The 288,358-nt window shown below is 40.5% G+C and overlaps 6 protein-coding genes across 10 annotated transcripts; 2 read left to right on the top strand and 4 right to left on the bottom strand.

The window, feature by feature from the left end:
* Positions 1 to 5,032: 5,032 nt before the first annotated feature.
* On the bottom strand, positions 5,033 to 5,980 carry LOC100661579 (olfactory receptor 5B12-like). The gene has a single exon (XM_003421348.3). It carries the CDS (start codon positions 5,975 to 5,977, stop codon positions 5,033 to 5,035), a length of 945 nt encoding a protein of 314 aa, XP_003421396.2. The 5' UTR covers positions 5,978 to 5,980.
* Positions 5,981 to 42,718: 36,738 nt separating this feature from the next.
* On the bottom strand, positions 42,719 to 60,500 carry LOC100667733 (olfactory receptor 5B21). Its single transcript, XM_064288032.1, has one exon. It carries the CDS (start codon positions 44,458 to 44,460, stop codon positions 43,366 to 43,368), a length of 1,095 nt encoding a protein of 364 aa, XP_064144102.1. The 5' UTR covers positions 44,461 to 60,500; the 3' UTR covers positions 42,719 to 43,365.
* An 11,786-nt stretch (positions 60,501 to 72,286) lies between these two features.
* Positions 72,287 to 135,920, bottom strand: LPXN (leupaxin). Of its 4 annotated transcripts, none has more exons than XM_064288031.1 (10): positions 114,128 to 115,965; positions 108,566 to 108,720; positions 101,582 to 102,374; positions 101,003 to 101,049; positions 94,888 to 94,987; positions 91,114 to 91,281; positions 89,870 to 90,043; positions 89,670 to 89,751; positions 74,098 to 74,246; positions 72,287 to 73,766 (listed from the first exon to the last, which is right to left on the bottom strand). In XM_064288031.1, the coding sequence occupies exons 3-10, from the start codon at positions 101,618 to 101,620 to the stop codon at positions 73,497 to 73,499; spliced, it is 1,029 nt and encodes a 342-aa protein (XP_064144101.1). In that variant the 5' UTR covers positions 101,621 to 102,374; positions 108,566 to 108,720; positions 114,128 to 115,965; the 3' UTR covers positions 72,287 to 73,496. The 4 variants fall into 4 exon arrangements, with proteins under 4 accessions (XP_064144101.1, XP_064144100.1, XP_023396318.1 ...); XM_064288030.1 differs by lacking the exon at positions 114,128 to 115,965 and adding an exon at positions 109,777 to 110,876; XM_023540550.2 differs by lacking the exons at positions 101,582 to 102,374; positions 114,128 to 115,965 and adding an exon at positions 131,022 to 135,920 and having other exon boundaries at positions 72,661 to 73,766.
* A 242-nt stretch (positions 135,921 to 136,162) lies between these two features.
* Positions 136,163 to 178,988, top strand: ZFP91 (ZFP91 zinc finger protein, atypical E3 ubiquitin ligase). 2 transcript variants are annotated; one of them, XM_010600906.3, is made up of 11 exons: positions 136,163 to 136,527; positions 141,864 to 141,892; positions 157,141 to 157,353; positions 157,610 to 157,646; positions 158,496 to 158,597; positions 159,148 to 159,282; positions 160,252 to 160,302; positions 160,912 to 160,990; positions 161,926 to 162,040; positions 174,855 to 174,954; positions 175,250 to 178,988. In XM_010600906.3, the coding sequence occupies exons 1-11, from the start codon at positions 136,178 to 136,180 to the stop codon at positions 175,758 to 175,760; spliced, it is 1,722 nt and encodes a 573-aa protein (XP_010599208.1). In that variant the 5' UTR covers positions 136,163 to 136,177; the 3' UTR covers positions 175,761 to 178,988. The 2 variants fall into 2 exon arrangements, with proteins under 2 accessions (XP_010599208.1, XP_003421397.1); XM_003421349.4 differs by having other exon boundaries at positions 158,493 to 158,597.
* Positions 178,989 to 179,164: 176 nt separating this feature from the next.
* CNTF (ciliary neurotrophic factor) lies at positions 179,165 to 193,482 on the top strand. The gene is made up of 2 exons (XM_003421350.4): positions 179,165 to 180,890; positions 182,181 to 193,482. Exons 1-2 carry the CDS (start codon positions 180,777 to 180,779, stop codon positions 182,640 to 182,642), a joined length of 576 nt encoding a protein of 191 aa, XP_003421398.1. The 5' UTR covers positions 179,165 to 180,776; the 3' UTR covers positions 182,643 to 193,482.
* Positions 193,483 to 236,818: 43,336 nt separating this feature from the next.
* LOC100668301 (glycine N-acyltransferase) lies at positions 236,819 to 255,479 on the bottom strand. The gene is made up of 5 exons (XM_010600907.3): positions 254,984 to 255,479; positions 253,306 to 253,413; positions 240,396 to 240,522; positions 237,947 to 238,118; positions 236,819 to 237,221 (listed from the first exon to the last, which is right to left on the bottom strand). The coding sequence occupies exons 1-5, from the start codon at positions 255,059 to 255,061 to the stop codon at positions 236,819 to 236,821; spliced, it is 888 nt and encodes a 295-aa protein (XP_010599209.1). The 5' UTR covers positions 255,062 to 255,479.
* Between the last annotated feature and the right edge of the window lie 32,879 nt (positions 255,480 to 288,358).

The raw sequence follows: 288,358 nt of genomic DNA, 5'->3' as shown, positions 1-288,358 counted from the left end.
GCTCCCATAAAGATTACAACCTACGAAGCCCTATGAGGTAGTTCTACTCTGTTCTATAGGGTTGTTATGAGTCAGAATTGACTTGATGACACAAAGCGACAACCTACAGGCATACTGCATTTTATTATGGTCTGCTTTATTGCACCCCACAGATACTGCATTTTTTACAAGCTGAATATTTTTGGCGATCCCGCGTGGAGCAAATCTATCTACGCCATTTTTCCAACAGCATGTGCTCACTTCTCTATGTCACATTTTTGGTAATTCTCACAATATTTCAAACTTTTTCATTATTATTATATCTGTTATGGTGATTAGTGATCATTGATGTTACTATTGTAATTGTTTTGGGGTATCATAAACAGCACCCATATAAGACAGTGAACTTAATTGATAAATGTTGTGTGTGTTCTTACTGCTCCATTGATCAGCCATTCCCCTTTCCCTCTCCTTGGGCCTCCCTATGCCCTGAGACATGACAATATTGAAATTAGGCCAGTTAATTATGATACGATGCCTTTAAGCATTCAAGTGAAGAGTCACACATCTCTCACTTTAAAGCAAAAACTAGAAATGATTAAGCTTAGTGAGAAAGGCATGTCAAAAGCTGAGATAGGCTGAAGGCTAGACCTCTTGCACCAAACAGTTAGCAAAGTTGTGAATATAAAGGAAAAGTTCTTGAAGGAAATTAAAAGTACTACTCCAGTAAATACAGGAATAATAAAAAGCAAAAAAGCCTTATTGCTGATATGGAGAAAGTTTTAGTGGTCTGGATAGAAAATCAAACAAGCCACAACATTCCCTTAAGCCAAAGCCTAATCCAGAGTAAGACCCTAACTTTCTTCAATTCTGTGAAGGCTGAGAGAGGTGAGGAAGCTGCAAAAGAAAAGTTTAAAGTGAGCAGATGTTAGTTCATGAAGTTTAAGGAAAGAAGCCGTCTCCATAACATAAAAGTGCAAGGCGAAGCAGCAAGTGCTGATGCAGGAGCGGCAACAAGCTATCAAGAAGATGTAGCTAAGACAATTGATGAAGGTGGCCACACGAAACAACAGATTTTCAGTGTAGCTGAAACAACCTTATATTGGAAGAAGATCCCATCTACGACTTTCATATCTAGAGAGAAGTTAATGCCTGGCCTCAAAGCTTCGAAGGACAGGCTGGCTCTTTTGTTAGGAGCTAATGCAGCTGGTGACTTTAAGTTGAAGCCAATGCTTATTTACCATTCTGAAAATTCTAGGGCCCATAAGGATTATTCCAGATCTATTCTACCTGTCCTCTATAAATGGAACAACAAAGCCTGGCTGACAGTACAGCTGTTTACAACATGGTTTACTGACTATTTTAAGCCTGCTTTTGAGACCTACTGCTCATAAAAAAGATTCCTTTCAAAATATCACTGCTTACTAACAATGCACCTCGTTACCCAAGAGCTCTAATGAAGATGTGCAAGGAGATTAATGTTATTTTCATGCCTGCTGACACAACATGCATTCTGCAACCCATGAATGAAGGAGTAATTTTGACTTTCAAGTTTTATTATTTAAGAAAACCATTTTGTAAGGCAATAGTTGCCTTAAATAGCAATTCATCTGAGGGATCTAGAAAAAATAAATTGAAAACCTTCTGGAAAGGATTCACCAGTCTAGATGCCATAAAGAATATTCATGATTCAGGGAAAGAGTTCAAAATATCAACATTAACAGGAGTTTGGAAGAAGTTGATTCTTCCCTCATGGATAACTTTGAAGGGCTCAAGATTTGAGTGTAGAAAGTAACTGCAAATGTGGTGGAAATAGCAAGAGAACTGGAATTAGAATTGGAACCTAAAGATGTGACTGAGTTGCTGCAATCTCATGATAAGGATGAGGAGCTGCTTCTTATAAATAAGCAAAGAAAGTGGTTTCTTGAGATAGAATCTACTTACAGTGAAGATACTGCGAACATTGTCAAAATGACAACAAAGGGTTTAGAATATCACGTAAACTTAGCTGATAAAGCAGTGGCAGGATTTCAGAGGACAGACTTCAATTTTGAAAGACTTTCTACCGTGAGTAAAAAGCTATTGAACAGCATTGCATGCTACAGAGAAATCTTTCATTAAAGGAAGAGTCAATCAATGTGGCAAACTTCATTGTCTTATTTTAAGAAATTGCCTCAGCCACCCCAACCTGTAACAACCACCACCCTGACCAGTCAGCTGCCATCAACACTGAGGACTGACCTCCACCAGCAAAAAGGTTATGACTCATTGAAGGCTCAGGTGATGGTTAGCATTTTTTTAACAATAAAGTATTTTTTAATTAAGGTATATACATTTTTTTAGACATAATGTTATGGCACACTTAATGGACTACCACATAGTGTAAACAAAACTTTTATATGCACTGGGAAACCCAAAAATTTGTGTGACTAGCTTTATTGCTATATTCACTTTATTGCGACCATCTGGAACCAAACCTGCAATATTTTTGAGATATGCCTGTATATATAAAGTTCATGTAAGGTATATATATATACCATATGAATTTTTTATCTATCAGTAATTTTATATATCAACGTTATTCTAATTTTTAAAGGACTGTATCTTAGAAAAGGAGCTCTGGTGGCACAAAAGTTAAGTACTTGGCCAACAAATGAAAGGATGGCTGTTCAAACCCACCAGTGGCTCCACAGGAGAGAAGACCTGTTGATCTGCTCCTGTAAAGATTACAGCCTAGGAAATCTTATGGGCCAGTTCTACTCTGTCCTGTAGGGTCTCCATGAGTTGGAGTCTACTTTACTTCATACAATAACAACATATCTCGGAAGAGGTGGGCTTCTCAGAAATGACTTCACCGTCATACGCTTTGTGACTCCCACACAGGAGCTCGTGCTTAGAATGTCCCACACTTGGTTTAATGTTCGTCTTTTGCCAGCTTGAAATTCTTAATAATTTTTTAACGAGGTGCACTTTTTTTTTAGATGAGCTCCACAAATTATGTAGCCAGGCCTGATTATTTTATATTTAAATTATTCTAGGAAAAAAAAAAAGTAGGTTTTAGCATTTTATGAGGAGAACTTGGGGATGATGGAGACCCCAATTCCTTTTCTACAAAATGATTAAGTTTCCCTATCAGGAAAGGAGATTTGTTTCTGTGACCTTTCTGCTTGGTTCTGAAAGATGTGTTTCATACATTTAAATATCCCTACCGTGCCATGACAAGACCCTTTGGCACTTCATGTCAAACCACAGGAGTCCTAAATTCTAGATTTCAGAGACCAGATAGAAAAAAAATTCTTCACTTGCCACATAAGAGTTCAAGGTTTAGAGATACATTATTTTAAATGCTGTGTTCCAACTCACTTGGCTAGAAAGGAAATACTCAAAGAAAAGTAAATATGCAGAATATTAATAATTCAAATTAATCTGGTTTAGACTCAATAAAATATGATAACATTTTATTAGACATCTTTATAATTACTAGCCAGAGCTACCCCCTAGGATTTCTAAGGCTATAAATCTCTACGGAAGCAGCCTGCCACATCTTTCTCTCGTGGAGCCACTGGTGGTTTCGAACCACCAACCTTTCAGTTAGCAGTCAATCACTTTAACCATTGCACCACTAGGGCCTCTGGATGATTCTTAATGTCCTAACACAACAAAATGAAAAAAGTAGGCTAGCTCATTCTTGGAGACCACCAAGGACCTGGTCAGGTCAGTCTCTTATTGGAGCCTGGATGGTGACTTGTAAGATGGTGGTCTGTCTGTATGCATGAATAAAACCAAAACCAAACCAAACCCACTGCCGTCGAGTCAATTCTGACTCATAGCGACCCTATAAAGAGAAGCATAAAATCTGTCCTGAGGTTATCATCTGAGGTCAAAGATCCCAGAGTTACCTTAAAATTAAACGTTGCTAAATTCCTAATCCAGTAAATTAACTTTTCTTTTATTAACCATTCCCTGTTCTTATACTATGGCTGGTGGCACAAGGGTTAAGTGCTTGGCTGCTAATGAAAAACTGGTGGTTCAATCCACCCAGCAGCAGGAGGAAGACCTCACAATTTACTTTCTTAAAGATTAGAGCCTAGAAAACCCTATGGAGCAGCTCTACTCGGTCACATGGGATCTCTATGAGTCGAAATGGACTCAACAGCACCTAATAACATACTATGGTCCACTTTCTTCAATAAAATTTTCATATAAAGATTTTTTTCTGGCAATGAGTTGTTAAAGATGGAAATTGAGCTAAAAAATATGATCATATAAAGGCATTATCATTGAAAAACAATCACGAAAACAAACACAAGCAAGTGAACAAAAACCTTCAATAATAAACCTACACTCAGGACATTTGGAACCAATTTAAAATACGTTAAAATGAAATATTTCTTCATGAAGAAACTTATAAAAATAAAATTAAAAAGCTATATGCATTGGAAATATTCCTATTAAAAACTAATTTATATGAAAATTTCATTTTAAAATATAATTAAATAATATTTAAGAATGTATTATCAGACACCAAAACAACCGTTTTGAATTCTGCTATAAAGATAGACTGCCTTAGTTACCTGTGCTGCTGTAATGACAATACCACAGGTGGATGGCCTTAACAAAGAGAAATTTATTCCCTCACAGTCTAGGAGGCTAAAAGTCCAAATTCAGGATGCCAGCTCCAGGGGAAGTCTTCCTCTCTCTGTCAGCTTTGGGGGAAGGTACTTGTCATAACTCTCCCCCAGTCTAGGAGCTTCTCAGCACAGGAACCTGGGTCCAAATGACGTGCTTCCCTCCTGCTTCTTTATTCTTGGTGGCATGAGGTCCCCCGTCTCTCTGCTTGCTTCTCTCTTTTATATTTCAGAAGGGATTGACTCAACATACCTAATCTTGTAAATTGAGTCCTGCCCCATTAACATCATAGATGCAGGATTTACAACACAGGAAAATCACATCAGCTGACAAAATGGTGGGCAATTACACAATTGTGGGAATCAAGGTCTAGCCAAGTTGACACACGTTTTGGAGGGACACAATTCAATCCGTAAGCATATAATTAAAATAGGATTCCTATAGATGACATTGCTTTCCCAACAGCCTTTTTAAAGGCACTTTTGATCTCTTTGTTCCTCAAACTGTAGACAAGCGGATTCAGCATAGGGATGACTATGGCATAGAACACAGATGCCATTTTGTCTGTGTCCATGGAATGACTGGAGCTGGGTTGTAAGTACACGAAGATGCCTGCCCCATAGAAGATGAAGACTGCAGTGAGGTGGGAAGCACAGGTGGAAAAGGCCTTTTGGCATCCTTTGGATAAACGCATCCTCAGGAGGGTGGTAAATATAAACAGGTAGGAGATCAAGATTACCGGGATAGAAAAAAGGACATTGATGCCCACCAAAAAAGATGAAACCACCCGATTGATATAGTGGTTAGAGCATGAGAGTGCCAGGAGAGGAGGAGCATCACAGAAAAAGTGATCAACCACATTGGACCTACAGAAGGAGAGACTGAATATATCTCCAGTGTAGATAGGGGCTTCCAGGAAACCACAGACATAGGAGCCTATGGCCAGACGTGTATATACACTGGTTGTCATGACGGTGGTATAATGTAGGGGCTTACATACTGCTGCATAGCGGTCATAGGCCATTGAGGCCAATAGAAAATTTTCTGCAGTGATAAAGGCTGCAAAAAAGAACATCTGAGCAGCACATGCATTGTAGGAGATGACCTTGTCTCCTATAAGGAACCTGGCCATCACCTTGGGTGTGACAGCTGAGGAGTAACCAAAATCCACCAGAGAGAGACAGCTGAGGAAAAAGTACATGGGAGTGTGGAGACAAGAGTCCAAGAGAATCAACACCATCATCCCCAGGTTCCCAACCACAGTGATAAGGTAGATGAGAGAGAAGATTATAAACAGTGGGATCTGCAGTTCAGGTTCATCCGTTATCCCCACGAGAATGAATTCGGTCACCTCTGTACTGTTTTCCATTGGGGTTATCTGTGAATTATCTGAATGCCCTATAGTAATGAGAAAAGACAATCCGGGTAAAATGGAGATGAGACTGTGCTGAGACCAACGATCATGTCCAATGTAAGCTTTATATCAGGATTCTCTGGACCTAAACATGGACATAACAAAATGCAATTTTTAAGTATTGATAAAGTGGTAGACTGTCCCAGTTTAAAGCATTTTGGAGATAATGTAATCCAATATTTTATTTCATAGATTATCAAACAGAGGTACAGAAAAGGAAAGTGACTTGTGCAAAATCACAAGGTTAGTCACTGTAAAAATTCAGATTTTCTAACATGGACACAAAATATTCATGCCTTAAAATAGGTTAAACCCCTTGCCATCAAGTCCATTCCGACTCATTGCGACCCTACAGGACAGAATAGAAATTCCCCATAGGGTTTCCAAGGAGAGTCAGTGGATTTGAATTGCTGACCTTTTGGTTAACAGCTGAACACTTAACCACTGCACCACCAGGGCTCCAGATTAAAATAGGTTAGTGTAATTTAATTCATTTCACTTGAATTGCCACTTCCCCATCATCTTCATTGTATTAAGGCCAGTGTTATATGCTAGTTAGTTTAACAAAACATATTTCTAGCTTTCAAAGATCTCACAGAATAGTAGGATACAAAGAATGTGTAATTTACCACAGAGTGGATAACTGTAGAAATTTGTACGTGAGGAAAAAAATACATCTAGAGAAAAAAGTTAGAAGCATGAGTTCAGAACAGGGACATAAGAATGCAAATCCCAGCTACACCATATAATTGAATGGCTGACCTTTGGGATTTCTCAGTAGTACTAGGCCATCAGTTTTCTCTTAAATGCATTAACAAACTAGGCTGATAAAGGAGCCCTGGTAGCTCAGTGGTTAAGAGCTTGGTTGCTACCCAAAAGGTCGGCAGTTCGAATTCACCAGCTGCTCCTTGGAAACCCTATGTTACAGTTTTACTTTGCGCTACAGGGTTGCTATGAGTCTGAATCAACTTGCATGGAGTGAGTCTGTTTATTGTTTTTGTTTTATTTTCTTAATCCTCACTCATTCTATTTGCTTCTTCCCAAATTCCTTCTACTCTCATGTTCCTTCTATACCTTCCTCCAGTGTCTCACATGCTATTTCTCATCTACCTATGTAAGTGGCCAGTACTGCTGTGCCAAGTAAGAATCCTTTGATTTCTGAGTTATCTTGAATATTAACTAACTCATCTGGGCCTCGTTTTCTCCATTTATACATTGACTATAATATTATCTACTTAATAAGCATTCAATAAATGTAGATGTTCTCGTTTGAACATAGTGATTAGCTCTACCTGGGGATTCAAAAGGTAGATGAGTTTGTAGAGGGCTGCCAAGTGAGAATGAAATCTAGGGTTCAGTGATCTCACCCAATTCATTTTCCTTTTAATCCTATTAGCCTTCCATTCTCAGATACTGAAAAATCTTGGACTTAGCAATCAAAGACAAAAAAAATACAACCTTGATTCATTACCATTGATACTATGAGCTATGTAAGGAAATTTACTGATGTCTACGTAAAAGCCTATTAAAGAATTTCCACTTATTTTTCCAAATCCAGAGACTTTCCAAAATGGATTGTGAAAATTTCAACCACTCTAAAACTTTTGCTAAATCACTTAGCGATGACAAGGTCTTCAAGAGATGAATTCCTACTGCAGACATTATTTAGAATCTTTAGACATTAGTTGCAATCATGCATAAGACATTTGTGACATATGTTCTTTTGTTATAACTCACACACATAAAAATGTTCAAAGCTATCAAGATTGAGCTGTGAATATACCAAGGGAAAATGGTTGCCTTGATGCACTTCCCTGGCTGTTTCTGTCTCTGCAAATTCATCCAGCCGTAGACTTGATCTAGAGGCTTACCTTACTCCCTAAGCAACGCAACAGGCAACACCAGCACCTTTGCGTAGAAGTGTGAGTCAGTCCTTGAAAGAAAGGAAACACCCTATTGGGGTGTTCTTCCGTAGTGCTGAGTACAAAGAAAATGGTAAAAATTTCTCTAGAGGAGGGAGATATCAAGAAAAAAAAATAATTACTGGCCTTGGATTTGGCAAACAAGAGTTCAAGTCTAGATCAGCTCCTCTCTCTTCTCAGATAAGTCACTTAACCTCCTTGAGCCTCAATATCATCATCTATAAAATGGAAATAATAGAAAGGTAGCGTCCAGCAATAGCCTCCCTGAAGGGCTGCTACGGTGATGAAAAAATAAGAAAGCCTCTAAGGTCTTAAGCTTCCTTAATGGTGATCATCATAACCGCATTCAACTTAATTGTTATTTGGGGGCGTTTTGCTTGGCCATTGTTGCAGGCTCTTGCAAATCTCAGATTGGGGAACAGTTGTTGGTACTAGGAGCCCTGGTGAGGCAGTGGTTAAGTAATTGGCTACTAACTGAAAGGTCTGCCATCAGAACCCATGAGCCACTCCACGGGTGAAAGATGTGGCAGCCTGCTTCCATAAAGATTTCAGCCTTGGAAACACTATGGGGTAGTTCTACTCTGTCCTGTATAAGGTTGCTATGAGTCAGAATAGACTCAACAGCAACGGGTTTGGTTTTGGGTATTCTTGGACATACTAGAGAATTATTAACAATCAGAAGAACAAACGAATGACCAAAAGGGCTATGACTAGTCCTTCTATTATGAAGCCAAATAAAGACTTGGAAAAGTCTTGGAAAGACTTGGAAAAGTCTTGGAAAGACTTGGAGCCAAGAGAGAATTATACAGTCATGGAGCTCTCAGCTCACAAGTCCCCTCATGAGAGAAACAACTACTTATCTCACACAACTAGAGAACAAGAGACTAAAGTGTCTATGAGAACTCAGTTCTGCTTGTTGAGGGAGATCAATCATGAGTGTATTTATATTAATTGTAGAATTCTCTTCAGTAATACAAAAATCAAGCCACAGAATTACCTGCAGGGCACCAATTCGACATAAACATTGGGGACTAGGGACACTGGCTCTGTCATTAAACAAGCCAATTAGATCCCAGGAGTCATTACTTCCCTTAATTTGTCTTCAATGTTTGTACCGTTGATAAGAAATATTCACCCATTCAACTGTTTATTGATCTCAAATGGGTGCCAGCCACAGTATTGAGCCCTGGGCGTACATATCCATGCAAAACAAACACAGTTCTTACTCTCGTAATGCTTAAGACTAATAGAAAAGACAGGCACTAAACAAGCAAACACACAAAAGGAGCATATAATTAGAAATCGAATAAGATGTTAATATAAGAGAGAACAGAAAAAATCCTCTTGATACTAGTTTGTAAAATGTTTTTTAAGGAAAGTTAACATTTCAGCCAAGGCCTAAAACAAATGACAAAGATTGTTCCAAGCAAAGTAAAAAGTGTGTAGTAAAGACCCCAGGTTGTCAAAGAAGTTAGCAGAATTAAAAAAAAAAGTTTGATTGCAGCGTAATTACTAAGACCTCTTTTTTGACAGTTTCTTTTCAGCATCCTTTCCAGGACAAAACTTGTAAACAAAACAGAACAAAAATGCTCATTCTCAAACACCAAAACTATTATTGGGGGTTATTGACTTGAATTATAGGACCAGACAGGCAATTTTTAAGGATAACTCAGATGTCCCCACATGGCACAAATGGTTAAGTACTTAGCTTATATTACAGAGGTGCCTCAGAAGAAAGGCCTGGCCAACTACTTCCAACAAATCAGCAATTAGAAACTCTGACACACATGGGGTCATCATGAGTTTGGGTCAATTCAAGGGCAACAGGTTCAGTTAAGGTTTTTGAAGGATAACTCAAAGCTTGTCCTGTCTGAAGCAATGACCATTAAGATTCACAATTAGCTTCAGATTGGAGACCATTTATTTCCAGTAATTTGGAAACCTCTGTCATTGTGAGTAAAGCTATCATCTATTTCTTAAGGAGTATCCATCATATCCAAATGGAATTACTTATAGCCACTGGGTTGTAAAACCCATGATTAAAAAAATATGTATATATATTGCCTCAAGTCGATTCCAATTCATAGCGACCCTATAGGACAGAGTAGAGCTGCCCCAAAGTTTCCAAGGTGCACCTGGTGGGTTTGAACTGCTGACCTTTTGGTTAGCAGCCATAGCTCTTAACCACTAGGCCACCAGGGTTAAAAGCTATGATAGAGTAATTCCTATGAAGTATCTTGTGGTAGGCAAGTAATTCACCTCTATTCTATTGAGACATGGCTAAGTGGTATAATTTATACAACAAGGTATTCAACCTGTCCATTTCTCATTTACCACCATCCAATCTGAATAATGTCAGAAAAAGAATTCATGGCTCTTAGAATTTTGAAGAAAAGAATATACATCAATAAGAATATACTGGGATGCAAGAAGCAATTCAAAACAAAGAAAGGTGTAAAGATATTTCAACACTAAATAAACACTGGCAGAAGTAAGCAACAAAATATAATATTGACTACCATGGGAGGAGCTGAACTACCAGACAATAGAAGTATGCAGATCCAGATATTATTTGGAAAGGGGGACTTAAATACCTCAGGTTTGAGAAGCACTATCATAGTGAACAACATGGAAACCCAAAAATTTCCAGTACCAAATTATCTCAGAAGGAAAAGCTTTAGATAAGATTTTATGTTGTTATTAGGTGCCATCGAGTCAGTTCCGACTAAAATCAACCCTATGTACAACAGAACGAAACAGTGCCCTGTCCTGCGCCATCCTCACAGCCATTGCTATGCTTGAGCCCATTGTTGTTGTCAATCCATCTCATTAAGATCTTCCTCTTTTTCGATGACCCTCTACCTTACCAAGCATAATATCTTCTCCAGAGATTGGTCACCCGGATAACATGTCCAAAATACGCGAGACAAAGTCTCACCATCTTCGCTTCCAAGGAGCACTCTGGCTGTAGTTCTTCCAAGGCAGACTTGTTGGTTCTTCTGGCAGTCCACGATATATTCAATAGTCTTCACCAACAACATAACTCAAAGGCATCAATTCGGTCTTCCTTATTCATTGCCCAGCTCTCTCATGCACGTGAGGCAATTGAAAATATCTTGGTTTGGATCAGGCACTCCTTAGTCCTCAAAGTGACACCTTTGTTTTTAAAAGGTCTTTTGCAGCATATTTTCCTGATGCCATGGGTGTTGATTGTGGATCCAAGTAAAATGAAATCCTTGACACTTTCAATACTTTCTCCATTTATCCTGATATTGCTTATTGGTACAGCTGTGAGGATCTTTGTTTTCTTTTATGTTTGAGGTGTAATCCTGTAAAAATGGCATCAGGGCAGTGTCTGGCCTCCTTTAACTTTACAAGGGAGAAGAAGAATCATGATCAACAGCCCAAGGCTGATTCCTATGAGGCTGAGGTCAGACATGCCTCCTCTCTCCGCCATCTTCACCAGTTCTGACACCAACCATCCCTCCCAGGGCACTTTCTACTTCTCTACTGGGTTCAATAATTCATTGCAATGGCCACGCAGAACTCACAGACAATAGTCATGATTATGGGGTTTATTAGGGAAGTAACAGTTACAGTTCAGGTTTGGAACACTCAGGATACAGTTCTTCCATCAGAACAGCCTGTCCCTGGCCCTCAGCCTCTGCCCAAAGGCACTAAACTTTCTCGCTCCATGGGCCAGGAAACCCACTATTCTGTCTCCTGCCGCCAGGTCTCTACTGCCGGGTCTTTGCTGGTGCTTCTCGCTGTCTTCAGTGTTACAGCTATATCCCTCTGTTTCTCAGTACAAGGATCCTGGGTCTAAAAGAAGAACTCTCGGCTCCTGCTGTTCTTCCTTTGCGGCTGTGGGGTCTTCTCTCGCTCTGGAATTGGCTCTCCTTTAAGACTAGCAGGTTGGCAAAACTGACAAATCCCCGTGTTAGGCCACAGTTACCCTATCTGCACAGTCTTACCCAATCACTTGGGTGGGAGTTACAAGACACGGTGAGAAAGACCACACAAAAGGAATTCATCTCACAGCAAACACATACCGAAGGCATAGTCTTTGATACTCACCTGTAAGTGCTTCAAGTCCTCTTCACTTTCAGCAAGCAAGGCTGTGTCATCTGCATATCTCAGGTTGTTAATGAGTTTTCCTCCAATCCTGATACCCCATTCTTCTTCATATAGTCTGGCTTCTCTGATTATTTGTTCAGTATACAGGTTGAATAAGTATGGTGAAAAGATACAACCCTGACACACACCTTTCCTGATTTTAAAACATGCAGTATCCCCTTGTTCTGTTTGAACGACTGCCTCTTGGTCTATGTACAGGCTCCACATGAGCACAATTACATGTTCTGGAATCCCCATTCTTCACAATGTTAACCATAATTTGTTATGATCCTTAGTCAATAAAATAAAAATAAACATCTTTCTGGTGTTCTCTGCTTTCAGCCAAGATCCATCTGACATCAGCAATGATATCACTCGTTCCATGTCCTCTTTGGAATCCCGCTTGAATTTCTGGCAGTTCCCTGTCGATGTACTGCTGCAACTGTTATTGAATTATCTTCAGCAAAATTTGACTTGTGTGTGATATTAATGATAATGTTTGATAATTTCCACATTGTGTTGGATCACCTTTCTTTGGAATGGGCACAAATATGGATCTCTTCCAGTGGGTTGGCCAGGTAGCTGTCTTCCAAATTTCTTGGCATAGATGGTTGAGCACCTCCAGCATTGCACCTGTATGTTGAAACATCTCATTTGGTATTCTTTTAATTCCTGGAGCCTTGTTTTTTGCCAATGCCTTCAGTGCAGCTTGGACTTCTTCCTTCAGTGCCATCGGTTCTTGATCTTATGCTAACTACTGAAATGGCTGAACACCAATAAATTCTTTTTGCTACAGTGACTCTGTGTATTCCTTCCATCTGCTTTTGATGTTTCCTGTGTCATTCAATATTTTTCACATAGAATCCTTCAAAATTGCAACTCAAGGTTTGAATTTTTTCTTCAGTTCTTTCAGCTTGAGAAATGCTGAGTGTGTTCTTCCCTTTTCATCTTCTAACTGCAGGTCTTTGCACTTTTCATTGTAATACTTTGGTTTGTCTTCTCGATCTGCCCTTTGAAATCTTCTGTTCAGCTCTTTCACTTCATCATTTCTTCCGTTTGCTTTAGCTACTCTACATTCAAGAGCAAGTTTCAGAGTCTCTTCTGACATTCATATTAGTCTTCTCTTTCTTCCCTGTCTTTTTAAAGACCTTTTGCTTTCTCCATGTGTGATATCCTTGATGTCATCCCACAAGTTGTCTGGTCTTCAGTCATTAGTGTTCAATACATCAAACCTATTCTTGGGATGGTCGCAAATTTAGGTGGGATGTACTGAAGGTCATATTTTGGTTCCTGTGGACATGTTTTAGTTTTCTTCAGCTTCAACTTGAAGTTTCATAGGAGCAGTCGATGGTCTGTTCAGCAGTCAGCTCCTTGCCTTATTCTGACAGATGATAATATAATGGGTTTTTAATCGTCTCTTTCCACAGACGTAGTAGATTTGATTCCTGTGTTTTCCACCTGGTGAGGTCCAGGTGTATAGGCACATTTATGCTGGTGAAACAAGGTATTTGCAGTGAAGAAGTCGTTGGCCTTGCAAAATTTTATCATGCAACCTCCAGTGTCGTTTCTATAACCAAGACCGTATTTTCCAACTACTGATCCTTCTTCGTTTCTAACTTTCCCATTCTAATCACCAGTAATTATCAATGCATCTTGACTGCATGTTTGGTGCATAAATTTGAATGATAGTCATATTAACTGGTCTTCCTTGTAGGCTTATGGATACTATCTTATCACTGACAGGGGTGTAATTCAGGAAAAATCTTGAAATGTTCTATTTGATGATGAATGTGACACCAGTCCTCTTCAATTCGTCATTTCCAGCATAGTAGTCCAATTCAATTTAGCCAATACCAATCCATTTCAGCTCACTAATGCCTAGGATATTGATCTTTATACATTACATTTCATTTTTGATGACTTCCAATTCTCCTAGGCTCATACTTCATACATTCTGCATTCTGATTATCAATAGATGTTTGCAGCTGTTTCTTCTCATTTTGAATCATGCCACATCAGCTAATGAAGGTTCCCAAAGCTTGACTCCATCCACACCATTAAGATTGACTCTATCTGAGGAGGTAGCTCTTCCACAGTCGTATTTTGAGTGCCTTCCAGCCTGAGGGGCTGATCTTCTGGCACTATATCAGACAATGTTCTGCTGCTATTCATGAGGTTTTCACAGGCCAATTTTTTCAGAAGTAGAACACCAGGTCCTTCTTTCTGGCCTGTCTTAGTCTGGAAGCTCCTCTGAAACCTGTCCATCATCAGTGATCCTGCTAGTATTTGAAAATCAGTGGCATAGCTTCCAGTATCACATCAACACACACAGCCACCACAGTATGAGAAACTGATAGATGTGCAGTGGATAAGATCCTATTTGTAACCTCTTACTTCCCTAATAAAGCCCATAACTGTGGGTATGGTCATGAGTTCTGTGTGGACATTGCAATAAATTATCAAACCCAGCAAAGAAGGAGAGAGTGCCATGGGAGGAACGGCTGGTGTCAGAATTTGTAAAAAGTTTGACTGGTGGAAATATGCCTGACCTCCTCCATCTCATAGCAATCAGCCTTGGGCTGTTGATGCTGATGATTATTCTACTCCCTCCTTGTGAAGATAGATGAAGAGGTCCAGGGCCTTCACATTACCATTTTTACAAGGGCTTTTGTTTTTCCTTAATATTTTTAATTGTGATCTTTATCACGTGGCAATTATCTTTTATTTTGGTTTCTCCAAACCACTGTCAAAGCAAGCATCTTGTGGAAATCTTCTAACCCAGAAAAGTTCCCTGCTGGTACACTCAGCCTTCTTGTTCCAGTTTGAGAATTCTTGGTTTTCTACTTATATTTAAGGTACCTGGGTGGCACAAATGGTTTGTGCTTGATTGCTAACCAAGAGGTTGGAGGTTCAAATTCCAGAGGCACTGTGGAAGAAAGGCCTGGTGATCTACTTCCATAAGATTACAGCCATCAAAAACTCTATGGAGCAGTTCTACTCTGAAACATGTAGGGTCACCATGAGTCAGAGCTGACCTTGAGGCAACAGATTTTTCTTTTTTTTTTTAAACTTAAGAGTGGGACACTGATTAAGAGTTTGGTGTGTATAAAGCTTTTTGTCTGGTGGGGTAAAATTTAAGATTCCAGATCTTGAGGCCCTCAAGACTTAATTTCTCTAGAGAAGTTACCTCTGATCTTCTTTTCTAAGGGAGATTCCTGGCTCCCGAAACATAGGAGGGAACAGAGAGGATGGAGATCCATTGAGGGCCCCTTCAGTCACAACACCATAACCACCAACATCCTTATAGGGTAAGAGGAAGGGAGACTTAGCAGAAAAAGCAGGTTATGGCTCCTCCTTTGTTGTCGTTATTGTTAGGTGCCACTGAGATCGTTCTAACTCATAGTGACCCTATGTACAACACTGCCTGGTTCTGCACCATCCTCACAGTCATTGCTATGTACTGCTTTGTACAGGGTCCTAAATTACCTTCTCTCATCCTTTTCTAAACACCTACCTGGCCACAGCTGGATTCTTTGGCACTGCATGTCAAACCTCAAAAATCTTATGTTCTATGAATTCAAACTCTAGATTTCATGTTTCAGACAGGAGAAATTTAATTCCCTCATTTTATTCGGCCTTTCTATGTCTTTTTTAAAGAATTAGTCGTAACCATCCTGATGTTTTATGGTGACTTGGGAGTGGAAAAGACAAAGGAAGTAAAAAGTCTTGGCAAAGCACTCTATATAAAAGATTACTTTTGTCATCATAGAGTGTTATCTCAGGTTATTCTGGTTAAAAAGTCATTATAACATCAGTATGAGGGTAAAGGCCTGAAAACCGGGTCCCTAAAGACCTCATCATCACCAAAGTATATGTCTGAAAAACATTGGGGAAAAAAAAAAAATCAAGCAAATAATTGAACAACTTTCCTTTGGGCACCAGGTTGTTCCCGCTACAGTAAGCCTGAATAAAGCCAGAGTGGGACTTAAGGGTCTGGTGGTAACTAGTATCTTGAAGAGGATTATACTGACGTGGAGTTCTTAGGACAACTGTGAATTCATCCATAGTTCCATGTCTCATGTACTGAATATTTTCATTAAAATCTTGCCTGTGGGGATCAAGTTCTGAGGATACTTGCTAAGTGAAGTCATGGGTATGTGAATGGTTATTTCTTCTCCAGTATGCCCATCTGTTCTCAAAAATAAAGGAAAGGTCTGTTAGCTTTCTTAGCACCTGCTAAGGCATTAAAGGCTGAGGCTGTGGAGTCAATTCCAACTCATGTCAACCCCAATGTGTCCAGAATAGAACTGCTCCATAGGGTTTTCAAGGCTGTAATCTTGCAATGGCTAAAATAAAAACAACTGTTAATAACAAATGTTGGTGAAGATGTGGGAAAAATGGAACCATCATACACTGCTGGTGAGCATGTGAAATGGGGAAGCCACTTTGAAAAACAGCTGACATTTTCTCAAAAAGTCAAACATAATGTTACCATTTGATCCAGCAATTCCACCCCTAGGTATATACCCAAGAGAAAGGAAAACATGTCCACACAAAAACTTGTACACAAAAGTTCACAGAAGCATTGGTCGTACTAGCCAAACCGTGGAAATAACACAAATGTTTATAAAATGATAAGTGAATAAACAAAATGGGCATAGTCATATATTATCCAGTCATAAAAATCAATAAAGTTTTAATACATGCTACAACGTGAATGAGTCTGGAAAACATTACACTAAATGAAAGAAAACAGTTACCCTGGATCACTTATTGTATGATTCCATTTATATAAGATGTCCAGAATAGGCAAACCTATAAAGACAAAGTAGATTAGTGGTTGCATAGCGCTGGGGGGAAGAAAGAAAGGGGGGTAAATAGCTAAAGGCTATGGGGTTCCTTTGGAAACACTGATGGCATACTGATTAAGAGCTATGGCTGCTAACCAAGAGGTCTGCAGTTTGAATTCACCGGGTGCTCCTTGGAAACCATATGGGGCAGCTCTACTCTGTCCTATAGGGTTGCTATGAGTCGGAATCAACTTGGCAGCAATGAGTTTTTTGTTTTTTTTTATGGGGTTGTTTTATAGTGTGATGAAAAAATTCTAAAATTGATGGTGGTAATGACTGCACAACTCTGTAAATATATTAAAAGCCACGGAATTGTACACTTAAATTGGTGATTTGTATAGTATATAAATTATATCTCAATAGAGCTGTCACAAAAGAAAGGAAGGAAGCCAATATTACAAAAAATCTTCCAGGGCATTAAAAAAAAAAAGAATACTTCTCAACTCATTTTATAAATCAAAATAACCTTGATAATAAACCTTGCCAGGACATTATAAGAAAGAAAAATTGAAGGCCAATCTCTCTTATAAATTTAAATGTAAAAATTCTAAAGAAAGCATTAACAAACAAAATCCATCAATATATAAAAATGATAATACACCACACACAGTTGGATTATTTCCATAAATGCTCTTGCTTGGTTTAACATTAGAAAATTAATCAATATAATTCACTACATCAACAGAATAAAGAAGAAAAAAATCATGATTACCTCAAGAGTTGAAAGAAAATCATTCGATAAATTTCAACATCTATTTGTGTTCTAAGAAGAAATTAAACTGAGAATAAAAATGAAGTATCTTAATTCTGATAAAGTGTTTCTGCAAAATCCTATAGCAAACATCATACATAAAAGTGAATTGTTAAAAGCATCCGCTTTAGTATCAGTTAAGATGGTTCTATAGTTTTATTTTGTTGTTGTTGAGTATTGTCGAGTCATTTCTGACTCATAGCGACTCCATGTGACAGTGTAGAACTGCTCCATAGGGCTTTCTTGGCTGTAACCTTACAGAAGTGGATCCCCAGGTCTTTCTCCTGTGGAGCCACTGGATGGGTTCAAACTGTCAACCTTCAATTAGCAGCCGAGTGCTTAACCATGGGCTCCTTAGAGTTTGAAATCACAAAACCCCTACCACCAAGCACTCCTTGCCCTTTCTTATTTTATTGATATCAGTAATATTTATCACTTTCTCACAAATATAGTTTCTTTTTGTTTTGTTGTCTTTTCTCCTATCATAAGAATGTAACTCCATTAAGCAGGAATGTTTATCTAGGTTCTCTACTAAACAGTGCTTGGCACACAGTAGGTACTCAATAAAATTCTTAAGTAGATCGCATTATTTTGATACCATCTCTGTAGTGACACTTTAGTATTTTGATGGGGAAGTCCCCATAAGCCTGAAAAAGCTCTCTGGATAAGGATCCTAATTAGAGTTATTGGGGGACTACATCTGACATAACCACCCAAAACACTAGTTAATGCCCTGTCAGAAAGAGTTGGCATTTCTATATCCATTTTCCAAATTTTCCATCAGTTTATTGATTGCTCTGACTTTGTCTAGATAGTTTCCCTTTCTCTGACTGGAGCCATCCTTTTTAATGGGACCTAAATAGAGAATAATTCCTCTTAATTTTCATCTTCACTGAGCAGAGCAAACTGTGTTCTGAAGCACTTTTTCTAGATCCTGAGCATGGCTCAGGCAGTTCTAGCTTGAAAGCAGCTGAACACTTTTGTCAACAACCAGGCTGTCCCAAACATATCTCATGACCAATGGTCTTAACTTCCCAATGACTTCTCAAAGACCTCTTCTGCAAAGAAGAGTGAGCCTAAGAGACAGAAAAAAAAAAAGAGACAGAAAGGGCCACCTAAATCAGAGACTACATCAGCCTGAGACCAGAAGAACTAGATGGTGCCCAGATACAACCTATGACTGACCTGAGAGGGAACACAACAGAGAATCCCTGATGGAGCAGGATAGCAGTGGGATACAGACCTCCAATTCTCATTAAAAGACCAGACTTAATGGTCTGACTGAGACTAGAAGGACCCCAGACGTCATGGTCCCAAGACCTTCTGTTAGCCCAAGACTCGAACCATTTCCAAAGCCAACTCTTCAGATAGGGATTGGACTAGACTATAAGATAGAAAATGATGCTGGTGAGGAGTAAGCTTCTTGGCTCAAATAGACACATGAGACTATGTGGGCAGCTCCTGTGTGGAGGGGAGATGAGAAGGTAGAGGGGGACAGAAGCTGGCTGAATGGACACGGGAATACAGTGTAGAGAGGCGTGTGCTGTCTCATTAGGGGGAGAGCAACTAGGAGTATGTAGCAAGGTGTATATAAAATTGTGTATGAGAGACTGACTTGATTTGTAAACTTTCACTTAAAGCACAATAAAAATTAAAAAAAAAAAAAGAGTCTGCCTCGTTTTCACTGACCCTCTACTTTACCAAGCATTATGTCCTTCTCCAGAGATTGGTCCCAACTAAAAACATGTCCAAAGTAAGTGAAAAGATGTCTCGCCATCCTTGTTTCTAAGGAGCAATCTAGTTGCACCTCTTCCAAGACAGATTTGTTCATTCTTCTGAGAGTCCACGGTACATTCAATATTCTTTGCCAACACAATAACTCAAATGTATCAACTCTTCTTTGATTTTCCTTATTCATTGTACAACTTTTGAATACATGTAAGGTGATTGAAAAATACTACTGCTTGGGCCAGGCAAACTTTAGTCCTCAAGGTAAAATCTTTGCTTTTTAACCCTTTAAAGAGGTCTTTTGCAGCAGATTTGTCCAATGCAGTACATAGTTTGATTTCTTGACTGCTGCTTCTATGGACATCGTCTTAGTCATACAGTGCTGCTATAACAGAAATACCACAAGTGAGTGGCTTTAACAAATAGAAATGTATTTTCTCACAGTTTAGAAAGCTAGAAGTTCAAACTCAGGGCACTGGCTCTAGGGGAAGACTTTTGCTCTCTGTCAGCTCTGGGGGAAGTTCCTTGTTCCTTAGCTCCTTGATGATCTTCATGTGTCATAGCTTCTCTCTTCCCCCATCTCTATTTGCTAACTTGCCTATTAAATCTCTTGAATTCCAAAAAAGATTGATTTAAGATACACAGGACATTACTGGTTCCTCATTAACTTAACAAAGACTCCCATTTCCAAATGGGATCACAACTACAGGCATAGAGGTTAGGATTTACAACACATATTTTGGGGGGACACAATCTATAACATTCTACCCTTTGGACCTCAAAAATTCATGTCCTTCCACATGCAAAACACATTCACCCCACCACATCATCCCAAAAGTCTTAAATCAACTCCAAGTCCAACATCTCACCTTCTGAATTGTCTAAATCAAATATGGATGAAACTAGGCATATTCGATCCCAGGGCAAAATTCCTCTTCATCTGTGAACCTGTGAAATCTAGAATACAAGTTATATGTTCCAAAGTACAATGGTGCAACAGGCACAAGGTAGATATTTCAATTGCAAATGAGAGAAATTGGAGGGAAAGAAGGGATAACAGGCACCAAGCAAGTCCAAAACCCAGCAGAACAAATTACATTAGCTCTCAAGGCTTGAAAATAATTCTTTGTTCTCTGAGACCATCAGGGCAATGGCCTTGCCCTCCAGACTCTAAATGTTGGCCATCCTTTGGATTCTGGGTGGAAATCACTCATCCCTGGGCTTCAGACCTGCTTTCCAGGCCCATTGGGAAGGCAACTTTTTTTGGCTCTGGGCGGCCCCACTCTCCTAGTCCATCTGAGAGATGACCCCATCACCTCAGGCCTGGCAGACCCCGTTCTTCTGCCCCTTGGACATGGTAGTCCTGTATCCTCAGCTCTGGGCAGTGGCCCCGTCTTTCTGGAACTCAGGAATGGCAGCCCCACATTCCAGAATCAAGGTCTTACTTAAACCTAGGAGGCCATGACTCCACCCTTTGAAACTGATACAGCCCTGCTTCCCATGCTCCTTCCAACAGTTCTGCTGATCGCTGAGCTGCTCCAGGGATAGTCCTTTTCTTTTCTTGGAGGACAACAGATATAGCTACTTTGGCCTGTTTCCTGCCAGTAGAGATTCAAGAGGCTGGCGCCAGTATTTCCTTTGTTCTTTCTTTGTCCTTTTCAGTCTAACCTGAACAATTTTCTACTGTTATTGTTTATATCCATCAATCACAGGCTTAATCTCTTTAATAAAAGATTGTGTAGCCACATCCTTGGTGAAAATTCTACAAGTGTCCTTAGTTTGTACAATAGAATTTTCCAGTTTAAGTTTTGTTTTCATTTTGCGAAGTTCATTTTAAGTCCATCCCTTTCCTCTTGCATTTTGCTATAAGCAGAAAGGAGAAACCATGCAGCCCCTTTAAGATCTTGCTTAGAAATCTCTTCAACCAAATATCCAAATTCATCACTTACAAGTTCTACCTTCCACCAAACATTTGAACATAATTCAGACAAGTTCTTTGCCAGTGCATAAAAAGCATCGCCCTTTTTCCATTGTCCAACCACATGTTTATTGTTTTCTTTTAAAGCCGTACCAGAACCACATTTAATGTTCACATCTCAGCAACATTCTGTTGCTGATGTTATATGTATTCTCTAAGACAATAGAGTCTTTCTCTATGGCTCTCCTTATATCCTTCCAAGCCCTCACCAGAATTGCCTTTGATGCCCATAACTCTACGAACAGTCTTTTCAAGGCTACCTAAGCTTTTACTGTTGTTGTTAGGTGTCATTGAGTTGGTTCCCACTCATAGCGACACTATGTACAATAGAATGAAATACAGCCCGGTCCTGTGCCGTCCTCATGATCCTTATCATATTTGAGCCTATTGTTGCAGCCACTGTGTCAATCCATCTCATTGAGGGTCTTCCTTTTTTCTGCTGACCATGCCACTTTACTAAGCATGATTTCCTTCTCCAGGGACTGATCCCTCCTGATAATATGTCCAAAGTATATGAGACAAAGTCTCATCATCCTCACTTCTAAGGAGCAATCTGGCTGTACTTCATCCAAGACAGATTTGTTTGTTCTTCTGGCAGTCCATGGTATATTCAATATTCTTCCTAATACCACAATTCAAAGGCATCAGTTCTTTGATTTTCCTTACTCATTGTCCAGCTTTCAAATGCATATGAGGTGATTGAAAACACCATGTCTTGGGTCAGGTACACCAGAGTCCTTAAGGTGACATCTTTGCTTTTTAACACTTTAAAAAGGTCTTTGGCAGCAGATTTTCCAAATGCAATGCATCATTTCATTTCTCGACTACTGCTTCCATGGGTGTTGATTGTGTATCCAGGTAAAATGAAACCCTTGATGACTTCGATCTTTTCTCCATTTATCATGATGTTGTTTATTGGTTCAGTTGTGAGAATTTTGTTTTCTTTATGTTGAGATATAGTCCATAACGAAGGCTGTAGTCTTTGATCTTCATCAGTGACTGCTTCCTCTTCACTTTCAGCAAGCAAGGTTGTGTTATCTGCATATTGCAGGTTTTTAATGAGTCTTCCTCCAATCCTCATGCCCTGTTCTTCTTCACATAGTCCAGCTTCTCAGATTATTTGCTCAGCATACAGATTGAATGAGTTTGGTGAAAGGATACAACCCTGCTGCACACCTTTTCTGATTTTAAAACAGGCAATATCCCCTTGTTCTGTTCAAATGACTGCCTCTTGGTCTATACAGGTTCTGCGTGAGCACAATTAAGTGCTCTGAAATTCCCATTCTTCACAATGGTATCCATAATTTGTTATGATCCACACAGTCAAATGCCTTTGCATTGTCAGTAAAATACAGGTAAACAATTTTCTTGTATCCTCTGCTTTCAGCTAAAATCCATCTGACATCAGTAATATCCCTCGTTCCATGTCCTCTTCTGAATTTAGCTTGAATTTCTGGCAGTTCCCTGTCAATGTACTGCTACAGCTGCTTTCTTCATATATGATATCCTTGATGTCATCCCACAACTCTCCTGGTCTTCGGTCATTAGTGTTCAATGTGCTGAATCTATTCTTGAGATAGTCTCTAAATGCAGATGGGATATACTCAAGATTATACTTTGGCTCTTGTGAACTTGTTTTAATTTTCTTCAGCTTCAATTTGAACTTGTAAAAGAGCAATTGATGGTCTTTTCTACAGGTGGCCCCTGGACTTGTTCTGATTGATGATATTGGGCTTTTCCATTGTCTCTTTCCACAGATGCAGTCGATTAGATACCTGCATATTCCATCCAGTGAGGTCCATGTGTATAGTCACTGGTTATGTTGGTGAAAAAAGGTATTTGCAAAGAATAGGCCATTGGTCTTGCCAAATTCTATCATGAGATCTCCGATGTCATTTCTATCACCAAGGCCATATTTTTCAACTACTGGTCCTTCTTCTTTGTTTCCAAGTTTCGAGTTCCAATCACCAGTAATTATCAATGATTCTTGGTTGCATGTCTGATCAATTTCAGGCTGCAAAAGCTGGTAAAAATCTTCAATTTCTTCATATTTGGCATTAGTAGTTGTTATGTAAATTTGAATAATACCCACTCAGTGCCATCGATTCCGACTCATAGCAACACTGTAGGACAGAGTAGAACTGCCCCACAGAGTTTCCAAGGAGCGCTTGGCGGATTCAAACTGCCTACCCTTTGGTTAGCAGCCGTAGCACTTAACCACTATTCCACCAGGGTTTCCAATTTGAATAATAGTTGTGTTAATTGATCTTCCCTGTAAGCATATCCTGTCACTGACAGCATTGTACTTCAGGATAGGTCTTGAAATGTTCTTTTTGACAATGAATGCAACACCATTTTTCAATTTGTCATTTTTGGTATTTCTAAATTTCTGAAGGAAAAAAAAGTAGACCATAGAATTGCCCAATTCAAAATGGCCAATATCACTGCATCTCAGCTCACAAATGACTAGGATATCCATCTTCAAGCATTCCATTTCATTTTTGACAACTTCTAGTTTTCTTTGATTCAAACTTTGTAAATTTCACTTTCTGATTACTAATGGATGTTTGCGGCTGTTACCTCTTATTCTGAGTAAAAGTTTAGGCGGACTTAAAAAATTCCAGAGTTTTGAAGATATGCCCCATCACACACACACAGACCCTCAGCAAATGTTGGAAGATTTATTAGTTCAATGTATTTAAGGAAAACTCTGTCCAATCACTATTTTATCACTGAGCTAACAAAACAGAGAGTTCAGTGACTGTTCATGTCAAAGAAATTAGAGAGAGAGAGAGAGCAGCTCCAGAAATCTGTCACTACCCCAAGGAAGAACTCAAGTCCTCTATGGTGTTTTCCATGAAAATCCTTTGAGAATCATGTAACTGTATTACAGCAACTGAGCACAAAGAACAAGAGGGGCTAACAGAGAGGAGACTGTGCTGAGCTCCCTTGAGTATCAACACCCTGCATTTCCACACTCATTTCTGTTTTATAATACAGCAGCTTTTTCTTTAGTATTTCTAGTAATTAATAACTGAACTTGTCAAAAAATTCAATAATATATGAAAAATAATACATAAACTCATATATATATGTATATATATATATATATATACATTGACTCTAAACAAAGAGTTGACACGGCTGCTAAGCAGTGCCCTAGGATGATGCATATTAATTATTCAACAAACAATATTTATCAACAATTGCCAGTACCATTGATTTTCAATGTTATTTTCATGCAGCATCTCTATTGGTGCCTCCAAGAGAACCGCAGCAATGATGAGAAGAGTTTGTATCTCAAAGACCATCTTAGGGTTTTTTTTTTTCAAACTCAGGTCTCCCAAGCTACAAAGTTATAAGTACCTTCTTTAGGGGCAGGAGTGAGATATAGTCTTCTACTTTGCTGCCATCTAGCAGTCATAAGCAAGGAATCCATTACCAACTCAATTTAGGAATTTTATGTGTATGGGGAGGTTAGAAGAAAGGAAGGGAAAAGTGAGTGAATTAAACGGAAAACAATAATAGGTACATTTAGTGAGTAAATTTGCCAGGCAATGTGCTAAGAATATTATATGCATTTTCTTATTGAATCTTCACAATGTCCTGGTCTGGAAGATACCTTAATGATCCCCATTTTTTGGAGGAATAAACAATTCAGAGTGAGAAAAAACAATTCATAAGATACTTGCCCAAAGTCACACAGCTGCTCTGGAATCAACCGTATTTATATATGACTACAAAACGGTTTAACAACCTTACTACACAAAAGCAGTTTTGGAGAAGCTATTTTTGCATACAGTTCTGCAAGTGTTTTAAAAAGAATCAAATGAAACCCAGAACAGGAAAAGAACATTTCTGAGTTTACTGAGCTAGGTGTGGCTGGGGCTAAGGCTACAGCCCAGAATTTCTAATTCTCTAAGTGCAGGTAGAAATACTAATATTCTTTCTTTGCTCCAAGTAGTAAGATGTTATTGACATGCAGTTCTTTTGAACTATATGACTGTGAACAAGTTACTTAATCTGCCTAGGCTTTATCATCTCTGAAACTGAGATGATAAAGCCTACACCAAAGGATTGTTGGATAGATTTAACATGCAAACATATTTCCTAGCACATTGTAAATACGCAGGCAAAAGACTACTATTATTATTAACTATAGTTGTGCATTTTATGTTATTATTAATATTAAATGCCATCAACTATATCTAAGCCTTTTAAAATTATAAAGCATACAAAAAGATTTAAAAAATAAGAAATTCACAAGTAGATTTCCATTTCAGGGATAATTTTCCCTTGGAATAAAAAAAATAGCAAGTGTTTAAAAAAAAATGCTATAATTTAAATCACATAACAATGGACAATCTTTTAATTACAACCTGGACTAATTTATATATCATATAAGGAAGTTCAAATAGTTGAAAACTATTTCTCATGTAGCAATGATATTTGCTCTCAGTAAATTTTGGTGTTCCTTGAGACTCAGTCCTCGCCCTCTTACTGTTCTCGAGCTATACTTTTTTCCTAGGCAATCTCATCCACTGCTGTGGATCAAATATACTTTCAGCTCCCAAATTTAGACATCCAGCTCTGACTCCCCTTTGGTCTCCATCTTTGTAATTCCCACTGCCTAGTTGATATCTCTATTTGGATAACTTTTATACATTTCAAACTTAAAATGTTCAAAAGCAAAATGCATATCTCTACTCCTCAGAGCAAAAAAAAAAAAAAAAAACTCTTAAAACAAAAACTGGTTCTCCTTTAATCTTCTTTTTCTCAGTAAATGGCACCATCCTAACTCAACTTTTTTTACAAAGTTTGAAAACGTGGGCACCATTACTGACTCTTCTATTCTAGGCATCCTTTCATTTAGTCCATCAGCAAGTCCTATCAATTTAAACTCAAGAACGTATTCTGAATCCATCCAACTTCTCTTGAGGTCTACTGCCACCTTTGTCCAACTACCCTCATCTGTTATCCCAAGTATTGCAATAACCTCCTAACTCATCTCCCACTTCGACATTTGTCCACCTTCAATTTATTCTCCACACCTCCAGAGTGTTTTTTTAAAAACGTAAATCAGTTGTTTTCCCCCTGCTGAGAAGCATTGTGTCCTAGTCAGGATTATGGCAGGCAATGAGTGACACATTCAAAGGATTAATAGAAAACAGTTTAATGAAGGGACTATATCTGGAGGAGTAGACAGGCTGAAGGGATAGTGAAATACTCCAGTACTGCCAACAGTGAGAAGCTGTTACCATTCTATGTCTGAAAGGACAAAGGGAAAGGGTGCTGTTAGGAAACATGACTGGGTCCCCTGAGGAACGGTGCCCTGTTGCAGGCTCAGTGGTGGTAGTCAGAAAAGCCTTAGTAGGGAAGACTATGTTCAGTCTACAGAGGGCAGCCATTACAGAGTTTCTTAAGAATGATGGTACATCATCACCAAGGCATTTCTTAATACCTTGGTGAAGGGAGTGTATTCCTGGCCCTCCTCAGGGTTATGATGAAAAGATGGCTGAGCATACTGCATAGTAAATCTACTCCAAACATCTAATCTTCCTGAGCCTTAGTATTCTGTTCCCTATAGAATGCCAGAAAAATTCTGACATCTCAATCTCACTGAATTCAGGTTTCAGTTAACTCTTTTGCAAATGGTTAATGGCACTCACAGGTTCTTGAGTTGATACATTCAGTCCTGAATCCAGGGTGAGTTCACCCTTTTTGATTAATGCATCCTCACCCAATTTTTGATTAGAACCTCCTTGGATCTGTTCCCTTTAGGATCATTTCCAGACATGCTCCCCAGACTCCTACCAGCACAACTTTGAAATACCCTTCAGTTTCTTCAGTGTATAGTCTAGCTCCTCCCATAGGAGGCTCTGCATTTCTTTGTCTGAACTACATAGGATCTAACTTTTGTTGTGGGTCTTGGTTCAACAAGAAATAGTGCAGGTGTGTCCTGAGGAAATAGGGTGCTATCTGAGAAACAACTGTCCCAGAAGCAGTCATTGACAGTTTTTTATGGAAGAGAAAGCTATTTCTCTCAGGCAGAGGAGAACTGCTGCCATTAGAAAGGAAGTTTCAAGGGGATCATGGAATTCAAATTTCTAAGCCTCATATGTGTCTGCCTGAATGTCACTGCCCTAAATCGTAGGTCCCCACTATTTTCCAACTGATGTTTTTACCTTAGCATAAAAGATCCAATGGGCTTTGCACTTAACTGGCATTGCAATTCTGCAACGCTGATCATCAAGCTTGGTGACGGATCCATAGTCATGTCAGCTCTGAGATCACATGAGAGAAGATAAGGGCTCTATACTATCTTTCTGGTTTGTACCCAGGCCTTTAGTTAGGAATTCAGGACTTGAAGTTTATCTTGTCTCCTTGTGAATATTCTCCAGGGCATTCGGAAGTAGCCATCTAATCCAACAATCTTTGCAATCACTAGTAGCCACTTAATCTCCTTGGCTTTGCCCTTTGCCTTCCATTTTTGCCATGCCACCACCAGTAACAATTTCACCATCAGTGATAATTTGAGTGACTGGGCTTGCCATGGATTACCAGTGTCCCTTTTCTCCCTGCCAAAGTGGCTATACATGCAATCATTAAATATGTGAGGAAATCAGTCCCCGAATCCCATTTAGAGACTCTGTTTCGCAGAAACCCTCCTAACACCAATTCTTTATCAATCAGATTCTGGAAATAACAGTACACTCAAGTTCAGTGGAAAGTTATTTAATGAATGAACTGTTTACAGATGTCTGGGCAGAATTCAGAGAACAAAAGATGGTGAAGCTAATCCAGAGATTAGTAACAAACAGGAAGCTCTTTTCTACCCTGGGTGTGAAGGGGCAAGGAAAGGCAATGGTACTTTTTTATGCCTTGTAGGTTGCCATGTAGGCTATACAGAGGAGAGATTAAGAAGGAAGAAGCTGAAACCTGTGAGAAATGACTTCAGCAGCAGGTCATGGAAACATTAGAATGCCTCTTAAATCAGAATACAGTATCTTGATGTTATATCGCTCTTGTTAAAAATACCTCTGGTTGTTCTCAAGCTGTAGAGACACCTTTACAGCACATCTGACCCAAGGAGAAAACCCACACAAGCCTGAGTATGATTCACATAGATAAATATGTGATTCATATGGATATAAATATGATTCATATAGATAAGTGGTGTTTCAGATAAAAATAATTTAGAAAAGAGACCAAGTACATTACTTCATTTTATTTAAATATTTCTCCTGAAAAAAAAAAAAAAAGCTTGAAATATAAGACATTGCTTTCCAGAAGTTCCTCAGTAATGAACTATGATTATCACTGCAGTGAGTGTGGTTGAGAGGATTAATCTGCTACAAATCACTCTTGTCCTTTGTTATTTCTTTTGTGAAATGAAGATGATAACAATAATCCAAAAGAAGTTGCTGTTGACTGACTCATGGTAACCCCCTGTGTGTCAGAGTAGAACTGTGCTCCCTACTGTTTTCGATGGCTGATTTTTTAGAAGTAAATCACCAGGCCTTTTTTCTGAAGTACCTGTAGGTAGCCTTGAACCTCCAACCTTTCAGTTAGTAGCTGAGTGTATTAACCATTTGCACCACTCAAGGGCTCTGCTAATGATAATACTCATCTAATAATAATATTAACAATAATATAAATAATAATAGTGTTTACTGAACTTTCCTATGAGCTAGACACTAAAAAAAAAAAAAAAAAAAAAAAATAGGCTGCAAGAATTACATCATTTAGCCTTTATAAACCTTATGAACAGATAGTATCATAATTGCCACTTTATAGTTGGGAGTTCTAAGACTTAGAGAGATTTAGTAATTTCCCCAGGATTTCATCACTAGTAAATGGTAACCAAGACTCAAAACTGGGCAGCCTGACTTCAGAAGCTGTAACCTAAACTACCATGAAAAACTATATCCTGATTAAATAAGATAATGTGAGCAATAGCAAGCGTTCAGTATAGAAAAGGATTACTGTTATTTTGACTAGGGGCTGTTCTTGTACATTCTGCACTATTATTTTTCTTTCTTTCTTTCTTTCTTTATGGCTGGTTTTTACTTTTTTTTTATTTGTTTATTTTTTAATGTGTTTTATGGGAAATTTTACAACACAAATTAGTTTTTCATTCAAAAACTTATACACAAATTGTTTTGTGACATTGCTTGCAATCCCTGCAATGTATCAGCACTCTTCCCCTTTCGCTTTCCACCCTGGGTTCTCCATGTCCATTGTCTTAGGCTGGGTTCTCTAAAAAAAGCAAAACCAGTAAAGCATATAAATATATATATATATAGAGAGAGAGAGATTTTATATCAAGGAAAAGGCCCAATTGGTTGTAGAGGCTGGAACGTCCCAAGTCCGTGGTTCAGGCTTCTCCTGAAGCACATAGCCACAGGGGCTGATGAACCCAAGATCCGCAGGTCAGAGACTGGTGCTCTTGTTCACGGGGTGTAAGATTGATGAATCCCAAAGATCAGCAGGCAAGACTGCAGGTAAGCCACTAGCTCAAGTCCCAAGAACCAGAGATCAGATGAACAGGAGCCAGATGCAGGATCCAGAACAAGCAAAAGCCACAAGCCTTCCCAGAGTATCCATTTATATTAATGTAGGCCACATGTCCAAGGAAACTCGCTTTCAACTGATTGGCTAGGCACAGCAGATTCCATCATGGAGGCAATCACATAATATAAAATCTTATCATGGAAGTGATCACACCATCATCAAATCACTGAGGATTATGGCATAACCAAGGTGGCACACAACCTTAACCATTACATCCATTGTCCAGTTTTCCTGTCTCTTCGTGCCTTCTCGTCTTTGCTTTTGGGCAGGTATTGCCTATTTGGTCTCTTACACTTGATTGAACTAAGAAGCACGTTACTCACATGTGTTATTGCTTATTTGTTTTATAGGCCTGTCTAGTCTTTGGCTGAAAGGTGGACTTCCAGAGTGGCTTTTATTCTGAGTTATCAGCGTATCTGGGGGCCATAGTCTCAAGGGTTCTTCCAGTCTCTGTCAGACCAGTATGTCTCGTTTGTTTTTTGTTTTGTTTTGTTTTTGGTGAATTTGAATTTTGTTCTATATTTTTCTCATGATCTGTCAGGGACCCGCTATTGTGATCCCTGTCAGAGCAACTGATGGCTGTAGCAGGGCAACATATAGTTCTTCTGGGCTCAGGCTGGTGGAGGCTATCATTCATATGGTTCGTTAGTCCTTTGGACTAATATTTTTCTTGGTCTTTGGTTTTATTCATTCTCCTTTGTTCTGAACGTGATGGGACCAGTAGATGTGTCTCAGATGGCCACTAGCAAGCTTTTAAGACCCCAGACACTACTCACCAAAGTAGGATGTAGTATGTTTTCTTTATGAACTATGTTATGGCCAGTTGACCTAGACGTCCCCTGAGACCATGGTCCCTAGCCCTCAGCCACAGTAACTTGATCCCTCAAGATCCACACTATTCTTATCTCATGCTAGTCTATGCTTAGGTATTTCTTTCTTGTGTCAGAATTTATTTTAGTCTTTGCAGATTTTTTTTCCACCTCTGCTGATACAAAGTTTTCAAAATTCACTTAAAAAACAAGGTTTTTTAATTCCTAAGGGAACTTGGCATCTTTCCTTTTGTTGTTGTTGTTAGGTGCCCTCGAGTCGCTTCTGACTCACAGCAACTCTATGCACAACAGAACGAAACACTGCCCCATCCTGCACCATCCTTACAATCGTTGTTATGCTTGAGCTCATTGTTGCAGCCACTGTGTCAATCTACCTCGTTGAGGGTCTTCCTCTTTTCTGCTGACCCTGCACTCTGCTAAGCATGATGTCCTTCTCCAGGGACTCATCCCTCCTGACAACATGTCCAAAGTATGTAAGACACAGTCTCGCCATCCTTGCCTCTAAGGAGCATTTTGGCCGCACTTCTTCCAAGATAGATTTGTTCGTTCTTTTGGCAGTTCATGGTATATTCAATATTCTTCGCCAATACCACAATTCAAAGGCGTCAACTCTTCTTTGGTCTTCCTTACTCATTGTCCAGCTCTCACATGCATATGATGTGATTGAAAATACCATGGCTTGGGTCAGGCGCACCTTAGTCTTCAGGGTGACATCTTTGCTCTTCGACACTTTGAAGAGGTCCTTTGCGCAGATTTGCCCAATGCAATGTGCCTTTTGATTTCTTGACTTCTGCTTCCATGGCTGTTGATTGTGGATCCAAGTAAAATGAAATCCTTGACAACTTCAATCTTTTCCCTGTTTATCATGATATTGCTCACGGTCCAGTTGTGAGGATTTTTGTTTTCTTTGTGTGGAGGTGTAATCCATACTGAAGGCTGTGGTCTTTGATCTTCATTAGTAAGTGCTTCAGGTCGTCTTCACTTTCAGCAAGCAAGGTTGTGTCATCTGCATAACACAGGTTGTTAATGAGTCTTCCTCCAATCCTGATGCCCTGTTCTTCTTCATATAGTCCAGCTTCTCATATTATTGGTTCAGCATACAGATTAAATAGGTATGGTGAAAGAATTGAATCCTGATGCACACCTTTCCTGACTTTAAACTAATCAGTATCCCCTTGTTCTGTCCAAACAACTGCCTCTTTCCTTTATGCTTTGCAAGTGTCAAGCCTCTGGATGGTAGCCTCCTCATCCCCTGTGCATTCATGTGTTCATCAAATTCTGAAAGTTTGATGAACCAAAAAAATGGTTAAGAGCCATAACTCTGGTTGTTAGCACTCAAACCAGGCTACACTTTCTGAGGATGTGGTATTTGGTGCCTGCTGTAAATTGAATTGTGTCTCCCAAAAATATGTGCCATAAATCCTAACCTCTATCCCTGTGGATATAATCCCATTTGAGAATAGGGCTTTCCTAGTCATGTTAATGAGGCCATATCAGTGTAGGGTATATCTTAAACCTAACCACTTTTGAGATTAAAAAAAGAGCAAGCAGATTAGGCACCCAAGTAAAGAAGCACAGATTGAGGAAAGATAGATGCCACATGGAGATCTCCAAGAAATGCCAAGAAGTATACTAGAGAAGCTAAGACAAGAATTTTCCCCCAGAGCTGACAGAGAGAACCTTTGCCTAGACCTCGCACCCTGAATTCAGACATTTAGCCCCCTAAACTGTGAGAAAATAAATTTCTGTTCTTTAAAGCCACCCACTTGTGGTATTTTTATTACAGCAGCACCAGGAAATTTAAACAGTGCCTTCTTCTTTTTTTTTTTTTTCCTCTTTAGTCTGAGCTTTATGTGCTTACCCATCCTTGTGGAACACTATACCATTCTATGAGTCCCCAACATATTTCTGTATTGTAAAAAAAAAATGGAAAACTTAAGAAATAATAATTTTTGCAGGATGAGACCACCATATCGTTTCTCCTGAGGAGCTGCTGGTGGGTTTGAACTGCTGACCTTTTGGTTAACAGCTGCACTCTTGAACATTGAGCCACCAAGGCTCTTTGGTATTGTTGTTGTTGTGTGCCATCCAGTCAATCCTGACTCAAAGCGACCCCATGGGACGGAGTAGAACTCTCCCATCCATAGAGTTTCCTAGTCTGTACTCTCTACAGGAGCAGATCACCACGTATTTTCTCCCTTTGAGCCACTGGTGGATTCAAACCACAGACCTTTCCATTAGCAGCTGTGTGCTTTAACAGTTGTGCCATCAGGTCCCCTTTCCTTAGTATTCAAAACCAAAACCAAACCCATTGCCGTTGAGTCAATTACAACTCACAGCAACCCTATAGGACAGAGTAGAACTGCCCCACAGGGTTTCTAAGGAGCCACTGGTGGATTCGAACTGCTAACCTTTTGGTTAGCAGCTGAACACTTAACCACTGCACCACCAGGGCTGGAATGACTCAGATCCTTTTGTTTGTGAATAGAATAACCAACTTTTATGGTTTTCCCAGGACTGATGGTTTTTCTAAAACTTGGGACTTCCATAGCAAAAAATAGAATGTCCCGGGAAAACCAGAGCAAGTTGATCACTTTAGGTGGTGGTGACTTAGCTGTTTTTAGCTATCCTGTTTTGGGCATTCTCTCTGTGTGCCAGCGACAGAACGAAACACTCTTCATGAATTAATTTAGTTTAATCCTTGTGACAAGCCCAAGAAATAGGTATTATTTCACAGATGAGGAAACTAAGACTCAGAAGTTTTGTACCTTGCCCAAGGAGACACAGCCTTATCCCAGCTGCCTGACTCTAGAGCCTGCACCCTTCAACACTTCCCTCTCCTGCCTTCCAAAATGATTTCTGCAGGTACAACAAAAAGCATGAAGTCCTGAAATTCACCTTTGAACATAAAAGCTCAGTAATTCATGTGGAAAATAACGGTGAAGTATAATCCACTCCCTGCTGGGTGAGACAGACAGGGAGAAAAGGAGACTTACAAAGCCATAATCTTGACATTAATCCAAGAGGCAAGTGGATTTGAATATGAGCTTTTAATGTGTTATATGCAGGCCAAGCAAGCCGAGAGCTATTTTCAGCTCTGGGTTATGAAATGCAATCACATGAGCAGGTGGCCTACATTTTCAGCTTTATATTTGATGAGGAGGTTTTCCATCTAAGTGAGAATGCCATTCCATTGACTGTGTTTGGAAAAGGCTGCAGAGCTCTATATATTCTATCCTGCTAAATCCAAGGGTTAGCTGGTGTTATGGAGTGGGACCTGGGGTAGAGCTTCAATGCTGCCACTCTGTAGCCATCTGACTTGGGGAGAACCACTTAAGGCTTTTGTGCTTCAGTTTCCTCATCTGAAAAATAGGAGACGGTGGGGAGGTCAAGACAGACTGGAAGGCTTGTAGAGTCAGCAACGCAACTGGATTGGAATCCTGGTTCCACCACTTAGCAACTATGTATCTGAGCCTCAGTTTTACCATCTTTAAAATGGTAAATTTAATTCCTATCTCACAGGTTTGTTATAGTTTTAAATTATATAACCCAAATTCACTTGCACTGAGTCAGCTCTGACTCGCAGCGACCCCACAGAGTTTCCAAGTCTGTAAATCTCTACGGTAGCAGACTGCCACATCTTTCTGCCATGGAGTTGCTGGTTGTTTTGAACCACCAACCTTCAGTTAGCAGTCAATCGCTTTAACCACTGTGCCACCAGGACTCCTTAAATTATATAACATGCATTAAAATATAGAGTACATATCTGGCATGACACAGGTGCTCAGAAAATTGTAAATCCTTTTCTTTGAATGTTCATTCATTCATTGAGAATCCCTGAGCACCTGCTATGTGCCAGGTACTAAGCTAAGTTCTAGGGTCATAAAGATGAAGACTATAGAGTGCCTGTCCACAAACAACTTATTATTTAGTAAAAGATGGCGACATTTGTCCAGGAAAAAAAAAAAAAAAAAACCTCTGAAGATTTAGGATCTTATCTTTGAGATGATTAGCAACACAAATCACAGTCCTGAAGAAAGTAAAATCATATTATTTGGCCATCAAATTTCTCATGGAATTGAGAGTGGGAGAGAAGACCTCACGGATGAAATTTGCTGGGAAACAGACTCCAAGACTGAGATTTGTGTGCAGGTAGTTCACTAGGAAGTGCTTGCTCTCGGGAGTTGCAGCTGAGAGGAAGAGATGGCAGCAGGATCAGGCATAGGGAGAAGTTGGACTGGGGCAGATTACTCAGCAAGCAAGGTAAGCACTGGCTTACTTGTGCTTACTTACTAATCTGTAGTGAACAACTTCACATTTTTTCACCCCATCAAAGGTTCTGTTTCTGGGTATGACTGGCATCTGTCTCTCTCTCAACCCCACACCCCACAACACCTTCCTACAGAATCATAGCCTCTTTTCAAATTTACAATCTCTGACAGGGACAAATTAGCGAGTAAGCAAGGTAAGCAGGGCCTAACTTGTGCTTACTTACTAATCTGTAGTGAACAGTTTCACATGGTTTTCACCACATCTTTGATGTGAAATTGTTCACTACAGATTAGCAAGTAAGCATAAGTAAGGCCGTGCTTGATATGGTAAAAACCATGTGAAACTCTCCACTACACAGGTTAGTTAATAAGCAAAAGTAAGGCCGTGCTTACCTTGCTTACTGCGTAATCTGCCTCTGATTTCACAACAAAGGCCTCAGCAGGTCCCTTGGGGAGCTCTAGATCTGAGATGGCCCTTAGGAGTTGTCTTAAGAGGACAAAATAAGGGGCTCAGGCCTTTGTACCACTTCACTTACCAGTCTAGGATGCAAGAGGGGCCATAACCTTGGGTGAAGTGGCTGCCTTCAGCTGAAGGCAATTCCTGGAGAGAGCTCAGCTGTGAGCTCTCAGGTGCCAACCCTCCTGGCAGCTAAGAGAATGAGTGCCTCAGTCCTCTTGGCAGCTGGGAGAATGAGTGCCTCAGCTCATTGTGGCATCCACCATGGAAGACACTGTTATTGACATAAGGGATGCTTGGAATTGAAGAAGGAAAATATGAAGAGTAGCTAAAGAGGGATCTGAAGAAAAGAAGTTGCTTTAATTAACTTAGAAGGCAATGATTGGCTTCTGGACACAACTTTCTCTTCCGTTCTAGACAGGCCCCTGTACCACTCAGTTGTAAACTGACCATTATCTGAGGAGAGAACCAGTCATTAGTTTATAAGGACAAAGTGTGGCTCTGACAGAAATACCCAGGGAGAAGCAAACTAAGCAGGTGCTCAGAAGCACGAAATGGGTTGAGGCTATAGGCTGAGGCAGCTGTGATGTGTGAGGTGGTGTGCAGTGGTAGGATACAGCACAGTCTGTCTCAGACACTTCCTGAGTGTGAGACCATGAAACCACTTCCCCTCCTCAGGCTTCAATGTCCTTGTCTGTTACACGCAACGCTGGACCAAAAATAGCCCTAAGGTCATTTTCAGACCTATGTACTAATAATTCTAAATCTTTGTGATTGTAGTTAGCAAGAAAAGATGATTACAAAATGGGTGGCTTAGTAATTACTTATGCTTCTGCTGTTCAGTTAAATTTTATGGTAATGCTTTTTTGTGCATTATTCATTTTCCAATTTGCTAGGTAAAAGGCTTATGTATGTCTCTTGTATTATTGAGGTTTTTTTTTTTTTATCCCCCTCTGCTCTTTAACATTTTACATTTCTACTCTATTTCTCAAATTTTTTACCGTTGGAGACTTGTCTCTGGTTCACTATGTAGTCCTTATCAGAGCATCTCTCACATGCTAGAGATACCAGCTGTGCTTTCTTAGAGAAGCCAATTCTGGCTACCAGAAGAAAAAAAAAAAGGAAAGTAATTGAAAGGATATCAACAGACTCACAGAACTATAGGGATACTGGGTAAAAAGCAGGAACCAAGAACATTTCAGGAGGAAAAGGAACAGAAGCCAGAAGCAAAACAACCCATCTCATGGCTAGAATGTTCCGCCCATAAACACACCACTGCGGCAAACGGGCTCCAAATCACCATGCTCTCCTTGCATCACTTTGTTCAGATTTGAATTCTGAGGAGTAAGAATTTTCATTGACTGAGCTTAGGAGCCGTGCCTGCCCCTTATTGTTTAAATTTGAAAACCTTAACCTGAAAGAGAACACCCTCCACAGTTGGGCACTAACTTACCATTCTGTCTTAGTCATCTAGTGCTACTATAACAGAAATACACAAGTGGATGGTTTTAACAAAGAGAAATTTATTCTCTCACTGTCTAATAGGCTACAAGCCCACCTTCAGGGCTTCAGCTCCAGGAGAAGGCTTTCTCTCTCTGTCAGCTCTGGAGGAAGATCCTTGTCATCAGTCTTCCCTTGGTCTGGGAGCCTCTCGGTGCAGTAACTTCAGTCCCAAAGGACACGCTCTGCTCCCAGCACTGCTTTCTTGGTGGTATGAGGCTCCCAACTCTCTGCTTATTTCCCTTTCCTTTTATATTGAGAGATAAAAGGTGATGCAGGCCACACCCCAGGGAAACTCCCTTTACATTGGATCAGGGAGATGACATGAATAAGGGTGGTGTTACAATCCCAGCCTAATCCTCTCAACATAAAAGTACAATCACAAAATGGAGGACAACCACAGACTACTGGGAATCATGGCCTAACCAAGTTAATACACACATTGGGGGGTGGGGGCAATAATTCAATCTATGACACATCCCAAACTTATTTTCCATTACTCTGCTTCACAAATATTATACTCCAGTCAAACAGAGCACTGTTTGCTGAACGCGTCCACATTACAGCCTTCTCATTTTTCTGTATCTCTTTCTTGCCCAGAACAAACGTTATCTTCTTCAACCCTCCATCCTGTTTTCTATACTTCTTCTATTCTACCATAGTATTTTATATGTATCTCTTTTGTTGGTTTTTATCATTTACTACAGAGAATTAAATTTGCTTATGTGTAGGTCTTATCTCTCCTTGAATCTATATTATAAATGTCTAGAATATAGGAGCTCTACTGGATTTTTTTTTTAACATTAACAGTGCAGAATATAACAAATATACAGAAAAGTATATAACATAGATATTTATGTATTACAGAGTTTATATAAACTCTGAACATAGGAATTGTGTTTGTTTTTTAACATTTTTACTATGATTCACATGCACACACACATATACATATCCCAAAAATGCATAAAACATATATGTTCAGTTTAGCAATAGTTATAAAAATGCCAATACATCTACTACCAAAGTCAGAAATAGAACAGAAGTCTCAGTGTATCCATTCCCACTCCTTCTATTTGTATCTTGCTTTATTTTTATACAGCAATAGACAAATTGGTATAAATTTCAATAAAAAACAAAAGGGTGCTTAACTTTATAACTAATCAAGGAAGTTCAAACTAAAATAACAATAAAAGATACTATTCTCTCACCAAATTGGCATAAAAATCCAGTAATATCAAATATTGACAGTGGGAACTCTCACATACTGCTCATGGGTGTATAAATTGGTACAACCACTTTGGAAAATAGGGTCACATTGTTTAGTAAGGTTGAAAATTTACATATTCTCTGACTCAGCAAATCCACTTCCATAATATACACACCCTAGAGAACTGAATGTATGCATACACCTATACCCATAGACCAAAATGTTCATGGCAGCATTGTTCACCATTTACCCAAAACTGAAGTTAAGCAGAAAGAACATAAATAATAGAGTGAATAATTAAATTTTGCATTTTTCTATTGGATTGTCTGTCCTTTTCTCATTGATTTTTTAGGAGAGTTGTAAACACATACACACACATACACACACACATCTATCTTAGAATTCTGGGCTCTTTTTACATTATCCTTTCAGAGCCTGAGTTAAGTCTAACCTCCTCCATGGAGCCTTCCCTGCTTACTGTATTATTTCTTGTCCCTGAAGTGTTCTAATTATTGCCTATATTACTCACTTGATAATGGCCACAAATGCTTTGTATTGTCATCTATCTAGACATGTATGACTTGTTCCTTTGCACTGTTGTAATCTCCTAAGGTAGGACCAAAGTCCTATATCACCTGGTTCCTTCACAGACCTCATGCCTGCATCTTATGCCTACTCAACATTGTCTGGGTACTTGGCTATCTCTGTGGGCTGCAGCCTTTCCAGGCAGCCAACTCCAACTACCAAGACTGAAAACAGACACTCCCTGATTCATTCATCTGTCCTGGAGTATAGGAAAAATGCCTGTCGACAAAGCTATTGAACACTGAGTCATTAATCTCAAAGTACATTACATCTGTCCCTATATATGTGGGAGGCTTTGCTTTGTTGAAGTGGGAATCGTGGCTTATTATCACAAATTTGTATTATCCAGAGCACCTTTCACACCGAGGGTACTCATTATGAAAGACTGAATGTTATTTAGATACCAAATGAGTTCTCCATTGAAGCTCACTAAAATATGAGGCTACTTTTCTTGGAGCATTGGGCAGGGAAGGCAGAGATTGCAGTTCAAATCCTGGCTCCTCTTCTTTTTTTTAAGTTATGGTGTGTGTGTATATATATATATATATATATATATATATATATAAACCCATTGCCATCAAGTCAATTCTGACTCATAGTGACACTATAGGACAGAGTAGAACTGCCCCGTAGAATTTCCAAGGAGCACCTGGTAGATTCAGACTACCAACATTTTGGTTAACAGCCACCGCCACCAGAGTTTCCATATTATTTATATATATATATATATATGTATGTATATATACAGAATATGTAAAACATTTGCCATCTCAACATTTTTTACACATATGATTCAGTGACATTAACTACATTCATCATGTTGTATAACCATCACTACCATCCACCTCCAAACTTTTCCATCACTCTTGACAGAAGCTTAGTGCCCCCTAAGCAATGGCTCTGTCTTTTCCCCTCCCTCCCATTCCTGGTAATCACAAATAAAACCAGATTCTATTTTTAATAAAAAAAAAAAAAAAACACAAACCCAGCACTGTCAAGTTGATTCCGACTTATAGGCAGGTAAGTCAACACTGAAGCTTCTATGTCCTCACCTGCAAAACTGAAGCACAAAAAGGTATCTCATAGTGAACAAATAAAGGGAAAAATGTAAAAATGTCATTCGACACATCAAAACTTTATAGAATATGAAATATGAGTAAGGTTCAGGATTTGGTTCTCTGTGAGTTTAAGCAAGTTAAATTGTGGGAATTGGGGTTTCCAACTGTAAAATTAGAGGGTTGGTTTAGATTATTTTTAAGGTCTCTGAGGACTAAAGTTTCTATGACTGTAATTTTGGTTTCAATTGGCAAGGACTCCAAATATGTTAATTTTCCTTTCCAGATACATAAAGCTAAACAAGTCATCTAACGAACAAAACCAAAACCAAATCCACTGCCATCAGGTCAATTCCGACTCATAAAAGTCGGACTCATAAAAATAATGCACAAAGGCGCCACTTATTAGAAAATTCAACCATGTATCTTTTATAATTGTCTGTCCTGTAATAATCTACCCTGATATGAATAATTGCCCGGATTGATGGGGTTTCACATTCTGGTGTGGACCTTAAAGGTAGGAAGTCTTCCTGTGCCTGTACTACACTGCTCTGAACTGCAGGCCTTGCAATTTGCATCGGAATTCCAGCCCCATTGGTTGGCCAGCCTCACCATTTTTCCATCAAAATTGCAGTTTCTTTGCTTGGCATGCCCCATGAAAATCCTGCTGCCTGAGTGTTATGATTATGAATGTTGCTGACATAACTTGTTTGAACTTCCTACTTGTAAACCCCTTAAAAATAACAGCATCTCACACTTATCAGACCACTTCTGCAGGGAGAGGGCGGGTACTGCTAATAACCAAGTGGACATTTGGTCTCTATTTGACAGATTTCCCACATGGATGGAAAGAACTCCCCACTGGAACGTGTACTCTGCAAGGTGACATCTTGCTGGCAACAAGATGTATCCTTCTAAGTAGTTTTTGTAAATAAACACTCATGTACTGTCAACTTGAAATGGGTCTGCTATAAAGCAAGGAAATTGAAGGGTAGGAAGCTAAACAATGCATGAAAATAAAGACTTGGACGGGTGGAGAGAGTGAGGAGGCTCAGGAACCAGAAGCAGGAAGTACAAGGACAGCTAAATGAAGAGCCAGTACTGGGATCCCAACTGTATTCCACATGCTTTCATTATGACATGCACTTTCACATACTTTATTCCATGTTATCCTTGCAGTTTATCCTGTAGGTTGGGTTCAGAGAGATTAAATGACTTCTGAGGTCCAATAACAAATAAGAATGAGGATGGACATCCAGCTCATGATACTAGAAGTAGTGCTCTTTTTTAGCCATTTTCAAGTCAAATGAAGCACAAATTTGAGGTGACTTAAACAGAAAATAGTAATATGTAGGCACTAAGACTTTGACTTTAGCAGGCCCACACTTTTCTGCCCAAACTGGGGTATAGATGCAGAAAGAAAGATGTCCAGAAATATGCCTTGATGTGTACTGTAACAGTTATGATATACAAACTATAGACTTTAATTTTTCAGAGGGGTCTCATGGATTAGTGGAGTCCCTGAGTGGTGCAAATGGTTAACACACTTGGCTGCTAACCAAAAGGTTGGAGGTTAGAGTTCTCAGAGGTACCTTAGAAGAAAGTCTTGGTGATATGCATCCAAAAAAATCAGCATTCGAAAATCCTATGGAGAGTTCTACTCTGACACACATGGGGCCACCATGAGTTAGAGTTAACTCAATGGCAATTGGTATTTTTGGTTTAATGGCTTAGTGGTGGGGAAACATCTTGCTTGGGCTGAGGATAGAAAGGGATTGAGCAAGAAAAGGAAGAGAAAAAGGAGAAGGGAAAACAGGAAGTAGACAAGGAGTGGAAAGAGGAGGCAAAGGAGAAGCCAATTAATTATATCAAGTGGAAAAAAAAAAAAAGCTGAGCAAAGATTGGAATGGACTAAGTGCTTTGATAGCTGCTACTCAGACTCATCTCCAAGCCTTGAGCTCTGTAACTTCTGTAAGTCACTGAGAAGGACTCCTGTGTGCAGCGGATCCTGGCCTTGAAGGCTGGTCTTCCATGTGTGTTGCTGGATTGGCCTCATTGCCAAAAAGGGGGAAGGCAGGAAGATACATAAGGCAAGACCGAGTTGTCAAGGCCTTGAATCCAGAGGAAGTTCCACATCTCTATAGATGATGGCAGTGATTGTGCTAGAAAAAATTTTTCTAAGTAGTAATACTCATATTCTTAAACTCTCCTCTTTGTTCCTCTCTCCACAGACCTATGATCAACCCTCCTCAAGGAGTCCGATCATCTCAAAATAAATTCAGCCTTCTAAATCACTTGATTTAGGCCACTAAGATTTCCAGTTTTCACACTTAAAGTAAAAATTGATTTTTTTCTTCAAACCTTGAAATCATGAACTATTTGGTGACTTAGACTAATTGTAGCTATAAACATCATCAACAGTTGATATGTGAGAAGCAAAATTAATCACCACTCCCATCCCATGCACACACATTTGCTCATACCATCCGGCACATGAAACAAGACCTGAAGGTGGACTTGGGATGTGCGTCATCATGCCATTCTTATCTTAAGAAGTAAATTTCCAGGCAGGCTTTTTTATTCATGTAGCATCTAATTACAGAACATCAAAATACCCAGAGAGGAACTGAATTATTGAAAAAATGAGAGCAAAGAGGGCACAGAAAGCTATTAAGTGCAGTCATAATAGATTATCCAAAGGGTGATGAGAAATGCAAGTATTTAATTCAGAAGACAAATATCCGCTTTCATACCCCTTGGAAAAACGTTCTCCCAACCTTCTGCAAGCTTTGGTAATTATGTTAGACAAAGGCTAAAAGCAGAGAACAGAGTGCAGGCTCTCTAAAGGAAGATATATTTATCCAGGTTAAAGTTTAAGTAATTCATCTACTGAAACTGTTACATACTTCTGTATAAAAAGTGGCTTATTCTTTTATACCAAAATTGTCCCAGCTCTTTAGCTGAAAGAGGTCTAGAGTGCAAAGGCACATGGCCGATGAGAGGGTGCAGTGGAGTTAGGGAAGGAGGGCTGGGATGATTGGCTGGATTCAATCCTAGGTCACCTGACTCTTGGTCCAGCTTTCTGTCTTCTAAATTGTAACTTTCCAAGACATCATTTAAAACATGGAAATTTCTTCTGACAACATTAGAAACTTTAAATTGCAAACACATGCACCAAAGGATTGAAAAACACAATATCTGTGTATTCCAGATGAAGGTTTGATCCTTAGAATAAATTTAATATTGAATGAAAATTTCTTACATGTATATATGTTTCAATCTTCTGCTTTAAAAACCGTCATGAATCTAATGCAAAGAGGGTTTAAATGTTCCATGTTCTTGTTCGCTACATATAATAGTATCCTCCTGAGTGGGGCATTTCAAAGGGCTACTTTTTATGACTCTTCTTCAAGCAGAAGTAACTACCATTCTTGGGGAAGACAGAACTGAAACCTGCCAAACCTTGATAGTCATGGAGGCACTTAGATCTGAGAGATGATTTTTCCTTTGGTTATGTGCCTACTTCCTATTCACACTTAAAGACTGAGGGTAAAATTTGTTGAGTATTTTCCAGAGAGCACTTTTCACTTCTTTGTTCCTAAGGCTATAGTTCAAGGGGTTCAGCATGGGAATCACCACAGCGTAAAACACAGATGCTATTTTGTCCATGTCCATGGACTGACTGGAGCTGGGCTGCAGGTACATGAAGATGATTGTGCCATAGAAGATGGAGACTGTAGTGAGGTGGGAAGCACAAGTGAAGAAGGCTTTCTTCCGCCCTTCAGCCGAACGTATCCTTTGAATGGCAAAGTGTATGAAGAGGTAAGAGATGAGGATGACCAGGAGTGTGAAAAAGACATTGAAGCTCACAACAAAGGAGACAACCAACTTGCTGATGCATGTGTTGGAGCATGAGAGGGCCAGGACTGGTAGGATGTCACAGAAAAAATGATGAATCTCATTAGAACCACAGAAGGAAAGGCTGAAGGTGTCTGCTGCATGAATGGAGGCATTGAGGAAGCCACAGACGTATGAGCCAATAGTCAGGCGGGCACACACACCTGCTGTCATGGTGGTGGTGTAATGAAGAGGTCTACATACCGCTGCATGGCGGTCAAAGGCCATGGAAGCCAGGAGATAGCACTCGACAGTGGCAAAACCCGCAAAGAACAAGAACTGAGCAGCACATCCATTAAAAGAAATGACTTTGTTCCCTGACTGCAATGTAGCCACCATCTTGGGAGCTACAGCTGATGAGTAACCCAGGTCTACAAAGGAGAGGTTACTGAGGAAGAAGTACATTGGAGTGTGGAGGTGGGAGTCAGAGTAGATGATCACTATCATCCCCCCATTCCCAACCAGAGTGATGAGGTAGATGAACAAAAACATCAGGAGGAGGGGAATCTGAAGATTGGGGTCATCACTTAATCCCAAGAGGATGAACTCTGTTGCTTCTGTACTATTCTCCATTGATGTCAACTTATATTTAGCCTGCAGTGATTCAAGAGGAGAAGAAGGGTCAGTGAAACCGAGATGAAAGTATGAGGCTATGGCAAGATGATATAAAAGAAGAAAACTAATATACGTAGAGAACATACTATGCATAAGGCACATGCTTCCATTATATTATAGCACCCAATCCTGTGAGGTAGGTGCTTGTCATAGATTGGATTGCGTCTCCTCAAAAATGTGTGTATCAACTTGGTTAGGCCATGATTTCCAGTATTGTGTGGTTGTCCTCCATTGTGTGATAGTAATTTTATGTTAGAGAGGATTAGGGTGGAATTGTAACACCCTTACCAAGTCACATCCCTGATCCAATGTAAAGGGAGTTTCCCTGGGGTGTGACCTGCACCATCTTTTATCTTATAAGAGATAAAAGGCAAGGGAATCAAGCAGAGAGTTGGGGAACTCATGCCACCAAGAAAGCAGCATGGAGAGCAGAGCATGTTCTTTGGACCTGGGGTTTCTGCACAGAGAAGCTCCTAGTCCAGGGGAAAATTGATGACAAGGACCTTCCTCCAGAGCCAACAGAGAAAGAAAGCCATCCCCTGGAGCTGACACCCTGAATTTGGACTTGTAACCTACTAGACTGTGAGAGAATAAATTTCTCTTTTTTAAAGCCATCCACTTGTAGTATTTCTGTTATAGCAGCACTAGATGGCTAAGAGAGTGCTATTATGCTCACTTTACAGATGAAAAAGTTAAGGTTTAGGGAGGTTAATGTTGACCAAAATAATCTAATTACTAGGGGTCAGAACCAAAATTCACACTGTTGTATTTCTGAATCCAAAGCCCATAGACTCAGAGCTTGGATTCTTCTACCCATTCTGTATCATATAAATACTAATTTTGATGTGTCTGCAGCATAGTTATTAAAATTTTATTTACTTAATTTTTAAGAAGAAAACAGTATGAAGTAAAGAGTATATATCCCTCATTCCTTCTCTTCCCCATTCCACTCCCAAGAGTACAGACTCTATAGTAATCTCCTGACATTTTCTATGCACATACAATTAAATAAATTATAGAAATCTTAACAAAAGCTTACTATGTACCAGGCACTGTTCCAATGGCTCTACTTGTAGTTAACTCATTTAATTCTCAAACCAACTCTTTGAGGTTGATCCTATTATTTTCCTCATTTCACACAGGGAGGAACTGTATATACGGTAAGAATGCTCTACTTCCTCATTTTCAATTTTTCACCTTTATAAACAGTGTTCCATGATTTAAAACATGCAAATATAGCATATGGCTTTCTTACTTTAGGTTATTTCCAGTGTATTTTATATTTGATCTCCTTTTCATGGCTACTATCTGCTCCTAAAACTTTGTAGCTCTTACTTGGGCACTGGAGAGCTATTATTATTTTTAAAAAATAGTTAAATGATGATTGACAGATACGTGTTGGAGATGGAATTAAAACTCTGGACTGTCTGAGGCTAAATCCAGAGACTTTAACTGCAACTCTTAATTTAATATCTTTATGAGTTTATCCTGCAACCGTCTTTGTTGTTGATCTTGGTTACAATTAAGCTCTCCTTTCTCTACATTCTCAAAACACTTGAGTCTTGGTTGATTACCATACAATTAGTTGAGCAGCCTCCCAACTCCCTAAATAGCTCTAAGCCCCTTGGGACAGTGAATGTCTTCATCCGCTCTGGCCCACCCAGCCTACCAAGGACCCTGGCACACATAAATATCTATTGAATTGAAAAGCACATCAGTAATAAATCATTTAAATATTTTTTATGCCATTTAACTCCAGAGCAAAATAACTTACTGTTTGTTTTGTTTTTGTTTTATCTAGCTGGGTCCTTGCTTCCTGCCAAAATGTTAGCTTAGATTTGAGGTAGGAAAAATATTCAGAAGTAACAGTGAGTTTGGGGATAGACAGGGCAGGAGAATGGCTTGTGCCCTAACTTTAGACCTTTCTGTCTCCCCTACTGTTTTTTCTCAACCTGAGGTGTTTACAGGTTTTGACTGCTCCTGGTAGTCAAGTGGGCTAGACCATGCTCAGAAAAAGAAAGAGAACACAGGTGGAAAGAAGGGGGGAGAGGGAAAAACAAGGGACTAGGTGGAGAAAAAAGCTTCAGCTCCGCTTGACCTTGGCTTACCTTGGATTCTTCTACCTGTTTATATCATATAAATACAAATGTTGGTGTGTCTGCAGTACAGTTTTTAAGACCTTATTTATTCCATTTTAATATTGATCAGCTGCAATGATCAGGTCCGTGAGAAGTTCTATGTTGTACCACAAAGAGAAGGGGCCAGTCCAGCTCCTTATGCTTAGATAACCATACACACACAAGCGGTGTGACTGGTATTACAAGAACTGGCTCAACCAGCTCGGGAAACACTACTGGACGGAGCCCGTGGTAATATCTCACAGCCTCGATTCCAAATTTCACCTTTATAAACAATGCTGGAGCCCTGATGGTGCACTGGGTCAGCAGTTTGAACCCACTAGCCACTCTGCGGGAGAAAGATGTGGCAGTCTGCTTCAGTAAAGATTCACACCCTTGGAAAACCTTATGGAGGCAATTCTACTGCGTCCTAGAGGTTTGTTAAGAGTTGGAATCTACTCGATTTCAACAGGTTTGGTTTTTTGATATATGAGCAATGCTCCAGTGAATACCATTGTAGATCTTCTCATGCCTCTTTATTTCCCAAGGATAAATTTCTAGAATTTCATATTTTTCAAGAATTTTTAATTATTGATAGATTTCCACCCAGCAATGTACCAATTAACTCTCCCACCAGTAACACTCTCTGTTATCTGTTATATCCAGTTCTTTCAACCTTTGTCATGAGTATAAGATTCTTTAATTTAGCAGATACAGTATCCTGTAATCTATTTCAGGGCGTTTCCTGATCCTACGTAGTAGCAAACTGAGGTACATGATGCCCTCAACATCACACAACTACTTAATTGAAAAATCTATACAATGTTCCAGAACAGAGTTTCTCAATCCTGGGTCTGCTACTGGTATTATGGACTGGATGGTTCTTTGTTTTGAGAGGGTGTCCTCTGCACTGAAGAACATTTAATGGCATCCCTGGCCTCTACCCATCAGATGCCTATAACACCCCTTCCCCAGATGGGACAGCCAAAAATATCTCCAAACATTGCCATATGTCCCCTGGGGGGCAACAATGCCCCCAGTTGAGAAGCACTATTCTAGAGAGTATAAAAAACTGTTTTTGAGTGCATTTCTTCATTTAATCACAATAATTCCATGAGTTAGATAGATACATAACATATTTGTGATATATATCTATATATATAGATACAGGTATAAACCAAAAAAAAAAAAAACCCAGTGCCATCGAGTTGATTCTGACTCATAGCGACCCTATAGGACAGAGTACAACTGCCCCAGAGAGTTTCCAAGGAGGGCCTGGTGGATTCGAACTGCTGACCCTTTGGTTAGCAGCTGTAGCACTTAACTACTACACCACCAGGGTTTCCAGTTACAGATACAGATATAAATTATATATACATAATAATAATCATACACGTATATATATACACACACAGGAGCCCTGGTGGCGAAGTTAAGAGCTTGGCTGCTAACCAAAAGGTTGGCAGTTTGAATCCACCATGTGCTCCTTGGAAGCCCTAGGGGTCAGATCTACTCTGTCCTATAGGGTTGCTATGAGTTGGAACCGATTCAACGGCACATAACAACAACATACCTATATTCATGCATAGCTATACACATGAAGAAACTGCCTTGGCCAGACGAAGAGGTTGGTTCAAGGTCTATAGCTCCAGCCAAATATTGCTGCTCATTGGCTGGGGGAGCCTGGGAAGGGAAAACTGGTAGTTAAGTATTGAAAACCTTTGACTAAGGAGGCATTCACCTTCCAATCTCATAAACCAGCCTCTTTCCCAACACGAGCTGGGGTTAAACAGGCTGGAGAAACTCTAAGAATGAAATGTAGCTGATTTAGCATGGATTCTGAATTCCTTCCCAAAACACCTTCTCAGATGCTTATTTGATCAATTCCTTTAGTTAATACTAATCACCTGAGTATATTCACCTAAGCTGTAGGTTCAATTTCTAATAACCATCACACACCCCAGATTGAGCTGCATCAGACTGCCATTTTCACTCATCAGGAAATAATATTCAGGGTACTTTCTGTGTTTTCTTGAAGGACAGCCCTTTCTATTATGCATTGCCAAAAAAAAAAATTCCCATCTAGTCCATTCCGGCTCTGTTAATAAAAGTGTGTGGATACAGACCAAGTGGAGAAATCTGGAGTTAGCGAAGAGAGGAAAGGCCTCATTACCTAGAGTCATCCCTGGAGGTTTGCAAGGCCTGAACCCAAATCCTGATGCTGCTATATTTGCTCCCACCCAGGTCTTGCAAAGACCTAAAATAAATATCTGAAGGAGACTTAAAAAGGAAACCCAAACCCAGTGCCGTCGAAAAGGAAAAGACATTTTAAAAAAGACCTAAAGATAGTATTGATATACTACTGCCTTATATAATAAATGGAGCCCTGGTGGCTCAGTGGTTAAGAGTTCAGCTGCTAACCAAAAGGTCGGCGGTCCGAATCCACCAGCCACTCCTTGGAAACCCTCTGGGGCAAGTTCTACTCTATCCCACGGGGTCATTATGAGTCGGAATCAACTCAACAGCAACAGGTTTGGTTTTTGGTATGCAAGAAATAACAGATGAGAAGATGTTTTGAAATTGAAAAGCATTAAAATGTAAGGGATTATTATTATTACAAAAAGAGAAAGTGGAGTCCAAACTACAGAGACAGATAGTCTAGAAATGAAAGTTCCTTCAAAAATTGCTTCTAAAGGGACTTGAAGAATCATCACCAGCCATCGTACCCCAATTGGAGAACTTCAAAGAAGATTCAATCTCGTAACTATTGGACTGTTTTTTTATCACGATTTGTGTATCATTACCCACTGCTTAGACTAGTGCCAGGCGTATAAAGACCCCTAAATCTTTGCTGAATGAATGAACGGATTTGAAGCCCAGAAGTTTAGTTAGAGTATTAGTTTTAATACTTACTACTTTTGGGACTTTGGCAAGTCAATTTTCTTGCTATCAACAACAATTTAAGTAAAATAAAATTTGGGAAAATCTAGAAAATCCTGTGTAGTTTATGGTGAGCACTTAATACAAGCTAACTTATTTAATCTCCTTATTAGACTGCTGGTCAACCATCTGAACTTGGTTTCTTGTCTTTAGTAATACTAGTTGGTTACAGTGTCTCGCCTCACATGTCAATGTCTGAGTAAAGATGACCCAAAATTACCTATGGAAGCCCCTCTCTGTCTCCATTTGTGTGTGTATGTGTGTGTGTGTGTGTGTCTTAGTGTGAGATATAGCAAAGGGGACTGGGAAAATGGAAATGAAAAGTCATTTTTTGTACCTATTTCTGAACCCGTTTCTCCTGGACAAACTCATTGTTTCTATCCACAAAGAGAAGGATGTTGCTTTTAAAAAAAAAAAAAAAGTCAGGAATAACATACCTGTGTTCTCAGGAATTATGAGATCTCAATTCAGAACTGCCTTCAGCTATCAGACTTTTTGAAGTCTAAAACAGAAAAGCTGTTTGGTCTCTAAGAACCTCAGATTTCAAATAATAGAAAATTTCCTGAGGCAATGTAGTAATAGTGTAAAGGCAGGCCAGCTGCCTTTGAGGTTTGCTTCAGACCCTAAGTGAATCATACCAAACTGTATGGCAGAACTGGGACCAGCTAGACACCACCACAAATGTAAATTTAGGATCCTCTAGAGAAAGGGTCCCTAAGGTCACAACCCCAATCCAAGTCTCAGCAGCATGCTAACAAGTAAACAAAACACCACTTTACTGAGGGACCTGATATTATGATATGAAGAAGCTTCAACCAGTTGCCATCCAGCCGATCCTGACTCATGGCGACCTCATGTGCTGCAGAGTCGGATTGCAGCTCCATAGGGTTTTCAAGGCTGTGACATTTCAGAAGCAGATCATCAGGGCTTTCGTCTGAGGCACCAACCTGTTAAAGGCCAAGGGAAGTCCTGTTCTTCCATTCACAGACAAATATTATTGATGAGCAAGTTTCATCAAAGGAGCTTGAGAGTTCAATCGCTCCCCAAATCAGCCCAGGGAAGACTTCCTGTGATTATTGGAAGTTGGTTCTGACTTTAAAACTAAATTGGGAGAAATAAAAAATACCAGATGGAGAAGATAAACTTCATCAGAATTTCAATTTTTTGTATAGTCAGTTCTGCATACAGTACTACAAGTTTCAGAAAACTCTGTGGGCCAAAACACTTTCAGGAAATATTTTTTCTTATCAACTTGATTTTTTTTTAATTGTAGTAAATGTGTTTATAATAAAATACTTGCCCTTTCAACATTCTTCACATATGCAATTCAGTGACATTACTTGTATTCATCACATTGTACAACGACCATCATTATTTATTTTCAACTTTTTCCATCACCCTTAACAGAAGCTCAGTGTCTCCTAAGCAATGAGTCCCTTTATTCCCCTTGCTCCTGCCTGCCCTTGGTAACCACTAATAACTTTAGGTCTGTGTACATTTGCCCATTCTAGATATTTCGTATAAGTGGACTCATACAATATTTATGCTTTTGTGACTGTCTTATTTCATACAGCATGATATTTTCAGGTTCTTCCATATTGTACTACATAACAGAACTTCTTTCTTTTTATGGCTGAGTAATATTCCATTGTATGTACATACAACATTTGGTTTATCCATTCATTAGTTGATGGGCATTTAGGTTGTTTCCACTTTTTGAATATTGTGAATAGTGCTGCAATGAACATTGGTGTACAAAGAAACCCAAACCTGTTTCTGTTGAGTCAACTCCAACTCATAGTGACCCTACAGGACACGGTAGAACTCCCTCATAGGGTTTCCAAGGATCAGCTGGTGGATTCCAACTGCCAACCTTTTGGTTAATCACTGTGCCACCAGGACTCCTATTGGTGCACAAACCAAAACCAAACCCATTGCCGACAAGTGGATGCCGACTCACAGCAACCCTATAGGACAGAGTAGAACTGCCCCATAGGGTTTCCAAGGAGCACCTGGTGGATTCGAACTGCCAACCTTTTGGTTAGCAGCCATAGCTCTTAACCACTATGCCACCAGGGCTTCCTGCTTGTGTACCAACATGTTTAAATTCTTGCTTTCAATCCTGTTGGATATACACAAAATAAGGTTTAGCATGGACACTACAGGAAGAAAAGCATTCTATTTATTTCTACTCCTAATGAGTTCCCCCACGTGTCGTTTTTTTAATATACATATTTATATGTTGGAAACTCACCACGTGTCTGTCAGTTTGTCGTACTGTGGGGGCTTGTGTGTTGCTGTGATGCCGTAAGCTATGCCACCAGTGTTCAGATACCAGCAAGGTCACCCACAGAGGACAGGTTTCAGCTGAGCTTCCAGACTAAGAGAGACTAGGAAGAAGGACCCGGCAGTCTACTTCTGAAAAGCATTAGCCAGTGAAAACCTTATGAATAGCAGCGGGACATTGTCTCATATAGTGCTTGAAGATGAGCCCCCCAGGTTGGAAGAGACTCAAAAGATGACTGTGGAAGAGCTGCCTCCTCAAAGTAGAGTCAACCTTAATGACATGGATGGAGTCAAGCTTTTGGGACCTTCATTTGCTGATGTGGCATGATTCAAAATGAGAAGAAACAGCTGCAAACATCCATTAATAATAGGAACCTGGAATGTACAAAGTATGAATCTGGGAAAACTGGAAATCATCAAAAATGAAATGGAATGCATAAAAATTGATATCCTAGGTGTTAGTGGCTGAAATGGACTGGTATTGGCCATTTTTAATCAGATAATCATATGGTCTACTGTGCTGGGAATGACAACTTGAAGAGGAATGGTGTTATGTTCATCATCAAAAAGAACACTTCAAGATCTATCCTGAAGTACAATGCTGTCAGTAATAGGATAATATCCATACACCTACAAGGAAAACCAGTCAATACAACTATTATTCAAATTTACACACCAACCTCTAAGGCCAAAGATGAAGAAATTGAAGATTTTTACCAGCTTCTGCAGTCTGAAATTGATCAAACATGCAATCAGGATGCATTGATAATTATTACTGATTGGAATGTGAAAGTTGGAAACAAACAAGAAGGATCAGTAGTTGGAAAATATGGCCTCGGTGATAGAATCAATGCTGGAGATTGAATGACAGAATGTTCCAAGACCAATGACTTCTCCATTATAAATACCTTTTTTCACCAACATGAACAGCGACTATACACATGAACCTTACCAGACAGAACACACAAGAATCAAATCGACTACATCTGTGGAAAGAGACAATGGAAAAGCTCAATGTTGTCAGTCAGAACAAGGCCAGGAGCCGATTTTGGAACAGATCATCAATTGCTCATATACTAGTTCAAGTTGAAATTGAAGAAAATTAGAACAGGTCCACAAGACCCAAAATATGAACTTGAGTATATCCCACCATCTGAAGAATAGATTTGACTTGTTGAACACTAATGATCAAAGGCCAGATGAGTTGCGGAATGACATCAAGGACATCATACACGAAGAAGCAAGAGGTCATTAAAAAGACAGGAAAGAAAAAAAACAAAAATGGATGTCAGAAGAGGCTCTGAAACTTGCTTTTGAATGTGGAGCAGCTAAAGCAAAAGGAATAAATGGTGAAGTAAAAGAGCTGAACAGAAGATTTCAAAGGATGGCTCGAGAAGACAAAGTAAAGTATTATAATGACATGTGCAAAGAGCTGGAGATGGAAAACCAAAAGGGAAGAACATGCTCTCCATTTCTCAAACTGAAAGAACTGAAGAAAAAATTCAAGCCTCAAGTTGCAGTAGTGAAAGATTCTATGGGGAAAATATTAAACGATACAAGAAGCATCAAAAGAAGATGGAAGGAATACACAGTCATTATACCAAAAACAATTGGTCGATGTTCAACCATTTCAAGAGGTAGCATATGATCAGGAACAGATGGTACTGAAGGAAGAAATCCAAGCTGCTCTGAAGGCACTGGCGAAAAACACCGCTCCAGGAATTGATGGAATATCAACTGAGATGTTTCAACAAACAGATGCAGTGCTGGAAGTGCTCACTCGTTCATGCCAAGAAATTTGGAAGACAGCTGCCTGGCCAATCTACTGGAAGGGATCCATGTTTATGCCTGTTCTCAGGAAAGGTGATCCAACCAAATGTGAACATTATCTAACAATATCATTAACATCACATTAAGGAAAATTTTGCTGAAAATCATTCAAAATCAGCTGCAGCAGTATATTGACAGGGAACTGCCAGAAATTCAGGCTGGATTCAGAAGAAAATGTGGAACCAGGGATATCATTGCTGATGTAAGATGGGTCATGGCTGAAAGCAGAGAATACCAGAAGGGTGTTTACCTGTGTTTATTGACTATGCAAAGGCATTCGACTGTGTGGATCATAACAAATTATGGATAACATTGTGAAGAATGGGAATTTCCAGAACATTTAAGTGTGCTCATGAGGAACCTGTACATAGACCAAGAGGCAGTTGTCTGGACAGAACAGGGTGTACTGCGTGGTTTAAAGTCAGGAAAGATGTGTGTCACGGTTGTATCCTTTCACCAGACTTATGCAATCTGTATGCTGAGCAAATAATCCAATAAACTAGACTATGTAAAGAAGAATGGGGCATCTGGATTGGAGGAAGACTCTTAACAACCTGGGTTATGCAGATGACACAACCTTGCTTGCTGAAAGTGAAGAGGACTTGAAGCACTTACTGATGAAAATCAAAGATCACAGCCTCAATGTGGATTACACATCAACATAAAGAAAACAAAAATCCTCACAACTGGACCAATAAGCAACAGCATGGTAAAAGGAGAAAAGATTGAGGTTGTCAAGGATTTCATTTTCCTTGGATCCACATTCAACACCCATGGAAGCAGCAGTCAAGAAATCAAAAGACGCATTGCATTGGGCAAATCAGCTGCAAAGGATCTCTTTAAAGTGCTGAAAAGCAAAGATGTCACCTTGAAGACTAAGGTATTCTTGACCCAAGTCCAGGTATTTTCAATTGCATCATATGTATGTGAAAGGTGACAATAAGTAAGGAAGACTGAAGAGAAATTGATGCCTTTGAATTGTGGTGTTGGCAAAGCATACTGAATATACCATGGACGGCCAAAATAACAAACAAATCTGTCTTGGAAGAAGTACACCCAGAATATTCATTAGAAGCGAAGATGGCGAGACTGGGTCTTACACACTTTGGACATGTTGTCATGGAGGATCAGTCCCTGGAGAAAGACATCATGCTTGGTAAAGTATAGAGTCAGTGGAAAAGAGGAAGACCCTCAAGAAGATGGATTGACACAGTGACTGCAAAAATGGATTACAACAATTGTGACCATGGTACAGGACTGGACAGTGTTTTGTTCTGTGGTACATAGGGTCGCTGTGAGTCGGAAGTGACTCAACGGCACCTAAAAACAACAACCTACTGAGTTAGCATATACTGGGTGCTTCCTATGTTTCAAGCCCTTTGTTAAGTATTATATATTTGTTATTTTACTTAATTTTCACACAACTCTGTGAGGAATGTATTGTCTTTCCTATTTGACATACATGAAAACTTCAGTATACCCCTAGCACCCAGATTTTGGTTTCTAATACTATTATCCAATGAAAGGGACCAGGTCTCCTTGAAGAAATGATTGCTTCTAGGACTGGGGCAGGAAATATCCAAAATGATCCTGAAGCATCTCGTAGTTCCAGAAAATAAATAAGTGCTCAAAATATCATGTCATAGCAACACAGGAGACAACTGAGAGAGTTTCCAATGCACAAAGCTGAAAGGATTAGAGCAAGAAAATAAAGTAGTATTGGGTTATAACCCAATGTATAAAATAAATATACCTGAGTCCATACTTACATAAATAAATCATTGAATAAACAAAAAGTGAGGGACACTCGACAGATATATTCAGAATTATGCTAAGTATATAATCCCCCCTCAAGGAAGTAGGAACTAACTCTTCATTCCTTAAGTGTGGGTTACACAGTGACTTCCTTCCAAAGAGTATAGTATGGAAAGGGGGAGGGGAGTAACTTTACAATGGAACAACCTGCCAAACACCGCCTCATCCAGGTGACCAAGGCTGACATCAACAGTGGTATGTAATGTTGACAGTATGGACCTTTAATTTGATGTAATAAGAATGGACTTTTCTTCTGTGATCTTCCTCCCAAAATCTATAAATCCATCCTAATCATGAAAAAAACATCGGGTTAATTCCAATCAAGGGACATTCTATAAAACACCTGACCAGTACGCTTGAAATACAAGGAAAGTCTGAGAAACTGTCACAGCCAAGAAGAATCTAAGGAGACTTAATGACTAAATGTAATGTGGTATTCTGGATGGAATTCTGGAATAGAAAAGGGACATTAAGTAAAAACTAAAGAAATACGAATAAAACGTGGCCTTTAGTTAATAATAATGTATCAATATGGGGTTATTAATTGTAAAAAATACACCATGCCAATATAAAAGTTTAATAGTAGGAGAAATTGAGTGTGGGGTGTATGAAAACTCTATACTATCTGTGTAAGTGTTCTGTAACTACAAAACTATTCTAAAATAAAAAGTTTATTTAAAAAGCCCTTAAGTATAGAAAATTTTTATAATCTGCCCAAGATCACATAGCTTGTATGTGGCAGAGCAAGAATTTGGATCAAGTCTCTCTGACCCAAAGGCTATATACTTGTGCGCTCTGCTCTAGTCCTCCACTTTGGGAACTGATGTGCAAGAACACGGATACTTTCAATATCTAGGGATGTTCCTGCTTCTCATCACCAACCCAAATGCCCTGCCATTGAGTAGAATTCCAACTCATAACGACTGTACAAGAGAGCAGAACTGCCCCATGGAGTTTCCAAGGCTGTAAATCTTTAGGGAAGTAGGCTGCCACATCCTTCTCCTGAGGAGCCGCCGGTGGTTTAGAACCGCAGAACTTTCGACAAACGCTTGTTGAATAAATATGGATGTTCCAGTATGTTCAATATTAAAAATGAAGCTTTTTTATCCATCTTTTTCTTTCCTGTCATGAAAATATTTTCATGGAAAAATTTGCTGTTAGAATAAAAATTAAGATGTTCTATAAAGGAAAAAATAAGAAGTGGCCAAGCAGGTGGCAAGCTGGGTGATAAGAGACCATGGATATGTTTGCAGCACTCTCAGACTCTTGTAGCATCTAACCTCCATTCTCCTCGCCAGTTATCTCCTGATCCACGCTAAGTCCAACTTAAATTTCCTCCTCATCATTTTATTTGATCAATACATCCCCCAGGAGAGGAAAAAAGAGGGAAGGTAAGGAGATAGGAAGGGAGGGGAGGGAAGGAGAGGAGACTTCACCTGTAGGTTCAACACTTTAACAACTGAGACAATCTAGCCTAAACATCTGATTCTATACAATAATTAAGTAATCTCCTTTATCAATGTTTAATATTCTAAAAAACTGTTTAAAATGAAGACTATTAGTATGATAAAGTGGAATGGTCCTGGATTTTGTCAAGCGAGAGAATCTGCTGCTGACTGAACTAATAACTTAGAAAATTACTAAGTTCTTTGAACCTCATCAGCTCCTCATGGAACTAAATACATCCTCTTTCTTTTCTCTCTCCAAAATTTCTTCATTCCAAGGCGAATACTTCCTGCTTTGACTTCTCTGGCTCCTTCACTGATATCCTCACACTATTAATTTGACACTTTACCTCCAAATAGGTATACCTTGAGGTTTTAGGAAAATAAAGGCTAAGAAAGAGACCAATTTTTACTTTTGAATTAGTTCAAGGCCAGACACGAGTTGCTGTCCATCCATCTTTGAGTTAATGCTGCCATCTTGAGGCTGTGTCAAGCTTTGCACATGATGAGCCATTCCAGAGAGGTGCTGAGGCAATTTCCAATGGCTCTGGCTGAGAAAAATAAGAACTTGATTTCTACTTACACCATTGACCAGTGAATTCATGGAAGAAAAGTGCTTTGGAACTACAGGAAAAATCAAGAAACTACCAGTATGTCTAAAAAGTTAATTTCATGGACTTATCAGAAGTTAGCCTCTTTTAGGATCTTAGAGATCACCTAGGTTGTAAGGTACTCAATACCACAATTCAGAGGTGGAGATAAAGCATCCAGTCCCTAGAGGTAGATGCATGGGTTCAAATCCCAACTCTCCCACTTAGTGCCTGCATGGCTCATACAAGTCACTTAGCCTATCCATTCCTCACTCTCATTATGGAATTGTAAGAATTGAGTTAATTGATGTAAAGTACTTATAATGTTGTTGTTGTGTGCCTAGTTCTACTCTGACACACATGGGGTTATCATGAGTTAAAATCGACTCAATGGCAACTGGTTTAGTTTTTGGTTTTGGAAGAGGAAACCAGCATCTTTCAACTATATCACAGCCCATATGCATATGCATAAAAAACTAAAATCCTCACAACTGAACCAATAAGCAACATCATGATAAATGGAGAAAAGACTGAAGTTGTCAAGGATTTCATTTTACTTTGATCCACAATCAACACCCATAGAAGCAGCAGTCAAGAAATCAAATGACATACTGCATTGGGCAAACATGCTGCAAAAGATCTATTTAAAGTATTAAAAAGCAAAGATGTCACCTTGCAGGCTAAAGGGCTACTGACCCAAGCCATGGTGTTTTCAATTGCCTCACATGCATGTGAAACCTGGACAATGAATAAGGAAGACCGAAGAAGAATTGATGCCTTTGAATTATGGTGTAGGTGAAGAATATTGAACATACAATGGACTGCCAAAAAAACGAACAAATCTGTTTTGGAAGAAATACATCTAGAATGCTCCTTAGAAGCAAAGATGGTGAGACTACGTCTCACGTATTTTGACCGTGTTATCAAGAGGGACTAGTCCCTGGAGAAGGACATCATGCTTGGTAAAGTGAAGGGTCAGCCAAAAAGAGGAAGACCCTCAACTAGATGGACTGACACAGTGGCTGCAACAATGAGCTCAAGGTAACAGTGATTTTAAGAATGGCTCAGGATCGGGCAGTGTTTTGTTCTATTATGCATTGGGTCGCTATGAGTTGGAATCGACTCGATGGCACCTGACAAAAACAGCATGCATATGTAAACACATAGAAGGTGGACCTTCCTTTTTCCTAAAGATAACACTCTCATCTGGGTTCTTGCCTCCATCTCATGTTCTTAAACCTTAAATATCTCCATCTCTGTGAGTTCTTTCTCTCTGCACACAAACAGGTTTAGGTCTCCCCATCCCAAACACACTTCTCATTCCTGACAGTCCTTAGAATTACCCTTTTGACTCATTTTTCTTTTCCACAAAGTAGCTCCAAGGAGATTTTCATGTTTACTGAGTGAATGAATGAATTGTCAAGAAGAAAATTACACCGCATGAGGTAACAGAACCAGTAAGTGGTGTAGATGGAGTGGAAATCCACATCTGAGGTCAAGGCCTACATCATAGAGTCTTCCCCACCTTTCAAAATTGCAACTGAAGTCCCAAATGAGCCAGACACCAAAAGACCAAAATGTATTTGTTGGAAGTTTAGGATTTGCTAACCAGGATGACTCTACCTAGCCCGTGGAAATATATCTTTGTCACCGTGTTCTTTTAAGTAATACTGGTGACATTTTTTTTTTCCCTTAGGTATTTCCCTTGCATAATGCTTAGGTCATGGACAGGCCATGAAAATTTTGGTGTTGGGGAGTTCCTGTACTCTTTTCCCATGGCTCTGCTTCTTTGGCCTGGGTTAGCTGTTATCTGTGGGAAGTAGCTAACTGGATGGATTACCTGTGCCATGAAAATCCTTCACTCCTGAGCATTACTTTGTCAATATGTTGCTGCAAAGGAGGATTATGAGCTCAAACTCAAGCTCTTCTCCTAATCTCCCAGCACTTCAATTCCATCAGTTTTAATTCCAAGCTTTAAAAAAAGATTTCTAAAATCATACAAAAACAACTAAAGTTTTGCTTCAGTTTCACAGTCTCCATGGAAATGCTATTTTGACTTCATCTCTTGGACTATTTTGTTAATGTCTTTTATGTATGCCACTGAGCAGTTTATGAAGCTCTTTCCCACTTCTTATCTTGGTTAATCCTTACAGCAAACTCACATGGAAGGTATTATTACCCACATTTAGAAAATTAGGAAACGAAGTTTGGGGAAGATAAGTGGCTTAACCAAGGTTTAGAGTTTGTAACTGGTAGAATCAACATTTGAATTTTAATTTGTCTGATACCAACACTACTGTTCTTGTCACTATACCAAAGACAACATAGGCCACAGCAGTGGGTCACTTTGCTGCCCTAGTGACCCCTTGAAATTTCATCTTATGGGCCATGTTTCTTAGATGTGCTATACATGTTGATGTACAGCCTCAGAGAAAGTGTCCCAGGCAAGGGCTATGCAAACTTTGACTCTGGTTACAGCTTTATCACTGTAAAATTTGGTGACCTCAGCCTATTCATGTAACCACTTTTTCCATAGGTAAAATGGAAATAACAATCACTGCCCACTCTTTCCAGTCTTTCATCTTTCCAGCCATCACTACCCCTAGAAGAATGTATTAAGCTTTCTAGAGCTGGGAATATTTTAAAGCTTTGCAAATGAATGGGTTACCACACAAAGCACTGTGATTATCAGTGATTTGAAGACCTTTGTAATAAATTTTTTCTTATAACTTTCCCTAACAGATGCTGTCAGTTCTCCACCCATATCTGTTGGCATTCACTACTAGGTGCACACTGATGCTTCCTACTGCAAGTACCTGTGATTCTTGGACTAAGGACTTTCTTTGGCCACAGAAGTCTGTTCAGCTTGCATGCAGGGCAGGCCAGAGAAGGCAGAGGTAGGGTGGAAGTTGGTGGGTGTCACCCCAGGCATTCTACAGTAGTTTCCAGAAGTCCTCATGAATATAAGCTCCAACTGCCCACAGCAATAACCCTGCTCAGTAACTCTGCTCATTAACACACACTGAATTGGCCTCCTTCTTCCTTTGCTTTCTCACATCTCTGCTCCCCTATCTATACACCCAGGCATTGCCTTATAAATAGACTATCGCACACAAATCCAACCCAAAATAAGAGACATTCAGGATAAGTATCTTAGTCTTGGTTCTCTAGAGGAAAAAAAACAGTGAAACCTATACAGATATGTAGAGAGAGATTTACTTCAAGGAAATGGCTCACACGATTGTGAGAGGAAATGTCTCATGCAATTGTAGGGGCTGGCAAGTCCTAAATCCGTAGGTCAGATGACAGAATGATCACCTCTGCTGGCTCACATGGTTGCAGGGGCTGATGAACCCAAAACTTGCAGATCAGGTGACACATTGGAGGCCTTTACTGCTTCACAGGGTTGAGAGGGTTGGTGAATCCAAAATCTGCAGGTCAAGCAATAGGCTGGAGACCCCTGCTGGCTTATGTCCTGGGGTCCAGTGCTGAGAAGATTGTAGGATCGGAAAGAGAGCAAGCTTTGCCAGCACATTCATTTATATCATGGATACAGGCCACACCCCCAAAGAAACTCCTATTCCAACTGATTGGCTGCTCACATCGGATCACAAAAGGGGAGGTGATGCATAGTGTCTGCCAAACCACTGAGAAGTATAGCCTAGCCAAGCTGACACATAACATTTACCATCACAACAAGTGACAGCTTCACCAGGCAGTTTGTGAATGGGAATTAATTGCTTTTCAGACACCTCCGCACCGTTTCTTTTTCCCACACGAAATATGTTATATGTTAAAACTAAAAAAACGAAACCTGTTGCCATCAAGTCAATTCCAACTCATAGCAACTCTGTAGGATACAGTAGAACTGCCCCATAGGGTTTCCGAGGCTATAATCTTTATGGAAGCAGACTGCCACATCTTTTCTCCCTTGGAGCAGCCAGTGGGTTTCAACCACTGACCTTTTCATTAGCAGCTGAGCACTTAACAACTGTGCCACCAGGGCTCCTTCATTTCCCATGTTTCCTGCTTGGCTAGAAGCTCTGGAAATTTTACATTCACCAACTCATGAATTCTTTTATATACTGCTTAGCTTTCTCCCTTACCACTTTCCCTCTCAATATTTTCCAAATTATCCCAGAAAAATTTCTCTCCCTCTAAGCTCCAATATTTTTGAGCCTCCAAAGTTTCCTAACTTGCGTTTGAAAATGCAAGGGCACCTGGAGAGGGAAATTCATATTTTCAAAGTACTATTGGACATCATGAAAATCATCACCTTCAACCTCCGAAGCACTGAAAAGTGTCCCTAAAATCTCCTCTCAGAGTCACTATAAATGTCTTCTTTCTCTTCCTCACCTACCAGACACCCAGTTTTCTTCACGTACCAGCTTTCAGGATAAATGAAAGTCATTTTTCTTATAATTTTCTTTTTTGTTTATGGTATTATTTTTTTTTTAAGTATTTTTCACTACAAATACACAGACTGCAGTAACAGTAAGGATTTAATTTGTTGTTGTTGCCAGCGGCTGTCTACTATACCCTTGATTCATGGTGACCCTGTGCCCAATAGAGTGAAAGGGACCACTGTGATCCATAGGGTTTTCATTGACTGAATTTTGGAAGTAGATCACCAAGGCTTTCTTCCTAGTCCATCTTAGTTTAAAAGCCCCACTGGAACTTATTCAGCTCCATAGCAACACACACCCTTCCAACTGACAGACAGGTGGTGGCTGCACATGATGTGCACTGGCCAGGAATTGAACCTGGGTCTCCCCACATGTAAGGCAAGAATTCTACCACTGAACCACTACTTCCCCCACTAGAAAAAGCAGCATGTATAACGTGATTTCCGAGACAGTTTTGCATCTTACAGGATGACAGTACTCCTTCTTTTTCTCACTTAGTAACATTGACACACATTATTCAACTTTACTAACGAATTGCACAGGAACAAAAAGTTTGTGTTCTAAATATACGAGCTATCTGCAGTATGCTTCAATCTTGAAATGTGAAGTATTCCACAGTGTTCTAGTGTCTAAAGAATTAATAAATAAGCAGATGTTATTTTTGTCTATTAGTTTTTCATGGTGACTTTCTGTGCCACCATTGAGTTTATTTGTTCATTCAGTTATTCATTATTCCACTACACTTTAAGTTTATAAAAAGAGGGAATATGACTGTTTTGCTCACTCAGTGAGTGACAGAATCCCAACTCAAATCAATTAAAGTAAAAAAAAGAGAATTTATTTGCCCATATAACTGGGAAGTTTGGGGTGAAGAAGCTGACATGAGAAAATTGAGGGACTCAAACAAAAGAAGACCCTGCCTCGCCATTACTCAGCTCTACTTTCATCTGCATTGGTGTCCTTCTCAGGCAGCCCTCCTCTATGTGATGATGATGGTATTTCCCAGCAGCAATAGTTTTCCCCTCATCCTCACAGCAAGAGGCCCTAAAGGTGCAACAGTTAAGCACTCAGCTGCTAACTGAAAGGTGGGTAGTTCAAACCCAGTCATCAACTCCATAGGAGAAAGACCTGGCAATCTGCTCTCATGAAGGTTACAGCCAAAAAAACCCTATGAGGCAGTTCTACTGTCACACGGGGTTGCTATGAGTCAACGTTGACTTAACAGCACCTAACATTCTCACAGCTACAAGCTCCCAAAATGAGAATGACTCTCCCAATAAACCCAGCAAATGTCCTAGGGAGTAACCTGATTGGCTTTTTTGGGTCACATGTCTATCCCTCATCCAATCATCTTAGTCCGGAAGAACAAAGTATACTTACTGGTGAGGCCTGGGTCTTGTGTCCGTTCTAGGAGTTGAGGGTAAAGTCAGTGTTGAACTGCCAGATGTTGAGGTGGTCAACTAGAACAGCAAGTCAAAGTAAAATTAACAATCAAGTCTTCCTGTATTTACTGTGATAATGTAAGCAAGAAGCGAAAGTAGGAGTCAGCACACCAGCATTCAATTTTCCCCATGGAATGGCAACGAGCAAGGGTCAGGTGAATCAATGCAGAAGGGGAAATAATTTTACTGTCCTGAACTCAGAGCTCCTGCTGTTTATGGATTCAGGCCGACAGGTGTGATACATATTGTACGGAAATCTCATAATCCCACTATTCTATCCTCAGCTATGAGTATATAACAAATCCCCACTTTTCACTTCTCTGTTTATTTCTGACATCAGCTGCCCATGCACCATTTCTCTGAAGTCAAAAGGACAACTCCCAAATTTGTGGGAGTCCAGGAGACACCCTCACTTCTGACCTGCTAGTCACAGATTCAGGGCTGGTTTCCCTCTAACCCTTCAGGATGTCAGCTACAAGTTCAGGAGTCTCCCCCCACCCCACCCCCCGGACTTCTTCACTTCTGACTTGCTGAATCTCACTACTCTTTTGTGTTTGATAATTTGCTGAAATGACTCAGAGAACTCACAGAGGTGCTATGCTTATGATTAGTTTTGTTATAGGAAAAAAGGACACAAACGAAGACAGAGTTCCCAGCACAAAGCTTTCATGTCCTAAAGGACATGCTACCCTACCACATTCATGGATGGCTTTCACCAACTTAGGTAGTCCATGTCCACAGCCTTTATGGGCTTCATTGCATACTAATGAATAACTGGATCAACCCCCCTTCATCCCCTTAGGTGGGCTGATATCAAGCCATGTGGTAGTCTTTCTGTTAAGTCTTACTCAACCCATTAGCATAAGCCCCTAGGTGTGGTCTAGAGGTTCAGATAACTAAGGCATCTCAATTACTAAGGAAATTCCAAGGGTTTTGGACTTTCAGGAACAAAGAACAAATGCCAAAAAATTGTTGTTTTTAGGTGCCATCAAATCAGTTCCAATTCATAGCGGCCCTTTGTACAGCAGAAACACTGCCCTGGCCTGTGCCATCCTTACAATCATTGCTATGTTTGAGCCCATTGTTGCAGCCATTGTGTCAATTCATCTCGTTGAGGGTCTTCTTCTTTTCCTCTGACCCTTTACTTTACCAAGCATGTTGTCCTTCTCCAGGGACTTGTCCCTCCTGGTAACATGTCTAAAGTATTGAGATGAAGTCTCGCCTTCCTCCTTTCTAAGGAGCATTCTGGTTGTACTTCTTCCAACATAGATTTGTTTGTTCCTCTGGCAGTCCATGGTATAGTCAATATTCTTCACCAAACACCATAATTCAAAAGACCTCTTTAAAGCATTAAAAAGCAAAGATTTCACTTTGAGGACTCAGGTACACCTGACCCAAGCCATGATATTTTCAATCACCATATATGCATGTGAAAGCTGGGCAATGAATAAGGAAGACTGAAGAAAAATTATGGTGATGATCCTTAGAAGCGAGGATAGCAAGACTTCATCTCATGTACTTTGGACATGTTATCAGGAGGGACCAGTCCCTGAAGAAGGACATCATGCTTGGTAAAGTAGAGGGTAAGTAAAAAAGAGGAAGACCCTCAAAGAGATGGACTGACAGTGGCTGCAACAATGGGCTCAAACATAACAATTGTGAGGATGGCACAGGACTGGCAGTGTTTCATTCTGTTGTACATAGGATCACTATGAGTCAGGACCAATTCAATGGCACCTAACAAAGACAAAAACATCTTTCTGGTATTCTCTGCCTTCCACCAAGGTCCATCTGACAACAGCAATGATACCCCTCTCTCTACATATTCTTCTGAATCTGGCTTGAGTTAATAATATTGTTCAATAGTTTCCACATTCTGTTGAATCACCTTTCTTTGGAACAGGCACAGATGTAGATCTCTGCCAGTTGGCTGGCCAGGAAGCTGTCTTCCAAATTACTTGGCATAGACGAATGAGCACTTCCAGCGCTGCACCCATTTACTGAAACATCTCAATTGGTTTCCCACCAATGCCTTCAGCAAAGCTCAAATTTCTTCCTGAAGTATCATCAGTTCTTGATCATATGCTACCTCCTGAAACAGTTGAATGTCAACCAATTCTTTTTGGCACAGTGACTCAGTGTATTCTTTCCACCTTCATTTGATGCTACCTGCATCATTCAATATTTTGCCCATAGAATCCTTCACTAGGCTTGAATTTATTCTTCAGTTCTTTCAGCTTGAGAAATACTAAGCATGTTCTTCCCTTTCAGTTTTCTAATTCCAGGTCCTTGTACATTTCATTATAATACTTCGCTTTGTCTTCTTGATCTGCCCTTTGAAATCTTCTGTTCAGGTCTTTTACTTCATTATTTCTTCTATTTGTTTTAGCTACTCTACATTCAAAAGTAAATTTCAGAGTCTTTTCTGACACCCATTTAGGTCTTTTCTTTCTTCCCTTTGTAATGAGCTTTTGCTTTCTTCATGTATGATGTCCTTGATATCATCCCACAACTTGTCTGGTCTTCAGTCATTAGTGTTCAGTGCATCAAATCTTTCTTGAGATGGTCTCTAAATTCAGGTGAGATATACTCAGGGTCGTACTTTGGCTCTCATGGACTTGGTCTAATTTTCTTCAGCTTCAACGTGAACTTGCGTTTGAGCAATTGACGGTCTGATCTACAGTCAGCCGCTGACCTTGTTCTGACTGATGATATTGAGCTTCTGCATCACCTCTTTCCACAGATGTAGTCGATTTGATTCCTGTGTATTCCATCTGCTCAGGTCCATGTGTACAGTCATCATTTATGTTGTTGAAAAAAGGAATTTGCAATGAAGTCATTGGTCTTACAAAATTCTATCATGTGATCTCCGGTGTCATTTCTATCATCAAGGCCATATTTTTCAACTACTGATCCTTCTTTGTTTCCAACTTTTGCATTTCAATCACTAGTAATCATCAATGCTTACTGCTTGCATGTCTGATCAATTTCAGGCTGCAGAAGTTGGTTAAAATCTTCAATTTCTTCATCTTTGCCATTAGTGGTTGGTGCAGAAATTTGAATAATAGTCATGGTCTTCCTTGTAGGTAGGTATATGGATATTATCCTATCACTTGACAGCATTGTTCTTCAGGATAAATCTTCAAATATTCCTTTTGACGACGTTCCTCTTCAGTTTGTCATTCCCTACGTAGTAGACCCTATCGGGCAGTTCCATTCTGTCCTATAAGGTCACTATGAGTCAGAATCAACTTGATGACTATAGGACAGGGTGACCTATAGGACAGAGTAGAACTGTCCCATAGGGTTTCCAAGGCTGTAATCTTTATGGAAGCACACTGCTAAATCTTTCACCTGCAGAGAGATTGGTGGGTTTGAAATGCTGCCCTTTTAGTTAACACCTGAGCACTTATTCTCTGCCACCAGGGCTCCTCGGAAAAGTATTGAATCAGAGTGGAGAAAAGTCTCTTAGTCAACCTCCCCCCACCCACACCATAAGGAGGCTTTTGTGGTACAATGGATCACTTTTGTGAGGCCTTTCTCAATATGGTCTTGAACTCTCATCCAAGTGATAGGGTAGGACTGTGCAAATAAGGTAAATATGACCCACCAAGGGAACTGATCAGTTTTGCCATCCCTCTAGTCTTAAAATAAGCCATCCCAAGGGGCAAGAAAGAGAGGATCTCAGCACCACCAAGAAAGAATAGCCACAAGTGGAGCATGTCCTTTGGACCTGGGATCCTTGTGCTGAGACCCTCCTGGAACCAGGGAACCGAGAGAAAGAGAGAGAGAGAGCTATAACACTGAAGACAGTGAGAAATGGTGGCAGAGAAGTGTCATTAGGAGAAACCGGCAGGAGATGTGGGTTTCTCAGCCCATGGAGCTAAAGCTGAGCACCTTCAGCCAAGGCTTACTGGCAGGGTGGGATGCCTCAGGGCACATATCAGCAGAGCTAAAAGAACTTTGTAACACTTGCCTGAGCAGTGGCAGAGGCCAAGGGCCAGAGAGAGGTGTGCCTGTTGGCAAGGTGAGAAGAGGCTGTCCTGATGGAAGAACTGTATCCTAAGCATTCCTGAACCTGAATTGTAAACTGTTCCTTCCCTAATAAACCTCATAACCATAAGTTTGGTCTGTGAGTTCTGTGTGGCCGTTGCAGTGAATTACTGAACCTAGCAGAGAAGTAAAGAGTGCTGTGGGAGTGATGGCTGGTGTCAGAATTGGTAAAAATGGCAGAGAGAGAAGGTGTGTCTGACCTCTGCCTCAAATGAACAGCCTTTGGACTGTTGTTCTTGATTCTCCTTCCCCCTTGTGAAGTTAGAGGAGATCAGACACTGCCCCCATGCCATTTTTACAGCCTTTGAATTGAGGCACCTGAACTAGGAATATAGATATGCCTGTGAGCATGGCTGGCCTAGAGGGACCTGAGTTCTCGACTGCAAATCCTCCCAGAAAACTGCAAGCACTAGCTGTGAAACAAGTCTGGTGTGGGGAGGGCAGCTTTCCTCCATGAGGTTTACCAAGCAAAGCTTTAGTAATTAGCTATGATCTGGCCTAAAAGATCACACATAGGATTTTGGCCTGGAGCCAGACCACTCAGTCATCCCAACCTGACCACATGAACCAAGAATGAGGGTGTTGTGGTTTCTTTTGAGAAACCGAAGTGATTAAAAATAAGGTTGAAAAATCTACTCCCATTCTATTTCACATCCCCACTTATGTCTAGCCACATTATTCAACACAGCATATCAACATCCAAAGGCATTGAAATCCAAAATCAAATTGTCTTACCTGCTCTGAGTTAGTGTTTAAAGGAAGTCAAGTTCTCTTCGATTTCTTGTTCTGCTCATTCTCAGCTATGAGGGTTGTTTCTTCAGCATCTGTAAGCTGAGCTGTCCCTCACTGGAATTGAGGTAGTTATCCCAGGCAAAATGGTGTTTCCAAACACAGTATTTGATGAGATTTGGTGATATTCAAAAGGAGAAGGGAAGATGGATTGCTCTCACTAGGATTCTGGAAGTCTATGCCAATAATCTAGAACCCATGGTCTGTGAATTCAATTTAGGAGATATCTTCCCACAGAAAGTTAATGTAGGCACTATGAATTTACCATATCTGGGGTGGCGGGGATTCTCCCACATAAACTGTCTCCTTTCTTACAGAGTCAAGTTAAGGCATTGAAGCCTTCTAATAATGTTAGAAATTTGCAAGCACAACTCCAACCACCAGCTCTTATGTGAGGTTTCTTTCTCATCCAGTGGATCCCCACCCACTTATGTTTCCATTTTCCCTTTGTGTTTTGGGTTTCCAGCACTTACCTTCTGCACTGATGGTAGGGTCTCTCTGGTAATACACTCCCCACAATATCTTGGGGACAGGCAGTCACTTTTTTCAGTTCTGTATCTCAGTGGCTGCCAACACTGTTATGGTTAAGGAACTGTTTATGGAGTCCCTGGTGGCACAAATGGTTAAGCACTTGGCTACTAACTGAAAGATTGGCTACTAACCAAAAGGTTAGCAGTTCTAAACCACAAAGAGGTACCTTGGAAGAAAGGCCTAATGATCACTTCTGAAAGATCACAGCCATTGTAAATCTTATGCGTGGTTCTTCTCTGAAACACATGGATTCTCCGTGAGTCAAAATTGACTCAACAGCAACTTTTTTTTCTTTTGCCCAAGGTACCTGCTTCTGAGGGAAATTGTCACTCCTTTTCACCTTTATTTCAGCTGGAAAATATCCCTGTTCGGGTTCCCAAATTGAAGCTGCTTTTGATGCTTCTTAATGCTGTGCTTCTAGGGGCCTACAGAAGACCATACCTCTGCCATGTGTTCCTTGTGACACCTTCATTCCTACTGTCCTCTGCTTCTGAGTTCTGTACATTTCTCAGACGTGTTGCCTCTGCGCACTGGCAATACCTACTTGCTTATCTGCTGTAGCATCTTGAAACTCAGAAACTCTTTATTATCTTCATTCTTGAACATATATAATCATGTGAATTCAACATTCATTACTCCCTCCTGCCTTCCTACCAGTATCCAAATTTCTGTTTAATATTCATACCTCCTCCACAGACCCTTCATGTTTTCAGGAAACATAGTCCTATCCCCACTCCAAGAACGGTCCAGTATGGTTTAAGCCAAGCTATACAATGTACTCCCTCAGCAAAAATCATTGGTGGGCAGATAACCTAAGCTAGTCCCAAAACCAAACCAAGCACATTGCCATACAGTCAATTCCAATTCGTAGTGACCCTATAAGACAGAGTAGAACTGCCCCATAAGGCTTCCAAGGAGAGACTGGTAGATTCAAACTGCCAATATTTTGGTTAGCAGCCAAGCTCTTAAACACGAAGCCACCAGGGCTCCACAAAAAACTCCCCCAGCAAAAATAAGTGGTGGGCAGGTAACCTAAGCTACTCCAAAAAAAAAAAAAACCTCAGTGCTGTAGAGTCAATCCTAACTCATAGCAACCCTATAGGACAGAGTAGAACTGCCCCACAGGGTTTCCAAGGAGTAGCTGGAGGATTTGAACTTGCAATCTTTTGGTTAGTAGCCAAATGCTTAACCACAGTGCTCCAAAACCCATTGCCATCAAGTCGATTCCAACTCACAGCAACCCTATAAGACACAATAGAACTGCCTCATAGGGTTTCCAAGGAATGGCTAGTGGATTTGACTGCCGACATTTTGGTTAACAGCCAAGCTCTTAACCACTCTACCACCAGGACTCCTATGAGTCAGAATCGACTTGACAGCAATGGGTTTTAAGCTAGTCCAGTTAGGATAAATCTTAGGACTTTTACTTGCAAAGCTAGAGCAAACTACTCTTTCTCCCCCCTTTTTGGTCATGAAAAAGGGAACATTTGGCTGGTGTCCATTCTGCAACCATAAGAGCAAACCAAAAACATAACCCATTGCCGTCGAGTCAATTCCAACTCATAGTAACCCTGTAGGACAGAGTAGAATTGCCCCAGAGTGTTTCCAAGGCTGTCATCTTTACAGAAGCAGACTGCCACATCTTTCTTCAGCAGAGCGGCTGGTGGTTTCAAACCCCCGATCTTCAGGTTGTGCTACAAATTGTATGGAAAAATAATTATTGTCTCTGTCAAAATACCATCGTGGGGGACTCTTACTTATTCCGAAGAAGATCCTACTTCTGCTCAAACTCATTGAGGACGACTCTTTGAGCACATTATTTTTTATACATATACTCACTGGTGGAAAAGTCCTGTCTTTTGAGGGTGGATTTTCTTTTCTGAAACAGCTAAAAGTTATTCAGAATCAAGAGTGAATAGGTGGGTGATGAGGTTGAGTAATGATATTTCTGGGTTAAAAAAAAAAAAGTAGAACTTCTTACATATGGGTGGTTTTCTTGTTGCTTACACACTGGTTCTGAAGGCAAATCTTTTTTTGGACAACTATGGCCACAATTTCATTTTGAAAAGAAAAAGTTTTCATTTCTTACTTTTACCCTAGTGAACTCTGGCTTTTCTCAGACATTTTTAAATATTTAGATTCAACTGAAATTTTAAAACAAAGCCAATTCTTAAAAAATAATAATAACATCTGAACATGACTTCTTAAGGGCTAAAACCCCAAGTTTACTTTGTCAAGTTGCCAAGGTAACCATTAACATGGCCATATTAACACCCGCATATGACCTCATAGCATGAGGACACTGTAAAGAAGGTGTTTAGAAGTTGAACAAGTATTTTACTAAGTCTGGTACTCTCAGCCAACCAAAAAAGGACGCAAGTCCAGATGGTTTCATAACTGTGTAGCCTCCCACATGTCTTGGATGCATTTAGAGTTTGTGTTTTATAGAATTAACTGTTGCCATTTCCTTTTAACTTTTGAAATCCCTTTACCATCCATTCCAACAAAGATAATATATATAACAAAGCTTGGAAAGAATCATTTAATCCATTACATTTCTCCAAGAAGTACTGTCCGCAAGCAGCCAAAAGATGCCAAATTCTGTCCTATTTTTAAAAATACTTCCAATGAAGGAGTTTGCCTCAGTAACTTATTGCTGAACCATGGATCCTAAAATTCTGGTTTTGTTATAACAAATAATCAGACAATTATTTTGAGGACCGTGGTAAGAAAGTACAGTAGAGGTCTTATCAGTGCTGTCTTTTGAGGAAGCATGATTCCTTGTAAATCTTACTTTTATAAATAAATTAAACTGATAGGATACAAGAAAATCAGATTGAATAATCTAACAAACTTTTCTACCAATTCACTTACAATATTTTGCAGAGAAGCAAATAATTAAATGGAGATTTCTCTTTGGAGTTTAGATTTCCCAATACAGACTAGAAGATGATCAAGCGATATTTTATAACACCTTTCTTCGGTGAGGCTCTGAGAACAGACATCTTATTTGTTTCCATGAGACAATTGTGAAGTTGGGGCAGATGCATGTTGCATTTTTTTTACTTTAGAAATGAATTTTTAAAGTGCCGAGGGGAGAGACACTTTTTTTTCTTATTTAAATGGAGTGATGAAAACGATTTTAAGAAGCTTTGCCATCTTTTTAGATGATTCAATCATCTAAGTCCAAAAAATAAAATGAGTGTTATAAATTGGACTAAACCAAAAGCAAATAAGTTTCTTGAATAAACTGAATGCTTCAAAGGCCAGTGTAGCAGGGGCAGGGGTCTGGAGACCATGGTTCCAGGGGACATCTAAGTCAATTGGCATAATAAAATCTATTAACAAAACATTCTGGATCCCACTTTGAAGATGCATCAATTGGTCTCAACCCACCTGGATCAAAGGATAATAACGAACACCAAGGACACAAGGCAATTGCGAGCCCAAGAGACAGACAGGGCCACATGAACCAGAGACTACCTCATCCTGAGACCAGAAGAACTAGATGGTGCTTGGCTACAACCAGTGACTGCTCTGAAAGGGAACACAATAAAGAACCCCTGAGGGAGCAGAGCAGTGGGATGCAGACCCCAAATACTCATAAGACCAGACTTAATGGTCTGACTGAGACTAGAAGGACCCCGGTGATCATGGTCCCCAGACCTTCTGTTGGCCCAGGACAGGAACCATTCCTGAAGCCAACTCTTCAGGCAGGGGCTGGGCTGGACAATGGGTTGGAGAGGGATGCTGGTGAGGAGTGAGCTTCTTGGATCAGGTGGCCACTTGAGACTATGTTGGCATCTCATGCCTGGAGGGAACATGAGAGGGTGGAGGGGGCTAGAAGCTGGAGAAATGGACACAAAAGGAGAGAGTGGAGGGAGAGAGCAGGCTGTCTCATCAGGGGGAGAGTAATTGGGAGTGTGTAGCCAGGTGAATATGGGTTTTTGTGTGAGAGACTGACTTGATTTGTAAACTTTCACTTAAAGCACAATAAAAATTATTTTAAAAAATGAGTGCTATAGATGCAAACTAAAGAGAAAAATTAGTAAACAAGAGTCCTTTTAATCTCTTCTGATTTTAAAAAAAAGTGCATGCTGTATGGAAGGAACAAGAGGTATTATACAGGTTTAGGTTCACATAGTGCAATATATATACACACACATATGGGAAGCAGAAAGTTTATCTCTCAAACAAATACAACAATGAGTCATTCAAACTGCAAGCCATTTTATTTATCAGTGATGTCAGGACTCAGCATTGTCCAGTTAAAATCCACTTCCCCTTGAGAAAGAGAAATACACTGAGGGAAGATATAGTTTAAGAGAGGTATCACAATTCTCGATAATGGGGATAAAGGCCACAGCAGTGACTGTGGGAAAGTGAGGCACTGGAAAATGGGGAAACTGAAAGGGGAGAGTTACGAGGGCCACAGGGGAGAGGATATAAGTTGGGCCATCAGTAGGGGGTAAAAATTGAGAAATGTGAGAAAACCAGTGGCACACTGATTATGTGCATGTGGAAAATACATCTGCAGAGGGATTAGACAGTAGGACCCAGATCTAAATTCAGGCACCTGATTAGAAGAAGAAGTTGAAGAAGAAGAGAAGGAGGAGGGGGAGGAAGAAGAAGGAAAAGGGGAAGGATGAGAACTGGAATTGATCAGCACTGTTAGGATTTCCAGAGAACACATAATTGGCTTGTTGCCTTATTTAGTGACAACATAGATTGCTAGCATGGAGGGTAATACTGAAATTTTTAAGCCCTGTCATGGCCTAAACTTACTTTCTCTATAAGCCTATTAAGCAGAAGGTCAGTAACAGCAACTGTGCTCTTTCATCTCTTGGTTTAAATTTTCTAGAGGGTCTGAAGCTGCTGTGGGTTCAAGGTAAGATTACAGGGGGAAGAGCTTATTGAAGCAAGGTAGGCAATAAGTCTTGTCATTCTGCTCCCTGAAGATGCCCTTTGACAACTGTGTCAGGCAGAAAGAACACACAAAGTGCTCCGGATGGAACTTGTGCCCCATGGCACTGATGCAGCGGCCAGTGATGGGCTGACCGCACCCACGGCACAGGGTTCCTCGGCGGTGATGGTAATGAAGCTCGCAGAACGGACGTCCATCCAGTTCAAAGAAGGAACCAGTAGAAAAAGTGCTGAAGCAGTCCTGGGGGTGCGAAGAGGACAGGGAAAAGGAACACAGAGGTCAAAAAGCAAAACTCTCCAGCAAAGTAAAACTTTAGTCTTGAAATTCCTGCCAGTACCTGCCAGTCCCAGGGATTTCACTTGGGTCCTTGGCAAGTGGGGGCTAGAGTAGTGCCCACTTGGAAAGCAGACAAGCAAATGCGCACAATAGATGTTATGGTTTGTTTCTCCTTAGGAAACCGACATGAGTTCCTTAGCCAGGACTGTGAACACTTCACTACCTGCAGCTCTGCCTCTCAGAGAGGAGAACCCCTGGCTTTCCCTAAATCCAAAAGATAAGTGAGTATACAGACCCCACACACAAAGCACTCCGGGTGCCAGACAGTGTCCATGGCTGACAGGTAGTTCTCCAACACTGGGCGATTGCATCCACCACACTTGGGTGAGAACATGGCTAAGAAATCCTTCCGGCAATATGGCTTGTTGTCCTTCTCATGAAAGCCTGCGGAGATAAAATCAAGGATTCATGGCTGTAGTTTGAGCCCTTAAAGCTAAGTTGGAGTCTGAGAAGAGGCCAATGATCTAACCTCTCCCAATCTTATAGTCAAAATGTGGCTAACAATAGAGACCTACCTCAAAGGGCTGTTGTAAGAAATACCTGAGACAATGCAGGTAAAATGTTTTCGTGTTGTGCCTGGTTCATAACAAGCATGTAATAAGCATTGGTGGCTATTCCTTTTCAGTGCCTTTCCACTAGGTATCCCCTGGGCCTGGACAGTTCTGCCCCAGACCTTGAAATGGCTGCTCCTTTTTGTGATTCAGGAATTGGCTCAAAGATCAACTTATCAGAGAGGCCTCTCCTCGTTCCTTCTCTATCACTTCATCTTCTTTCCCTCCCCCTTCTTATCATTTACCACCATCTAAAGTCATCTTGTTTCTGTTCCACCTTCCCTCATTGGAACATGAGCTCTGAGAGAGACTAGATATTGTTGTTCTTGTCACCATTACATCTCTCTCCAGTATCTAAAACAGCACTTGGAAAAAAGTGCTTAATATTTAAAATAAGATACTACTAAATAATAATAATACTCCTTATCCAAAAACTCAACTTATGACAGCAAGAATAGCTAGGAATAGCAAGAATTCTCAAAAAAGAAAAGACAATTCTAGGTGGCTTAGCCCTACGTGTATTATGTATTGTCGTGGTTGTTGTTAGGTGCCATCGAGTCAATTCCGACTCATAGTGACCCCATGTGACAGAGTAGAACTGCCCATAGGGTTTTCTAAGGCTGAAATCTTTACAATAGCAGACTGCCAGGTCTTTTTCCCACAGAGCCACTGAGTGGGTTTCAGCCACCAACCTTTGGTTAGCAGTCAAGTGCTTAACCGACATGCCATCAGAGCTCCTTAAATGTCATTCCAACTCACTGCAACCTTATAAGACAGAGTAGAACTGCCCTATGCACAGGGTTTCCAAGGCTGCAAATCTTTACAGAAGAAGACTGTCACATATATTTCTCCTGCAGAGAAGCTGGTGGGTTCGAACCACCAACCTTTCAGTTAGCAGCCGAGCACTTTAACCACTGCACCAGCAGGGCTCCTTACATGTATTATAAGCCTCTATAATTAAATGAGTGGAATACTGGCACATAAGTAGACAGACCAATGAAACAGAATAGAAAGTTCAGAAACTGACCCAAGTGCATACGAAAATTTAGTATATAGTAAGGTAACATCTCAAATCAGTAAGGGAAGATACATGTCAGTACTGGGACAACAGGGGTGTCATGTGTAAGACAGAGAGACAGACAGATGGGGGTGAGGAGGAGAGAAAGGGAACTGGATACATTCCCCATATCATATGCCAGAAGGATTTCCAAATGAATCCAAGATCTACGTGTAATCATTGAAACCATACAAATACTTGAATTAAAAACAGCTAGATTCATGTACCTGGTTAAATTTATTCCTAGATATTTTATTCTCTTAGATGCTATTGTAAATGGAATTGCTTCCCTAACTCCCCTTTCAGATTTCTCATTGCTGTGTATAGAAACTCAACTATTTTTTGTTTGTTGCCCTTACACCCTGACACTTTGCTAAATTCCTCTATTAGCTCTAGAGGTTTTCTTGCAGACAGTGAATTCTACATGTAGAAACTGCTGAATTGGAGTATGTTTTGCTGTGTATATTCTCAACAACAACAAAACAAATAAAATTTTAAGAAAATGGAGGGATTCCTCTTTAATATGGGAAGTAGAAAACTGTATAAATAGGTATCATATTTCAAAAGCAATTAAAGATTGGTAAATTTATCTACATTAAAAAAAAAGCATGACCAAAAAACACCATAAGCAAAGTCAAAAGACAAGCTGAAAAAAATATTTGCTAATTATACCCCAGAAAAGAATAGCTAATATGCCTAAAATAAAAAGAGCTCTTAAAAATTGTAAAACAAAAAAAATTAAGTCCAAAAGAAAAATGGACAAAATTATGCAGAGACAGTGAATAGATTTATAAAGGGCAAATGGCTCATTAACCTATGGAAAGGTACACACCCTTACGTACAAAAGGAGAAATACAAAACTAATGTAAAATATATACATTTCTTACTTTTCAAATTGGCAAAAATCCAAAGGTTTGACAATTTACTCTAAAAATAGCCCCTCTTGTACATTGCTGGAGGAGCCCTGGTGGCACACTGGTTAACCACTCAGCTACTAACCAAAAGGTTGGCTGTTTGAACCCACCAGCCACTCCTTGGTAGAAAGATGTGGCAGTCTGTTTCCATAAAGATTAATAGCTTTGGAGACCCTATGGGTCAGTGCTATTCTGTCCTATAAGGATACTAGGATTCGGAATCAATTCAATGGCAATGGGTTTGGTTTTTTGGTATACATTGCTAGTGGAAACACAAAACAGTACAACCACTCCGAAGGGGTATTTGGCAATACCCAATAAAATTACATATACATAAAAAATATATATTTACCCTTTAATCCATCATCCTAATTTCTAAAAAACCTATCCCAATGATATACTAGTGAAAATTCTTTTAAAAATCATGTACACAAATCTATTCACTGCAATAATATTTATAATAGCAAAAGACAGGAAACAACTCTAAAATCCATTACTAAGGGATTGGTTGAATAAACTATGGTATATCTTCACAATGGAGTACTATGCAGTTGTTAAAAGGAAGGATAAAGATCTCTTTATATGACATAGAATGATTTTCTGGATACAGGTAGTTCTGACTTACAACATATTTGAGGTACGTCCACCACACTTACAATCATCCTTTTTTTTTCTTTTGTGTGTATTATCATTAGTAATATGTACTACATACAATGTTGCAACATGTAATTTCCTGATGTTATCATTCTCAGATGTAATGTTTCCAACTCCCAAAGACAAATACAGATGGGATTTATAAAGACTTTGATAATAAAAGGCAATAATAATGAAAACTAAAAAAAAAAAAAAAAAAATGAAGCATTCTACTTGTGTCAGAACCAACTTATGACACAGTAACTGCTGGAACGGAACCCTGTTGTAAGTTGGGGACTACCTGTATATTTTTAAGTCAAAGAAGCAAGTTGCATCAGAGCTGTCCAGTGTGCTACTTTTTGTGTAAGAAAGGGGGCAGAGTGTACATTGTTATCTGCAATTGCTTATAATTTCAAAAAAGAAACAATGAGGGGATAAACTAATCTAAATTGGTTACCAATCAGCAGAAGGTAGGAACAAGGTTGGGGGAACAGGAAAAGAAGCAAAACATCACTGAGTACACTTTGTTACATGCTACATACTTACAAAATGTGTTGTGTTGTTGGGTCCATTGAGTCGATTCCTACCCATAGCAACCCCATGTAAGAGAGTAGAACTGTCCCACAGGGTTTTCTTGGCTGTAATCTTTACAGAAGCAGATCACCAGGTCTTTCTCCTACAGAGCTGCTGGGTGGTTTGAACCACCAACGTTTTGGTTAGCAGTGAAGTGCTTAACCTTTGAGCCACCAGGGCTCCTTTTACAAAATAAGATGTTTTATAAAATTTCAAAACAAAATAAATAAATAAAAAGGAAAAAATAAACCCCTAAAAAGTTGAACTGAATTGAAACTAACTGTATATCTAATTGATTAAATGACCAAAGAAATTCATTCATTCATTCAAGTGGCTTTAAAACACAGCACTATAATTCTACATACATATGTATCACACAGGACTATGTGTAAAACAGGATTATAATGGATATATTCTAAAGACAGAAAGTTACAAAGAAATCTTAAACTGTTTTCAATAATCTTATTTGCAATGTTTATATTGCTGTTTTCAAATTATTATATGTAGAATATTATTATACATATAATAATAATATTATATTGTAGAATAAAGCAAAAAAGCAACTATAGTAATATTTTTGGAAAGCAAGATTTTCCATGCAAAAATAGCAGAAATACAAGTATAACTTTAAAAGTCATGTAAAAGAACAAGTAACTTACATTTCAATTAGAAAAAGCAGTATGAACTTGTGAGTTTTCTTTTTTTTAAAAAAAAAAAAGAGTATTCCAAGCCTTGTCCACTGAAAAGCCTAGAACTAATGACATATCAGAAGCAAAGAATACTCCTAGCACCCAGAGGTGTTCTTTAAATGTTCTTTCTCACTAAAAGAAACCAGTTTCATTGGAGAATGGCTGATACCAAGTGTGGGGCAGGTCTCACAAGATGGGCCTGATACACCTTGATGTGCCAAGGAGAAGGGGCCATGTTAAAATGATATAGTAACCAACATGAAGGGGCTACCACTGGTCTCAGATAAAACAATTCGAGCATTAAAAAATATTATTGCAATTAATCAAATCACACGAAATATATAAACTCCATGTGTTTAAATTTATATTAAAACAATAGAAACAAATTGGTTCACCATTGGGTGCTGTTAATGAACCCTTTCATTACTCTTATAAAGGAAAAGGATCAAACATCATTTATCCCACCTTTCCTTTCTGAAATGTATTTTGACTGCCTTGAAGATATTTGGTGGGGGTAACCAGTTGATGAAGAAAAATTACTTTTTATAGAATTCCAGCTAATAAGTATAGAAGGAATGATAGGAAAAAATGCCATTTTGCAACACCTAGTGAATTAATGGAAACCCTGGTTGCATAGTGGTTACATGCTACAGCTGCTAACCAAGAGGTCGGCACTTCAAATCCACCAGACGCTCCTTGGAAACTCTATGGGGCAGTTCTACTCTGTCCTATAGGGTCGCTATGAGTCGGAATCAACTGCACAGCAGTGGGTTTGGTTTTTCGGTTTAGTGAATTAATGCATCTAGGCTAGGCAATGATCGGGTTGACACTGTTTAAAAGCTGAGGTCAATTTTACATCAATGAAAGTGTGACAACCAGCCGTTACATACCTCTTGATACGATACAATATCAAGAGGTATATTAGGCATGCAAAGCACCCACCATGTATAAATTATTCCTTTCAAAAAAAAAAGGAGCACTGGTGGCGAAGTGGTTAAGAGCTCTGCTGCCAACCAGAGGTCAGCAGTTGGGTTCCACCAGTTGCTCTTTGGAAACTCAAGCCCCTTAAAAAAAAAAAGGAATCTGAATCTAATCAAGTCTCTAGATCTAAATTAACAGTTTAAAGAAAATACAGGGGGATAAAGCAAATAAGTTAAACAATATCAACAGGAAGCAGCCAGACAAACCAAGAACTTGGGACATTTTGCAGGACATAGGTGCCAGGTTCTTAACAATCAGTGGTATGAAAAAGTGGAAGAAGGGGGGATTCTTATAGAATTTTAGAAATTTGAGGAGATAAAGCAGGCGAATAAAATGCATACATTTTTCTTGTGTCCTAATTCCAATAAACTAAGTAAATTAAACCTTTTTTAGAAATTTAAGGATTTTGGATATGGGTTTTAGGTGATAATAGAAAATTATTGTTAATTTTGTTAAGTGCGAAGGTGGTCATGTTTCAGAAAAAAAAAAAAAGTCCCTATCAGCTAAAGATGCATACTGAAATATTCATAGTGAGATTACATGAATTCCAGGATTTGCTTTTAAACACCCCAGTAAAAAAAAAAAAAAAAAAAAAGGTGAATGGGTAGGTGGGTAATTAATTTGGTGAAAGATTGATATTTATTGAGGCTAAGTAAATAAGTCTTTTTGTGTTTGAAAATTTCCATAATAAAAAGTTAAAAAATCAATTCGTTCAGTGTAAGTACTTTCTCTTCAATGTGTGAAATTTTCATCATTAGACACATATAAAAAAATTCCTGGCTCGGGTCTTACTGATCCCTGCATTCAGGATGAGAAAACCTATGTTGCTTGTTTTTTTAAATCTTTCCCCCTTACAAATTGACAAATAGCCAAGAAGAAATAATTTTAGTAAGATGTTCAACATTATGAGTAAGCCAAGAAACTCAAAAGAATGAAGTTCTATTTTTTGCTAACTAAGTAGTAAGAATAGTGCTGGAAAATACATGGAGAAGTTCACATATTTGTATATCCGTGATGATAAAGTTAAATGTTTTCATTCTTTTGGAAAGTTATTTGATAATGTGAATCAACAGTAATGAGTAACAGACAGAGATATCTCAATCCCGGGAATTAATCTATACAGATAATTCAAAAGAAGGAAATATGAAGTTTAAATATATTTATCACAGCACTACTAAAACACAGAAGTAATCTAAATCTACTATTATGAACACATTTAGTTGTTTCCAAAATTTAGAACTATAAAATTATGCCACAATGAACATCTTTAGCATATAACATTTTATCTTTTATAATTTGTTGACATAAAGCCCTAATGGAATAACGGATATTATAAAAATTGTGGTCATAAAACTATGAAGCAACATGGAGAAATGCTTAAGTGGAAAAAAAGGAATGTTAGGTATAACTTCATGTGTAAATATGAATATAGACAAATATTGGTAGAGAAAAGACTTACTAAGCTTATTAGAATAACTAATAGATTATGAGTAAAATTTTCTGCAAGGTATTTTTATCTTCTCTACACAAAAAAAGAAAGAAAGAAAAATATAATAAACTAATTCCTCTGCAAGCCCTTAGTCAAGTAATATGTCCTCTCTGCTTTGAAACTCATTTCCCCCAGGTACCCAGGTGCCTTGGTCCTTCGCTTAACTCAGTTGTCTGCTTAGGAGAACAACTGATCTCACTACCATAGCTCAAATAGCACCGCATCACTCTCTCTGCTAACACACAGAATAAGTTAGTGAGCCAGTTAGTTGGCTAGTTTGATACTTGTCTGTCTCTCCTATATGATTATAAGTACCATAAAGGCAGGACCTTTGTTTTGGTCACTGTGTCCCCATTACCTAGGGCATTATCTGACACAGGCATAGTAGTCACTCAGTAAAAAACTGTTAAATATAAATGAATGAGTAGACATGTGGACAACATTACAACAGCAAAATTGAGACCACTATCTCCAAAAGTATGTTGCAGTTTGGAGCCTCACTCCAGATTTGCATAGAAGATGTACAAACAGGTATGCTTTTCTGTAAGGAATTCTCCTTAGCATGCTCTTGGAGAAGCTGCCTAAGGTGTAGGTGATACCATTAGCAATTCCACTTATGGAGCACCTGCTTTGTATTGGTTCCAAATGAGGGCCTTACCTACAGTTCTGAATGTAAACGGGATTCTGCACAGCAACCCTCTGAAGTAGGTATTAGCCCCATTTTACATACGAGAAAAAAGAAGCTCTGAGAAGAAACATATATAACTAGTCAGAAGAGGTGCTGAGATTCAAATCTAGGCCTAGCTTCAGAGCCTAACTTAAGTGCCGCTCCCCTAATTTTAATTCATCCTGACCTTGAGGTTTCTGTGAATAATATAAAGCTGAGTATAAGTATCACAGCCCAATAACTTCATACATATAAGAGCGCTACTCCTGCTCCACTAAAATAACATGTAACCAAAGTGTGCGCCATGTGGTGGGAAGTAGCCCAGTCAAGAAAGTCCACTTTGATAGTCGTGGCCCTCTCAAAAAAGGCAACAGGAGCACCCAGGGGTTGGGATCCAAATCATGTAGCTGCAGGCTTTTCATTCCCATGTCACTTTCGGACATACCTTGCCTTGTTCAACTATCTGTTTGACAATTTATCAGACGATTTAGCAGACTTTTGAGGCCCAGGGATCTAAGAATCTCGGGTAGTAATTGTATAAGCTGTCCTGTGTTCTTCCTGTAAACCTCTGAGACACAGCTCACTTTCCTCTTTTTCATTTTATTACAGACTTTCTAGAGTCTGACTAAGAGGGCGGTTCAGTGGTTAAGTGATTCGAACCCACCAGCTGCTCCCCGGGAGGAAGATGTGGGAGTCTGCTTCCATAAAGATTACAGCCTTGGGAACCCTATGGGGCTGTTCTACTCTGTCCTGTAGGGTCGCTATGAGTCACAATCAACTGGACAGCAATGGGTTTGGAATACAGGAAGGCCCACTATTTAAGAAAAACAGACACACACTCACAACCATCTTTCTTGCTATTGTGTGTGGCACAGTCATTCTCAAAACTTTAGCATGCATGAATCACCTGGAGGGCTTGTTAACACAAAGACTGTTAGGCCCTGTTCACCGTTTCTGATTCTATAGGTCTGGGATAACCAAAAAAAAAAAAAAGAAAAACCAAACCCATTGCCATTGAGTTGATTCGGACACATAGCGACCCTATAGGATAGAGTAGAACTGCCCCATAGAGTTTCTGAGGAGTGCCTGCTGGATTTGAACTGCTGACCTTTTGGTTAGCAGCCGTAGTTCTTAACCACTATCCCACCAAGGTTTCCAGGTCTGGTATGGGACCCAAGAATTTGCATTTTTAACAAGTCCTTAGGTGATACTGATGCTACATAAAGCAAATGATATAAAACTCACCTTGCCTATAACTAGGTGGGACTTGAGAAAATTATAAGGCATGCCAGCTAACCTAGAAATGACCCTCATCTAGGCCTCTGCAGGGTAGCTGGTCTCAGGAGTTGGACAGCAGGGAAGTAACAGCCTCTCCTTCAACTTGGGTGAGTCTCCGGGGAAGAAACAAAAGCAATCAGCCAAACGTGCTGTGATACCCCTCCATTTAGTAATTCAACAAATTGAGAAAGTTTGAAGACTTACTTTCCTGGAGCCTCTCTCTGGGGCCAATTACCTCAGGAGGGCTGTTCAGAAACACTGACAATTAAAACTGCCAATGAGATGGGAAGGGTGTTTATACTCTGGTGGGGCTCTTAGCCACAAGGAAAATTAGCAAGCACCTGTATGGCCCAGATAATGAACAATTAAAAACAAAGACAGGCACTGAGGACCTGCTCCCTGTGGGAGGATGCTAAGGGCCTGATGTGGTTAGAAACTTGAGCCTTAAAGAGGAATTCTCTGCACTGAAACAAAAATGTAGATGAATTTAATTTCCCAGGAGGCTCGGTAGTTAAGCTGTCATTATAGAAACTCTGTGTAACTATGTGGCTTGGGGTAAGGCAGGGCACCATCTGATTAGTGGACTGACCATATGGTAGGAAACCCACTTCCAGAAAGCCAACAGTCAAAACAGAAATTCAAACCAAGACGAGCTGTTGATTAATAAATGGCCCTTTTTGTCAGGTGTCACATTGTATAAATGTGGCTTCCTATTTACGTAAAGTCATAAACGACCCAAACCAGTATGCGAGAAGCCTTGCTGTTTTAGTAGGAGCCCAAGTCAAGCACAATGAGAACTAGTTCCCTCCACGGTGCTTTCTGGTCATCCTATAAATATTTTTCTTTTGTATCTAACTGATGTCTCTCCTTGAAATGTGTCTGTATTGCGTTATTTTACTCTCAGACAATGCCCACATAATCATTCATGGGCAGTATTCACTTGCTGACTGTTCTACTCAACTAACTCTCAGACTTCTGTGGCTATCCATACAACATAAATTTACCATGACACATTTTAATAAGACTTAGATTGAGTCTCAATGGAAAATGCTGCTTAACTAGAGTGCAGTCTAGAAATAAAATACATAATGATTTGTGAAAAGCATCGAGCAAGCTTCACTGAACCAGCAAATTACTACAAGACACTTTGCTAGTGGATTATGTCCCTGCCACTGCCTCCAGGTTTGCTGCCAAATAAAGCATAACGTGATGGTACCAACGAAGTAAGGAAATCCAACAGCAGAAGCAGAACTGAGTCTCAGTCAAAGGGCAGCTGTGATGTGGTAGAAAGAACATGGAACTTGGAGAAATGAGACCTGAGTTTAAATCCTAACTCTTTGACTTTCTAGTCTAAATAAACAACTTGGGGCCAAGACACCACCTTTGGCAGCCTTTGACAAAGGCCAGTGTAACAAGATGTAAGGTATCAAGACATAACAGATACCAAATTCCAAACTGAGCTGCAAGACATCCCCCAAAATAGACAGCCAAGGGACTGTTTGTGTAATTTTTGAACTCCTCATCCACACTGAGGACATAAAATGAGTAAAAAGAAAAGGTAAACTGAGAGGTATTTCTTTGGAGAAAACTGTGTTATATGATAGGGAAGGTGCCCCATCATTACTACCGGGAGGGGTGGGGTATGGTTCCTGTGTCACCTCCAGTCAAGAGACAGGCTTCAATGGGACCACTCAGGGAGCTAGATATGTATCCCCCATTAGTGGGACACAGTTGATGGTATCTGACTTTTCCCTGAAAAAATTCCGTAGGTGAGAATCTGGCTGATGTGGCCTCTGACAGCAGAATAGAGAGATGCAATTCAAAATTAACTATAACTCCATTGACTGAGAAGGAAAGGTGCAAATTTTCCATGGTCCACATATGGACATGAGAGAGAAAGAGATGGACTGGAAGTATTTTAATTATTTTTAAGGGATCAGCTGGAGGGAAAAATGAGAACCCCAAGAAAAACAATCTGTGCAGAGCGGATTGTCAAAAAAGTGTGCTGAGAGAAGAACAGCTAGCCGAGACATGTAAAGAGCACTCAAGAGTTCACGATGGAGCCTGTACCAAATGCACAAAGCATCCAAGAAAAAAATGTTAGAAGTCAACATCTGCCAGGCCCAGGGAACACAAAGCCAACTTAGGAGAGGGCTAGACAAGTCAGGACTTCCTTGCCCTGCATTCTCATCTCCTTCCTCCCCCATGCTTCAATTCTGGGGGGTCAGAAATCAAGGTCAACAAAAGGGGTGAGGGTGATGTATGCCAAAGAAGGCAGGCAAGGAGGAAGGAAAGGCCACACTACCCTCCCCTGGCCTCCTGCAGCTTGAAGGCCCCATTAGGGCAGAAGACCTGGCTGTCACTTTAAATAATAAGCTTTAGCGATTACATAGACTGAATTGCCTAAAGACGTAGCTTTTGTGTTTTTTAACTTGAACTGATTTTCTATTTAAAACTTTTTATTAAGGGTAATCAGAAAACACATGAGACTACCTAAGTTTTTATTTAGGAGAAAACCTTCTCACTAAATTAATTTAAAAGGATAGAAAAAGAAAAAATAAAGAAGCTTTTTGATTCCATGCATGAGTCATATTTATTCAAAACAAACATAAAAGAAAGGAGCCAGAAAAAAATTAAGAAAATGCAGTAAACAGAAGGAAAAAAAAAAAAAAAAACTTGCAAAGAGGGAAAAACAGGTCACATAGAAAGGATCAGGAGTAAGAATAAAACAAAACTTCTCAACCACAGAAGCTAGAAGTAATGTCTTTAGGCTTACGAAGAAAAATAGTTTCTATCTAGAATTCTATGCCCAGGCAACTTAATCACAGGATAATAGGATAAAAATATTTTCAGGCGATCAAGGTCTCAAAAATTTCACCTCCTATTCATTTTTTCTCAGGAAGCTACTGGAGTATGCATTCCACAAAAATGTAGAAGATAACATGCATGTATTAAAAGATATGGGATCCAGGAAACAAGAGGTCTAAATAGGAGAATAGTGAAAGGAATTCCTAGGATAACAACCCAGAATAGTTACTTCTCAGCAGGCCTGAAGAACATTGAAACAAAAGGTCTCCTGGAGGAATGGTTCCAAAAAAAAAACAGTGGAACTGACAAAGTATCAGATGTGGTTGACCATTTTGAGAAGGATTTCACAATTCCATCAAATAAATTAGTGGTAAGTACAATGAAATCTACAATGTTCCGCTGCTATTCATAATGTTTTCACTGGCTAATGCTTTTCAGAAGTAGACTGCCAGGTTCTTCTTCCTAGTCTGTCTTAGTCTGGAAGCTCAGCTGAAACCTGTTCTCCATGGGTGACCCTGCTGGTATTTGAATACCAGTGGCATGGCTTCCAGCATCACAGCAACACACAAGCCCCCACAGTACAACAAACTGACAGACACGTTTGCAGCAAACAGATGCAGCGCTAGAAGTGCTCACTCGTCTATGCCAAGAAATATGGAAGACAGCTTCCTGGACAACTGATTGGAAGAGATCCATATTTATGCCTATTCCCAAGAAAGGTGATCCAACCAAATGTGGAAATTAGAGAACAATCTCATTAATATCACACATAAGCAAAATTCTGCTGAAGATCATTCAAAAATGGCTGCAGCAGTATATCGACAGGGAACTACCAGATATTCAGGCTGGTTCCAGATGAGGATGTGGAATCAGGGATATCATTGCAGATGTCAGATGGATCCTGGCTGAAAGCAGAGAATACCAGAAGGAGGTTTACCTGTGTTTTATTGACTGTGCAAAGGCATTCAACTGCGTGGATCATAAAAAACTATGGATAACACTGCAAAGAATGGGAATTCCAGAACACTTAATTGTGCTCATGAGGGACCTTTACATAGATCAAGAGGCAGTTGTTTGGATAGAACAAGGGGATACTGATTGGTTTAAAGTCAGGAAAGGTGTGCGCCAGGGTTGTACTCTTTCACTATACCTATTCAATCTGTATGCTGAGGAAACAATCCGAGAAGCTGGACTATATGAAGAAGAATGGGGCATCAGGTTTGGAGGAAGACTCATTAACAACGTGTGTTATGCAGATGACACAACCTTGGTTGCTGAAAGTGAAGAGGACTTGAAGCACTTACTAATGAAGATCAAAGACCACAGCCTTCAGTATGGATTGCATCTCAACATAAAGAAAACAAAAATCCTCACAACTGGACTGATGAGCAACATCACGATAAACGGAGAAAAGACTGAAGTTGTCAAGGATTTCATTTTACTTGGATCCACAATCAACATCCATGGAAGCAGCAGTCAAGAAATCAAAAGACTCAGTGCATTGGGTGAATCTGCTGCAAAGGACCTCTTCAAAGTGTCGAAGAGCAAAGATGTCACCCTGAAGACTAAGGTGCGCCTGACCCAAAAAAAAAACTAGTGACCCAAGCCATGGTATTTTCAATCACATCATATGCATATGAAAGCTGGACAATGAATAAGGAAGACCAAAGAAGAATTGACACTTTGAATTGTGGTGTTGGTGAAGAATATTTAATATACCATGGACTGCCAAAAGAACGAACAAATCTGTCTTAGAAGAAGTACAGCTAGAATGCTCCTTAGAGGCAAGGATGGCGAGACTGCGTCTTACATACTTTGGACATGTTGTCAGGAGGGATGAGTCCCTGGAAAAGGACATTACGCTTGGCAGAGTACAGGGTCAGCAGAAAAGAGGAAGATCCTCAACAAGGTGGATTGATACAGCGGCTGCAACAATGAGTTCAAGCATAACAACGATTGTAAGGATGGCTTAGGACCGGGCAGTGTTTCGTTCTGTTGTGCATGGGGTCACTGTGAGTCGGAGCCGACTTTACGGCACCTAACAGCAACAACAACAACACAATGAAATCTAAATTAATGGAAAAGGGATCCAAACATTAACTCCAAAAAAAAAAAAAAATTTATACAAAATGACCACCGTGATAATAATAATTACAAAAAAAATTTTTTTTTTTTTTTTAATCATCAGTCATTACTATAAAGTCCCTGGGTGGCTCATAAAAAAAAAAAAAAAAGAAAGAAAAAAGTTTTTTTTTACTAACCTAAAGGTTGGTTTTTTGAATCAACTCAGCGACACTATGGAAGAAAGGTATGGCAATCTGCTTCTGTAAAGAGCACAGCCAAAAAAACCCTATGGAGCGGTTCTACTCTAAAAAAAAAAGCAAAAAAAAAAACACATGGGGTCACCATAAGTCAGAATCGACTTGATGATGACCCGTTATACCTCCGTGTGCCGGGTACTGTTTTAAATACTAAACTGGTATTGTCTCTTAAAATCCCTATAATGTCCCATAACATCTCTTCTGGGAGTTATTTTTACTGATGAGGTAAGTGAGGCACAGTGAGGTTAATGGCTTGAACAACATCGTACAGCTAATAAAAGTCACAGCCCAAATATGAACCAGGCGGTCTGATCCAAAAGCCATGCTCCACTATAATCATGCTTTGCTACATAGCTCAACTGTGAGCAATATGTACATGACTGCCAATGATATGTACCCACTGAATACTAATCTAACCTGGAAGTCTGACATTATTACCTGTTGAGAGAATGGGGAATGGTGAAGAGGGATGCGTTGGAGGTGAGATGGAGCAATAATAACATTTCTAAATCCCATCTTCCCTTGTAGAAAGTCAATATACAAGAGTTACAAGTGAAAAAAAATTCAAGTTATAGCAATATAAATATATTATTTAAAACACAAGTAAATAACAAAAAGTAACAGAAGGATCAGCTAAAAGAATTTTGAGAGGAAGACTGGATTTAAGGGTAGGGAAGGGAAAAGCAGGCATCTGCTCTTTTTCCTTATTAATTTTGAAGTAATAGTTGAGTTTCATAGTATTTCTTTTTTTTTTTAATTGTACTTTAGATGAAGGTTTACACAGCAATTTAGTTTCTCATTAAACGATTAATATGCATATTGTTTTGTGACATTGGTTGCCGACCCCATGACATGTCAACACTCTCCATCTCTTGACCTTGGATTCCCCATTAACACCTTTCCTGTCCCCTCCTGCCTTCTAGTCCTTGCCCCTGACCTGGTATGCCCATTTAATCTTGTTTTGTTTTATGAGCCTGCCTAATCTTTGGCTGAAAGGTGAACCTCAGAAGCGACTTCAGTACCGAGTTAAAATGGTGTCCAGGGACCATACTCTCTGGGTTTTTCTAATCTCTGTCAGATCATTAAGTCTGATCTTTTTTTGTGAGTTAGAATTCTGTTCTACACTTTTCTCCAGCTCTGTTTGGGACCCTCTATTGTGATCCCTGTCAGAATAGTTGGTGATGGTAGCTGGGCACCATCTAGTTTTGCTGAACTCAGTCTGGTAGAGGTTGTGGCAGTTGTGGTCCATTAGTCCTTTGGACTTTCCCCTGTGTCTTTGGTTTTATTCATTCTCCCTTGCTCCAGATATAGTGGGATCAGTGCAACATCTTAGATGGCCACTCACAAGCTTTTAAGACCCCAGATGCTACTCACCAAAGTAGGGTGTAGAACATCTTCTTTATAAACTATGTTATGCCAATTGAGCTAGATGTCCCCCAAGACCATGGTCCCTAGCCCTCAGCCCTGTAATTCAGTCCCTCAGGGAGTTTGGGTGTGTCTGTGAAGCTTCATGACCTTGCCTTGGTCAAAGTGCTGACTTCCCCCAGAATTGTGTACTGTCTTACCCTTTACCAAAGCTACCACTTATCTATTGTCTAGTAGTGTCTTCTCCTCCCCATCCCCACATCCCTGTACTATTTCTCCTACTAAAAAATTCAATTTAAACAAAAATTATGAAGTTGGGGGAAGGTGGGGAGAGAGGGCATCTAGCACTAAAATGAGCACTTGGACGGTAGTGTAGGAACCATGAACACCACACAGATCGGGCAGCAGAATACAAGGAAAAGTTCTACCAGTCTTCTTGTAAGCAACCCCTGGGCTTTGGGATGCAGCACCCTGGTTGTACCTTCTGTTCCAAACACCTCTCCACAGTGAGAGCAGAAGAAGTGCTCTGGGTGCCAGGTCTGGTTCATTGCCGTCAGCACTTTCTGGAAAAGGAGCACATAGAAAGATATCAGAATTTTGCAGAGCAAAAGCACAACCCCCGTTCTGAATGAGTAATTCAAAGCTGCATGAAAGCAGATTGGGGAGAGGGGCTTTACTTACATCCAGGATGGGAGCAGCACAGTAGGCACAGCGTGGAGAAAAAAGGTGGTGGTAATCCTTGGAGCAGTAAGCCAAGCCACCCCGCTCAAAAAAGGGGCTGGAGCTGATTTCTCCTTTGCAGTGAGTGCAGACAAAGTGCTCTGGATGCCATGCTTGCCCTAGAGCATGGATCACCTGGGGAATGAAATAAAGCCAGGCATGGACGCCCAGTAAGGTGCTCTAGGCCCTATAGCCTGCACAACTCCAGAAGGTAAAATTCACACTGTATTCTGTGTAAATGGCACTCCCTGGAACTATGCAACACCTAGGTTCTACCTAAGACTGTTGTCCGTGTTTTATAGATGGCAAAAGGGTGCCCACTTTCCTGACTGATCATGCTGACAAAAAGCTTATGAATGTTGGTTACCAGTCTGTCTCCCCAGAGGGTGGTAGAAACAGCAGACAGCCTGGTGGTGATTGACAAGGTGACTACAGCCCTGGCATTGAAGGAGCCCCTGGAAGAGGAAAAGGCCTAATGACAGTTTTTATTCTTCTGGTCTGAACACTCATTTCAAGCCCCATGCAAAGTCAAGACTCAAGACCCTTTATCATGGCTTTGGTAAAGGACGATTCAGAGCAGAATTTTGTGGATATGATTTGTAACTGAGCTCATCTAAAAATTGTAATCAATTCATTTAGACAGGGAATGTTTGGACAGAAGGAACAATAACAAAAAAAAAAAAAAAAAGTTTTTTTTTTGTTTTTTTTTTTTTTGCTCCTCTCAATAAAGGCAGTACAGAAAAACGTTTAAGAGCTCAAACTCGGGAGTCAGACTCTCGTGAGTTCAAATCTCACCTCTACCTCTTACTAGACCTTAGGCAAGTCAGTTAATGTCTCTGAGCCCTCGGTTTCCTTATCTTTACAAAGGGAAGAATAATAGAGTTTCCCTTGACATACTGAAGTGACCACTGAAAGAGCGAATGCTTGTAGCAGTAGCTTATGCCTTGAGCACTACCAGTGATCAGTAATTATTAACTATTAACTAAAATGGTGATCTGTTTCCGTTAAGATTACAGCCATGAAAACCCTATGGAGCAGTTCTACTCTACATACATGGAGTCACCATGAGTCGGAACAACAACTCATAGTAACTAGCAATAACTGAAATGTCTTAGAATACGAGGAGAAAGAGCAATCCTTGGGAGGACAGAGACAGACATACACACAGACATAAATGGCTGTAGGACCATCTTGGCCCATCCCACCTTTCCAGCAATTGGTTTCTGGCAGGAAGCACAGTGACCCTTGGGCACTGTGGCAATCCCAAGGTCCTGCAAGTCCTGCTCCAAACCCCCTAGCATGGAGTCCAGGGAGGCCTTGTGATCCTGCTTGTCTGATAAGTGCTTCTTGCCCACATCTGCTTTTACTACAACCTGATACCAAGGAAAGAACAACGAAAAGGATCAGCCTTGTGTAACTTTACCATCATTGACATCTTCTACATGACTCGATAAGCTCACCTACACTGATTAATCACTTAGCCTTTCCTTTACCTCTTCCAAGACACTGAAAGAATCCAACATTTTAACTCCAATAAAAATGCTTTCATGTCCCTTTCATTCTTAGATCCTTGAGTTGAATAAAATCTGATTAGTCTTCCTCCATTTGTAAATCTTTTCTAACTGTAGAAAATTGAATGTATAAAGATGATACTCTTTCTGGCTCTTACAATCAACAACTAGTCATATCATCCTTTTATTCATTTATTCTGCAATATTTATTGAGCATCTGGTTTTATTGTTGTTGTTATTGTTGTTAGGTGTCATCGAGTTGGCTCTGACTCATAGTGACCTTATATATAACACTGTCTGGGTCCTGCACCATCTTCATGATCACTGTTGTGTTTCAGTCAATTCTTTTGGCTATAGTGTCAATCTATCTCATCGAGGGTTTCCCTCGTTTTCACTGACGCAATGTCCTTTTCTAGTAATTCATCTTTCCTGATAATATGTACAAATTGAGCCAAAATCTCTCCATCCTTGCTTCTAAGGAGCCATTCTGGTTTTACTTCTTCTGTGACTGATATTGAGTATACAATTTGTGTCAATCACTGTTGTAAGCACTTAGTGCAGAGCAGTGCACAAGAAAGACTGAGTATCTACTTACAAACCAAAACCAAACCCAGTGCCGTTGAGTTGATTCCAACTCATAGCGACCCTATAGGACAGAGTAGAACTGCCCCCCATAGAGTTTCCAAGGAGCGCCTGGCGATTCAAACTACCGACCCTTTGGTTAGCAGCCATCATAGCACTTAACCACTACACCACCATGGTTTCCTGAGTATTTACTTACCCTCACGGAATTTACATTCTATGGCGTGATAGGCAATAAACAAACAAATAAATATATGATTTAACGTCAGGAAGAGATGAGTTATAAGTTGTATATGGAGACAGAAGTGACAGAGGGTGGGATAGTGAAGAAGTGTTGACTTAGATGAGGGTGTTAAGAGAAGGTTTCTCCAAAGAGGTGATATTTGAGCAGATATTTGAGTGATACACTTGAGGACCCAGAAATACTGACTGATACTTACAGGAGGAGCATTGCAGGTGGGAGAGAAGGCCTTGAGGAAGGAAACAATTTGGCGCATTGGAAGAAGAGTATAAAGGTCAGTGGAGCAAGAGCAGAGAGTGAGACGGCGTGTGGCAGGAGAAGATGATGGAGAGAGAGCCAAAGTTCACAAGGTCCTTTGTAGTAAAAGCTTGGTTATATTCTAAGTGTAATGAGTATTTCAAGGATAAGAGCGAAGGAATCTGATTGATAAGATCCTTGTGGTAGCTGAGCAGAGAATTAAGGGCGCACAAGCAAGAGTGAAAGCAGACTAGGAGGGAGGCTAACAGTTTACACCAGAAATGATGACTTCGGCCAGTGTTAAGAGAGAAGGTGGTGAGAAGTGGTCAGATAAAATTTGCTGATGGATTGGATTTATTTAAACCCAACTCCAAAACAGTTATTAAAAACTAGTCAAAGGAAAGGTCTCAAATTACAAAAAAGATGCCTAGCTTATCCTTCATTGCCTCATGTCCTGATTCTGTCTCTCTCCACTCCTTTCCAACTGGGCTACTGCTACCATCTGCCTACTACTCTGCTTCAAATCTGCACTCATCAGCCAGGTGTTCAAAGTCTCCAGTCCACTGCCTTCCTTTACCTTCTCCATCTCATCTTTTATTACTCAGTAAAAGGCCTCAGTTATTTAAGCCCAGCCAGGCTCCCTACAGTGTCCTGAATGCAATGTGTTACTGTCTCTCTCCAGGCTTCTCCTTATCCTAATTTTAATGCCTGGAATAACCTCACATTATCTCTTTAATCCAAAATGCTCACTTCTCTTCAAGAAACTTTCATCATCTGACAGAATTCCTTCCTCCTCTCTTATAAAATGGCAATTAACATTAACAGGTTAATGTTTAAAAGGCTAATATCTGAAAGGCCTGACAGGATGACCGATATTAAGTATGAGAACTAAGTAAAAACATAAAAATACACCTATAGCTATATCTACATCTATATTTATATCTGTATCTATATCTATTTGCTCGTACATTCCAAAATACTTCTAGACAGATATGTAAGAAACAGGTAACATTGACTACCTCGGGGCAGGAGGGCAGGGTGAGGTGGAGAAGGAGGCTGGATGGCTGAGGGACAGAGATGATAGGAGCCCTGATGGCACAACGGTTAAACTCTGGGCCAGTAACCATAAGATCTGTAGTTCAAACCCACCCAGCAGCCCCATAAAAGAAAACACCTGGAGACCTGTTCCTATAAAGATTAAAGATTTGGAAACCCTATGTGGCAGTTCTACTCTGTCCTATAGGGTCTCTTTGAGTCAGAATCAACTCGATGGCAAACAACAACAACATACTTTTTGTACTTTTGATTCTTGTACAATGCGAATGTATGGACTTTTCAGAAAATAAACAGATATTTTTAATTAAAATTTTAAATAAATCAAGACCAATGCTAAATTGATTCAAAAACACAACTAAAACTCCTAATGTTGTTTTATTTCTATCATTTTCAGATATACCGTACAATGAGCCAATCCACCCAGCTTATTGTTGACATTAGCCCATCAAAGAACATCAGTCATTAATGAAAACTTGTTCGTGATGTTTATTCATTTGTCCCTTTAGTAGAGATGTGCTATTATGTGCCAGGCTCTGTGCAGTCCAAAGATGAGCCAGAAAGATAAGATCACTGCCCCCTCATCACCCATATTGTTATACACAGCCTTCAAATTATTTCATTGTCACTTCATGTGTATATATCAAATCCTCGAACCAGATTTAGAACTTCTTTCGTTTAAGAACGCCCAGCTGTATTTTCCTTAATAAATCCTTAAGCCTACTTCTCAGATTTACATTCCCTGCCAGGCCACATGAGCTTGCCACTTATGATTTTGAGGGTAGAACAAGGAAGAGGGTATTATCTCAATATGAAGCTTAGGACTCCTCATCCTTTCAGAGACACTTGACCTTCCCTTGCTCTATCTCAGTTTGCGCACTGGTCGCCTCTAGCCTGCTAGGCAGGTCTCCTTAATAGTCCTTCCACATTATACCTGGCCTTTTTTGCCTATGCTTTCAGGGCTCACTCCAAATAAAAAAGCCTCCCCTTCCATCTCTTTACATTCAAACCCTACCTATCCACCCCGGGTCCCATTCCCCCTCTCTGATAAAATCTCCATGGTCCCTCTACATCCCTAATGTATGCTCCACATATTTTAGCAAACCACTTGTCTTTTATTCTATAAATATTGCAGAAATATATGCCTTATTTTACCATGCACACTCCAAGCTCCTTGAGATTAGGGCTATCATATTTAACCTTTCGTGTCTAGATAATACACAGCACAAAGTTAAGCTCATCCACTGTATTATACTTAGTCTAGAAAAATGAATGACAACATAGAAGACTTCCTACAGGAAATAAGCCAATGCTATTCTGGGTCCTGGAAGTTTTACCACAGGGACTGTACTCACCTCGGGCTGCATTTCACACAGGTGGGCCATGAGCTCATCCAATTGAGCAGCTGCTGCGGTTTTAGGAGGTGGTGGTGATTTCTTTGGCTTTTGGAGCTTGCTACAGGGAAGAACAAAAAATCACACCAAGGCCTCAAAATTCAAATGCTAAATCACACATAAAATACCAAAAAATGCTTTTTCTTCCTTAGATACTGAGTCTAAAACCAACGACAGAGGGTATTTTTAAAATGGGTAAACTAGACTAAAAATCTGAACAAGGTCTCTCTGCCTCTTGTCTCTATTTCTTTCTCTGATCATGTCAAAAACTGACCTTGATCTCATGTGCATAAAGGAAAGGGTTGGCCATGTACCTGGTAGGCCATTCTCCCTGTCATGGATTGAGCTGTGTCCCCCAAAAATATGTGTCCACTTGGTTAGGCCATGATACCCAGTATTGTGTGGTTGTCCTCCTTTTTGTGATTGTAATTTTATGTTAGAGGATTACTGTGGGATTGTAACACCACCCTTACTCAGGTCACATCCCTGATCCAATACAAAGCAGTTTCCTTAGGGCGTGACCTGCACCACCTTTTATCTCTCAAGAGAGAAAAAGGAAAGGGAAGAGAGCAGAGTTGGGGACCTCATACCATCAAGAAAGCAGTGCCCAGAGCAGAGCGCATCCTTCGGACTCAGGGTCCCTGCGCCTGAGAAGCTCCTAGTCTGGGGGAAGATTGATGAGAAGGCCAACAGAGAAAGGAAGCCTGCGCCTGGAGCTGACACCCTGAATTTGGACTTGTAGCTTACTAGACAGTGAGAGAATAAATTTTTCTTTTTTAAAGGCATCCACTTGTGGTATTTCCGTTACAGAAAAACTAACTGACTAAGACACTCCCCCAACAACTTGGTACAAAGAGACCCCTGAACAGAGCTTTAAGACCATGGCCCTGTATTTTTCATTTGAATAGCATTTTTTTGCTATTATTATAAAGAATTATGTCTTCTCTCAGTTACAGCCAGACAAAGATAAAAGATAAGAATAGAGAGTAGGCATCAGCAACCTAAGGAGTCTGGGCCAAATCCAGCCATGTTATCTAAAGGTTATTTACATTTGCATGTTATCTACAGCTGCTTCCTGTAGAGCTGAGTAGATTCAACACAGACCCGTTGGCCCATAAAGCCTAAAATATCTACTATCTGGCCCTTTACAGAAAAGTTTTACAGACCCCTAATATAGATTTAGGTAATGTACATGATGTTGGTTTTATACCCATATCATATGATTGTAAATAAATTATTAATAAATAAAACTTTGGATCCAAAAAAAGAAAATACAGGTTGTATTCAAATACCTGTGCAATCACTAGAAAGATTCATCATGTTTGAGGACACCAAATCAATCTTCATAAATTCTAAGTAAATCATACAAGTAATATTCTTTGCTAGCAGTGAATAAAAGTGCAAATCAACCATTAAAAAAAAAAAAATCTATCCACTTAAGAAAAAATAAAGTGCTTCTAAGTAGCTCTTGGCATGATGAAAAAACAAAATTAATGGAATTTTCAGACTATTTAGAAATAGCAATGAAACACATACATACACCCCTTGGAGTTGAAGGCAAAATGGCATTGAAAGGAAAATATACACAGTCCTAAGTACAATTACTGAAAAATAAGAAAGATCAAAAACAAAACATCCAATGCAAAAATCTCAAAAAAAACCCAAAAACAACTAAATAATTAAACAGAAGAAATATAACATAAATTAATGAAACGTAAAAAAAACAAAAAGCTGTTTTATCAACTATTTGAGTATATAGAAAAATATGGAAAATTACCCAAGTCATTCTATGAACCTAGCAGAAACTTGGCACTAAAACTGGACAAAGACAGAACAACAGATGTGTGTGCATGTGTATGGAAAGCTTAAATAAAAACAACAGAAATGTGTTTTAAAAAATTATACAGCGTAGCCAGATAATATTTATTCCAGACATCCATATTAGGGCAAGGATTAACGTAATTCATTACACTACCAAATAATAGAAAAATTTTCTAAACATAACGATAAAAGAAAAAATCCCATTGCCATCAGATAGTCCATTCTGACTCACAGTGACCCTATAGGACAGAGTAGAACCGACCCACAGGGATTCCAAGGAGTGGCTGGTAGATTCGAACTGCCAACCTTTTGGTTAGCATCCAGGCTCTTGACCACTGTGCCACCAAGCCTCCAAACATAACAATAAAAAAAAAAAAAAACTGTTGCCATCAAGTCAATTTCAATTCATAGCAACCCTACAGGACAGAGTAGAACTGCCCTGGTAGGGTTTCCAAGAAGTAGCTGGTGGATTTGAACTGCCAAACTTTTGGTTAGCAGCCATAGCTCTTAACTGCTATGTCACCAGGGTTTAGGTGCTAAAAAAAAGCTGTTGAAACTCAAACTCAACCACAATTACTGTTGTTGAAGATCTAAGGAAAAAAAAAGAAAGCCACAACTTGATAAAAGGTGTCCACAAGAAATCTATTGCAAGCCTCATATTTAAAAGTCAAATATTAAGCACATTTCTAAGCAGAAATGAGCAGAACAAGAGTTCTACTATCATTGCTGGTCTTCAACGCTATTCCAGAAGACATACCAAACACATTTTCTCTCTCACACACAAACACACACACACACACAGCCATAAATAAAACTCTATATCTTTCAGTAAATAGGGTCACTATGAGTCAGAACTCACTCAGCGGCAACAGGTTTAGTTTGGTTTGGTTTTCAGTAGATATATTTTCAAAATGAAAACTTGCTTTACTTATTTTTGTGTGTTTACCAACCAGAAAAAAAGTAGAAGGACAACGGACATCTTTCTCTCTTAAGAAAAAAAAAAAAAAGACTGTCTTTTGGGTACCTGTCCCACTGCTGACATACCTATTTGTGAGTATTTAACCCCCAGGAAAAATGTAGGAGAACAATAGATATTTTCTCCTTTTAAAATTTAAGACTTAGTCTGGTCCTCTGCCACAGCCAAGATTTTACTATTATTATTTTTTTAATCTGGGAACAAAAATGATCGGGCATGTAAGTGACTGAATTAGTCCCTCTTGGAAGTTTCCAAGGAGCCCTACTGGCACAGTGGTTAAGTGCTCAGCTGCTAACCGAAAGGTTGGCTGTTCAAACCAGCCTCTCTGTGGGAGAAAGATGTAGCAGTCTGCTTCTGTAAAGATCTACAGCCTTGGAAACTCTGTCCTCTAGGGTCCCTATGAGTGGGACTCCACAGCAATGGGTCTGGAAGTTTCCAGGAAAGTACAGAGGAGCTCTCCCTCTCAACTCTTGGCAGCTATAATCCATTAGTAATTTCTGCATCAGGCAACAGCACTGTGAGCACACTCTGCTGCCCTGTGCCCCAGGGAAGAATAAATGTAGTTTGCTATAATCCTAAAATCCTGTCCATCTCAGTGTATAAAGAGAAATAGATCATTGCCATGAGATCCTAGTAGTAATTCATTTAAAAACACAATATTCTAAATAAGAAATGAGAGACCTTGAAGAGTTGATGATTACATCTTTAAAGTACCCACTGCAAGAAATGTTCCCAAAAAGAGAAGAACCTCAAATCAGAGGTCCTTTGACCTTTAGAAGATGGTAAATGTGCTTTGCTAAGTCATCAGCAGCAACCGAGTCCATTACTCAGAGATTTCAATAATGTGAATCATAAGAGATGCTTTTAAAAGAACCCAGACTTCTCAGGTAAGGGGATTCTTTGTGCAACTCTGTTGGATTTTTTTTTCCCATTCATTCCTCTGTAACATTTTATATGAGTTGTTCATCCCTGTTCTCACCAAAACTATTATTTTTGTTCATGTAAAGGGTACATTTCTAAATTATTATTCATACTGCTATTGCTATATTAGAAATACATTACATTGCTATATTCACAAACAGCATTGGAATTATTTTCTAGATTGAAAGCAATGTTTGGTTCATTTAAGCAAGCTGGAGTAAATGGCAGAAACAGAATGCAGTAATCTAGTTTCTCGGTCTAAAATTCTATCTGTACATGCTACTCTTGCTGGCTCTGAATCATGGCAGCCTTAAGGATTTGTATCAGTCTAGTACATATTTGGAGCTCTGCTCGTGCAGTGGTTAAGAGCTCACCTGCTAACCAAAAGGTCAGCAGTTCTAGCTCCCCAGCCACTCCTTGAAAACCTTATGGGGCAATGCTATGACTCTATGACTCATAATTGACTTGACAGCAATGGATTTGGTTTTGGTTTTATTACATATTTACTAGGTCACTTGGATTTCATAACTCTTTCCCACACAGGCATACACAGCAATTATTTCAGTAATGGGAAGTAAATCAGTAGAAGTCTAACTAGGCACACATTAGCAATGTGAGTAAACAGAGAGAATTTAATCCAGAAACTTAATTACATAAGTGATGGGATTGCTAAAAAGCAAAAGACTAGGAGACAAGACAAGGAGACAACCCAAAGATTAGCCACAGCAAGAAGCCATTACTACCTCTAGGCCAAAAGAAAAAACAAAAGTTTCAGAGGTATCAGAGCCTGGGGGCCCAGGAAGGAACCCTGGTGGTGCAGGGGTTGAGAGCTCGGCTGCTAACCAAAAGGTTAGTGGCTTGAAGACACCAGCTCTCTGCAGGAGAAAGATGTGGCAGTCTACTTCCGCAGTTCTATTCTGTCCTACAGGGTCTATGAGGTAGAATCAGCTTCAAGTCAGCGTTTTTTGTTTTTGTTTTAGGGAGGGGGAGGGGTTGAAGCCCAGGTCACTGGAACCACAGCAGGTCTGTCTTGCTCTAGCTGAAGCCATAAAGGAGATAGAGCTATTGTCAGAGATAGTGCTGGAGGAACAGAGAGATTCGGGGAGAAGTATACCCTCGAGTTCGGGGACTCTCATCTTCCAGCCTCTGGAAAGCCCAACCTCCAGGGGTCAGCTCCTCCAGAATGCAGAGCAAGAGAGGAGGGAGGAAAGGGTCTGATGCGAAATAACCAGAGATCCACACTGTGGGGAGGGAGAAGGCAGATCAATAAATTAGTATTGGCGGGCCCTCAACTGATCATAATGCCAGAGATGCAGGAAAATGGCTGTTGGTTGGGCTGATCCGCATGTTTTATTTTTGCGCATTCATTTGTATTTCTATTAAAGTCTCAGTTTCCACGATTTTAAGAAATCCAATTTACCGAGTATGTCAAGCTCATTTGCTGTTGCCTTGCTTTGTTTGATTTTTTGTGGGGGTCAGGGTGTTAGGAGAAGTAGAGGCATGCCCACCGAGGAACTCTCTGGAACTGGATAAAGCAGGAATAAATAATTCATTAATATGTATGAATCAAGTGGCCTCACTCCCACCAACGTAGGAAGCACCCTCAAGTGGAAAGTTTTAAAAGACTTCTTGATAGCACAGATCCTTCCAAGTACTTTCACATCGCGCATGTATGCTCTTGGCTGCAATCTGGAAACCAAGTAAGATGTGGTCTGGTACTCTTTACCAAGCATGAGTCTTTATTCTCTAAATTTTAAGCCTTTGTTTCCCAGAAAGTTTTCTGATTTAAAAAAATTGCAAACTAAATTGAAGAGAGAAAAAGAAAAGTGGCCTTTTAATTCTTCAGTAGAAATAATTTAAGAAGTGAACCTGTTTCAATATTTAATTTTATGATTAGGATATCGCTCCACCCACTAAATAAATTCTGAGCAAATATGGAAAGACTATACATTTGAAGGAGGACATATTCATTACTCTGCCATGGCGATGCACTGGCTCAGTTTAGTCCTGATCCCAGCTCTGATATCGTTGGCATCTTAAGTTTCTTCAGGTGTGTTTTCTCTTTTTGTGAAAGGGAGCATGGTATCTGTGGTGATTCTGGGACTATTTATACTTTTTCAAGTGGTGAAGGAAGTAGGAGGACCCACCACCCTTAACAGCCCATCTGGAAGCCAGGCACCTTGAGAAGTTGCCAAGTCAGCTTGGCAGAGTTCCAGCTCTGCCCAAGGACTGCAGAAAGAGGAGGAGGGTGGTGGGAGTTCTAATAATAAACAATCACAAAGCAAGTTATTGTCCAAACATGGATTGACAATTATCTAATAATTTTTTTTTAGGATTTAATTAAAAAAAAAAAAGTACCTGTACGTATCGGGCTCCTGGATACTGGCAGTATACGCGAGCTGCGCCTAAGACATACAAATGACAGCGAAGAACAAAGAATGAATTTCTGTTACAGGAACGTTGGTGCTTATCTAGAGTTAGAGGATGCTTTCAAGTCCTGAAGGGAACTGATAGTTGGCATGTCCTTGAAATCTCCTCTCATTAGGCAGAGGAATACCAGTCATCCTGTAAAGAAAGGCCAAATTCTAAACAGCATAGTTGGCAAGTGGGCAAATAATAGCGTGCCCACCTCCCCCACCCTAAAAGCACTGAAATAGAGAAGTAGACCAGCCTCAAAAAGGAACCATCAAACAAACAAAATGAGCCAGAGCAAAGTCCCTTTAACTGGACAGAATGGTATCCAGGCTAAGACTACGACATGATTAAATTTAGTATACCAACAGAAATAATGTGTTAGTCTAAATGGTGATTGGTCAGCAATACATTTCTTCATTGAACAAATATCGACTGACTGTCTTGTGTCAGGCCTGGGAATGCAGCAGTCAAAAGAAACCAAAACAAAACAAAGAAACAAAAACTGCCTACACAGGTGCTTACATTCTGCTGATGAGACATAACGTTGTTGCTAGGTGCCATCAAGTCGGTCTCAACTGACTCATAAAGATCCTGTGTACAACAGTACAAAACAGTGCCCAGTCCTGGGCCATCCTCACAATCATTGTTAGGCCTAGGCCCATTTTTGCAGCCACTGTGTCAATCCATCAGTTGAGGGTCTTCCTCTTTTTCAACTGAACCTCTACCAAGCATGATGTCCTTCTCCAGGGACTGGTACCTCCTGATAACATGTCCAAAGTATGTGAGATGAGGTCTCACCATCCTTGCTTCTAAGGAGCATCCTGCCTGTACTTCCTCCAAGACAGATTTGTTCATTCTTTTGGCAGTCTGTGGTATATTTAATATTCTTAGCCAACACCAAAATTCCAAGGCATCAATTCTTTTTCAGTTTTCCTTATTCATTGCCCAGCTTTCACGTGCATATGAGGTGATTGAAAACACTAAGGATTAGGTCAGGCACACCTTAGTCCTCAAAGTGACATCTTTGTTTTTTTAACATTTTAAAAAGACCTTTAGCAGCAGACTTGCCCAAGGCAATATGTTGTTTGACTTCTTGACTGCTTCTTCCATGGGTGTTGATTGTGGATCCAAGTAAAATGAAATCCTTGACAACTTCAATCTTTTCTCCATTTATCATGAAGTTGCTTATTGGCCCAGTTTTCTTTTTTTTTTTTTTCCTTTATGTTGAGGTGTAATCCATACTGAAGGCTATAGTCTTTGATCTTCATCAAAAAGTGCTCTGAGTCCTCTTCACTTTCAGCAAGCCAAGTGTCATCTACATATGCAGATAAGCAGATTAACATGTAAAATTAATCAGGGGAAATAGGGGAGAGACAACAAATATCAACGGGTTGATCAGAGGCCTGAGTGAGAAGTTGACCATTGAGCAAGGACTTATGGGAGGTGAGGGAAGCATGCAGATATCTACAGGTGATGGAACAGCAGGGAGAGCAACCTGGTGTGTCTTCGGAACAGCAAGGATGCCAGTGTGGCCAGAGCAGAGTGGACCTGTGAGACAGGGTTGAGAGTCAATGGTGCCAGATCACGTAGGTACGGTGACCATATAATTTATTGCCCAAACCAGAACACTTTAGAGAGTAAAAGAAGATGCTAAAATGATTAAATTACATAATTTTTTAAAGGAGTAATGGTTAAGTTTTGGACTACTAACTAAAAAGTTGGCAATTCCAACCCACCCAGAGGTGCCTTGGAAGTAAGGCCCAGCAATCTGCTTCCAAAAGGTCACAGCTTTGGAAACCCTATGGAAGCACTCTACTCTGCACACATAGGGTCTCCATGAGTCAGAAGCAATTCAACGGCAACTTACAACAACATATTTTTGAGGTATGTATTTATTGACCAAGGGTTCCTGGATAGTGTAAGCTGTTTGTTCTGAGCTACTAACCTAAAGTTGGCAATTTGAATGTACCCAGTGATGCTGTGGAAGGAAGACCTGGTGATCTGCTTCCATAGATACTACAGCAAAGAAAACACTATGGAGCAGTTCTACTCTATCACACAAAGGGTCACCATGAGTTGGAAGTGGCTTGATGGCAATGGGTTTTGTTTTGTTTTGTTTTTATTGACCAAAATTAAGTGTTATCATACTGGTGGACCTATAAAATAATTTTATTCACACTTATTTTCAAAATATAATTTTCTAAAATATTTTAAAATGATTCACAGCTATGAACATTAAAGCAAAAAATGTTTTAAAACTTTTATATTATCTGAACTTTTAAAAATAAAAAAAATAGCATAAGCAAAAAATTGCTGACAATATACATTCACATACCTTAGTTGGCTACTTAGTCTTTGCTGTCTCTAATACTGTGCTGCGGAAATGTTTCTAAAAATGCTTTTTCTTTTTTCCATATAGTCTTATTATTTTCATAAAATTTTCATCTTCAAAGCTGCACTTCATGGTTAATATATTTGAAATTGTTGATACTTGTAGACTGTAATATTTTTATTTGAGAAAATACTCCCTCTCTAGATTCTGATGGGAAACACTGGTGGTGTAGTGGCTAACTAAGAGCTATGGCTGCTAACCAAAAGTCGGCAGTTTGAATACACCAGGCACTCCTTGGAAATCCTATGGGGCAGTTCTACTCTGTCCTCTAGGGTCGCTATGAGTCGGAATCAACTAGATGGCAATGGATTTGGTTCTTGGTTAGATGCTGATGAACCTATAAGACCAAAGCAAATTCTGCTAAATGGAGGAAATTCTCAATTCTATTTTTTTTATTTCAAAAATGGGTAAATATTTCAGCCCCAATATTTTCACAGGTGCTGTTTTTCTGCCTCCATTCAGACCACCTTCTTCAACAAGTATTTTTACAATATAGAAGTTGTAAGTTGCCTCTCTTTGTGATTCTTTTTAATATTTTACAAAATGTATATGCTGCAAAATCACAGGCCTTCATAACTTCATTCCATTCTGGTAAAAAAACAAACTGGTGGAATATATAAATTAATCCAATAAAAATTAGGGGCTTAATCAAAGTCAGGGTTTTTCCAAAGTATAATTTTCAAACTAGGTAATTAAAACAACCCAAGATTTCGTCTTTTTATTTGTTCAATTCCTCCCTGACTTTCATAGGGAGAAAAATAAGCTTCTTCCATTCTGTAAGCTTTGTTTTACACAGCTGAAATTTGCTAAAAGCTTCAAAAGCGGAATTTTCATGTTATGTTCACTGAATAATTTGATTAAAGATTTCCAACTGATTTTAAACATAATACAACTTAAATTTAAGCTTGCCAAAATGCAAGCATTTCTAAAATCTGGTTGCTGACAGGCAATACAGAGAAATACATGTAGTCGTTCAGAAATTCTTTTCTCATATTCAACATCAGCTTCTATCACAAAAGTTTTATAGATCACTTATATATGCTGTGTATACATAAAATATTTGTAAATTTTGATAACTATAGTTTCTATTTTGATTCGTAGAATACTGCAGCTTATTTGGATATAATAATGAATTTTGTGCACACCACAACCAATTCCAAGTACATTTCTGCTCCATAGGTTTGTTGCTTTTTTTAAATTGTGGTAAAAAATTTACATAACAAAAAATGCTGTCTCAATAATTTCTACATTTTAAATTCAGTGACATTGATTGCATTCTTCAAGTTTTACCCCCACTCCTCATTGTCACCATCCTTTTCCAAATCATTGACCACCATTAACATAAACTTCTTGTTGTTGTTAGATGCCATGGAGTCAGTTCCAACTTACAGCACCTCTATGTACTACAGAACAAAACACCGCCTAGTCCTGCAACATCCGCTTTTTTGCTGACCCTCTACCAAGCATGATGTCCTTCTCCAGGGGCTAGTCCCTCCTGATAACATGTCCAAAGTACATGAGACAAAGTCTTGCCATCCATGCTTCTAAGGAGCGTTCTGGCTGTACGTCTTCTAAGACAGATTTGTTTATTATTCAGGCAGTCCACAGTATATTCAACATTCATACACTTAATATTCATAAACTCAATGCCTATAAGCATAAACTTCCCCTTTCCTCCTCCTTTCCACCCCTGGTCAGCACTAATAATCTTTGGTTTCTACGTATTTGTTTACTTCATATAAATGAGATCCTTTTGCAAACGGATTTATTTTGTTTGGCATGATGTTTTCAAGGTTCATCCATGTTGTGACATGCATTAGGATTTCATTTCTCTTTATAGGTGACAGCCCTCATGATGCAGTGGTTAAGTGCTCAGCTGCTAACTGAAAGGTCAGCCATTCAAATCCACCAGCCACTCCATTGAAGAAAGATGTGGCAGTCTGCTTCCATAAAGACTACAGCCTTGGAAACCCTGTCGGGCAGTTCTGCTCTGTCCTGTAGAATCGCTATGAGTTGGAATCGACTCCATGGAAATAGGTAGTATTCCCTTGTGTGTACATACCACATTTTGTGTATCCATTCATCCATTGATGGACATTTTGGTTATTTATATCTTTTGCCTATTCTGAAAAGTGATGCAATGAACATTGGTTTGCAGGTTTCTGTTTGCGCTCCTGCTTTCACTTCTTCTGGGTATACATCTAGGATGGGGATTGCTGGGTCATATTAGTTCTATGTTCAACTTTTGAGGAACTGGCAAACTATTTTCCACAGTGACTACACCATTTTCCACAGGTTTTTTTTTTTTTTTTTTAAGTCAATAAGAACATTGTTTTTACTGCAATGCTGTGCTCAATTAAATTTACATTAACAATGCCAGGTGTTTCATTTTTGACAGAAGAATGGACTTCCAAATGCTTTATTTTGATCCTTTGAATTGGATAAAAAAAAAAACTGAACCATTTTGGAATTAACAAATTTTCCAATTGATATTAGCATCTGATGGCACTGATACAAAACTGACGACATTTAACTGTTTGCAAAGGGAACGAACTCATTAATCATCACCAGTTCACTTTACTTACAAGCACAAGAAGCCTTGTACCCGAAAATGAGCAACAGGGTGAATGGTAAATGTTGACAAACATTTGTGCCAGTTATAGGAATTCAATTAAATCTGGTTTAAACCTGGATTTTAAGTTCACCATCAACTTTTTTTTCGAGAAAATTAAACGCACTTTTGGTATGCTATGGTTGGGCTTTTGAGCCAATTGCTGCTGAAAAGCAATAAAGCGTTTATTGCAAAATTAAAAAGTGTTAGCAAACAGTAATAAAATAGTTAATAAAAGGATTGCCTTGCCCATTACCCATTGCTGTCAAGTCAATTCCTGCTCATAGCAACCCTATAATTATATAGAGACAACAGTACAGCCTTACATATATAATTAATGACAAAAATACTGTAGCAAGGGCATTTACTACGTTATGCTCTAAGTGGCAAGAACGCTCAGCCTCAGTTCATAAACATAATTTTTTTAAGCTACCTAGCCCTGGTGGCGCAGTGGTTAAACCGATCGACTATTAACCGAAAAGTCAGCAGTTTGAAACCACCAGCGGCTCCGTGGGAGAAAACTGTGGCTGTCTGCTTCAGTAGAGACTGGAGGTTTTGGAAACCCTATGGGGTTTTTATGAGTGGGAATCGACCCAACGACAGTGGGTATGAGCTACCCTGACCCTGAGGAGGCTCCATGCGACTCACAGGCCACCACATGGGCCATGGCAAAAGTGGTGCTTTACCAAGTAACTAGCAGGGGAAGGAGCATCACAATTCTCCTGCCACAACCTAACAGCAGGAGTTAGCTGTTCCTAGCTGCTTGTGCTTGAGTTAGCTTTAGCAAGTAACCTGCTGCTGTCGAGTCAATTCTAATTCATACAACACTATAGGGCAGAGTAGAGCTGCCCCATAGGGTTTCCAAGGCTGTCGTCTTTACGGAAGCATATCACCAGGTTTTTTTTTTTCCCCGTGGAGCAGCCGATGGGTTTGAACCACCAACCTTCTGGTTAGCAGCCAAGCACTTAACCACTACACCACCAGGGTTCCTTTTTTAACAGATGGCATCCTGAATATTCCTTAAAAGGATGCTGCTTGTTAGGTTTTGTCTGACCAGGGTGTGGGAAAAAGAGACGATGTCATTAGTCATCTTTTGGATTTAGCCATAATAAAGTGAGAACTCTGTTTACTGAACATGTGTTTTACAGACTGTTAGATGAGACCACGGAAGAAGCCAGAAGAACCAAATGGAGGTCTATTAATCATGGTGGCTCACTGTAGTGCAAATGCAAATAATAACAGTTCATAAAAATTAAAATCTGTGGTAAAAGGATCCCTGATGGCATAGTGGTTAAGTGTTCAGCTGTTAACAAAAAGGTCAGTAGTTCAATCTACCAGGCACTCCTTGGAAACACTATGGGGCAGTTCTACCCTGTCGTATAGGGTTGCTATGAGTCGAAATCATCTTGACGGCAACGAGTTTGACTACCCACCCCCACCCTGGGATAAAAGCTAAATCAGTAGGAAAACGGCATGATCCCTGGCTGTCCCAGGCAAACCAGAACATATTATCGGCCCACTGAGGTCAGTGTCAGAACTGTGGCTTTTACTGTGATGGGAAGAATGACATTATCTGACTTAAGTTTTAAAGGATCACTCTGGCTGCTATGTTGAGGTTAGTCTGGAAAGGGGTAAAGGCAGGGAGGCCAGGTGAGAGCCTACTGCTATAATCCAGCAGTGACAACAAAGACAATAACTCCCTAACAGAAAGATGAACGTGTGTCCTTAAAATTGTGTGTATTTGGCTGGAGGGGAGAACGGTTAGAGAGGTGATCTACTCCTGAGTTCAAATTTCAGGCCTGTGTTGCTGGTTATTCCACATAGTATACAAGGATACATGAGAATATCATAGTTCAAAATCACCAGACATGAAGAGCAGCTACTTAATCCCTCTTATGCTAATTCAATTCTCATCGAGCAAGTTTTTAATTACAATGTAGGCTCAGGTAGACTCATCCACAAGAAGAGACTACATATATAGCAAATATTAGTATCTGTTCTACTTGATAGCTTTAACTCTAACCGTTCCAGGGTTTTTGTTCTTGTGAGTTTAGTTAGTGTGAGTTGGTTCCTCAGAGCTTTGTCATCTTTGGATATACTAATAATTTAATTTCCTAATGTATTTAGCAGAAAATAAGACCTGAAAGGTGGTGGCCCTGTAAAGTCATTCTAAGAAGCCTTCCCCAGATGATCTCTGACTTTACTGAGTATAATTCCAGTCCAGCTGCAACAGCATCTCTGATGTGCAGACAGTAATTTCAGAATATCCCAAGCGAATGAGGGGATCTTCTACCTATTACCATTCCCTCATTAGGAAAAATGTAATTCTTCTGTGATGATTTTCTTAATTCTCCTCCTCTTTCCAAAAACAACCATCTTTAAATTACCATTAATTTTTTTCTCTTCCTTGGATATATCATTTCATTTTATGTGGGATATAATGAGTTTTCGAAAGTGCACTCAAACATCTATAATCAAGGCATGAAAATAATTGCAAAGTTACCTGCAAGGAAGTTGTGTCATCCTGAGAAGGAACCTTTGAAGTCTCAGTAAAGTCAGTCTCCTTTCTGGAATGCTGATTCAGGGGAGGAGAGGCTGGGCTGGAATATTCATCACTGTCCTGGAGGGTGGAATTTTCCAGTTCCTCCAATAAGGCATCTATGTCATAAGAAACAAGAGAATCGTAACGCAGAATCTGTAAGTCTCTGGGATAATTTTCCCCTTAAATAGCCTCACGGTGCCCCATTCGTTTCCCTCTTCTCTTGGGCTAAAGTTATTTTCAAACACTTTCCCTCACTCCTTACTTCAAGAACATGGTCTATCCTATCCTACTAAAAAAAAAAAAAGGATGTATAATACCTCCATCTACTGTGGCCTATTTCTCTTTCCTACAGGTGTATTTCTTTTTATAATCTCACTCTATAATTTAACTTCTTGTATGGCAGGGTATTGAATTTTATCATTTAATTAGGGCAGATCGCCCACAAAGGTGCTCAATCAGGAAAAGAAAAATGAAATACGTTTCTTATTAGAAAAATATCAGCAATTATACCACAGCTTTTCACAATCCACCTGGACAGTAACACTTGTTCTTAACCCTGATTTTTCTTTGGTCTTAAATCACAAGAATTATTCCAAACAATATAACAATTTTTTAAAAACAAAGTATTTCTTCCAGAGTGCAGAACAAAAAGGTGTTTCAGGAGAAAACAGATAATGCAAAATCAAGTAAGACGTTGCAATCTATACAGCTGGAATTCATCTCTCTTGTAGTTTCCTTGGGAAAAAACAATGGACTTTACAAATAGTACGCAATTACCCTTCCATTATGATGAAACTTATAATAATAAAAGTTACTACATATCAGCCATTAAGCTCAAGAGTTTACATATTTCATTTAATCATTCTACCACTTTGAGGCAGGTGATATTATCCTTATTTTGTAGATTGAGAAACAGACACAAGGAGATAAGCAACTTGTTTAAGATCATGCTGCCACTAAATGCAGAACCAGGACTCTAACCTGGAAGCCCTGGTGGCATAGTGGTTAAAGAGCTAGGCTACTAACCAAAAGGTTGGCAGTTTGAATCCACCAGCCGCTCCTTGGAAACCTTACTGGGCAGTTCTACTCTGTCTTATAGGGTTGCTATGGGTCAGAAGAGACTTGAAAGCAATGGGTGGGTGGGTGACCTAATCCATAGTCCATGTACTAACTTCACGTCAGAATTCCAGTTCCCCTTCTCACACAGGTTTTCTGGGTCATCTTGAGCGTGGCATGTCCTTCTCTGAAGCTATTTCCTCATCTACATAATGAAGTGATTAGGTTAGAAGAGCATTTTTTTTTTTTTCTTCAAATTGTGGATTGTGACCCATGAGTGGATCTCTAGTAAATTTCTTGTGGAAGAAAGGTCTGGCAATCTACTTCCGTAAAGATTACAGCCAAGAAAACCTAATGGAGCAGCTCCACTCTGTAACACATGGAGTCACCGTGAGTTGAAACTGACTCAACAGCAATGGGTTTGGTTTTTTTTGTTTTTTTTTAGTGGATTACTTGTAACAGGTTGTGGTTTTAAAAAGGTTGCAAAACAGTAGATTAGGGTATTTCCAACAACCTGCCTGGCTCTGAAGTTCTCAGATGCGGAAAATGAACTTTACAGACAGTTTTTTAAAAAAACTTTTCACTTATTTCACATTTTGGGGAGATAAGTATTTCTTAAAGGCATAAGGAAAGATTTAAGCATTTCTTACTAATGGAATCTTCTACAGATCCTTCTTGGTCATAAGTTTTAGGCACCATTGTAGAAATAAGAAAACTGAGCCAAACTCTTCAGGACAAATAACCTTTCAACAAATAAATTACAGTAAAACCTGTGAAAGCGGAATCTGTATAAGGCGGAAACCTGACAGAGAAGGAAAACTCAAATGTTTTCCACTAAAATGAGCAGTAGAAAAGTGGTAAGTCTGTACCCTGTCAAAGGTGGAAAATTTGTGAAAGCCAGAAAAAGAAAGCAGTCCCAATGAGTTCTGGGTCTCATAGGTTTCACTACATAGTGAGAAAAAAGAGATGGAGGGGAAACCTATAGATTAAAAAAGATTTAAGAGACTTACAACAAACTGCAATGTATGAACATTATTTGGATCCTAAATAAACTGAAAAAGAAAAAAATGAAGCCATCAGGGAATATTGAACACTGCCTGGATATTTTATAATATTAACACTGTTAATGTATTTTAGGTATGATAGCGGCATTTCATATTAAGGATTTTATTACAATTAATTGTATATGCATATAAAAAAAACCAAAAATTTATTTTTTTATTTGTTTTTATTTTATTTTATAGATTAATACTGAAATATTTACAGATGAGATAATATTTGGAATTAATTTAAAATAATCCAGGGATGGAAGGAATGGGTGGGTATGTAAACGAGATAAGGTTGGCCAAGGGTTGATGATTGGTTAAGCTTGTTGATGGGTATATCAGGTGTCCTTAAAATATTTCTCTACTTCAAATGCAAATTAAAACTACGATGAGATTCCATCTCACTCCAACAAGGCTGGCATTAATCCAAAAAACACAAAATAATGAATGTTGGACAGGCTGCAGAGAGATTGGAACTCTTATACACTGCTGGTGGGAATGTCAAATGGTACAACCACTTTGGAAATCTATCTGGTGTTATCTTAAACAGTTAGAAATAGAACTACCATACAACCCAGAAATCCCACTCCTCGGAATATAGCCTAGAGAAACAAGAGCCTTCACACAAACAGATATATGCACACCCATGTTTACTGCAGCTCTGTTTACAATAGCAAAAAGCTGGAAACAACCAAGGTGTCCATCAACGGATGAATGGGTAAATAAATTGTGGTATATTGACACAATGGAATACTACGCATCGATAAAGAACAGTGACGAATCTGTGAAACATTTCATAACATGGAGGAACCTGGAAGGCATTATGCTGAGCGAAATTAGTCAGAGGCAAAAGGACAAATATTGTATAAGACCACTATTATAAGATCTTGAGAAATAGTATAAACTGAGAAGAACACATACTTTTGTGGTTACGAGGGGGGGAGGGAGGGAGGGAGGGAGAGGGTTTTTTACTGATTAACTAGTAGATAAGAACTGCTTTAGGTGAAGGAAACGACAACACTCAATACATGGAAGGTCAGCTCAATTGGACTGGACCAAAAGAAGTTTCCGGGATAAAATGAATGCTTCAAAGGTCAGCGGAGCAAGGGTGGGGGTTTGGGGACCATGGTTTGCGGGGACTTCTAAGTCAATTGGCAAAATAATTCTATTATGAAAACATTCTGCATCCCACTTTGAAATGTGGCGTCTGGGGTCTTAAATGCTAACAAGCAGCCATCTAAGATGCATCAATTGGTCTCAACCCACCTGGAGCAAAGGAGAATGAAGAACACTAAGGTCACACAACAACTAAGAGCCCAAGAGACAGAAAGGGCCACATGAACCAGAGACCTACATCACCCTGAGACCAGAAGAACTAGTTGGTGCCCGGCCACAATCAATGACTGCCCTGACAGGGAGCACAACAGAGAACCCCTGAGGGACCAGGAGATCAGTGGGATACAGACCCCAAATTCTCATAAAAAGACCAGACTTAATGGTCTGACTGAGACTAGAGGAATCCTGGCGGTCATGGTCCCCAAACCTTCTGTTGGCACAGGACAGGAACCATCCCCGAAGACAACTCATCAGACATGAAAGGGACTGGACAATGGGTAGGAGAGAGATGCTGATGAAGAGCGAGCTAATTATATCAGGTGGACACTTGAGACTGTGTTGGCATCTCCTGTCAGGTGGGGGGATGGGAGGATAGAGAGTTGGAAGCTGGCAAAATTGTCACGAAAGGAGGGACTAGAAGCGCTGACTCATTAGGGGGAGAGCAAGTGGGAGTACGGAGTAGGATGTATATAAACTTATATGTGACAATCTGACTTGATTTGTAAACGTTCACTTGAAGCTCAATAAAAGTTAATTAAAAAAAATATTTCTCTACTTCTACAAATGTTTAAAATTCTCTATAACAAAAAAATTTTTTAAAACAAGGCTTCGAGCCAACATGGTGTCATAGACAGAAGCACCACACCGTCCCTCCACGACAAAGACTCAAAAAACAGAGACAAGGGTCAGTCCTAGAACCCGAAGTGTCAATTGAAGAGATAAAGAACTCAGCCAAGCACCAAATGGAATAAGAAACTGACAGAACATAGAGCGAGGATAGATGTTGCAGAGGTCCCCTATCAGCTAATGCAAAGGGATTCAACATCTTGGACTCCTGTCAGAGATCAGCAGGCAGGGAGCGCGGGAAAGCAGCTTCACAGAGCTCCCAGCAGGAGACAGAGCACCCCATAACTAACAGTACAGGCTTTCCCACCCTGCCCCCCATCCTCTCTCTGCCGCTCTACCTCCGTGCCTCCTGGCTGGCAGAGAGGGCTTGGCTGGCCAGGAAGCGCAGCTTCTGTGCTGCTTGGATTCACCCCACCCACATCCGAGATCAGTGGACAGGGTATATGGGAAAGCAGCTTCAAGAAGTTCCCAGCAGGAGACAGAACACCCAGTAACCAGTAATACATGCTTTCCAAATCCGCACCTTCCCCCCCTCCCCCAACTTGGCTTCCTCTGCATCCTGCTGGCTGCACTCTCCTGGCCTGGAGGCAACAGCTTCAGCCCAGGGCCACTTGGATTCACCCCACCCACACTGGCCAGCTCCCTGAGTGCCATTTCTCTGTTGCTGAAGTTGCTTTTTTCCTTTTCTCTTGGTTTCTTCCATGCCTCCCACCACCCCACCCCCCTTTCTTTCGAACACCTGGCTCCATGTGCCATCTTTTCTTCCTCTTGAAAGGCTATGAAGCACCACTCGACTGGGGAACCACTCCCCTGGCCCGTGGCACCATGCTGGTGCGGTCTCTGGGTTTTTTTTTTTTTTTTGCTTTGCTTTGTTCTGTTTGTTTTCTTTTTTTTTGCAGCTTGAGAGTCCCTACTAGCCGAGGTGTACTGCATGGCTTAGGAGCCACTCCCCCAATCTGCGCAGCTGCGTAGATGGGATCCATGGGGTCATTTCTTTGTCCTCTCTTTTTTCTTTTTTTTCTTTCTCTCTTTCTTTTTTCCTTTCTGCCTTTCTTCATTTCTCAGTTCTCGTCTCTCTATACTTACCTTCCTTTCCTGTCTCCTGAATACCTGGCGCTGTGTGACATCTATACCCCCCTAAAAAAAAAAAAAAAAAAATCCTAGCCAGGCTATATTGTGAAGCCTGGAAGCCACTTCTCCGGTTTTTGAAGCCACACTGGTAGGATCCCTGGGGGCTTTTCTTTCATTTTTTCCCCGAATTTTTATCTAGTTATTTTTTTCCCACTTTTTTTTTTTGTTTTTCTCCATTTCTCAGTTTTTCATCTCTCCACTCCAATGGCAAGCCCCCTTAGCAGTCTTTTTCGTTGTTGTTGTTTGTTTTTGGCCCCTGTTTCTCTCTCCTCTTTCCCATACCCATATTACCTTCACACATCACAACCTCCCCCTCCTTTCTGCCTACCTGCACCATGCGCTGAACATCACACCACCAAGCAGCACAGGCATGGCCTACCAGAACCTGCCCAGAACTGATTCCTGGCCCACCCTGTTGGCCCTGGTATGTGCCACAAACAACACATCCCAGCCCCTCCTCTTCAGCTGGACCTGCCCTGCTGCACCATAGTTGAGTGACTGGCCCTACCCATTGGACAAGGAAGTGAAAAGTATCATGACCACAGATGAGTAAGCAACAAATAACACACAGCCTGCTTGTTCAGACATAACTAAATAAAACAAACAAACAAACAAACAAAAAACAGGATGAAACAAACAGATCTACAATCAAAGAAAATAACTACTGAATGTCCCGAAGACAGCAGACAGTATTAAAACATATATAAAAACAGAACAGGATGGTTCCAGGAGGCATGCAAAATAAAACACCAGATGACTTTCCAGTAGAAGAAAAGGCACTAGAACTACCTGATGGGGAACTGAAATCTCTAATATTCAAAGCTATGTTTTTGCTTTATGCAAGAGCGGAAGCAAAAACTAGAAAAAAATAAGGAAAATAGACAAATTCATGGAAAAGGCAGACAAATTCATGGAAAATACTGACCAAAAAATCAAAGAATTCAGAAAAATAATACACTAACAAAATTCCAATATAAATTCACAACTAGAAATCATACAAAAACAACAATTAGAAATCCAAAAGATAAACATGATCTCAAAAATGGACAGTGTCATAGAAGGGCTGAGGAGCTGGTTTGAAATGCTGGAAGACAGGATCAGTGAAATTGAAGACAAACACTTGGATACAACTCTGAGGAAAAATCAAAAAAGAAATACGAAGAAACCCTAAGAATTATGTGGGATACAATCAAAAGCAAAAATTTGCATGTGATCAGAGTTCCAGAACGGGAGAGAAAAAAGAAAATATGGACAGGATCATTAGAGAATTGCTGACAGAAAACTTCCCTAATATTATGAAAGACAAAAAGCTGACCATCCAAGAAGCTCAACGAACCTCATATAGGATAGACCCCAAAAGAAAGTCACCAAGGTATATCATAATCACACTCACTAAAACTAAAGACAATGAAAAAATCCTGAGAACATCTCAAGAAAAACAGAAAGTCACATACAGAGGAGAACCAGTAAGACTAAACTCCAATTATTTGGCAGAAACCATGCAAGCAAGAAGGCAATGGCATGACATATATAAAACCTTGAAAGAAAAAACTGCCAACCAAGAATAATATATCCTGCAAAACTCTCATTCAAATATGATGGTGAAATTAGGACATTTCCAAATAAACAGAAGAGACTATGTAAAAGCCAAACCAAACTTACAAGAATTATTAAAGGGAGTCCTTCGGTCTGTGAACAAACATCAGACCACAGCCTCAATCTAGGATGCAAGACTGTGCTAGCCAGATACCAACCTAGGAAATGAACTCTCACCAAAACCCAAACCCACTGCCATTGAGTCGATTCTGACTAATAGCAACCCTATAGGACAGAGTAGAACCGCCCCCATAGAGTTTCCAAAGAGCACCTGGTGGATTCTAGCTGCTGACCTTTTGGTTAGCAGCTGTAGCTCCTAACCACTACGCCACGAGGGTTTCCATGAACTCTCAAGGACTATCCAAAATGAAAAGAATTACAACAGAGAACCAGAGAGGTTAATCTGTAAATGACAACAAAGTCAGAACAATAAAAGAGGGAATAAAACATGTAGGTATAGAACTTTCTGATGGAGAAGAAGGCAAGACAATACCAAATAATAATATACAGGTTCAAACATAGGAAGATAGGGTAAATTTCAAGGTAACCACAAAGAAAGTTAACACACCTATTCATCAAAATAAAGAAGAAAAACAAAAAGTCTCAATAAAAAACAAAATCTACAAAAAAAAAAAAAAAAAAGGAAACGAAAAAGAAATCCACAAACAAAAGGAATTCAGCACAGGCGAGTAAGAGGAACAAAGAAAATGTCAGTACCACAAAAAAAAAGCACTACAAAATGACAGAAATAAACTCACACCTATCAATAATTACACTGAATGTAAATGGCCTGAATGCACCCATAAAGAGACAAAGAATGCGTAAAAAAAATAAAAACACGATCCATCAATATGCTGTCTACAAGAGACACACCTTAGAAACAGATGTAAAGTTATTAAAATATATATATATCAAGCAAATAACTGCAAAAAAAGAGCAGGAGTGGTAATACTAAACTCAGATAAAACAGGCTTTAAAACAAAATCCACCATAAAAGACAAAGGGCACTACATAGTGATTAAAAGGATGATCAGTCATGAAGGCATAACCATAATAAATATCTACACACTCAGTAACAGGGTACCAAAATACATAAAACAAACTCTGAAAAAAGAAACTGACAGTCCCACAATAATAGTAGGAGACTTCAACACACCATTCTTGGTAAAAGACAGAACATCTAGAATGAAACTCAACAGATACAGAAGAACTAAAAGGCACAATCAGCCAACTTGACTTTCACAGACTGAATTATGTCCCCCCAAAATGTGTGTATTAACTTGGTTAGATCATGATTCCCAGTATGTTGTGGTTGTCTTCCATTTTGTGACTGGAACTTTATATTAAAGAGGATTATGGTGGGATTTTAACACCCCCTTTACCCAGGTCACCTACCTCATCCAGTATAAACAGAGTTTCCCTGGGATGTGGCCTGTACCACCTTTTATCTCTCAAGAGATAAAAGGAAAGGGAACCAAACAGAGAGTCGGGGACCTCATACCACCAAGAAAGTGGCATCGGGGGTGGAGCGTGTCCTTTGGACACAGGGTCCCTGCACCCAAGAAGCTCCTCAACCAGTACAAGATTGAGGACAAGGACCTTCTTCCAGAGCTGACAGAGAAAGCCTTCCCCTGGAACTGACTCCCTGAATTTGGACTTGTAACCTACTAGACTATGAGAAAATAAATTTTGCTTTGTTAAAGCCATCCACTAGTGGTATTTCTGTTATGGAAGCACTAGCTGTCAAAATAACAGCAATAAACTCACACTTATCGTTAATTACACTGAATGTAAATGGCCTGAAAACACCCATAAAGAGACACAGAATGGATTAAAAAAACCACAATCCATCAATATGCTGTCTACAAGAGACACACCTTAGAAACAGGCGTAAATTTATTAAAAATCAAAAGGGTGGAAAAAATATATCAAGGAAATAACTGCAAAAAAAGAGCAGGAGTGGCAATACTAATCTCAGATAGAACAGGCTTTAAAACAAAATCCACCAGAAAAGACAAAGAAGGGCACTGTATAGCAATTAAAGGGATGATCCATCATGAAGACATAACCATAATAAGCATCTATACACCCAACGACAGGGAACCAAAATACATAAAACAAACTAACACCACTGAAAAGAAAAATTGACAGTTCCACAATAATAGCAGGAGACTTCAACACACCACTCTCGGTAAGGGACAGAACATACAGAAAGAAGCTCAAAAAAGATACAGAAGAGCTAAATGGCACAATCAGTCAACTTGACCTCATAGACATATGCAGAACATGTCACCCAACAGCTGCAAAGTACACATTCTTTCCCAATGCACATGGAACATTCTCCAGAACAGACCACATCTTAAGTCACAGAGCAATCCTCAAAAAAAAATCCAAAACATTGAGATAATACGAAGTATCTTCACTGACCACAATGCCGTCAAAGTAGAAATTAACAACAGAAAGAGCAAGGAAAAAAAATCAATTAACGCTCTGCTTGAAAACCACTGGGTAAGGCTTAATGGTCTGTCTGAGACTAGAAGGACCGCAGAGGTCATGATCCCCAGACCTTCTGTTAGCCCAAGACAGGAACCATTCCCAGAGCCAACTCTTCAGACAGGCATTGGCCTGGACTATGGAATAGAAAATGATACTGGTGAAGAGCGAGCTTCTTGGATCAAGTAGACACATATGAGGCTACGTGGGCATCTCCTGTCTGGAGGGTAGATGAGAGGGCAGAGGGGGTCAGAAGCTGGCCGAATGGACACAAAAAGAGAGAGTGGAGGGAAGGAGTATGCTGTCTCATTAGGCGGAGAGCAACTAGGAGTATATGGCAAGGTGTATATAAATTTTTGTATGAGAGGCTGACTTGATTTGTAAGCTTTCACTTAAAGCACAATAAATTTTTTTTTTTAATTTCAGAAGCAAAAAAAAAAAAACAAAACACTGGATAATAGAAGAAATCAGAGATAGAATAAAAAATCCCTAGAATCAAACGAGAATGAAAACACATCATAACAAAACCTTTGAGACACACCAAAGGCAGTCCCCAGAGGTCAATTTAGACCAACAGATACACACATCATAAAATAGAAAAGGGACAAAATCAAAACATTAGCTATACAACTTGAACACACAGAAAGAGAAGAGCAAAAGAAGCCCACAGCCACTGGAAGAAAGGAAATAATAAAGACCAGAGCAGAAATAAAAGAAATAGAGAATAGAAAAACAATGAAAGAATCAACAAAACCAAAAGTTGGTTCTTTGAAAGGATCAACAAAATCAGCAAACCACTGGCCAAATTGACAAAAGAAAAACACAAGAGGACACAAATAGCCCAAATAAGAAATGAAGTGGGGGACATTACAACTGAAATAAAAAGTATCATAACAGAGTAATACAAAAAACTACACGCCAACAAATTAAAAAACCTAGGGGAAATGGACAAACTTCTAGAAACACACTACCTACCCAAACTAACACAACTGATATTGAAAATCTGAACAGATCCATAACAAGAGAAGAGATTAAAAAAACAAAAAACTCCAAACAAAAAAAAAGCCCTGGCCCAGATGGTTTCACTGGAGAATTCTACCAAACATTCAGAGAAGAGCGTATGCCAATACTACTTAAACTATTTCAGAACATAGAAGAGGAAGCAATACTTCCAAATTCATTCTATGAAGCCAGCATAATGTTGATACCAAAACGAGGCAAAAACACCACAAAAAAAGAAAATTACAGACCAATCTTTCTCATGAATATAGATGCAAAAATTCTCAACAAAATTTTAGCCAATAGATTTCAGCATCATATCAAAAAAATAATACACTACGACCAAGTAGGATTCATACCAGGTATGCAAGGATGGTTCAGCATTAGAAAATCAATCAATGTAATCCACCACATAAATAAAAGGAAAGAAAAGAACCACATGATCATCTCAGTCAATGCAGAAAAGACATTCAACAAAGTCCAACACCCATTCCTGATAAAAAAAAAAACTCTCAATAAAATAGGCATAGAAGGGAAATTTTTCAACATAATAAAGGGCACCTATTTTTTATGCTAAACCAATGGCTAACATCATTCTTAATGGAGAGAGGCTGAAAACATTCCCCTTAAGAACAAGAACAAGATAAGGATGCCCTTTATCACCACTCTTATTTAACATTGTGCCGGAAGTTCTAGCTAGAGCACTAGGCAAGAAAAAGAAATAAAGGGCATTTAAATTGATAATAAAGAAGTTAAACTGTCCCTATTTGCAGATGATATCATACTGTACATAGAAACCCAAAAGGCTCCATGAGAAAACTACTAGAACTAACAGAAAGACTCAGCAGAGAAGCAGAATACAAGATAAACATACAAAAAGCAGTTGGATTTCTATATACCAATAAAGAGAATGATGAAAAGGAAATCAGGAAAACAATACCATTTATAAAGCCCCTAAAAAAAAAAAATTCTTAGAGTTGGGGCCAAGATGGCGGAGTAGTCAAATGCTTCCGGTGATCACTCTTACAAGAAAGACCCAAAAAATCAAGTGAAACAATTATATATATGACAACTATGAGCCCTGATCATCAAAGGCAAAGTTAGGAAATCCAACTGAGCAGCAAGGAGAGGGAGAGACAGTTCAGAAGGAGCGAGGAGTTGCCGGACCTAGTGTGGTGGGAACCAGCACCCCTGAGGCATAATCCCCTGGAGCAACCACGACGGGGCTGATGGTAGCATTCAAGACACGGTTTCCTCAGGGATAGAGTGAACCTCACAGTCTACACATACCTCCAGAACCAGAGAAGAACAGCACTCTTAGCAAAAGCTAAGTGCTTGCATTTATTTTACCGCACTTCCAGCCCCCAAGCTGGTTTTAGTGGCTATTGATTTCCCTGGGCCTGACATAGGTCCTGCTGCAAGCCATGAGCCATTCTCTCAGCCTTAGAGAAGGAATAAATTAACAATTGGGGAAAAATATATTCTGCGAGCTCCACTAAGCTGGGGAGCTCAGGGCAGAAGTGGCTCCTATCCAGGCACAAACGGTCCATGGACTTTGAATACCTTTCACCCCTGCATGGACCTGTGTGGGCCCATTTCAGGAGACTGTGCTTGAGATCTGACTTCAACTGCTTCAGCTGTGTGGTGGAGAGGTGGGTTTTTGATATCTGACACTGTTTTGCCTATTAAATAGGGTCCTCACCTACATACATCAGCGGCCTGAGGACTTGTGGCTCTACCCACAATACCTAGCCACACACAACAGGGCTAAGTGGTGCCTCCCAGTCCTTACAACCAAAAGCACTGGGTGCTCATGGTCCAGCTGCAAAACCCACCCACTGTACACTCTAGGGAACAGAGACGCACTTTCCTCACAGACACTCAGGGGACAGTTGTCAGCCCCCGCCTTGTTCACAGTGTGACCCCCTGCTGCAACCAGATACCTGTGCCTACACAAATAACCCTTGCTCCTCTAAGACTGTAGGACAGAGTTTGTACAACACACTTGATGTTCAACTATCTGGACACCTGAGCTGAATCCGTACAAGAAAAGTGAATGAGCTCCTAGGCTCATATACTTGGTAACAGCTATAGACATCTGGTGACAGGACGTTAGAGGTTCAAAGGCAAAAATAATCAAGGTAGCTCACTCAGCTAGCCTATTTGGGTACATCAAAACAAAACAAAGCAAGAACTAGGATACAGTAAGCAAACATAAATTAATACGATAACTTCTAGATGGCTCGGGGACAACAGTAAATATCAAATCACATAAAGAAGCAAATGATGATCACTTCAACAAGCTCTGAAAACAAAGATTCAAGGAATCTTACAGATGAAGATGTATTCCTGGAATTACCAGATGTAGAATACAAAAGATTAATATACAGAACTCTTCAAAAGATCAGGAAGGAGATCAGGCAAAACAAAGAACAAGCCAAGGAATAGACAGATAAAGCAGTTGAACAAATTAAAAAGGTTATTCAAGAACATAATGGAAAATTTAATAGGCTGCAAGAATCCACAGAAGAGAAAGCAATCAGAAATTCAGAAGACTAACAATAAAATTTCAGAACTAGACAATGCAATATAAAGTCAGAGGAGCAGAACTGATGAAATGGGAGGCAGAATTAGTGAGATTGAAGATAAAACACTTGGCACCAAAATATTTGAAGAAAAATCAGACAAAAAAATTAAAAAAAAAAAAAATGAAGAAACCCTAAGAATCATATGGGATTCCATCAAGAGAAATAACCTACGAGGGATTGGAGTACCAGAACAGGGAGGTATAACAGAAAATACAGAGAGAATTCTTGAAGACTTGTTGGCAGAAAACTTCCCAGATATTGTGAAAGATGTGAAGATATCTATCGAAGATGCTCATTGAACCCCACATAAGGCAGATCTCAAAAGAAAGTCACCAAGACATATTATAATCAAACTTACCAAAATCAAAGATAAAGAGAGAATATTAAGAGTAGCTAGGGATAAATGAAGAGTCACCTACAAAAGAGAGTCAATAAGAATAAGCTGGGACTACTCTGCAGAAACTATACAAGCAAGAAGGCAATGTGCTGACTTATAAAAAGCATTAAAGGAAAAAAAATTGCCAGCCAAGAATTATATATCCAGCAAAACCGTGTCTCAAAATGAAGGCAAAATTAGGACATTTACAGATAAACAGAAGTTTAGGGAATTTGTAAAAACCAAACTAAAACTACAAGAAATACTAAAGGGAGTTCTCTGGTTAGAAAAACAATAATATCAGATATCATCCAAAGACTAGAACACAGGACAGAGCAACCAGATATCAACCCAAACAGGGAAATCACTAAAACAAATCAAGATTAAAAAACACTCAAAACAGGGAAACAGCGATGTCATTATGTAAAAGATGACAACACTGAAACAATAAAGAAAAAAACACATAAACAATAAAGAGGGCCTAAAAAATGTAGTCATAGTTCATTTGGAGAGGAAGTCAATGCTATATAAAGAAATAAATGCTAGGTTTAAACTTAGAAAAATAGGGGTAAATACGAAGGTAACCACAAAGAAGACTAACAATCCTACCCATCAAAATAAGATACAAGAAAAACACAATGACAAATCAAAAACAATGAATAAAAGGAAAAGACAATATATAAACTACTTGGCACGAAAAATTAAGTGGAAACAAGAAACTGTCAACAACACACAAAAAAAGCATCAAAAGGATAGCACTAAACTCATACCTATGCATAAATGCACTGAATGTAAATGTACTGAATGCACCAATTAAGCGACAGAGAGCGGAAGAATGGATAAAAAACACCATCCGTCTATACGCTGCCTACAACAGACACACCTTAGAGACACAAACAAAAACTCAAAGGATGGAAAAAAATATATCAAGCAAACAACAATCGAAAAACAGCAGGAGTGGCAATCATAATTTCAGACAAAATAGACTTTAAAGTTAAATCCACGATAAGGAAGGACACTGTACAATGATTAAAGGAGGATGTAACCATATTTAATATTTATGCACCTAATGACAGGGCTGCAAGATACATAAAACAAAGTCTAACAGCACTGAAAACTGAGATAGCTCCACAAGAATTGTAGGAGACTTTCACACAAGTTACAGTGAAGGACACGGAAGATCTAAATGCTACAGTCAACCAACTTGATCTCATAGACATATACAGAACACTCCACCCAACATTAGCCAAGTATACTTTCTTTTCTAATGCACATGGAACATTCTCTAGAACTGACCACATATTAGTCATAAAGCAAGCCTTAACAGAATCCAAAACATCAAAATATTACAAAGCATCTTCTCTGACCATAAACCATAAAAGTAGAAATCAATAATAGAAAAAGCAGGGAAAAGAAATCAAATACTTGGAAACTGCACAACACCCTGCTCAAAAACAACTAGGTTATAGAAGAAATTAAGGATGGACTAAAGAAATTCATGAGTCGGAATCGACTCGACAGCACTGGGTTTTTTTTTTTTCTGGGGTTAAAGAAATTCATAGAATCCAATGAGAATGAAAACACTTCCTAGCAGAACCTTTGGGACACAGCTAAAGCAGTGCTAGAGGTCAATTTATACCAAAAAAATGCACATATCCAAAAAAGAAGAAAGAGCCAAATTCAAAGAATTATCCCTACAACTTGAACGAATAGAAAAAGAGCAATAAAAGAAATCGTCAGTCCCCAGAAAGCAAATAGTAAAAATCAGAGCAGAATTAAATGAAACAGAGAACAAAAAAACCACTGAAAGAGTTAACAAGACCAAAAGCTGGTTCTTTGAAAAAATTAACAAAACTGATAAACCATTGGCCAAACTGACAAAAGAAAAAGAGGAGAGGAAGCAAATAACCCAAATAAGAAATGACATGAGCAATATCACAACAGACTCAACTGAAATTAAAAGAATCATATGAGATTACCTTAAAAAATTGTACTCTAACAAATTTGAAAACCTAGATGAAATGGTTGAATTTCTAGAAACATACTTCCTGCCTAAACTAACACAAACAGAGGTAAAACAAACAAACAAAAAACCACTGCCGTCAAGTCAATTCCGACTCATAGGGACCCTACAGGACAGAGTATAACTCCCCCATAGAGTTTCCAAGGAGCGCCTGGTGGATTCGAACTGCCGACCTCTTGGTTAGCAGCCATAGCACTTAAACACTACACCACCGGGGTTTCCGAAACAGAGGTACCGAAACAGAGGTAGAACAACTAAATAAACCCGTAACTAAAGAAAATATTGAAAAGGTAATTAAAAAACTCACAACACAAAAAAGCCCTGGCCCTGATGGCTTCACTGGAGAATTCTACCAAACTTTCAGAGAAGAGTTAACGTCACTGCTACTAAAGGTATTTCAGAGCATAAAAATGGATGGAATACTACTCCCAAACTCATTCTATGAAACCAGCATATCCCTGATACCAAAACCAGGTAAAGACACCACAAAAAAAGAAAATTACAGACCTATATCCCTCATGAACTTAAATGTAAAAATCCACAACAAAATTCTAGCCAAAAGAATTCAACAATAAACCAAAAAAATAATTCGCTGTGACCAAGTGGGATTTGTACCAGGTATGCAGTGATGGTTCAACATTAGAAAAACAATCAATGTGATCCATCATATGAATAAAACAAAAGACAAGAACCACATGATTTTATCAATTGATGCAGAAAAGGCATTTGACAATGTCCAACACCCATTCATGATAAAAACTCTCAGCAAAATAGAAATAGAAGGAAAATTCCTCAACATAATAAAGGGCATTTATACAAAGCCAATAGCCAACATCATCCTAAATTGACAGAGTCTGAAAGCTTTCCCCTTGAGAGCAAGAACCAGGCAAGGATGCCCTTTATCACCACTCTTATTCAACATTGTGCTAGAGGTCCTAGCCAGAGCAATTAGACTAGATGAAGAAATAAAGGTCATCCAGATTGGTGAGGAAGAAGTAAAAGTACCTCTATTTGCAGGTGACATGATTTCATACACAGAAAACTCTAGAGAATCCTCAAGAAAACTATTGAAACTAATAGGAGACTCCAGCAGAGTATCAGGATACGAGATAAACATATAAAAATCAATTGGGTTCCTCTTCACCAACAAAGAGAAGTTTGAAGTGTAAATCACAAAATCAGTACCATTTACAGTAGCCCCCAAGAAGATAGAATACTTTTTTAAGAACAAATCTTACCAGAGATGTAAAAGACCTATACAAAGAAAACTACAAGAAACAACTACAAGAAACCAAAATAGACCTACATAAGTGGAAAAACATTCCTTGCTCATGCATAGAAGACTCAACATCGCGAAAATGGCTATTCTACCAAAAGTGATCTATAGATACAAAGCAATTCTGATCCAAAATGCAACAACATTTTTTAAAGAAATGGAGAAACAAATCACCAACTTCATATGGAAGGGAAAGATGCTCCAGATAAGTAAAGCATTATTGAAAAAGAAGAACAAATTGGGAGGCCTCACACAACCTAATTTTAGAATGTATTATATTGCCACAGCAGTCAAAACAGCCTGGTACTGGTACAACAGATACATAGACCAATGGAACAGAATTGAGAATCCAGACATAAATCCATCCTCATAGGAGCAGCTGATATTTCACAAATGCCCAAAACCAGTTAAATGGGGGAAAAGACAGTCTCTTTAATAAATGGTGCTGGTATAACTGGATATCCAGCTGAAAAAATACGAAACAAGATCTATACCTCACACCATGCACAAAAACTAACTCAAAATGGATCAGAGACCTAATATAAAATCCAAAACGATAAAGATTATGGAAGAAAAAATAGCAACACTAGGAGCCCTAATACATGGCATAAACAGTATACAAAAACATTACCAACAGTCCACAAACACCAGAAGAGAAACTGGATAACTGGCAGCTCCTAAAAATCAAATACTTATGCTCATCCAAAGACTTCACCAAAAGAGTAAAAAGATTACCTACAGACTGGGAAAAAGTTTCAGCTATGACATTTCTGATCAGCATCTGATCTCTAAAATCTATGTGATACTGCAACAACTCAACGACAAAAAGAAAAATAACCCAATTAAAAAATGGGCAAAGGATATGAAGAGACACTTCACTTAAGAAGACATTCAGGCAGCTAACAGATACATGAGGAAATGCTCACAATCATCAGCTATTGGAAACCTTGGTGGCATAGTGGTTAAGTGCTATGGCTGCTAACCAAAGGGTCGGTAGTTCGAATCTGCCAGGCACTCCTTGGAAACACTATGGGGCAGTTCTACTCTGTCCAGTAGGGTCGCTCTGAGTTGGAATCAATTCAACAGCACTGAGTTTGGTTTGATTTTTGGTCATTAGCTATTAGAGAAATGCAAATCAAATCTACAATGAGATACCATCTCACTCCAACAAGGCTGGCATTAATCAAAAAACACAAAATAATAAATGTTGGAGAGACTGGAACACTTACACACTGCTGGTGGGAATGTAAAATGGTACAACCACTTTGGAAATCGATTTGGCACTTCCTTAAAAAGCAAGAAATAGAACTACCATATGATCCAGCAATCCCACTCCTTAGAATATATCCTAGAGAAATAAGAGCTTTACACGAACAGATATACACACACCCCTGTTCACTGCAGCACTGTTTACAATAGCAAAAAGTTGGAAGCAACCAAGGTGCCCATCAAGGGATGAATGGATAAATAAATGATGATAAATTCATACAATGCAATACTATCCATTGACAAAGAACAATGATGAATCTGTGAGACATTTCATAACATGGAGGAATCTGGAAGGCATTGTGCTGAGTGAAATTAGTCAGGCACAAAAGGACAAATCTTGTACGACACCACTATTACAAGAACTCAAGAAACAGTTTAAACACAGAAGAAAATGTTCTTTGATGGTTATGAGGGTGGGGAAGGACAGAGAGGGGTATTCACTAATTAGATAGTAGTCAGGAACTATTTTAGGTGAAGGGAAAGACAACACACAATACAGGAGAGGTCAGCACAACTGGATTAAACTAAAAGCAAAGAAGTTTCCTAAATACAATGGAATGCTTCAAAGGCCAGAGTAGCAGGGGCTGGGAATCTGGAGACCATGGTTTCAGGGGATATCTAGGTCAGTTAGCACAATAAAATCTATTAAGAAAACATACTGCATCCCACTTTGATGAGTGGCATCTGGGGTCTTAAACACTAGCAAGCAGGATCTAAGATGCATCAATTGGTCTCAACCCACCTGGAGCAAAGGAGAATGAAAAACACTAAAGTCACAAGATAATTATGAGCCCAAGAGACAGAAAGGGCCACAGAAATCAGAGACTACATCAGCCTGAGACCAGAAGAACTATATGGTACCCAGCTACAACTGATGACTGCCCTGACAGGGAACACAACAAAGAATCCCTGATGGAGCAAGAAAGCAGTGGGGTACAGACCTCAAATTCTCATAAAAAGACCAGACTTAATGGTCTGACTCAGACTAGAAGGAGCATGGAGGTCATGGTCCCCAGACCTTCTGTTAGCCCAAGACTGGAACCATTTCCAAAGCCAACTCTTCAGACAGGGATTGGACTGGATTATAAGATAGAAAATGATACTGGTGAGGAGTGAGCTTCTTGGCTCAAGTAGATACATGAGACTATATAGGCAGCTCATGTCTGGAGGCAAGGTAAAAGAGCAGAGGCGGACAGAGGCTGGCTGAATAGGCACAGGGAATACAGAGTGGAGAGAAGGAGTATGCTCTCATTAGGGGGAGAGCAACTAGGAGTACATATAGCAAGGTGTATATAAATTTTTCTGTGGGAGACTGACTTGATTTGTAAACTTTCACTTAAAGCACAATTAAAAAAAAAATACTTACGAATAAATCTAACCAGAGATGTAAAGGGCCTATTCAAAGAAAAATACAAAACACTACTGCAAGAAACCAAAAGAGATCTATATAAATGGAAAAACATACCATGCTTATGGATAGGTAGACTCAACATTGCGAAAACGATAATTCTACCCAAAGCAATTTACAAATACAATGCAATCCTGATCCAAAGACCAACGATACACTTCAAAGAGATGGAAAAACTTATCATTAACTTTATATGGAAAGTGAAGAAGCCGCAGATATGTAAAGCACTACTGAAGAAGAAAAAAAAGTGGGAGCAGTCACACTACCTGACCTCAAAGCTTGCTATACAGCTAAGGTAGTCAAAACAGCCTGGTACTGGTACAACAACAGATACATTGACCAATGGAACAGAATTGAGAACCCAGATGTAAATCCATCCACCAGTGGTCACCTGATCTTCGACAAGGTCCCAAAGTCCATCAAATGGGGAAAAGACAGTTTTATGTTTTTTTTTCCTAAACAAATGATGCTGGCAAAGCTGGATATCCATCTGCAAAAAAAAATGAAACAGAACCCATACCTCACGCCATATACAAAAACAAATTCTAAATGGGTCAAAGACCTAAATATAAAGCCAAAAACTCTGAAGTTCATAGAAGAAAACATAGGATCAACACTAGAAGCCTTAATACACGGGATTAACAAGATACAAACTACAACCAACCACACAAACTCCAGAAGATAAGCTAGATAACTGGATCTTCTAAAAATTAAACATTTATGCTCATCAAAAGACTTCACCAAAAGAGTAAAAAGAGAACCTAGAGACTGAGAAAAAAATTTTGACTATTACAAATCAGACAAAGGTCTAATTTCTAAAATCCACAAGAAAATCCAACACCTCTACAAAAATAAGACAAATAATCCAATTAAAAATTAGGAAAAGGAAATGAACAGACACTTCACCAAAGAAGACATTTGAGCAGCCAACAGACACATAAGGAAATGCTCACAATCAGCCATTACAGAAATGCAAATCAAAACCACAACAAGATACTATCTTACCCCAGTATTACAGGCATTAATCAAAATAACAGGAAATAACAAATGTTGGAGAGGCGGTGGGGAGATTGGAACTCTTATGTACTGCTGGTGGGAATGCAAAATGATACAACCATTTTGGAAAACGATATAGCGCTTCCTTAGAAAGCTGGAAACAGAAATACCACATGATCCAACAATCCCACTCCTAGGAATATATCCTAAAGAAATACGAGTTGTCAAACAATATGCACACCCATGTTCATTGGAGCATTGTTCACAATAGCAAAAAGATGGAAACAACCTAGATGACCATCGACAGGTGAATGGAGAATCAAACTGTGGTACATACACACAATGGAGTATTACGCAATGATAGAGAACAACAATGAATCTGTGAAGCATCTCATAACATGGATGAATCTGGAGGACATTATGCTGAATGAAATAAGGCAATCACAAAAAGACGAACATTGTATGAGATCACTACTGTAAAAACCCATGAAAAGGTTTACACACAAAAAGAAATAATCTTTGATGGCTACGAGGGAGAGGAAGGGTAGGGATGGGAAAACACTAAACAGACAATAGATAAGGGGTAACTTTGGTGAAAGGTAAGACAGTACACAATACTGGGAAAGCTAGCACAACTTGTACAAGGCAAGGTCATGGAAGCTCCATAGACACATCCAAACTCTCTGAGGGACCAAATTGCTGGGCTGAGTGCTGTGGGGACCATGGTCTCAGGAAAAATCTAGCTCAACTGGCATAACTTAGTTTATAAAGAGAATGTTCTACATTCTACTTTGATGAGTAGCATCTGGGGTCTTAAAAGCCTGTGAATGGCCATCTAGGATACTCCACTGGTTTCATCCCCTCAGGAGCAAGGAAAAATGAAGAAAACTAAAAGATACAAAGGAATGATTCATCTAAAGGACTAACGGACCACACCTACCATGGCCTCCACCAGACTGAGTCCAGTACAGCTAGATGGTGCCCAGCTACCACCACTGACTGCTCTGACAGGGATCACAACAGAAGGTCCCGGACAGAGCTGCAGAAAAATGTAGAACAAAACTCTAACTCAAAAAGAAAGACCAGACTTGCTGGCCTGACAGAGACTGGAGAAACCCTGAGTGTATGGCCCCCAACACCTTGTCAGCCAAGTAATGAAGTCACTCCTGTGGCTCATCCTTCAGCCAAAGATTGGACAGGCCCATACAACAAAACAGACTAAAGGGGTGCACCAACCCAGGGGCAAGGAATAGAAGGCAAGAGGGAACAGGAAAGCTGGTAATAGGGAACCCAAATTTGAGAAGGGAGAGTGTTGACACGTCATGGGGTTCTTAACCAACGTCATAAAACAACACGTATACTGTTAAATGAGAAACTAGTTTGTTCTGTAAACTTTCATCTAAAGCACAATAAAAAAAAAAAAGGAAAGAAAAAAACTAAAGTAGAAAGAGAGTGAGACTTATTGTCTTAGAATGTTGGTAGGCAGGTTGAGAAAATTCAGGAATTCCAAATTTTTGTTCTGTCTCATTTCTATTTTCTAAGCTTTGCTCCAACCAGAAGTCAAAGATCCTTCTGGATTCAAAATAAAAAGTCATTTACAATAAAGGCTGGGGGAAAGGGGAGACCCTGTATAAGAGAAGTAAACCATACCACTAAGAGTAGGGGTTACGCTTAGAAGCACGAGCTAGCCAGAATTATTAAAACTCTCCCTTTTGGGCTGTGAGTTAACAGGCCTTTCTCTTCCTGTTTTCTGTGAGTCCACATATCACCAACATACTGAGGTCATCTTGCCAGATTTTGTAATTTGAACATGACTAATTTCACTATGACAAATACAGGGCTACCAGTGGTGGTGGCAGAGGGGACGGGAAGATAGTGGTTGGGACAAGACTGAAAACTCTATAGCCCTTTATCTCACCGATAGCTCCAAACCCCCTCCAGTAATGAAATATCAACATTAAGAAGAAAGGAGTAAAGTGGGATCTCTCAGGAGTCCCCATGAGCTGCAATTTCACAGTCTGCTACTGGTTCCCTTTATGTAGCACACCTGTGTATTGAGAATTTAGGTAAAATCTTCTGGGTAGATAAAAGCTACTAACCTAGGAAGTTCTACAGAGGGAATATCTGCCCCTTTGTGCTAATCTGCCTTCAGTGCTATATGCCTGCAGAGGGGAAGAGGGACCCACCCGAAGACTTACAAGTAGCTATTAGGCTGATGACCATATGAAGAAGCTGTTCAGGTGTCGACATCAACAGCTACTGAGGTGTAGCCATCTGGATAATCGACACAAACGTTAGCTTCCAGGCTGCTTGGTACTTTCTATATTTCTAGACCAGATTTCTCTACCATTCGTCTTGCTCAGGAAATGCAAAACTGTGCAAATCTACTTGTTTTTTATTATGTGGGTTGTTCCATTGGGGGGAACACCTGAGCCAATGCACTTTTCAAAAAAGGAGAAATGCCTTGTAACTTAATTGGCTTTGGTGTCAGATGCTCCTGAGAGTGACCTTGAAGAAATGATTTCATTTTTTCCTGGTTTCTCATCTGAAAAAAAGTGAACATTACCTACTACAGAGGGTTGCTGCAGACCCTAGAATGATTCCCATATATAAAAATGCCTCACTTTAGCCTGAGACACTGAATAAACATTAGTTCCTATTTGAATAACCTACATGAAAACTATTAGGTATGCCTAAAATTAAAAAAAGTAGAGAGAGAGAGACAGAGAGACTACTGGAACTTGGCAGAAATGTAGATATCCCCAACCCTCACACACAGGATAAGAATTTGGATTCTACCCCAAGTCCAAAATGCATCTATCCCCAAGGATCAAAATAGACTTTACATCAACAATAGTTCGATGTTTGTTAAACAACACCTTCTCCTCTTCATTCAACGGTCTTCTCTTTATAAATTGGAATCAACTCGACAGCAGTGGGTTTTGGTTATTTGACTTTCTTGCATCCTCTATGTGCCCAGCCCTCAAATCACACCCCCAAAACAATTAGAAAAAAAAAAAAAAGGACAATGTCCAATATGTGTTTTTTGTTGTTGTTTACACTTGCAACACGCTAAAGCCCAGGACACTGTAGAATTAATACAGCTTGGAAATTGGGTAAAGGTTAGGGAGTGACTTGGTGTCAGCAAGGATGCTGGAACAAACATTGGCAAAGCCTAAAAAAATAAGTCCCAAGAATGACAGGCTTTACTTTACTCCAAAGATCTGAAAGCGGGACCTCCCCAGTTAAAGTGGCTAATCGTTCCACTGCTGGTTTTAATTGCCTTGTGGTGGGAGGAGGTATCATGTTTGTAGGCCATAGTAATCTGTTCCTTCAGAATTCCTCTGAATAAAAAGCTTAGTGCCAAAATCACTGATTCAACACTAATCCAGAAACAAAAACGAAACCACCTTGGCTTTTCTCCAGCCTCTGCAGATCCCTCATTCTTGTGCTTCGACTCCATTTCTCTTCCTCAAAACACCCTTTCCCCTTCTCCATTTTCTTTCTTCCTTTCTTCCCCCCAAATCACATCCCTGTAGCTGTGTGACTACCCTATAACCTCCTGTATCTCCCAAGGGGCAAAATGCCCATGTTAAAAATGACAGTTTCAATCACGACTCAGTCCAAAAGTATTTCTGTAAAGTTTACCCTGTGGTTAGCACCAAGCTCTCTGTTGTGCTACTACAAAGAGTGAACCTGGCTTTCCCCCAAACAATCATAGTTCCTCATGTCTCACTCTTGGTTGGCCGAAGAAAGCAGAGAAGTGAAAATAAAATCTCCGAGTACTGCTGTCAATCTGGCTAGAAGTACATCCCACCATACATAGACAGGGCAGCCAAGTCTTCATTCCCTCAGTTTCTCCTCAAAGCAGCTCCACTCACCCAACTCTTCCATTGTCACACACCCAAGATACTCTGGTCCCACAGGTTGTAAGGAACTGCTTTTGCATGTGCTGAAGAAGAAGACCACAAAGGAACTGAATGAGACAGCATGAAGCAGCCTCTATAACCCTTTCTGGTTCCTGTATTTGCTTAGCACTTCCTCTCTTTTGATTTGGTGATTTTTTTTTTTTTTTTTTGGTAGGTCACAGTTTTAAAATGAAATAGGACATAGGCAGGTTGTAAGATTTGAATTCCTGTGGTGGACTGGCAAGGAAGAGTCAAAATAATTTAGCAAAATTTCACTACTTACTACATGCCAGAACTCATCTTTAAGTCATGGAAATGGCAGATTTGTGCTTGTGTATTTTCTCAGTATGGGTCCCACTGTGACTGTACATCAGGAAACTTGCTTTCTTCTGTGAACGTGGGTGACAATAGAGGCACAGTGACCATAAAATTTCCATCAGAGCTAACCAGCACCCAATTCATTTTGTTGTCTTTTTTTTTTACTTCATTATTCAGAAATTACACTTATCCCTTTCCTGAATAAATTGTAAATCCTTAAAAGGCAGGGTTGATGTTTATTCATATTTGCATTGCCAGGGCCTGGCTTATTTCAGGGGTTCAAAAGTCAAACATCTATAGAGGGCCCGTCATCAGAAAAGATCATATTTGGTAAAGTGGTACTGATTTTGTTGGCTGCTGTTGAGTCAACACTGACTCGTGTGACCCCATGGTAAAAAGGGAAATCCTCCATGAGATGGATCAACATGGTGGCTACAGCAATAGGCTCAAACATAGGAACGATCGTGAGGATGGTCCAGGATAAGGCACTGTTTTGTTCTGTTATACATAAGGTCACCATGAATAGCGCCAACTCAACAGCCGCTAACAGCATGAAAAAAGAAAAATGAAACTGGAAGGTTTAAGACACCAGGTGCTAAACTGGTGACATCTCGATTCAGCAAACTTCCTGCCTAGCTGCATTGCCTTAGAGCAGTTTCTTTGCAAAGTGATACTGAGGTTAACTTTCACCTTTTTACCACTGAGATTTTACTCACCTTGAATGAAATAAAAATTTACCAAATGAGTCAGAGAAGGCAGTATGTAAAGAACTACAATTAGGGTCCTGTGAAATAAGTATTATCACCATTTTTACCAGCGGTGAAATAAGTTCAAGGATAGTAACTTGCTTGACAGAATTAGTAGGTAGCTTTGTTAGCTACCTACTATAATCCAGTTTGACTTCAAAGTCCATCACCTTTTCTCTACAACACAATGTTCTCTTTTTAGGTTAATCTAAAGAGATCATTCATTTTCCATTCCATTGTGTCTGTAAGACTTTTTTGTTTTTTTAATTAAGATTCCCGTTCTGCATTACTCCGAGTAACCACTGGATGTCAGTGCTGTTCCAAGAGCCTGCTCACTGCAAGCATGGGTATGAAAAAATTTCCATCCACACTCTATCAAACAATTTTTACAACTGAAAATGACATTAGTTCTATGAAAGTGCAAAACACTCAGTAGAGAATATAAAACATTTGCCTAACCTTAAGTGGTAACTGAGCCAAAATACTGGAAGGAAAACCGCACTTCAGCACTTGGCTGGCAAATAACTGCACTGCATCTACAGTTTAACTGAATTTTTAACGTGAAATCTAGAATAGGATCCCAGATCCTGTTTCCATTCTCATCCTTCTGGGGCTTTTAACCTCGGATGCTTTATTTTCCAGAGTTAAAGGACTGTTCTTTCAAATCGTTCCTTGAGTATAACGGTCGAAAGAACGAGATGCAAGAGGCCAACTGCATCACTGATTGCGACTTAGAAATGAGCAAATGGAAACTCCCTTTTGGCGCATCAGGACAATTTAGTTACACACGGTATTGGGCAGACAAATAACTTTTGACAAAGCTGCAATTCTGTGTTTCCTGTGCAGTTGAAACATTCATAAACCGCAGGTGTCTTCGGGACAGGAAGCATGAGGTAGACCTTCAGCTTCCCTGGGGAGGTCACCTGAGACACGCTAACAACCCTTTGCCCTTCCCTCCATCTCAGGAACCACAACCCAAAAGGTATGCAGCAGTCGCCAGCTTCTTGATGCCCTAACAACGTCTGGTAGAGAATCAATTCTATAATTCGTTCCACAAACTTTTATTAAGAGCTGACTGAATGCTAGGCATTGCGCTAGGCCCCTCAGGACCTAGCCAAATCAGATTCAGTTCCTGCTTTCCAGAGGTCCACAGGCTAGTAGATCAGAAACAGGATGGCAACACGAATAATGTAGACATGAACCCTAGCCGGCCCCGGGGGAGATGCCAAGGAAAGAAGCATTACGCCAACGCTAAAGAAAAAGCCCAAAACAACCCTCGCTGACCAACAGCTCCCTCGCCACTTGGGCCGGCACTGCGCAGGCGTCACGGCCCACCCCGGAGGCACTGCCAACCTAAAACCCAGTGCCGTCGAGTCCCTAGAAAAGTAAAATCGGACCGCGGAGAGTAAACTACTTTTCCCATGGAGCACCAGTCACCAGCACCAGCACCCTCTCCGTCTCGGTTTCTTTTTTTAGCCGCAGGCCAAAGTAGCTAGGACTTCATATCCCAGGGTACCTTTGGGAAAGTTAACCATACGCATGCGCCAAGAGGCGGGCTCTCATTGCCCCCCACGACCCCGCCTCCGTTCTACCACCGCCATTTTGTTGAGACTTTCATCCGGCAGCCGACGGGACTTTTTTTCTTAAAGGAGAAGCGACAGCTGAAAAAAGTCCCCCGTCACTGTGCAAGACCTGGCGACGCTGGGGATAAAAAAGCCAAAGACAGGAAAGTGGGACTCAGGGTGGAGGCAGAAGAACGACCAGACTGTTTCCACGAATTGAGGCTAGAAAGAGCCCTGGTGGCATTAGCGGCTCCTAAGGGAGGCAGGTGCGCGCGCAGCCAGTCCAGGGTGCGCGCCAGGCGGGGAAAGAGGTGCGTTTTCTTCCTACTAGCCTCCCTCGCGAGACCTGCCCCTCCCACCACCTCTAGCGCCCGTTGATCTCCGGAGCGGGGGGGGGAAGGTCACTTTCGGATTGTCGCGAGACGCAGCCGTTTAACGGTGAGAGTGGGTGCGCGGGGAAGGAAACCTCGCGCGCTCCCTTGAAGCCGTTTCCTGATTGGTCAAAGAAAGGGGTGGGGGAGGAAACCCGGTACGCCGCTGCGTGAGAGGCCGACAGGGGCGGGGTCACAAGGCCGTTCCTCCTCTCCGATTGGTCCGTGGAGCGTCCGTGTCGGGCGCGCGCGCGGCGCCAGCGGCTGCGGGCAGTGAGTGGCAGGGGGCGGGGGGGCTCCCTCGGAGCTGGGAGGAGGGGAGGGGGAACAGGAACGCAGGGTGAGAGTGAGCCCGAAGCTCCGGGAGGCGAAGGGGGCGGGGGGAGCAGCGCCGCAGCCGCCTCCGCCTCCGCCGCCTGGGACGAGGGGGTGGGGACGGACGAGCCCTGATGCCGGGGGAGACGGAAGAGCCGAGACCCCCGGAGCAGCAGGACCAGGAAGGGGGAGAGGCGGCGGTGGCTAAGGCGGCTCCGGAGGAGCCCCAGCAGCGGCCCCCTGAGACGACGGCGGCGGCGGCGCCTGCGGGGACCACTAGCAGCCGCGTGCTGAGGGGAGGCCGCGACCGGGGCCGGGCCGCTGCGGCCGCCGCCGCCGCTGCTGTGTCCCGCCGGAGGAAGGCCGAGTATCCGCGCCGGCGGAGGAGCAGCCCCAGCGCCAGGCCTCCCGACGCCCCAGGGCAGCAGTCCCAGGCCGCGAAGCCCCCGTCTCCAGCTCAGGGCAAGAAGAGTCCGCGACTCCTGTGAGTAACGCAGTGTTTCAGGCGGTGGGAAAGACCCCCCTGTCCGCACGCAACCCTCCCGGCTCCCGTAGAGTCCACTCCACGTGACATCCTGCCTGCTCTGCCCCCTGCCGGCTCCGCACGCCTAATGTCACCCTGCTTTCCCAGTTACCCTTCCGAGCACTCCCCTCCGGCCCCCCATGCCTTCTGCCTTTTGGGGACACTTCCCGACTCTCTGAAATCATCCTTTGTGGAATACACCCCTCCCTGTCCCCAGTGGCCCACTTCTCTGCCGCCGTAGGCTTATTCCGCGCTCTGGCAACTGCACGTCTTTGTCAACCTATCCGTTTCCCTCTTACAGCCACCCTCCTATATTACATCACGTCTTCGTTAGGAAATCCGCAGCACGATCTTAGCCTTCAAAAATGTGTCCCTGTCTTCCCATTAATTAGCCCAAGAGCCACTTACACTAGTATCTTTATGTAGCTCTTTTTCACTCAAATTTTCACATAACTTTCTCCTCTTTTTGGAAATGGACAACTTACTGGTGGGGGTAAAAACGTGGCTGTGCCAATTTTTAAGTGTGGAGTCTTTTCGTATAACAAAATAGATGGATGTTCTTTAGTTTTTTGTTTGTTTTTTCCCTGAGAATTTGAATTTGTTTTTGCATGTTTTAATGGAGGAGCTTCGTCCTTAAAATTAGACTAATTTGAAAGGAATTCCTTTATTACGCAGAGGTACTAGAGGAACCGTGAACAGAGAACCATGGACATAAAGATTTTAAATTGCTTAGTAAAATAAAACTCATGTAAAGAATCCCAAAGCCCACAGGTTTGTAAATTTGGGGAATTACTCACGTTAGCTATTTATATTTAATTCGTTACTGAAAGCATCATTTGTGTCACCATCAGTTGCCATCAAGTGAAAAAAATTATTGAAAGCGGGGAAAATTTAAAGTGAGAGAAAAACAATCAGTTTTTTAAGTGCCCACCCACACTCCCCCATAGGGGTAGTGGCAAGATTTGACCTGTTCCGGAATTAAGAATTAAGTCTTGATTTGTCATGCCTGCCTTAGAAGCCTCTCAGAAAGGGGAATAAAATTCAAAGTTATACTGTGTAACTAGGTGTGCTTTCGAACTTTGGAATGTCATTTAAGTTTACGTCCTTTAGAAAATTGTGTGAACTACAATCTGTGAGCAACAAAAATCTGAATTTACAAATAATTCTGAAGTTAGAACTTTTAATAATTTGAAAAGATACATCAATAGCTTTGTTTGGATTTAAGTTTATGGAATTAAATATGACGTGTGAAGCATTTAGCACAATGCCAAGTAGAGGAGTGAAAGTTACTGTTTTGAGTGGCAGTGGTACAGAGCTACAAGTATTGTGTAGTAGTGGTTTTCATGTAAATTTTGCAAGTTCTGCGAAATTGAATCTTTCATATTTTATATTAGCATACATAAAATCACTGCAGTTGCCATCAAGTTAGTTCTGACTCGTGGTGACCCCATGTGTGTCAGAGTAGAACTGTGCTGCAGAGGGTTTTCAGTGGCTGATTTTTCAGAAGTCGATCATCAGAGCTTTCTTCCCAGACACCTCTGGGTAGACCGAAACCACCAACCTTTTGGTTAGCAGCTGAGCACAATAACCGGTTGCACTACCCAGGGACTGTTACCACACATAGAAAAATTAATGCTTAAAATATTTTAAAAATTCCTTTCCGTTTTCATCTACTGTTTGAGAGTCGTTGTTAGGTGCCCATCCAGTCGGTTCCGACTCATAGTGACCCTGTGTGCAGTAGAACAGAATGACACTGGGTCCTGCACCGTCTTCACAATCGTTGATACACTTGAGCCTGTTGTTGGAACAACAGTGTCAGCCCATTTTGTTGAGGGTCATCCTGTTTTTCGTGACTCTCTACTTTACCAAGTATGATGAGAATTAAATATCTTCTTGCCACCTTTTGCCCTCATTGTTCCCCCAGTTTTACTTATCAAAGATAATTATACCTAGGGTGGTTTATTTTTCCCTAACTCTTGGCAAAAAATACTAGTGAGTCTTTGCACTTCCATAATATAAAAGGAGTTAACAACAGCTGAACTTCTGAAAGGATGGTGAGAATGACTTGACTAAATCCCTGCAGCTCTTTCTCCATAATATTACTTTTGGGGAGGAAGGGGTAGTCTTAATTCTTAGTATCTCTTTCTCTCATCTAATATCATAAAAGGTAATCAGTAAGTATTCTTCTCTCAGCCTCAGAACTGTGTCTTGATTGTGTATTTAAAATTACAGTTCTTATCAGATTGTTAAAATTTCATCATCATAATGTTTTTGTTACACATTTTCAGTTTACTGCAGGGCAAATCATAAAAGCCCTAAACGAGTTCAGCTTACATCATCTTGACTGAGAGTAACCCAGCCTGGTACTGCTAGTTAAAAAAAAAAAATTTTTTTTTTTTTTAGTGGGCTATAAATAGGCGTGGTCCTAGTCCCCTAGGGCCATGCAGTGTTAAGGGGGATGTGCATTGATTAGTGAAGATTTGTCGAACATATGTTTGGTTTACTAATTTTCCAAATGAGAAAACACATTTTAACACTAATTTTTCCTACTGAATTTAATCTTTTAATTCATTAAGACACTGCAGGAAGTTTTGAGTATCAGTTACTGAGCTGTGGTCAAGTGTCTTCTGACCTTGATTCATCTCTATTTTCCAAATAACTTGTTTCATTCAAGTCTTTATTCCATATCCCACCTTTTTCCTTGATTGAAGAGACAGCCAGTTGTACAACAGCTTAAAAAATCATGAAATACAGAGATTCGCATCGATTGAAACCTGTTCATATTAGAAAGCAAAATACTATAGTGAAAAAACCTTGGACTTTTAGCCAGTAAACCCAGGTTTCAATTCGCAGCTTTTTACTATTCATTAAGTGACCTTGGGCAAGTTACTTAACCTCTCTGCTTCCTCACCTATAATCTGATTGTTTGTGAATTTGGGAAACAAGCTTTAGTTTATAGTTGGATGATAACTAGTTTAGGGTGCAGTTTTTATGAAGCTTCTTAAATTAAGCTTAGAACAACTTTCTCCATTTGCTTGAAGTGTTCACTAGAACATTTCAAAAGAAGAAAAGGAAATATTTGTGAATAAAGAGGAGTTAAAAACTTGTTTTCCATGAACTTGCTCAAGGGAAATGCATAAAGTTAAATGCTTAGAGTCATAAATTAAAGTTTAGGAGGTGTAGTAAAGAAAGATAAACTAAATTTGAAGAATGGTATGTTACGTACTCAGTACCGTTTAAGAATTAGGCTAATCATTTTTAAGCTAGAGTTAAGATTCTTATATTTCAAATGCAGATGTTAATATACTCTTCTTCAAATCTTTAAATTAATATTATTTGACAAGAAACACATGGCCGCATTAGCGTAGTAGTTTTCAGGTATATATATTTTTTGATTGATAAGTTAAAACATCCATGCTTTCAATAGAAATTGTCAAACCTAAGATTAGGTTAAAATGCAATCTTTTTTCTTTCACCTTTTTATAGTAAGCCCTTTGTTTATCCTGTCGGTGTGCAAGTTTAAAACTTTAATAATAAATGCTTTTTAAAACTTCCATTGTAGCTGTCAAGTAATCGTTCTAGCAAAGACTGAGCATTTTTAGAAGTCTTCCACCAGGTTCAGGTGAATTACAGATGAAGGAAACAGAAGTATTGCTCTATTTATTTTTTGGTGGATAGCATTCCATTTTTGGTATATTTTCTTGGTAAAAGTAAAATGATAAGGCTTTGGATGACACTTTCTTGCTATTTCCTTTAAGGAAAATGTGAGACTCATGAGTAGTGAGGACGAAGAGGCAGTAATATTTTGAACTAGAAAATCTTTGATGGCTCTTTGAGGAACGCTTTAGTTGTACAAGACGCAAACTTTTTCTCCCAGGGTGATCAGAATGGTAATAGAAACATTGAGCGATTCCAAAAGGTTTTCAGGAGGGTTATTGTTTAATGTTTCAAAATTTTAGCAGTTATTTCTGTAGATTTCATTTAGAGTTTGAGGAAGACTAGCAGTTACCCTATGTTAATTTTAGTTTGGGCATTGGTAATATAATTTAAAAAAGAGCTAGAATACCAAGCTTTTAAAAAAAATAAGGAACAAAAAATGGTAGCTATTCTTTCTAAAGAGAACAGAATTTGTACTATGCTGTGGCTTCTATATTTGCCTGAGTATTCTCTGGGTTTACTTGCTGAACACACACTCACACAACTTCGTACTATTCAGAGAGATTGTAGCATCTTTATGGTAAAGATACAAGGCATGTTGATTGTTGAAGTTGGGTGATGGGTGTAGGAGAAGTCATGGTATTATACTCAACATTTATGTATAATAGAAATTTCGCTGGATTAACAACATGGGAGTAACATCTTTTTTTAGTCTGTCAGCTGTTAACACTTTAAGCCCCTTACTGTTGCTATCTAATCTGTAAAGTGCAAATTACATTTATTTCTGAGATCATCTATTGCCTCTTTAGAAATAGATTTCAACATGGGTTTAATAGTGGATTTTTTTTTTTTTTTTAGGTTTCTTTTAATGTTTATTATGGAAATTATCAAATACAGAAAAAGAGAAAACAATATTATGAAATATCAGTATCTCAGCAGTTAGGGAGATTTTCACATGCTTGCTTTATCTGCCCCTCACCTTTTTTTGCAGAAATATTTTAGAGCAAATCCCAGACAGGGCATTTCACCCCTACTTTCTGCATCTGGGAGCCCTGATGGCATAGTGGTTAAGAGCTTAGCTGCTATCCAAAAGGTTGGCAATTGAAATCCACCACCCGCTCCTTGGAAACCCTTTGGGGCAGTTGTACTCTGTCCTATAGGGTCACTATGAGTCGGCAAACGGGTTTGGTTTCCTCCCCCCGCCCCGCATTTGTGTAAATGTGGGCATTTTCTCATATGACCTTTTATGGCATCACACCTAGCAAAATCTAGCAATATTTTCTGTGTATTAATGTCTTTTTACAGTTAAAACAATTACTTGGAATGCTCCTCTAGAGCTCTGCACTCTCAGATAAGATAGCACATGTGGCTATTTAAATTTACATTTATCAGAGTGAAAAATCTAGTCCCTCAGTTACACTAGCTATTTCAAGTGCTCAGTAGCCAAACGTGGCTGCTGTATTAAGCACTGTCCACATAGGACGTTTCCATCGTCACAGAAAGTTGTGTTGGACAGCACTGTTCTAGGTGCTTTCTACATCATTCTGGAGATTAATTTGTTACCTGAAAGAGGTAAATATTTGCATTTTAAGAAAATGTACAAAGTTGTTCATTTAATATTTGATTCTCATTTCTTTCAGATGCGTAGAAAAAGTGACAACTGATAAAGGTAAGATTTGGTCATATTTACCTTCCACATTACACCAATTACTTGTGATCTTATAGTAGAATGTGCTTCAACCTGGTAATTCAATTTAGTTCCCGTTTAAAAGTGACTTATTCAATAAAGAATTACTGAATTGTGGAGAGGAGCTATTTAGATGACAGTAGATCTGGCAGAGGACTATCTTGACGTTACTTAGAAGCCTTTAGGAAAAATCAAGTTGTTTGATGTCTGTTAACTGAAAAATTTTTAAGCCGTTTGTTTTTTTATGAAGGAATAAAGAGAGGAATATATAGATTTAAGTGTAGACAAAGTCTTGCTGCTGGTAGAGGCTCAAATTATAAATGCAGTTTGAAGAATGCGGAAAGAAAAACGTTCCAAGATTTCAACCTGGTGAATAATTAAATGAGGTCATTTCTCTTTAGAGTTTTAGCATACCAACTATGTGTGTATTGAATGTAGTCTTTTGTTTATCTGGATTATCAAAGGTAGCTAATGTCTACTTTTCTTTTTTAAATATTTCTTAGAAGACTTTGTTTAGGCTGTGTTTTGGCTTTGTAGATTGGGTTATTAAAATTGTTCCATCATGTTGGGCCAGTTGCTCATTCATTGCATTTCTTTTTTTTCCCTAGTTATTGGCTGTGCTCCTTGATGCTAAATTCAAATAACACAGGATCCTTCTTAAAACTGGAGCAAATACACTCTCAGGCATATCTCATATATTGTGTCTGATCTTAACCCAGTCCTGACAACAGCCACTTTCTAACTCCTGGAATCCACTTAGTTATAACTGAGAGCTGACTGGTTAGTTTTATTAAGGTCCACTTATAGCCTGCTACTGTTTTATATGTATGTGTGTGTGTGTTTGTAATCTTAATGAAGATTTTTCTCTTCATAAAAAATACTCTGAGAATATGTATGAAGTTTAAAATCTGGCTTTTATACCGTTTAGAAGAATGACGTTGTGATTAGGAACCAGTAACTTGAATTAGTGGCTGCTTTGTAAATAATTAGGTGTCAATACTCAGGTTTCTCTGAATTTTAGAATTGGAGGCTAGTACTTCATCACGTACCAGGCAGATTTTTTTTCTTTTTTTGATAAATTTGTAGGAGTTTTGTGATTTTTTTTTTGTAAGTATAGAAGGCTTTACATGACTGTTTTGTCTAATGGGTTTTTGGTTTTGCTCCTATTGCTATCATTACTTGGAAAGTAGGTATGCCTGCCAAGAATGTAAGGTCTTATGTTCCTTATTTGGGGATTTTGTGATGTGGGGAAAATGTAGAGACAGGTGGCAGTCAAGCACTAGAGCAGATCTGATTAAAGCACAAACCAAACTCCCTAAACCACCTTCATCAGAGCTAAAATTACCTCATGTGTCTAAAGAGTAGGCCTGTCTAGAGAAATGATTCTGCGTTGCCTTGAGAACTTCTTAGAGAATGTGGTGGAATTTCCTAATTTTCGGACAGTTAAATTAGATAATCTTCATTCATGTGGCTGTCTTAAACCGAAAGTTGACGTGTTAAGTAGCTATGCAGCTATGAAATTAAAACTGCATTCTAGGTATTTCATCCCCAAAATCACTCCCATTTTAATCCACTAGTTTAACGCTCTGGATCTAGAGTTAGAGCTCAGGTTTTGAGTTTGAGTTTTGTCCTTTGTCGCAAATAATTCAATACTTGAAATCCCGTAAGCACTCAGTAAAAGGGGGCTGCTATGTTTGTAACAGAAACCCTGGTAGCATAGTGGTTAAGAGCTACATCTGCTAACCAAAAGGTCAGCAGTTCGAATCCACCAGGTGCTCCTTGGAAATCGTATGGTGCAGTTCTAATCTGTCTGTCGTGTGGGGTCGCTATGAGTTGGAATCGACTTGACGGCAACGGGTTTGGTTTTGGTATGTTTGTGACATTTGAAAGAAATATTCACTCTCAGGCTCCTACCCCCATTTCTTTATCAGTTTACCTAATGAAGCCATTTATTAGGTGCAATTAACCATAGTTGTTGAGCTCCATGAATAGTGTATAGGTACACAACCGTACCTCACATAGGTTTGCACAACAAGGTCAGGGAATAAAGAAACAGAAGCTTTAGTAGTCACCTTTTCCTGTGCTGTTTAATATTTCAAATTTACTTCAGTTCTCCTTTTGTCTTGTTATTTAACTTCACGCAAAGTTATTCTGTTACTCTAGAATAGTCTTGATGCTTATTCTGCTGAATTTTAACTGAAGTAATTCATGCTCATTCTAAAAGTTTGAGGCTTTTTCAAAACTTTGAACAGGTTTGGATATTTTTTAGAGGTATGATTGTCCATTTTATTGATAATGAAAATGTGTTTTCAGGGTTGTTTTTACTTAATATTTACTCAAAGAGTTTGAGATTATATTCTCTTTTTAAGTTGGAGATAAAGGTTGTTCTTGGGTGGCGCAGAAGGCCTGTGCAGGACTACTAACCTAAAGAATGGTGGTTCGAAGGCACTTGGTGGTGATGTGCTTCCATAAAAGTCACAGCCTTAAAAACCTCATGGAGAAGAAGTTCTGCTCTAACACATGGGGTCGCCACAAGTCAGAATTGATTTGATGGCAACAGGTTTGGTTTGGGGCTTTTTTGAGTTGATATGAACCTTTGACGTGTTTAAACAAATAATATTGTACACACAAAGCAGCTTTCTAGTATTTTTAAATCATTTAATTGCAGAGTGCAATATTAATTTTTGGTCCCTGTTCCTGCTACATTTATTTTACTCTGATAGGTGTATATATAAAACATGGGAAAGCTGCTTTGCTAAAAGAGTGTTTATTCATTCATTCAGCAACTAATGGTTGAGCATCCACTATGTGCCAGCACCACTCTAGGCAGTGGATGGTACTAGTAATCAAGTAAGTACAATGAAGATATTAAAACAGGGTAATATGATAATGTTTGGTCAAGTGGGGACAAGGGTTAAGTTTAGATAAGATTGCAAAGGAAGGCCTCTCTGAGGAAGTGACATTTGAGCTGAGACCTGAATAATGGTAATGAAACAGCTATGCAGATAGCTATCTGGGTGAGGAGCTTTCCACAAGGAAAAAAGAAAAAAGCTGAAAACTTGGTTTACCACTGCCAGAGGATTACGTTTGTCATTGTGAAACTTCCAGGAGTATTAACAGAAGTCTGGAGGGTCAGAGGCTTTTTAACTAGGCTTTATGTTTTCCTTCTTTTCTCTCTCGGGTTGTTACATTTGTGTTAGTAAAGGTATAGTTCACCTCAATGTAATTTATTAACAATCCCGTGTTACTTATCCTCGAATTTTCATTTCTTTCAAATCTCCAACTAGACAGATTAACATGGTGCAATTTGATTATTTTCTCTCCCATCTGTTGGATCCTTTGGGATGAAAATAGTTAAACTTGGCCATCAAGATTAAAACATCATAAAACAGGAAACTCTAAGTATTTAAGAGTTAAATAAATGTGGGCAATGCTGAGCCATCAAAGCTAGATTACTTATTGCAGGATTTCTCAGAGACTTTGATTTTCAGTACAGATGGACTTTGATATCCATGGGGGATTGGTTCCAGGACCCCCACGGATGCCAAAATATAGGAATGCTGACGTTCCTTATATAAAATGCCGTAGTGTTTGCATGTAACCTATGCACATCCTCATTTCGTGATTACTTGTAATACCTACTGGGAACACTGATGCTGCCTGGGCATTCATTAGCTGATGCCAGTCCACCTGTGATCTTGAAGTTCTTGAGGCTGTAGCTCTTTACAGAGCTAGCCAGCCATCCCTCACTTGCTGGAAACGCCTTCCTCTCGCGCTCCTCAACCCCTCACACTTAGCCTCTGAGGGATTGCTTTGACTATTATTCATTGCTTTTTAGAAGCAATTTTTTCACAGAAACAAAGGGTGCACACAACACAAGTAAGGAACAAACAAGAGGTGAGGCAAGCAATGCTGAAACAGTTGAGTGCTGGAGAGAGACTTAGGATCCATAAGATGGTGGGAGGCTACAGCAGGGGATGCCTACACATCACTTCATTCCTGTGGATTCAGTGTCCTGCTCTGAGTGTGGCAAATGCAAATTTTGCTTTTTGGAACTCCCGCCACTCCCCACCCCCCAAATACTTTCAATCCCAGGTTGGTTGTTGAGTCCATGGATGCAAAACCCATGGATATGGAGGGCCAACTGTAATATGCAATATAAATGCCAAAATGTGGCCAGTTACCAAACTTTTGACTTAAATAACTTTTGACTTAGGCTCCCTTTTTTTTTTTTTTTTTTTTCAGAATTATCTCGTAAAATTAAAGTTGTGGGAAACATACTCTGGTAGTAAGCCTGCATGCTTGAAATTTTGATTGTATTAAACTTTGGCTTTCACCTTTTATCCAGAATCGTTTTACAGTTTTCAATTGTTAAGTAGCAGTAATGTTTGGGAAAGATTGGTTAAATATGAAATGAGTTCATAACAGATCTGGAATTTTTCTTAAACTATGTTTAGGCCCTTTTTTTTGTCTTATCTATAGTTTATAATCAGTATAGTGTCTAGAATTATTACTAAAAATGTAAAGTAGTTTGGTCCCCTCCTTCCACTCTGAATCACATCCTCAGTTTTTGTTTTTATTGATTTTGTCTAGTTTATAGATTATGCCTCTAAACCTTTTTTGTTTTAATTGTGCTTTAAGTGAAAGTTTACAATTCAAATCAGTTTCTCATACAAAAACTTACACAAACATTGTTCTGTGACCCTAGTTGTTCTCCCTACAATGTGACAGCACACTCCTCCTCTCCACCCTGCATTCTCTGTGTCCATTCAACCTGCTCCTGGCTCCCTCTGCCTTTTCACTCGCCTCCAGACAGGAGCTGCCAACGTAGTCTCATGTGTCTGCTTCAGCCAAGAAGCACACTCCTCACCAGTATCATTTTATGTCTTACAGTCTAAACTATAATTTATTTTTATTAACATTTTTACAGTTTTTATTTCAACAGAGTATTTTACTTTTCCTGTGTTTGGAATGCTTTTGGTTCTCACTCTCATTCGATTGTACATATTCATCTCTGCTTCTTGACTTGCAGCCTTGGCACATCGTAACTTCGACTTTCAACTTTCCTTTACAGATGTATCTCATTTCCAACATCTTTAGACATTATTTGTATATATTCTTACAGATACATAACAAGTATTCTCATCTTTTTTTGCCACTCAAGTGAGAAAATCTAGCTTTTGCCACCTTTACCATTCTGTACAAAGAACAAAGTGAGAAAGCATTCGGGACATTGCCTTCACAATTCTTTATTGAAAGATTTTGAGTCTCCTTGCTGATGATTTGGTTTCCTTAGTTGGTCCTGTAGGTTTTGAATAGAAGACAGCTCTGGAAGGAAAGTAGATGAAAGGGGGCATATATGTCCAATCTTAACCCTCAGATTTGCCATAGTTTTTAGCTGACATGCTCTCCTTCACAAATTAACTGGTATTCTTCTAAAGCTGTCTTAAATACAAGTAACCAACCAAAAACCAAACCCAGTGCCATTGAGTTGATTCTGACTCATAGCAACCCTATAGGACAGAGTAGAACTGCCCCATAGAGTCTGCAAGGAGCGCCTGGCGGATTCGAACTGCTGACACTGTGGTTAGCAGCTGTAGCACTTAACCACTACGCCACCAGGGTTTCTAAATACAAATAAACAAAAGCAAAAAAAATAATAATAATAACTCTTAACCTGACTTTTCTTAACACTGCTGAGTTTGGATTATCTTGTAAATGGACTTTTCTAATTACGGAAAACAAAGTGGAACTAATGATAGAAATACAAACTGGATAGTTGGTCAGGTTTCAGAAACACAAATTTCTGACTTTCTTATAATAATGCTCATGCCTCAAAGGACTGACAGTACATTAGATAGGCGTTTTATCTGGCCTTTTTCCTTCCTTGCTGTTTATCTTACTGTAACAGGAACCATATTAATTCCCTCAGTACGACAAGAATGGTCTACTTAGACATCTTGTTCTTTGTTGGGAATGCCCCCAGATCCTTGAAACCACTTTTCTGCTTCAGACATTCAAACTTCCTGTGGTTCTTCCGGAAACCCCGGTGGCGCAGTGGTTAAGTGCTGTGGCTGCTAACCAAGAGGTCAGCAGCTCAAATCCGCCAGGCACTCCTTGGAAACTCTGTGGGGCAGTTCTACTCTGTCCTATAGGGTCACTATGAGTCGAAATCGACTCGATGGCACTGGGTTTGGTTTTTTTTTTTTTTTTTTTGATCTTCCTCTCTGTTCTAGCTTCCTGGAAGAACAGACATGTCTCATTTATGATATATGTGGATTGTGAGACAGGCTTAGAAAGCCTTGATTATCAACTCATTTGAATAACAGGACATTTATGAATCCGGTGAGTCTGTTCCTTACATACGAGGTGCCTTCGTCATGTAGTGCTGCTGTAACAGAAGTACTAAAAGTGGATGGCTTTTACAAAGAGATTTATTTTCTCACAGTCTGGTAGGCTAGAAGTCCAGATTCAGGGCGTCAGCTCCAGATGAAGGCTTTCTGTCTCTTTCAGCTCTGGAGGAAGGGCCTTGTCATCAGTCTTCCTCTGGACTAGGAGCTTCCCCGCGCTCTGCTCCCAGTCCCGCTTTCTTGGTGGTGTGAGGCCCCCATGTGTCTGCTTTTCTCTTTTGTATCAAGAGATTGGCTTAAGACACTGTCTAATCGTGTAGATCTCATCAATACAACTGCCACTAATCCATCTCATTACATCATAGTGATAGGATTTACAGCACATAGGGAAATCACATCAGATAATAAATGGTAGACAATCATACAAGAAAGGGAATCATGACCTAGCCAAATTGACACATATTTTGGGGGGACACAGTTCAATCCATGACATGAGGAAATAACTTCTCTAAGTTTGCTCATTGTAATTCAGTTCAGTTCATTGTGTCATCTCTGACACAGCTATAATTTCGTTCCGCCATATACAGTAATTATATTGAGATACCTTTCCCTGCCAGAATCACTTGAGAGTTGCAGCAGAATGTCCTGGCATAAGACAAGAGAAGCAGAGGAAACCAAAGGTCCTGAGCGGGGAAGCCCATATTCAGCTCCTAAGAGAGATGCAAATCTGCATGAGGGCCTAACTGTCTCACACTGAGATGATCCTGAGTCAACAAGATCCTTTGACAAAAAGGAATTGACCTGATTTAATTAAGTCCAAGGCTGACAAAGCTGCTCTGAATTAAAATTAGCCAGATTGATCTAACTGCATCTAGGCAAAGGCCCTTTTAGCTTCAGTGCAGTTAATTCCCTTGGAGGTAACTGTGGCCCTGCCTTCTGCCTGCCTACCTCATTAAATTTGGCCTGCCTCTTTGAAACTAATTAACTCCCAACTTGTTTCCTAGCTTCTTATTTACAGCTTCTGTCTGCACTTTGCCTCTGACAATTTTTAAACCTATTGTTTTCTTTATTGTAACTAATGCATCAGTTATTTCTGTATAACAAACCAAAAACTTAGGAGCTTAAAACTATAAAGATTTATTATTTATTGGTTGGCTCATTCTTTCTCCTTTGATCTTCAGTCCAGGCTTCTTCATATCATGGGCTGCCCCAGAGCAACATTCCAAAAGACTGTAGGCAAAAGCTGCAAGACATTGACAGTTGACAATGTCAAATTTGCAACTTTCTGTTAGTTAAAGCAAGTCACAAGGCTAGTCCTTTTAATGTGAGGAACAGCGTAAAGCCATGAAAGCCATGTTTTCCAGTCTACACAACTCTAAACCAGCACAGTTACCTTTCCTAAAATTAAGTGTGGAAGTGTTCTGGTTACAAGTCAACAAAGTGTAAAGATTTTACCTGTTGCCATCGAGTCGTTTTTGACTCATAGGATGGAGAAGAACTGTCCCATAGCGTTCCCAAGGCTGTAATTTTTATGGAAGCAGACTGCCACATCTTTCTCCTGTATAAAGTTCTTAGCATTTAATATTTTTATCTTTTTGTTCCTGACCACACTTATTTGTATGATTATCAGGAGTCATGATTTCTGTACTGAGCACTGTATAGTATAAAATCTGTTCTCTCTAGTGTTAACTTGTAGGAAGGGTATGGAGCAAAGAAAGTGTGGGGCTTCTAAGTTTCATGTTTCAGGCGTTGTTATATAGGGTATCTTTAAAGATGCCTATGCAAGTATGGTGAGGCTTTTCATCCCTGGATGGCATAAATAGTTTGCATTCAACTGCTAACCTAAAGGTCGGCAGCTCAGATCCACCCAGTGGCACCACAGAAGAAAGGCCTGACAATCAGCTTCTGTAAAGATAATAGCCCAGAAAACCCTATGAAGCAGTTCTGCTCTGTAATATATGGGGTCATCATGAGTCGGAATCAACTCGAAGGGAATAGGTTTTGGTGCTGGAAGAGAGAAATTGGTGAATAAGCCAGATGTTAGGAATAACTAAAAACAACTCATTTCATAAATATTGAAAATGATCATTTTATGTGAACCATGCTAAATCTAGCCCAGAACAACAGTTTATTTTTATGTACTGGCAATTCCCAATTTTATATATGTAGCCAAGAACCCCTCTGAACTTGAAGCTTGTCGATTATTGGCTCAGCACACATCCCAAACATAATGTGTCAAAAACTAAACTCATACTCTCCTTTCCTTCCTTTCTGTTCATGCTCAGCTGGCTGATGCTATCTTTGAAATAGGAAAGGAAGAAAATAGAAACATGCATAGAGATAGTAAACAGGGAATGAGAGGATTAGAAAAATCTAGGTATTAACCAAGCACACTTAACAGTTTTTATTTAAAAATGAGTCAACAGGGTTAAAATATAAAAATCACTTAGTTTCTTAATGATTAAGTTCTTAACCAGTTTTTTTTTTTTCCTGGTTTTTAAAATGTACTTGCTTTAGAATATATGTAAAAGTATATCTTGTTTAAAAATATTTTCCAGTTCCCTCTTCTAAAACATAAGGAAATGGGTGGGAATGAGGCAAATCAGAATTAAGCTCTTAACACTAGTGCTTTCCCGTTTTTCTCTTTTACATAGTTAAACAGCAAACCCTTTGCCATTGAGTCCATTCCAACTTATGGTGACCCTGTGTGTTACAGAGTGGAACTGCTTCGTAGGGGTTCTTGGCTGTAATCTTTATAAAAACAAGTGTCAGGCCTTTCTTCTGCAGCACCACTGAGTGGTTTCAAACCGCCAACCTTTAGTTGTCGAGCACAAACCATCTGCACCACCCAAAGGGCCTTTTATATAATTAAAAAAAAAAAAAAAACAACCCAAACCCGCTGCCGTCAAGTCGATTCTGACTCAGCGACCCTATAGGACAGAGTACAGCTGCCCAGTAGAGTTTCCAAGGAGTGCCTGGTGGATTTGAACTGCTGACCTTTTGGTTAGCAGCTATCGCTCTTAACCACTACACCACCAGGGTTTCCTTTATATAGTTAGGTGTGGTACAATAGAAAGAAAATAGACTTTGGACTTAGATATACCTAGATTCAAAGCTCTGCTCCACACCTGAATGTGTGAGCCTAGGGAAGTCAGTGACTTCTTTTCCTTGCCTGTAAAGGTAGGAATAATTACTTTGTAGGGTTATGAGGACAAAATTTAAAGAAACGAAAAACATATATAAATGTGCCATCTGGCACTTACTGAGTATTTAACACTTGGTAATTTCTCAGAAGAGAACTTGAATATCTAAAAAATAGAGATGAGAAGACGTGTCCTAGTTTCCCCCAGTCTATCAATAACACACACCCTGTTTCACCCAGTCATCAAATATTAACTTTGTAATCTTGAGCAAGTCATTTAACTTCTGTAAGCTTCAGTTAGAAAAATGGGGCAATGTGAAGGTCAGAGGACCAGATGATATTAGAATGATCCTCCTAACTGCAAGTACTTCAGCATGACAAAGTGGCTATCTTTTGGCATTTGAAGAGGTAACTTGTTTTGCAAAATGAACTGTTGCTTCAGAATTGTATTGAATCACTTACATTTCATCCTTTGGTACTTAGAAGAATTAGGGGAAAGCTTTCTTGTCACTACTACCAAGAATAGCTTATTATCTTAATTCATGTTACTCTTACTTGTCCCTTCCCCTTTCAAGAATGTGGTTATATTCACTGTTGACAATTTGTTGCTCAGGCAGTGGCTTACCTGATGTCTTCCTTCACTCAGGCTGCTGTGGCTTTTTCTTCTTTTGTCTCGTTTATATATCTAGGAGCATCTTCAAATTCAGTTGCTATTATGAGAAGCAACTAGAAATTTTCTTTTAAGTACCACACAGAAGAAGCTTGGTTGTTTTCATATCTGGTTGTGATTGTTTATCCTAATGTATGGGTTTCCCTTCTATTGCCAATTTCTACTCCTAAAACATGCTTTGTTTTGTTTTTGAGGTGAAATTCATGTTAACAAAAAATTCACCATTTTAAAGCATAGAATTTATTGGCGTTTAGTACATTCACAGTGTTGTACAGCCATCACCTTTATCTAGTTCCAAAACATTTTTATCACCCCCAAAGGAGATCCTATACCCATTAAGTATCAATCTCTGTTCCCTCTTTTCCCCCAGCCCTTGGCAACCACTAATCTGCTTTCTGTCTCTGTGGATTTACCTAGCCTGGATATTTCATATTAATGGACTCGAGCAGTAACGCTCTGTGAACCTTCATGTACATGTGTATGCTTGAATACCTGTTTTCAGTTCTTTGAGGTGTTCACCTCGAAGTGGAATTGCTGTATCATATGGTACTTCTATGTTTATGGTACTTCTATGTTTAACTTTTTGAGGAACTGCCAAACTATTCACATGAGCTGCACCATTTTACAGCCACCAGAAATGTGCAGGGGTTCCAATTTTTTTACATCTTTGCCAACACTTTTTATTTTCTGATTTTCTGTTCTGTTTTTATAGCTGTCCTAGTGGGTGTGAAGTGGTATCACATTGTGGTTTTGATTTGCGTTTCCACGATGACTAATGTTAAGCATTTGTGATGGTTAAGGTTGTGTTCCACCTTCACTGGGCCATGATTCTCAGTGGTTTGGCACTTATGTAATGAGGTAGTTTGGCAGGTACATGATGATACGGTTTGGCGGTTACATAATGACATAGTCATCCTCCATGATGTGAGCTAATGTGATCAGCCAATCAGTTGTGCGGAGAGTTTCCTTGGGGGTGTGGCCGGCGTTCAGTATATATATGGATATTCTGGCAAAGCTCACACGCTTGCTCTGGATCCTGCATCTGGCTCATCATCATCTGACCTCTGGTTCTTGGGACTTGAGCCAGCTGCCTTCCGTACTGCCTGCCAATCTTGGGGATCTGTGAGCCACCAGCCTGCCATCTTTCTTGCTGATCTTGGATTTGTCAGCCTCCACAGCCTGCGACCTGGCAACCTGTCGCCTGATCCACGGACTTTGAACTTGCCAGCCTCTGCTACCGAATGAGCCATTTTCTTGAGATAAAACCACCCGTAAATCTGTATAAATACATGCATCGCTTAACATCCATGATAAATTCTGTGAAATAAAACATTATGTGATTTGGACGTCGTGTGAACATCGTGTTGTATACCGGCAGTCCTGGTACAATCCATAGTTAAATCCCCATAAAGCCTATTAAAACCTTATGAGAGCCTGTTGGACAAAGCCTGAGAACTGTATCCACTGGGTACAGGAAGCCAGACTTGCCAGGTGTGCGGCTGGGCTGAGCAGGGGCTGTGTCGGCTGCGCTGGCGGCCTTATCAGGATTTTGCGCGTGCAGACCAGGAGTGGGATGGGGGGGCACACAGAGGTCTTGGAGCGGTGGCCATGGGAAGTAAGTAGGACTGTCCCATAGGGTTTCCAAGGTGGGTTCGAACCTCCAACCTTTTCGTTAGCAGCCAGGCACTTAACTATTGTGTAGCCAGAGCTCACACTCTCTCTTTCTTCCGCCCTCTGTCTCTCTCTCTGCCTTATGCACCACAACAGCACAATCTGCAGTCCATCATAGGGATGGTGTAGGACTGGGCAGCATTTCGTTTCACTTCGTATGAGTCTACCAAGAGCCAGGGACCGACTAGATGACAGCCACCAGCAATGATAACAGTACTTCTGGAGGGATACACAAAAATCGATAAAAGCTGGTTACCTCCAGGAAGGGGAATTGGGTGGCTGAAGGATGCAAACAGGAAAGACGTTTTTACTGTGTCCCTTTTTGTACTTTTTGAAGTCTGAACTACTTGCATGTATTTTCATTCAAAATGTAAATAAAATGTAAACAAATACTTAACATCCAACAATTCCATCTCTAAGTATCTACCCTATGAAGATAGAATGGCATATGGAAGTTCACTATATAGTATGTTTATAAAAGCAGAAGAGTGGAAACAGCTTAACCTGAATCAATGAATAAACCATGATGTTTACTATTATGGGATACTCTATAGAGATACCACTTTGAGGACTAAGATGCCCCTGACCCAAGCCATGGTGTTTTCTTTCACCTCTTACGCATGCGAAACCTGGACATTGGATAAGGAAGACTGAAGAAGAAGTGATGCCTTTGAATTACAGTGTTGGCGAAGAATCTTGAATATACTATGGACTGCCAGAACACATCTGTCTTGAAGTACAGCCAGAATGGTCCTTAGAAGCAAGGATGGGGAGACTTTGTCTCATGTACTGTGCACATGTTTCCGGAGGGACCCAGTCCAGTCCCTGGAGAAAGAGATCATGCTTGGTAAGGTAGTGGGTCAGCGAAAAAGAGGAAGACCCTCAATGAGGTGGGTTGACACAGTGGCTGCAACGATGGGCTTAAACAAAGCAACGATTATGAGGATGGCGCAGGACAAGGCAGTGTTTCATTCTCTTGTACACAGGATGACTATGAGCCAGAACCATCTGGACAGCACCTGACAACTATAGAGATGTTTGTATAGAATAACATGGAATTACCTGCAGAAATATTGTTAAATAGAAAAAAAAAAAAAAGACAAAACAATATATACAGTATGATAACATTTTTGGTTAAAATGTGTAGAACAGGTTGGTGACTGGGGGCTACTTTAGTGTTAACTATACTGTTTGAAAGTTTTTTGAGGATATATTGAGGTAGCAAAATGAAATTGGTTGGAATGTAGAGATGAATAGCAGTGAGAACACCTTTAAAAACCTGACATAAGTATTAAATCAGTTGTGCATTTCTTTTCAGTTATCCTTTCCACTTATTACTGTCTTTCTTACCGTCCTCCTATTTGAACTATTTTAAGTGTTCAGGAAAAAAAATATTAGAGTTGAAAAACTCTTTAAAGACTATTTAGTCTAAGTAGAATCTCGTGATTTGTACCCAGTAAAGTAATGGGAAGGCTAAAGAAGACATTGTTCAGGACCACAAAGCTAGATAAGCAGACTTGGATCTAGAAATCATGGATTACAACTAGTCATCAAGGAGTTTAACATGTAGGTCATAGCTACGTTTAAGAGAATTTCTTCAAAGGGAGCGATTAAACAAGCACCCTCTATAAAGTGTTATAGCATTTAATAATAAAAAAAAAACACTAGGAGGCAGTAATGAAGGAAATGAAAAACACAAGATATAAGGCATATAGAAAAGTCTGCACGAGAAAAGGTGTGGTGGTCTGCTTCTGTAAAGATTACAGCCTAGGAAACACTATGGGGCAGTTCTATTTTGTCATATAGTGTCGCTGTGAATCTGAACCTACTTGACGGCATACAACAATGAAGTATATATACGTGTGTGTGTGTACACGTGTATATATATATATATACACACACACACACTTTACACTTTAAAGACCATCTAGTCTAGGTACAGTCTTATAAACTGTACCCATAAAGTAATGGGAAGGCCAGAGATGACTTTTTCAAGATCACAAATCTAGATGAGCAGACTTGTATCTAGAAGTCATGCCTTACAACTAGTCATCAAGGACTTTTTATATATGTATCATAATTCATATAACCAGTCCCCTCCAGATATTTAGGTTTGTAGTCTTTTACAACTTAAAAATAAGTCGTTTTATAAATGTGATGACAGTTTTATAGGGTGAATGTCTAGTAGTAAAACTTGAGGAGAAAAGGTATGTGCATTTGTAATTTTGGTAAATATTGCCAGATTGTCCTTCCTAGAGGTTGTGCTGATGCGTACACTGACAGCAGTGTATTAGAGTGCCTTTTTGCTGACAGCCTTCCCAGTACAGTGTTGTCAGGTGTTTGGATCATTGCAGTATGATAGGTGGAAAATGGTATCACACAAGTTTTTGAGTTTCCCTGGTTACTAGGGGTTGAACTTTTTGCTTGTTTTGTGTTCATACGTTTGAAAGCTGTGTGGCTTCGCTTTTACTGAGCTGCCATTTTTCCCTTGAGCTGTTAGACTTGGCTTATGAAGGTTTTTGCCATGCAGAAATTATTTTAATGTATAAGTAGTCATATGTGTCTGTCTTAATGACCTCTTAAGTTTTGTGCTATTCTTAGAAAGGCCTTTCCTATTTTGAGATTACTAAAAAAAAGTCTGCCATTGTCAAGTGGGCTTGTTTTTAATATACTAACTTGTATAGGTCTAAGCAATGAAAGCCGGTATCTAATACTAAACTTTTTATCAATTATTGCTTAGGAGAGGATGGCCTACCTCACTTCACTCTTTAAGCATGGGGAAATAACAGAGTGTGTGTGTGCGCGCGCACGCAGTGTCTCATAAGACAACTGAAATAGAACAACACTAGAGCTTGGACTTTGCCATGGGATGCCCTAAAGATGAATTCAAATTCATGATGTAAGCCCTGAGTAAAAACGTTTTAATACAATCAAGGGAAGGCATTCCTATTATGGAATTCCTTTTTAGCAATACCTCGCAATGTTGTTTTTTCATGCCTCCGTCGGTCTGGTTATCTTTCTTTCAACATTTAATTATGTGGTTTTTTGTTTTGTGTTTTTTATAACATTAGAACTAAAGGTAAGAATTCCCGAATTGAATTACTAGGTGAGTTTCACATACTTCTCTTATGGCTTCATTTTTGGTAGATTGAGCCATATAAAATTACTTTGTAACATGAAGTATTTTCTTTAGAGTGATGGTATTAAGGATAAGTTTCATACAATTTTCTTTTCATCTGTTTTTTCTATTTTGGTAAAAACTTGTTAATTTTTTCCTAGGAAATTAAACTGGTTTAATTTATCGTATTGTCATGGACTGCATTTACAATAGTGACTGTGTAGAAAAGGTTATTCGTTAACTGTAAACTCAAGATGGATGCTGTATGTTTTCATTTAGATCCCAAGGAAGAGAAGGAGGAAGAAGACAATTCTGTCCTTCCTCAGGAAGTTTCCATTGCTGCAACGAGGCCTACCCGGGGCTGGCGCAGTAGTAGCAGGACATCTGTCTCTCGCCATCGTGACACAGAGAACACCCGAAGCTCTAGGTCCAAGACTGGTTCATTGCAGCTCATCTGCAAGTCAGAACCAAATACAGATCAGCTCGATTATGGTACAGTGCAGATAGGCTATGGGTACTTAAGAGCCTGTTGATTTTAAAAACGTAATGGTGAACGTTGACCAAAACAACTTACCTTTCTGATACTGGGTGTGGTGGCATAAGGATGGGGTTTTTTGAGGACAATTTACAGATAGTCTCATTTGTGTAATTACCCCAGGCAGTGATTTGTTTTCTTTCTCTTGGCTGCAAACAGAAAACATATTTATCGAGACTTCTAAATTTTTATTTTTGCTATATTTTATACCAGATGTTGCAGAAGAACATGAGTCTCCAGGTGGCATTAGGTAAGAAACCTTCCATTGTCTGCATTTAAACCTATGGGGACATAGAGCATAATCACAGGAAATGATTAAGAAGATTGTTTTCTATATGAAAGCATCTTTAGCTATAGCAGAGAAATTAACTTGCTCTTAGGTAATTCAGTTTTAGTATTCAATTTAGATCCAACCCTGTCCTTGATTAGAGCTTTCATCATGCAATCTTCAGTTACTCAGTTCAGAAACCTGTCTTTTGTACCTCTTACGTTCTGACTTTTTTCTTCCTAGGCACTAATGTGAAATGTGGGTATTTCGGCCGTTGTTTTGGAATGTTATCCATATCTTCTGTGATAAACCATGTGATTTTGTCTGTCGATAGGTCTTTTTCTGATAAAGCAGAATACTAGGCATAGTATTATAAAGTGATTTGTTTTTTAAATCTTCAGTGCCATTTAGCAATCATCATCCTACCTTTAATGAAATGACAGCATATCTAGAATCTAGATTTTTTAGTTTCAGTTATTATTCTTTAGACTAAAGCAGCTAGATTGCAGTCCAACTAAATTACCCATTGCCGTCGAGGCAGTTTGGACTCATAATGACCCTATAGGACCGAGTACAGCTGCCCAATAGGATTTCCAAGGTGTGACTGGTGGGTTCAAACTTCCAGCCTTTTGGTTAGCAGCTATAGCTCTTAACAACTATGCCACCAGGGCTCCCAACTAGATTAAAAAAAAAAAATTAGAAGGATGAAAATCCTAAATAACTTATTGTGAATCTTTGGCTACCACTTTATCAGTAAATTACCAAATAAAATCCTGTCAGATGTGATCATTACAACTAGAATTTCTCATCTCTGTTCTCTTCTTTTAGTAGCGAGGAGGAAGAGGAAGAAGAAGAGGAGATGTTAATCAGTGAAGAGGAAATACCGTTCAAAGACGACCCAAGAGATGAGACCTACAAACCCCACTTAGAAAGGCATGTATCAGACTTGTCATGTTTCAGACATGTCAATGAAAAATAAGTGGGAAAGCATTGTTGCATAGTTTATTTCATTTTGTTTTCTAACTAATGGGTATAGACTTAATTCTACGTGAGCAATTAATTATGCACTTGTTTTATAGATCTAATATGATCTTATTAGTTTCATTATTACCTACTCATAACAGTCCTCTTTTCTGTTTGCAGAATATTTTGTTCCTATCCAAATTATGATGTCTGCATGTTTTATCTTAAAGCACCATGAATTACCTGAATACTTTGAATTTTTTTACTTACTATCTTGTTTCTCTTTACATCTGTGGTGAAATTTGATTCTGGGGCATGTTTAGCCTGGGCATCATCTCACAGGCATTATTATATATCATTACTACGTATATGAGGAATAATTGGTGGGAGATCACATTTCATGAGCTGAGGATAATTTATAATAAGTCAGTGATATCCCTAAGCTTTACCCTGTTACCATAGTTTTCCTTGAGAGGATCCTTTGCTTTATACCAAAGTTGAAATGTATTTGTGTTTTCAGGGAAACCCCAAAGCCACGGAGAAGATCAGGGAAGGTGAAAGAAGAGAAAGAGAAGAAGGAAATTAAAGTGGAAGTAGAGGTAGAAGTGAAGGAAGAAGAGAATGAAATTAGGGAGGATGAGGAGCCTCCTAGGAAGTGAGTAGGCAATTATTGCTTTAAAAAAAAAAAATCAGATTTTGAAGATACCAGGGGTAAAAGAGGGTGGAAATATGGGGAGGGATGATAATGTATATCATACTTAAATATTTTTTGTACTTAAAAAATTTGGCCTCAAGCAGCTGAAACTCTTAAGAGCTTACAAAGTGTAATTTTAATTCAAAGCAATACTTGTGTGTGCTGTTGATTCCCACACGTAGCGACCTTACGGGAGAGAGTAGAACTGTGCCACAGGGTTTTCAAGGCTGTATATAATCTTTATGGAAGCAGACTGCCACATCTTTCTCCCATGGAGTGGCTGATGGGTTCGAACTGCCAACCTCTGGTTAGCAGCTGAGTGCTTAACCATTGCGCCTGCAAATGAGCAGGGAATACAGTAGCTATAGGGATGCAGAGATAGAGACAACAAAAAAAAAAGTATGGCAAATGTGGATGCTCAAAGGAGTAGTAAATAGGCAAATGATAGGATAGCCTCAGTCATGTAAAAACTTTTTGCTTAGCAACCATTTATTGTTGCAGAAATAAGATTTATTTAAGTGTTCAGACATTTTTGGTTCTTTTCAAGGAGAGTATAGTTTGTATTCTTGGGGTTTTTAGATAATAGATTCATTTATTCTACTTTCTAATTGACTAAATTTAGATGGTAGACCTTTCAGTGTAACAGTTCTTCAAGTGATAACCTTGAGGTTTATCCCGATCTTCCATGGTATTGCCTAATTCTTAAAATGCGTATATTTAATTTGTGATGCAGGCTCATCTGAAAGTGAAATCACTTCAGAATGAAATATTTCCTTGCTTTGCCAAATGTTTCTTTAGCTTTATGTGTTCTGGGTTACCTTTTGTATATGACACCTGCTCTTTGATCCTGACTGTATGTTTTCAGCCATCTTTCACTTGATAAGCTTCAATCTGGAATGCGTGGACAGTTACTCTGTTCTTTAATTATAGGAGAGGAAGAAGGCGAAAAGATGACAAAAGTCCCCGGTTACCCAAAAGGAGGTGAGTAACTCACACTATTTTACCCATCTGTATACCTAGGTACAGTGCATTTAGCTACTGACACACCATTTGTTTTTAGCCACTGACAGTCTCAATCCATTACAGCTAGTAGGAACAAACTGGGCTAGGTATTAGAGCTACCACTAATTGGAGTATGTCCCAGACAATTACATGTATTATCTTCATAACAATCTTATAGGTGAGTCCTACAAGATTGTTCTGAAGATGGTATTTAGCCCTTATAATAATCCTGCAAGGGATGGCTATTTAAAACTTCCACAAAGGCAACTTCGTTAATGTCCCTGATTCAAGGTTACTATGATGTTTTCATATCCATTGCAGGATCTTGAGGTTTCCAAAAATCTTAATACTTCCTCTTGATCGTTTTTGGGGGGGTTTACTAGTTCATTTGTATTATTATTTTTAACTCTATCAGGGATTTGGTAATTTGCAGTTTAATTCTAACAAATTCTCTGAAGACTGTGTACTAGTAAAGAGTTAATTCTTCACAGTGTAGGATAGCTATTCCCTATAGTAAGTTGGAGTTAAAGGCCACCGTGCCAACCGCCACCTTTCCATTGCTAACTCTTCCCCTACATTTTGATACAGAAAAAAGCCTCCAATCCAGTATGTCCGTTGTGAGATGGAAGGATGTGGAACTGTTCTTGCCCATCCTCGCTATCTGCAGGTTAGTGACTTTATTGTATAAAGTAGCATTTTAGGTAGGTTTCATTACTGGTTTTCATACTTCATCAGACTATAAATTTGTATGTTTGACGTAGGCCTTGGAGTTTTCTAAAAGAACAGAAGGACATAAGTAATGTGAAGAAAAATATTTCTTTAAAGATAAAATTATTTCAATCATGTTAGAAAAATGACTAAGAAACTGAGGCCCAACTGATGACTTTCCTTGGAATCTTGGACTATTCCAGCATTTCCCAGTGAGGCTTAAATCCTTGTAGTAGGAGAAGTGATTCATAAGAGAGATCACCAAGACTCAGATTAACAGATTTTATTAATGTGTATTAGAAAAAATAAAACTAGCAACTCAAATCTGTAATTTTTTTTGATATCGTTTAGAATCAATAAGAGATCTTTTAAGTGAGTAGATATAAAGAAAAAAGTAAAGGTGTGGTTTATATATAGGTCTGGCAAAAACCATGAAGATGAAATAGTAATGACAAAAGCTTAGGAAATATTTACTTGATTTTTAGTTCAGCTGCAAGTACAACATGAGATTTTGTGGACTCTGATTCTGTTGTAATAATGATAGCTACTGTTCTTTTACTTTGTGCCAGCTAAATACTGTGCAATATATGATCTCTATATCCCCACAACACCATTAGAGATAGTTATCGTTATCCCCGTTTTACAAATGGGAACTAAAGCTTAAAAATATTTCAGTACATCTTCTCTAAGGCTGTATTGCTGATGAATGACAGACCCAGACTGGAACCTAGATTCCTATTTTTGACCAGAGCTTGTGTTTTTAATCAGAATATACTGCCCACCTAACCATACACAAGGTATTTGGTTTTCCTTTAGAATTTTTGACTTAGCAAAGGAAAGAGCTTTCAGGAAGCCTTAATTTTTAACCCTTTTCACTTTCTTTTACTGTTTTAGCACCACATTAAATATCAGCATTTGCTGAAGAAGAAATACGTATGTCCCCATCCCTCTTGTGGACGACTCTTCAGGCTGCAGAAGCAACTTCTGCGACATGCCAAGCATCATACAGGTATTTTTAAAAAATAGAATATTTATTAAGTGGCTAAATGCACTGTACCTGGAGTTAATTTTTATATGTAATATAAGGTAAAGGTCCAACTTTATTGTTTTGCATGTGCAAACCCAGTTGTCCCAATGCCATTTACTAAAAAGACTGTCTTGCCTTTTTGAGTGGAGTTGGCACCTTTGTTGAAAATCAGTTGGAAGACAGCTACCTGGCCAACTGGCTGGAAGAAAGCCATGTTTGTACCCATTCCAAAGAAAGGTGATGTGACAGAACGCAGAAATTATCAAACAATGTCATTAATACCATGGTCAAGATTTAGCTGAAGATAATTCAATTACGGCTGTAGCAGTACCTTGACAGGGAACTGCCAGACATTAAAGCCAGATTCAGAAGAGGACGCGGAATGAGGGATATCATTGCTGATGTCAGATAGATCTTGGCTGAAAGCAGAGAATACCAGCAAAATGTTTACCTGTATTTTATTGACTATGCAAAAGCATTCGACTGTGTGAGTCATAGCAAATTATGAGTGACATTATGAAGAATGGGTATTCCAGAACACTTAATTTTGCTCATGTGGAACCTGTACATAGACCAAGAGGCAGTCATTCGAACAGAACAAGGGGATACTGTGTGGTTTAAAGTCATGAAAGGTGTATGTCAGGGTTGTATCCTTTCATCATACATATTAATTCTGTATGCTGAGCAAATAATCCAAGAAGCTGGACTGTATGAAGAAGACTGGCATCAGTATTGGAGGAAGACTTGTTAATAGCCTGAAGTGTACAGATGACACAACCGTGCTTGCTGAAAGGCAGAAGGACTTGAAGCACTTTACTGATGAAGATTAAAGACATAAAGGAAACAAAAATTCTCACACTTGGACCAATAAGCAAAATCATATAATAAATGGAGAAAAGTTGTCAAGGTTTTCATTTTACTTGGATCCACAATTAATGCCCATGGAAGCAGCAGTTGAGAAATCAAACAACTCATTGCATTGGGTAAATCTGCAAAAAATCTCTTTAAAGTGTTGAAAAGCAAAGATGTCACTTTGAGGACTAAGGTGTGCCTGACCCAGGCCATGGTATTTTCAGTTGCCTCATATGGACGTGAAAGCTGGACAATGAATGTTGAAGAAGAATTGATGCCTTTGAGTTATGGTGTTGGAGAAGAATATTCAGTATACCATGGACTTCCAGAAGGACTAACAAGTCTGTCTTAGAAGAAGTATAGCCAAAGTGCTCCTTGAAAGCAAGACTGGCAAAACTTTGTCTCATCAGTACTATGGATGCATTATCAGGAGGGACCAGTCCCTAGAGAAGGACATCAAGCTTGATAAAGTAGAGGGTCAGCAGAAAAGAGGAATACCCTCAACGAGATGGATTGACACAGTGGCTGCAACAGCGGTCTCACACAGAACAGTCTTGAGGATGGTGCAGGACCTGGTAGTGTTTGATTCTGTTTTACATAGGGTTGCCATGAACTGGAACTGACTTGATGACTCCTAACAGTGAAAACATGGCACCCTTGTCAAAAATCAGTTAACCATAGATGCTGTGGATTTATTTCTGGAGTCTCAATTCTGTTCCTTTGATCTATATGTCTGTCTGATAACATACAGAGGGTACACTTACCACTTTAGATGTGGTTCAGTTTTTGTCTAGGTAATACTGAATTCTTCATATGTAAGCACTCAGCTTTCTCAATCTGTAAGAAAGGAAAAAACAAAAACTTAAATATAAAATCTTTGGAAAATTTAGTTGTTTACTTTCTAAATTGTTTACCTAGATCTGTTTTAGTGGTAAAATCAAGATTAGAATGCTAGTTTTCATGTTGCTATTTAGTTTTTTAAGTATGTCTTAATACTACTGAATGTATAACCATAAACCAAAACCTGTTACCATTGAGTCAATTCCAACTCATAGCAACCCTGTAGGACAGAGTAGAGCTGCCCCATAGGGTTTCCAAGGAGCAGCTGCTGGATTCGAATTGCTGATCTTTTAGTTAGCAGCCGAGCTCTTAACCACTGTGCCACCGGGGCTCACTGAATGTACAGACTAATGAAAAAGAAAAAGCAGTATACATGCTTCATAAATTTTGTTTATCAAAAGTGTTTATATATTGGCTATGCTCATAGATAGGTAGACTCAGCATTGTGAAAATGTCAACTGTACCCAAAGCAATCTACAAATACAGTGCAGTCCTGATCCAAACAACATTCTTTTTTTTTTTTTTAATTTTTATTAAGCTTCAAGTGAACATTTACCATTCCATTCAGTCTGTCACATGTAGGTTTACATACATCTTACTCCCTTCTCCCACTTGCTCTCCCCCTATTGAGTCAGCCCTTACAGTCTCTCGTTTCGTGCCAATTTTACCTTCTTCCCTCTCTCTCTATCTTCCCATCCCCCCTCCAGTCAAGAGTTGCCAACACACTCTCCCGTGTCCACCTGATTTAATTAGCTCACTCTTCATCAGTATCTCTCTCCCCCCCACTGACCAGTCCTTTTCATGCCTGATGATTTGTCTTCGGGGTTGGTTCCTGTCCTGTGCCATCAGAAGTTCTGGGGAGCATTGTCTCTGGGATTCCTCTAGTCGCAATCATACCATTAGGTGTGGTCTTTTAATGAGAATTTGGGGTCTGTATCCCATTGGTCTCCTGCTCCCTCAGGAGTTGTCTCTTGTGCTCCCTGACAGGGCAGACATCGATTGTGGCCGGGCACCAACTTGTTCTTCTGGTCTCAGGATATTGTAGGTCTCTGGTTCAAGTGGCCCTTTCTGTCTCTTGGGTTCTTAGTTGTCGTGTGACCTTGGTGTTCTTCCTTTGCCTTTGCTCCCGGTGGGTTGAGACCAATTAATGTATTTTAGATGGCTGCTTGTTGGCATTTAGGACCCCAGGTGCCACAATTCAAAGTGGGATGCAGAGTGTTTTCATAATAGAATTGTTTTGCCCATTGATTTAGAAGTCCTCTCAAACCAAGTTCCCCAGACCCCAGCCCCTGCTTCGCTATCCTTTGAAGCTTTCATTTTATCTCGGAAACCTCTTTACTTTTAATCCTGTCCAATTAGGCTGACCTTCCTTGTTTTGAGTGTTGTCTTTCCCTTCACCCAAAGCAGTTCCCATCTACAGATTGATCAATAAAAAGCCCTCTCCCTCCCTCCCTCCCTCCCTCCCTCCCTCCCTCCCTCCCCCCTTTGTAACCACAAAAGTATGTGTTCTTTTCCGTTTTTTCTATTTCTCAAGATCTTATAATAGTGGTCTTATACAATATTTGTCCTTTTGCAACTGACTCATTTCGCTCAGCATAATGCCTTCCAGATTCCTCCATGTTATGAAATGTTTCAGAGATTCGTCACTGTTCTTTATCGATGCGTAGTATTCCATTGTGTGAATATACCACAATTTATTTACCCATTCGTCCGTTGATGGACATCTTGGTTGCTTCCAGCTTTTTGCTATTGTAAACAGAGCTGCAATAAACATGGGTGTGCATATATCTGTTTGTGTGAAGGGTCTTGTATTTTTAGGGTATATTCCGAGGAGTGGGATTTCTGGGTTGTATGGTAGTTCTATTTCTAACTGTTTAAGATAACGCCAGATGGATTTCCACAGTGGTTGTACCATTTTACAATCCCACCAGCAGTGTATGAGAGTTCCAGTCTCTCCGCAGCCTCTCCAACATTTATTATTTTGTGATTTTTGAATTAATGCCAGTCTAGTTGGTGTGAGATGGAATCTCATCGTAGTTTTAATTTGCATTTCTCTAATGACTAATGATCGAGAGCATTTTCTCATGTATCTGTTGGCTGCCTGAGTATCTTCTTTAGTGAAATGTGTGTTCATATCCTTTGCCCACTTCTTGATTGGGTTGTTTGTCTTTTTGTGGTTGAGTTTTGACAGAATCATGTAGATTTTAGAGATCAGGCGCTGGTCTGAGATGTCATAGCTGAATATTCTTTCCCAGTCTGTAGGTGGTCTTTTTACTCTTTTGGTGAAGTCTTTAGATGAGCATAGGTGTTTGATTTTTAGGAGCTCCCAGTTATCGGGTTTCTTTTCATCATTTTTGGTAATGTTTTGTATTCTGTTTATGCCCTGTATTAGCGCTCCTAGGGTAGATCCTATTTTTTCTTCCAAGATTTTTATCGTTTTAGTCTTTATGTTTAGGTCTTTGATCCACTTGGAGTTAGTTTTTGTGCATGGTGTGAGGTATGGGTCCTGTTTCATTCTTTTGCAAATGGATATCCAGGTATGCCAGCACCATTTGTTAAAAAGACTATTATTTCCCCAATTGACTGACACTGGTCCTTTGTCAAATATCAGCTGCTCATACGTGGATGGATTTATATCTGGATTCTCAATTCTGTTCCATTGGTCTATGTGCCTGTTGTTGTACCAGTACCAGGCTGTTTTGACTACTGTAGCTATATAATAGGTTCTGAAATCAGGTAGGGTGAGGCCTCCCACTTTCTTCTTCTTTTTCAGTAATGTTTTGCTTATCCGGGGATTCTTTCCTTTCCATATGAAATTAGTGATTTGTTTCTCTATTCCCTTAAAGTATGACATTGGTATTTGGATTGGAAGTGCGTTGTATGTATAAATGGCTTTTGGTAGAATAGACATTTTTACTATATTGAGTCTTCCTATCCATGAGCAGGGTATGTTTTTCCATTTAAGCGTGTCCTTTTGAATTTCTTGTAGCAGAGTTTTATAGTTTTCTTTGTATAGGTCTTTTACATCCTTGGTAAGATTTATTCCTAAGTATTTTATCTTCTTGGGGGCTACTGTGAATGGTATTGATTTGGTTATTTCCTCTTCGGTGTTCTTTTTGTTGATGTAGAGGAATCCAAGTGATTTTTGTATGTTTATTTTATATCCTGAGACTCTTCCAAACTCTTCTATTAGTTTCAGTAGTTTTCTGGAGGATTTCTTAGGGTTTTCCATGTATACGATCATGTCATCTGCAAATAGTGATAGCTTTACTTCCTCCTTACCAATCTGAATACCCTTTATTTCTTTGTCTAGCCTAATTGCCCTGGCTAGGACTTCAAGTACGATGTTGAATAAGAGCGGTGATAAAGGGCATCCTTGTCTGGTTCCCGTTCTCAAGGGAAATGCTTTCAGGTTCTCTCCATTTAGAGTGATATTGGCCGTTGGCTTTGCATATATGCCCTTTATTATGTTGAGGAATTTTCCTTCAATTCCTATTTTGGTGAGAGTTTTTATCATAAATGGGTGTTGGACTTTGTCAAATGCCTTTTCTGCATCAATTGATAAGATCATGTGGTTTTTGTCTTTTGTTTTATTTATGTGATGGATTACATTAATGGTTTTTCTGATATTAAACCAGCCTTGCATACCTGGTATAAATCCCACTTGATCAGGGTGAATTATTTTTTTGATGTGTTGTTGGATTCTATTGGCTAGAATTTTATTAAGGATTTTTGCATCTATGTTCATGAGGGATATAGGTCTAAAATTTTCTTTTTTTGTAATGTCTTTACCTGGTTTTGGTATCAGGGAGATGGTAGCTTCATAGAATGAGTTGGGTAGTATTCCGTCTTTTTCTATACTTTGAAATACCTTCAATAGTAATGGTGTTAAGTCTTCTCTGAAGGTTTGGTAGAACTCTGCAGTGAAGCCATCTGGGCCAGGACTTTTTTTTGTTGGGAGTTTTTTGATTACCATTTCAATCTCTTTTTTTGTTATGGGTCTATTTAGTTGTTCTACTTCTGTATGTGTTAGTTTAGGTAAGTAGTGTTGTTCCAAGAATTTATCCATTTCTTCTAGGTTGTCAAATTTGTTAGAGTACAATTTTATGTAGTAATCTGATATGATTCTTTTGATTTCATTTGGCTCTGTTGTGATGTGGTCCTTCTCGTTTCTTATTCGGGTTATTTGTTTCCTTTCCTGTTTTTCTTTAGTCAGTCTAGCCAATGGTTTATCAATTTTGTTAATTTTTTCAAAGAACCAGCTTTTGGCTTTGTTAATTCTTTCAATTGTTTTTCTGTTCTCTAATTCATTTAGTTCAGCTCTAATTTTTATTATTTGTTTTCTTCGGGTGCCTGATGGATTCTTTTGTTGCTCACTTTCTATTTGCTCAAGTTGTCGGGACAGTTCTCTGATTTTGGCTCTTTCTTCTTTTTGTATGTGTGCATTTATCGATATAAATTGGCCTCTGAGCACTGCTTTTGCTGTGTCCCAGAGGTTTTGATAGGAAGTATTTTCATTCTCGTTGCTTTCTAAGAATTTCCTTATTCCCTCCTTGATGTCTTCTATAACCCAGTCTTTTTTCAGGAGGGTATTGTTCATTTTCCAAGTATTTGATTTCTTTTCCCTAGTTTTTCTGTTATTGATTTCTAGCTTCATTGCCTTGTGGTCTGAGAAGATGCTTTGTAATATTTCGATGTTTTGGATTCTGCAAAGATTTGTTTTATGCCCTAATATGTGGTCTATTCTAGAGAATGTTCCATGTGCACTAGAAAAAAAAGTATATTTTGCAGCAGTTGGGTGGAGAGTTCTGTATAAGTCAATGAGGTCAAGTTGGTTGATTGTTGTAAGTAGGTCTTCCGTGTCTCTATTGAGCTTCTTACTGGATGTCCTGTCCTTCTCCGAAAGTGGTGTGTTGAAGTCTCCTACTATATATGTGGAGGTGTCTATCTCACTTTTCAATTCTGTTAAAATTTGATTTATGTATCTTGCAGCCCTGTCATTAGGTGCGTAAATATTTAATATGGTTATGTCTTCCTGATCAATTGTCCCTTTTATCATTATATAGTGTCCTTCTTTATCCTTTGTGGCGGATTTAAGTCTAAAGTCTATTTTGTCAGAAATTAATATTGCTACTCCTCTTCTTTTTTGCTTATTGTTTGCTTGATATATTTTTTTCCATCCTTTGAGTTTTAGTTTGTTTGTGTCTCTAAGTCTAAGGTGTGTCTCTTGTAGGCAGCATATAGACGGATCGTGTTTTTTTATCCAGTCCGTGACTCTCTGTCTCTTTATTGGTGCATTTAGTCCATTTACATTCAGCGTAATTATAGATAAGTAAGTTTTTAGTGCTGTCATTTTGATGCCTTTTTATGTGTGTTGTTGGCCATTTCATTTTTCCACATGCTTTTTTGTGCTGAGACGTTTTTCTTAGTAGCTTGTGAGATCCTCATTTTCATAAGGTTTAACTTTGTGTTTATTGAGTCGTTACGTTTTTCTTGGCTTTTTTCTTGAGTTATGGAATTGATATTCCTTTTTGTGGTTACCTTTTTATTTACCCCTATTTTTCTAAGTAAAAACCTAACTTGTATCCTTCTATTTCGCCTTGTATCACTCTCCATCTGGCAGTTCAATGCCTCCTATATTTAGTCCCTCTTTTTGATTATTTTGATCGTTTAGCTATTGATTTCCATGATTTCCTGTTGTGTGTATTATTTTGTTTATTTATTTATTTATTAGAATTAGTCTTAATTTGTTTGTTTTTGTGCTTTCCCTGTTTGAGTTGCGTTGATATCAGGACGTTCTGTTTTGTGACCTTGTATTGTGCTGGTACCTGATATTATTGGTCATCAGGCCAAACAATCTCCTTTAGCATTTCTTGCAGTCTTGGTTTAGTTTTTGCAAATTCTCTAAACTTGTGTTTATCTGTAAATATCTTAATTTCTCCTTCATATTTCAGAGAGAGTTTTGCTGGATATATGATCCTTGATTGGCAGTTTTTCTCGTTTAGTGCTCTGTATATGTCGTCCCATTCCCTTCTTGCCTGCATGGTTTCTGCTGAGTAGTCTGAACTTATTCTTATTGATTCTCCCTTGAAGGAAACCTTTCTTTTCTCCCTGGCTGCTTTTAAAATTTTCTGTTTGTCTTTGGTTTTGGCAAGTTTGATGATGATATGTCTTGGTGTTTTTCTTTTTGGATCAATCTTAAATGGGGTTCGATGAGCATCTTGGATAGATATCCTTTCTTCTTTCATGATGTCAGGGAAGTTTTGTGTCAGGAGTTCTTCAACTATTTTCTCTGTGTTTTCTGTCCCCCCTCCCTGTTCTGGGACTCCAATCACTCGCAAGTTATCCTTCTTGATAGAGTCCCACATGATTCTTAGGGTTTCTTCATTTTTTTTAATTCTTTTATCTGATTTTTTTCCAGCTATGTTGGTGTTGTTTCCCTGGTCCTCCAGAAGTCCCAGTCTACATTCTAATTGCTCGAGTCTGCTCCTCTGACTTTCTATTGCGTTGTCAAATTCTGTAATTTTATTGTTAATCTTTTGGATTTCTACATGCTGTCTCTCTATGGATTCTTGCAACTTGTTAATTTTTCCACTATGTTCTTGAATAATCTTTTTGAGTTCTTCAACAGTTTTATCAGTGTGTTCCTTGGCTTTTTCTGCATTTATCCGAATTTCATTTGTGATATCTTTAAGCATTCTGTAAATTAGTTTTTTATATTCTGTATCTGATAATTCCAGGATTGTATCTTCATTTGGGAAAGATTTTGATTCTTTTGTTTGGGGGGTTGGAGAAGCTGTCATGGTCTGTTTCTTTATGTGGTTTGATATGGACTGCTGTCTCCGAGCCATCACTGGGAAACTAGATTTTCCAAGTAGTCAGCTAAAAAAAAATGCAGTCAGATCCCTATCTGAATTCTCTCTCTGGCTCCGGGTATTCGGATGTTAATGGGGTCGCCTGGGGAGGGTGGGGGAGGGATCTGAGAGCTAGGAGTGTAGCACCACAGAATATAGAGCTGAACACCACGTTCACGCTCCGCCCCCGTTCGCCAAAATCCGGGCTGGACGGGTCCCTGGCTAGGATACTGCTTTCCTTGCTCGGAAACCAGTCCCTTCCTCCTGGGGACTTCCTCCGGTGCGCGGCACCGCTCGTGGGCACTGGGTGGGCGTTTCCCGCACGAACGGGTGGGCCCGCCCCCAGGGTCTATTCAGGCGATTATAATTAGATCCCGCGGTCACGCCCCGCCTGTGCGCGCGCCCAAATCCCAGCGGGATGACTTCCGGGTTGAGACGCTGCTTTCCCTGTTCGGGAACCAGTCACTTCCTCCCCGGGACTTCTCCTTCCGGAGCTCCACACCTCTCGCGCGAACTGGGTTGGCGTCACCTGCACGGCCAGGTGGGCCCGCCCCCTGGGTCAATTCAGGGCAATAAAAATGGACTCCGTGCTCACGCCCCACTCGTGCGCGCGCCCAAGCCCCGGCAGGACGGCACCCCGTCTGGGACGCTACTTTCTGCGCTTCGGGACCAATCAGTTCCTCCGCACGGCCAGGTGGGCCCGCCCCCTGGGTCAATTCAGGGCGATAAAAATGGACTCCGCGCTCACGCCCCGCCCGCGCGCGCCCAAGCCCCAGCAGGGCGGCACTCTGTCTGGGACGCTACTTTCTGCGCTTTGGGACCAATCAGTTCCTCCGCACGGCCAGGTGGGCCCGCCCCCTGGGTCAATTCAGGGCAATAAAAATGGACTCCGCGCTCACGGCCCGCTCATGCGCGCGCCCAAGCCCCAGCAGGGCGGCACTCTGGGACGCTACTTTCTGCGCTTTGGGACCAATCAGTTCCTCCCGGGGACTTCTCCTTCCAGTGTGCCACACCTCTCGCGCAAACTGGGAGGGCGTCACTCGCACGACCAGGTGGTCCCGCCCTCTGGGTCAATTCAGGGTAATAAAAATGGACCCCGCGCTCATGCCCCGCCCACGCGCGCGCGCGCGCGTGCCCAGATCGCAGCGGAATGGCTCCCCGTCTGGGATGCTGCTTTCCCTGTTTTGAGACCAGACACCTCCGGGGATTTCTCCCTCTGGTGTGCCGTGCCACACGCGCGGACTGGGTGCGCGTCCTCCCGCACGAACGCGTGGGCCCCGCCCTGGGGTCACTCCAGGGAAACACAGCTGACCCCCCCCCCCCCCGCGCGCGCCCCGTCGGCTTCTCGCCTAACTCCCGGCGGGACGGCACCCCAGCTGGGAGGCTGTTCTCCCCCCTCTCAGATCAGTCACTGCCTCCCGGGTGTTTCTCCCTCCGGCTGCGCCCCTACCCCGCCCGCGCCAACCTGCTAGGCTTCCTCCCGGGATGGGTTCGGGGGGGAAGGGGTGGGCCCCCTTTCTGTGCCGTCTGCCCCCCTGGGCTCTGCCCCAGATCGAGCTCCGAAGGTCACCTGCCTGGTGCGCTGGCTCCTAGTTCTGAAAACAGTCGCTGTCTGCCCGTATTTGTTCGTCCTCCGTCTCTAAGTCTGTGCTTGTTGTTCAGAGTTCATAGATTGTTATGTATGTGATCGATTCCCTTGTTTTTCCGAGTCTTTGTTGCAAGAGGGATCCGCGGGAGCGTCCACCTAGTCCGCCATCTTGGCCCCCCTCCACCAAACAACATTCTTGAACAAGGTGGGAAAAATAATCATTAACTTTATATGGAAAGCAAAGAGGCCTTGCATTAAGTAAAGCACTATTGAAGAGAAAGACTAAAGTAGGACTCAAACTAATTGACCTCCGAACCTACTGTACAGCTATGGCAGTCAAAACAGCTTGGTACTAGTACAATGACAGACACATTGGAAAATGGAACAGAATCAAGAACCAGATGTAAATCAGTCCACCTACGGTCACTTGATCAACAAAGGTCCAAAGTCCGTTAAATGCGGAAAAGACAGTCTTTTTAACAGATGGTGCTGGCAAAACTGGATATCCATCTGTGAAAAAATGAAACAACCCATTCCTCACTCCATACTCAAAAACCAGTTTAAAACGGTCAAAGACCTAGATATAAAACGAAAAATTACAAAGGTCATAGAAGAAGAAAACATAGAGTCAATGCTAGAGGTCCTAATATAGCACAAATAGGATACAAACCATAACTAACTATACAAACACTAGAAGATAAGCTAGATAACTGGGAGCTCCTAAAAATCAAACACTTAAGCTCATCAAAAGACTTCCCCAAAAGAGGAGAAAGAGAATCTAGAGACTGGGGGAAAAAAATTGGCTATGACAAATCCAACAAGGGTCTAAAATCTATAGGAAAATCTAACACGTCTACAACAAAAAGACAAATAATTTAGTTAAAAAATGGGCAAAGGATATGAACAGACACTTCACCAAAGATGACATTCAGGTGACTAACAGACCCTTGTGGAAATGCCCGCCATCACTACTAGCCTTTAGTGAAATGCAGAGCAAAAATACAGTGAGGTATACCACTTCACCCCAGCCTTACTGGCATGAATCAAAAAAGCAGAAAATAACAAATGTCAGAGAGGCTGCAGGGAGCTTGGAACTCTTATTTACTGCCGGTGGAAATGTAAAATGGTACAGCCATCTTGGAAAACGATATGGCGCTTCTTTAAAAAGCTAGAAATGGAAATACTAGACGATCCAGCAGTCCCACTCCTAGGAATACATCCTAGAGAAATAAGAGCCGTCACGTGAATAGACATACACACATCCATGTTCACTGCAGCATTATTCATGATAGCAAGAAGATGGAAACAACTGAAGTGCCATCAACAGATGAATGGGTAAACTACGGTACATAGTCACAATGGAATACTACGCAATAGTAAAGAACAATAACGAATCTGTGAGACATCTCACAACATGGATGCATCTGGAGGGCATTATTCTGAGGGAAATAAGTTGATCACAAAAGGACAAATACTGTATGTGACCACTATTATAAACTCATGAAAAGGTTTACACACAGAAAGGCACAAGCTTTGGAGGTTACGAAGGAGGGGAGAACCGGGGTGGGAAAAACACTAACTAGATTGGCATAGTGGTTAAGTGCTATGGCTGCTAACCAGCCAAAGGGTTGGCAGTTCGAATCCGCCAGGCGCTCCTTGGAAACTCTATGGGGCAGTTCTTCTCTGTCCTATAGGGTCGCTATGAGTCGGAATCGACTCAACAGCACCGGGTCTTGGGTTTTAGATAGTAGGTAAGTGGTAACTTTGGTGAAGGTTAAGACAGTACACAATACTGGGGAAGTCAGCCCGGCTTGACCAAGGCAAGGTCATGGAAGCTCCGTAGACACTTCCAGATTCCCTGAGGAACCAAACTACTGGGCCAAGGGCTAGGGACCATGATCTAGGGGAACATGTAGCTCGGTCAACATAACATGGCTTATGAAGAAAATGTTCTACATTCTACTTGGGTGAGTAGCGTCTGGGATCTTAAAAGCTTTTGAGCATCCATCTAAGATATACCACTGGTCTCACCCCGTCTGGAGCAAGGCAAAATAAAGAAAACCGGAAACACAAGGGAAAGATTAATCTAAAAAATGGACCGCTACTCCCCCAGCCTCCACCGGACAGAATCCAGCACAACTAGATGGTGTCCAGCTACCACCAACTGCTCTGACAGGGATCATAGTAGAGGGTCCAGGACAGAGCTGGAGAAACCCTGAGAGATGGTCCCTGGACACCCTTTTAACTCAGTACTGAAGTCACTCCTGGAGTTCACCCTTCAGTCAAAGATTAGATAGGCCCATAAAAGAAAATGAGACTAAATGGGCACACCAGCCCAGGGGCAAGGACGAGAAGGCAGGAGGGAACAGGAAAGCTGGTAATGGAGAACCCAGGGTTGAGAAGGGGAGAGTCGTCACATGTCGTGGGTTTGGCAGCAGTGTCTCAAAATAGTATGTGTATTAATTGTTTAATGAGAAATTAATTTGCTCTGTAAACCTTCAACTGAAGTACAATTTTAAAAAAGAAAGTGTTTATGCATTGGAAACAGTATTGCTTTTACTCTAAATTTACTTGTCTGACCATTCGCTTATTAATTACGAGCTAGGAAAGACACTTAGAGGAATTCTAAATAGAACCCTAACTACATTATTTTTCTTCTTAGATCAAAGGGATTATATCTGTGAATATTGTGCTCGGGCCTTCAAGAGTTCGCACAACCTGGCAGTGCACCGGATGATTCACACTGGCGAGAAGCCGTTACAGTGAGTATTTATTTACTGGCAATCGTCTGGGTTTCACCAAATTAAAAAGTGGGTATTGATTGGGGGAGATATTCAGTGGCCTTATTCTCTTTCCTTTGTTTATAGAGCAAACAGTAGGAGAGAAACCTGATTTTTTTTCCATCTAAGTAGCTTTTCCTAATCTTTCGCAAATAATAGATGTTACTGGGTTTTGCTTACATATATGAATTCTAAATCCTCACCAAATAAGACTCCAAAATAAGAGCTCTCTGTATTTCCCTGCTTGATCAGCTGTTTCCTCTTCCGTTCTCCTTAGATGTGAGATCTGTGGATTTACTTGTCGGCAAAAGGCGTCCCTTAACTGGCACATGAAGAAACATGACGCAGACTCCTTCTACCAGTTCTCTTGCAATATCTGTGGCAAAAAATTTGAGAAGAAGGACAGCGTAGTGGCACACAAAGCAAAAAGCCACCCTGAGGTGCTGATTGCAGAAGCTCTGGCTGCCAATGCAGGCGCCCTCATCACCAGCACAGATATCTTGGGCACTAACCCAGAGACCCTCACACAACCGGCAGATGGTCAGGGTCTTCCTCTTCTTCCTGAGCCCTTGGGAAACTCAACCTCTGGAGAGTGCCTACTGCTAGAAGCTGAAGGGATGTCAAAGTCATACTGCAGTGGGACGGAACGGGTGAGCCTCATGGCCGATGGGAAGATCTTTGTGGGAAGTGGCAGCAGTGGGGGCACTGAAGGGCTGGTCATGAACTCAGATATCCTCGGTGCTACCACAGAGGTTCTCATTGAAGATTCAGACTCTACTGGACCGTAGTGGGAGGGAAGACTTTGTATTTAAAAGATAAAAAGGACAAAAAAAAATTTAAAGCATTTAAAATCTAGTAAAATAACTGAAGGGCCTGCTCTTTCCATTGTGGATCACAGCACATAAACACACCCACCCCCTATTCTCCCTCTGTTGTCCCCTTGATAAAATTGATGCTGCGTTTACCAGAAAGGTGGACACAAAAAAGAAGTAGTAATTCTTAAAGTGAGGGCTATCCTCATCCTTAGTTCCAGCCAGGCAGATTTCCTGCGGATCCCTTTTTCCAACCTGTAACTGATGTGCTTTGGATCAGCTTCTAACTCTTATAATCTATTACTGTCCTCTAAATGCCTTCTTCTCCTTCACTGCTGCCCTGTGGTTCTGGCTTGTACCCAATGCAGCACACTTATCCTCAAAGTATCATACAGTTCTAATCTCCAGAGGCTGGCAGCTTGACTTGGCACTTTAGGGCCCCTTAGCAGGATGAGCTGTTAAAACAGCACACATCTCTCACCCCCTTTTCCTCCATTTCCCACTGGATTTCGGAAAGGAAGGACACACGGGGACCATCCCCTTCCCCTTTGACTCCAGCACTTCAGTCCCCCTCCCAACACCTCCATATGGTTCTCAATGGTGCTCTCTTGCTTGAAAGCAGGCTCCCAGGAGGGAGGGGGCTGCCTTCTACACAGTCGGACTGTAAGACAGAGCTCTATCAGTGAGACAGTAGAAAAGTCCCAGGCTAATGGCAGAAATTTGCACTTTGAACATGTGTGTTTTTGTGTTGTGGAACTGAGATTCCTTATTTATTAATGGAAAGTCTGATTTTTTTTTTTTTTTTAAATCTTCTTTGCTATATTTTGTGGGGCTAGGAGAGATTAGATTATTCTGACGTGGGGTCCTTTCCACAAGAGGTACTTTTGAAGGCAAGACATAGGCTTGAAGAAGCACAGCCAGCCTCTGAAAGCATAGCTCCCCAGTAGCCTTTGAAGACAGCTGGTCCTCAGTACTAACAAAATCACTACAATAGCCTAGTGCTTGTTGGGAGCCTTTATAGGGACAGATGTTAGGTTCATGGTTAACTAGAGCTCTTGAGATTTTTAGAGCATTGAGATCTTGGAGTTTTGAGGGGATGAGGAGGATTGTTCAGGGTCTTAATTACTGATGAGAGATTTTCTCCTGTGAATCTGGCTTTTATTTTTGGGGGGTTTTTTTTTTTTTTTGTCCTCACCATTTCTTTACACATACCTCCCAATTTGCCTGTCTGTGGCCCCATGCTTTGTTGTTGTTTTTTGCATTAATTTATCATTGGTTCATTCCAGCTGCCTAGTATCAGTGAAGGACACTGCCATTAGTGAAGGAGCAAGGTCTGCGGATTGTAAAATTTTCAGTCAAAGAAAAGTGCCCTGTTCTTCTTCTTCAGAAGAGGGAGGGGTGAGTCAATAGATAAAGGTTAATATATATCATAATGGCCTTGGCTTTCACCTGAAATCTGGGAATTGCCACTTCCATTGGAATGGGGATTTTCATGGAGTAAATTCCTGCCTGTGGGAGAGACAGATAGTTTTTTGGTGCAAGTTTATAATCCCCAGAATATTAAAAAACCTATTTTGGCTCATTTTTAGAGAATGAGCGGGGCAATTCTTATCCTTCTGTTTACTTCAGAAACTGAAATTGAAGGCTCGGCCTATTCATTGTTCATTGTCTGAAATGTGTGATGGCTGTTGGAAAGAATGAAGTTTTGCCGAGAACAAAATAAGAAGCAGCTTGTTTTTCACAAACACTAAAAGTACAAAGTTTATCAATTTTCTCTTTGATTTATTTTTCCCATTAAGAGGGGTAACAAAATGCCATCTCTGAAAGAGACTTAACTTTCACGCCCACTGGTGTCAGTGGTTGGGCTGCCAGGGAATGGGGAGTGAGACACCTACAGTAAATGGGCTGAAATGCACTGTTGTTTCTCTGCATTGTGTTGCAGACTTGCCATCCCTCCAGTGTGGGGGTAGAAAATCGAATAAGGATAGAAGGGATCTAGAATATGCTTTCCTGCCCACAGTAAGGGCTTGGAATTGACTGGTATGTTGAATAGATTTTAAAATAAGAGTCCACAACAAAGGTGTTGCACTCCCATATCAGTCCATTTTGTGCTGTTCGCTAGCTAGCATCTGTCCCCACGCTCATCCTTTGTCTCCCAAAATTTCATTTGCAGTGGTTAGTCATCAGATATTTTAGCCACCTACACAAAAGCAAACTAGTATATAAGGAAATCTTGTCTTTCTGCAATGGGAGGAAATTTGTTCTCCATCCCTATACCACCCCACTCACCTCTCCAAAAGCAACTAGGTGTTTCCAATGATGAGAAACTTTTTATTCTTCTCTTGTTTTGGGTCCTCTTCCATTTGCCTGCAGTTTTCCTTCAATAAATTATTGTAGCAGTTTTTGCCATCAATTTTCAAATGTTTTTTCATGGACTTTATTTTTCCTTTTGGGAAAGGGTTGCTAGCATAGTCAAGAGTTGGTATAAGTAAACTGTCTTATACTAATCCCTCCCACCTTGTCCTTTCTGATCCCCATACTGATTATGTCAGTGTCCTCCTCAGGAGCTCTTTAAAAGTCTGCGTTTCATACCCTTCATTGGATTCTGTTATATGTATCTTTTAAAATAACTCTTACCACTGTATGTTCCCCATCTTGAATTGGCAATTCTAAATCCTGATATTGAGATTGAGCTACAGCTGTTCAGTATTTCTGGGAGATGTACTTCCCCTTCTTTGTGGTTGCTGAGGGTTATTTTGCGTAATTGGTACTCCTTAATATGCTTCAGAGAGTTTGGATAAACACTGGCTGGGTGGACTGGGAGTAAAGAAGATTACTAAGGTATGGGAAAGCATCCACATGGAGCACTTGAATCTGCTTTGTACCTGTTTGGAGAAAAAAAATTCAGTGTACTATCAGCCTGACTAAGATTATTACAGTCTGGTGGTTTGAAGTACCATTTTTTTCCTCCTGTCTTTTTCCCACTTTCCAGTGTAGTACTCAAGAAAATTGAAAAATTGTAATGGATCAGTTTAAAATATTTTATTTCCTCAAAGCCTTTTTTGCCTGTTGTAACGTGCAGGACCCTTCTCCTTTGATGGGAGAGACAGGTAGTTACCTGAATGTAGGTCGAAAAGGTTATGTAAAAAAAAAAACTATAATAAAAGGGATACTCTGCTTTTCAAATCCTTGTTTTCTGTTAATCTAGGTAAGGCATACCCAAAATAAATATGTAAAGAAGAAAAATAAAAGTCTTCATGGAAGCAACTTGTCTTCCTTGGTTGTACTGGGTTATAGTTAACTTAGGTATGAAACACTTGAAGCTACGAAGTGCCTCAGAGCACATATTATATGGGGGTTACTATTGTTTGGTGTTGTTGAGAACTAGATTAATTCTTGATTTCTAATGCTAAAATGCCATAGGATTCTGTGAATATGCAGCAAGCTGTTGGAAATCCCTCTGATGTTTCCACAGCCTTCTACTAGGAGAGGTCACCATATTAATCTAGTAGAGGAACACTAAGGATACTGTGAGGTTAATTTCACTCAGATAACGGCAAAACCTTGATAGTGTTTCATAAGAATCCTTCACAAAACTCAGTGTTTATGTGAAGCACTAATTTTAAAAATAAACTAGAATCCTCCTGCCTTCTTAAATGGCCTGATGTGACAGCTGCCCAGGCCTCATTTCTCTTTTTCTTATATTTATTTTTTTTTTTTAACCTATGGAACTTTGCCCCTGAGAAGGCATGTATTTTAACTGAGAGGTAGCATCCATGGTATCCAGTAATGAAAGCTGATTGATTCTTTTGGGGATGAACCTTGCAACCCTTACCCAATTAGCATCATCCTCTTACCTACTGAGTTAAATGCAATAGAATGACAGCTCCTCAAGCACCTTTTAACTCTTTTGCCCTCATTTCAAAGCCCAGCTCATTGTCTTACTTTGTTAAGAAGCATATGATGTGACTGGGATAGGGAAGAAAAAGAAAAGCACGTTGTCACTTGAATGAGACTGGCTTAGAAATGTTACCAAGTCAGTGTTGGGTGTTTCCTTTCCTTTAAAGAACAGGCCTAAACAGTACCTTCCTCATCCGTAGCTACTAGGAAGGCACCATGATTGAAATTAGAGATGCTTCCTTGGTTGATTTTTATCAAGCGTAAACTAAACCAGCTTTAAGCAATACTTAACAAAAGAACAGGAGTGAAAAGTTGCTGCAGTTGTAAAGGAACTCTTTTTATACAAGTTTTGTTTCTTGAACAAAAAGTGAATCGTAAGGAAAGAATGAGATTGGAAAGTCAGTGGGAGAAACAGCTATAGACGTATATTTAAATCTTGAGTCTGTTGGATTTTGTGCATATTATTTAAACTCATTAAGCCTTGGTTTCTTCATACATAAAATGGGGGAAATATTTACCTCATAGAATTACCTGAAGGATCAAATGAGGTTTTGCCTGTAGCAAAGTATCTAGCCATGGTAGATATGTAATAAATGGCAGCTGTTATCTATAATAACAACTTCATATTACTGAAACTTTACCAGGCTAAGAAAGGAAAAAAAAAAAAAGCATGGGAAGCATAAGAGAGGGTGATAATAAAATGAACTGACTATATGTGTATATAAAATAGATTACGTTAGGCCTGGGTATCATGAGGATTAGTGTGATAGTGACCTTGTTGCTAAGTACAAAAGCAAAACAATGACACAAAAACAAGTATGCTAAGCGCTGAGTGGGGGAGAGAGATGGAGACGGACACAGTAGGAAAAAAGAGCTGATTAAAAAGGGGCCTTTGATTCCACAGGCATGAAAATCCACAGCCAGGAATTCGTTGCCACCTCTGAGTCAGGCAGGGGTGGGGGTGGGGTACACAATCCCATTAGTAGAGAATGCCCAGTGGATTTAGTCTGTGAGAGTCACATTTCTTATTTGGACCAGTGTAGATAAAAGCAAACCCAGCTCACTTGTTTCCTGGGACGGTTGAGTTAGGGGATGGCTTTCGCAGAGCACTCACCGCCGACCCCTCACCGCCGGGACCTCTGTAGCCGCTCTATCTGGCTAGCAAGGAAGATTCGTTCAGACCTGACTGCTCTTATGGAATCTTATGTAAGTTGCCTGTTTTGCTGTTGTCTGTTTTCACTCCATCTCTTCTGATCCAGGCCCTTGCCATCATCCTCCAGCACCATTAGCAATTAAGAAAGCTTTAATCATACAGTCATTTATGTTTTGGGACCTGTTGTTTAACATGGCCCCTTCCCTTGAGAAAACTCATGTGACCTGATTTTCTTCCTCTAGGTCGGAATTGACTCGATGGCAACGGGTTTTTTCAAGGGCTGTTAGGAGATAATGTCATTCCTTCAGTAAGATAGAGTTCTAGGTAGGATTGGCTATGTGTCTTGGAGACAGTTCCTACGGTACCTACATTCTGAATTCTGTCATAGTAAATAACCATGGGCCCTTAAAGCTTTGAGTTTTTTTTCATGTTCTGAATTTTTTAACTGTGTAAATGAAAGGCTGAGTGAGGTTTAAAGGATTGAGAGCAGCAATACTATGAACTGGGGAGAAATTTGTAAACCCAACCAATTTCTTCTATACATTATTAGCCATTTATTTTTTTATCTTGTATATCAGCGGTGTCCCTGAACCTAAATAGAAAGGTCACCTAAGGTAACAAAAGGATCCTCCATAGAAAATTCATTGGGGACTTGTCGAAGTGCCAAATTCTGCCATGAAGTTCCCGATTGATTTTCTGATGGATTCCCATCAGTCTGCACTGAAGACTTGCTGTGGAAATACTCCAAGCCCCTGTGCAGAGCTGTGAATTTACGTTCTCTAAGAATTGGTTTCTTTTCATACAGTCCCATCAGTCAGAAATCAGACTCTTCGAAATAACCAGTTTTTCACTTTTTCCCACTGCATTCCTTAAAGGATTGTCCGCACCATGGAGAGTGGACAGTGTGGAGAATGAGGTTAGAAAAATCCTACAATAGCTACATTCTAGAATTTCCTAGGTGTGGCAGTGTGCCCAGGTATGTTTAAAATACCCAAGTGTGATTAAAACACTCCAGTCTCTAGGAGACAGTTTGAAGTGGGGAGGAAAAAAATTTCTAGACAAGTGGTTTTTAACCTTTAGAATCTAATGAAAGCTGTAGATTGCCCCCACAAAAAAAAACACATTTTTTTTATTCAAAGTAGTATGTATAGTTTTAGAGTGTGAGGTTTTCCTTAAGTCCAGTCATGGACCCCAAATGAACAGGTCCTAGTGTAGACGTTTTCTTTACAACTTGGGACCACCTTGACCAGGGAGGTAAGTGAGATTTTGAGATTTGGGGGTGTGTGAATAAGGGCGTTGGGATAATGGCAGAAGGCATGATGCTTTCCTGTGTCCTCGGCCAGGTCAATCATCAGGGCCTGAACAAGAATGTCAACCTGGACTCAGTAGATGGAGTGCCAATGGCAAGCACTGATCAGTGGAGCAAGCTGACAGAAGCAGAGCGACTCCAAGAGAACCTCCAAGCTTATCGTACCTTCCATGTTATGTTGACCAAGCTTTTAGAAGACCAGCGGGTGCATTTTACCCCAACTGAAGGTGACTTCCATCAGGCTATAAGTACCCTTCTACTCCAAGTTGCTGCCTTTGCTTACCAGCTGGAGGAGCTGATGATGCTCTTGGAGCACAAGATCCCCCCCAACCAGGCTGACAGAACGTCTGCTGCTGTTGGAGATGGTGGTCTCTTTGAGAAGAAGCTGTGGGGCCTAAAGGTGCTGCAAGAGCTTTCGCACTGGACAGTGAGGTCCATCCATGACCTTCGTGTCGTTTCTTCTCATCAGACTGGGATCCCAGCACACGGGAGCTAATGATCAGAAAATGTAGCGGTTACCCTTTTTGCCTTGCTTTCTTTTCTAATGGAATATACATAGCTCTCTGGGACCTCACTTTCCCCATCTTAACTTTTTGAAAACCTCCAAGACCACAAATATTTTCATCAAGTAGGGTTAGAGACATGGGCAAATGGGCACGTAGGTTTAGTTTGGGGTGCTGTGCGTGTGTTTGGGAAGGTAAAGGACGGGCTGGGAGCAATATCCCTTCACCGCAGTGCTCTAACCTTTTCTACCCGGTAAATAGCCTGTCCTTCCTCACAGAAGGAATATATTTTTAACTCTAGTTCTGGATGACTCTTCTCAGAAGACTGAGTGAGCTAAAAATCATGAACTCTCTAGTCAATTCAAACTCGCAGATAATAAAAATAGCAACTAACATTGAGTATCTACGGATATGGAGGCATTATGCCAGGGGCTTTATATATATTATGTATCATTTTCACAACAACCCTGTGAGTGTTTGGCAGATGAGAAAACAGACCCACAGAGATTTGTAACTTGGTCAAGGTCACACAGCAAATGTTCGAACCCCGTTATTTGTCATTCCAAAGCCTATGTGCCCGTTAGAGGCCTGGTCATGAACCTGTGTTGCTGCATCTTTAGCTGAGGAGAATAGAAAGATGTACCTATGAAATATATCCCCAGCACTGAAAAAGCAATCCCCATTACGTGCCCTGATAGAGCCGTGGCACAATTTTAAGTGTCGAAAGCAGTTATTTGTTGCCCATACATGGTAAACAGAGCAGCCGGAGATCAACAAACTTCTGAACGTAGAAAGCTAGATATGTGTTATAATACAGCCTGGTTTAAAGTGCCCACTAGGGTTCTTGAATATTGGGTTGGACACAGCTTGTACCAGGTTACCTCACATTTACTATAATCAGTGTGACAGTGATACTGGCGCTGTAACCCAAGCATTCGTATACAGCGGGTGGAATACTACTCAGGTTAAAAAGTCACAGAACCCCTTTGCCACACATTCTCTGGACTCAGTCATGAGGAGAGGGTGAGGCCCACTCTATCCCCACTAGAAATGCCAGAGATTGCACCAATGTACAGTGAAGCCTCCCTGCTGCACAACAAAGAGAGAGGCTTGGGCATTTAACGTTCCTGTGAGACCACGCGTAGTACGAAAGGCACTAACTGGTCAATGTGGGCATTAATGGAAAAGGTGATTCCTAGTAAGCCTTGTATACTAAAGGTGCCTTGTGAGTCTAAAAGGTCCCAGGAGTGTTTTTTATACTTACGCACTTAATTAAAAGCCAGTATGTTTATTCTCAAATCTTAGTTTGGGGGGCCCAAATGAGTTTGAGGCTTCTCTTGAGTTTTTAGAGACAACTGTGTTCTTAATTTCAGGAAGGTTTAGTGCCCATAGGTTTCACAAGGCGGGAATGGGTAATTCAGCTTGTGTCCAGACTCCATCGAGTCACTATTAGGTGAGGACTCTTGACTAGGCATTGCGGACAGACAGCGTGCTTGGTAAAGTAGAGGGTCAGTGAAAAAGGAAGACGCTCAACAAGATGGATTGACACAGTGGCTGCAACAGTGGGCTCAAGCACAACGATTGTGAAGATGGCATACGTAGGGTCGCTGTGAGTTGGAACTGACTCAGTGGCACCTAACAACTGCGCTAGGCATTGTGGCAATACAGGGGAAGTAAGGCTTTGATCTCTGGTATGCATTTGTGGAAGCAAGGCCATATCCGTATAAAATAAGGGGATAATACCAGATTGGGATTGTAGGGCACAGGTTTAAGTGTTACTGAGTGTCTTGGTCATCTAGTGCTGCTATAACAGAAATACCACAAGTGGATGGCCTTAACAAAGAGAAGTTTATTGTCTCACCGTCCAGTAGGCTACAAGTCCGAATTCAGGGTGCCGGCTCCAGGGGAAGGCTTTCTGTTTCCGTCGGCTCTGGAGGAAGGTCCTTGTCAATCTTCCCTTGGTCTGGGATCATCTCAGCGCAGGAACCTCAGGTGCAAAGGACGTGCTGTGCTCCCAGCACTGCTTTCTTGGTGGTACGAGGTCCCCACTCTGCTTGCTTCCCTTTCCTTGTTATCTCTTGAGAGATAAAAGGTGGTGCAGGCCACACCCCAGGGAAACTCCCTTTACATTGGATCAGGAATGTGACCTGGATAAGGGTGTTACATCCCGCCCTAATCTTTTTTAACATAAAATTACAGTCACAAAATGGAGGACAACCACACAATGCTGGAAATCATGGCCCAGCCAAATTGATAACACACATATTTGGGGGGACATAATTCAGTCCATGACACCGAGTTCAAACGAAGGAGATGAACGAGAGCCCAGAAGGTTGGCTGAATACAAAAGAGAGAAATTAAAACCAAAACCCACTGCCATCGAGTCGATTCCGACTCATAGCCACCCTATAGGACAGGGTAGAACTGCCCCATAGAGTTTCTAAGGAGTGCCTGGTGGATTTGAACTGCCGACCTTTAGGTTAGCAGCCGTAGCACTTAACCACTATGCCACCAGGGCTTCCAAGAGAGAAATCAGGAGGAGAGAAATAAGGGATAGTTGCCTGGTTAAAAGAAAGCTAAACATTCGGGTCCAGCTACCAGTAAAAAAAAAAAATTTTTTTTTTTGATTAATTTTGCTTCGTGCATAACTTTGTACAGGTGTATAGTTCGCCACCAAATGCATAAGGCTAATGTAATTTAGCTTTTCCTTATATAAATTGTTCTGCTTAAGAGCATTTTCAATTGATAAAAGTATCTGCTAATTAATGTGACGCTCTTAAATTTACCTGGGTAGTATTTTAGTCTCTTTTGTTTAATGGAGAAGGATGTCACGAAGATTTCTTACTGGGGAATGATCAGTTATGAACTAACCGACTCTGAAAGAAGTGACCCCTCCCCAAGGGTGTGTTTTATATCCAGCAGATGTGGCAGGGCAGACATCTGCAGAGGTTTCAGAAATCAGTGAAGCCTAGCTTAAGCTCTCCCGAGTTGAGTTTGAAGTATAAACATGAGAGGCAGATCTGAAGAGGCAGAGGATCCAGAAGAGGTACTGTTGAATGAAAGGCAATAGGAAGCGTGAGTTTCAATTGGGGAACAAAAACAGCAAGTGCTTACTGAGTGCATTCCCAGCACGCTAAAAACTACATACCAGTTTCTCCTTAAGAAACTTAACAATATGCCTCAAAAGAAATATGGAGAAACCCCTTAGAATAGGCAGAGTGAAGGGGAAATGAGCACTTAGCCATATTAACAGAGACATGAGCATGTATGAGATCTCTGAATGTGTAGACATTGCATCAAGTTTATCTGAAATGTATAAAGCCAATTAAGAGCCTGACAATAGGCCAGTGTTCTATCCATGGGTTTTATCTTATAGGTAGGGATGATGAAGACACTAGAAGTATATGTTTTTTTAAGGATCCACAACCCAAAAGGAATTTTTGACCTTTAGATTTTAGATCCCTTGGTTCTTAGATATATACACGGATAGGAAAGTTTTTGATGTCTGGGGAACCATATAAATATGAAAACTGTATTTATATAGAGAGAGTTACTTGTAAAGTGCATGCATTTAATTCCTATTCTCTAACTCATTTTGTAAAGAGTATTCCTTCCATCCCGCTGGCCCCAGGAAAGTCCTCTCTGAGATTGCGTTTTCCTGAATCCATCAAGGAATTGCATGGGTGAGAGTTGAAAAATTTTGCGTATACTGATTTAATAGAGTAACTTGGTAAAGGCTTGCAAATTAGCACAAATTTAAAGGCCAAGCATGGAATAAACATTAGCTTTAAGATAATCAGGTTGGGGGTAGTGAAAGTTTTAGTAAGAATGGAAAGTGTAAAGTCATAGCGTTGGTATTGCTGTTATTTCAGGCCACTGTGGATTGAAGCCCAATGGATGACTCATTGTTGTGACCACTGGTAGAGGGAGAGGACAAGTAGATATTTCAGGGAGCCACATCTGCAAAGTTCTTTAGAATGACGTTTCTGAATCTTCAGCTTCTCATGAAGGCAGCTGAACACGCTTCCCTCTTTATGGGGGTAAAATAAAGATGCAGGAAACTGAGGGGCCTCTTTCCCTACCAGAATGTGAAGGAATTGGTGAAGAGAAAAAAGGAGGGGGGTGTAAAAGGAGTAAAATTTGAATATTACTCCAATTGATTTATTAAATATATTGTTGCTGCTATTAGTTGCCTTCGAGTAGATTCTGACTCAGGGCAATCCCATGTGTGCAGAATAGAACTGTGCCCCACAGGTTTTCATGGCCATGACCTTTTGGAAGCAGACTGCCAACCTTTTGGCTAGTAATCGAGGGGTTAAATGTTTGCACCATCCAGGGACCCCTATTTACATATGTACACACTCATACAAACACACTTTCAATAAAAGACACTAGCATAATTTAGGCCAGGGCATTCTTTTAAAAAAAAAATTGGCCTACTGCCTCATCCCGTCTCTATGTCAAGCATCAAACCCAAGAATGGAGCCCTCTGAACACTGGTACATTGAAAAAATAAAAATGATAAAAATTCATCTTTTGACTCAAAAGTTCGTGTAGAGTCTTGAGGTCTATAGATAATGACAGACTAAAAAGACAATAATTTGATCTTTTGATGAAATGTGTGTGGGGTGAGAGAAGAAAATATGTGTGCATGTGACTCTTACCATAAAATATATTACTTGGCTCCATTTTTGGCACATAGGAAATAAAAGGTGCAAGAACAGCTAACAATAAAAACTATGAGTTCTTTGATTTCTGTATTTTGAGATGAGCAAAGGAGGTTTCAAGTGATGTCAACATTGGAGGAAATATATTCCCCCCACCCAGGGCCAAGCTCATTCAAGTGTGCTGGGTAAATCTTCAGGATGCCGGGCCACTGGGCTAAACTCCCAAGGCCAGTCAGCCCCTCCACTGACAGGTTAATGTGCTCTGCCCTCTGGCTATGCTGTTTTATCTGCTAGCCTGAAAACGAAGATTCCTTTCATATGATGTGATTGTAAGCATTTGACACCCCCCTCCCCCCAACAAGCCTTTAAAAGGCAGAGAAGAACCCAGATTAGGCCATTTCTAATCAGTTTGAAGGTAGAAATTATGGTTAAAAAAAAAACCAAACCTGCTGCCATCGAGTTGATTCCGACTCATAGTGACCCTATAGGGCAGGGTAGAGCTGCCGCATAGAGTTTCCAAGGAGCGCCTGGTGGATTGGAACTGCTGGCCCTTTGATTAGTAGCCATGGCACTTAACCACTACACCACCAGGGTTTCGCAGTCAAGTTGACTCTGACTCACGGTGACCCAACGTGTGTCATAATAGAACTGTACTCCATAGAGCCTCCAAGGCACTTTCAGAAGCAGATCGCCAGGCCTGTCTTCCAAGGTGCCTCTGGGTGGATTCGAACAGCCAGCCTTTTGGCTAGTAGTTGAGCACTTAGCTGTTTGCACCACCCAGGGACTAGAAATTAAGTTGTGGCAAATCGCAAAGGAGAAAATTTGAGATGCTGCTGTGATATTGCCTATTTCTATCCACATGTTCAAAGTAGTATGGGGGAGAATGATGTATTTATTATTTGCCATGTCAAGCAGCACTCCTCTGTTTTATGCCATGTAATCTTCTAAGATTTCTCTCTTTTACAGAGGAAGGAAATGAGAATGAGCATTAACTTGCTCAAGTTCCCTTGACTAGTGTGATAGGGCTAGAGTATGAATTCTGACTCCAAAGCTCAGTCCACTCCACTCCACAGTCATAAAACGCCTGATAATTGAGATGACGTGCTGAGTTCTATTCATGTCAGTAATTCACTTCCCTTAGAAAAAGCCAGTACGGACTTGTGCCAAATCTTGCTCTATGACAAAGCCTACGTTAGTTTCCAAACCTTGGGACAAGTCACTTTTTCTCATCTTCAGAATCATTTATGAAATGGACAGGATGGCAACCAAATTTGACAGGTCGTTACGTGGTTTAGTCACGATTGACTATCTGAAAGTACTTGTACATGACATACAAACATCGCCAAGTGTATTTAATCTAGTGTCTCACCTTGGATTCAGCTTAGATGTTTGATTGAAGAGAGAGTCTACAAGAATCTCAGAAATAACAGTGGCTTCTCAGATCAAGGAAACTCTGGTGGCATAATGTTTAAGTGCTACGGCTGCTAACCAAAAGGTCAGCAGTTTAAATCCACTGAAACTTGGAAACTCTGTGGGGCAGTTCTGCTCTGTCCGACAGGGTCGCGATGAGTTGGAATCAACTTGATGACAACGGGTTTGGTTTTGGTTCGGTTTCTCAGATCAAGCTGGTCATAGCCTGTTGCACCTTTGGGCCTTTGGCCACTAGAGGCTGACTGAGTCTCACCCACAGCCTCCAGGAAGCATCCACCTTAGAGCATTGAGGCCCAGGCAGTTCAGAAGACAACTTTCACAGTGGGAGGGGCCAGACAAGTCCTGGAAAAGCCTGGCAAGCTCCAGAGGGAGCCAAGGAAACATGCAAAACCAAGGCAACGCCCCAGGATTTGTTAAAGCATGCACTTAGAATCATCCCCCCCTACCCACGCCCTCCTCTTAAAGGAAAAAATTCAAACTTCATTTACTTCAATCTTTTCATTAAATACATCACCACAAGAGAGCCAAAGAGGTTCAGCAATCTCTCCTGGTTCCCCAGCTAGAAATTGGAAGATTTAGAACTATAGCTAAAGTTCAGGGCATTCTCCACTGCACCTCCCTGCTTCCCTGTTCCAAAAAAAAGAAAACCCATTGCCTTCGAGTCAATTCCAACTCATAGTGACCCTAAAGAACCGAGTGGAACTGTCCCTTTATGTTTCCAAGGAATGGCTGGTGGATTCGAACTGCTGACCTTGTTCGATTAACAGCTGAACTCCTAACTCCTAATATGCACCACCCGGCCTCCGTATTAGACCAAGTTTATTTGAGGAAACATCTGATATATCTTACATCCAGCGCCACGTAGCTCCCTTATGTCCAATAATCCTTTGAAAGCTCCAGGAACAACTCGCAACCTAGACTTTCTGCCACCTGAACCCCACCTCCCACTATAATTTGGTGGTCGTACATGCTGTTCCCTAATCTGATGGCAGAAGTGAAACACATTCTGAGGTAAATGAATTCACGTTCATGTGGTAATAGCAAAATATGCTGTTCTTTCCAGGATAAATGACATTTGAACGAAGTCCCAGGGAAGCTTTTTAAAAATAATGTTCTTTAGGCAGATGTCTGTCTTTAGGTTAGACCAACCCTTATACCATGCCACTAGATAAAAGGTTGGGGCCACTTTCTCTTCTCTTGCTTCACAATCCCCAACTCCTATCCCCAAATCTTGGGGTGGAGGGAAAGTTGGAGAGTTATACGAACAACTTCATAGGCTGCAAAGAAAATCTCAACATCTCCAACCTGGTTCTAAGCTCTACAGCTCAGTCTTTCAGAGGTGTCCTGCCCTACTCCAATCAAATTTATTGGCAATATATATTGAGGCCTCCTTTGAGCTAGTACCAAGGATACAGAAATAGATAATAATAGTAGCAAACTTTTATATGGTGCTTTCTATGTGCCGGTCATTGTTCTAATTGCTTTGCATGCATTGTCTCCTTTTGTTCACATTAAGAGCCCTATGAGTTAGGTCTAAAACGAAACCAACCCGGTTGCTGTTGAGTCAACTCTGACTCATGGCTACCCTCTGTGTGTCAGAGTGGAACTGTGCTTCAAAGAGTTTTCAATGGCTTACACTTTGGAAGTAGATTGTCAGGCCTCTCCTCCGAGGTACCCCTGGGTAGACTTGCGGCGGAGCGCATTATATCACCCAGATACTCCATAAGGTAGGTACAACAATCCTTATTTCACAAATAAAGAAACAGGCACAGAGAACTGGTAGATTCTAGCTCTTGAAACACTGCTGATCTCTTGAGAGAGACAGCAAGTACACAACCAACTATGACACAAGCCAGGTGTGGCTAGTGCCACAGGTATAACAAAGCTGTGGGAGCTCAGAGGAAGGACAGATTGGAGACAGCTTCTCTGAAGAGGCACTTTTGGCAGTTACACCTTGAAGGGAGTTGGGCTTGATATTTTCAGGTAGAAGCAGCAGCACTTGTGATGGCTTGGCTGCTGGAAAGCATATGGCACATTTGGGAACATTTGCCAAGACTGGAGCTCAGGGTTCTCTGAGGGCTACTGTGAGAGATACGAAAGAGTGGTGTCAAGTGAAGATGGCTAAAAGAATCCATGGAAAACTCTTGAGGAGGGGGAGTGCTAGTCTGTACCCTACATTTTAGAAAAACTAATTCAGGGATCTATGTAAAAGCTGTATAGGACATGAAAGCAGGTGGAGGCAGAGAGGATGCTGTAATGCCCAAGGTAATGTGTGTTCAGTTATTTGCCAGCAACTACTTACTCAGCAGCTACAAGGTGCCAGGCACAGTTATAGGCACCAGGATACAGGAGTGAGCACAACATAGAGTTCAGAGTCCTGAACTCTGAAGTTTGCACGCTGGTGGGGGAAGACAGGCAACACACAGTAATGTAATTTCAGCCAGTGACAAGAATTGTGTAGGTGTTTTAGTCATCTAGTGCTGCTATAACAGAAATACCACAAGTGGATGGCTTTAACAAAGAAATTTATTTTCTCACAGCCTAGTAATGTTACCAGTCCAAATTCAGGGTGTCAGCTCCAGGGCAAGGCTTTCTCTCTTTGTTGGCTCTGGAAGAAGGTCCTTGTCCTCAATCTTCCCCTGGTCAAGGAGCTTCTTAGGCGCAGGGACTCCGTGTCCAAAGGACACGCTGTGCTCCTGGTGCTGCTTTCTTTGTGGTATGAGGTCATCCACTCTCTGCTAGCTTCCCATTCCTTTTATCTCGTGAGAGATAAAAGGAAAACTCCCTTTATGTTGGATCAGGGAAGTGACATGGGTAAGGGTGGCATTACAATCCCACCCTACTATTTTTAACCACAGGCAAAGATGATTATAACACACAGGAAAATTACAAAATGGAGGACAACCACACGTGGCCTAACCAAGCTGATACATTTTGGGGGGGACATAATCCATGACAGTAGGAAATAAAAAAAAGATGACATGGTTGAATAAGAATCTACTTTGTAAACTTTCACCTAATGCACAATTAAAAAAAAAATTTTTTTTTAATGACATTATAGAATTACTGAGAGTAGAGTACATGAAGGCCTTTCTCAAAAAGTGGGTTTATTGTTTGTTACAATAAAGAACATACACCTCGGGAAACATGGGCTGTCTCAGTAGGAGGGTGCTGCTGTTAGCTCCTGACTCGTGGTGACTCCATGCAATATGGAAGGAAATCTCGCCTAGTGCTGCACCATCCCCACGATCAGTGCATCAGACTGTTGGGATCCACAGAGTTTTCTTTGGCTGATTTTCAGAAGTAGAACACCAGGCCTTTCTCCAAGGCCTATCTTAGGCTGGAAGCTTCCCTGAAACCTGTTTCACACCATCACACCATAGCAACTCACAAACCACCAATGACAGACAGATGGTGGCTGCACAAGAAGTGCGTTGGCCGGGAATCAGACCTGGATTTCTCACGTGGAAGGTGAGACCTCTACCACTGAACCACTAATACTTTAAGAGGATGTTGAAAAGCAACTATTATAGGATTCGTGCTTTGGTGGGTGAATTAGGGGAAGGCCTAAGAAGGCAGGATTTTGCTCTAGGTTGGATGCTGTCGGAATGTGGGAGCAATTCTACGATTATGCATTTTTTGGAGTGGAACAGAGATCTTGTTTTTGTCTGTGTTTAGACAAAATTATAAAGTGGCCTTGTTTTGGTTCATTTTATCATGGCCTCAGAGTAACTTTTTCTGAGGTTGGTATTCTGGGAGATTGTTGATGTTTGTGAGCATCAGGCCAGCTTGTAATACTCCTGAGGTCTAGCTCACAGTTTTAAAGTGAAATTTTAAATTACTTTAGATTTGTCAAATTTTCAGGAGCTTCCATGATAACTGGAGACCATCTGGTTTATGACAGCCCCTCCCTATGTGGTAAAGAGAACAATCACTAGAAGGGATGGGATTTGGACTAAGCCTAAACTAAAAAACCTATTGTCTTCAAGGTGATTCCAACTCATGGAGACCCCATGTGTTGTGGAAAAGAACTGCTTTATAGGGTTTTCTTGGTTGTAATCTTTACAGAAGCCGATCACCAGGCCCTTTCTTCTGTGATGCTTGCTGGATGGGTGCGAAACGCCAACCTTTAGGTTAGTCGTCGAGAGCAAACATTTTGTGCCACCCAGGGACCTAAGCCTAAACTAGAGACAGAGAAATTGGAGATAAGGGGTGGGCTTGGGAGGTGGGTTCAGAGGTTTACCAGGTCCTGCCCTTGTAAGTCCTCCACAGCTTCTCAGCTTTGTATTAATTTCTTTTCTTTTTTAAAGGATATATGGTGGTTTAAGGTCCCTGGGTGGTGGAAACGGTTTCTCCTCAGCTACTAACCTAAAGTTTGGTGGTTTGTGCCATAGGAAAAAGACCTGAAGATCTGCTTCTGTAAAGAAGACGGCCAAGAAAACCTTATGCAGCACGGTTCTCCTCTAACACATGGGGTCTCCATGAGTTGGAATCCACTCAACAGCAATGGGTTATGGTGGTTTGTGAATTCTTATAACATAAAATTCTGAAAAATGAGTTAATCAGGAGGGAAAATAAAGGCAGAAAAAAAAATGGAACCAGGATTGAGTTTAGCAACAAAAATGTGGAAGGGCCTGTACTGCTGTCAAAGAGACCAAAAGTTGATTCTAAGCTTTCTAGAAGTCAAAATAAAGAGGAAACCTCTTTCTAGAAGTCAGAACAAAGAGGAAGACGACTTTGTTTTGCATGACTTACTGTGTCCATAAGATAACAACTCAATTGTACGGAAGAAGCCAAAAACATTGCATAATGTCCAAGGAGCAACTCCCTGACAGTAGTACAGTGGTCTCCTTTCTGTCATCAGCTGGAATGAGATTACAGCAGCCTCTCCACCCAGTTAGTCTGAGCTCTACAGGGATCTTTGAGGCAGGATGGTTGCAACATACTATCACTTCCCTCTTTCCCATTCCTTTGTTTGTTTGCTTACTTGCCTAGAATATTTTTGAGATAATGAAAACTGAGTTTTATTCATCTTCGTATTTATTCTAGCACTTGTTGTTAGGTGCCATCAAGTCAGTTCTGACTCATAGGAACACTATATACAACAGAAAGAAACACTGTCTGGTCCTGCACCATCCTTACAATCATTGTTATGCTTAAGCCCATTGTTGCAGCCACTGTATCAATTCATGTCATTGAGGTTCTTCCTCTTTTTTTGCTGACCGCCCACTTTACAAAGCATGATGTCCTTCTCCAGGGACTGATCCCTCCTGACAACATGTACAGAGTATATGAGACATAATCTTGACATCCTCACTTCTAAGGAGCGCTCTGGCTGTACTTCTTACAAGACAGATTTGTTCACTGTTTTGGCAGTCCATGCTATATTCAATATTCTTCACCAGCACCACAATTCAAAGGTGTCAATTCTTCTTTGGTCTTCCTTATTCATCATCCAGCTTTCACATGCATAGAAGATGATTGAAAACACCATGGCTTGGGTCAGGCACACCTTAGTCTTCAAGGTGACATCTTTGCTTTTAACACTTCAAAGAGGTCTTTTGCAGCACATTTGCGCAATGCTGCAACTAAACTAAACTGAAATGAAATCCTTGACAACTTCAATCTTTTCTCCATTTATTATGATGTTGCTTATTGGTCCACTTGTGGGGATTTTGTTTTCTTTATGTTGAGGTGTAATCCATACTGAAGACTGTAGTCTTTGACCTTCATCAGCAAGTGCTTCAAGTCGTCTTTACTTTCAGCAAGCAAGGTTGTGTCATCTGCATAATGCAGGCTGTTAACGAGTCTTCCTCCAACCCTGATGGCCTCATTCTTCTTCCTTAGTCCAGTTTCTCAAATTATTTGCTCAGCATACAGATCAAATAGGTACGGTAAAAGGATACAACTCCGACACACACCTTTTCTCCTTTTAAACCATGTAATATCCCTTTATTCTGTTCAAACAACTGCCTCTTGAGCTATGTATAGGCTACTCATGGGCACAATTAAGTGTTCTGGAATTCCCATTCTTCCCAATGTTATCCATAATTTGTTATGATCCACAGAGTCAAATGTCTTTTCATAGTCAGTAAGACACAGGTAAACATCTTCCTGGTATTCTCTGCTTTCAGCCAGGATCTATCTGACATCAACAATGATATCCCTTGTTCCACATCCTCTATGGAATCCAGCTTAAATTTCTGGCAGTTTCCTCTGGATATGATGCTGCAGCTGCTTTTGAATGATCTTCAGCAAAATTTTACTTGCATGTGATGTTAATGATATTGTTCGATGATTTCTACATTCAGTGGGATCATCTTTCTTGGGAATAGGCGTAAATATAAATCTCTTCCAGTTGACTGGCAAAGTGAGTACTTCCAGCATTGCATCCATTTGTTGAAACATCTCAAGTGGTATTCCATCAATTCCTGGAGACTTGTTTTTCATCAATGCCTTCAGCAGCTTGGACTTCTTCTTTCCGTACCATTGGTTCCTGCTCATACAATACTTCCTGAAATGGCTGAGTGTTGACCAATTCTTTTTGGTATAGTGACTCTGTCACTAACCAAGTGGTGAGCAATTCGAAACCACCAACAGCTCTACCTGAGAAAGATGTTGCAATTTGCTTTTGTAGAGATTTACAGCCTTGGGAAACCTATGGGGTAGCTATGAGTCAGAATGACTTGACGGCAGTGGGTGTTTTTGGTTTTACTATGTGTTTGGAGCCTCTAGGTGGTGCAAATGTTTAACACACTCAGCTGCTAACCAAAAGGTTGGAGGTTCCAGTCTACCCAGAGGAGATTTGGAAGAAAGGCCTGATGATCTACTTCTGAAAAAATCAGCCATTGAAAACCCTATGAAGCACAGTTCTACTCTGACACACATGGGGTTGCTATGAGTCAGAGTTGACTCGATGGCACCTGGCTAACTAGTTACTATGTGTTCTGCCTGATACTGAGCTCTCGAAGTAACTACAATGAGCAAGACACTCATACCCATCAATTCAAAGAACAAATGCAGAGTGATATGCTCATTCTAACAGCCACTATAGGGATTAAGAGCTATGTGGGGAGGATGAACCAAAACCAAAAAAACCCACAGCCCTGAATCCCACCCCCTCCACTCAAGTTTTGGAGCCTGCTGGGCTCTTCTCTCCTTCCTTTTCCAGGGAATGAATTGAGACCAACAGAAAGAGGCCTTCAGTTGTTTTGAAAGGCCCCTGGTAGGCCAACAGAACAGAACATGTGCCTGGCCAAGGCCAGTGGGAGAGCCACATGTTGTTTTACACAGCTTGAAGACCAGCTACCTTAGTCAAAGCAGTAGAGGAGAGGAGTTCTAGGCTACCTGTGTCAGTCCCACATCAAACTCTCAGTTTCTTTCAAGGAATGCCCCATTTCCTCCCGTCCATTTAATCTTTCTTCGAGGCCCAGATGATATCGCACCCCATTCCAATTAGAATTTGTCTCCCTGCTGCATTTTTTCATAATGTTTTGTTTGAAGCTCCATCACGTTATTATTGCCATGGGTAGTTTGTATTTTGTATATATTTGCCACACCCAACTGTGAGCCCTGCTTCATTCTTCTTAGTACCTAGCGCTCTGCTGCTCACTTCCATGCATCACCATCAGAATAGTCATCAGGGTCATGCATCCTAACAGCTAACAGTGACACACCAGGCACTAGACAAGGGATTTGCATGCATCATCTTGTTCAGTCCTCACAGCGATTTTAAAACATCAGTCTTATGATAATCCCCATTTATAGATGAGGAGATTATAATTCTCAGTGAGCTGAGACATTTGTCCATGGTCACAGAGCTAATAAGCAGCTAGGCTGGGACTCGAGCATGGGTCTGCCTGATTTGATTCTGGAGTCACCTTCTTCAAGCCATGGCAAATCGGACACCATAGTGTCAGCATTATATTTTGAATATCCAGATACAGAAAGGCCAGGCATGGTTCCAATATGCCATACATGAATTAGTTTATTTAATCCTCTCAACTAGTCTATGAATTTGACGTGCTAGCTCCGTTTTATAGATGACCTGAGGCACAGGGAATTAACAGAGGCCAGTATTTGGCCCAGATCAAGGGCACAGCTTTATCGTTAAACCAAGCAGCATTTTCCTGTAAAAGCTACTTACTTTCTTTGAGTCTCAGTGTCCTCCCTGGTAAAATGTGAATAATCTCAGTGCCTAACTAAGAATTAGTACTTAATTCTTTTCAAAGAATTAAATGAAATCATCTTTGCACAGGCAAATTCTAAAGACTCAGCACATATTGTTGGTGGTGGTAGTTGTTGCCATTGAGTTGATTCCAACTCATGGCAACCCTATGCGTGCAGAGTAGAACTGCTCCTTAGGGTTTTCAAGGCTGTGGCCTTTCAGAAGCAGATGGCCAGGCCTGTCTTCTAAGGTACTTCTAGGTGGGTTTGAACCACCAACTTTTCAGATGGTAGTTGAGTGCTTGTTTGTGCCACCAAAGGACTCCTCAGTAAATATTATCCATTATTTTTATTCTTCCTAATATTTGAGTTTGACAAATTTCGGCTTATTGTGTGACTTGGGCAAGTTCCTTAACCTCTCTGAGCCTCAGTTTTCTTAACCATTCAATGAAATAACTTACTTATCTGACTTAGGGTTTGTGAAGATTAAGTGAAATGCCATTAGAAAGGTATTTTTCAGATAGAGAACAAGTCTATAAGTGGTAGCAACATGGCCTAATCAGACCAATGGGAGAAATGATACTAAATGTGCCCAAAAGTTTTGGATTTCAATTGCCTCTTCCTCTCATGATTCACGGAGTTTGCACCAATATCATGTCATCAGTATACTGAGGACACATCTTTGTTGATTATTCCAATCTGTAGCTAGAGTAGCTGAAACACCAAGTGAAATGACTCCCTTAGGGTCATTCAGAAAGTCCTAGAAGTAAGGTCTTTTCAACTTTGAGACCCCGTGCTTTCCAACAACCAGCACCCATGTTCTCTCTGCAGGCCTCCAGAATTGGCCCATGGGGCCCTGTCTTGGATTGAATTGTGTGCCCCCAAAATATGTATCAACCTGATTAGCCCATGATTTCCAGTTGTGTGATTGTCCACCATTTTGTCATCTGATGTGATTTTTCCTATGTGTTGTGGATCCTACCTCTATAACGTTAATGAAGAAGGATTAGAGGCAGTTATGTTAATGAGGCAGGACTCAATCTACAAGATTAGGTTGTGTCTTAAACCAATTTCTTCTGAGATATAAAGGAGATAAGCAAGCAGAGAGACATAGGGACTCATACCACCAAGAAAGGAGCACTAGGAGCAGAGTGCATCCTTTGAGCTCGGGGTTCCTTTGTGGAGAAGCTCCTAAACCAAGAGGAGATTGATAACAGGGATCTTCCGCCAGAGCTGACAGAGAAAGAGGGCTGTCCCCTGGAGCTTATGCCCTGAGTTCAGACTTTTAGCCTACTGGAATGTGAGAGAGTAAAATTCTGTTGGTTGAAGTCATCCACTTGTGGTATTCCTGTTGTAGCAGCGCTAGATAACTAAGACAGAATTTGGTACCAGGAGTGGTGTGCCGCTCTAACAGATACCTAAAATGTGGAAGCACATGAATGGATAGAGGCTCGAAGAGTTTTATAGTGTCTAATAGTAAAAGCCTAGATTGCCTTGAAGAGACTGTGGATGGAATTATGGACATCAGACTCAGAATGAAATGAGGAGAGTTGTTACACCAGTGACAGTGCAAATGGCGAAAAGCAGCATCAGAGAATTGGTAGCAGCAGAGAAACTGCAGAAGCAGAGCCAGAAGACTAGCATAAGACGGCTCTGGAGCTGACCCATGGAGCAAAAAAACTGAGTACCTTTGCACAGCAAGCTTCCTGGAGGAGTGGGATGCCTATAGGCACTTACTGGTGGAGCTAGGCTTTCCAACCCATGAAACAAGAGAGCTGAGTGCCTTCCAGCTGAAGTTTACTGGTGGAGTAGGGTGCCTCCAGGCACTTATCAGTGGAGCTAGAGAGCTTTGGAACACTTGTCCCAGCAGGGCAGATGCAGGTGGAGAGGCCTGAAGCCCAAGAGGCCAAGGAACCAGGAAGCAGAAACTGAAGAGACAAAGAACACAGGAAGCAAAGCTGCCTTAGTCTCAAAAGGTAGAGCTGCCACTCAGATGGACTAGGAGAATGGGGCCACCCAAATTCAAGGAAGAAGAGCTGCCACGTGGGCCTTGAAGACTGAGCTAAAGCCCAGGGCAGAGGGGCCTCCACTCAGAATCTGGAGAGGGCAGCTTACAACCAGAGTATGGAGGGCAGTGTCATTGCCTAACTGGTCTCAGAGAACAGAGGATTATTTTTAAGTCTTTAGAGCTAATGTAGTGTGTTCTGCTGACTTGCTTGGTGCCTATTATCCCTTCTTTCCTTCCAGTTTCTCTCTTTTGTAATGGAAATGTCTACCTTGTTCCTATTCCACCGTTGTACTTTGCAAATAGATAACTTGTAATCTAGACTTTGCAGACGAAGAGGAATTCGTGGATTTTGGACTTGAAGTTGAATTAAGACTTTTGCTATGATGTGGTGGGGGTAAGTCAGACATTTGTAATCCGGGAATTGCTTGGACTTATTTAGTAAACAAATCATTAAATGAAGGAATAAGCATTGGAAATAAGCTCCAGGGGGCACAGATACTATCTAATCAATCCCTTTCATTTTTCAGATGAAAAATGTGAGGCCCAGAAAGGGCTGGGTCAAGACTGAGAACCAAGTCCTCAGTCTGTAGACTATTCCAGGAAGGAGCTGCCTAGGGACCCTCACAGCAGACACAGGCTGGTGCTCTCCCACCCCAGCCTGCACAGAGAGAACCCCCTTTGGGAATCACAGGCAGGACTGAGACACAGAAAGGGCTCACCTCTTTCCTGGGCCCTGCAGGGACAACAGGCTGGAATGGAATGCTCAGACTGAGCTGGGCTCTGCGGTCAGCTCAATGGCCCCGTTGCCCTCCTGATCCTCAAGTCAAGGTGCCCCCTGCAGCCTCCTGTAATCTCCTTTCTTGCAGCGCCTGAAGCCGTAGCTTACCACCAGGGCAACAATCATCACAATCACTATGGTGCCCACCCAGGCACCAGCAATAGCCCCAATGCTGGGCCCTGAGCCAGCCTGGCTCAAGAGCTGGGCCAACAGGGACTGGTCATTGCTGTCTGTCTGCTGCCAGTGGCTTGAGCTTTGCTACCTCAGCCAGACCTGCTGGCCACTGGAGTCGACCAGGATGGAGAACCAGTGGGAGCTCCCACTGTTGAGCAAGGGTGGCCAGGGGAGGAATGAGGGCAACCAGATAGCTGCTTGCTACTGGGCAAAAAGGGCCCCAATCCTGAGGCAGTAAAGGATTTGATAGCCATCACTGAGGTAAGCTTGGTGCTGGCTGTAGTCAGCTGGGCATTTCATGGGGTGGTGCATGGCACTGTCCTGGTAGAATACCTCCTTCAGGAGCCCAGGGTGCTCACCCTTTAGGAGGCCAGCCAATCCCTTGATTTCCCATCTGGCAGCTAAAGAAACCCCCAAAGAGGAGAGCCTGAGGGAGGCACCCAGCTCATAGTGGCTGCTGACACACACCATCAGATCGCTAAAGAACACCAGTGGGTAAAAAAAAGTAGGGAGGGTAGGCCAGAGCCCCAGTGAGAAGTTTTGGGCTGCCAGGGCTATACCATATCAAACCCATTGCAGTCAAGAGGATTCTGACTCATAGCAACCCTATAGGACAGGGCAGAACTGCCCCATAGGGTTTCCAAGGTATAATCTTTTTCATAGCAGACTGTCACATCTTTCTCCCAGGAGTGGCTGCTGTGGGTTCAAACTGCTGACCTTTCATTTACCAGCCAAGGGCTTAACCACTGCACCACCAGGGCTCCTTATGCCAGGGCTATAGAGGCCCCCCAAAAGGGATGCTCTGAGAGGTGAGTAGGAAGGCCTGCTAGGGTGCACACAGGAGGTGGCCAGGTGTACCATGCTGACGTGCTCACGGTGGTGCCTACAGTCTGGCAGCACCGCAAGAAGAGCCAGCACGTCTAGTGCTGCTGCTGGCACTCGGGGCAGGCTCACTCTGAATCTTCAGCTGTTTGCCTAAGGTGCAGGCCGTGCAGTTGGCTGGACAAGAGGTGTTGCCAGTGAGGGGGTTCAGGGTGTGGTAGGTCTGGCAGAGGCACTCGGTGTCCGGGCCTGACATGGCTTTGCATTCCTGGAAGACTCCTCCGAAGCTGAAATTGGCGTGGCCACTGCTGCGTGAGCCATTGTGCACATTGACCTGGGGGCTGCAGCCAGGTATGCCAGGCCTCACGCAGTCTGGGCACGTGTTGACCGCGTAGTAGCAGTGGATGGCGCTGAGCACCGTGGCCAACAGAAGTTGCCCGGCAGGTGGGTACAGGAGTTCCAGCAGCACCTCCTGCAGGAGCAGCATGGACAGGGGCAGCCCCGACCTGCCAATGGCCACCAGCCAGTTGCTGACGCCCTCCTGCCACTTCTGCAGGGTGATGGGGTGGGGACACGCGGCTGTGGCCCCTGTGTTGCTTACCTAATTCTAGGCGAGCTGGCTCTGCGCCTGGCAAGAGGCCACGTCCTTAGCGTTCATCAGGTGGAAGAGTACTGTCAGGGCAGTGGCTCTGATGTTGTTCTTCACTCCAGCCTGGCTGTCCATCAGCTCCTGCCTCACCTGGTGTACCAAGGTGGGCCTGGCCCCCAGTCGGTGGTAACGTGCGTGCCATACCTAAGCACCAGCATTTCCACTAGGCTCTCGGCCTTGTGGGTCCAGTTCATTCTTCAGGTGGTTGATGAGGGCTAGCAGATGCTTCGAGAAGACAGGCTGGAAGTCGGTTCCCGGACGACACACAGTACGTGCTGTGGCGCACCTGCACCGTGGCCATGACTGGTACTCCAGGTTGTAGGCTTTGACCTCCCGGCAGTCAGCCGAGTACCTTTCTGTGGAGTTTGGAGAGAAAAGGGAGCTCAGCGTTGACAGAGGCCGCGCAAGCGTCAGTGTCGTTGAGCCAGGTGGATGAGCTCCGAGTGGGTCTGCACTACTCTCTGTGCTGCGGCACCACGCATTTGTGGCCACGAATGAGGTAGTCTGCGTAGTCTTGCTGCAGCCCCTGTCCCAGCTCCACGTTGTGCAGGTTGTCCCAGCCACGTGGCAAAGCACCCAGAACCAACAAGTCTAGTGCCTGCTTACAGCCTTGGAAGCCCTGGAATCCCCCGTCCCACTCCCAACCCAGAGAAAGACCAGCAGGGGTGCAAAAAGCAGTGGCATGGCTCAGGGAGGGTTGCCCCTTGGCAGCCAGCTGCATAGCTCCTCCAAAGCTGGAAGTTCTGAGGTCTGAGCAGAAGGGAAGTCTGTGCCCGGGAAACCAAAAGAATCCCAGTCACAGGGCAGTGACTCAGCCAGGAGCAGGCACCTCTTCAAGGGGCCGTCCCGTCCCAGGCAGCATCCCCTTGAAGTCTTCAGAGAAAGGCAGAGCACACCCCTTTTTAGAAGCAATGCCAAGGGACAGATTCCAGGTGTTGGGCTGGGCCAGGAATACCACCTGAGGGCTTTCCAGACACAGTTCCATGAAGAAAATCAAAATGTCACATTTTTCAGTCTCTCACTGATCCTTGCCGAAGGTTGCAGTTGGGTCCTGCGATTGCAGTCTGCAAGTGTAAGGCTCACTCAGACTGGACAAGGAGCTGACCCAGAGGCACAGCCAGGGGTGGAGGAGGACCTAACCAGGGCTGACTTCTTTCCGGCGGAGACCTGGGTCCCTGCCACCTGCCCCCAAGTACTCCCAGACACCCCTTCCCCAAGCCTGCCTGGGAAGTACTTGTCTGTGATGTTACATTCTCTCAAGGCTAATTTCCTGTAGATCTTCAGCAGCTGTTCTAGAAGGGAGCCACTTTCTGAACAAGGCAGGCTCAGGGCAGCGCTAGGAGGAGAGAGGAAGAGAGGCTCAGGCAGGACAGAACTTCTCACGAAAGGCTTAGCACACCCACAAACAGGCCCAGGGCCCAAGGACTTTCCTTGTCCTGTTCCTTCTGCTAAGAGCCCTCTAGGCCTCCTGATTCTGAGACTAGCAGCTGCTCTAAATGAGACCCTAGCCCATTTTAACCTCTCGCCATTCTCACTTTACACGTTAGGAAAATGAGGCCCAAATCAGTCAGACAAAGCACTTAAGGTCACAGTCGGTACAGGGAAGAGCCAGCATTTGAGCTCAAGATTCAAACCAAGGTTCATTGGTTCCAAATCACAGTGACCATTCACTGATCTGTGCTTGGTGCCTCTCCTTCCTATTCAGTGTCAGGGTCTAGATTTTATCCCTCCTAGGGCATTTGTCCACCACACGTCTGTCTATTTGTCATACTGTAATGGCTTGTGCGAAGACCTGGAGTTAGAAAACCTAAAACGAAGAACACACCTGGGCATTTCTCAAGCTGAAAGAACTGAAGAAAAAATTTAAGCTTGAGTTGCAATATTGAACAATTCTATGGGGAAAATATGGAATGATACAGGAAGCATCAAAAGCAGATGGAAGGAATACACAGAGTCACTATACCCAAAATAATTGGCCAATATTCAACCATTTCAGGAGGTAGCATATGATTGAGATCCAATTGTGTTGAAGAAGTCCAAGCTGCACTGCAGGCATTGGCGAAAAACAAGGCTTCAGGAATTGATGGGATTCCAGTTGAGATGTCTCAACAAACAGATGCAGCACTAGAGGTGCTCACTTGTCTGTGCCAAGAATTTGGAAGATAGCTACCTGGCCAACCAACTGGAAGAGGCCCGTATTTATGCCCATTCCAAAGAAAGTTAATCCAACAGAATGCAGAAATTATCAACCAGTATCATTAATATCACATGCAAGTTAAATTATGCTGAAGATCATTCAAAAGCAGTTGTAGCAGTACCTGAACAGGGAGCTGTCAGAAATCCAAGCCAGATTCAGAAGAGGATGTGGAATGAGGGATATCATTGCTGATGTCAGATTGATCCTGGATGAAAGCAGAGAATACCAGAAAGATGTTTACCTGTGTTTTATTGACTATACCAAGGCATTTGACTGTGTGGATCATAATAAATTATGGATTACATTGCAAAGAATGGAAATTCCAGAACACTTAATTGTGCTCATGAGGAACATGTACATAGATCAAGAAGCAATCATTTGAACAGAAGAAGGGGATACTGCATGGCTTAAAGTCAGGAAAGGTGCATTGGGGTCTATCCTTTCACCATACTTTTTCAATCTGCATGCTGAGCAAATAATACGAGAAGCTGGTCTGTATGAAGAAGAATGGGGCATCAGGATTGGAAGAAGACTCATTAACAACCTGCAATATGCAGATGACACAACTTTGCTTGCTAAAAGTAAAGAGGACTTGAAGCACTTACTGATGAAAATCAAAGACTACAGCCTTCAATATGGATTGCACCTAAATGTAAAGAAAACAAAAATTCCCACATGACCAATAAGCAATATCATGATAAATGGAGAAAATATTGAAGTTTTAAAGGATTTCATTTTACTTGAATCCACAATCACAGCCACCATGTGTCTGTCAGTTTGTCCTACTATGGTGGCTTGTGTGATACTGGAAGCTTTGCCACCAGTATTTCAAATACCGTCAGGGTCACCCTTGGTGGATAAGTTTTAGTGGAGCTTCCAGACGAATACAGACTAGAAAGAAGGAACTGACAGTCTACTTCTGAAAAAACTGGCCAGCGGAAACCTTATGAATAGCAGTAGAACATTGTCTGATATGTTAAACTCTTCAGGTTAGAAGACATTCAAAATATGACGGGGGAAGAGCTGCCTCCTCAAAGTAGAGTTGAACTTAACGACATGGATGGAGTCAAGCTTTCAGGACCTTCATTTGCTGATGTGACACAACTCAAACTGAGAAGAAACAGCTGCAAGCATCCATTAATAATTAGAACTGGGAATGTATGAAATATGAATTTAAGAAAACTGGAAGTCCTAAAACAAAAGTCCTCACAACTAGACCAATAAGCAACACCATGATAAATGGAAAAAAGATTTAAGTTGTCAAGAACTTCATTTTACTTGGACCCACAATCAGCACCCACAGAAGTAGCAGTCAAGAAATCAAACAACACATTGCATTGTGCAAATCTGCTGCAAAAGACCCCTTGAAAGTGTTAAAAAGCAAAGATGTCACTTCGAAGACTAAGGTGCGTCTGACCCAAGCTGTGATTCTTCAATCATTTCATATGCATCTGAAAGCTGAGCAATGAATAAGGAAGACCGAAGAAGAATTGATATGTTTGAATTGTGGTGTTGGCGAAGAACATTGAACATACCATGGACTGCCAGAAGAACAGAAAATTTGTCTTGGAAGAAGTACAGTCAGAACGCTCCATATAAGTGAGGATAGCAAGACTTCGATTCACATACTTTGGACATATTATTAGGACAAGTTATTACTGAACTACTCAGGAAGTATCAAAAGGAGATGAAAAGAATACACAGTCACTGTACAAAAAAGAATTGGTTGATGTTTAATCATTTCAGGACGTAGCATGTGATCAAGAACCGATGGTACTTAAGGAAGAAGTCCAAGCTGTGCTGAAGACATTGATGAAAAACAAGGCCTGAGTAATTGATGGGACAAAAATTGAGATGTTCCAACCAACCGATGCAGTGCTGAAGGTGCTCACTTGTCTATGCCAAGAAATTCGGAAGACAGCTTCCTGGTCAACCAACTGGGAGTTATCCATATTTATGCTCATTCCAAAGAAAGGTAGTCCAAACAAATGCGAAAATTATTAAACAATATCATTAATATCACATGCAAGTTAAATTCTGCTGAAGATCATTCAAAAGTGGCTGCAGCAGTACACTGACAGGGAACTGTCAGAAATTCAAGTCAGATTCAGAAAAGGACATAGAACCAGGGATATCATTGCTGATGTCAGATGAATCCTTGCCAAAAGCAGAGACTACCAGAAAGATCTTTACCTGTATTTTATTGATTATGCAAAGACATTCAAATGTTACCAGGAAGGACCAGTCCCTGGAGAAGGACATCATACTCAGTAAAGTTAGAGGGTCAGCAAAAAAGAGGGTCAACAAGATGGATTGAAACAATGGCTGCAGTAATGGACTCAAGCATAACAATGATCATGAGAATGGTGAAGACCACACAGTGCTTTGTTTTGTTGTTCATAGGGTCACTATGAGTCAGAACTAGCTTGACAGCAGCTAACAACAACATTAGGAGGGAGCAGTCCCTAGAGAAGGACATTATGCTTGGTAGAGTAGATGGTCAACTAAAAAGAGGAAGAACCTCAACAAGATGTATTAACACAGTGGCTACAATGATGAGCTCAAACATAGCAACAATTGTGAGGATGGCACAGGACCAGGCAGTGTTTCATTTTGTTGTACATGGGGTCTTTATGAGTCCGAACTGACTCAACAGCACCTAACAACAACAACAGTGGCTTGCGTGTTGCTGTGATGCTGGGAACTAAGACTTTGAAACTTCAAATACTAGCAGGGTCACCCATGGTAGACAGGCTTCGGCAGAACTTCCAGACCAAGAAAGACTAGGAAGACAGGCCTGGAGGTCTGCTTCTGTAAAGATTATAGTTCAGAAAATCCCATGGAGCAGTTCTACTCTGTAACATATGGGGCTGCCATGAGTCAGAATTGACTCAATGGAAATGTTTTTTTTTTTTTTTAATTAAAGTTACTAATTTTTTAAAAATTACAACAAATACTTGTTACAGAAAATTAAAAGAATAAAAATATTATGTTGTCATTGTTAGGTGCTGTTGAGTTGGTTCCGACTCATAGTGACCCTATGTACAATAGAACAAAGCACTGCCTGGTAGTGAGCCATACTCACAATCATTGTTATGCTTGAGCCCATTGTTGCAGTCACTGTGTCAATCCATCTCATTGAGGGTCTTTCTCTTTTTCACTGACCCTCTACTTTACCAAGTATGAAGTCCTTCTCCAGGGGCTAATCCCTCCTAATAATATGTCCAAAGTATATGAGACATGGTCTCACCATCCTTGCTTCTAAGGAGAACCCTGGTTGCACCCCTTCCAAGACAGATTTGTTTGTTCTTTTAGCAGTTGATGGTATATTTAATATTCTTCGCCAGTGCCACAATTCAAAGACGTCAATTCTTCTTTGGTCTTCCTTATTCATTGCCTAGCTTTCGCATGGATATGAGGTGATTGAAAACACCATGGCTTGGGTCAGGCACACCTTAGTCTTCAAGGTGACATCTTTGCTTTTCAACACTTTAAAGAGGTCTTTTGCAGCAGATGTGCACAATGCAATATGTTGTCTGATTTCTTGACTGCTACTTCCATGGGTGTTGATTGTTTAACCAAGCAAAATGAAATTATGACAACTTCAATCTTTTCTCCATTTATTATGATGTTGCTTATTGTTCAAGTTGAGAAAATTTTTGTTTTCTTTACGTTGAAGTGTAATCCATACTGAAGGCTGTGGTCTTTGATCTTCTTCAGTAAGTGCTTCAAGTCCTCTTCATTTGCAGCAAGCAAGATTGTGTCATCTGAATACCGTAGGTTGTTAATGAGTCTTCCTCCAATCCTGATGCCCCATTCTTCTTTATATAGTCCAACTTCTCGAATTATTTGCTCAGCATACAGATTGAATAAGATTGGTGAAATGATACAACCCTGACACACGCCTTTCCTGACTTTAAACCCTTGTTCTGTTTGAATGACTCCCTATTGATCCATGCACAGATTCCTCATGAGCACAATTAAGTGTTCCGGAATTCCCATTGCAATATTATCCATAATTTGTTCTGATCCACACAGTCGAATACCTTAACATAGTCGATAAAACTCAGGTAAACATCTTTCTTGTATTCTCTGCTTTAATGATATCAGAAAAGATATCCCTGATTCCACATCCTTTTCTAAACCTGGCTTGAATTTCTGACAGTTCCCTGTCTACATACTGCTGCAGCTGCTTTTGAGGGACCTTCAGTAAAATTTTACTGGCATGTGATATTAATGACATCATTTGATAATTTTTGTATTCTGTTGTATCACCTTTCTTGGGAATAGGCATAAATATGGACCTCTTTCAGTTGGTTGGCCAGGTAGCTGTCTTCCAAATTTCTTGGTGTAGACGAGTGAGCACTTCCAGTGCTTCATCCGTTTGTTGAAACATCTCTATTGGTATTCTGTCAATTCCTGGAGCCTTGTTTTTCACTAATGCCTTTCAGTGCAGCTTGGACTTCTTCCTTCAGTACCATTGGTTCCTGATCATATGTTACCTCCTGAAATGGTTGAATGTAGACCAATTAGTTTTGGTATAGTGTCTCTGTGTATTCCTTCCATGCATCTGTCATTTTGTCATACTGTGGGGGCTTGTGTGTTGCTATGATGCTGGAAGCCATGCTGCTGGTATTCAAATAGTAGCAGGGTCACCCATGAGTGGACAGGTGTCAGCTGAGCTTCCAGATTAAGACTAGGAAGAAGGGCATGGCACCTACTTCTGAAAAGAATTAGCCAGTGAAAACCATATGAATAGCAGCAAAACATTGCCTGATATAGTGCCAGAAGTTGTGCCCCTCAGGTTGGAAGGCACTCAAAATACGATTGGGGAAGAGCTGCCTCCTCAAGGTAGAGTTGAACTTAATGACCTGGGTGGAGTCAAGCTTTGGGAACCTTCATTTGCCAATGTGGCTTGATTCAAAATGAGAAGAAACAGCTGCAAACATCCATTAATAATTGGAACATGGAATGTACGAAGTATGAATCTAGGAAAACTGGAAATCATCAGAAGTGAAATGGAACGCATAAAGATCAGTATCCTAGGCATTAGTGACCTGAAATGGACTTGCCTCCTGAGCTGTGAGAAAATAAATTTCTGTTTTTTTTTTAAATAATTTTTATTGTGCTTTAAGTGAAAGGTTACAAATCAAGTCAGTCTTTCACATATAATACTCCCATTTACTCTCCCCCTAATGAGTCAGCCCGCTCCCTCCTTCCAGTCTCTCCTTTTGTGACCGTTTTGTCAGTTTCTAACTCTCTCTAAAAAAAAAAAAAAAAAAAAAAACCCCTCTCTACCCTCCCATCTCCCCTCCGACAGGAGATGCCAACACAGTCTCAATTGTCCACCTGATACAAGTAGCTCACTCCTCATCAGCATCTCTCTCCAACCCATTGTCCAGTCCATTCTATGTCTGATGAGTTGTCTTGGGGAATGGCTCCTATCCTGGGCCAACAGAAAGTTTGGGGACCATGACCGCCGGGATTCTTCTAGTCTCAGTCAGACCATTAAGTTTGATCTTTTTATGAGAATTTGGGGTCTGCATCCCACTGTTCTCCTGCTTCCTCAGTGGTTCTCTGTTGTGCTCCCTGTCAGGGCAGTCATTGGTTGTGGCTGGGCACCATCTAGTTCTTCTGGTCTCAGGATGATGTAGGTCGCTGGTTCATGTGGCCCTTTCTGTCTCTTGGGCTCTTAGTTATCGTGTGACCTTGGTGTTCTTCATTCTTCTTTGCTCCAGGTGGGTTGAGACCAATTGATGCATCTTAGATGGCCGCTTGTTAGCATTTAAGACCCCAGACGCCACACTTCAAAGTGGGATGCAGAATGTTTCCTTAATAGAATTTATTTTCCAATTGACTTAGATGTCCCCTTAAGCCATAGTCCCCAAACCCCCGCCCTTGCTCCGCTGACCTTCGAAGCATTCAGTTTATCCAGGAAACTTCTTTGCTTTTGGTCCAGTCCAGTTGGGCTGACCTTTCCTGTATTGAGTATTGTCCTTCCCTTCACCTAAAGTAGTTCTTATCTACTATCTAATCAGTAAATAACCCTCTCGCACCCTCCCACCCTCCCCCCTCTCGAAACCACAAAAGAATGTGTTCTTCTCAGTTTATACTCTTTCTCAAGATCTTATAATAGTGGTCTTATACAATATTTTTTGTCCATTTGCATCTGACTAATTTCACTCAGCATAATCCCTTCCAGGTTCCTCCATGTTATGAAATGTTTCACAGATTCGTCACTGTTCTTTATCAATGCGTAGTATTCCAAGGTGTGAATATACCATAATTTATTTATCCATTCATCCCTTGATGGACACCTTGGTTGCTTCCATATTTTTGCTATTGTAAACAGTGCTGCAATAAACATGGGTGTACATATATCTGTTTGTGTAAAGGCTCTTATTTCTCTAGGATATATTCCGAGGAGTGGGATTTCTCTTTTTTTTTTATGGTTGTTCTATTTCTAACTCTTTGAGGAAACGCCAGATAGATTTCCAAAGTGGTTGTACCATTTGACATTCCCACCAGCAGTGTATAAGAGCTCCAATCTCTCCGCAGCCTCTCCAACACTTATTGTTTTGTGTTTTTTGGATTAATGCCAGCCTTGTTGAAGTGAGATGGAATCTCATCGTAGTTTTAATTTGCATTTCTCTAATGGCTAATGATCGAGAGCATTTTCTCATGTATCTGTTAGCTGCCTGAATATCTTCTTTAGTGAAGTGCGTGTTCATATCATTTGTCCACTTTTTGATTGGGTTGTTTGTCTTTTTGTGGTTGAGTTTTAGCAGAATCATATAGATTTTAGAGATCAGGCACTGGTCGGAGATGTCATAGCTGAAAATTCTTTCCCAATCTGTAGGTGGTCTTTTTACTCTTTTGGTGAAGTCTTTAGATGAGCATAGGTGTTTGATTTTTAGGAGTTCCCAGTTATCTGGTTTCTCTTGGTCATTTTTAGTAATGTTTTGTATTCTGTTTATGCCTTGTATTAGAGCTCCTAATGTTGTCCCTATTTTTTCTTCCATGATCTTTATCATTTTAGTCTTTAGGTCTTTGATCCACTTGGAGTTAGTTTTTGTGCATGGTGTGAGCTATGGGTCCTGTTTTATTTTTTTGCAAATGGATATCCAGTTATGCCAGCACCATTTGTTAAAAAGGCTATCTTTTCCCCAATGAACTGACACTGGGCCTTTGTCAAATATTTACATCTGGGTTCTCAATTCTGTTCCATTGGTCTATGTGCCTGTAGTTGTACCCATACCAGGCTGTTTTGACTACTGTGTGGCTGTATAATATGTTCTAAAATCAGAAAGAGTGAGGCCTCCCACTTTCTTCTTCTTTTTCAGTTTACTTATCCGGGGCTTCTTTCCCTTCCATAGGAAGTTGGTGATTTGTTTCTCCATCACATTAAAAAATGTCGTTGGAATTTGGATCAGAAGTGCATTGTATATATAGATGGCTTTTGGTAGAATAGACATTTTTACTATGTTAAGACTTCCTATCCATGAGCAAGGTATGTGTTTCCACTTATGTAGGTCCCTTTTAGTTTCTTGTACTAGTACTTTGTAGTTTTCTTTGTATAGGTCTTTTACATCTTTGGTAAGATTTATTCCTAAGTATTTTTATCTTCTTGGGGGCTACTGTGAATGGTATTGATTTGGTTATTTCCTCTTCGATGTTCTTTTTGTTTATGTAGAGGAATCCAAGTGATTTTTGTATGTTTATCTTGTAACCTGAGACTCTGCCGAACTCTTCTATTAGTTTCAGTAGTTTTCTGCAGGATTCCTTAGGGTTTTCTGTGTATAAGATCATGTCATCTGCAAATAGAGATAATTTTATTTCTTTCTTGCCAATCTGGATGCCCTTAATTTCTTTGTCTAGCCTAATTGCTCTGGCTAGGACCTCTAGCAGAATGTTGAATAAGAGCGGTGATAAAGGGCATCCTTGTCTGGGTCCCATTCTCAAGGGAAATGCTTTCAGGCTCTCTCCATTCAGAATGATGTTGGCTGTTGGCTTTGTATAACTACAAAACTCAGTGCCTTCGAGTCGATTTTGACTCATAGCGTATAGATGCCCTTTATTATGTTGAGGAATTTTCCTTCAATTCCTATTTTGCTGAGAGTTTTTATCATGAATGGGTGTTGGACTTTGTCAAATGCCTTTTCTGCATCAATTGATAAGATTATGTGGTTTTTGTCTTTTGTTTTATTTATATGGTGGATTACATTAATGGTTTTTCTAACATTGAACCAACCTTGCAAACCTGGTATAAATTCCACTTGTTCGTGGTGGATTTTTTTTTTTTTGATATGTTGTTGAATTCTATTAGCTAGAATTTTGTTGATGATTTTTGCATCTATGTTCATGAGGGATATAGGTCTGTAATTTTCTTTTTTTGTGATGTCTTTACCTGGTTTTGGTATCAGGGATATGCTGGCTTCATAGAATGAGTTAGGCAGTATTCCATCATTTTCTATGCTTTGAAATACCTTTAGTAGTAGTGGTGTTAACTCTTCTCTGAAAGTTTGGTAGAACTCTGCAGTAAAGCCATCCGGGCCAGGGCTTTTTTTTGTTGGGAGCTTTCTGATTACCTTTTCAATCTCTTTTTTTGTTATGGGTCTATTTAGTTGTTCTACTTCTGATTCTGTTAGTTTAGGTAGGTAGTGTTTTTCTAGGAATTCATCCATTTCTTCTAGGCTTGTAAATTTGTTAGAGTAGAATTTTTCATAATAATGTGATATGATTCTTTTAATTTCAGTTGGGTCTGTTGTGGTATGGCCCATCTCATTTCTTATTCAGGTTATTTGTTTCCTTTCCTGTACTTCTTTAGTCAGTCTGGCCAATGGTTTATCAGTTTTGTTAATTATTTCAAAGAACCAGCTTTTGGCTTTGTGAATTCTTTCAATTGTTTTTCTGTTCTCTAATTCATTTAGTTCAGCTCTAATTTTTATTATTTGTTTTCTTCTGGTGCCTGATGGATTCTTTTGTTGCTCAGTTTCTATTTGTTCAAGTTGTCGGGACAGTTCTCTGCTTTTGGCTCTTTCTTCTTTATGTATGTGTGCATTTATTGATCTAAATTGACCCCTGAGTACTGCTTTCACTGTGTCCCAAGGGTTCTGATAGGAAGTGTTTTCATTCTCATTGCATTCTATGAATTTCTTTATTCCCTTCTTAATGTCTTCTATAACCCAGCCTTCTTTGAGCAAGGTATTGTTCAGTTTCCAAGTATTTGATTTCTTTTCCCTGATTTTTCTGTTATTGATTTCTACTTTTATTGCCTTGTGGTCTGAGAAGATGCTTTGTAATATTTCGATGTTTTGATTCTTCAAAGGTTTGTTTTATGACCTAGTATATGATCTATTCTAGAGAATGTTCCATGTGCACTAGAAAAAAAAGTATACTTTGCAGCAGTTGGATGGAGTGTTCTGTATAAGTCTATGAGGTCAAGTTGGTTGATTGTAGCAATTAGGTCTTCCATGTCTCTATTGAGCTTCTTACTGGAAGTCCTATCCTTCTCTGAAAGTGGTGTGTTGAAGTCTCCTACTATAAATTTGGAGGCGTCTATCTCACTTCTCAGTTCTGTTAAAGTTTGTTTTATGTATCTTGCAGCCCTGTCATTGGGTGCATAAGTATTTAATATGGTTATATCTTACTGGTCAATTGTCCCTTTAATCATTATGCAGTGTCCTTCTTTATCCTTTGTGGTGGATTTAATTTTAAATTCTATTTTGTCAGAAATTAATATTGCTACTTTTGCTCTTTTTTGCTTGTTGTTTGCTTGATATATTTTTTTCCATCCTTTGAGTTTTAGTTTGTTTGTGTCTCTAAGTTTAAGGTGTGTCTCTTGTAGGCAGCATATAGATGGATCGTGTTTCTTTATCCAGTCTGAGACTCCCTGTCTCTTTATCGGTGCATTTAGTCCATTTACATTTAGTGTAATTATAGATAAGTATGTGTTTAGTGCTGTCATTTTAATGACATTTTGTGTTGTTGACAATTTCATTTTTCCACTTACTTTTTTGTGCAGAGACATTTTTCTTTCTAAATTGTGTGTTCCTCATTTTCATAGTAGTTGAATTTATGTTTGCTGAGTCGTTATGTTTTTCTTGGTTTTTATTTTGAATTATGGAATTGTTAGACCTCTTTGTGGTTACCTTAGTATTTACCCCTATTTTTCTAAGTGAAAACCTAACTTGTATCATCCTATATCACCTTGTTTTCCTCTCCATATGGGAGATCTGTACCTCCTGTATTTAGTCCCTCTTTTTGATTATTGTGATCTTTTACATAATGACTTCAGTGATTCCCTGTTTTGAGCATTTTTTTCTTTTTTCACTTAATCTTATTTTGTTTTTGTGATTTCCCTATTTGAGTTAATATCAAGATGTTCTGTTCTGTGATCTTGTGTTGTGTTGGTGTCTGATATTATTGGTTTTCTGACCAAACAATTTCCTTTAGTAATTCTTGTAGCTTTGGTTTGGTTTTTGCAAATTCTCTAAGCTTGTGTTTATCTGTAAATGTTTTAATTTCACCTTCATATTTGAGAGAGAGTTTTGCTGGTTATATGATTCTTGGCTGGCAGTTTTTCTTCTTCAGTGCTCTATATATGTCATCCCATTGCCTTCTTGACTGCATGGTTTCTGCTGAGTAGTCTGAACTTATTCTTACTGATTCTCCTTTGTAGGAGACCTTTCTTTTCTCCCTGGCTGCTTTTAAAATTTTCTCTTTATCTTTGGTTTTGGCAAGTTTGATGATACTATGCGTTGGTGATTTTCTTTTGGGATCAGTCTTATATGGGTTTTGATAAGCATCTTGGATAGATATCCTGTCATCTTTCCTGATGCCAGGGAAGTTTTCTGCCAACAGATCTTCAACTATTCTCTCTGTATTTTCTGTTATCCCTCCCTTTTCTGGAACTCCAATCACACACAAGTTATTCTTCTTGATAGAGTCCCACATGATTCTTAGGGTTTCTTCATTTTTTGTAATTCTTTTATCTTATTTTTCTTCAACTATATTGCTGTCAATTGCCTTATCCTCCAACTCCCCCACTCGGCATTCCAATTGCTCGATTCTACTTCTCTGACTTCCTATTGAGCTGTCTAATTCTGTAATTTTACTGTTAATTTTTGGATTTCTGAATGCTCTCTATGGATTCTTGCAACTTATTAATTTTTCCATTATGTTCTTGAATAATCTTTTTGATTTCTTCAACTGCTTTATTAGTGTGTTCCTTGGCTTTTTCTGTAGATTGCCTAATTTCATTTCTGAGGTCATCCCTGATGTCTTGAAGCATTGTGAAGATTAGTTTTTTATATCTGCATCTGGCAATTCCAGGATTGTATCTTCATTTGGGAAAGATTTTGATTCTTTTATTTGGGGAGTTGTAGATATAATCATGGTCTGCTTCTTTATGTGGTTTGATATCGACTGCTGTCTCTGAGCCATCTATAAGGTATTGTAATGATTTATTTTATATTTGCTCACTGAGTCTTATTTTGTTTTGTTTTCTTTCAATATACGCAGATGGGCTACTAGACTGTGCTGTCTTGATTGTTGTAGCCTTTGAATCACTTATGTTCTATTATCAGCTGGTTTGGGCTGTTACCAGATATATAACCTAACAGTCCATTCACTATTCTTGAATAGAATCTGATTTTGCATCACCAAGTGTGTGGTGTAGGCTGTCACCTATTAACTTAGAGGAGTTGTGGTGATAGTTGTGTGCAGCAGATTCTAGTAGCAGCAGGTGGTCACACTCTGGGGGGGGCAGGATGCTGACAGCCTTCTCCCAAGTGCCAGTGAGGTAGATGTGTCTCTATTCCTAAAGCACTCTGGTGGGTGGGCTCTGCAGCTGTACCTTAGGCACCCTATGCATGTACCTCTAAAGATTGGTAGGTGTTAGTATCCTCAGACCCCTTTGGCAGGTGGCTAGGTGGTTTGGGTAGAACTTCAGCCCTCAGTTCCCCATTGTGGATCAGTGAGGGCTCTGTTTAATAGGTAGAGATATCAGACCTGGAAAACTTGTCGTTCCAGTGATCTCCTTAAAACAATTACAGTCAGATCCCTATCAGAAATGCCTTTGCATTATAATAGCCACCTTGTTCTCTGTCGGGATTAAAGCCCAAGACTGTGGATCTCATACGCTTGGCTGGAGCTGGTTCTGTATTTTTATTCAAATTTTGGGAAGTCAGGGAAGGATTTTTGGTCCCTGGGTTTTTAGTAGCTGCTTCTCTAAGGCCAGGAATATGGGTTAGGAAAAGAGAACAACAACAACAAAAAACCAAAAAACCCGCAGAGTACTTCACTCCCTGGCCCAGGAAATTCCAATGTTAATGAAGCCACCTGGGTCAGGGAAGGGGGGGATCATATAGATAGGAGAGAGTAGCACCCAGCAATATAGACAAAGTTACTTTTCTTGCTTGGTGATGACGTTTTAGCTGAGATTCCCAAGGGGCGTGTAGCCTGTGTGCACTGGCCAGGTCGAGATTGCCCCCAAGGGTCAGGCCCATGTCCTGTGCTTGTGCTATCTCAGAAACCGTGGTCAGCTCCTCTGCTCCCAGTCCAAAGCCCAGCGCCAGTGTTCCCAGGCTGGGACACTGCACTCCAAGCTCCAAAACCAGTTGCTGCCTCCCGGTGACTTGTCCTCCTGTCAGCTACTTCACTGCACTGCCTGCCTGCACTGACTGGGCTTCCCCCGAGGTCAATTTAGGGGGCTGCGTGTTGTGTTTGCGCCATCTCAGGATGCCATGCTCAGCTCCCCTGTGCGCAGCCCAAAGCCCAGCGCCAAGGTTTTCTGACTGCGACACTGGCTCCAGGCTCTGAAAACCGTCGTTCTTTCCCCATGGTTGCTCGTTCTCTCGTTAGCCGTGTCAGTGTGCAGCCTTCTTGTGCTGGCTGGGTCTCTACTGGGGTTACCCCAGGGGGCTAGGGGTTAGGGCTGTGTCCTGTGCCTGCCCTGCCTCAACAAACCTCAGTCAGCCCCGCCACTCTGCACCAGGGAACCGTGAGGGCCCAAGACTTTGGCACAGGACACCGGTTCCAGAGGTGGTCGCTGCTTCAGGGAGCAGCTTTTCTCTCCCCTGTCACTCAGGTTAACTCGTTAGATCTGTGTTTGATGGTCAGGGTTCGTAGATTGTCATGTATGTGATTGACTCACTTGTTTTCCCGAGTCTGTGTTGCAAGAGGGATTCAAGGTAGCTTCTACCTAGTCAGCCATCTTGGCCCCAACTCCGAATTTCTGTTTTTTAGAGCCAGCCATGTGTATTTCTGTTACAGCAGCACTAAGATACAGACTGTTGTAGTCATCTAGTGCTGCTATAACGGAAATATCACAAATTGATGGTTTTAACGAAGAGAAATTAATTTTCTCACAGTATAGTAGGTTACAAGTCTAAATTCAGGGCATCACCTCCAGGGGAAGGCTTTCTCTCTCTGTGGGCTCTGGAGGAAGGTCCTTGTCCTCAATCTTCCCCTGGTCGAGGAGAATCTCAGGCACAGGGACCCGGTGTCCAAAGCAGGTGCTCTGCTCCTCATTTTGCTTTCTTGGTAGTATGAGATCCCCAACTCTTTGCTTGCTTCCCTTTCCTTTTATCTCTTGAGAGACAAAAGGTGGTACAGGCCACAGATCAGGGAAACTCCCTTTGTACTGAAACAGGGAGTTGACCTGAGCAAGGGTGGTGTTACAATCCCACCCTAATCCTCTTAACATAAAATTACAATCACAAAATGGAGGACAACCATACAACACTGGGAATCATGGCCTAACCAAGTTGACACATATTTTTTGGGAGACACAATTCAATCCACGACACAGACCATACACACTTTTATTCTAACTATGGAGAAACTGATTTCCACCGAAAGGAAGTAATGTGCCCAAGGTCACTTAAAGATAGATGGTAGCAGGGTGGGGGCCTGTCTCTTGGGTCCAAGTCCCAGGCTCAGTCCACCCACTCACCCTGCCTCACTGCCTTCGGGTGAGCACGATCCAATTGAACACCTTCAAACTAAAATCAAGCCCATAGCCATTCAGTTGATTGCAACTCACAGCAACCCTGTGGTCAGAGTAGAATGGCCCCATAGGGTTTCCAAGGATCGGCTGGTACATTTGAAGAGCTGACTTTTGGTTAGCAGTGAGCTCTTAAACTGCTGTGCCACCTGGGCTGTATTGAACACCTTAGGGGACACAAATGCAGACAATTACCCTGGCAGATAAAAAAAAAAAATTTTTTTTTTTTTTTTTAAATAGGCAAGATATTTAAGAAGCTGTAAGCTGCAGGTCCAATAATCAGAACTGACACTGGCTGCAAATAGACACCAGCTGAATATCAGCCAGCCCAGCATGTAAGGGTCTCATTTCATACTCTGCTTGCAGTAGTCTCTCAATCCATGGTCGGGGACTAAATAAATGTATGAATGAATGAATGAGGATGCAAAATGATCTTAACTAATATCATAAAGGAAGAAAGAAATGTCTTTCAATAGAAGTACAAAGTTAATAACTGCGGCATTATCTCTACCTTTCTTTCCATGTTGTTGGTGTTGTTAGGTGACGTTGAGTCGGTTCCAGCTCATAGCTACCCCATGCACAGCAGAAGGAAACACTGCTCAATCCTGCGCCATCCTCACAATTGTTGCTATGCTTGATCACATTGTTGCAGCCACTGCGTCAGCTCACCTTGTTGAGGGTCTCCCTCTTTTTCGCTCACCCTCTAATTTACCAATCATAGTGTCCTTCTCCAGGAACTGATCTGTGCTGATAACATGTCCAAAGTATGAGATGCAGTCTTGCCATCTTTGCTTCTAAGAAGCATTCTGGTTGTACTTCTTCCAAGACATATTTGTTCATGTTTGGGCAGTCCATGGTATACTCAATATTCTTTGTCAACGCCACAATTCAAGGGTGTCAATTCTTCTTTGATCTTCCTTATTTATTGTCCAGCTTTCACATGCATATGAGGTGATTGAAAACATCATGGCTTGGACAGGCACACCTTAGTCCTCAAGGTGACACTTTACTTTTTAACACTTTGAAGAGGTCTTTTGTAGCAGATTTTCCCAAAGCAATATGTCTTTTGATTTCTGGACTGTTGCTTCCATGAGTATAGATCAGACAATGTTCCTCTGCTATTCATAAGGTTTTCACTGGCTAATTCTTTCAGAAGTAGACTGCCTGGTCCTTCTTCCTAGTCCGTCTTAGTCTGGAAGCTCACCTGAAACCTGTCCTCCATGAATGAACCTGTTGGTATTTGAATACTGGTGGTATAGCTTCCAGCATCACAGCAACATACAAGCCCCCACAGTATGACAAACTGACAGACGAGTGGGGGATCTTTATATCTATATCTCTATCATTTATATCCATATCTGTAAAACCAGTTGCTGCCTGGCCTCCCCCAGGTGTGTCAGAGTAGAACTGTTCTCCAATCATTAGCTGATTTTGTAGAAGTAGGTTGTCAGACCTTTCTTCCAAAGCACCTCTGGGTGAGTTCTACCCTCGGATCTTTTGGTTAGCAGCTGAGCGTGCAGTTTGCACCACCCAGGGACTCATCTCTATCTCTATATCTAGCTACATCTACATCTAAGCCTATATCTATGTCATCTAGAGCTATATTAAATTAGGACCCAGTGAAAGGAGAAGGGGGGAGTTAGTTGGAATTTGACAAAATTGGATTTAGGCTATAGCTCTGCACTTCATGACTTAATCAAGTAACTTAGTCCCCTTGAACTTTTATTCTGGAGATATCCATGAATGCAAGGGGGAGGAGGAGGGGAACAAAGAATAATTTACCCGAGATTACACCAAGTAAGTGTCAAATAGGCTGAGAGGCCTGGGAGGCTTTAAGGCTATGGTTCAATGTTAGGGATAGCTCAGGGATCCTGAATTTCGTATGGGGGTCTTAAGGCCTTTCTCACCCTGAATTCAAGATGATGGGATTCTAGATTAAACCTCTAAATAACTCCTATTCCATCTGTTAGCACCCACATCTCCATCCTGTCATACACACTTGAGGGTCGCCTAATCAAGGAGTCTATAAAACAAGCAAACAAACAAACAAACAAAACCCACACTCATTGCTGTTGAGTTGATTCTGACCCATAGAGATCCTATAGGCCAGTTTAGAACTGTCCCATAGTGTTTCCAAGGCCGTTAACTAAAGGAGACTGCCACACCTTTCTCCTGAAGAGCAGCTAGTGTGTTCCCACTGCTGACCTTTTGGTTAGAAGCCAAGTGCTGAACCACTGCACCACCAGAGCTCCAAGGAGTCTATGAGCTCAAAAAAGAAAACAAAACAAAAAAACTTCCAGTTCCCTCCACTCTCCTTCCAAAGTCGCCAGGGAACCCCTGCTTTCTGCCCTCTTCTTGACATTCCTGGGATACTTTTCCCCATGGTTTCTTCCTTAGTCTGTCCCCCCTTTACCTTTACCGACACATCTATTCTTTGTACCTTAGTGTTGAGAACACCAAGAATTATCAAAGAGGTAAGAAAGCTGGGAAAGGAAGACAGAGTGAGACAAGTCCAGACCAGCTTCACTGAATTAACCTGTGTCCTCTGAACTCACAGCTGATACCTTCATTATATCTTGTCTGGATGATTTTTGTAGCTTCTGCTCAATGTCCCTACCACTTGAAGCACACAGCTGGGATCCAGGCAGCTTCTTAGGCAAAAACCTTACAGTGTTAATTCTCAATTAAGCCTGCTGTAAGGAGAGGTTCTTGGGCTTTATTGAATCAGGACATTTAAAGATAAGTTCTGGAAATCTTTTCTGAAAATTTCTGAGAACCAAACTACACCGCACACAACTTACGAAAACCTGTTGCCATTGTGTCGATTCTGACTCATAGCAACTCTACAGGACTCTCATAATGTTTCCAAGGAGCTTCTGGTGAACTTGACTTGCCAACCTTCTGGTTAGCAGGAAGATCTTAACCACCCCACCACCAGGCTGCCCCCACAGAACTTAAGTCTATATTAATAAGACATTACTATTCCATGGTCTTATTTAGCCACGCTTTACTATGATAGGAGACTCTTGGCTAGAGAAATGACATCATTATTCATGTCAGGAATTTCCAAAAGGCTCATCAATTCTGCAATAAAAAACATCAACAGACAGTTATGCCCTAAGATTATACAAATCCTTTGCTTTCCCTTGCTTTTTTCTCCCAATCCTGAACTCTTGTATTATGATCGTTAACCAATCCTAATCAAGTTTCTCTCTTTTCCCCGTTGAGGGACCCACTTTAAACTTACAATTCTGACCTCAACTTCCTCATGCTGGGATACTGCCAACAGGTGTTCTCCCTTTCCATAGTAAGCAATAAAATCACCCCCTCAGGTTGTGTTTGTGATATGTAGCAACAGTCCCCAGTAGATTCTGTGGCACAGTTAGATTTGAGAATACCAAATAAAATTGAGTCCTAACTTCTGAGTCTAACATTCAAATTCCCCAGCATGTCTGACTGCCGCCTTCGTTTCACTTGAAACTAGGCTGTTCCCTTGTGTTTTATCCACCGTGCGCCACTTTTTATGCTTTTTCCTTAGCCCATCATTCTCCTACATCTCAACATGTTTTTCTTACTTTTTATTGTAACCGGTCTCCAAAGATGACACCCAATGAGCCATCCATATGCCAGTGGTCATGCCCCAAGAGGCCCCCGCCCACAGCGAATCTGGGTTTGCCCAGCGACTTTAACCAATTCAGTGTAGCAGACAGGAAGCTGTGCCATTTTGAGACCTAGGCCAAAGAAGGTTCCTGGTAACTTGAAGCTAGCTATCCAGCTATTCTGCTGGAGAGACCATATAGAAAGAGGCCATATGGAGAATGACAGACATTGAGACCTACTGCAGAGAAAGAGAAGCCCAGCTCTACAAGTGTGCCAACTTAGCCCACCCTTCACACCATCTTCACCTAGCCACTAGACATGTAAGTGGGCCATCTTGAACATTCCAGCCTAACATAGTTCCTGGCCAACATCTCTTGAGAACAGAAATGCCCAGCCAAGCCAGTCAAATCACAGAATTGTGAGGGATAGAGAATTGAATGTGATCTTAAAACACTAAATTTTGTGGCGGTTTGTTATATAGCAATAGTATGGAGAAGCTACTACCCTGATCCACAGACTTGGGACATTCTAGCCTCTACAACCTCGGGAGCCATTTCCTTGATATAAGTCTCCCAAAGGTGTTTTGTTTTTCTCTCTATATACTTAGACTCTTTACTGGTTTTGCTTCTCTAGAGAACCCAACCTAACACCCTGGGTTTCCAGGCTTACCTCAAAAGCTATTCTTTTATACAACTTTTGGCATTATCATACTCAACTGCCTTCTCATTTTCATAGCTGGAAGTAGAAATTATCTTGTTGTCTACCAAAGTCAAAAGGAGACATTCAAATTTCCTGAGTGGGACCTTCCATATTTTCTTAGCCTCTTCCTGAAGAATATTTCATGCATTCAATCAGTTTCAACAGCCAATTGGCCTTTTAGGTGAGACCTAAAATTTAGGAAAAACTGTTCCCTATTAAGGGCCAGAAGAATTTGTGATAAATGGTTACCCCCAGTAGGCCAAATGTACTGCCTACAGAGGTAAAATCACTATCCTGGGAGGAATTGTACCTTTTAATCTTTAAAAATTACCCAGGTTATGGCTTATCTAGTAGCTGTTGTTGTTAGTTGCTGTCAAGTCGGCTCTGACTCATGGCGACCTTATGTAGAACAGAAAGAAATGATGCCTGGCCCTTTACCGTCTTCATGATGATTAGCATATTTGAGCTCATTGTTTTGGCTATTGTGTCAGTCCATCTCAGTAAGGGTTTCTCTCATTTGTGTTGATTCCCTACTTTACCAAACATGATGTCCTTTTCTAGCAATTGGCCTTTCTTGATGACAAGGCAAATTATGCAAGCTGAAGTCTCACCATCCTCACTTCTAAGGAGCATTCTGGTTGTATTTCTCCTGAGACTGATTTGTTTGTTCTTCTGGCACTCCACGGTATATTCACTATTGTTCACCAGCACCACAGATCGAATGCATCAATTCTTCTCCTGTCTTCCTTTTTCATTGCCTAGCTTTTGCATGCCTGTGAGGCAATTGAAAAGACCCTGGCTTGCATCAGGCACACCTTAGTCACAGACAGAAGTGATATCTTCACTTTTAAAACTTTAAAGAGACCTTTTGCAGCAGATTTGCCCAATGCAATATGTCATTTGATTTCTTGACCTCTGCTTCTATGAAGTTTGATTGTTAATCCAAGTAGAATGAAATCATTGACAACTTCAATTCCTCCTTCGTATGTATGGTATTATCTAGTAGAGACTGGGAAAATTATTAAGGGAATATAGAGGTGTAACCACAGAGACAAGTATAAGTGGGAAAGTGAGAGGTTGGCTTTCACCATTCTTGATTTATGGTAGTTTATTTATTTATTTTTGTATTTTTATCATTTTTTTAAATTGTGTTTTAGATGAAGCTTTACAGAGCAAATTAATTTCTAATTAAACAATTAATACACATATTGTTTTGTGACATCAGTTGCCAACTTCACAACGTGTCAACACTCTCCCGTTCTCTAACTTGTGTTCCCCCTTACCAGCTTTCCTGTCCCCTCCTGCCTTCACGTCCTTGTACCTGGGCTGGTGTGGCCATTAAGTCTCATTTTGTTTTATGGGCCTGTCTAATCCTTGGCTGAAGGGTGAACCTCAGGAGTGACTTCAGTACTGAGTTCAAAGGGTGTCCAGGGGCCATACTCTTGGGGTTTCTCCAATCACTTTCAGACCAGTAAGTCTGGTCTTTGTGAGTTAGAGTTGTTCTACATTTTTCTCCATCTCTGTCCAGGGCCCTTTATTTTGCTGTGGTTTTTTGGACTAAGTTGTTAACCCATGACTGTGCTTTCAGACTGTCACAAAGACCAAGAGTGGCAATTATAGCAAAGGCTGCCCTAGGGGTGTGTGATAAGTTTCTTCCTGGAGGCAGGGCTTGCTCCTCACTGTGTCTGCATTACTCTCCCCAGCAGAGGGCAGTGGAGGCACAAGAGTTGCCCTCCTGAGAAGCTCCTTCCTCTGGGAAGTTTTAGTGGCACAGGGACATCACTGTGCAGGCTGTTTGTGAGACTGAATGACAGTGTGTTGCCTTTTGCACAGTATGCACACAATGCAGGTGTTTTTTTGGAGTGGTTCTTGATATGTTGTGTCCAATGTATTTGTAACGGGGGGGGGAGGGTGGCAGTGGGGAGGGCGTTATGTCCCTTTGCTCCCTGCCTGTGCCAGCCACATATACATATTTACCTTCCAGCTTGGTGCTCAATACATGGAATTAACTCAATGATTATTAGTTAATTAGGAAAAGTGATACACTCAGTTTTCCCCAAGAAGGGCATTATAGCCATACGTATAAGGACCATAAAAACGTTCACATTCCCCCTTTGGCTGCGGCATTTTCATGTCTGGAAACCTATTTAAAAGAAATAAATCAGAGGAAGCAAACAATATTCCCACTCAAAACTTTTTGTTGCTGTTAGTTGCCATTGATCTGTTGCAACTCTTGACAACACCATGTGTTAGAGTAGAACCGCTCCATAGTTTTTTTTTTATAGGGTCACCAGGCCTTTTCTTCCACAGTACCATTGGTCAGGTTCAAATCTTCCACGGTAGTGCTAGGCAAGTTCAAATGACTAAACTTTAGGTTATTAGTCTAGTGCTCGCCATTTAGAGTGGCACTGACTGTGTTGCATTGTTATATCTCCCTTGAGGAAGGAACTTGCTGCAAGGAGTATAGTTAACTGATAGCTTCCAGCTGCTGCACGTTTGGGATGGACCAAGTTCACACTGTCCCCACGTTGTTCTTAGGAATGACTGACCATGGAACTGGACCATCCCTGTCTGAGGCAGGGTTCCTCTTGCAGGCAATCTTTCCTTTGGACTCCCCATCAGTTTGTACAACCAGAAAGCACTTAGGAGTAAGGATGGGGAGACTTCATCTCACATACTTTGGACATGTTATCTGGAGGGGTCACTCCCTGAACAAGGACATCATGCTTGGTAAAGTAGAGGGTCATCAAGAAAGAGGAAGAGCCTCAACAAGATGGATTGACACAGTGGCTGTAGCAATGGGCTCAGGCATAGCAGGGATTGTGAGTATGGCACAGGACTGGACAGTGATTCCTGTTGTTGTACATAGGGTTGCTATTAGTTGGAACCATCTCAACGGTACCCAACAACAAAAACCTCATCAGCCTGGCTAAGACTTTCTCTTAGCTGCACCACAGGCTGAAGCTCTTCCTAACCAATTCTCCTTCCTCCCCTGAGACATGCTTTCCCAGCTTGCTCCTGCTCCTTCTTCCCCTTATTCTTCATGGGAATTTCTCCCAGTAAATATCTAGCGCTCGTAATTCCATCTTGGTGTCTGCTTCTTGGAGGTCCCAAACTGGCACAGTGCTAGGAATAATTAAAAGGAGAAAGGCATTTTTTTGTTGTTTATTGTTTTTCCCAACTGAAGTTTTTATAGCCATTAACATGACATGCTTGGTAAAGTAGAGGGTCAGCAAAAAAGAGGAAGACAATCAGTGAGGTGGATTGATACAGTGCTGCAACAATGGGCTCAATCATAACAACAATCCTGAGGATGGCACATGACTTGGCAGTGTTTCAGTCTGTTGTACGTAGAGTTGCTATCAGTCAGAACCAACCTGATGGCACCTAACAACTATTGCAACAACATGACATTGTGGACAGGTGGGGAAGTGTTTATGGCCTAGATCTGAGAAGAGAGAAAAGCATAAAATCTGTTTGTATTTTTAATTTCAACGACATAAAAATGTGGACAAAATTCTCACCTCATAGATGCCATTTTACTTTTTACTTTAGGCCACAATACTTTTTTTAATAATAAATAAGAATATGACCTTTAAGCTTTAACAACAACTCAAAACTCTCTGCAGATAAAAATGTTAATTGCTTTATTTTAAATGATTTTGAAAAGTCTAGAACTGACCCAAAATGTATAAAAAAATGTCTAGCAATGAGTTAAGATAAAACATATGAGCATATTATTAATTAAAAGCATGAGTTTAGAGTCAGGCAGTTACGGACTTAGGTTCAAGCGAATCACTTTCTGAAATGCCTGTAAATGCAACAAATTTTAAAGAATATGTGTAAAAAGAAAAGCATGCCCAGTAAAATAACTCCCACAGAGTCACTGCAATATCCAAGTCTTGTTGTTGTTAGCTGCCGCGAAGGTGATTCCAACTCATGGTGACCTTAAGTACAAGAGAATGAAATGTTGCCTGGTTCTGCGTCATCCTCAATCATCAGCATGTTCAAGTCCATCGTTGTGGCTATTTTGATAATCCGTGCCATGGAGGGTCTCTCATTGGTCTTCTACTTCACCAAACGTGATGCTTCGTCTAGTGTCTGATCTTTCCTGATGATGTGTCCAAAGCAAGCAAGTTGGACAATGCTCGGTTGTGATCTATAAGTGATTTCTAGGCCCTTCTCCCAAGCCTGTCTTAGTCTGGAAGCTCGGCTGAAATCTGTTCACCAAGGATGGCCTTGCTAGTATTTGAAATACTGGCAGCAGGGCATCCAGCATCATAGAAATATACTAGCAACTACAATATGACAAACTGACGGACAGGTGGTGAGACCTCTTTACTAAAGTTACTTTTTTCCCTTTTGGGACTGCCATAAAACATTTATTATATTTATTTTTATTTTATTTTTTTATATTTTTATTGTGCTTTAAGTGAAAGTTTATAAATCAAGTCAGTCAGTCTCTCATGCAAAACCTTATATACACCTTGCTGTATACTCCTAACTGCTCTCCCCCTAATGAGACAGCACACTCATTCCCTCCACCCTGTATTTCCATGTCCATTCAGCCAGCTTCTCTCCCCCTTGGCCTTCATATCTCGCCTCCAGACAGGACCTGCACACACAGTCTCAAGCGTCCACTTAATCCAAGAAGCCCACTCCTCATCAATATCGTTTTCTCTCTTATACTCTAGTCCAATCCCTATTTGAAGAGTTGGTTTTGGGAATGGTTCCAGTCTTGGGCTAACAGAAGACCTGGGGACCATGACCTCCTGGGTCCCTCCAGTCTCAGTCAGACCATTAAATCTGGTCTTTTTACCAGAATTTGAGGTCTGTATCCCACTACTCTCCTGCTCCTTCAGGTGTTCTCTGTTGTGTTCCCTGTCATGGCAGCCATTGGTTGTAGCCAGGCACCATCCAATTCTTCTGGTCTCAGGCTGATGTAGTTTCTGATTTATGTGGTGCATTCCGACTCTTGGGCTCATACTTACCTTGTGTCTTTGGTGTTCTTCATTCTCCTTTGCTGCATGTGGGCTGAGACCAATTGTTGCATCTTAGATGGCCACTTGCTAGTGTTTAAGTCCCCAGATGCCACTCTCCAAAATGGGATGTAAGATGTTTTCTTAATAGATTTTATTATGCCAATTGACTTAGATGTTCCCTGAAACCGTGGTTCCCAAATCCCTGCCCCTGCTACGCTCATCTTTGAAGCATTCGCTTTATTCAGGAAACTTCTGTGCTTTTTGTTTAGTCCAGTTGTGCTGACCTCTCCCGTATTGTGTGTTTTCCTTTCTTTCACCTAAATTAGCTCTTGTCTGCTATCTAATTAGTGAATACCCTTCTCCCTCCCTCTTTCCCTCAACCCTTCTTGAAACCACCAAAGAATGTTTTCTTCTCTGTTTAAACTATTTCTTGAGTTCTTGTAATAGTAGTCTCATACAATATTTGTCCTTTTGCAACTGACTAAAAGAAAAAAAAAGTTTTTTTTTCTTTTTAATTTCACTCTGCATAATGCCTTCCAAATTCCTCCATGTTATGAAATGTTTCATAGACTCATCATTGTTCTTCATCAAGGCACAGTATTGCATTGTGTGAATATAGCGTAACTTATCTATCCATTTATCTGTTGATGAGCACCTTGGTTGCTTTCATCGTTTTGCTGTTGTAAAGAACGCTGCAATGAACATGGGCGTGCATATATCTGTTGGTGTGATTGCTCTTACTTCTCTAGGATATAGACCAAGGAGTGGGATTGCTGGGTTGTATGGTAGTTCTATTTCTAGCTTTTTAAGGAAGCTCCAAATCAATTTCCAAAGTGGTTGTACCATTTTACATTCCCACCAGCAGTGTAGAAGTGTTCCAGTCTCTCCACAACCTCTCCAACATTTATTCTTTTGTGTTTTTTAGATTAATGCCAGCCTTGCTGGAGTAAGATGGAATCTCATTGTACTTTTGATTTGCATTTCTCTAATGGCTGATGATCGTGAGCATTTTCTCATGTATCTGTTAGCTACCTGAATGTCTTCTTTAGTGAAGGGCCTGTTCATATCCTTTATGCATTTTTTAATTGGGTTATTTGTCTTTTTGTAGTTGAGTATTTGCAGTAACATGTAGATTTTAGAGATCAGGCACTGATCGGAAATGTCATAGCTAGAAACTTCTTCCCAATCTGTAGGTAATCTTTTTAGTCTTTTGGTGAAGTCTGTGGATGAGGATAGGTGTTTGACTTTTAGGAGCTCCCAGTTACCTAATTTCTCTTTTGCTGTTTGCACAGTTCTAGTAATGTTTTATACACTGTTTATGCCATGAATTAAGGCTCCTAACATTGTCCCTAGTTTTTCTTCCATGATCTTTATCACTTTAGATGTTATATTTAGGTCTTTGAACCATTTTGAGTTGGTTTTTATGGATGGCGTGAGATATGGGTCTTGTTTTATATTTTTGCAGATGGATATCCAGTTATGCCAGCACCATTTGTTCAACAGACTGTCTTTCCCCTACTTAACTGACTTTGGGCCTTTGTCAAATATCAGCTGCTCATATGTGGATGGATTTATGTCTGGATTCTCAATTTTATTCCATTGGTCTATGTTTCTGTTGTTGTATCACCACCAGGCTGTTTTGACTACTGTGGTGGTATAAGAGGTTCTAAAATCAGGTAGTGTGATGCCTCCCACTTTGTTCTTCTTTCCGGGGCCTCTTTCCCTTCCATAGGAAGTTGTTGATTTGTTTCTCCATCTCGTTAAAAAATGTCACTGGTATTTGGATTGTGATTGCCTTGTTTCTGTTGAACTTTTTGGGCAGAATAGACATTTTTACAATGTTGAGTCTTCCTACCCATTCACAAGCTATGTTTTTCCACTTATGTACGTCTCTTTTGGTTTCTTGGAGTAGTGTCTTCTAGTTTTCTTTCTATAGGTCTCATAAGTCTCTGATTAAATGTATTCGTAAGTATTTTATCTTCTTAGGGGCTATTGTAAAAGGTATTGATTTGGTGATTTCCTCTTTGTTGCTCTCTTTCTTGGTGTAGAGGAATCCAACTAATTTATGTATGTTTATCTTGTATCCTGTTACTCTGTTGAACTCTTCTATAGTTTCAGTAGTTTTCTTGAGGATTCTTTAGGTTTTTCTGTGTATAAAATTGTGTCTCTGCAAACAGGGTACTTTTACTACTTCTTTGCCAACGTGGATGCCCTTTTTTTCTTTATCTAGCCTAATAGCTCTGGCTAGGACCTCCAACACAATGTTGAATAAGAGTGGTGATAAAGGGCACCCTTGTCTGCTTCCTGTTCTCAATGGGAAGGTTTCAGTCTCTCTTTGTTTAGGATGATGTTGGCTGTTGACTTTGTATAAATGCCCTTTATAATGTTTAGGAATTTTCCTTCTATTCCTATTTTGCTGAAAGTTTTTATCATGAATGGGTGTTGGACTTTGTCAAATGCGTTTTCTGGATCAATTGATAAGATCATGTGGTTCTTGCCTTTTGTTTCATTTACGTGATGGATTACATTAATTGTTTTTGTAACATTGAACCATCCCTGCATACCTGGTATGAATCCCACTGGGTTGTGGTGAATTTTTTTTTTTTAATGATTTTTATTGTGCTTTAAGTGAAAGTTTACAAATCAAGTCAGTCTGTCACATATAAGCTTATATACACCTTACTCCATACTCCCACTTACTCTCCCCCTAATGAGTCAGCCCACTCCCTCCTTCCAGTCTCTCCTTTTGTGACAATATTGCCAGTTTCTTACCCTCTCTACCCTCCTATCTCCCCTCCAGACAGGAGATGCCAACACAGTCTCAAGTGTCCACCTGATACAAGTAGCTCACTCTTTGTCAGCATCTGTCTCCAACCCATTGTCCAGTCCCTTCCATGTCTGATGAGTTGTCTTCATGAATGGTTCCTGTCCTGGGCCAACAGAAGTTTTGGGGACCATGACCGCCGGGATTCCTCTAGTCTCAGTCAGACCATTAAGTTCGGTCTTTTGATGAGAATTTGGGGTCTGCATCCCACTGTTCTCCTGCTCCCTCAGGGGTTCTCTGTTGTGCTCCCTGTCAGGGCAGTCATCGGTTGTGGCTGGGCACCAACTAGTTCTTCTGGTCTCAGGATGATGTAAGTCTCTGGTTCATGTGACCCTTTCTGTCTCTTGGGCTCATAGTTATCGTGTGACCTTGGTGTTCTTCATTCTCCTTTGATCCAGGTAGGTTGAGACCAATTGATGCATCTTAGATGGCTGCTTGTTAGCATTTAAGACCCCAGACGCCACCTTTCAAAGTGGGATGCAGAATGTTTTCATAATAGAATTTTTTTGCCAATTGACTTAGAAGTCTCCTTAAGCCATAGTCCCCAAACCCCCACCCTTGCTCCACTGATCTTTGAAGCATTGAGTTTATCCCGGTAACTTCTTTGCTTTTGGTCCAGTCCAGTTGAGCTGACCTTCCATGTATTGAGTGTTGTCCTTCCCTTCACCTAAAGTAGTTCTTATCTGCTAACTAATCAGTAAATAACCCTATCCCACCTTCCCTCCCTCCCCACCTTGTAACCACAAAAGTATGTGTTTTTCTAAGTTTATACTCTTTCTCAAGATCTTATAACAGTGGTCTTATACAATATTTGTCCTTTTGCAACTGAGTAATTTCACTCAGCATAATGCCTTCCAGGTTCCTCCATGTTATGACATGTTTCACAGATTCGTCACTGTTCTTTATCGATGCGTAGTATTCCGTTTTGTGAATATACCACAATTTATTTAACCATTCATCCGTTGATGGACACCTTGGTTGCTTCCAGCTTTTTGCTATTGTAAACAGAGCTGCAATAAGCATGGGTGTGCATATATCTGTTTGTGTAAAGGCTCTTATTTCTCTAGGGTATATTCTGAGGAGTGGGATTTCTGGGTTGTATGGTAGTTCTATTTCTAACTTTTTAAGAAAATGCCAGATAGATTTCCAAAGTGGTTGTACCATTTGACATTCCCACCAGCAGTGTATAAGAGTTCCAATCTCTCTGCAGCCTGTCCAACATTTATTATTTTGTGTTTTTTGGATTAATGCCAGCCTTGTTGGAGTGAGATGGAATCTCATCGTAGTTTTAATTTGCATTTCTCTAATGGCTAATGATCGAGAGCATTTTCTCATGTATCTGTTAGCTGCCTGAATATCTTCTTTAGTGAAGTGCATGTTCATATCCTTTGCCCACTTCTTGATTGGGTTGTTTGTCTTTTTGTGGTTGAGTTTTAACACAGTCATATCGATTTTAGAGATCAGGAGCCGGTCAGAGATGTCATAGCTGAAAATTCTTTCCCAGTCTGTAGGTGGTCTTTTTACTCTTTTGGTGAAGTCTTTAGATGAGCATAGGTGTTTGATTTTTAGGAGCTCCCAGTTATCTGGTTTCTCTTCGTCATTTTTGGTAATGTTTTGTATTCTGTTTATGCCTTGTATTAGGGCTCCTAAGGTTGTCCCTATTTTTTCTTCCATGATCTTTATCATTTTAGTCTTTATGTTTAGGTCTTTGGTCCACTTGGAGTTAGTTTTTGTGCATGGTGTGAGGCATGGGTCCTGTTTCATTTTTTTTGCAAATGGATATCCAGTTATGCCAGCACCATTTGTTAAAAAGACTATCCCTTCTCCAATGAACTGACACTGGGCCTTTGTCAATTATCGGCTGCTCATATGTGGGTGGATTTACATCTGGGTTCTCAGTTCTGTTCCATTGGTCTATGCATCTTTTCTTGTACCCGTACCAGGCTGTTTTGACTACTGTGGCTGTATAATATGTTCTAAAATCAGGTAAAGTGAGGCCTCCTACTTTCTTCTTCTTTTTCAGTAATGCTTTATTATCCGGGGCTTCTTTTCCTTCCATATGAAGTTGGCGATTTGTTTCTCCATCACATTAAAAAATGTCTTTGGAATTTGGATCGGAAGCGCATTGTATGTATAGATGGCTTTTGGTAGAATAGACATTTTTACTATGTTAAGTCTTCCTATCCGTGAGCAAGGCATGTTTTTCCACTTATGTAGTTCCCTTTTAGTTTCTTGCACTAGTACTTTGTAGTTTTCTTTGTATAGGTCTTTTACATCCTCAGTAAGATTTATTCCTAAGTATTTTATCTTCTTGGGGGCTACTGTGAATGGTATTGATTTGGTGATTTCCTTTTCGATGTTCTTTTTGTTGATGGAGAGGAATCCAAGGAGGATTTTTGTATGTTTATCTTGTAACCTGAGACTCTGCCAAACTCTTCTATTAGTTTCAGTAGTGTTCTGGAGGACTTCTTGGGGTTTTCTGTGTATAAGATCATGTCATCTGCAAATAGAGATAATTTTACTTCCTCCTTGCCAATCCGGATGTCCTTTATTTCTTTGTCTAGCCTAATCGCTCTGGCTAGGACTTCTAGCAGAATGTTGAATAAGAGCGGTGATAAAGGGCATCCTGAATTATTTTTTTGATATGCGGTTGCATTCTATTGGCTAGAATTTTGTTGAGGATATTTGTCTGTAATTTTCTTTTTCTGTGGAGCCTTCACCGGGTTTTGGTATCAGGTTTATGTTGGCTTCATAAAATGAGTTTGGGAGTATTCCATCCTTTTCTATGCTCTGAAATACCTTTAGTAGTAATGCTGTTAACTCTTCTCTGAAAGTTTGGTAGAATTCTCCAGTGAAGCCGTTAGGGCCAGTGCTTCTCTTTGGTAGGAGTTTTTTGAATACTTTTTCAATCCTTCCTTTTGTTATAGGTTTATTTAGTTGTTCTGTCTTTGTTTATGTTAGTTTAGGTAGGTCGTGTGTTTCTAGAAATCTGTCCATTTCCTCTAGGTTTTCAAATTTGTTAGAGTGCAACTTTTCATCGTACTCTGTTATGATTCTTTTAATTTCTGTTGGGTCTGTTGTGATATCGCCCATCTCATTTCTTATTTGGGTTATTTGCTTCGTCGCCTGTTTTTCTTTTGTCCTTCTGGCCAGTGTTTTATGGATTGTATTAATGTTTCAAAGTGCCAGCTTTTGGTCTTGTTAACTCTTTCAGTTGTTTTTCTGTTCTCTATTTCTGTTAATTCTGCTGTAATTTTTATTATTTGCTTTCTTCTGGTGCCTGGAGCTTTCTTTTGTTGCTCTCTTTCTATTTGTTCAAGTCGTAGGAATAATTTGTTCTTTGATTTTGGCCCCTTCTTCTTTTTGTATGCATGCATTTATCGATCTAAATTGACTTCTGAGCACTGCTTTGGCTCTGTCCCAAAGTTCTGATAGGAAGTGTTCTCATTCTCTTGGATTCTATGAATTTCTTTATTCCATCCTTAATTTGTTCCATAATCCAGTCGTTTTTGAGCAAAGTGTTGTCAGTTTCCATGTGTTTGGTTCCTTTTCCCTGATTTTTCTGTTATATTGCCTTCTACTTTTCTGGTCAGAGAAGGTGCTTTGTAATATTTTCATATTTTGGATTCTGTTAAGGCTTGCTCTATGTCCTATTATGTGGTCTATTCTATAGAATGTTCCCTGTGCATTGGAAAGGAAAGTATACTTGGATGCTGTTGGGTGCAGTGTTCTGTATATGTCTATGAGGTCAAGTTGGCTGATTGTGGTATTTAGATCTTCTGTGCCTTCATTGAGCTTCTTTCTGGATGTTCTGTCCTTCACTGAAAGTGGTGTGTTGAAGTCTCCTACAATTATTGTGGAGCTATATAGCTTACTTTTCAATGCTTTTCGAGTTTGTTTTATGTATTTTGAAGCCTTGTTGCTGGGTGCATAAATATTTAATGTGGTAATATCCCCCTGGTATATTTTCATTTTAATCATTATATAGTGCTCTTCCGTATCATTTGTGGTAGATTTAAGTTTTGCTTCTGTTTTGTCAGAAATTAGTATAGCCACTCTTGTTCTTTTTTGATTGTTGTTTGGTTGATGTATTTTTTCCCGTCCTTTGAGTTTTAGTTTGTTTGTGTCTTTAAGTCTAAGGTGTGCCTCTTCTAGGCAGCTTATAGACGGATTGTGTGTTTTTTTAGCCATTCTGCAACTCTCTGTCTCTTTATTCGTACATTTAGTCCATTGACATTCAGCATGATTATAGACAGGTATGAGTTTAGTGCTGTCATTTTGATGCCTTTTTATGTGTATTGTTGACAGTTTCATTTTTTCACTTACTTTTTTGTGCTGAGAAGTTTTTCTTGGTAAATTGTGTGTTCCTGTTTTTCATTGTGGTTGAATTTGTTTTTGCTGAGTGTTTCTGTTTTTCTTGTTTTTTATTTTGAAGTGTAGGATTCTTAGTGTTCTTTGTGGTCACCTTAACATTTACCCCTATTTTTATAAGTTTAAACCTATAGAGTTACGAATTCTTGATTTCTTTATTTTTATTCATTTCTCATTTAATTTTAGTGTGCCTTCGAGTCAATATTTCAGTTAGGATGCATGGGCAATAAACTTTCTAATTGTATACACTGCACAGCATTCATTAAGTAAAGTTATTTTCTCTTATTACAAACCATCTCTGGTTTTCTCTAGTCAGCAGGTTCCATATGGGCAAAGGTGAAGGGGTGGTTTGGTGTCTGCCTACTACACTGCTTAATGGTGAGTTTTCCTGAGGTGTCCAATTTAGACCTTCATCCAAGAGAGATAAAAAGTCCTTAAGGAATGACTTGACCATTTCTGATGCCTGAGTCCCCAGAATATGTACGGGTGGTTGATATTAATTCTGGTACAAAACCCTTCTGGGTCTAATTTATACCACAAACTTGGAAGTCTACAACGTGGGTCCAGCTTGTTAACCATTTCTTGATTTCCTCAGAGAAACAAACAGAATTGCCATGGTACAAGTGAAAGAAATCAAACAGGGCAGGGCACTTTGGGTCAAAACGAATAATCCTGCTGTTCACTGGCAAGTCCAAAGATTTTTATTACTTGCAGTAATCAGGACGAAGTAAATGGAGTGGGGCTTATCAAATAGAGTAGGTCCTCCCAAAAGGTTCTTTTCTAAGGGTGAAATGTTTGGTCACTTCCATGCACATCCCTCAATGGGTAAGAGAACAAAGAGGAACTTGGGGCTGGGTTTATATAGATAAACGGGAGAGTTGTAGTGCTGAAATGCATGGAAGTAAGAGGAAGGGGAGTAAGAGAAAGGTCCCTTTGTTCAGGTATGAATAGCATAGCAATCCGGGGACCAGGAAAATATCTTTGTTGAGGAGCAATCAACGTGGCTGTCCTGTGACCAGCTTCCCCACTAACTACAAGATTAATAGTGCACATTTAAGTAGTTATGGATAGTCATGGAGACAGGAAAGTTACTGTGAGCTCAGACAGGGAGGAAGACTTCTCTGTCAATAAGAACCTGGGAGAGAGAGGTGTGACGCAATTCCCAGCCTCCTTATCAGAGAATGCTCTGAGCCCAAGACTTCAGCTTTGGTGGCCTGAAAACCAAAAGTCACTCCCTTCAAGTTGATTCCAACTCATAGCAACCCCAGAGGGTTTCCATGGCTGTAAATCTCTATGGCAGCAGACTACTACATCTTTCTCTCATGGAGCTACTGTTGGTTTTGAACTGCCAACATTTTCATTAGCAGTCAATTGCTTTAACCACTGTGCCAACAGGGCTCCTTAGGTGGCCTGTATGGGAATCATAAAGGCAGATGGCCCACCCAGTACGAATCGTTACATCATCCTAGTGCTTTATAATAAAAATATCATCAAGTTAGAATAAAATGAGTCAATAAAAGATCATAGCTTATAAATTTTACAAAGGATCTTTATTCACTGCTATGTTCCAAATGCATCAAACAGAGGCTGGCACGTACTAAGTGATCAATTAATATTTATAGTTGTTGTTGAAATGAGGAAAATTACGGAGAATTTAACAGATTCAGATTGGTGCTGCCAGCATGGAGAAACCTAAATCTGGATATCTAAATCAAGAGTTATGAGAATGTGGGCCCTCTTACATATTGCCATTTCCAGATTTGGGAATTCTCCTCAAGAAAATAAGTTTAAGAAAATGGATATAGAAGGAAAAAATGAAGAAGGAAAGGAAGGAGGAAGGAAAGGAGGGAGGAAAGAAGGGAGGGAGGAAGAAAGGAAGGAAGGAAAGAGAAAAATGAAGAAAAGAAGGGATAAAATGACAGAAAACAAACTTCAGTGTTCACCAACAAGGCAATTAAATGATACTATATCAGTATGATTAAATATTTTGCCACATTCAACATGATCAAGCTATAGAAATTCTTAGATATTTCTAAGAAATAATATGAAAAATCATTTGGAACACAAGTTTCCGTTGTAACTACAAAAGTAGAATCAATATGCTTAATTAGAGCAGGATGTGAATTTTCATCTACAGTCCTATGGAATAAGATACACTGTATTATTTCTCTACACCAGTGGTTCTCAAAGGATGTCTCTGGGCAAGCAATATCAAGATCACTTGGGAACTTGATAGAAATGCAAATTCTTGGGCACTACTCCATATCAACGGAAGCAGAAAATCTGGGGATGGGGCCAAGCAATCTGTGATTTGAAGAAGGCTGCAGATGATTTTGATGCAGGCCAAGTTTGAAAACCACAACTCGAAACCAGTAGCTCTCAACCAGGGGTGTTTTGCCTCCAGGGGACATTTGGGAATGTGTGGAAATACTTTTGGTTGTCAACTCTGGGAGGGAGGATGTTACTGGCATCTAGTGGGTAGAGGCCAGGGCTGCTGCTGATGAAAGAGTGTTGCAGCAATCCTGGAAATATGGGGAGCTAAACAAAGTGGAGGCCACTGAAGGAATGTTGAGCCTGCTTCCTACTGAGGAACAAAATGGACGTCCATGAGCTCTTTGAGGGCAGGGACTGTGGCTGTTCTATCCACTATGGATTTCTGCTTCCCCAGAGCCCAAAGAGCTCTCACTCCTTTACCAGTGGTTACAGTTTACTCTTTTTCGCCATCCACCCACCTGCTCCTCCAGCTACATCCACAGTCCCGCCCCCCAACATTTTCTATGTTCAGGTCCAGCGTCACAGAGGCACACAGTTCCATTGGTTCCAGGTACAGGGCATGATGATATGGTTCAGCTTGTGACTCAACTTTTGCATAGTTATGTTGCTCTTGTCTACGTGAGAATAGATGGGGAAGCCAAGTGTGAGCAGAGTCTGGGTGTGGTAATAGCCGATATGGGAGATAAGGCCTTGTTCCCGGTACTCAGGCATAGTACCTGCCATCCTCACCTCTCCCGTCTGATCCATCAAGGTCCAGGACACAGGGGTCCCTTCGGGCCCCAGCAGACAATAGGTAGGGAAGGTCCGAATACAGTGCTCAATATGTTTCTGGCTCCTCTCGTTGCCACCGAAGAGCCAAAATTTATTCACTAAAGCAGCATGGGTGACATCCAGTGATGAAGGCTTAAAGAGCTCTTGGTTGCTATGGAGAGGCCAAGAGAAAAGAAAAGCTCATGAGTATGAAGTTTTATCAGGAGCCCTGGCGGTGCACTCAGCTGCTAACTAAAAGATTGGTGGTTCGAATTCACTCAAGGAAAAAGACTTGGTGATCTGCTTACATAAAGATTACAGCCAAGAAAACCCTCTGGGGCAATTCTACTCGGTCACATGGATTTCTCATGAGTCAGAATCGACCCAGTAGCAAACAACAGGAGCAACAGTAACGTGAATTTTTCTGGTCCCTAGGTGACAAATTGTTTAGGCTTGACTATTAACCTAAAGGACAGGAATTCAAACCCACTCTGTGGCACCGCAGAATAAAGCCTTAGCAATCAGCTTTCATAAAGATTACAGTCAAGAAAACCCTATCAAGTACAGTTTTCCTCTTAATATTTGGGGTCACCATGGGTCAAAATCCCCCTGCTGGCAACAAGTTTTATGAAGTTGTACATTTTCTCTTACCTCTATTGTCTTGGGAGACAGAGTAGGTAGAGGAAATAGCAAGTGCAAAGTGCTGGAGTATGGATGAGCATGTGACAATAGAGGAACAGAAAGAAGGCTAGTGTTGTTGGAAGGAACGAGCAGGAAGGACAAGACAGGTTGAAGAGGTAGACAGAGGCCTGATTTGATAGCCTTGAAGAAGAAAGCAGGGAAATACTTTAGTAGTGAGCGATATGGGTAATGCAGAGTAACTTTTATCACACTCACATGGCTTTGGGTTTGCCAGTCACGGGTGATAAGTTCTTTGCATCCAGCAAAGAAGGAACCAGTTTCCTCAGTGTCTCAGGTGCCATATAGAGGATGCATTGTGTGTGCTTGACCTCGAAGGATTTAGTGGCTGCAAGACTTTGTATCACCTCATTCAGGCTGGACTGTGAACCTAGACAGGATTATAAGGAGAGATGTAATTGCTTAAGTACTTTTGAGGGAGAAGCTATCCAGTGGAGTAGGAAGTCCAGTGGAGTAGGAAATGTCTAGGATTTAAATTCAGAAAACCATGGTTCTGGGGTTGGTGCTGCTGCTGTGACCTTGGTATTATATATTAAGCATTTGTGCAACTTTCCCTGTCTTACACAAGTGGAAATATGCTGAAGGATTAATTCAGCCACTGTAATACCATTAGTGGCAGTACCAAGACCAGAACGAAGTTTTCTAGTCTGCATAAAAGAGCTGAGTTATAAAGAAAAAGTAGCCAACATCTCTGGGCACTTACTCTGCTCTCAAAATGGCAAATTTTGGCATTAATAACCCATGATTTGTCCAAACCTCCTGCTATCTATTTCCTGGGATAGTGCCCTAATGCATTGAGACTTACTGTGGTCATATGACTTCCTTTCACCAATGAGCCAAAAGTAAATTTGATGTTTGAAGAGGCTTAAATGTGCTTGCATGTTGGAGCTTGGCTTCTCTTTTATGCTGTAGGTTACCTGCTAACTAACACCATATGAGTAGGCCTACACTAAGCTACCTGAGAACCTACATATAGTAGTCTACACAGGGCTTTATCTCCCTGTCACCACAGCTAACAGTTGGCACTGACAGCCAGAGCCATCGTTCAGATATGTTAGTGATGTCACAGTATAGCAACCAGCCCTTAGCCTACCTACTGCCTGACCACAACTGCATGTGTGAACCAAGGAAAATCAGCAGAAAATCTGACTTGCAAAGCCCAACTGAATTGGTGATTTGCAGATGTAGGAGCTAACCAGTGATTGCAGATTTAACTTTTAGGGTGGTTTTTCTATGCAACAAGGGAAACTGATACATTCAGGTATTGTGCTAAGCTCTTCCTATTTAAGATTTCATTTCACAAGTTTTCTTAAAACCAAACAATTAAGTTAGCTTAACTAGTAAAGAATATCTGCATTGTGCACTTTTTAAAATCTATCTATATGGGATCAAATTGTCAACACCAATTGAAATATTACATAAGAAACTTAGGTGGCAGTAAGTTTATGTTAATGGGGGAGGAGCAACTTGGACAAGGAGGGTGAGAACTCTTGCACAACTCAAAGAAGGTACTCAATGTCACTGAATTGATACATGTCGAAATTGTTGAATTGGTGTATGCTTTTCTGTGCATGGTCTCAACAGCAACAACAAAATAAAATATATTATTTTAAAAAAAGGATTTAATTTCAGCTTTTCAGTGCCCCTATTTTTAGATAAGAACCTTCGATGCTAACCAAAAGGTTGGCAATTCTTCCACTCAGCAGCATCACAGGAAAAAGACCTGGTGATCTGTTTCTTTAAGGACTACAACCTAGGAATCCTATGGGACAATTCTACTCTGTCACATGGGGCCAGTATGAGTCAGAATCAACTCAACAGCACATAACAATGGCCCAACATGTTTAGGTACTATTATTATCCTCACTTTTATATATGAAGAAATGAGCCTCGGAGAGGGTAAATCACTTGGCTAAGATCACATGGAAACTCTGGTGGTGTAGTGGTTAAGTGCTATGGCTGCTAACCAAAGGGTCGGCAGTACAAATCCACACAGGAAGTTTGAATCACACAGAAAGGAACAGACCTAGGCAGTCTGATTCCAGAGGGCGTGTTCATAACCAAAACAGTTATCCTTGGTGAATGGAAGAGTGCTGTATGGTACAATGAGCTGTCATTGTTATTCCAGGAACAGAAGTCCAGATGGAAACTGCTCTCATGACTAATCACCTTCAGGGATCCTGAATATCTTAGCAAAATATATCATAAGTCATTGGCACCAATCAATTATATTATGGTTCCTTATATGAAACCTGGAGTCCCTGAGTTGTGCAAGTGGTTAACACATTCAGCTGTTAACTGAAACTTTGGAGGGTCGAATCCACCCAGAGGCACCTCAGAAGGAAGACCTTACAATCTACTTCCAAAAAATCAGCAATCAAAAATCTCACAGCTCACAGTTGTACTCCAACACACATGTAGTTGCCCTGAAATGGAATCGACTCGATGGTAACTGGTATGTGAAACCTAATCTTTACTAGCTTTAAGGATTTTTTTTCCTTTATAGATATAGTAGCCACTGAGTTAAAAAAAAAAAGGGGGGGGGACAGTTGGCTGAGAGTCTGGAACTTGTAAGAAGGAGGTATAAGTCATCGGGGCACTTGCTCAGCACAAAGAAGTGAATCCGCACATATCCCAGGCCTCTTACTTTGGATCTGCAGATGTTGTTTCCAGTTGATGACTTCTGGTGGGTCAAGGAATTTCAGGCAGTTCTTGGGATCCTTGGAGTAGATTTGGTAAGTATTGATGTAGTGATCAAGATCATCTGTCATCTCCTGTTTGCATTGGGAAAAGGGGGATAAATCAAATTCATTCTATTTTACCATTGCAGTGCTGGTTTTTGGAATTTTAGTACCCTGTGATAATTTTTAAGTACTGAAATATTGAAATTTTTGTGACTGCATTGTCAATATTTCTGAACCACTTAAATCATGAGATCAAGATCAGAGATTCTTCATCAATTGGTCCCAACCCACCTGGAGCAGAGCAGAATGAAAAACACCAAAGACACAAGGAAAATATTAGCCCAAGAGACAAAAGGGGTCACATAAACCAGATACTCCATCAGCCTGAGACCAGAAGAACTAGATGGTGCCTGGCTACCACTGATGACTGCCCTGACAGAGAATAAAACAGAGCTCCTGACAGAAACAGAGCAGGAGAAAAATGTAGTGTAGAATTCAAATTCTAGTAAAAAGGGCAGACTTAGTGGTCTGACTGAGACTGGAGGAACCACAGAATACATGGTTCCTAGACTCTCTGTTAATCTAGAACTAAAACCCTTCCTGAAGCCAACTCTTCAGGCAAAGAATAGACTGGACTATAAGACATGAAATGATACTCATGAAGAGTGTGCTTCTTAATTCGAGTAGATACATAAGTCTAAATGGGCAGCTTCTGTCCGGAGGTGAGATGAGAAGACAGAAAGGGATAGGACCTGATTGAATGGACACGGGAAATCCAGGGTGGAAAGGAGGAATGTGTAGTCACATTATAAGAATAACAACAAGAACACATAACAATGCATGTAGAAAATTTTGCATGAGAAACTAACTTGATATGTAAACGTTCACCTAAAATACAATAAGACAAAAAAGAAGATGAAGAAAAAGAGATCAGAAATTCAAGTATTAAATTTATGATGCTCTCAGGGGACATCTGGTTCAATTGGCATAACATTATTTATAAACAAAATATTCTACATTCTGAGGCGCAACCAGGATGGCAGAATAGCCAGATGCTTCCAGCGATCCCTCTTACAACAAAGGCCAGAAAAAGCAAGTGAAATGATTATATTTATGACAAGCTAGAACATCAAAGGCAAAGTCAGAAAACAGATTGAGGGCAGGGGGAGGGAGAGAGGGTTCAGAAGCAGAGAGGAGTTACCGGACCTGAATCACCAGAATCCCTCAAGCACCGTTCATGGAATCAGCTATGGTGTGCTGGTTGTGCCATTCAGCCACAGTTTTCTCAAGGAGAAGCAGCCTGACGCACAGACAACTGACACCTCCGGAAGCAGAGAAGAATGGCGCTCTCGGCAAAAGCTAAGTGCCTGCATATATTTTACCATGCCCCCAGCCCCCAAGCCGGCTCCAGTGGCTGTTGATTTCCCTGGTCCTGAGACAGGCCCTGTTGAGTGCCCGGAGCCTTCCTCCTGGTCTTGGAGAAGGAATAAATTCACAATTGGGGGAAAAGATAATTTGCCAGCTCCACTATCAGAGGAGCTCAGGAGAGAAACAGCTCCCATCCAAGCATAAACAGTCCATGTTTATGCATGGTCCTTTGTGGGCTTACTTCAGGAGAATAGACCCTTGTTGGTGGACTGCAACTGTTTTAGCTGTGCCATGAAGAGGTAGGTGTTTGATATTCGACACTGCTTTGCCTATTAAACAGGGTCTTTGCATACCCACATCAGGGGCCTAAGGTCTGGTGGCTCCACTCAGGTCACCCAGCCACCTGCAACAGGGGTCAAAGGATAACTGGTACCTCCCAGTCCTTACAACCAAAAGCACTGGGTGTCCATGATCTGTCTATGGAATCTGCCTACCTCTATGCTCTAGGGAACAGACACGCTTTCATCACAGACATTCGGGGGATGGTTCTCAGCTTGCTGCCTTGTTAAGAGCTTGAACCCCCGGTACAACCAGACACCAGTACCTACACCAATCACCCCTGCCCCTCTAAGACTTTAGGACAGAGCCTATACCATACACTTTGATGGTCAGCTACATGGACACCTGAGCTGAATTCATACAAGAAAAGTGAATGGACTCCTAGACTAATATACTGATAACATCTCTAGCCATCTGGTGACAGGACGTCAGAGCTTCAAAGGTGAAAATAATCCAGCTAGCTCACTCAAGAAACTCTTGGGCATATCAAAACAAAACAAAGCAAGAAGCTAGGGTATAGTAAACAAACATAAAATAAACTAATACAATAATTTATTGATTGCTCAGAGACAACAGTCAATATCAAGTCAAATGAAGAAACAGACCATGATCGCATCAACAAGCTCTCAAAACAAAGAATCAATGAACCTTCTGGATGAAGGTGCCTTCCTGGAATTACCGGATGCAGAATTCAAAAGATTAATATACAAAAGCAGTCAAGACATCAGGAATGAGACTAGGAAGGAGATGAGGCAATATGCACAGCAAGACCAGGAACACACAGATAAAGCAGCTGAAGATATTAAAAAGGTTATTCAAGAACATAACGAAAAATTTAATAAGCTGCAAGAATCCATAGAGAGACAGCAATCAGAAATTCAGAATATTAACAATAAATTTACAGAATTAGACAACTCAATAGAAAATCAGAGGAGGAGAATTGAGCAATTGGAAGGCAGAATTGGTGAGCTTGAAGATAAAGCACTTGGCACTAATATATTTGAAGAAAAATCAGAAAAAAACTAAAAAAAAAAAATGAAGAAACCTTAAGAATCATGTAGGACTTTATCAGTAGAAATAACCTATGAGTGATTGAAGTACCAGAACAGGGATGGACAACAGAAAAATATAGAGAGAACTGCTGAATGTTTGTTAGCAGATAATTTCCTGGATATAGTGAAAGATGAGAAGATAGCTATCCAAGATGCTCACCAAACTCCACATTAGGTAGATTTTGAAAGAAAGTCACCAAGACCTATTATGATCAAACTTGCCAAAACCAAAGATAAAGAGAGAAGTTTAAGAGCACCTTGGGATAAATGAAAAGCAGAGAGTCAGTAAGAATAAGCTTGGACTACTCGGCAGAAACCATGCAGGCAAGAAAGCAATGGGATGATTTACATAAAGCATTGAAGGAAAAGAAATGCCAGCCAAGAATGATATATCCAGCAAAACTGTCTCTCAAATATGAAGGTGAAATTAGGACATTTCCAGATAAACGGAAGTTTAGGGAATTCATAAAAACCACACCAGAACGACAAAAAAATACTAACGGGAGTTCTTTGGTTAGAAGATCAATAATATCAAGTGTCAACCCAAGACTAGAACACTTGGCAGAGCGAACAGATGTCAACCCAGATAGGGAAATCACAAAAATAAATCAAGATAAAAAAATACTGAAAACAGGGAAACAGTGATGTTATTATGTAGAAGAAGACAACATTAAAACAATAAAGAGAGACTAAGAAATGTAGTCATAGAAATTTCATATGGAGAGGAAGACAAGGCGATATAAAGAAATTAAAGTTATTTATTTATTTATTTATTTTAAACATAGGAAACTAGGGGTAAATATTATGGTAACCCCAAAGGAGACTGACTATCCTACTTATCAAAACATTACAAAGCATCTTCTCTGACCATAAAGCCATAAAAGTAGAAATCAATAACAGAATAAGCAGAGAAAAGAAATTGAACACTTGGAAACTGAATAGTACTCTGCTCAAAAATGACTAGGTTATAGAAGACATTAAGGATGGAGTAAAGATATTCATAGAATCCAATGAGAATGAAAACACTTCCTATCAGAACCTTTGGGACACAGTGAAAGCAGTGCTTAGAGGTCGATTTAAATCAAGAAATGCACAGATCTAAAAAGAAGAGAGGGCCAAAATCAAAGAATTATCCCCACAACTTGAACAAATAGAAAGAGAGCAATAAAAGAAGCCCTCAGGCACCAGAAGAAAGCAAATAATAAAAATTAGAGCAGAATTAAATAAAATAGAAACAGAAAAACATTTGAAAGTGTTAACAAGACCAAAAGCTGGTTGTTTAAAAAAATTAACAAAGTTGAAAAACCACTGGTCAAGCTGACAAAAGAAAAACAGGGGAGGAAGCAAATAACCAGAATAATAGATAAGATGGACGATATTACAGAAGATCCAGCTGAAACTAAAAGAATCATATCAGATTACTACCAAAAATTGTACTCTAAAAAATTTGAAATCCCAGAAAAAATGGATGAGTTCCTAGAAACATACTACTTACAAGCAGAGGTAGAACAACTAAGTCCACCCACAACTTAGTAGAACCATAAAAAAAGAAGGGGTGAAAAGGTAATCAAAAAACTCCCAAAAAAAGAAACTAAGCCCTGACCTGGACGGCTTCACCGTGAAGTTCTTCTAAACTTTCAGAGAAGAGTTAACACCACTAGTACTAAAGGTATTTCAGAGCATAGAAAATGACAGAATACTCCCAAACTCATTCTATGAAGCCACCATATCCCTGATACCAAAAGCAGGTAAAGACACCACAGAAAAAGAAAATTGCAGACCTATATCCCTCATGAACTTAGATGCCAAAATCTTCAACAAAATTCTAGTCAATAGAATTCAACAACATAGCAAAAAACTAATTCACCATGACCAAGTGGGATTCATACCAGGTATGCATGGATGGTTCAACTTTAGAAAAACAAATAATGTAATCCATCATATAAATAAAACAAAAGACAAGAACCACATGATTTTATCAATTGATGCAGAAAAGGCCTTTGACATGGTTCAACACCCATTCATGATAAAAACTTTCATCAAAATAGTTACAGAAGAAAAATTCCTCAACATAATAAAGGGCATTTATACAAAGGAAACAGCCAACGTCATCCTAAATGGAGAGAGTCTGAAAGCATTCCCCTTGAGATTGGGAACCAGATGAGGATGCCCTTTATCATCACTCTTATTCAACATTGTGCTGGAGGTCTTAGCCAGAGCAATTAGGCTAGATAGAAAAGTAAAGTGCATCCGGACAGGTAAGGAAGAAGTAAAAAAATTTCTATTTGCAGATGACATGAACTTATACACAGAAAATCCTAAAGAATCCTCAAGAAAACTACTGAAACTAATGGAAGAGTTCAGCAGAGAATCAGGATACAAGATAAACGTACAAAAAACAGTTGGATTCCTTTACACCAACAAAATGAACATCAAAGAGGAAATCACCAAATCAATACCATTTACAGTAGCCCCCAAGAAGATAAAATACTTAGGAATAAATTTTACCGGAGATATAAAAGACATCATATACAAAGAAAAGCACAACACACTACTGCAACATGCTGAAAGAGACCCACATAAGTGGAAACACATACCTTGCTCATGGATAGAAAGAATTAACATTGTAAAAATGTCTGTTGTACTGAAAGTGTTCTATAGATACAATGCAATACCAATTCAAATTCCAATGATGTTTTTTAATGAGATGGAGAAACAAACCAACAACTTCATATGGAAGGGAAAGATGCCCCAGATAAGTAAAGCAGTACCGAAAACAGAAGAACAAAGCTGGAGGCCTCACTCTACCTGATTTTAAAACCTATAATACAGCCACAATAGTCAAAAACTCTGCTACTTGTACAACAACAGATACATAGGCCAATGGAACAGAATTGAGAATCCAGACATAAACCCATCCATGTATGAGCAGCTGATATTTGACACAGGCCCAAAGTCAGTCAAATGGGGAAACGATAGTCTATTTACAAATGGTGCTGGCATAACTGGAAATCCATCTGCAAAAAAAAAAAATGAAAAAAGACCCATACCTCACACCATGCACAAAAACTAACTCAAAATGGATCAAAGACCTAAGTATAAAATTGAAAATGATAAAAATCATAGAAGGAAAAATAGGGACAATGCTAGGAGCCCTAATACATGGCATAAACAGTATAGAATACATTACTAACAGTGCAGAAGAGAAACTAGATAACTGGGAGCTCCTAAAAATCAAACACCTATGCTTATCCAAAGACTTCACCAAAAGAGTAAAAAGATTACCTACAGATTGGGAAGAAGTTTTTAGCTATGACATTTCCGATTAGCATCTGATCTCTAAAATCTACATGATACTCCAAATACTCAACTACAAAAAGACAAATAACCCAACTCAAAAACAGGCAAAGGGTATGAACAGGCATGTCACTAAAGAAGACACTCAGGTAGCTAACAGATACATGAGAAAATGGTCACGATCATTAGTCACTAGAGAAATGCAAATCGAAAGTACAATGAGATTCCATCTTACTCCAACAAGGCTGGCATTAATCTAAAGAACACAAAAGAATAAGTGTTGGTGAGGTTGTGGAGAGACTGGAACACTTCTACACTGCTGGTGGGAATGTAAAATGGTACAACCACTTTGGAAATCAATTTGGCGGATCTTTAAAAAACTTGAAATAGAATTACCATACGATCCAGTAATCCCACTCTTTGGAAGATATCCTAGAGAAATAAAAGCCTTTACACGAACAGATATATGCACACCCACGTTCATTGCAGCACTGTTTAAAATAGCAAAAAGATGGAAGCAACCAAGGCACCCATCAATGGATGAATGAATAAATAAATGATGGTATATTCACACAGTGGAATACTGTTGTTTTTTGGTGCCACTGAGTCAGTTCCAATTCATAGCGACCCTATGCACAACAGAACGAAACACTGCCCTGTCCTGAGCCAGCCTGACAATCGTTGTTATGCTTGAGCTCATTGTTGCATCCACTGTGTCAATCCACCTCATTGAGGGTCTTCCTCTTTTCTGCTTACCCTGTGCTCTGCCAAGCATGATGTCCTTCTCCAGGGACTAATCCCTCCTGACAACATGTCCAAAGAACTTAAGACACAGTCTCGCCATCCTTGCCTCTAAAGAGCATTCTGGCTGTACTTCTTCTAAGACAGATTTGTTCGTTCTTTTGGCAGTCCATGGTATATTCAATATTCTTCGCCAACACCACAATTCGAAGCGTCAATTCTTCTTCAGTCTTCCTTATTCATTGTCCAGCTTTCACATGCATATGATGCGATTGGAAATACCATGGCTTGGTTCAGGTGCACCTTAGTCTTCAAGGTGACATCTTTGCTCGTCAATGCTTTAAAGAAGTCCTTTGCAGCAGATTTACCCAATGCAATGCGTCTTTTGCTTTCTTGACTGCTGCTTCCATGGTTGTTGATTGTGGATCCAAGTAAAATGAAATCCTTGAAAACTTCGGTCTTTTCTCCATTTATCACGATGTTGCTCATTGATCCAGTTGTGAAGTTGTTTTTTTTTTTTTATGTTGAGGCGCAATCCATACTGAAGGCTGTGGTCTTTGATCTTCATTCGTAAGTGTTTCAAGTCCTCTTCATTTTCAGCAAGCAAGGTTGTGTCATCTGCATAACACAGGTTATTAATAAGTCTTCCTCCAATCCTGATGCCCAGTTCTTCTTCATATAGTCCAGCTTCTCATATTGTTTGCTTAGCATTCACATTGAATAGGTATGGTGAAAGAGTACAACCCTGGCGCACAGCTTTCCTGACTTTAATCCAATCAGTATCCCCTTGTTCTGTCCAAACAACTGCCTCTTGATCTATGTAAATGTTCCTCATGAGCACAATTAAGTGTTCTGGAATTTGCATGCTTTGCAATGTTATCTGTAATTTGTCATGATCCACACAGTCGAATGCCTTTGCATAGTCAATAAAACACAGGTAAACATCCTTCTGGTATTCTCTGCTTTCAGCCAGGATCCATCTGACATCAGCAATGATATACCTGGTTCCACGTTCTCTTCTGAAACTGGCCTGAATTTCTGGCAGCTCCCTGTCGATATACTGCTGTAGCCATTTTTGAATGATTTTCAGCAAAATTTTGCTTGCGTGTGATATTAATGATATTGTTCTATAATTTCCACATTCGGTTGATCATCTTTTTTGAGAATAGGCATAAATATGGGTATTTTCCAGTCAGTTGGTCAGGAACCTGTCTTCCATATTTCTTGCCATAGACGAGTGAGCACGTCCAGTGATCCATCTGTTTGTTGAAATATCTCAAATGATATTCCATCAGTTCCTGGAGACTTGTTTTTCGCCAATGCCTTCAGAGCAGCTTGGACTCCTTCCTTCATTATGAACAGTTTCTGATCATATGCCACCTCTTGAAATGATTAAACATCGACTAATTCTTTGTGGTATAATGACTCTGTGTATTCCTTCCATCTTCTTTTAATGCTTCCTGCATCATTTAATATTTTTCCCATAGAATCCTTCACTATTGCAACTTGAGGCTTGAATTTCTTCCTCAGTGCTTTCAGATTCAGAAACTCCGAGCTTGTTCTTCCAGTCTAAGAAAGACTAGGAAGAAGGACCTGGGAGTCTACTTTTGAAAAGCATTAGCCAGTGAAAACCTTATGAGTAGCAGTGGAACATTGTCTAACATAGTGCTGGAAGATGAGCCCCCAGATTGGAAGGCACTCAAAAGATGACTGGGGAAGACATGCCTCCTCAAAGCAGAGTTGACCTTAATGAGATGGATGGAGTAAAGCTTTTGGGACCTTCATTTGCTGATGAGGCAGGACTCAAAAAAGAAGAAACAGCTGCTAACATCCATTAATAATCGGAGCCTGGAATGTACAAAGTATGAATCTAGGAAAACTGGAAATCATCAAAAATGAAATGGAACACATAAACATTGATATCCTAGGCATTAGTGAGCTGAAATGGACTGGTATTGGCCATTTTGAATTGGACAATCATATAGTCTACTATGCTGGGAATGACAACTTGAAGAGGAATGGTGTTGCATTCATCGTCGAAAAGAACATTTCAAGATCTATCCTGAAGTACAACGCTGTCAGTGATAGGATAATATCCATACACCTACAAGGAAGACCAGTTAATACGAATATTACTCAAATTTACGCACCAACCACTAGGGCTAAAGATGAAGAAATAGAAGATTTTTATTAGCTGCTGCAGTCTGAAATTGATCAAACATGCAATGAAGACACATTGATAATTCCTCGTGATTGGAACGCAAAAGTCGGAAACAAAGAAGAAGGATCAGTAGTTGGGAAATATGGCCTTGGTGATAGAAACAATTCCGGAGATCGAATGATAGAATTTTGCAAGAGCAAGACTTCTTCATTACAAATACCTTCTTTCACCAACATAAACAGTGACTATACACATGGACCTTGCCAGATGGAACTGACAGAAATAAAATTGACTACACCTGTGAAGAGATGATGGAAAAGCTCAATATCATCAGTCAGAACAAGGCCAGGCGCCGACTGTGGAACATACCATCAATTGCTCATATGTAAATTCAAGCTGAAACTGAGGAAAATCAGAGCAAGTCCATGAGAGACAAAATATGACCTTGAGCATATTCCACCTGAATTTAGAGACCATCTGAAGAATAGATTTGATGAAATGAACACTAGTGACCAAAGATCAGACCAGTTGTGGGACGACATCAAGGATGTCATACATGAAGAAAGCAAGAGGTCATTGAAAAGACAGGAAAGAAAGGAAAGACCAAGATGGATGCCAGAGGAGACTCTGAAACTTGCTCTCGAACCTCGAGCAGCTAAAGCAAAAGGAAGAATTGATGAAGTTAAAGAACTGAGCAGAAGATTTCAAAGGGCCTCTCAAGAAGACAAAGTAAAGTATTATTGCATGCAAAGAGCTGGAGATGGAAAACCAAAAGAGAAGAAATGGAGTGCTACGCATCCAGAAAGAACAATGATGAATCCATGAAACCTTTCATAACATCGATGAATCTGGAAGGCATTATGCTGAATGAAATTAGTCAGTTGTGAAAGGACAAATATTGTATAAGACCACTATTGTAATAACTGGAGAAATAGTTTAAGCAAAGAAGAATATGTTCTTTGATGTTTACGAGAGGGGGAAGGGGAGAGAGTGAGAGAGGTTTTCACTAATTAAATAGTAGGTAAGAATTATTTTAGGTGAAGGGAAAGACAACACAATACAGATGAGGTCAGCACTACTGGACTACACTAAAAGCAAAGAAGTTTCCTGAATAAACTGAACGGTTTGAAGGCCAGTGTGGCAGGGGCGGAGGTTTGGAGACCATGGTTTCAGGGATCATCTAAGTCAACTGGCAAATAAAATCTATTAAGAAAACATTCTGCATCCCACTTTGGAGAATGGCTTCTGGGGTCTTAAACACTAGCAAGCGATCACCTAAGATGCATCAATGGGTCTCAACCCACCTGGAGCAAAAGAGAATGAAGAACCCCAAAGACACAAGGTAATTATGAGCCCAAGAGACAGAAAGGACCACATAAACCAGAGACTGCATTAGCCTGAGACCAGAAGAACTAGATGGTGGCCGACTACAACCGATGACTGCCCTGACAGGGAATAAACGGAGAACCCCTGAGGGAGCAGGAGAGCCGTGGGATGCAGACCCCAAATTCCCATAAAAAGACCAGACTTAATGGTCTGATTGATACTAGAAGGACCCAGGAGTTTATGGTCCCCAGAATCTTCTGTTAGCCCAAGACAGAAACCATTGCCAAAGCCAACTCTTCGGACAGGGATTGGACTGGACTAGGGGGTAGAAAATGATCCAAGAAGTATGAGCTTCTTGGATCAAATAGACACATGAGACTATGTGGGCATTTCCTGTCTGGAGGGGAGATGAGAGAGCAGAGCCTGGGGTCAGAAGATGGCTGAAAGGAGACGAAAACAGAGAGTGGAGGGAAGGAGTGTGCTGTTTCATTAGGGGGAGAGCAATTAGGAGTATATAGCAAGGTTTATATAAGTTTTTGTATGAGAGATTGACTTGATTTGTAAACTTTCACTTAAAGTACAATAAAAATTTTTAAAAATTCTACATTCTATTTTGGTGCATTATATCTGGGATATTTAAAGCATGTGAGTGGCTATCTAACATATTCCACCAGCCCTAGTCCATCTGGAGCAAGGGACAATGAAGAAAGCCAAAGAAAAAAGGGAAAGATTCATCCATAGGACTAATGGACCACAACTACCACAGCCTCCACCAGACTGAAAAAAAAAAGTGTTGCCATTCAGTTGATTCTGACTCATAGCGACCCTATAGGACACGGTAGAACTGCCCCATATGGTTTCCAAGGAGTGCCAGGTGGTTTCGAACTGCCAAAGTTTTGTTTAGCATCCATAGCTCATAAACACTAGGCCACCAGGGTTTCCACCAGACTGATCCAGCACAATTAGATGGTGCCCAGCTGTCACTACCAACTGTTCTGACAGGGATCACAATAGAGGGTCCCACACAGAGCTGGAGAAAAGTGTAGGACAAAATTCTAAAACACAGAAAAAGACCAGACTTACTGTCTTGACAGAGACTGGATAAAACCCGAGAGTGTGGCCCCCGGACACCCTTTTAACTCAGTACTGAAGTTACTCCTGAGGTTCACCCTTCAGCCAAAGATTAGACAGGCACATAAAACAAAACAGGCCTAAATGGGCACAGCAGCCCAGGAGCAAGGACAAGAGGCAGGAGGGGACAGGAAAGCTGATAATGGGGAACCTAAGGTTGAGAAGGGAAGAGTGTTGACATATTGTGGGGCTGGCAACCATTGTCACAAAACAATATGTGTATTGTTTAATGAGAAACTAATTTGCTCTGTAAACCTTCATCTAAAGCACAATTACCAATTACTTAATTTAGTGATTTTTACATCGCATTTTGCTTGTAGTAGAGGCAGCACATTCATATTTTCATAAATTTCTATTTTCGGTTGATGTTTGAAAATAAGTAGAAGAATTTTTGTCTTTGAAATGTATTAACAATTTAGCTTCACTACTTTTTAAAAACCTTTACCCAAAACGTACATGAAAATTCTTGCATTGTAATTTTGCTTTTTATTGTCCCCCTAGCTCACTTTGCAGTTTCACACCTTCCTGTCTGTTCTTTCTACTGTCTCTGGTGAGAACTCTCTTTTCCTTCTCAGTCTGAGAAAAATATATTTTTTTACAAAATTAAGTTCAGATGAAACCTCCACCAAGAAGTGTCTCTAACCGTCTCCCATAACCTCCACCACATCTAGTTTTAATCAGCTTTTGCCTGGACTAGTTTTTTTTTAATTTTTCTTGTACTTTAGATGAAGGTTTTCAAAACATACTAGTTTCTCATCAAACAGTTAGTGCACACATTATTCTATGGCACTGGTTAACAACCCCACGACATATCAATACTCTCCGTTCTCAACTCTGGGTTCCCTATTACCAGCTTTCCCGTTCCCGCCTGCCTTCAAGTCCCTGCCCCAGGCCAGTGTGCCCCTTTAGTCTTTTTTGTTCCATGGTTCTGTTCAATATTTGTCTAAAGGGTGAGCCTCGACAGTGATCTCATTACTGAGATGAAAGGGTGTTGGGGGCCATACTCTTAGGGTTTCTCTACTGTCCGTCAGGCCAACAAGTCTGGTCTTTCTTTTTGAGTAAGAATTTTGTTCTGCATTTCTCTCCAGCTCTGTCTGGGACCCTCTATTGTGATCCCTATCAGAGCAGTCAGTGGTAGTAGCTGGGCACCATCTAGTCATACTGGAGTCAGTCTGTTGGAGGTATGGTAGGTGTGGTCCATTAGTATTTTGGACTAATCTTTCCCTTGTATGGACTAGTTCCGTATCTTGTACATCTTTTGTTCTTGCATATCTCACATCGTGTTGTAATTTATTTGTTTATCTTCTCTAGCGTAGGAACATCTTGAGGGCAGGAACTTATTCCCCATCATCATGCTTCATTTCTGTATCCTCAGGGTCTACCCTATTGCCAGTCATGTGATAGGCACACAGCAAATAGAAACATAAAAGCATACTCATTCTACATCTGGCGTCTTACCTGTTCCTGAGGGCGGACAACCACTGTATTAAAATCTGGCCACTTGTCCACTAGGGCCTTTAGCTTGAATGGGTTTCCCTGGTTCATATGGAAGATGGTCCCATAAACCTGCAGCATTCCAAGAGATTAGGAGAGTTGGCGTGTTAGGCTGGGATAGTAAGTTGCCTTGTGCTTGATCAGAACAATGATTATTTCTATGAAACCATGAAAATGTGTGGTAGAAAGAGCCAAACAGGGCATCTGGATCAAATAATCTTTATGGTCTATGTTTTTATGCTAAATGAAAAGAACTTTTTCCTCTATCAAGTTATAAGAATTATACATAGAGTGAAATAGTCATACAAATAAAAAGAATGATTTAAAAAGTACCACTTTTTATTGATATTCTGATATGATATTTTTCAGGACTTTATGCTCATGGCAAGATGCAATTTTACAAAAATAGAATTACCTGACACATACTGTTTTGCAATTTGAACATACAGTGATACAGTGTGCACAATGACCACACTGTGGGCATATTTCCATGTTAATATATGCAAGCATTTCAACTCTTTTCTAAAGGCTGGGTTAAAAAAATAAATAAATAAAATGAGGAGCCAAGGGAGCTACCTTACCTCACCATGGAGGTGGTCCTCGAAAACACTCTGCCAATACTATTTCCACACTACTACTACACCTGGACCCGAAGCTGGTCGGCTTTGGAGATAGCTGATTGTGAAAAGTCATCTATTTTCATTAGCTGAAAAGACTTCAAATGAACTGGTCTCCAGTTTCAGTTGCTCCTGAATGTTGAAACACAGGCACAAATGCGTGTGCGCACACACACACACACACACACACACATCCATGGATTCACTCCCTTTGCAAATATATCATTGCAATGAAATGCCTATAGTTAAAAATTCTTTTTAAGACTCATTAATTGACCTAGTTTGTAAATCACAACATTTTGAGACTTGATAAAATACAATTTGACCTATGGCCACGTTCCAGGAAGACTCATGATAGTTGATCTCTCACTTGGCAATTATTCTTTAGGTTGAGCAAATTAAACAGTACTATATAATCTCAGTAAACTTTGGAGGACTCTGGACAAATTTCCAGTGTTGTTATGAAATGTTTCTTAGAAAAACGAACAAAGGAATATTTTTTGAATCAGCCCAGAGCAAAAAGCAGTGTTTGGTCTCAGATATACCCATGCTTACAACATATGATTGCAGTCCAGTATTTGTGTGCTATTGGGCAAGATATGCAACCAAGCTTCTCTTTTTTCATCTGCGACACAGACATAATAGTAAATATCTTGTAAAGAAAAAAAAAAAAACAAATCTGTTGCCCTCAAGTTGATTCTAGTTTATAATGGCCCTATAGGACAGAGCAGAACAACCCCAAAGGGCTTCCAATGCTGTAAATCTTTATGGAAGCAAACTGCCACATTTTTCTCCCCCAGAAAGGCTGGTGGATTTGTACCACTGACCTTTCAGTTACCAGCCAGGCACTGAGCCACTGCACCACGAGGGCTCCTTATCTTGTAGAAAGATAATGAAAATTAAGTGAGACGGAACATGAGATAATGCCTGGCACAGAACAGATGTTCAATAAATGTTAGCATGTTTTCCTCCTCTTTCAGAGAAAGTTGCCATTTCTTGCTCCCTTTAGAATGTCCCGCTCTCACCTTTAAGGATTCAGGGAGGCTTTTCCTCAAGGAATTCTCCAGCTGCTGCAGCATCTGGGCTCCTTGCAATGGAAACATGGTGGAGGACACTTCAGCCTGGAGAGAACACCAAGAAACAAGAGGGAATGAGAAGAGCCAGAGGAAGCTGAGAAATAAGAGTAGCAAATTCTATGCTAACGGCCAGAGTCTCTTCACCGTCACCACCTTCACTAAAGTCCACACCAGCTCCAAGTAAGGATAAGACTGGCAGAGCGCACAGGGGCCTTTTTCCAAATTTCCCTTTCTTACATTTTAATTGTTTCCAGCCATTAGTTTCACTTTTAGATTAACAAGCATATTTTTTAAATACGTATAGAATCTTTTGAAATTAAGTTGTTTTCGGTGACTCTCCTGATTCCACCAGTAACAAGCTATGTAATCTTGGGAAGGAGACCCTGGGTGGTGCAAACAAGTAACGTGTTCGACTGCTAAACAAAGGTTGGAAGTTTGGGTCTATTCAGAGGCATCACAGAAGGCCTGGTGATCTGCTTCTGAAAACTGAGCCATTGAAAACCCCATGGAGCACAGTTCTACTCTGAGATACCTGGTGTTGCCAAGAGTCAGAGTCGACTTCATTGGTCGGTTGGAACCTTGGGAAAGTTGTTTAGCTTCTGTGCCTCGGTTAACTCACATGTGGGTGGGATAACAGGACTGTCTATCTCAGAGTTTTTGTGAGGCTTAAATGAGTTAATACATGCCAAGTGTTTATTTTATTACTACTACAGTCTTCCTTCTTTTTCTCCTCCTCTTCCTCTAATGTCTTCGGTGGCAGACAACCACACTGGGACTCGAATTGGTTCATTGGCTTCCTCTTCTTCTACATTGATGGACTGGGATGTATGTTTACATCTGGATTGTGCCATGAGATGGTACTGGAATCCGTGTGGCCTCCTCCTCCTCCACTTTCCCTTGTTCCTCTGTATTCACACCTTCTTCTTCCTCCCTCCTACAGGGTCGCTATGAGTTGGAATCGACTGGACAGCTACGGGTTTTTTGTTTGTTTGTTTTATTTCCTATGGTGGCGCAGTGGTTAAATTCTTGGCTGCTAACTGAAAGGTTGGCGGTGTGAACCCACCAGCCACTCCATAGGAGAAAGTTGCAGCAGAAGTCTGCTTTTGTAAAGATTTACAGCTTTGGAAACCCTATGGGGCCATTGTACTCTGTCGTATAGTGTTGCCATGAGTTGGAATTTGACTCGATGGTAATGGGTTGTTTCCAATGGAATCCAGCTCTCAGGAGCCAGACGTCAAGTTTTTATTGTAAATTCTCTGCTAATCACTCCCCAACTCATTAAAAAAGGCTCTGGTATGTTCTTTGCACTCCAGAAATGCATATAGTACATCATAAAGTACAAAACAAAAACAAACAAACAAACAAAAAACCACATGAGGAAAGTCAGGCAATAGAAAACTGTAAGAAAACAATATGAAAGCAGGCTGATGTTTAGATTACACCTAATAGTGTTTTATGCTGTGGTGAGAAGAGGGTAAAAATTTGACTCTGAGCTTTTCTGAAGTCTAAGTAAAGAATAAATATGATCAGAATAATTTCCATTACATAAAAACTAGGAGCAGTAGATTCTAGTGATCAAGAGTCTCGACTTGACCTCGGGCAGACCTGAGATCAAATCCTACCTTTTCTACTTCTTAGCTGTGTAATCCTCAGCAAGTTTACTTAATCTCTCCTAGATTTTCTTTACATGCAGTATAACATAGAGACTGGAGTCAGACTGAGCTCATATCATGGTGGTAGCACTTAGTAGCTCTTTGACCTGTTCAAGTTACTTAGCCTAAATGTACTTCAGTTTCCACATTGGTTAAATGGAGAAGAGAATGATACTATTTATTTCAAAGAGTTAAATGAATACTATTTACTTCAAAGAGTTCATGCATCTGGCACCAAGCCAATGACACAATGCATCCTAACCCGTAACAGAATGTCTGGCAAAGAGTAGTACTCAATATGCAGTATTATAAAAAATATAATTAATGTTATTATTTGTGGGATATCATTCGCGATGGTGACCACCTGAATGCCTTCTATCCTGATTCATTAAAAATTAAGTAGACTTCTGTGAATCAGTTGGAAAACTGAGCAACTCTCCCTTCATCCATCCAGCGTCCCTCCGTCCATCCACCTACTTATTCATTCATTATTTCAATAAATATTTTGAGTCCTTACTCTGAGAAACTTCCCGAGCTAGGAAGATATGGACCCTGTCCTCTAGGAATTCATAATAAGAGAAATGAAACCTGGCTATGACTAACAATGATATCTGCTAGAAACAACTAAGTCATTCGTTGGACATGGTGAAAGTGGGTCATGTTTTAAAGCAGCCATTTTAATGTAGGACATTTTGACACGGTCTAAAATATAAACAATTAACGTTTTCTTATTAACAAGTCCTATTCCAAACTGGTGTTCTCAGCCTATCACTGAGCCTCACTGGACCTTAGACTTTATCTTTAATCCCCACCCATGGATCTGTGAGAAGAATTGCAGGAATTATTAACCAATTGCTGCTGAGTCCATTCCAACTCATGGCGAACGCCTGTGTGTCAGAGGAGAACTGTGATCCATAGGGTTTTCAGTGTCTGACTTTTTGGAAGTAGACCACCAGGCCTTTCTTCTGAGATATCTCTGGGTGAGTCAGAACCTCCAACCTTTTGGTTAGCAGCTGAGTGTGTAAATGTTTGCACCAGCCACGGGCACCATAGAAATTACCAGGTAGTATTAAAAACAACAGCTTTACGTATTTGATTTATTGCATGAAATTGTGATCACCCAAACAACTGGCTTATAACATTTCAACTCAAAAACAAAGGTGAAAAAGTGGCTATGTCACAGTGCTTTCTTTAGAAGCTGTTATATTTGGAGGAGGAAGAAGTCACTTCTAAGTGGAGACATGAGAAAGTGTTTGGAGAGGACATTACGTTAAAACTGGCCATTGAAGAGAAGGCAGTATGAAATGCCACCCTCCAGGCCAGAGCTGAATAACTTTGTGACTTTTCAAACTAGACTTTATTTTTTAGAGCCGTTTTAAGTTTTAGAATACTGTGCAGAAAGTATAGAGTGTTGCTATGTATCCCCTCCCCTCTGCACACAGTTTCTCCTATTAGCACCTTGCATTTCTGTGCTACATTTGTTACCTGTGGTACAGCCAATATGGACACAATGTTATTAACTAAAGCCCAGAAATATATTAACTACGGGCTTTTTTAGTTAAGAACTTTGGAAGATATATTAAAAAAAAAAAAAAAAAAAACAACCCTAGATGGAGCTTATGGAAATGAAAAATACAGTATCTAAAGGGAAACATACACTGGGTGTGAGTACCAGGAGATCAGCCATTGCAGAAGAAAAAGCTAGTGAACTTAACGACATCCCAGTTGCAGCTATCCATAATGATACACAGAGAAAAAATAGATCGGAAGACTCAGTATCATTAAGGCATCACTGTCCCCAAAATTGATCTATAGATTTAATCACAAAATGCCCCGTATTTCACTCATGGAAATTGGCAAGCTAATTCTAAAATTTGCATGTTTTCAAGACATAAGATTGAACTAAAGTAATCAAGACAGAGGTGTATTGGCATGTTGTCATCAGGTGCCATGGAGTCAGCCCTGCCTCATGTCAACCCCATGTATACAACAGAATGAGACCATTGTGATCCATAGGGTTTTCCTTGGCTATTTTTTCAGAAGTAGATCATCGGGCCTTTCTTCCTGGTCTGTTTTAGTCTGGAAGCTCCACTGAAACCTGTTCAGGATCATAGCAACACACAAGCTCCGCTGACAAATGGGTGGTGACTATGCTTGTGGTACATTGCCTGGGAATCAAACTTCGGTCTCTTGCATGGAAGACACACAGATCAGTGGAAGGGAATAGTTTGAGAAACAGACCGTTCTTTTATGGTCAGTTGATTTTCAGCAAAGATACCTTGGCAATTCAGTGGGGGAAAGACAGGTCTTTTCAACAAATGGTGCTGATTTTTATTTCTCAGCAGTCAGATGGTCTCTTGACAGATTCAAGTGGCTGTAAACATCTGATTGCAGATGTTAGAAGGTCCGTCACTGTGTTAGGAGACTGAGATTCTCCAGGAAATCTGACACACTCACTGTGAGCTGCCAGAACTGGTCAATGAACAACGTCCTTTCGTTTGAACTTCAGGACCTTTGACCATTTCAGAAGTGGGTATTTATCCCAAGAAAACAAAAGAAATTTAGACAGAATTTGATAAAGCCACACAAACATAAAAAGGACTGAATAACATCTCAGTGTCCAGCAAAAGGAAAGGTAATATAAAATATCAGAATGCTGCAACTCTAAGGCATTAACATAATACCTCTACATATAGCTACGTGAGAGAGTATGAAAACAAATTGAGAAAATGTAGGGCATAAAACAGTTCATATATGTCATAAGCATAAATTTAGAATAGAACACAGAAAAATAAGAAATAAGTAGGTGGTGGCAATAGCATTACAGGTACGATCTTTACTGTCAATTTTTTTTTTTTATATGATTTCAGTGGGCAATAAATCTGTTATGCATTCTTGTCTTTATTTAGCAGCATAGTTATTCTCTGACTTAAAGTGTGACAACTTCTTTACTAATCCTGCAGGGAAGAAGCTGTTGATCTTAGAATGTAACCAAAAGCCCATTGCTGTTGAGTGAACTCCGACTCATAAAGACCCTATAGGAGAGAGATCTGGTGGATTCAAAATGACGACCGTTTGGTTAGTAGCCGAGCTCTTAACCACTGTGCCACCAGGGCTCCAGAATGTAACCAGATGGATTAAGTAAGGTAATACTTGCATAGTGTCTCTACATAGCAAGTGCTAAATAAATGTTTCTTGGAGTTTTCTTGAAGATGCATATCTGTAGCCATTTACCTACCTGCTTCCAGAAAGTGCCCAAATCTTTCCACATTCATTTATTAGTTGGAACAGAAAAACCTCCAATAATTTTTTATAGTATGTCACAAAAAGTAGGGGTGAGTATATGGTTTTAAAAATTGAAGATATTCCTTTGCCCTGGGCCTATCTGCCAGGGTATTCTGCACATAGCTTGATTAGAGTATTTTGATTTGTCTCACTTCATTGGGCTGGAAGGGGGGGTGTCACAAAGCAATGGTCACCCTTTTTTGAGATGGGTCCTTACCTGGAAAGCTGTCTTCACACCGGTCTTCACAGATGCCCTCAGAAACAAAAGAAGAGCAGAGCAGCAACTTCTGGAAGGTGAAATTTAATGCAGTTGGCTGAGCAGAGTGTTGCAGAGCTCCTTTTGGTGTATCTGCTCTGGAAATTGCTGAGCTGAGGTTTGTCGTGTGGACCTTGCACTAAGCTGACAAAAACTGATGAACATCAGCTCTAGTGGAATGCAGCCCTCCCCTCTGCATCCCTTGTTAAGGGAGTTGCTCTGCGAGGTTGGAAGCTGGCAGTGTGCCTCCTGAGCTTTCCTTTTCCAAAACACCACGCTGCCCTTTGATCCCACAACAATAAAACACAAACCTGTTACCATCAAGTCAATCCCAACCCATACTGACCCTATAGGACAGAGTAAAACTGCCCATAGGGTTTCCAAGGCTGTAATCTTGTTGGAAGCAAACTGCCACATCTTTAGGGGAGCAGCTGATGGGTTCAAACAACTGACCTTTCATTTAGACGCCAAGTGCTTACCCACTGTACCATCAGGGCTTCTCCTTGCCCCAACAGGCCCTGTTAGTACTCTACAAACCAAAACTGTGTGAAACCAACGGGCCAGAGAGAGGACGGAGAGTCAGATTATCAAAAAATTAAAAAGAAACCCTGTTGCCATTGAGTTGATTCCGACTCATAGATACCCCATGTGACAGAGCAGAACTTCCCCACAGGGTTCCCAAGGCTGTAATCGTTTTTATTTTGTATTTTTTTAGTGTGATTTTAGATGAAGGTTTACAGAGCAAATTAGTTTCTCACTGAACAATACACATATTGTTTTGTGACACTGGCTGCCAACCCCACAATGTGTCAACACTCTCCCCTTCTCAATCATGGTCTCCCCATTACCAGGTTTCTTGTCCCATCCTGCCTTTTCATCCTTGCCCCTGCTCTGGTGTACACATTAAGTCTCGCTTTGTTTTATAGGCCTGTCAGAGCAGTTGGTGGTGGGCACCATCTGGCTGTGCTGGACTCAGTCTGGTAGAAGCTGTGGGAGTTGTGATCCATTAGTCCTACGGACTAATCTTTCCCTTGCATCTTTTGTTTTCTTCATTCTCCCTTGCTCCAGACAGGGTGAGACCAGTGGAATGTCTTAGATGACCACTCACAAGCTTTTAAGACCCCAAATGCTGCTCACCACTGTAGGATGTAGAACATTTGTTTCATAAACTATGCTATGCCAGTTGAGCTAGATGTTCCCCAAGACCATGGTCCCCATTCCTCAGCCCAGTAATCTGGTCCCTCAGCGAGTTTGGATGTGTCTATGAACCTTCTATGACCTTGCCTTGGTCAAGGGGTCCTGACTTCCCCAGTATTATGTACTGTCTTACCCTTCACCAAAGATATCACTTACCTATTGTCTAGTTAGTGTTTTTCCCTCTCTAGCTCTCCCCTTCCCTGTAACCATCAAAGATTGTTTCTTTCTGTATGCAAACCTTTTCATGAGCTTTCCTAATAGTGGTCTCATACAATGTTTGTCCTTTTGTGATTAACTTATTCCACTCAGCATTATGTCCTCCAGATTCATACATGTTGTAAAATGTTTTGCAGGTTCATCATCGTTCTTTATTGTTGTATAGCATTCCATTGTGTGTATGTACCATAGTTTGTTTACCCATTCATCTGTTGATTGGCACTTAGGTTCCTTTTTTGCTGTTGTGAATAAAGCTGCCAAAGCTGTAATCTTTACAAAAGGAGACTGCCATATCTTTCCCCATAGAGCAGCTGGTGGCTTCAAATTGCCAACCTTTCTCTTAGCAGCTGAGCACTTAACCACTGCCCCACCAGGGCCCCTTACAGTCCGATTACATAGGCAATATCCTCCTCCTCCTCCCCTCTCCTGTTCTCAAGTGCCTTCAATATAACCGAGATTTCTGGGTGAGATCTGATTTGGAGAATCTGATTGTCTTCCTTGTACGTACACAGAATAGCAAATCACTTTCATGGAGTGACTAATGCTGTTAGGATCCTCCTCCATTAGTGCAAACTGCACCCCATCCCCTCGCCATTCTGATGTTGAAGTGAAACATTACAACAATGATTCAATCTAGACACTTCTAAGTCTTACTTTTATAGATGAGGAAAACAAGCCTCAGGATGACTGAATAAGACTGGATTTTAACCCAAAAGCTTTGGGTTAAAACTTTGGAACTCAATAATTCCATTGCGGAAGGGGCAGGAAGAAATGTTCTAATCAGAAGTTCCGGGGCAGGGACAGCTAGTGTCCAGCCGTATCTAAAAACGCTCAAGTGCTTCTCCAGTTAATGGATAACTACAGCAGAATTTGCACATATTTTTCTATGTCCTCTCCAGGAGTCTTGTCCCTCCCACAACAGCAATTTTAAATATCTCCTGAGCCTGAAGTCATTATGATCCTCCATTACCCTTTCTCCAAGGCTAATGGTCATTGAGACTGTTCTGTTACTGTTATGAATTAAAGGATGTTCTGTTCCAACAAAACATGTGTTGGAATCCTAACCCCTATACCTGTGACTGTAATCCCAGTTGGGAATAGGGTTTTCTTTGTTCTGTAAACAAAGTCACTTAAATACATGATGTGTCTTAAGCCAACCACTTTTGTGATACAGAATGTCATGGATTGAGTTGTGTTCCCCAAGAATATGTGTATCAATTTGGCTAGGCCCTGATTCCCAGTATTTTGTGATTGCCCACCATTTTGACATCTGATGTGATTTTCCTATGTGTTGTAAATCCTACCTCTATGATGTTAATGAGGTGGGATAGGAAGCAGTTATATTAATGACACAGGATTCAATCTACAATACTGAATTGCATCTTGAGCCAATCTCTTCGGAGATATAAAAGAGAGAAGCTAGCAGAGAGAGACCAGGGAACCTCACACCACCAAAAAAGCAGAACAGGGAGCAGGGCTCCTCCTTTGGACCTGAGCTTCCTGTGTAGAGAAGCTTGTATATGAGTGGAAGATTGATGACAAGGAACTTCCTCCAGAGCCAAAAGAGAAAGAAAGCCTTCCCCTGGAAGATGGTACCCTGAGTTTGGACTCGTAGCCTACTCAACTGTGACAGAATAAATTTCTTTTGTTAAAGCCATCCACTTGTGTTATTTTTGTTATAGCAGCCTTACATAACTAAGGCACAAATTGAGCATGTTAGGCACAGAAGCAAGCAAGCACAAATGGGAGAAAGATAGATGCATGTGGAGATCTTCAAGGAACATCAAGAGGAATGCTAGAGAAGCTGAGACAAGAATTTTTCCCCAAAGTGGATGAAGAGAGCCTTCCCCTAGAGCAGGTGCCCTGAATTCAGACTTTTAGATGAAGGTGAAGAAATTGAAAATTTTTACCAACTTCTGTAGTCTGTAATTGAGCAAACATGCAATCAAGATGCATTGATATTCACTGGTGATTGAAACGAGAATGTTGGAAACAACGAGAAGGGTCAATAGTTGGAAAATATGGCCCTGATGATAGAAATGATGCCAGAGATTACAATATAAAATTTTCCGAGATCAGCGACTTATTCATTTGAAATACCCTTTTTCAACAATAAACAGCAACTATAAACCTAGACCTTGTTGGATGGAATACGCAGTGTTACGGATTGAGTTGTGTCCACCCACAATATGTGTCAACTTGGCTAAGTCATGATTCCCAGTATTGCATCATTCACCATTTTGTGATCTGATGTGATTATCCTATGTGTTACAAACCCTAACCTCTGTGATGTTAATGAGGCAGGATTAGAGGCAGTTACGTTAAGGAGACAGGACTCAAAGAGAGAGGAGAGGGAACCCCTACCATGAAGAAAGAAGAGCCAGGAGTGAAATGCGACTTTTGGATCTGGGGTTCCTATGCTGAGAAGCTCCTAGGCCAAGGGGAGATTGATGACAAGGCTCCTCCCTCAGAGCTGACAGAGAGAGAAAGCCTTCCTCTGGAGATGGCACTCTGGTTTCAGACTTCTAGCCTCCTAGACTGTGAGAGAATAAACTTCCAATTGTTAAAGCCATCCACTTGTGGTATTTCTGTTATAGCAGTACTAGGTAACTAAGATAGAATTTGGTACCAGGAGTGTGGACTGCTGCTCTAAAAGACACCTAAATTGTGGAAGCAGTTTTGAAATCTTGAATGGGTAGAAGCTGGGAGAGTTTTAAAGTGCCTAGTAGTAAAAGCCTAGATTGCCTTGAAGAGATTGTTATTGGAAGTATGGATATCAAAGACAATTCTGGTGAGGTCTCAGAAGGAAGTGAGGAGAGTTTACCACAAGAGATTACGCAGACCACAAGGAGCAGCAGCAGAGATATGGCAGCAGCAGAACCAGGAGACCAGCGCAAAGATGGACTCATGGAGCAAGAGAGCTGACTGCCTTCTGGCTGAGGCTTACTGGCAGAGTGAGGTGCCTCCAGGCACATATCAGTAGAGCTAAAGAGCTTTGGAACTCTTACCCTAGCAGGGCAGAATCCAGGCCTGTGCAAGAGGACCTAGGGCCCAAGAGGCCAAGAGGCCTAGAACCAAGGAAGTAGAAGCTGAAGAGACAAAGAGCACAGGAAGCAGAGATATCTAGGTCTCTAAGGGTAGGACCACAACTTCTGGGAACTTAAAGGGTGGAACCACAACCTACTGAATCTCAAAGGATGGGGCCACAGCCTCCTAGTTTTCCAATAGTCAGATCTTCACCAGCTTGGCTCTGGGGTGTGGGGATGAGATTCACAAGGACCTGGGGTGGAGGCAGAATCTGCTGTCCAAAGATAAGGAGGAGAGGCTTCCCTGCCTGAGGGACAGAAGAAGAGGACCTGCTGGGACTGAGGAGGTAGGTTCACCACTCACATGGACTAGGACAGTGGGGCCGTCCAAATTCAAGGGAGCATAGTTGCTGTCCAGTGGGCATGGAAGGCAGGGCTGCAGACCGGGTCCAAGGGGCCTTCACCCAGAATCCGGAGAGTGTGGCCAACACCCAGGGTCTGGAGGGCAGGGTCAATGCCTAATGGCCTCAGAGAACAAGAGGGATTTTTTCAAGCTTTGAGAGCTAATGTAATGTGTTCTCCTGGGTTTTGGACTAGCTTCGTGCCTATTATTCCTTCTTTCCCTCTGCTTTCTCCCACTCATAATGGAAATGTCTACTTTATGCCTGTTCCACCACTGTACTTTGGAAGCAGATAACTTGTATTCTAGATTTCAGAGATGAAAAGGAATTTTTTTAGAATTTGGACTTGAAGTTGATTTAAGACTTTTGGGATGATATGATGGGGTAGAGATGTTTTACATGTGGCATGGACATGAATTTTGGGGGGCCAAAGTGTAGAATGTTATAGATTGAACTGCACCCCCCAGAATTATGTGTCAATTTAGCTATGCTATGATTAACAGTATTGTATGGTTGTCCACCACACATAATCTGATGTGATTATCCTGTGTTGTATATCCTAACCTCTATGACGTTAATGGAGCCCTGGTAGCGCAGTGGTTAAGAGTTTGGCTGGTAATCAAAAGGTAATCAGCTGGTAATCTCCTTGGAAACTGTATTGGGCAGTTCTACTCTGTCCTATAGGGTTGCTATGAATCAAAATCAACTCAACAGCAATGGGTTTAGTTTTGGTTTTTGGTATATGACTAGAAAGGAGTCCTGATGGCACAAAGTTTAAGGGCTCAGCTACTAACCGAAAGGTCAGAGGTTCGAACCCACCAGCCACTCCACGGGAGAAAGATGTGGCAGGCTCCTTCTTTAAAAATTATAGCCTTGGAAAGCCTATGGGGAAGTTCTATTCTGTCCTATAGGGACACCATGAGTTGGAATTGACTCAATGGCAATGGGTTTTGGTATATGTCATGGATTGAATTGTGTCCTCCCAAAATATGTGTCAACTTGGTTAGGCCATGATTCCCAGTATCGTGTGGTTGCCCTCCATTTTGTAATTGTAATTTTATGTTAAAGAGGATTAGGGCGGGATTATAACACCCTTACTAAGGTCACATCCCTGATGGAATGTAAAGGGAGTTTCCCTGGGGTGTGGCCTGCACCACCTTTAATCTTACAAGAGATAAAAGGAAAGGGAAGCAAGAAGAGAGTTGAGGACCTCATACCACCAAGAAAGCAGTTCCTGGAGCAGAACATGTCCTTGGGACCCAGGGTTCCTGTGCAGAGAAGCTCCCAGGCCAAGTGAGAAGTGAAGACAAGGACCTGCCAGAGCTGACAGAAAGAGAGTGCTTTCGCCTTGAGCTGACGCCATGAATTTGGACTTCTAGCCTACCAGACTGTGAGAAAACAAACTTCTCTTTGTGAAAACCATCCAACTCGTGGTATTTCTATTATACCAGCACTAGATGACTAAGGCAGTATATGACTGGAAGTGTGCTACATTCTTGGAATAGAGTAGTAGACAATATACATGGTCCCTGCCTTCTTGACTTCCAATAAGAAAGACAGGTGTGGACCAAGTAAATATAAATATAAATTTAATTAATGTTATAAAGGAGAAGTTCAGGGTACCATGGGAAGAATTACAGAGGGACTTATTGTCTTGTGTCAGAGAAGACTGCCCCAGGAAAGTGATACTTGTTCTGAGACTAAATGGTGAGTAGGAGTTAGCAAGAGAATGGCAATTATGGTACAATGTCAATGAGACAAGAGGGAGAACTGTATTTGAAGAACTCTAAGAAGAAAGTATGGCCAGAGGGTGGAGAGTGATGGCAGAGGGATGTGAGGTGACAGGGACTGTCTCCTAAAGTGACTCATAAACTATATTAAGACTTTGGGCATAAGAAAACATTGAAGAGATTTAAACATCTAAGTGATCATGGCCTCAGGAAGATTATACTGGCTACAGAGTGGATAATTCATTAGAAGGGACTGAAGTGAAAGAGAGACTAATTCGGAGGCTATAGTGGAAATTCAGATGAGAAGTGATTGTTTCTTGGACTAAAGTGGTTGCAGCGGGCAATGGAGATAAATGGAAGGGAAACAAGTGTTTTAGAAAAATTCTAGGCTTACACTTCTCTAGAAATAAAAGTAAAAAATTTTTCTTGAAAGTTGAACAAAAAAAAAAAACATTTTGTGAAATGGAGAATCACGGGCACTCAAATAAGAGGCTGCAGCTTGTGTTCTAAATTATAGTAGCTGGGCACTACCTGATTCATTTTGCTATAGCTTCAGGTCTTGTCTTTAGGTTGTGTTGATCTTTGGCTGGTGTAAGTGTTGCAAACAGGGCCACATTAGGGGAACAATAATTTGCCATTTTAAAAAGGATTTGATTTTAGAACTACATTTTATTCTTTGAGCAAAATTAGTTTCTTCTAAATATGTGATTGTTCGCAGCAGATGTGTACAATGCAACACGTTGTCAGATTTCTTGACTGTGCTTCTGTGGCTGTTAATTGTGAATCCAAGGAAAATGAAATTATGACAACTTCGATCTTTTTTGCATTTATCATGATGTTGCTTATTGGTCCAGTTGTAAGAATTTTTGTTTTCTTTCCATTGAAGCATACTGAAGGCTGTGGTCTTTGATCTGCATCAGTAAGTGCTTCAAGTTCTCTTCACTTTCAGCAAGCAAGGTTGTCATTATGCCATCTGAATATCGCAGATTGTTAATGAGTCTTCCTCCAATCCTGATGCCCCATTCTTCTTCATATAGTCCAACTTCTCGAATTATTTGCTCAGCATACAGATTGAATAAGTTTGGTAAAAGGGTACCACCCTGACACACACCTTTCCTGACTTTAAACCATGCAGTATCCCCTTGTTCTTTTCAAACAACTGCCTCTTGATCCATGTACAGATCCTCATGAGCACAATTTTGTCTTCCGAGATTCCCAGTGCAAAGTTATCCATAGTTTGTTCTGATCCACATCGTTGAATACCTTAACATAGTCAATAAAACTCAGGTAAACATCTTTCTTGTATTCTCTACTTTCAGCCAGGATCCATCTGACATCAGAAATGATATCCCTGAATCCATATCCTCTTCTAAATCTGGCTTGAATTTCTGGTAGTTCCCTGTCTACATACTGCTGCAGCTCCTTTTGGGTGATCTTCCGTAAAATTTTACTGGCATGTGTTATTAATGATATTATTTGATAATTTCTGCATTTGGCTGGATCACCTTTCTTGAGAATAGGCATAAATATGGATCTCTTTCAGTTGGTTGGCCAGGTAGCTGTCTTCCAAATTTCTCGGTAGAGGAGTGAGCACTTCCAGCGCTTCCTCTGTTTGTCAAAACATCTGCATTGGTATTCTGTCAATTCCTGGAGCCTTGTTTTTCACTAATGCCTTTCAGTGCAGCTTGGACTTCTTCCTTCAGTGCCACTGGTTCCTGATCATATGTTATCTCCTGAAACGGTTGAATGTAGACCAATTAGTTTTGGTATAGTGTCTCTGTGTATTCCTTCCATGCACCTGTCATTTTGTTGTACTGTGGGGGCTTGTGTGTTGCTATGATGCTGGAAGCCATGCTGCTGGTATTCAAATACCAGCAGGGTCACCCATGGGTGGAAAGGTGTCAGCTGAGCTTCCAGACTAAGACTAGGAAGAAGGACATGACACCTACTTCTGAAAAGAATTAGCCAGTGAAAACCATATGAATAGCAGCAAAACATTGTCTGATATAGTGCCAGAAGTTGTGCCCCTCAGGTTGGAAGGCACTCAAAATACGATTGGGGAAGAGCTGCCTCCTCAAAGTAGAGTTGAACTTAATGACCTGGGTGGAGTCAAGCTTTGGGAACCTTCATTTGCCAATGTGGCTTGACTCAAAATGAGAAGAAACAGCTACAAACATCCATTAATAATTGGAACACGGAATGTACGAAGTATGAATCTAGGAAAATTGGAAATCATCAAAAGTGAAATGGGATAGGGGGCCAAGATGGCCGACTACGTAGACGCTACCTCGGAACCCTCTTGCAACAAAGACTCGGAAAAACAAGTGAATCGATCACATACATAACAATCTACGAACCCTGAACAAAAAACCCAGATTTAAAGAGTTGACCTGAGTGACAGAGACAGAGAACAAACAACTACGGGGAAGCAGCGACTGTTTTCGGAGCCTGGAGCCAGCGTCCCAGGCAGGTAACCTTGGTGCCCAGTTTAGAACTGGGTCCAGGGGAGCTGAACACAACATCTTGTGACGACGCAAACAAGGGGCGCAGCCCTACCCCCTGAATTGATCCCAGGAGGGGACCCAGCAGGTCCGCGCAGGCGGCGTGGTGACGCGGCTGGTGGGAGAAGTCCCCAGGAGGCAGTGGCTGGTTTTGGAGCTGGGAGTGCAGTGTCCCAGCCGGGGAACCTTGGCACCGGGCTTTGGATTGGGCATAGGGGAGCTGAACACGGCATCCGCTCACAGCGCAAACACGGGGCACAGCCCTACTCCCCTGAACTAACCCCGGGAGGGGGCCCAGCTGGTCCGTGTGGAGACACAGCTGGTGGGAGGAGAAGTCCCCAGGAGGCAGTGACTGGTTTTGGAGCCGGGAGTGCAGCGTCCCAACAGGGGAACCTTGACACTGGGCTTTGGACTGGCAGCAGAGGATCTGACCATGGCTTTATCTGGCCAGACCCTCGGGGGCAATCTCCACACAGCCAGCACACATAGGCGACACACCCCTCGGGAATCTCAGATAAAATAGTCATCCCAAGCAAGATAAGCAACTTTGGCTATATTCCGGGCTGCTACTCTCCTGTTTTTCTGAACCCTCCCCTCCCCTTCCCAGGTGCTTCATTAACATTGGAATTTCCTGAGCCAGAGGGAGCACAGCTCCGGCTCCGCGGCTTTGCTTTTCCTTTTTTTTTTTTTTGGTCTTTTCCTAACCCATTCTTCAAGCCTGAGAGCAGCAACCACAAAAACCACAGGGACCAAAAATCCTTCCCTAATTGGACTAAGAACACAGAACCAGCTCCAGCCAAGCATATATAATCCAAATCTCGGGTTTTCATCCTTACAGGGAACAAGGTGGCTGTTATAATGCAAAGGCAGTTCTGATAGGGATCTGACTGCATTTTTTTTAGCAGATTTACTGGAAAAACAAGTTTCCCAGGTTTGATATCTCTGCTTATTCAACAGAGCCCTAACTGACCCACAACAGGGAACTGAGGGCTGAAGCTCCCCCCAGACCACCTAGCCTCTTGCCTTAGAGATCTAAGGAGGGTGACACCTACCAATCAGTAGAGGTACTTGCATTGGGGGCCTAAGGTACAGCTGCAGTGCCCTCCCACCAAGGTGCTATAGGAATAGAGACACACCTACCTCACTGACACTTGGGGGAAGCCTGTCAGCATCCTGCCCCCCCCATAGTGTGAACCCCAGCTGCTACTAGAATCTGGTGCACACAACTATCACCACTAGCTCTCGAGGTGGATAGGTATTAGAGTGCAGCACACACTTGATGACCTAAAATCAGATTCTACTCAAGAGTAGTGAATAGACTCAGGCATATATATCTGGCAACAGCCCAAACCAGCTGGTGATAGGTCATAAGTAAGGCAAGGGTTACAACAAAGAAGACAGCACAATCTAGTAGCCCATCTACGTATACTGAAAGAAAACAAAACAAGATAAGACTCAGTGAGCAATTATAGAATAAACCACTACTATTATATCTTAGTGATGGCTCGGAGACAGCAGTCGATATCAAACCACATAAAGAAGCAAACCATGACAGTTTCTACAAACCCCCAAACAAAAGAATCAAAATCTTTCCCCAATGAAGATACAATCCTGGAATTATCAGATACAGAATATAAAAAACTAATTTACAGAATGCTTCAAGACATCAGGGATGACCTCAGAAATGAAATAAGGCAAACTGCAGAAAAGCCAAGGAACACACTGATAAAATAGTTGAAGAACTCAAAAAGATTATTCAAGAACATAGTGGAAAAATTAATAAGTTGCAAGAATCCATAGAGAGACAGCATGCAGAAATCCAAAAGATTAACAATAAAATTACAGAATTAGACAATGCAATAGGAAGTCAGAGGAGCAGACTCGAGCAATTAGAATGCAGACTGGGAAATCTGGAGGGCTAGGGAATCAACAACAACATAGCTGAAAAAAAATCAGATAAAAGAATTTAAAAAAATGAAGAAACCCTAAAAATCATGTGGGACTCTATCAAGAAGGATAACTTGCGTGTGATTGGAGTCCCAGAACAGGGAGGGAGGACAGAAAACACAGAGAAAATAGTTGAAGATCTGCTGACAGAAAAATTCCCTGACATCTTGAAAGACGAAAGGATATCTATCCAAGATGCTCATCGAACCCCATTTAAGATTGATCCAAAAAGAAAAACACCAAGACATATTATCATCAAACTTGCCAAAACCGAAGATAAAGAGAAAATTTGAAAAGCAGCCAGGGAGAAAAGAAAGGTTTCCTTCAAGGGAGAATCAATAAGAATAAGTTCAGACTACTCAGCAGAAACCATGCAGGCAAGAAGGCAATGGGATGACATATACAGAATACTGAAGGAGAAAAACTGCCAGCCAAGGATCATATATCCAGCAAAACTCTCTCTGAAATATGAAGGTGAAATTAAGATATCTACAGATAAACACAAGCTTAGAGAATTTGCAAAAACCAAACCAAAGCTACAAGAAATACTAAAGGAAATTCGTCAGAAAACCAATAATATCAAATACCAGCACAACACAAGGTCACAGAACAGAACATCCTGATATCAACTCAAATAGGGAAATCACAAAAACAAATTAAGATTAATTAAAAAAAAAGGCTCAAAACAGGGAATCATTGAAGTCAATATGTAAAAGATCACAATAATCAAAAAGAGGGACTAAATACAGGTGGCATAGAACTGCCATATGGAGAGGGATACAAGGCGATACAGGACCATACAAGTTAGGTTTTTACTTAGAAAAATAGGGGTAAATATTAAGGTAACCACAAAGAGGTATAACAACTCCATAACTCAAAATAAAACCAAGAAAAACGTAAAGACTCAACAAACATAAAGTCAAATACTATGAAAATGAGGATCTCACAATTTACAAAGGAAAACGTCTCAGCACAAAAAAGTAAGTGGAAAAATGAAATTGTCAACAACACACATAAAAAGGCATCAAAATGACAACACTAAACACTTACTTATCCATAATTACGCTGAATGTAAATGGACTAAATGCACCAATAAAGAGACAGAGAGTCTCAGACTGGATAAAGAAACATGATCCGTCTATATGCTGCCTACAAGAGACACACCTTAGACTTAGAGACACAAACTAAAACTCAAAGGATGGAAAAAAATATATCAAGCAAACAATAAGCAAAAAAGAAGAGGAGTAGCAATATTAATTTCTGACAAAATAGACTTTAGACTTAAATCCACCACAAAGGATAAAGAAGGACACTACATAATGATAAAAGGGACAATTGATCAGGAAGATATAACCATATTAAATATTTATGCACCCAATGACAGGGCTGCAAGATACATAAATCAAATTTTAACAGAATTGAAAAGTGAGATAGACACCTCCACAATTAGAATAGGAGACTTCAACACACCACTTTCGGAGAAGGACAGGACATCCAGTAAGAAGCTCAATAGAGACACGGAAGACCTACTTACAACAATCAACCAACTTGACCTCATTGACTTATACAGAACTCTCCACCCAACTGCTGCAAAATATACTTTTTTTTCTAGCGCACATGGAACATTCTCTAGAATAGACCACATACTAGGTCATAAAACAAACCTTTGCAGAATCCAAAACATCGAAACATTACAAAGCATCTTCTCAGACCACAAGGCAATAAAACTAGAAATCAATAACAGAAAAACTAGGGAAAAGAAATCAAATACTTGGAAACTGACCAATACCCTCCTGAAAAAGGACTGGGTTATAGAAGACATCAAAGAGGGAATAAGGAAATTCATAGAATGCAACGAGAATGAAAATACTTCCTATCAAAACCTCTGGGATACAGCAAAAGCAGTGCTCAGAGGCCAATTTATATCGATAAATGCACACATACAAAAAGAAGAAAGAGCCAAAATCAGAGAACTGTCCGTACAACTTGAACAAATAGAAAGTGAGCAACAAAAGAATCCATCAGGCACCAGAAGAAAACAAATCATAAAAATTAGAGCTGAACTAAATGAATTAGAGAACAGAAAAACAATTGAAAGAATTAACAAAGCCAAAAGCTTGTTCTTTGAAAAAATTAACAAAATTAATAAACCACAGGCTAGACTCACTAAAGAAATACAGGAAAGGAAACAAATAACCCGAATAAGAAACGAGAAGGGCCACATCACAGCAGACCCAACTGAAATTAAAAGAATCATATCACATTATTATGAAAAATTGTACTCTAACAAATTTGCAAACCTAGAAGAAATGGATGAATTCCTGGAAAAACACTACCTACCTAAACTAACACAATCAGAAGTAGAACAACTAAATAGACCCATAACAAAAAAAGAGATTGAAACGGTCATCAAAAAACTTCCAACAAAAAAAAGCCCTGGCCCAGACGGCTTCACTGCAGAGTTCTACAAAACTTTCAGAGAAAAGTTAACACCACTGCTACTAAAGGTATTTCAAAGCATAGAAAATGACGGAATACTACCCAACTCATTCTATGAAGCCACCATCTCCCTGATACCAAAACCAGGTAAAGACATTACAAAAAAAGAAAATTACAGACCTATATCCCTCATGAACATAGATGCAAAAATCCTCAACAAAATTCTAGCCAATAGAATTCAACAACATATCAAAAAAATAATTCACCATGACCAAGTGGGATTTATAAAAAAAAAATTTTTTTTCATGCAAGGCTGGTTTAATATTAGAAAAGCCATTAATGTAATCCACCAAATAAATAAAACAAAAGACAAAAACCACATGATCTTATCAATTGATGCAGAAAAGGCATTTGACAAAGTCCAACACCCATTTATGATAAAAACTCTCACCAAAATAGGAATTGAGGGAAAATTCCTCAACATAATAAAGGGCATCTATGTAAAGCCAACAGCCAACATCACTCTAAATGGAGAGAGCCTGAAAGCATTTCCCTTGAGAAAGGGAACCAGACAAGGATGCCCTTTATCACCACTCTTATTCAACATTGTGCTAGAGGTCCTAGCCAGAGCAATTAGGCTAGACAAAGAAATAAAGGGCACCCGGATTGGCAAAGAGGAAGTAAAATTATCTCTATTTGCAGATGACATGATCTTATACACAGAAAACCCCAAGGAATCCTCCAGAAAACTACTGAAACTAATAGAAGAGTTGGCAGAGTCTCAGGTTATAAGATAAACATACAAAAATCACTTGGATTCCTCTACATCAACAAAAAGAACATCGAAGAGGAAATCTCCAAATCAATACCATTCACAGTAGCCCCCAAGAAGATAAAATACTTAGGAATAAATCTTACCAAGGATGTAAAAGACCTATACAAAGAAAACTACAAAGCTCTACTATAAGAAATTAAAAAGGACATAGTTAAGTGGAAAAACTTACCTTGCTCATGGATAGGAAGTCTTAACGTAGTAAAAGTGTCTATTCTACCAAAAGCCATCTATACATACAATGCACTTCCAATCCAAATTCCAATGTCATTTTTTAAGGTGATAGAGAAACAAATCACCAACATCATATGGAAGCGAAAAAAGCCTCAGATAAGCAAAGCATTACTGAAAAAGAAGAAGAAAGTGGGAGGCCTCACTCTACCTGATTTCAGAAGCTATTCTACAGCCACAGTAGTCAAAACAGCCTGGTACGGGTACAACAACAGACGCATAGACCAATGGAACAGAATTGAGAACCCAGATATAAATTCATCCACATATGAGCAGCTGATAATTGACAAAGGCCCAGTGTCAGTTCATTGGGGAAAAGATAGCCTTTTTAACAAATGGTGCTGGCATACCTGGATATCCATTTGCAAAAAAATGAAACAGGACCCATACCTCACACCATGCACAAAAACTAACTCCAAGAGGATCAAAGACCTAAACATAAAGACTAAAACGATAAAGATCATGGAAGAAAAAATAGGGACAACATTAGGAGCCCTAATACAAGGCATAAACAGAATGCAAAACATTACCAAAAATGACAAAGAGAAACCAGATAACTGGGAGCTCCTAAAAATCAAGCACCTATGCTCATCTAAAGGCTTCACCAAAAGAGTAAAAAGACCATCTACAGACTGGGAAAGAATTTTCAGCTATCACATCTCAGACCAGAGCCTGATCTCTAAAATCTATACGATTCTGTTAAAACTCAACCACAAACAGACAAACAACCCAATCAAGAAGTGGGCAAAGGATATGAACACACACTTCACTAAGAAGATATTCAGGCAGCTAACAGATACATGAGAAAATGCTCTTGATCGTTAGCCATTAAAAAAAAAAATTAGAGAAATGCAAATTAAAACTACGATGAGATTCCATCTCACACCAACAAGGCTGGCATTAATCCAAAAAACACAAAATAATAAATGTTGGAGAGGCTGCGGAGAGATTGGAACTCTTATACACTTCTGGTGGGAATGTCAAATGGTACAACCACTTTGGAAATCTATCTGGCGTTATCTTAAATAGTTAGAAATAGAACTACCATACAACCCAGAAATCCCACTCCTCGGAATATACCCTAGAGAAATAAGAGCCTTCACACAAACAGATATATGCACACCCATGTTTATTGCAGCTCTGTTTACAATAGCAAAAAGCTGGAAGCAACCAAGGTGTCCATCAATGGATGAATGGTTAAATAAATTGTGGTATATTCACACAATGGAATACTACGCATCAATAAAGAACAGTGACAAATCTATGAAACATTTCATAACATGGAGGAACCTGGAAGGCATTATGCTGAGCGAAATCAGTCAGAGGCAAAAGGACAAATATTGCATAAGACCACTATTATAAGATCTTGAGAAATAATATAAACTGAAAAGAACACATACTTTTGTGGTTATGAGGGGGGGGAGGGAGGGAGGGTGGGAGAGGGTTTTTTACTGATGAATTAGTAGATAAGAACTGCTTTAGGTGAAGGGAAGGACAATACTCAATATGTGGAAGGTCAGCTCAACTGGACTGGACCAAAAGCAAAGAAGTTTCCGGGATAAAATGAATGCTTCAAAGGTCAGCGGAGCAAGGGCGGGGGTTTGGGGACCATGGTTTAAGGGGAATTCTAAGTCAATTGGCAAAATAATTCTATTATGAAAACATTCTGCATCCCACTTTGAAATGTGGCGTCTGGGCTCTTAAATGCTAACAAGCGGCCATCTAAGATGCATCAATTCGTCTCAACCCACCTGGAGCAAAGAAGAATGAAGAACACCAAGGTCACACGATAACTAAGAGCCCAAGAGACAGAAAGGGCCACATGAACCAGAGACCTACATCATCCTGAGACCAGAAGAACTAGTTGGTGCCCGGCCACAATCGATGACTGCCCTGACCGGGAGCACAACAGAGAACCCCTAAGGGAGCAGGAGATCAGTGGGATGCAGACCCCAAATTCTCATAAAAAGACCAGACTTAATGGTCTGACTGAGACTATAGGAATCCTGGCGGTCATGGTCCCCAAACCTTCTGTTGGCACAGGACAGGAGCCATTCCCCAAGACAACTCATCAGACATGAAAGGGACTGGACAGTGGGTAGGAGAGAGATGCTGATGAAGAGTGAGCTAATTATATCAGGTGGACACTTGAGACTGTGTTGGCATCTCCTGTCTGGAGCAGGGATGGGAGAATAGAGAGTTGGAAGCTGGCAAAATTGTCACGAAAGGAGAGACTGAAAGGGCTGACTCATTAGGGGGAGAGCAAGTGGGAGTACGGAGTAAGGTGTATATAAACTTGTATGTGACAGTCTGACTTGATTTGTAAACGTTCACTTGAAGCTCAATAAAAGTTAATAAAAAAAAAAAAGTGAAATGAAGTGCATAAAGATCAGTATCCTGGGCATTAGTGACCTGAAATGGATTTGCCTCCTGAGCTGTAAGAGAATAAATTTCTGTTTTTTAGAGCCACCCACGTGTATTTCTGTTACAGCAGCACTAAGATACAGACTGTCTTAGTCATCTAGTGCTGCTATAACGGAAATATCACAAATTGATGGTTTTAACGAAGAGAAATTTATTTTCTCACAGTATAGTAGGTTACAAGTCTAAATTCAGGGTGTCAGCTCCAGGGGAAGGCTTTCTCTCTCTGTGGGCTCTGGAGGAAGGTCCTTGTCCTCAATCTTCCCCTGGTCGAGGAGAATCTCGGGCACAGACACCCGGTGTCCAAAGGAGGCGCTTTGCTCCTCGTTTTGCTTTCTTGCTGGTATGAGGTCCCCAACTCTTTGCTTGCTTCCCTTTCCTTTTATCTCTTGAGAGACAAAAGGTGGTACAGGCCACAGATCAGGGAAACTCCCTTTGTACTGAAACAGGGAGGTGACCTGAGCAAGGGTGGTGTTACAATCCCACCCTAATCCTCTTAACATAAAATTACAATCACAAAATGGAGGACAACCATACAACACTGGGAAACATGGCCTAACCAAGTTGACACATATTTTTTGGGAGACACAATTCAATCCATGACACAGACCATACACACTTTTATTCTAACTATGGAGAAACCGATTCCCACAGAAAGGAAGTAATGTGCCCAAGGTCACTTAAAGATAGATGGCAGCAGGGTGGGGGGCTGTCTCTTGGGTCCCAGTTCCAGGCTCAGTCCACCCACTCACCTTGCCTCACTGCCTTTGGGTGAGCACAATCCAATTGAACACCTTCAAACTAAAATCAAGCCCATAGCCATTCAGTTGACTGCAACTCATGGCGACCCTGTGTTCAGAGTAGAATGGCCCCATAGGTTAGATTTGAAGAGATGACTTTTGGTTAGCAGTGAGCTCTTAACTGCTGTGCCACCTGGGCTGTATTGAACACCTTAAGGGACACAAATGCAGACAATTACCCTGGCGGATAGGTGGGGGGAAATAGGCAAGATATTTAAGAAGCTGCAAGTTGCAGGTCCAACTAATCTGAACTGACACTGGCTGCAAACAGACACTGGCTGAATATCAGCCAGCCCAGCATGTAAGGGTCTCATTTCACAGTCTGCATGCACTAGTCTCTCAATCCATGTTTGGGGACTGAATAAATGTATGAATGAGTGAATGAGGATGCAAAATGTTCTTAGCTAATATCATAAAGGAAGAAAGAAACCTCTTTCAATAGAAGTACAAAGTTATAACTGCAACATTATCTCTACCTTTCTTTCTCTGTTGTTGGTGTTGTTGGGTGCCGTCGAGTTGGTTCCAGCTCATAGCTACCCCATGCACAGCAGAAGGAAACACTGCTCAATCCTGCACCATCCTCACAATTGTTGCTATGCTTGAGCTCATTGCTGCAGCCACTGCGTCAGCTCATCTTGTTGAGGGTCTCCCTCTTTTTCGCTCACCCTCTAATTTACCAACCATAATGGCCTTCTCCAGTAACTGATCTCTCCTGATAACATGTCCAAAGTATGTGAGATGCAGTCTCGCCATCTTTGCTTCTAAGATGCATTCTGGTTGTACTTCTTCCAAGACATATTTGTTCATGTTTGGGCAGTCCATGGTATATTCAATATTCTTTGTCTTTGCCACAATTCAAAGGTGTCAATTCTTCTTTGATCTTCCTTATTTATTGTCCAGCTTTCACATGCATATGAGGTAATTGAAAACATCATGGCTTGGACAGGCACACCTTAGTCCTCAAGGTGACACTTTACTTTTTAACACTTTGAAGAGGTCTTTTGTAGCAGATTTTCCCAAAGCAATATGTCTTTTGATTTCTGGACTGTTGCTTCCATGAGTATAGATCAGACAATGTTCCTCTGCTATTCATAAGGTTTTCACTGGCTAATTCTTTCAGAAGTAGACTGCCTGGTCCTTCTTCCTAGTCCGTCTTAGTCTGGAAGCTCACCTGAAACCTGTCCTCCATGAATGAACCTGTTGGTATTTGAATACTGGTGGTATAGCTTCCAGCATCACAGCAACATACAAGCCCCCACAGTATGACAAACTGACAGACGAGTGGGGGATCTTTATATCTATATCTCTATCATTTATATCCATATCTGTAAAACCAGTTGCTGCCTGGCCTCCCCCAGGTGTGTCAGAGTAGAACTGTTCTCCAATCATTAGCTGATTTTGTAGAAGTAGGTTGTCAGACCTTTCTTCCAAAGCACCTCTGGGTGAGTTCTACCCTCGGATCTTTTGGTTAGCAGCTGAGCGTGCTGTTTGCACCACCCAGGGACTCATCTCTATCTCTATATCTAGCTACATCTACATCTAAGCCTATATCTATGTCATCTAGAGCTATATTAAATTAGGACCCAGTGAAAGGAGAAGGGGGGAGTTAGTTGGAATTTGACAAAATTGGATTTAGGCTATAGCTCTGCACTTCATGACTTAATCAAGTAACTTAGTCCCCTTGAACTTTTATTCTGGAGATATCCATGAATGCAAGGGGGAGGAGGAGGGGAACAAAGAATAATTTACCTGAGATTACACCAAGTAAGTGTCAGATAGGCTGAGAGGCCTGGGAGGCTTTAAGGCTATGGTTCAATGTCAGGGGTAGCCCAGGGATCCTGAGTTCCATATGGGGGTCTTAAGGCCTTTCTCACCCTGAATTCAAGATGATGGGATTCTAGATTAAACCTCTAAATAACTCCTATTCTATCTGTTTGCACCCACATCTCCATCCTGCCATACACACATGAGAGTCGCCTAATCAAGGAGTCTATAAAACAAGCAAGCAAACAAACAAAAAATCCACACTCATTGCTGTGGAGTGGATTCTGACCCATAGAGATCGTGTAGGCCAGTTTAGAACTGTTCCATAGTGTTTCCAAGGCCGTTAACTAAAGGAGACTGCCACACCTTTCTCCTGAAGAGCAGCTAGTGTGTTCCCACTGCTGACCTTTCGGTTAGCAGCCAAGTGCTGAACCACTGTACCACCAGAGCTCCAAGGAGTCTATGAGCTCAAAGAAGAAAACAAAACAAAAAAAACTTCCAGTTCCTTTCACTCTCCTTCCAAAGGCACCAGGGAATCCCTGCTTCCTGCTCTTTTCCTCGCTTTCCTGGGATACTTTTCCCCATGGTTTCTTCCTTAGTCTGTCCCCCCTTTACCTTTACCGACACATCTATTCTTTGTACCTTAGTGTTGAGAACACCAAGAATTATCAAAGAGGTAAGAAAGCTGGGAAAGGAAGACAGAGTGAGACAAGTCCAGACCAGCTTCACTGAATTAACCTGTGTCCTCTGAACTCACAGCTGATACCTTCATTACATCTTGTCTGGATGATTTTTGTAGCTTCTGCTCAATGCCCCTACCACTTGAAGCACACAGCTGGGATCCAGGCAGCTTCTTAGGCAAAAACCTTACAGTGTTAATTCTCAATTAAGCCTGCTGTAAGGAGAGGTTCTTGGGCTTTATTGAATCAGGACATTTAAAGATAAGTTCTGGAAATCTTTTTTGAAAATTTCTGAGAACCAAACTACACCGCACACAACTTAGGAAAACCTGTTGCCATTGTGTCGATTCTGACTCATAGCAACTCTACAGGACTCTCATAATGTTTCCAAGGAGCTTCTGGTGAACTTGACTTGCCAACCTTCTGGTTAGCAGGAAGATCTTAACCACCCCACCACCAGGCTGCCCCCACAGAACTTAAGTCTATATTAATAAGACATTACTATTCCATGGTCTTATTTAGCAACGCTTTACTATGATAGGAGACTCTTGGCTAGAGAAATGACATCATTATTCATGTCAGGAATTTCCAAAAGGCTCATCAATTCTGCAATAAAAAACATCAACAGACAGTTATGCCCTAAAATTATACAAATCCTTTGCTTTCCCGCTTTTTTCTCCCAATCCTGAACTCTTGTATTATGATCGTTAACCAATCCTAATCAAGTTTGTCTCTTTTCCCTGTTGAAGGACCCACTTTAAACTTACAATTCTGACCTCAACTTCCTCATGCTGGGATACTGCCAACTGGTGTTCTCCCTTTCCATAAAAAAAATAGTAAGCAATAAAATCACCCCCTCAGGTTGTGTTTGTGATATGTAGCAACAGTCCCCAGTAGATTCTGTGGCACAGTTAGATTTGAGAATACCAAATAAAATTGAGTCCTAACTGCTGAGTCTAACATTCAAATTCCCCAGCATGTCTGACCACTGCCTTCGTTTCACTTTAAACTAGTCTGTTCCCTTGTGTTTTATCCACTGTGGGCCACTTTTTATGCTTTTTCTCAGCACTTCATTCTCCAACATCTCAACATGTTTTTCCTACTTGTTATTGTAACTGGTCTCCAAAGACGACACCCAATGAGCCACCCATATTCCAGTGGTCATGCCCCTATGAGGTCCCCACCGACAGTGAATCTGGGCTTGCCCAGCTACTTTAACCAATTCAGTGTAGCAGACAGGAAGCTGTGCCATTTTGAGACCTAGGCCAAAGAAGGTTCCTGGTAACTTGAAGCTAGCTATCCAGCTATTCTGCTGGAGAGACCATATAGAAAGAGGCCATATGGAGAATGACAGACATTGAGACCTACTGCAGAGAAAGAGAAGCCCAGCTCTGCAAGTGTGCCAACTAAGCCCAGCCTTCCCACCATCTTCACCTAGCCACTAGACATGTAAGTGGGCCATCTTGAACATTCCAGCCTAACATAGTTCCTGGCCAACATCTCTTGAGAACAGAAATGCCCAGCCAAGCCAGTCAAATCACAGAATTGTGAGGGATAGAGAATTGAATGTGATCTTAAAACACTAAATTTTGTGGCGGTTTGTTATATAGCAATAGGATGGAGAAGCTACTACCCTGATCCACAGACTTGGGACATTCTAGCCTCTACAACCTCGGGAGCCATTTCCTTGATATAAGTCTCCCAAAGGTGTTTTGTTTTTCTCTCTATATACTTAGACTCTTTACTGGTTTTGCTTCTCTAGAGAACCCAACCTAACACCCTGGGTTTCCAGGCTTACCTCAAAAGCTACTCTTTTATACAACTTTTGGCATTATCATACTCAACTGCCTTCTCATTTTCATAGCTGGAAGTAGAAATTATCTTGTTGTCTACCAAAGTCAAAAGGAGACATTCAATTTCCTGAGTGGGACCTTCCATATTTTCTTAGCCTCTTCCTGAAGAATATTTCATGCATTCAATCAGTTTCAACAGCCAATTGGCCTTTTAGGTGAGACCTAAAATTTAGGAAAAACTGTTCCCTATTAAGGGCCAGAAGAATTTGTGATAAATGGTTACCCCCAGTAGGCCAAATGTACGGCCTACGGAGGTAAAATCACTATCCTGGGAGGGAATTGTACCTTTTAATCTTTAAAAATTACCCAGGTTATGGCTTATCTAGTAGCTGTTGTTGTTAGTTGCTGTCAAGTTGGCTCTGACTCATGGCGACCTTATGTATAATAGAAAGAAATGATGCCTGGCCCTTTACCGTCTTCATGATGATTAGCATATTTGAGCTCATTGTTTTGGCTATTGTGTCAGTCCATCTCAGTAAGGGTTTCTCTCATTTGTGTTGATTCCCTACTTTACCAAACATGATGTCCTTTTCTAGCAATTGGCCTTTCTTGATGACAAGGCAAATTATGCAAGCTGAAGTCTCACCATCCTCACTTCTAAGGAGCATTCTGGTTGTATTTCTCCTGAGACTGATTTGTTTGTTCTTCTGGCACTCCACGGTATATTCACTATTGTTCACCAGCACCACAGATCGAATGCATCAATTCTTCTCCTGTCTTCTTTTTTCATTGCCTAGCTTTTGCATGCCTGTGAGGCAATTGAAAAGACCCTGGCTTGCATCAGGCACACCTTAGTCACAGACAGAAGTGATATCTTCACTTTTAAAACTTTAAAGAGACCTTTTGCAGCAGATTTGCCCAATGCAATATGTCATTTGATTTCTTGACCTCTGCTTCTATGAAGGTTGATTGTTAATCCAAATAGAAAGAAATCATTGACAACTTCAATTTCTTCTCCATACGTGTGGTATTATCTAGTAGAGACTGGGAAAATTATTAAGAGAATATAGAGGTGTAACCACAGAGACAAGTATAAGTGGGAAAGTGAGAGGTTGGCTTTCACCATTCTTGATTTATGGTAGTTTATTTTTTGTATTTTTATCATTTTTTAAATTGTGTTTTAGATGAAGCTTTACAGAACAAATTAATTTCTATTTAAACAATTAATACACATATTGTTTTGTGACATTAGTTGCCAACTTCACAACGTGTCAACACTCTCCCGTTCTCTAACTTGTGTTCCCCCTTACCAGCTTTCCTGTCCCCTCCTGCCTTCACGCCCTTGTACCTGGGCTGGTGTGGCCATTAAGTCTCATTTTGTTTTATGGGCCTGTCTAATCCTTGGCTGAAGGGTGAACCTCAGGAGTGACTTCAGTACTGAGTTCAAAGGGTGTCCAGGGGCCATACTCTTGGGGTTTCTCCAATCACTTTCAGACCAGTAAGTCTAGTGTTTGTGAGTTAGAATTGTTCTACATTTTTCTCCATCTCTGTCCAGGGCCCTTTATTTTGCTGTCGTTTTTTTGACTAAATTGTTAACCCACGACCATGCTTTCAGACTGTCACAAAGACCAAGAGTGGCAATTATAGCAAAGGCTGCCCTAGGGGTGTGTGATAAATTTCTTCCTGGAGGCAGGGCTTGCTCCTCACTGTGTCTGCATTACTCTCCCCAGCAGAGGGCAGTGGAGGCACAAGAGTTGCCTTCCTGAGAAGCTCCTTCCTCTGGGAAGTTTTAGTGGCACAGGGACATCACTCTGCAGGCTGTTTTGTGAGACTGAATGAATGTGTGTTGCCTTTTGCAGAATACCCACACAATGCAGGTGTTTTTTGGAGTGGTTCTTGATATGTTGTGTCCAATGTATTTGTAAGCGGGGAGTGGGGGGAGGTTGGCAGTGGGGAGGGCCTTATGTCCCTTTGCTCCCTGCCTGTGCCAGCCACATATACATACTTACCTTCCAGCTTGGTGCTCAATACATGAAATTAACTCAATGATTAATAGTTAATTAGGAAAAGTGATACACTCAGTTTTCCCCATGAAGGGCATTATAGCCATATGTATAAGGACCATAAAAATATTCACATTCCCCCTCTGGCTGCAGCATTTCCATGTCTGGGAACCTATTTAAAAGAAATAAATCAGATGAAGAAAACAATATTCCCACTCAAAACTTTTTGTTGCTGTTAGTTGCCATTGATCTGTTGCAACTCCTGACAACATCATGTGTTAGAGTAGAACAGCTCCATAGGGTCACCAGGCCTTTTCTTCCACAGTACCACTGGTCAGGTTCAAATCTTCCACGGTAGTGCTAGGCAAGTTCAAATGACTAAACTTTAGGTTATTAGTCTAGTGCTCGCCACTTAGAGTGGCACTGACTGTGTTGCATTGTTATATCTCCCTTGAGGAAGGAACTTGCTGCAAGGAGTATAGTTAACTGATAGCTTCCAGCTGCTGCACATTTGGGATGGACCAAGTTCACACTGTCCCCACGTTGTTCTTAGGAATGACTGACCATGGAACTGGACCATCCCTGTCTGAGGCAGGGTTCCTCTTGCAGGCAACCTTTCCTTTGGACTCCCCATCAGTTTGTACAACCAGAAAGCACTTAGGAGTAAGGATGGGGAGACTTCATCTCACATACTTTGGACATGTTATCTGGAGAGGTCACTCCCTGAACAAGGACATCATGCTTGGTAAAGTAGAGGGTCATCAAAAAAGAGGAAGAGCCTCAACAAGATGGATTGACACAGTGGCTGTAGCAATGGGCTCAGGCATAGCAGGGATTGTGAGTATGGCGCAGGACTGGACAGTGATTCCTGTTGTTGTACATAGGGTTGCTATTAGTTGGAACCATCTCAACGGTACCCAACAACAAAAACCTCATCAGCCTGGCTAAGACTTTCTCTTAGCTGCACCACAGGCTGAAGCTCTTCCTAACCAATTCTCCTTCCTCCCCTGAGACATGCTTTCCCAGCTTGCTCCTGCTCCTTCTTCCCCTTATTCTTCATGGGAATTTCTCCCAGTAAATATCTAGTGCTCGTAATTCCATCTTGGTGTCTGCTTCTTGGAGGTCCCAAACTGGCACAGTGCTAGGAATAATTAAAAGGAGAAAGGCATTTTTTTGTTGTTTATTGTTTTTCCCAACTGAAGGTTTTATAGCCATTAACATGACATGCTTGGTAAAGTAGAGGGTCAGCAAAAAAGAGGAAGACAATCAGTGAGGTGGATTGATACAGTGCTGCAACAATGGGCTCAATCATAACAACGATCCTGAGGATGGCACATGACTTGGCAGTGTTTCAGTCTGTTGTACGTAGAGTTGCTATCAGTCAGAACCAACCTGATGGCACCTAACAACTATTGCAACAACATGACATTGTGGACAGGTGGGGAAGTGTTTATGGCCTAGATCTGAGAAGAGAGAAAAGCATAAAATCTGTTTGTATTTTTAATTTCAACGACATAAAAATGTGGACAAAATTCTCACCTCATAGATGCCATTTTACTTTTTACTTTAGGCCACAATACTTTTTTTAATAATAAATAAGAATATGACCTTTAAGCTTTAACAACAACTCAAAACTCTCTGCAGATAAAAATGTTAATTGCTTTATTTTAAATGATTTTGAAAAGTCTAGAACTGACCCAAAATGTATAAAAAAATGTCTAGCAATGAGTTAAGATAAAACATATGAGCATATCATTAATTAAAAGCATGAGTTTAGAGTCAGGCAGTTACGGACTTAGGTTCAAGCGAATCACTTTCTGAAATGCCTGTAAATGCAACAAATTTTAAAGAATATGTGTAAAAAGAAAAGCATGCCCAGTAAAATAACTCCCACAGAGTCACTGCAATATCCAAGTCTTGTTGTTGTTAGCTGCCGCGGAGGTGATTCCAACTCATGGTGACCTTAAGTACAAGAGAATGAAATGTTGCCTGGTTCTGCGTCATCCTCAATCATCAGCATGTTCAAGTCCATCGTTGTGGCTATTTTGATAATCCGTGCCATGGAGGGTCTCTCATTGGTCTTCTACTTCACCAAACGTGATGCTTCGTCTAGTGTCTGATCTTTCCTGATGATGTGTCCAAAGCAAGCAAGTTGGACAATGCTCGGTTGTGATCTATAAGTGATTTCTAGGCCCTTCTCCCAAGCCTGTCTTAGTCTGGAAGCTCGGCTGAAATCTGTTCACCAAGGATGGCCTTGCTAGTATTTGAAATACTGGCAGCAGGGCATCCAGCATCATAGAAATATACTAGCAACTATAATATGACAAACTGACGGACAGGTGGTGAGACCTCTTTACTAAAGTTACTTTTTTTCCTTTTGGGACTGCCATAAAACATTTATTATATTTATTTTTATTTTATTTTTTTATATTTTTATTGTGCTTTAAGTGAAAGTTTATAAATCAAGTCAGTCAGTCTCTCATGCAAAACCTTATATACACCTTGCTGTATACTCCTAACTGCTCTCCCCCTAATGAGACAGCACACTCATTCCCTCCACCCTGTATTTCCATGTCCATTCAGCCAGCTTCTCTCCCCCTTGGCCTTCATATCTCGCCTCCAGACAGGACCTGCACACACAGTCTCAAGCGTCCACTTAATCCAAGAAGCCCACTCCTCATCAATATCGTTTTCTCTCTTATACTCTAGTCCAATCCCTATTTGAAGAGTTGGTTTTGGGAATGGTTCCAGTCTTGGGCTAAGAGAAGACCTGGGGACCATGACCTCCTGGGTCCCTCCAGTCTCAGTCAGACCATTAAATCTGGTCTTTTTACCAGAATTTGAGGTCTGTATCCCACTACTCTCCTGCTCCTTCAGGTGTTCTCTGTTGTGTTCCCTGTCATGGCAGCCATTGGTTGTAGCCAGGCACCATCCAATTCTTCTAGTCTCAGGCTGATGTAGTTTCTGATTTATGTGGTGCATTCCGACTCTTGGGCTCATACTTACCTTGTGTCTTTGGTGTTCTTCATTCTCCTTTGCTGCATGTGGGCTGAGACCAATTGTTGCATCTTAGATGGCCACTTGCTAGTGTTTAAGTCCCCAGATGCCACTCTCCAAAATGGGATGTAAGATGTTTTCTTAATAGATTTTATTATGCCAATTGACTTAGATGTTCCCTGAAACCGTGGTTCCCAAATCCCTGCCCCTGCTACGCTCATCTTTGAAGCATTCGCTTTATTCAGGAAACTTCTGTGCTTTTTGTTTAGTCCAGTTGTGCTGACCTCTCCCGTATTGTGTGTTTTCCTTTCTTTCACCTAAATTAGCTCTTGTCTGCTATCTAATTAGTGAATACCCTTCTCCCTCCCTCTTTCCCTCAACCCTTCTTGAAACCACCAAAGAATGTTTTCTTCTCTGTTTAAACTATTTCTTGAGTTCTTATAATAGTAGTCTCATACAATATTTGTCCTTTTGCAACTGACTAAAAGAAAAAAAAGTTTTTTTTCTTTTTAATTTCACTCAGCATAATGCCTTCCAAATTCCTCCATGTTATGAAATGTTTCACAGACTCATCATTGTTGTTCATCCACAGTATTGCATTGTGTGAATATAGCGTAACTTATCTATCCATTTATCTGTTGATGAGCACCTTGGTTGCTTTCATCGTTTTGCTGTTGTAAAGAACGCTGCAATGAACATGGGCGTGCATATATCTGTTGGTGTGATTGCTCTTACTTCTCTAGGATATAGTCCAAGGAGTGGGATTGCTGGATTGTATGGTAGCTCTATTTCTAGCTTTTTAAGGAAGCTCCAAATCAATTTCCAAAGTGGTTGTACCGTTTTACATTCCCACCAGCAGTGTAGAAGTGTTCCAGTCTCTCCACAACCTCTCCAACATTTATTCTTTTGTGTTTTTTAGATTAATGCCAGCCTTGCTGGAGTAAGATGGAATCTCATTGTACTTTTGATTTGCATTTCTCTAATGGCTGATGATCGTGAGCATTTTCTCATGTATCTGTTAGCTACCTGAATGTCTTCTTTAGTGAAGGGCCTGTTCATATCCTTTATGCATTTTTTAATTGGGTTATTTGTCTTTTTGTAGTTGAGTATTTGCAGTAACATGTAGATTTTAGAGATCAGGCACTGATCGGAA

The sequence above is a fragment of the Loxodonta africana genome, chromosome 7 (genome assembly GCF_030014295.1).
Source record: "Loxodonta africana isolate mLoxAfr1 chromosome 7, mLoxAfr1.hap2, whole genome shotgun sequence".
Classification (NCBI taxonomy): domain Eukaryota; kingdom Metazoa; phylum Chordata; class Mammalia; order Proboscidea; family Elephantidae; genus Loxodonta; species Loxodonta africana.
The sequence above is the reverse complement of the archived record's forward strand: the minus strand, read 5'-3'. Positions and strand labels throughout refer to the sequence as shown.

Coding starts and splice junctions, on each gene's coding strand:
- LOC100667733 (XM_064288032.1), bottom strand. CDS start 44,460: ATGTGCCTTATGCATAGTATGTTCTCTACGTATATTAGTTTTCTTCTT.
- ZFP91 (XM_003421349.4), top strand. CDS start 136,178: ATGCCGGGGGAGACGGAAGAGCCGAGACCCCCGGAGCAGCAGGACCAG. Junction 160,991..161,925: donor CCCATCCTCGCTATCTGCAG/GTTAGTGACTTT, acceptor TTACTGTTTTAG/CACCACATTAAATATCAGCA. Junction 162,041..174,854: donor ACATGCCAAGCATCATACAG/GTATTTTTAAAA, acceptor TTTTCTTCTTAG/ATCAAAGGGATTATATCTGT.
- LOC100668301 (XM_010600907.3), bottom strand. CDS start 255,061: ATGTTTCCATTGCAAGGAGCCCAGATGCTGCAGCAGCTGGAGAATTCC. Junction 253,414..254,983: donor GCCTCCCTGAATCCTTAAAG/GTGAGAGCGGGA, acceptor GGAATGCTGCAG/GTTTATGGGACCATCTTCCA. Junction 240,523..253,305: donor TTGTCCGCCCTCAGGAACAG/GTAAGACGCCAG, acceptor CAATGCAAACAG/GAGATGACAGATGATCTTGA.
- LOC100661579 (XM_003421348.3), bottom strand. CDS start 5,977: ATGGAAAACAGTACAGAGGTGACCGAATTCATTCTCGTGGGGATAACG.
- CNTF (XM_003421350.4), top strand. CDS start 180,777: ATGGCTTTCGCAGAGCACTCACCGCCGACCCCTCACCGCCGGGACCTC. Junction 180,891..182,180: donor CTGCTCTTATGGAATCTTAT/GTAAGTTGCCTG, acceptor GTCCTCGGCCAG/GTCAATCATCAGGGCCTGAA.
- LPXN (XM_023540550.2), bottom strand. CDS start 131,073: ATGTCGACACCTGAACAGCTTCTTCATATGGTCATCAGCCTAATAGCT. Junction 108,721..131,021: donor CATCAGCCTAATAGCTACTT/GTAAGTCTTCGG, acceptor CTTATGACATAG/ATGCCTTATTGGAGGAACTG. Junction 74,247..89,669: donor AGAGGTGTTTGGAACAGAAG/GTACAACCAGGG, acceptor TTATCTCCGCAG/GCTTTCATGAGAAGGACAAC.